The sequence below is a fragment of the Bufo gargarizans genome, chromosome 7 (assembly GCF_014858855.1).
Source record: "Bufo gargarizans isolate SCDJY-AF-19 chromosome 7, ASM1485885v1, whole genome shotgun sequence".
Classification (NCBI taxonomy): domain Eukaryota; kingdom Metazoa; phylum Chordata; class Amphibia; order Anura; family Bufonidae; genus Bufo; species Bufo gargarizans.
The window spans coordinates 82,925,545-83,169,219 of NC_058086.1; the positions used below are offsets into that span (position 1 = coordinate 82,925,545).

The 243,675-nt window shown below is 44.6% G+C and overlaps 1 protein-coding gene across 3 annotated transcripts; it reads left to right on the forward strand.

The window, feature by feature from the left end:
• The first annotated feature begins 31,218 nt into the window (after window positions 1-31,218).
• On the forward strand, window positions 31,219-207,428 carry HEBP1 (heme binding protein 1). 3 transcript variants are annotated; one of them, XR_006390840.1, is made up of 4 exons: window positions 31,219-31,432; window positions 123,352-123,490; window positions 198,255-198,524; window positions 207,117-207,251. XR_006390840.1 is itself a non-coding variant. In XM_044300748.1 (4 exons), the coding sequence occupies exons 1-4, from the start codon at window positions 31,355-31,357 to the stop codon at window positions 207,289-207,291; spliced, it is 573 nt and encodes a 190-aa protein (XP_044156683.1). In that variant the 5' UTR covers window positions 31,220-31,354; the 3' UTR covers window positions 207,292-207,428. The 3 variants fall into 3 exon arrangements, 2 of the variants coding, with proteins under 2 accessions (XP_044156682.1, XP_044156683.1); XM_044300748.1 differs by having other exon boundaries at window positions 31,220-31,432; window positions 198,255-198,435; window positions 207,117-207,428; XM_044300747.1 differs by lacking the exons at window positions 123,352-123,490; window positions 198,255-198,524; window positions 207,117-207,251 and adding exons at window positions 64,803-64,954; window positions 70,045-70,779.
• The last annotated feature ends 36,247 nt before the right edge of the window (window positions 207,429-243,675 follow it).

Genomic DNA, 243,675 nt, shown 5'->3' on the forward strand with positions numbered 1-243,675 from the left:
CCTTTATGCTCTGATGGGGAAAATTCTGCTCACCCTGCTGTTTTAACCCTGTTCTGTCTACGTCCTGATTTTCTTTAATCTGATTCTCTCCACGGCCATTCCCTTCATAGTACGTCCCTCTTCCATATTGACTCGTACCATAGTCATCCTGCGGTCTCCAATTTTTCTTTCCCTTATATCCTCCCCCTTGATAGGGTGGTCTATATGGTTGTCTGTATTGATATCCTTTATATCCATTATTATGACCATAATTTCTACTCTGCTGGCCTGTATGATAATGCTGGTAGGTCTGATTTTGATGGTATATATGTTCATTCCCTCTGCCAAAATTTGACTCGTATCCATTTTCTTTTTCTCTATTAGGTTGATATGCATATTCATAATTCCTATTGTTATACCCTTGTTTATATTGCGGTATATACCCATTAGTTTGGTAATTCGGAGTGTAATTATTCCTATTATTAAAAACCTTTTGTTTTCCACCCCCGCTTTCTGTTCTCCTAAAACCTTCAGTGTGGTATCCCGGTTTAGGATTACCACCACTGGGCTCATCCACCTGCTCCACATCCAACATAGTCTCCTCTATATTTTTTTGTTTGTTTTTCCATTTATACACTATATCATTTCTATAATCGTTATTAATTTTAGCATACTTTTTCTGCTTTTTATTCCTTATTTCTTTTTCGGATTTGAGCACTGCTTCTTGACATTGTTTGCTACATTTTTCATAAGTTTCCCTATTGTTATTTTTTTCCGGATTGATCGCTTCTTGCAATTCATCAATCACTTGGTTAATCTTTTTTAACTTATTTTTCCGAACAGAAATGATATATTGCATCACTTTCCATGAACATTCATTCAATACCTTTTCCCATCCAACTAGATCCTCCCCCTCCTCTGTTACCTAAAGGGAGTTGCCATCTTAAACCCTCTGGGATCTTACCCTCCATTAGGAGTCGCTCCAGGGAGGCAATATCCCAGCTGGTTCTTATTTCTCTAATAAATTCCTTTTCTAATTTCGCAAACAATGTCCGCATATCATCACTCCCTTTCCCATTTTCAACAGGAGTATCACAGAAGACATCAAAATCACATTTAAAATTCGCTCTAAATTCAAAAATGTCCATGTTAGTAACAGGATTCGACGCACCTACAGACACAAGCAAATATAAAACAATATATACAAGATATATATAAAGAAAAAAGTCAATCCTGAGTCCCAACAAGGACAAGTACTTGCGCTGCTGGTCCCGATGTGGTGTGGTAGGTAGTTCACACTAAATGATCAAAGAATAAAGGTGTTTGGGACCGCGCTGCTCGGGACTATGTGGTCCGTTTCGCCAGTAGATATAGCAGGGCACCCGCGTCTCTCCTCTTCACCTACAGGGGATCCAATCCTTCACAGACCGCCTCCTCTACAAGGTCAAGAAGATTTCGCAAAATAGTGAAGTACCCTCCGTTATGTTGGTTTTAAAAGGTTTTATTATACTCACAAGAGTTCACAGAAAACAGGCATAAATCACAAAAGAACCGTCACGTTCCTGCCCGACCCGGGTTTCGCTCACTAGCTTCCTCAGGGGCGACAACTGCGCATGTCTGCAGTCAGGCCCTTTAAATAGTCTGGCCTCTTATCTCACAGGTGCCGGAATCGGCCCCAATTCCAATTTCATGATCACTTTTGCAAGTCAAGCAAACTCAATAAATGATAAAACATCCTATATATACAAATTATACCATTTCATTTTAAAATACACTCTTTTCTTTACAGTTGTTATACAAAGGATCATTTGTCTTATTGCATACCCGCATTTTGCATATACCTAAAAAAGCTCATTTTCGTTCCAGTTTACTTAGTCAAAAATACTTGTCTTCTAGGGTCACTCAATATACATTTACTATTACATGCACATATATCATTACGTTTCCCGTTGCATCATTATACTTGCCGTTACATGTGATCCCACCTTCCCACGCCCACGTCATTCAGGTGTTCTCAACCCTCCTCCCTCACAATATCCACGTCACCTAACCTCGACACCCATCAGGTGATCACGCCTCTTGACGTGCCTCAAAGGTCCTCAAGAAGGATGGAAGGGAACTCACCAAGTGACGTCATGGGAAAGGGATCGTTCATATTATGCAAGGTTTTAGATCAAATTCAATATTCAGTCCCCCAGGCTGCAGGGTCCCCAGCTGGTAGATCCATTCTACTTCTTTTCTATTAATCCGTGCCAGCGAGTCCCCCCCTCGCCAGTACGGCTTGACAACTTCCACTCCGGCAAACTTCAAGCCCCGCGGATCTTTCCCATGCATAAGCTTGAAGTGAGCCGACACACTGTGAGTCATCAACCCCTTCTTAATATTCCGTATATGTTCCTGAATCCTTATTTTTAATTTTCTCACTGTCCTGCCAACGTACTGGAGCTTACAGGGACACTCCAGCACGTATATGATCCCCTCATTTTCGCAAGAACAGGTCCCTTTTATGCGGAACTCTTCGCCATTTTTCTTGGATATCATACAGTTAATGTTTTTTAGACGTCCCTTGCTATCCCGGTTTCTGCATCCAGTGCAGAAGCCGCACCATGTGAATTTTCCTCCATCCTTCTTCGGTTTTGCAATTATTGGGGGGATAGCGCTATGAACAAGCTTCGTTTTAATACTCGCAGCTTTCTTAAAGATAAAAGAGGGATTGTCGGGAATGACCTTACCTAACACTGGGTCGTTCTTTAGGACGCGCCAGTTCTTTTTCACCGCTTTTTTGATCTTATCGGCCATCGAACAGTATTTTGTCACAAAAGAGAATCTGTAGTCTTGTTCATTCTCTTTCTTTTTTATATTCTTTTTCTTTTTCATGTCCTCCCTGTCTTGCTTACATTCATTCTCTTTCTTTTCTTCCTCCTCTACCCTTTTAATACATGTATCCAGGACGACTTCGTCATAACCCCTTTCGATAAACCTATCTTTTAGCACCTTACACTGTGTCCTATAATCTTCTACTACGGTGCAATTACGGGCCATCCTTTTAAACTGCCCTTTAGGTATATTTTTGAGCCATGGCCCGTAATGGCAACTTTTAGTGTCGATATATGAGTTCACATCAGTTTCTTTGAAGTACGAGCTGGTTTTAAATCGCCCCTCCTCTATCTGTATGCACAAGTCCAGAAAGTTAACAGATGTATTACTGACCTCCCCCACAAAACGCAGGTTCCAGTCATTCATATTTAGTCCCTGGATGAAGGTCTCAAGTCCCTCCCTCTCTCCCTCCCACACTAGGAGACAGTCATCTATATATCTCCTCCAGAGGGTAAGTTTGCCCCCTGGGATATCTGCTCCTAGTGTGGGAAGGATGGTCTTCTCCTCCCATGCCCCCATAAAAATGTTGGCGAAGCTGGGGGCGAATTTCGCCCCCATCGCCGTCCCGATGCACTGAACATAGTGGGAGTCCCTAAACCAGAAGTAGTTATGATCCAAACAATATTCGAGACATTTCAGGATAAAGTTCCCCTGCACATCTCCTATTTTGGGGTCATTCCTGATCCTACTTTCCACCGCTTCTATACCTAACCCCTTTGGGATAACGGTATACAGGGATGCCACGTCAATTGTGGCCATCCATGTATTCATAGTGGGGGGAGTTAAATTCTTAATAAGGTGTATCACTGCCCCTGTATCCTTTAGATGCGAGGGATTTTCCATCACATATCCCTGTAGAAAAAAATCGATGTATTCTGTAATTCTACAGGTTAGTGAATTGAGGCCAGAAATTATTGGCCTCCCTGGGGGGTCGGTCATGCTTTTATGTATTTTTGGTAAATGATATATCACCGGCACTATTGGGAAAGGAACAGTAAGGTACTCATATTCTTGTTTATTAAGTACTCCTTTCCTAAAACCCTCTTTTAGTATTCCATCCAAGATCTGTTTATATTCAGAGGTGGGGTTCTTTTTTAACTTCTTATATGTGGTTTCATCAGAAACCAATCTCGCCATTTCTGATTCGTAATTCTCCTTATTCATTATCACCACCCCCCCCCCTTTGTCAGCCGGCTTAACGATAATATCCGGATTCCGCTCCAGATCTTTCAGGGCCTTTCTTTCATTGTAGTTGAGATTATATGTCACCTTACTATTATCCATGCTTTCCAGCTCTTTCAATAGACCTGTCTTAAATGCCTCCACACACTCGTTGTTCTGGTTTTTGGGAAAGAATTTGGATTTCTCTTTCAATTTTGTGTGGACAAAATCCTTTTCCTCCTCCACATGTTTATTCTGCGGTGCTGGATTGTTGATCCAGTATTTGGCCATATTAATTTTCCTAATGTACTTGTGAATATCCAGGAATGTCTCGAATTTATTAACTTTCTGGCTTGGTGCATACTTCAAGCCTTTCCCGAGGACACTTTTTTCTCCTTCTGTTAAAATGTGACTGCTCAAGTTGAAGATCCCTCTCATATTTCCTTGCTCTTTTTGGTTTTTGGGCTTATTCTTCCCTTTTCCCCTTCTTCCTCTGCAAGACTTCTTTTTAATGGTGTTCTCACTACCTGTTCTCTTATTTCCCCTTCCCTCTGCACTCCCTTTATGCTCTGATGGGGAAAATTCTGCTCACCCTGCTGTTTTAACCCTGTTCTGTCTACGTCCTGATTTTCTTTAATCTGATTCTCTCCACGGCCATTCCCTTCATAGTACGTCCCTCTTCCATATTGACTCGTACCATAGTCATCCTGCGGTCTCCAATTTTTCTTTCCCTTATATCCTCCCCCTTGATAGGGTGGTCTATATGGTTGTCTGTATTGATATCCTTTATATCCATTATTATGACCATAATTTCTACTCTGCTGGCCTGTATGATAATGCTGGTAGGTCTGATTTTGATGGTATATATGTTCATTCCCTCTGCCAAAATTTGACTCGTATCCATTTTCTTTTTCTCTATTAGGTTGATATGCATATTCATAATTCCTATTGTTATACCCTTGTTTATATTGCGGTATATACCCATTAGTTTGGTAATTCGGAGTGTAATTATTCCTATTATTAAAAACCTTTTGTTTTCCACCCCCGCTTTCTGTTCTCCTAAAACCTTCAGTGTGGTATCCCGGTTTAGGATTACCACCACTGGGCTCATCCACCTGCTCCACATCCAACATAGTCTCCTCTATATTTTTTTGTTTGTTTTTCCATTTATACACTATATCATTTCTATAATCGTTATTAATTTTAGCATACTTTTTCTGCTTTTTATTCCTTATTTCTTTTTCGGATTTGAGCACTGCTTCTTGACATTGTTTGCTACATTTTTCATAAGTTTCCCTATTGTTATTTTTTTCCGGATTGATCGCTTCTTGCAATTCATCAATCACTTGGTTAATCTTTTTTAACTTATTTTTCCGAACAGAAATGATATATTGCATCACTTTCCATGAACATTCATTCAATACCTTTTCCCATCCAACTAGATCCTCCCCCTCCTCTGTTACCAAAGGGAGTTGCCATCTTAAACCCTCTGGGATCTTACCCTCCATTAGGAGTCGCTCCAGGGAGGCAATATCCCAGCTGGTTCTTATTTCTCTAATAAATTCCTTTTCTAATTTCGCAAACAATGTCCGCATATCATCACTCCCTTTCCCATTTTCAACAGGAGTATCACAGAAGACATCAAAATCACATTTAAAATTCGCTCTAAATTCAAAAATGTCCATGTTAGTAACAGGATTCGACGCACCTACAGACACAAGCAAATATAAAACAATATATACAAGATATATATAAAGAAAAAAGTCAATCCTGAGTCCCAACAAGGACAAGTACTTGCGCTGCTGGTCCCGATGTGGTGTGGTAGGTAGTTCACACTAAATGATCAAAGAATAAAGGTGTTTGGGACCGCGCTGCTCGGGACTATGTGGTCCGTTTCGCCAGTAGATATAGCAGGGCACCCGCGTCTCTCCTCTTCACCTACAGGGGATCCAATCCTTCACAGACCGCCTCCTCTACAAGGTCAAGAAGATTTCGCAAAATAGTGAAGTACCCTCCGTTATGTTGGTTTTAAAAGGTTTTATTATACTCACAAGAGTTCACAGAAAACAGGCATAAATCACAAAAGAACCGTCACGTTCCTGCCCGACCCGGGTTTCGCTCACTAGCTTCCTCAGGGGCGACAACTGCGCATGTCTGCAGTCAGGCCCTTTAAATAGTCTGGCCTCTTATCTCACAGGTGCCGGAATCGGCCCCAATTCCAATTTCATGATCACTTTTGCAAGTCAAGCAAACTCAATAAATGATAAAACATCCTATATATACAATTATACCATGGTCATAATAATGGATATAAAGGATATCAATACAGACAACCATATAGACCACCCTATCAAGGGGGAGGATATAAGGGAAAGAAAAATTGGAGACCGCAGGATGACTATGGTACGAGTCAATATGGAAGAGGGACGTACTATGAAGGGAATGGCCGTGGAGAGAATCAGATTAAAGAAAATCAGGACGTAGACAGAACAGGGTTAAAACAGCAGGGTGAGCAGAATTTTCCCCATCAGAGCATAAAGGGAGTGCAGAGGGAAGGGGAAATAAGAGAACAGGTAGTGAGAACACCATTAAAAAGAAGTCTTGCAGAGGAAGAAGGGGAAAAGGGAAGAATAAGCCCAAAAACCAAAAAGAGCAAGGAAATATGAGAGGGATCTTCAACTTGAGCAGTCACATTTTAACAGAAGGAGAAAAAAGTGTCCTCGGGAAAGGCTTGAAGTATGCACCAAGCCAGAAAGTTAATAAATTCGAGACATTCCTGGATATTCACAAGTACATTAGGAAAATTAATATGGCCAAATACTGGATCAACAATCCAGCACCGCAGAATAAACATGTGGAGGAGGAAAAGGATTTTGTCCACACAAAATTGAAAGAGAAATCCAAATTCTTTCCCAAAAACCAGAACAACGAGTGTGTGGAGGCATTTAAGACAGGTCTATTGAAAGAGCTGGAAAGCATGGATAATAGTAAGGTGACATATAATCTCAACTACAATGAAAGAAAGGCCCTGAAAGATCTGGAGCGGAATCCGGATATTATCGTTAAGCCGGCTGACAAAGGGGGGGGGGGGTGGTGATAATGAATAAGGAGAATTACGAATCAGAAATGGCGAGATTGGTTTCTGATGAAACCACATATAAGAAGTTAAAAAAGAACCCCACCTCTGAATATAAACAGATCTTGGATGGAATACTAAAAGAGGGTTTTAGGAAAGGAGTACTTAATAAACAAGAATATGAGTACCTTACTGTTCCTTTCCCAATAGTGCCGGTGATATATCATTTACCAAAAATACATAAAAGCATGACCGACCCCCCAGGGAGGCCAATAATTTCTGGCCTCAATTCACTAACCTGTAGAATTACAGAATACATCGATTTTTTTCTACAGGGATATGTGATGGAAAATCCCTCGCATCTAAAGGATACAGGGGCAGTGATACACCTTATTAAGAATTTAACTCCCCCCACTATGAATACATGGATGGCCACAATTGACGTGGCATCCCTGTATACCGTTATCCCAAAGGGGTTAGGTATAGAAGCGGTGGAAAGTAGGATCAGGAATGACCCCAAAATAGGAGATGTGCAGGGGAACTTTATCCTGAAATGTCTCGAATATTGTTTGGATCATAACTACTTCTGGTTTAGGGACTCCCACTATGTTCAGTGCATCGGGACGGCGATGGGGGCGAAATTCGCCCCCAGCTTCGCCAACATTTTTATGGGGGCATGGGAGGAGAAGACCATCCTTCCCACACTAGGAGCAGATATCCCAGGGGGCAAACTTACCCTCTGGAGGAGATATATAGATGACTGTCTCCTAGTGTGGGAGGGAGAGAGGGAGGGACTTGAGACCTTCATCCAGGGACTAAATATGAATGACTGGAACCTGCGTTTTGTGGGGGAGGTCAGTAATACATCTGTTAACTTTCTGGACTTGTGCATACAGATAGAGGAGGGGCGATTTAAAACCAGCTCGTACTTCAAAGAAACTGATATGAACTCATATATCGACACTAAAAGTTGCCATTACGGGCCATGGCTCAAAAATATACCTAAAGGGCAGTTTAAAAGGATGGCCCGTAATTGCACCGTAGTAGAAGATTATAGGACACAGTGTAAGGTGCTAAAAGATAGGTTTATCGAAAGGGGTTATGACGAAGTCGTCCTGGATACATGTATTAAAAGGGTAGAGGAGGAAGAAAAGAAAGAGAATGAATGTAAGCAAGACAGGGAGGACATGAAAAAGAAAAAGAATATAAAAAAGAAAGAGAATGAACAAGACTACAGATTCTCTTTTGTGACAAAATACTGTTCGATGGCCGATAAGATCAAAAAAGCGGTGAAAAAGAACTGGCGCGTCCTAAAGAACGACCCAGTGTTAGGTAAGGTCATTCCCGACAATCCCTCTTTTATCTTTAAGAAAGCTGCGAGTATTAAAACGAAGCTTGTTCATAGCGCTATCCCCCCAATAATTGCAAAACCGAAGAAGGATGGAGGAAAATTCACATGGTGCGGCTTCTGCACTGGATGCAGAAACCGGGATAGCAAGGGACGTCTAAAAAACATTAACTGTATGATATCCAAGAAAAATGGCGAAGAGTTCCGCATAAAAGGGACCTGTTCTTGCGAAAATGAGGGGATCATATACGTGCTGGAGTGTCCCTGTAAGCTCCAGTACGTTGGCAGGACAGTGAGAAAATTAAAAATAAGGATTCAGGAACATATACGGAATATTAAGAAGGGGTTGATGACTCACAGTGTGTCGGCTCACTTCAAGCTTATGCATGGGAAAGATCCGCGGGGCTTGAAGTTTGCCGGAGTGGAAGTTGTCAAGCCGTACTGGCGAGGGGGGGACTCGCTGGCACGGATTAATAGAAAAGAAGTAGAATGGATCTACCAGCTGGGGACCCTGCAGCCTGGGGGACTGAATATTGAATTTGATCTAAAACCTTGCATAATATGAACGATCCCTTTCCCATGACGTCACTTGGTGAGTTCCCTTCCATCCTTCTTGAGGACCTTTGAGGCACGTCAAGAGGCGTGATCACCTGATGGGTGTCGAGGTTAGGTGACGTGGATATTGTGAGGGAGGAGGGTTGAGAACACCTGAATGACGTGGGCGTGGGAAGGTGGGATCACATGTAACGGCAAGTATAATGATGCAACGGGAAACGTAATGATATATGTGCATGTAATAGTAAATGTATATTGAGTGACCCTAGAAGACAAGTATTTTTGACTAAGTAAACTGGAACGAAAATGAGCTTTTTTAGGTATATGCAAAATGCGGGTATGCAATAAGACAAATGATCCTTTGTATAACAACTGTAAAGAAAAGAGTGTATTTTAAAATGAAATGGTATAATTTGTATATATAGGATGTTTTATCATTTATTGAGTTTGCTTGACTTGCAAAAGTGATCATGAAATTGGAATTGGGGCCGATTCCGGCACCTGTGAGATAAGAGGCCAGACTATTTAAAGGGCCTGACTGCAGACATGCGCAGTTGTCGCCCCTGAGGAAGCTAGTGAGCGAAACCCGGGTCGGGCAGGAACGTGACGGTTCTTTTGTGATTTATGCCTGTTTTCTGTGAACTCTTGTGAGTATAATAAAACCTTTTAAAACCAACATAACGGAGGGTACTTCACTATTTTGCGAAATCTTCTTGACCTTGTAGAGGAGGCGGTCTGTGAAGGATTGGATCCCCTGTAGGTGAAGAGGAGAGACGCGGGTGCCCTGCTATATCTACTGGCGAAACGGACCACATAGTCCCGAGCAGCGCGGTCCCAAACACCTTTATTCTTTGATCATTTAGTGTGAACTACCTACCACACCACATCGGGACCAGCAGCGCAAGTACTTGTCCTTGTTGGGACTCAGGATTGACTTTTTTCTTTATATATATCTTGTATATATTGTTTTATATTTGCTTGTGTCTGTAGGTGCGTCGAATCCTGTTACTAACATGGACATTTTTGAATTTAGAGCGAATTTTAAATGTGATTTTGATGTCTTCTGTGATACTCCTGTTGAAAATGGGAAAGGGAGTGATGATATGCGGACATTGTTTGCGAAATTAGAAAAGGAATTTATTAGAGAAATAAGAACCAGCTGGGATATTGCCTCCCTGGAGCGACTCCTAATGGAGGGTAAGATCCCAGAGGGTTTAAGATGGCAACTCCCTTTGGTAACAGAGGAGGGGGAGGATCTAGTTGGATGGGAAAAGGTATTGAATGAATGTTCATGGAAAGTGATGCAATATATCATTTCTGTTCGGAAAAATAAGTTAAAAAAGATTAACCAAGTGATTGATGAATTGCAAGAAGCGATCAATCCGGAAAAAAATAACAATAGGGAAACTTATGAAAAATGTAGCAAACAATTTCAAGAAGCAGTGCTCAAATCCGAAAAAGAAATAAGGAATAAAAAGCAGAAAAAGTATGCTAAAATTAATAACGATTATAGAAATGATATAGTGTATAAATGGAAAAACAAACAAAAAAATATAGAGGAGACTATGTTGGATGTGGAGCAGGTGGATGAGCCCAGTGGTGGTAATCCTAAACCGGGATACCACACTGAAGGTTTTAGGAGAACAGAAAGCGGGGGTGGAAAACAAAAGGTTTTTAATAATAGGAATAATTACACTCCGAATTACCAAACTAATGGGTATATACCGCAATATAAACAAGGGTATAACAATAGGAATTATGAATATGCATATCAACCTAATAGAGAAAAGAAAATGGATACGAGTCAAATTTTGGCAGAGGGAATGAACATATATACCATCAAAATCAGACCTACCAGCATTATCATACAGGCCAGCAGAGTAGAAATTATGGTCATAATAATGGATATAAAGGATATCAATACAGACAACCATATAGACCACCCTATCAAGGGGGAGGATATAAGGGAAAGAAAAATTGGAGACCGCAGGATGACTATGGTACGAGTCAATATGGAAGAGGGACGTACTATGAAGGGAATGGCCGTGGAGAGAATCAGATTAAAGAAAATCAGGACGTAGACAGAACAGGGTTAAAACAGCAGGGTGAGCAGAATTTTCCCCATCAGAGCATAAAGGGAGTGCAGAGGGAAGGGGAAATAAGAGAACAGGTAGTGAGAACACCATTAAAAAGAAGTCTTGCAGAGGAAGAAGGGGAAAAGGGAAGAATAAGCCCAAAAACCAAAAAGAGCAAGGAAATATGAGAGGGATCTTCAACTTGAGCAGTCACATTTTAACAGAAGGAGAAAAAAGTGTCCTCGGGAAAGGCTTGAAGTATGCACCAAGCCAGAAAGTTAATAAATTCGAGACATTCCTGGATATTCACAAGTACATTAGGAAAATTAATATGGCCAAATACTGGATCAACAATCCAGCACCGCAGAATAAACATGTGGAGGAGGAAAAGGATTTTGTCCACACAAAATTGAAAGAGAAATCCAAATTCTTTCCCAAAAACCAGAACAACGAGTGTGTGGAGGCATTTAAGACAGGTCTATTGAAAGAGCTGGAAAGCATGGATAATAGTAAGGTGACATATAATCTCAACTACAATGAAAGAAAGGCCCTGAAAGATCTGGAGCGGAATCCGGATATTATCGTTAAGCCGGCTGACAAAGGGGGGGGGGGGTGGTGATAATGAATAAGGAGAATTACGAATCAGAAATGGCGAGATTGGTTTCTGATGAAACCACATATAAGAAGTTAAAAAAGAACCCCACCTCTGAATATAAACAGATCTTGGATGGAATACTAAAAGAGGGTTTTAGGAAAGGAGTACTTAATAAACAAGAATATGAGTACCTTACTGTTCCTTTCCCAATAGTGCCGGTGATATATCATTTACCAAAAATACATAAAAGCATGACCGACCCCCCAGGGAGGCCAATAATTTCTGGCCTCAATTCACTAACCTGTAGAATTACAGAATACATCGATTTTTTTCTACAGGGATATGTGATGGAAAATCCCTCGCATCTAAAGGATACAGGGGCAGTGATACACCTTATTAAGAATTTAACTCCCCCCACTATGAATACATGGATGGCCACAATTGACGTGGCATCCCTGTATACCGTTATCCCAAAGGGGTTAGGTATAGAAGCGGTGGAAAGTAGGATCAGGAATGACCCCAAAATAGGAGATGTGCAGGGGAACTTTATCCTGAAATGTCTCGAATATTGTTTGGATCATAACTACTTCTGGTTTAGGGACTCCCACTATGTTCAGTGCATCGGGACGGCGATGGGGGCGAAATTCGCCCCCAGCTTCGCCAACATTTTTATGGGGGCATGGGAGGAGAAGACCATCCTTCCCACACTAGGAGCAGATATCCCAGGGGGCAAACTTACCCTCTGGAGGAGATATATAGATGACTGTCTCCTAGTGTGGGAGGGAGAGAGGGAGGGACTTGAGACCTTCATCCAGGGACTAAATATGAATGACTGGAACCTGCGTTTTGTGGGGGAGGTCAGTAATACATCTGTTAACTTTCTGGACTTGTGCATACAGATAGAGGAGGGGCGATTTAAAACCAGCTCGTACTTCAAAGAAACTGATGTGAACTCATATATCGACACTAAAAGTTGCCATTACGGGCCATGGCTCAAAAATATACCTAAAGGGCAGTTTAAAAGGATGGCCCGTAATTGCACCGTAGTAGAAGATTATAGGACACAGTGTAAGGTGCTAAAAGATAGGTTTATCGAAAGGGGTTATGACGAAGTCGTCCTGGATACATGTATTAAAAGGGTAGAGGAGGAAGAAAAGAAAGAGAATGAATGTAAGCAAGACAGGGAGGACATGAAAAAGAAAAGAATATAAAAAAGAAAGAGAATGAACAAGACTACAGATTCTCTTTTGTGACAAAATACTGTTCGATGGCCGATAAGATCAAAAAAGCGGTGAAAAAGAACTGGCGCGTCCTAAAGAACGACCCAGTGTTAGGTAAGGTCATTCCCGACAATCCCTCTTTTATCTTTAAGAAAGCTGCGAGTATTAAAACGAAGCTTGTTCATAGCGCTATCCCCCCAATAATTGCAAAACCGAAGAAGGATGGAGGAAAATTCACATGGTGCGGCTTCTGCACTGGATGCAGAAACCGGGATAGCAAGGGACGTCTAAAAAACATTAACTGTATGATATCCAAGAAAAATGGCGAAGAGTTCCGCATAAAAGGGACCTGTTCTTGCGAAAATGAGGGGATCATATACGTGCTGGAGTGTCCCTGTAAGCTCCAGTACGTTGGCAGGACAGTGAGAAAATTAAAAATAAGGATTCAGGAACATATACGGAATATTAAGAAGGGGTTGATGACTCACAGTGTGTCGGCTCACTTCAAGCTTATGCATGGGAAAGATCCGCGGGGCTTGAAGTTTGCCGGAGTGGAAGTTGTCAAGCCGTACTGGCGAGGGGGGGACTCGCTGGCACGGATTAATAGAAAAGAAGTAGAATGGATCTACCAGCTGGGGACCCTGCAGCCTGGGGGACTGAATATTGAATTTGATCTAAAACCTTGCATAATATGAACGATCCCTTTCCCATGACGTCACTTGGTGAGTTCCCTTCCATCCTTCTTGAGGACCTTTGAGGCACGTCAAGAGGCGTGATCACCTGATGGGTGTCGAGGTTAGGTGACGTGGATATTGTGAGGGAGGAGGGTTGAGAACACCTGAATGACGTGGGCGTGGGAAGGTGGGATCACATGTAACGGCAAGTATAATGATGCAACGGGAAACGTAATGATATATGTGCATGTAATAGTAAATGTATATTGAGTGACCCTAGAAGACAAGTATTTTTGACTAAGTAAACTGGAACGAAAATGAGCTTTTTTAGGTATATGCAAAATGCGGGTATGCAATAAGACAAATGATCCTTTGTATAACAACTGTAAAGAAAAGAGTGTATTTTAAAATGAAATGGTATAATTTGTATATATAGGATGTTTTATCATTTATTGAGTTTGCTTGACTTGCAAAAGTGATCATGAAATTGGAATTGGGGCCGATTCCGGCACCTGTGAGATAAGAGGCCAGACTATTTAAAGGGCCTGACTGCAGACATGCGCAGTTGTCGCCCCTGAGGAAGCTAGTGAGCGAAACCCGGGTCGGGCAGGAACGTGACGGTTCTTTTGTGATTTATGCCTGTTTTCTGTGAACTCTTGTGAGTATAATAAAACCTTTTAAAACCAACATAACGGAGGGTACTTCACTATTTTGCGAAATCTTCTTGACCTTGTAGAGGAGGCGGTCTGTGAAGGATTGGATCCCCTGTAGGTGAAGAGGAGAGACGCGGGTGCCCTGCTATATCTACTGGCGAAACGGACCACATAGTCCCGAGCAGCGCGGTCCCAAACACCTTTATTCTTTGATCATTTAGTGTGAACTACCTACCACACCACATCGGGACCAGCAGCGCAAGTACTTGTCCTTGTTGGGACTCAGGATTGACTTTTTTCTTTATATATATCTTGTATATATTGTTTTATATTTGATGGTGATCCCCTTGCTCCGCCTGGTGGCATCTCCACGGCCTTGGGGGCTCATCATCATTGCTAGATGAGGAGGAGGACGCGGATGACAAAAGGAAAGTAAAGTCATCCTCATCCTCACTGGGGCTCTCGGACTCAGAGGCAAGCTGGGCGTATGCCTCCTCAGCCGAGAACATCCGGTGGGCCATAGGGGATTCTGCATGTGCGTGTAAATCTTTATTTGGTGTGCGTGTGTGTGGGGGCACGGGTGTTCGCGAACTTACCCTAAACCTAACAGACAAAAATAAATAAAACTAAATAAAAAAAAATGGCAAAAAAATAAAAAAAAATGTTTTTTAATTAAAACTCGCTGATAAACCGTCTGAAGTTGATCAGCGGTGGGGTGTGCGATGCGCTAACAGTGGCCGGACGCTAAGAGTGACGCCCACAGTCAGCGTAGGCAGAATTTTTTTTTTTTATATGCTTTCGCCCCCCAAAAAGTTAGTGGGTAAGGGGGGCAAGCTGCAGCACACCTGGGGGGTCTAGGGTCAGGGTTAAAAACATGGGGTGGAAAGTGGGCGGGGTTCCAGAAAATCAAGCGCGCAATATATCGGAAACCAAAGCGGCGCAAACGTTCATTTTTGCGGCACAATCCAGTACAAACGCAGCACAAATGAATGGTGTATTTCTTTTTGAAATTTAAGAACATGGGGTGGAAAGTGGGCAGGGTTTCATCAAATCAAGCGCGCAATATCTCGGAAACCAAAGCGACGCAAACGTTAATTTTTGCGGCACAAACCAGCACAAACAAATGGTGTATTTCTTTTTGACATTTAAAAACATGGGGTGGAAAGTGGGCGGGGTTTCAGCAAATCAAGCGCGCAATATTTTTGAAACCAAAGCGGCGCAAACATTCATTTTTGCAGCACAAAACAGCACAAACACAGCACAAACGAATGGTATATTTATTTTTGATATTTAAAAACATGGGGTAGAAAGTGGGCGGGGCTTCATAAAAATCAAACGCGCAATATTTCAGGAACCGAACCGGCACAAACGGTCATTTTTGCGGCACAAACCAGCACAAACGAATGGCGTATTTCTTTTTGAAATTTAAGAACATGGGGTGCCAACTTCACACAGGTCAGGAATTGCACAAATTCAGGATTGTGATGATTTTTGAGGAGAGAGTCTAAAGCAGGAGTTGATGTCGGCTAGTCAGGAACTTTTCGCTGCGCGTTGGGAGCACGAGGATTGAGGATGGGCCCGGAAGCAAATGGAACAAATATGGAGTGCTTTACACTTATTATAGTTGCAGAAAGTGGAATTATAATTGTTACATATCTGATTTTTCCCCAGGAATACTATGGGCCGACCTAATTTGTCCAGGAGCGGACCTGGATTTTGTGAAGCTGAAGTGGTGGGCTGTTGTTTTGCTTGGGAAGTAACGTGTGAGTTGGGGCACCAGTCGGATGCATGCAGCACTGACTGACAATTAGAGCAATACGGGGCTCTAGGACCAGCAAAATGCATACAGAAAAGTTCCATATCTAAGGACGCCCAGTTGGTGATATACTGAAACTGGGTGAGGGCGATGCTGCCTTCGCCGAGAATGATCTATGATAATCGTAGTAGGCAAATCCTCCGTATTTGTACCCAAGCTCCGTGACCCTGTACAGATATGTGTCGAGCTCCTCCCTTCTAGCCGGCTGCGCGGAACAGATGATGTCCCGGTACAGGCTGAACGCTAGAACAAACTTCGGGATGGAGAGGTTTTTGTTGAGGCGCGTGTCCTTAGACTTGAGTACCACTGACACGTCGCCGCAGGCGATGGTCCTGCTTTCAACGGTGTCATGGGTAGAAATAAGGACAGCCGCTAAGTTGACATCCTTACTGGCATCATTTATTAAAAGACAAACTAATAGGCAATATGCTCCCAGTGAAACCCCTCATTCCCTAAAAGAACAAATACAGCTATATGTCCACGCGAAACGACTTCACCTACCAAATCCGAGAACACCTGTCCTGTAACTCTATGGACGTAATTTACCTATTACAGTGTCCCTGCCAGAAACAATATGTAGGTAGGACCAAAAGACTTCTTAAAACAAGAATATCAGAACATATGGCAAACATCACAAAGGGATGCGAATTGCACACAGTCTCAAAACACTTCAAAGAACACCATAATAGTGACCCCTCATTATTGACCTTCACAGCGTTCGAAAGAATTAAGCGCCATTGGAGGGGGGGGGGGCAATCACATAGAAAATATGTCAAGAGTAGAATCAAGGAGAATTTTTGAATTCAATACAATGATATGTATGGGCCTCAATGCTGAAATTGAGATATTTGGCTTTCTGTGACTCTAAGAAATTTTTACCCTAGGTGGGAGGTCCCCTGGTGACGTGGAGTCAAGTGTCTGGCTGTCTATCAGCACCTTGACCTCGTCTCCCCGGGTGATCTCTCACCCCTGTCACTCTATTCATTACAGACACATCGAATAAGAATAGATACAATCAACAAGAAGACTATATACAAAATAATAACTGTACAGAAGCCCATTAGCCCTAATATCTCATCTTTTGGTATACCCTCCAATATACATATTAAATATCTCTATATCAAATATCTATATACACCAGCTTCTATTTTTAACCTATTTCATATTATGTCTCACATGATGTACTTTTATATACATATTGTTACATATATTTTTTATCCTTATTTATTTATTTATCTATACATTTGGATATTTACATATTTTATTTTTTAATATTTTTATACATATATATATATATATATATATAAATATATATATATATTTTTTTTTCTATCTCATATTTAATATTTCTATATTTTGGATATACATCTCCTTAATGAATATCCCTGTGTGGACTTAGGATCACGACATCCTTTTTTTTTCAAAGGAGGAGTCTTCAATCTCCTCCTCCTAATTAATAAATCAATCAATCAATTAAAACAAAGGAGTATATATGGGCAAAAAGGACTATGGCTACTCACACCCACTGAAGAAGGAGCTGAAGGCTCTGAAACGCGTATGGGGAGAGAGCAGCCATAAGTCCCATAACTGATACTGGCCAGTACATCTAAAAGTTTGCGGTAGATACAAAAGAAGACCCGCCATTAACAATCCCGCCTAATAGAACACGTGGCACGCCGACCGCCGAATAACTCCAACTACCCGGAAGTGACGTCACCGGAGAAGAAAAGCACGCGACGGCAACATCACTGCAACCCACGTGCACAGCGAGGACGCCGCCGACTACCTGGAGAACCAGAGACACACAGAAGAGTGGTAACGTACCCCTGTGCCATTTCCCTTCGAGGTGGAGATCCAACTACCACTAATATCATATTTTTATTTAATTTATTTATACACCTATCTATTCACAAACTCAGTCACCTATTAGTGAGTATACACATCACTAGTTTTATCAAATACCACACAAACAAGTGAGATTTATCTATGCCAAATATCATCTGACACAGTCAATTGACATTTTATTATTCCCTTATTTTTATTAATTCCCCTTATTTTTATAATCTAAATAAACTATATTGTTATATTCCACTTGCTGCGAGTGCCGTCCATTAATTCCTAAGTTGACGTCCTTGCCTGCCAGTATGTCCTTGCGCAAGTTCTCCGGAACGAAATTGGAGGGAGCAATCTCGGGAACCCCAGAAACCCTACCTGGGGAAGAAGGCCGGGAAGTGGAAGGACCTGGTGTGGGATCGATGGGTGCAGTAGGTGACACGTCCCTACTTTTGACTGTCTGGTGTTAATGTCAGAGATGGAACTGGACAGGTTATTAATGGTGGTGTGTAGTTGCATCAGGGACAACTGAATGGTAGACATCGAGATTTGCTCCGTGGGCGCGGTGAATGGCTCCGGAAACAACAGGTGATACAGTTCGGCCTTGCGGGCTGAAGCCAAATGGCGTATCCCTCGTTTGTTCAGCTCTGAAATCAACTTAGGGATTGTCCAACTTTGGTAGGATGAGAGGCTTGCTCGTTCCGAAACTGCTGACTCTGCAGTTGACAAAGCATCCTCGATGTCGGAACCGCGAGACATGGTGAGCTGAAAATGAAAGGAAAATAATAGGAGCTGGTGGAACCTACCCACGGGGCAGGTGTCCCGTAGGGGATAACCGCATGATGGGTGCGGTGGGGGCGGGGCTGCCAATGATAACACTCGCAGCGACATGCAAGCCATTAACCTAGCCGGTGACCAGGCTGTCCCCCCCGAGAGGCGTGCGACTGTCAACTTACCTGAATTTACCGGAGCTGCTTGTGCTAAGCCTAAGAGAACTGCACCTGAAAGGAACGGTAACAGCTATGAGCTGTGCGCTACGATTGGCCAGCACTGCAGCAAGGGACAACCTAAAACCCAAAAACTCCGCCCAGTACAACAGAGGGAGCTGCAGACACCGGAGCATATACTGGGCGAACGGAGTGGCGCCCAGACATACTAGTAAGTGCAGCGGGACCCCTGGGCGCCTCTGCCCACTGATATAGTTAACCAACCCAGGGGCACAGGTCAGACCACCGCTGGCAGCCATAACCCGATGAGGACATTCTCCTGATGCTTCTTAAACCCGTGCAGCAGCTGATCAGGATTGCAGGATTGCGGTTGGTGAGATAGACTATTCGTATGGTGAACTAGAGTGTCCGGCTTCAGGGGTGAAGAGGTGTATAACAGCAGCAATCTCTAAAAAGGGGCCTCCGACGCGGTTGCCGGGCGACGTGCGCAGGACAACCGCGTCTGGTGAGATGGGATTGACCCTCTAGAGAAATCACTGTAGCCGCATAGACCTCCCTCAATGTGGTGCCCGCCATTCAGTCAATGATAGTGACAGGTGCCTGGGTGAGAAATATCTCCCAGACCACGGGAGCAGTCATACAAGGATTTTGAATGGCTACCTGATTGGGGCACCCTGCTGGTGTTTTTTATTTAAATTCACAGAAATATGGAACAGAAAGTCACAGTGCTGTCGGCAATTTGACAGATTGCATTTAATTGGGGCGTTAAAATATTTAGATACTTGGCTGGAACGTGCTGACATTTCAGAAGCCAGCTTGACTTATTAATTGTACTCGCATCTTTGCAGTTAGCAACGCAGCAAGATCTGGTAAACTGTGTGGCTCACCTGCTGTAGTGGATATGGATCTGGGTGTACAGATTACATGCATGCCAGCATACTGGCTACGAAGAGAGCGCGCAATGACTATGGTAAAAAGCAGGGAATCTCGGGCCAATATACAGTCTTATGTAGCTCCTATATACGTTTGTGGGAGCGAAAGCACGCCAGGAAACGAGCGGCAGCCGTGCTCCTGCCAGCTCCTGACACAGCTGCAGTGGAACGCATGGCAGGCTGGGAGCGCGATTCTCCCGGTAAGCGGCAGCAGGGGAGGATTGGTTGCTGTGCGGGGCGGCCGTGCAGAGGTAACTGGGGACCAGGCGAGGAGGGGGAAAACTTACCCTTGATGGGCCGCGTGTTTTGGCGTGCATGATCGCAGGAAACGGCGGAATGGTGCCTGGAGCAAACAAAGGTGCAACTCCTCCTACCCTGGAAAGCAAGGCGATAGAGGACACGCAACCCATGTGCTGGGCGGGGGGGCTTATGAAGTCCCCTACACCCCTCCCACAAATGCAGGCTGAAATTCAGCCTGCTAGATATATTTGAGTCCCACCTTCTCTAATAAGACTCTTAGCCAAACGCAGTGTTTGCTGTGTTCATGGAGTCCCCCAAAATAGCCACCCTGGGATGTCAATTCTGCCAATATTCAAAGCAGCCGTGTGCCCCAATTTGTTCAGGAGGCGAATAGGGGAACATTTGCTGGATATCACCAAACAAGCGGATACCCCAATTGTGCAACATGTTCAGAGGCATCATCCTGACATAAATAACTGCATCAAATTTCAAGGCATAGAGCATGTCAGGGCACAGCTAGGACTTAATGAATTATTCTCCTTTACCTGTTTTATATAAACAGAACCAAAATCAGGGGTTTTGATATGTCTTCAACCTTATATGATATAGCCACAACACTGCGATGAGGGGCTACCATATAGAGGGATTTTTCTTTCTGTTCCTATGTGGTTATAATAAGGGGCAACAAATGGATACTCATAGGTCTATGTGTCTCCATGCAGGGGAATCCTTTCAATTGTCCCGAAGTATCTGCTCTACACAAGGGGATATGGAGGTAAGTAGCAATGTACTGATACATAGAATATATGGTTACAGGTCGCCCCTCCTACTATGGTCCTATGAAGCAAGATAGGAAGCTACATAAATCCATCCAGATAAATCCAGTATAAGGCACCCTGCGTGTCTATTCCACACAGGAAACATGGAGGTCAATAGCAGCATTCTGACATATACAGTCATGTGAAAAAATTAGGACACCCTTTGAAAGCATGTGGTTTTTTGTAACATTTTTAATAAAAGGTTATTTCATCTCCGTTTCAACAATACAGAGAGATTAAAGTAATCCAACTAAACAAAGAAAACTGAAGAAAAGTCTTTTCAAGATCTTCTGTAAATGTCATTCTACAAAAATGCCTATTCTAACTGAGGAAAAAGATAGGACACCCTCACATGTATTCCCTCTTAAATTGGCTCAGATCTCACACAGGTATATCACACCAGGTGCACATAATTAGTAGATCGTTACTCTGCATGTTGAATGAGGCTTGCCCTATTTAAACCTCAGACATTTAGTTTGGTGTGCTCCTGACTGTTGAAGTGAGAGTGAGCACCATGGTGAGAGCAAAAGAGCTGTCAGAGGACTTCAGAAAAAAGATTGTAGCAGCCTATGAGTCTGGGAAGGGATTTAAAAAGATCTCAAAAGATTTTGAAATCAGCCATTCCACTGTCCGGAAGATAGTCTACAAGTGGAGGGCTTTCAAAACAACTGCCAACATGCCCAGGACTGGTCGCCCCAGCAAGTTCACCCCAAGAGCAGACCGCAAGATGCTAAAAGAGGTCTCCAAAAACCCTAAAGTGTCATCTCGAGAACTACAGCAGGCTCTGGCTACTGTTGATGTAGAAGTACATGCCTCTACAATCAGAAAGAGACTGTACAAGTTTAACTTGCATGGGAGGTGTGCAAGGAGGAAACCTTTGCTTTCCAAGAGAAACATCGAGGCCAGACTGACATTTGCCAGAGATAAAGTTGACAAAGACCAGGACTTCTGGAATAATGTTCTTTGGACAGATGAGTCCAAAATTGAATTATTTGGACACAACAGCAGAGGACATGTTTGGCGTAAACCAAACACAGCATTCCAAGAAAAGAACCTCATACCAACTGTGAAGCATGGAGGTGGAAGTGTCATGGTTTGGGGCTGCTTTGCTGCAGCAGGACCTGGTCAGCTCACCATCATAGAATCCACGATTAATTCTACTGTGTATCAGAAGGTGCTTGAAGAACATGTGAGACCATCAGTTAGAAAATTAAAGCTGAAGCGGAACTGGACCATGCAACATGACAATGACCCAAAACATACTAGTAAATCAACCAAAGATTAGCTGAAAAAGAAGAAATGGAGAGTCCTGGAATGGCCAAGTCAAAGTCCAGATTTGAATCCCATTGAGATGCTGTGGGGTGACTTGAAAAGGGCTGTACGTGCAAGAAACCCCTCAAACATCTCACAGCTGAAAAAGTTCTGCATTGAGGAGTGGGGTAAAATTTCCTCAGACCGATGTCGAAGACTGGTAGATGGCTACAAGAACCGTCTCACTGCAGTTATTTCAGCCAAAGGAGGTAACACTCGCTATTAGGGGCAAGGGTGTCCTATCTTTTTCCTCAGTTAGAATAGGCATTTTTGTAGAATGACATTTACAGAAGATCTTGAAAAGACTTTTCTTCAGTTTTCTTTGTTTAGTCGGATTACTTTAATCTCTCTGTATTGTTGAAACGGAGATGAAATAACCTTTTATTAAAAATGTTACAAAAAACCACATGCTTTCAAAGGGTGTCCTAATTTTTTCACATGACTGTACATGTGTTAAGGCTGGCCGCAGGCTAGCCTGGATTTGTGGGAGGGGCCAGTACCTGTCTTAAGCAGTCCAGCTCTCCCAGGCAGCACGTCTGCATTCGGACGTCTGCTACTTCCGGGTGTGACGTCATAAACAAGTCCTTCGGCTGTAGCGAGTTGTCAGTGGTACTCAAGGCCAAAGACCCCAGGCTCAGTCGCAAGCTGACCCTGGCTGAGTTCGTCCTGGCTTTCAGCCTATTCAGAGACGTTTTGTGTTCTGCCAGCCCCAACAGGAGAGAAGAGTTGGACATTTACCTCTACAGGGTGGTAGATTTGGCGCACAAGTACGGGGGCACAGCGTTCTACGATTATCATAGGTCCTTCTCGGCCAAAGCTGCAGCCATTTGGGCCCAGTTCCAGGTAGTCACGGACTGGAGCAATATTGACATGGAGTTATTTTGTAGGCACTTCGCCAGTTTGAAGTCCCCGGTGTGCGCCACATGTCAGTCTCCTGCTCATACTACCGCCTGGTGCCCATTGGCTGACCTTACAGCTGCCCCCAGTACCTCCAGAGGTGGGATCAACCCGGTGCAGGCTCCTGCATATCTGTGCCACATGTTTTAGGGCACATCCGGTCACGGTCTGCACCGTGAAGCCGGCATGACTGAGCCGGGTGAATGTCGAGGTACTAGACCAGCTGCTGCGGCTTCATCCGGTTCAGTCGTTCCGCGCTTGTCTGGTGGAAGGATTTTCACGGGGGTTCCACACTGGGCTCATCGCCTTACCACAGCAGACTCATGAATGCCCCAACCTGCAGTCGGCTTCTAGACATCCTGATCTGGTGGATCTGCTGTTGGCAAGTGAGCTGGAGAAGGGCTTTATAATTGGTCCTTTCCAGTCCTCTCCTTTTTGCACATGGAGGGTGAGCCCGGTGGGGGTGGTACAGGGCAAATACTCCAATAAATTTCGTTTGATTTATGACTTGTCTGCTCCACATTCTTCCCACGTTCCTAGTCTCAACTCATTGATTCCGTCTGAGGAATTTTCATTGAAGTACACTTCCGTGGACCAGGCTATCCAGGTCATTCTACAGACAGGCAGGGGTGCTTGGCTGTCCAAAGCAGATGTCTCTGATGCGTTCAAACTGCTGCCCATTAGCCCATCTCTCTGGCAGTGGCAGGGCATCAAATGGAGAGATGCTTACTATTTCGCCACCAAGTTGACGTTTGGTTCCAAGAGCAGCCCCAGTCTGTTTGATAAGTTAGCGCAGGCTCTGGAATGGATTTTGTTGGAAGTACGGGGTTGCCAGAATGTCATTCACTACCTGGATGATTTTCTGTTGATAGAAGAACCCTCACGGGCGCCTGTTGACTTGCAGATTCTCTTGCAAGTTTTCAAGGAGTTAAACATTCCGGTTGCTGCCCACAAAACAGAAGGGCCTGCGCAGGTTGTCACATTCTTGGGGATCTCCCTGGATTCACGCGACATGTCGGCCAGTCTGCCACAAGACAAACTCGACAGGATCAAGTCAGGTGTCCGTTCCTTGCTCACGTCTCAGGTTTGCACCAAGAGAGAATTGCAGTCTCTGTTGGGTATGTTAAACTTTGCCATGAGGATCATTCCTCAGGGTAGATCATTTATTTCTAGATTGCTAGTCCTACTCCAACAGACCAGTGATTTGGACGCATCAGTGCATCTTAATGCCAACGCCCGAGCAGATCTGTTCATGTGGGACAGATTTCTCAGCGGGTGGAATGGCATTTCCATGTTTATTCCAAGGGCCACGTCTGATTCTCCACACGTATTTTCAGACGCAGCTGCCTCGATAGGTTTTGCGGCCATATTTGGCTCACATTGGTTCGCCGGCTCATGGCCCACGCATGTACTACAGATGCCGGGGTTTTCTCAGACGTCGGCATTGTTCGAGATCTATCCTATAGTAGCAGCTGCTATAGTTTGGGGGCATAGGTGGTCGGGTCACACGGTGGTTTTCCACACTGACAACATGGCGACTGCAGAGATCATTAACAAGGGTAGATCTAAATCGTTACTCATCATGTCTTTCATGCGTAGGTTGACCTGGATAGCCCTGGAACAGGGGTTTCATTTTCATGCCCTGTTTTTGGACGGGGTGAGCAATATTGCAGCTGATGCTTTATCTCGTTTTGATTTTTCACGCTTTTTCTTACAGAACCCAGAAGCAGACTCAGTGGGCACCCCGGTACCGGACTGGCGGCTGCTGGTCTTGGACTAAACTCGCTGTTGGTGGTCGCCAGTTCACTCATTACAAAGTCTTTGTCGATCAGTACATTGAGGTCATACCGCCGAGCGTGGGTCGTTTTCTTAGACTTCCAGTTGGTATATCCTAGGGGTGACACTGGTCAGGTCAAGTACATGGTGGCTTTCGTGTCTTATTGTCACTCGGTATTGGCTTTATCCTACAACACCATTAGGCTATATTTGGCTGGGGTGCAGCATTTTTTGGCACTTCAAGAGCCAGACAGACCCTCTATATTTTCTGCTCACCCGATCAAGGCCATCCTCAGAGGCATTCAGAAAAGCCAGGTCACGGTCAAGTCGGTCCGTCAACCGATTACGGGGGACACGTTTCGTAGCCTGTCGGAAGTCCTCACACTGTCACCATTCGGAGTCCTTCCCAGCCTGGTGATCAAGGCAGCAATGTACTTGGCGTTTTACGGGTTTTTAAGACCAGGTGAAGTGACACAGGCCAGACAAGGGGTGGTGGCTCTCCGCAAGGGAGACTTAGTCAGGATGGGCAGTAACTTTAATTTGCAGTTGCCTCACAACAAAACAAGGCAGGTAGGTCCCGGCCATGTAGTTAAGTTCTTCCAGACCACAAACGCCTGGTGTCCAGTGACAGTCTTGGACAACCTCTTGCTGGCCCTTAGTCTTCACAGCCCCACCGACCCATTACTTCCATTTCCTGTTGGTCCACTGACGTCCAGCCAGTTCATCAAACATATTCGCATCCTGTTGACCAGTGTAGGATTGAATCCGGCTCAATTCTCGGGGCATTCTTTCCGCATCGGTGCGGCATCCGCAGCGTCCAAGCATGGAGTTCCTGCGCATATCATCAAACACTTGGGGCGCTGGCGCTCGGGGTGCTTTGTGCGGTATATCCCGGAGCCACAAGCGGAGCTGGTCCAAGCATTCAGTACGTTAGCAGAGTAGCAAGTCAGGCCAATCCTTCCCTCACTGGTGGGTTTTGCCCCCTTTTTCAGGCATACCGACCTAGTGAGGCCAAGGCACACCTCAGGCCAATTAGGTAGGGGGTGGTGGTTGGGCATCTTCCACTCGTCAGGTCCTGACCACAAGTGTTAAGGCTGGCCGCAGTCTAGCCTGGATTTGTGGAGGGGCCAGTACCTGTCTTAAGCAGTCCGGCTCTCCCAGGCAGCACGTCTGCATTCGGACGTCCCCTGCCCACCCATTCCCATTCTTCATTCAGTCATTCAACCATCACATTCAGGGTATGCCCCCTTTTTCAGGCATACCGACCTAGTGAGGCCAAGGCACACCTCAGGCCAATTAGGTAGGGGGGTGGTGGTTGGGCATCTTCCACTCGTCAGGTCCTGACCACAAATATATATACTAGCAGAAGGACCTGGCTTTGCACGGGTATATTTTATCTATTTCATTTAATGTTTATGTGTGTTGTTAAAAGATATAGACAGTATCCACTATAACAGTGACATCTACAGTACCCCGCCCCTTTAACAGTGACCTCCACAGTGGCCTGCCCCTTAACACTAGCATCCATAGCGCCCTCCCCTTTAACAGTGACCTCACAAAGGCCGCCCCTTTATTAGTGACCTCCATAGTACCCCGTCTCGTTAGCAGTGATTTCCACAATAACCCACCCCCTTAACAGTGAGCTCTACAGACAAGTGTGATGGTGTGAATTCCTTTAACGGACATACATACACTCACACACACATAAACATACACTCACCTTTATATATTAGATAGAACATTGTCACACATCATCCCCTCTGATGTAGTTTCATGACAGACATGGACATCAACTCTGCAGTACGACCTAACTTGATATCCATTGTGACAGTGTAGATGACGAACACCTACCCTTTTGAAATGCTATGCTTTTTTGTTCCATAGTCACTTTTCCATGCATACCGCCGATTGGTCACTTTTAACTGCATCATACTTACCCCCTGTACTCTTCGCGATGTACTTGGTCAGAAGGGGGGGCGTCTCTGATACTCCCCTGCGATGATTGGATCCCGCGTGGCTAGCTCAGCCGAGGGGGCATGATTAGTTCCTTATAGCGAGTGGCAGAAGGCGGACACACTTTGGCCATTTTAGTGCTGGAGGCTACAGGCTGCACGCACACTACCAGTGGCGTGCAGCTATTCCAATTTATGTGTGTCTGTCTGTTTCTAATTGCAGCTCCTGATGAAAGGCTGATCTGATTTCAGCCAAGAAACACGTTAAGCATGAAATATTATTGGAAAGATATCAGTTTAGAGATTTAATGTAGCCGCATGGGTATTAGTGGTTCATGGGGATCTGGATATGTGCCAGGAATAGCCTGAGGTCAGTTGTATCTAACAGGCGTGAGCACTAAAACTCTAAGGGCTGTTTCACACGAGCGAATGCCGTGCGTGACATCCGCTCCGTGAAAGAGTGCCAAGACCCGATGCAGACTGCAGAGGCACGGAGCATTAACATGACTTATAATGCTCCGTGCCTCTCTGTGATCTCTTTACTACAAAATCACAGTGACAACTTTATCTCACTGTGATTTTGTAGTAAAAAGAGAGGCACAGACATTATCAATCATGTTAATGCTCCGTGTCTCTGCTGTCCGGTGCAGGGCTTGGCTATAATTCACACTGCGGTTGACACGCACAGCATCCGCTTGTGTGAAACTGCCCTAAGGCAGGTGCATTGCTAGGGTCTCAAAAGATCCGGGGCCCAAGCCCCAATGCATATTGCTCAATCAATGCCCCCTGCCCACATTAGCACTAAAGACATTTTACTTGCTTTACTTGCTGCATAGACACTATCAAACATACAGGAGTATACAGCAGCACATACCTCTCCTCCTAAGTGGCGTCTCTACTTCTCTTCTCTGTCATCATCTTCTACATTAGGTTAGGACAACTTCTCTCAGCCAGCCCTCGTCTCTGAAGAGTGTGACACACAGACATCTTAGCTTCCTCACATTTCTATTATCACCCCCCAACAACCTGGAGTCCCAACAGTGTTATCCTGCTGCTCGCTGTGCCCCCCAATACCCCAAAATATTACCCTGAAGAAAAATTACTGCCATACAAATAGTCCCCCGATATTAATAGTGCTCCTCCAAGTCCCACCAATAGTAATTCCTTTCTAGAATGCCCTCATTAGTAATACTGCCTCCTACAGTGCCCCCAATCGTGATAATGCTCCCCAAGAGTGCCTCTATTAGTAGAAGAGCCCTCCAGTATTAATAATGCCCTCAAACAGTCCACAGTAGAAATAAGGCCCCCCCTATTGTTCCCCCAGTGGTAATAAAGCTCTCTACAGCCCCGATGTATAAACACTCCTATAGAGCCCCCTGTAGCAATCAGGACCCCAATAATGTCATCTGTATTTATAATGCCCCCCTGCCGTGCCCCCTATAGTTAAGTGTTCTTGCATGGCGAGACCACTTACTGTTATCTCACATATATATTCTTATTATTATAGCCAAATTTACCACCCTAACTCCTCCCACAGTTTTTACACTACATAGACAGTAATATACAGAAACGTGCAGATTGTTCCCGATTGGGGGAGCTGACAAAAGCTAGAGTGGGAGCTGAAAAATCAGGACATGATTTCTAAACTGCCACCACTCCCTCATTTTCAAGCCCACCTACACAAATCGGCTGCTAATGTTTTTATAAATGTATGTTTTAATGTAACTGTGAAGCACTTTGGGCAACAACATTGCAATTAAATGTGCTATATAAATAAATAAAAGTTGAAATGCATTTCTCACTATCAAGCTTGCCATGTGCACTTTTTAAATTTGATCAATCAATTAGTGTAATGTTTACTATCTTTACTCACTCCAAACACCCCACACAGTTACTCCAGCAAATCCAATCACACAACAGTTACTCAAGCCACTCCACCCAGTTACTCCACCCACTCCAGTTGTAGACTACTGGTGGAGGCAAGAACACTTCACACAATTTCCCCAGAAATTGTAGCTTTTCTAGTTATAATCCTCCCTGTAGTGCCCTCAGAAATTATAATTCTCCAGACATTCCAACATACAGACCCAATAACATAATTTCCCTCCCTCCACTATACAGTCCCATTCAAATAACATCACGCCATCTCTCCTGCCTCCTCCAACATACAGTCCCATGTAAATAACTAATCCCCTGTCTTCAGCCCCTCCAACATACAGTCCCATGTACAAAACATAATTCCCTCCCTTCAGCCTCATCCAACACATAGTCCCATGTAATAAACATCACTCCCTCCCAAACCGCCTCCATCATACAGTTCCATGTAAGGCTACATGCAGACGAATGTAAAAAAATAAAAATAAATTTTCTAACCCTTTTGTTTCTAATCTTTCATGAACTCGCCATGCCCCTCATTGAATACCTTGGGGTGTCTTCTTTACAAAATGGGGTCACATGTGGGGTATTTATACTGCCCTGGCATTTTAGGGGCCCTAAAGCGTGAGAAGAAGTCTGGGATCCAAATGTCTAAAAATGCCCTCCTAAAAGGAATTTGGGCCCCTATGCACATCTAGGCTGCAAAAAAGTGTCAACATGTGGTATCGCCGTACTCATGAGAAGTTGGGCAATGTATTTTGGGGTGTCTTTTTACATATACCCATGCTGGGTGAGAGAAATATCTCTCTATAATGACAACTTTATATAAAAAAATGGTAAAAGTTGACTTTTAGAGAGATATTTATCTCACCCAGCATGGGCATGTGTAAAAAGACACCCCAAAATACATTGCCCGACTTCTCCTGAGTACGGCGATACCACATATGTGACACTTTTTTGCAACCTACTTGGGCAAAGGGGCCCACATTCCAAAGAGCACCTTTAGGATTTCACAGGGCATTTTTAACACATTTGGATTTCAAACTATTTCTCACGCATTAGGGCCCCTAAAATGCCAGGGCAGTAAAACTACCCCACAAGTGACCCCATTTTGGAAAGAAAACACCCCATGGTATTTCATGATGGGCATACTGAGTTCATGGAAGTTTTTATTTTTTGTCACAAGTTAGTGGAATATGAGACTTTGTAAGGAAAAAAAAATAAAATCATCATGTTCCGCTAACTTGTGACAAAAAATAAAAAGTTCTATGAACTCACTATGCCCATCAGCGAATACCTTCGGGTGTCTACTTTCCGAAATGGGGTCATTTGTGTTTTTTTTTTACTGTCTGGGCATTGTAAAATTTAGATAGAAATGTATATATATATATTTTTTTTATGAAAAATGTAATTTTTTTGCCAAAATTTCATTAAATTTCGATTAATAACAAAAAAAGTAAAAATGTCAGCAGCAATGAAATACCACCAAATGAAAGCTCTATTAGTGAGAAGAAAAGGTGGTAAAATTCATTTGGGTGGTAAGTTGCATGACCGAGCAATAAACCGTGAAAGTAGTGTAGTGCAGAATTGTAAAAAGTGGTCTGGTCATTAAGGGGGTTTAAAGGGACACTGACAGGCCCAATTAGCATATTTAGATATATATACGTCAGTACAGGTCTTATAAAGTCTATTAAAATGATCTAAGTCTCCCCCCTGTCCACCTTATAAATACCAAAATATAAAGTTATATAACCTGCTTGTCCGGTCACCAATATGCCCAAGGGGCGGCGTTTCATCTGAAAATGCGCCCAGCCAGCCGCTCCCAACTGCCGTTCTGAAGCCCCGCCCAGCTCATCAATATTCACTTCGCTGGGCGGCGGCTACAACTCTCCGGACTCAAGTGCTGCAGCCTCTGCTTTATGCGCATGAGTCGGGAGAGTTGTAAATAATGCCCAAATATTGTCCCCCAGCATTAATAATGTCCCTCATAGTGGCTGCCAGCATAGCCCACAGCAAAAAAACACACCTCAGCCACTTTCACGCTCTGACGGATCCATTTGGCTCAGTTTCATCAGTTTTCACTGACACAATCTGGCACAATATAAAACTGATCCGTCCTCCATTGACTTTCAATGGTGTTCAAGATGGATCCTTCTTGGCTATGTTAAAGATAATACAAACAGATCCGTTCTGAGCGGATGCAGGCGGCTGTATTATCTGAACGGATCCGTACAAAACGCGAGTGTGAAAGTAGCCTTAGGTGAGCAGCCACTTTTCAAAGCATCTCCCATTCATAATTACTGACAGTTCTACCTATGATGTGCCAAAAACACTTCTTACAAAGGGTTTTGTGTAACAAGTCCAGGCTACATCTACACCAAAATAGAATAGTTATTTCTCTTAAAATGTGGTGATGAAAAAATAGCAATATATATATATATATATATATATATATATATATATATATATATGTTTTAAGCACTGCTTCATTTGTCAAACAATTGTCTTGTGTAACTAGTGAGGGAAAGACAGAATCCTGCTGAGCTCACCACTAGAGTGACACTATTAGGCAATGCCCTGCCCCTATCTCCACCCAAAAGTGCACACAGGAAGGCAAACAAGAAAACTGCTTTCACTACTTCCCATTCAGCTCCAGCCGTGTGAAGCCCAGATAGACGCAAGCTCTTCAGAGATAGCAGAAAACAGGCTGCAGGCTGTACTGAGATCATACACAGAGCACAGCAATGTTTGGTATGATAAGGAACTCACTTTTTGGAGGAGTAGAGGTTAATAATGGGACCCTGGTTCAGAAAGAAGAGAAGGTAAGAAACTACTTTCAATACTGTGCATTATCCTTTTACACATTTGTATATTTTAAAGAAAGTTTATCATAGATGTGATAGATTAGACTTTATGAGGGTGTAAATGTGTGTATGTTATGGGATGATTGAGCATGAACCTCCTCTGCAGCACTGTGCCGCACTCTCCTACGAACAGAGGCGTACATTGACATTGTGGGGCCCCATAGCAAAACTCAGCATTGGGCTCCTCCCACCCTGCACAAATATAAAGTACAATTTATGTAAAATATATATAATGTATAATGGTGTCTCTGCACATTTCAGCACACAGACATCTTAGGTTCCTCACTTTTCTATCATCCTTAACCTTCTTGTGCCCGCACATCGTCATCCTGCTGCAACCCCCAATATTGTGGACTATGTGCTCCCCAGTGCCCCCAGATACTATACAAATTATACTGCCATAAAGATAGTCCCCCCCCCCCCTAATAATAGTGCTCTTAGATTGCCCTGAATATTAACCCCTTCCTGACATATGAAGTACTATTACGTCATGGAAGTCAGTGACTTCCTGCATCTTGACGTAATAGTACATAAGTTTAAAGAGACAGGGGGCACACCAAATGCTTAAAGGAGTGCAAGGGGTGGTGAAACTACATATGACAAATAATCTGACCCAAGAGAGAGCAGGAGCTGTGGTCAGTGCGTGAGCATATCAGATTCCAGTCAAGACAAGGAACCGGAAGTGTAAGTCACATGATCGGCTGGTGGAACGCATATGCGCTCCACCAGCCAAAACACAGCCACATAACAAAAAACACATTGAAGACAAACATATTTGGACTCAACATTGGAAGATAATGAAATAAATGAAAAAATGGAGCCATTTAGAGCAACATAGGCAGTGCCAGGTGAGCTGGTGAATGATCAGGACGATATTTATAAACCGGATGTGGATCGCAAAACCGGAAGTGACGTGCCGCTGTGGAAGGCATGGTGGAACGCATAGTGCGCTCCACTGTGAATGGTGGAGCGCACGATGCGTCTAGCACACGCCCAGAGGCACGGCAGCATACTGAAAGGCACAGGGGAGGCACACACAAGGAGGATGGGGGTGGTGAGATGAAAATATACAAGACAGCAATCGTTAGTTGCAGTAGTAGAAGGAATGCATGTATAGCCACTAATATATGCATACATACTGGTCATGCTCAACAATAATAATAATTATATAATATGACAGATGCATAACAGTGAGCACACTTAATAGAGGGTTGAACATATACATACAAAATATGCAGAATTCAAATGTGCAATATAGGAGAAGGACATAAATACAGGTTATATATAAAATATATAATTGATGCATATAAAAATACATATATACAGATATATCAAGCATATCTGACACACACACCTGTATACGTGGTGCTGTCAGAAATCCCAATAAGTATCCCTACAGAAGCATAAGCATTCAAATAATGTGAACAATAATGTACATGTATGTTAAACAACATACGTGCATGATAATAAATGAACCTAATATAAGATCCACGATCTAATGAGGACCTAAAAAGAAAAGGGGCAAAAAATAAATAAAAAATAAATAAATAAATAAATAAATAAATAAATATGTGATGAAATGGGACCAACGTGATAAGACCACTGATGTGTTCCACCAGCCGATCATGTGACTTACACTTCCGGTTCCTTGACTGGAATCTGATATGCTCACGCACTGACCACAGCTCCTGCTGCACAGGTGAACGCAATTATAGCTTATTTAATACCCTATATTAACTGACACTCCAACACACAGTCCTTTACCCCTGAGGAAGCCGGATTGCTCCGGCGACACGCGTTGGGCGCTTGCTATGTTTCCAGGTCCACTGCACCAGCTGGCTATGTAGGTTTGGCTCTTGATAATTGACCCCATGTCGGTCTGTTTGCACCTTTAATTCTAGTGGTCTTACCTTACCTTACATTTGCTATATGTGATGTATTGTATTGTTTTATATGCTGGTTGATAACGCATACATTTTCATGTGATAATTCAGTGGACCTGTGTGTGTCGGTTACATATATTTTATTGCATACCGTACTTTGTTCTATATTGTATACAATTTTTTAATGTGTGTGTGTGTTGTTGTGTCCTATAAACTTTATATATATATTTTTTTACCTTTTAATGGTTGGATGTGCATTCATGGGGTGGCTCTTTTGACTCTCTCTTGGGTCAGATTATTTGTCTTTGACGTAATAGTACATCATGGTGATCGGGCAGGCACCGTAGCGGTGCGTGCCCGATCACTGCAGGGGCCCGGCAGTCCATGATAATTGGGCCCCTACTGTATCCGCCGGCATCTCTGTAAAAGTTCATGCCGGCGGATTAACTCCTTCTATGCAGTGGTTAGCTCTGACTGCGACATAGAAGGGTTTTACTGCGGGTGAGGAAGCCCATCGGGTCCCCGCGCTGCTGTCAGGGACCCAGTGGGTGACAATGAAGCCCAATGTCTTGCACGACATTGGGACCTGCCTTATATGGGTGCTTCAGGATGGGTCTCCTAGGCAACCTGTTAGTGTATTACTCTGTGTAATATGTTAACAGGCAATGCATTACAATACAGCTGTATTGTAATGCATTGCAGAGGGGATTAGACCCCCAAAAGTTGTAGTCCCAGAGTGGGACATAGATCTAATTTAAAAAGAAAAGGTCCTAGAAACACACTTAGCGTCTGACCGAAGCAACCAAGCCAACTAGAATCGGACGGAGCTTCTCCTGGAGGGGTAAAGTACTTTTGGTTCAAGTATCAATTACTTATATCGATGCCCGTTCCACCCATCAGCTGCTATATTGTCCTATAACATATAGGAAGTAGGCTACACCTTCTGCCATAGAGGTGGACATCTTATACAGAGATCTCTGCTCCACCTGATACCTTTATTGTCGGAAGGTTTTGTAGCTCACACCATTGCTGATTCTAACAGACCTACAATCTGAACTAGAGCCTTGTGCTCCAATGTTAGGGCTACTACTGCATAACCTCAAACATTTGGAGCATCCAGTGACTTTCACATATATTTTTATCTATTATTGTTTATTTTTTATTGTTCATTTTTATTCTTTATTTTACCTTTTTTTATGGCGCCATATGTGTGATGCAATGTCTTATTTACCATTTTGTTCTTAATGACTTTTTTTAACTGGTCCAATGGACCCTATTATCACTATCACCTTGCTGAATAAATAACTGCTTTTATATTGTTATAACCTTTCTGTCCATTAGGCACCAGGTAGTTGAGTGCCCCCTATAATTTTTACATATCTGTTCAAAAATATTACATGACCTAACCCCTCAGGTGAACACTGTAAAAAAAAAAAAAAAAAAAAAAAAAAAAAAAAGTCAAATTTTTTTTTTTTTGTCACCTTACATCACAAAAATTGCAACACCGAGCAATCAAAAAGGTGCATGCCCCCCAAAATACTACCAAACCGTCACCTCATCCCGCTAAAAATGAGACCTGACCTGAGACAATCAGTCAAAAAATATAAAAAAACGATGACTCTCAGACAATGGAGACACTAAAATATGATTTTTTTTGGCTCAAAAATGCTATTATTGTGTAAAACAAATAAATAAGAACAAGCATACATATTAGGTATTGCCACGTCTGTAACAATCTGCTCTAAAAAATTGTCACATGACCTAACCCCTCAGGTGAACCCTGTGCAAAAAAAATAAATAAAAATTGTGCCAAAATTACCAATATTTTGGTCACCTTGCCCTATAAAGTGTAATCATGAATGATCCAAAAAATCATATGTACCCAAAAATGGTACCAATAAAACTCTTTCTGCATAAGACAATCGGCAGTTTTTTTTTTAAATGCTTTATTATGTAAAACTGAAACAAACAAACAAAGTAAAGTAGACCTATTTGATATCATTACGTCCGTAACAACCTGTTCTATAAAAATTGCACATGATCTACCCTGTCAGATGAATGTTGTAAAAAATAAAAACAGTGCCAAAACAGCCCTTTTTTGATTACCGTGCCTCACAAAAAACATAATATACAGCAATTAAAAATCATATGTACCCCAAAATAGTACCAATAAAACTGTCACCTTATCCCCTAGTTTCCAAAATGGGATCACTTTTTGGCAGTTTCTACTGTAAGGGTGCATCAGGGGGGCTATAAATGGGACATGACATCTAAAAACCAGTCGAGCAAAATCTGCCTTCCAAAAACCATTTGGCGCTCCTTTCCCTCTACACCCTGCCGTGTGCCCTTACATCAGTTTACGACCACATGTGGGGTGTTTCTGTAAACCACAGAATCAGGGTAATAAATATTGAGTTTTGTTTGACTGTTAACCCTCGATATGTTAAAGAAAAAAATTGATTAAAATAGAAAATCTGCCAAATAAGTGAAATTTTGAAATTTCATCTCCATTTTCCTTTAATTCTTGTAAACCTAAAGAGTTTACAAAGTTTGTAAAATCTGTTTTGAGTAACTTAAGAGGTGTAGTTTCTACAATGGGGTCATTTATGGGGGGGGGGGGGTCCACTATGTAAGCCCCCACAAATTGACTTCAGAACTGAACTGGTCCTTAAAAAGTGGGTTTTGGAAATTTTGTAAAACATTTTAAGAATTGCTTCTAAAATTCTAAGCCTTCTAACGTCCTAAATTTACAAAATTATGCCAACATAAAATAGACATATGGGGAATGTTAAGTAATAAATACTTTATGAGGTATCACTTTCTGTTTTAAAAGCAGAGAAATGTAAATTTTGAAAATTGCTAATTTTTCCAAATATTTGTTAAATTTGGTATTTTTTCATAAATAATGGTGAAATATATTGACTCAAATTTATGACTAACATGAAGTACAATGTGTCACCAGATAACAACCTCAAAATGGCTTGGAAAAATAAGTGTTCCAAAGCTATTACCACATAAAGTGACACATGTCAGATTTGCAAAAAATAACCTGGGCTGAAGGGCGAAAAACTGGCCTGGGGTAGAAGGGGTTAATAGTGGCCCCGACAGCACCCCCCAAAACAACCCCTTTATTAGTAATGGCCTCTATATTGTGCTTAATAATAATACCCCCAATAGGAACTCTATTATAAATAAAGCCCTCTATAGTGCCATCAGCACTATAGTGGCCCCAGTATTTTATAAAACCCTGCTGCAGTGCCCCTTGTATAGTGTATATAATGCCCCCTGTAGTGTATATATACAATGGCCCCCATTGCAGTACATATAATGCCCCTCTGTATTGGCACTAATATATATATAATTTTTTTTTTTTTTATATGAGTTACATAGTTAATACGGTTGAAAAAAGACATATGTCCATCAAGTTTAACCAAGGGATAGGTGGGGATGCGAATCCCAAAAGGAATTGAGACTCAGATTTCTACTCGTTTTCATAATCATTAATGTTTTTTACTTTTAAGAATTTGTCTAACCCCTTTTTGAAATGGTCTACTGTTTCTGCTCTGATAACGTCCTGAGGAAGTCTATTCCACAGCTTCACAATTCTTACAGTAAAGAAGCATTGACGCTTCCGGAGACTGAACTTTTTCCTCTCTAATCGGAGGCAGTGCCTCCTTGTCTTTTGAGCATCTTTTACATGGAACAGCTTTTCACCTTATTTTTTTATGCCCCATTTATATATTTGTACAGGTTAATCATGTCCCCCCTTAGACGTCTCTTCTCAAGACAAAATAAATTAAATTCTTTTAATCTTTCTTTATAACTAAGAACCTCCATTCCCCTTATCAGTTTAGTCGCTCTCCTCTGTACTTTTCCAGCTGCAGTGCATCCTTTCTGTGTCGCGGTGCCCAGAACTGAACTGCATATTCCAGATGAGGCCGCACCAGCACTTTATAAAGTGGTACGTTTTACATCCCTGCCCCGCGAGTCCATGCCTCGTTTAATGCATGACAATATCCTGGTGGCCTTAGAAGCAGCTGATTGACATTGTATGCTGTATAGGGTTGAGCGAACCCGAACTGTAAAGTTCGGGTTTGTACCGAACTTTAGGATTTTTGTACCCCGAACCCGAACATTTCAGTAAAAGTTCGGGTTCGGGTACGTTGTTCGGCGATTTCTTGGCGCTTTTTGAAAGGCTGCAGAGCAGCCAATCAACAAGCGTTTAACTGTGTGACCTTAGGAGCCATCACAGCCATGCCTACTAATGGCATGGCTGTGATTGGCCAGTGCAGCATGTGACCCAGCCCTTTATATAAGCTGCGCTGCACTTCACTCTGCTGTGCTTAGTGTAGGGAGAGGATGCTGCTGGTGCTTTCAGGGAGAGAATAGGACAGAATCTGTTATCAGAACTCCAATTGAACTCAGCGATCTACATAGATTTAGTTTTGTGGGTGCAGTGCACAATCTTTTTACCCTGCACTGAGCCCAGTGACAGAAAAAAAGGATTTTTATCCGTCTGTTAGGTGTGCGGCAGCAGCCATTTTATGCAAGCTCAGTGCACCAGCACTGAATCTGAGCTTTTGTGACATTCAAATCCATGCTTGAAATACTGCACTAATAATCTGGTTTTAAAAAAACACCCTTTTTGGCAATATACAACATCTGGTGCCTTTGCAGGATGTCGGTGTGCAATTTAAGCTAGAAATACAGCCAAAATATTCTGGGTTTTTAAAAACAACCTTTTTTGGCAAAATTATTTTACAGCCCTTGCTGCATCTGCACATGTGAAATTCAATAGTTATATACAGCTTTCATATTCTGTTAGTAAAAAAACACCCTTTTTTTTGCAAACTACTTAATATTGCAGCCCTTGTTGCATCTGTGATTGTTAAAAACAAGTTTTACAAAATGTAATAATTTTCTAGCTTTGAAAAAACACCCATTTTTGGCAATATCCAACATCTGGTGCCTTTGCAGGATTAGTCAGTGTGTAATTTAAGCTAGAAATGCAGCCATAATTTTCTGGGTTTTTAAAAACACCCTTTTTGTGCAAAATATATTATTTTACAGCCCTTGCTGCATCAGCATGTGTGAAATTCAAGGGTCATATTCTGTTATTAAACAAACAAAACTGATTTTTGCAGCCTTTGCTGCATATGTCATTGTAAGATACACACTTTATATACTGTGGTTCTATTCAGTTTGAAAAACTTTAATTGCGGCATAGTCTGGATCAGTACGTGTGAGATACACACTTTAGATACTGTGGTTATATTCTTCTATTAATAAAACACCCTTTTTGGGCAAAATACACAATTTTACAGCCCTTGAAATTCAAGGGTTGTATACTGCTGTCATATTCAGTTATTAAACAAATACCCATTTTGGGCCCTAAACTTATTTTTGCAGCCTTTGCTGCATGTCATTGTGAGATACACAATGTAGATACTGTGGTTCAATTAAGTTTTTTGAAAAACAGCCATTTTGGGGGGGAGGGGGGGAATTAATTGCGGCCTAGTCTGGATCAGTAAGTGTGAGACACACTTTAGATACTATGGTTATCTTCTTCTATTAATAAAACACCCTTTCTGGGCAAAAAACTTTAATTGCAGCCTAGTCTGAATCTGTACATGTGAGATACAACCTTTACATACTGTCGTTCTAATCTGCTATTAAACACCCATTTAGGGCAAGATCCTAAATTTGAGAAATATGAGGAGAGCGTCAAATAAGGGACGTGGCCCCGGTCGTGGTGCTGCTGGTGGAGCTCCTGTTGCAGGGAGAGGATGTGGTCGATCTGTACCAGCTACACGCACAAGTGAAACCCCTTCCTCAGGTGCGAGTAGACAACAGAACCTGCAGCGGTATTTGGTCGGGCCTAATGCGGCTCTATGAGTGGTGACGCCAGAACAAGTACAGACAATAGTAGATTGGGTTGCTGACAGTGCCTCCAGTTCCTTTTACATTGTCTCCCACCCAGTCTCCTGCTGAAAGATCAGAGTTGGAACCTGCAGCCGATGTCCATCAGTCTTTCACCTCACCCCCTTGAAAATCAGCCAAGCAGTCTGAGCCCCAAGTCATGCAGCAGTCTCTTCTGCTTTTTGATGACTCTGTTAGCAGGGTTTCCCAGGGCCATCTACCTAGCCCTGCCATCCACCTAACCCAAGAGATTGAGTGCACCGATGCCCAACCACTTATGTTTCAAGATGAGTACATTGGAGGACCATCGCAGCACATCTTGGATGATGGCGAAACACAGGTGCCAACTGCTGGGGCTTTCGAAAGTGTGCAGACCGACAAGTAGAGCAGGGGTGAAGACTGGGTTGAAGATGATGTGGAGGACAATGAGGTCCTCAACCCCACATGGAATCAAGGTCATGCGAGTGACCTATGTAGTTCGGAGGAAGAGGCGGTGGTTGCATAGAGCCAACAGCACAGCAGAAGAGGGAGCAGGGTGCAAAAGAGGAGTGGCTGTCCTCTAGACAGTACACCTGCTACTACCCACCGCAGCAAGGGACCGAGCACACCAAAGCCAGCTCCAAGGAGTTCCCTGGCGTGGCAGTTCTTTAGACAATGTACTGACGACAAGACACTAGTGGTTTGCACGCTGTGCAATCAGAGCCTGAAGCAAGGCATAAACGTTCTCAACCTGAGCACAACCTGCATGACCAGGCATTTAAGTGCAAAGCACGAGCTGCAGTGGAGTAGACATCTCAAAAACTAAGAAAGGTCTCTGGCTCCTCCTGCTTCCTCTTCTGCTGCAGTCTTGGCGTCTTCATCCACCTCTGGAGTGAAAGTGCCACCTGCCACCCCGCAAACAGAGGATCTGCCAGCAACACCACTACCTGGGTCACCAAGCATCTCCACAATGTCCAACGGAAGCGTTCAGCTCTCCATCTCCCAAACATTGGAGCCCTGAATGCCAGCATTTATATTGGACTTTGAAATGCTGTCATTCCATCTAGTGGAGACAGAGAGTTTTAAAGGCCTTATGGCGGTGGCTGTCCCACAGTACGTCATACCCAGCTGCCACTACTTTTCCAGGTAAGCCATCCCTTCCCTTCACAACCAAGTGGGGGACAAAATCAGGTGTGCACTGCGCAACGCCATCTGTGGCAAGGTGCACCTCACTACGGATACGTAGACCAGTAAGCATGGTCAGAGACGTTATATCTCCATAACAGCACACTGTGTAAATGCAGTTGTGGCGGGGCCTGAGGCGGATAGCAGTTTGGCGCATGTCCTTCCACCTCCGAGGATTGCAGGGCGCTTCAGTTTGCCTCCTGTTGCTTCCTCCTCCTACTCCGCTTCATCATCCTCTACTGTTTCCTCATCTGGTCAATGTAACACCTTCACCACCAACTTCAGCACGACAGAAGGCAGTTTTAAATCGCATCTGTTTGGGTGACAAACCCCACACCGCGCAGGAGCTATAGACGGGCCTTGAACAACAGAACGATGAGTGGTTGGTGCCAGTGGCCTCAAGCACGGCCTGGTAGTGTGCGATAATGGGTGAAATCTCGTAGCAGCTCTGGGACTAGCTGGTTTGACGCACATCCCTTGCCTGGCGCATGTGCTGAATTTGGTGGTGCAGAGATCTCTTAAAAATTACCCCGATATGTCAGAGCTAATGCTTAAAGTGCGGGCCGTCTGTGTGCGCTTTCGGTGTTCTCACCCTGCTGCTGCTCACCTGTCAGCGCTGCAGCGTAACTTCGGCCTTCCCGCTCACCGCCTCATATGCGATGTGCCCACAAGGTGGAACTCCACCTTGCACATGCTGGCCAGACTGTGCGAGCAGCAGCAGGCGATAGTGGAGTTTCAGCTGCAGCACGCACGGGTGAGTCGCTCTGCGGAACAGCACCACTGCACAACCAATGAGTGGGCCTCCATGCGAGACCTGTGTTCCTTGTTGCGCTGTTTCGAGTACTCCACCAACATGGCCAGTGCCCATAATGCCGTTCTCAGCGTTACTATCCCACTTCTATGCCTCCTTGAAAAAACGCTGCTGGCGATGATGGAAGAGGATGTGGCACAGGAGGAGGAGGAGGAGGAGGAAGAGGGATCATTTCGTAGGGTTTACGGAGAGTCATTCACAAGTGGCTCCAAGGGTGCGTTCCTGCACCCACAAACGCCCGTTACACAATTGTCCATCCAGGGCACAGTTCTGGAGGATGACAAGGTGGAGGAGGAGGAACCTTGCTAGCAGCAGGGTGTCACCCAGACCAGCTTATGGCCATCACTGGTGCGTGGCTGGGGGGATACAGAAGACATGGACAATACACCCCCCACAAAGGACAGCTTTTCGTTGCCTCTGGGCAGCCTGGCGCACATGAGCGTTTACATGCTGCAGTGTCTCTGCAATAACTGCCAATTTGCCCACATTCTAACTTGTGCTGATTACTGGGTGGCCATGCTGCTGGATCCCCGTTACAAGGACAACGTACCATCCTTAATTCCCTCACTAGAGCGTGATTGTAAGATGCTTGAGTACAAGCGCATGCTGGTAGACGCGTTGCTGGTGGCATTCGAGGGCACAGTGGAAGCACAAGCCGAAGTCAGAGGAAGAGGTCGCCAACGCAGCTGGGGCATGACCAGCACCTCAGAAGGCAGGGTTAGCATGGCCGAAATGTGGAAAAGCTTTGTCAGCACGCCACAACAACCAGCACCACCATCTGATATGGAACGTCTTAGCAGGAGGCAGCATTTCTTTAACATGGTGAAGCAGTATGTGTGCACATGCCTACACATACTGTATGACGGGTCTGCCCCCTTCAACTTCTGGGTCTCCAAATTGGGCACATGGCCTGAGCTTGCCGCCCTTTACGCCTTGGAGGTGTTGGCCTGCCCTGCAGCCAGTGTATTATCTAAACGTGTGTTTAGCACGGCAGAGCTGTACTCACAGTAGGGCTGCAACGATTAATCGATGTAATCGATTATATTCGATAACTGGATTCGTTGTCGACGAATCCAGTTATCGAATAATCGCCGATTCGTTGCTATTCGGGCGGGCGGGCGGTCGCTGCATCTTTATTTTACCTTTTTACAATGACGCTCCCGCTCCTGTAACAGCCAGGCAGAGCGGACGGCGGCGTAACGTCACTCACTCACGTGACACGCCTGCTCCGCCTCCTTCATTCATGAAGTGGGCGGAGCAGGTGCGTCACGTGATTGAGTGACGTTACGCCGCCGTCCGCTCTGCCTGGCTGTTACAGGAGCGGGAGCGTCATTGTAAAAAGGTAAAATAAAGATGCAAGCATCGGGGCCGGGGCTGTTATGGGGGGGGGGGAGGATCTGTCTATGTCACTGCTATGGGGAGGGGGGTCTGTGTATAGCACTGCTATGGGGAGGGGGGAGGATCTGTCTATGGCACTGCTATGGGGAGGGGGGTCTGTGTATGGCACTGCTATGGGAAGGGGGATCTGTGCACTGTTATGCCCATAACAGTGCACATATCCCCCTCTCCATAACAGCGCCACCCACAGATCCCCCTCTCCATAACAGCGCCAGCCACAGATCCCCCTCTCCATAACAGCGCCAGCCACAGATCCCCCTCTCCATAACTGCGCCACCCACAGATCCCCCTCTCCATAACTGCGCCACCAACAGATCCCCCTCTCCATAACAGCGCCACCAACAGATCCCCCTCTCCAAAACTGCGCCACCCACAGATCCCCCTCTCCAAAACTGCGCCACCCACAGATCCCCCTCTCCATAACTACGCCACCCACAGATCCCCCCTCTCCATAACAGTGCCGTCCACAGATCCCCCTCTCCATAACTACGCCGTCCACAGATCCCCCTCTCCATAACTACGCCGTCCACAGATCCCCCTCTCCATAACTACGCCGTCCACAGATCCCCCTCTCCATAACTACGCCGTCCACAGATCCCCCTCTCCATAACTACGCCGTCCACAGATCCCCCTCTCCATAACTACGCCGTCCACAGATCCCCCTCTCCATAACTACGCCGTCCACAGATCTCCCTCTCCATAACTGCGCCACCCACAGATCCCCCTCTCCATAACTACGCCGTCCACAGATCCCCCTCTCCATAACTGCGCCGTCCACAGATCCCCCATAATAGTGTCGTCCACAGATCCCCCATAATAGTGTCGTCCACAATTTGTTTTAATATGGCCTTTGAACATAATTTTTCAAGTAAGATCATATAAACCTCTCTGTTTTGTAATTTTGTCGTTTTTCCCGATTAATCGATTAATCGTAGAAATTAATCGGCAACTAATCGATTATTCAAATAATCGTTAGCTGCAGCCCTAACTCACAGACAAGCGCAGCCGCCTGTCCACAACCAATGTGGACAAGCTCACGTTCATTAAAATGAACCAGGCATGGATCCCACAGGACTTGTCTGTACCTTGTGCAGAATAGACATGTATACCGGCCTTAACCAGCGATTGTTATACGACAGCGCAATTGCTTATTCTTGTATTTAGAATATTTCACATTCTTTTGGAGTGTACCCTAATAAAAATAAAAAAATAAAACCAGTGTTGGTTACCTCGTCCTCCTCCAACGCTGCTTCCACCTACAACGCTACGTCCACCGCCTCCTCAAACTCCTACTCCATATGGACCTCCACCTTATAAATCAAATTTTTTTATTTGTACGTATTTTATTTTATGTCATTTCACTACTTTGTCTGTTTCATTTTCGGGTGAAATTCACCAATATTTGGGTGTAATATACCCCTCCTCTACCTAGTTCACAGCTTAATAAATTTCACTAATTTGGAAGCTCATGCTTCAATACTTTTTCCCACATTTCCGCTCCCACGTTTAATTTAATCCATTGACCTCCCTTGGATGTGGTATCCCTTTCTCAGGCTCCCTCTTTGGCCTGGAACCCTGAATCCCCACCACCCGTGATCACCATGGTAGGCGCATAAAAGAACATCGAAAGTTGATAGAGAAGATATCCAATTGGATCGTGGACATCACGGGGAGGTGCGACATGGTGGAGCAGTATGCATGCACACGCCTACACGTACTGAATGATGGGTCTGCCCCTTCAATTTCTGGGTCTCCAAATTGGGCACATGGCCTGAGCTTGCCCTTTACTTCTTGGAGGTGCTGGCCTGCCCTGCAGCCAGTGTATTGTCTGAACGTGTGTTTAGCACGACTGGAAGGGATTATCACAGGTTATATTTCCCAATGTTTTGGGGTGTACCCTAATTTTAAAAAATAAATTTAAAACCAAAAAACTGTGTACGCTACCTCCTCCTCCTCCACCGCCACTTCCACCTACACCGCCACATCCCCTGCCTCCTCAACCTCCTACTCCATATGGACCTCGTCATCCTAGATCAAGATTTTTATTTTATACGTATTTTATGTTGTTTAAAGTAATTTCCCTATCCATTTTTGTTTGCAGAGCACTTGCTATGCTCTTAACCACATTTTGCTGGCATTTGCAGCCCTCTAGCCCTTTCCATTACATTTTTACAGCCATTTTAGTGCTCAAAAGTTCGGGTCCCCATTGGTTCGGGGTCAAGTTCGGGTCCCGAACTCTAACTTTTTTGTGAAGTTCGGCCAAACCTGTCGAACCCGAACATCCAGGTGTCCGCTCAACTCTAATGCTGTAATTTCATCTACCATCCACAAGGACACTCAAATCCTTCTCTATAAGTGACTCTCCCAGTGCTACATCACCTAGGACATATGTAACACATATATTATTACTACCAAGATGCATAACTTTACAATTGTCCACATTGAACCTCATTTGCCAAGTTGATGCCCATTGCCCAATCACTCAGAGTGTTCAAGTCAGCTTGTAGTTTATGGACATCTTCCATAGACTGTAACATTCTACACTGCTTAGTGTCATCTGCAAAAATAGATGTGGTGCTATTAATCCCATCCTCAATATAATTAATAAATTAATTAAATAATAAAGGGTCCAGCACTGAACCTTGGGGTACACCACTTATAACCTGGGACCATTCTGAATAGGAATCATTGACCACAACTCTCTGGACACGGTCCTTTAGACAGTTTTCAATCCAATTACAAACTATACTTTCCAAGCCTATAGACCTTACTTTACTTATTAAGCGTCTATGAGGGACACGCTTTTGCAAAATCCAGAAACACTACATCCACAGACGCCCCTCTGTCTAAGCTACTACTGACCTCCTCATAAAAACAAATCAGGTTAGTCTGACAACTTCTGTCCTTGGTAAACCCATGCTGGTTATCACTTATAATATTATTTATAGTCACATACTCCTCTATATAGTACCCTAAGAGTCCTTCAAACATTTTTCCCACAACAGAAGTTTATCTGGTCTATAATTACCTGTGGAGGACCTTGATCCTTTTTTGAATATGGACACCATATTTGCCTTGCGCCAATCACTTGACACTGTACCAGTACCTAGAGAATCTTAAAAAATTAAAAACAGAGGCATAGCAATGACTGAACTGAGCTCTTTAAGTACTTTTGGGTGTAATCCATCTGGACCCGGACCCTTGTTCACATTTACCCTATTTAACTTCTCTTGGACCATATCTACAGTTAGCCAATTGAGTATATCACTGGATATACTAACAGCCCCGGCGCCACAGATATCGGCTTCTTTATCTTCTTTTGTATATACAGAGATAAAAATCTATTTAGTAACTGCCTTTTCCTTATCTTCAGTGACTACCCCCCCTTTACCATTATTTAGTGGACCTTCCTGCTCAGGCCTTGGTTTTTTAGCATTTATACATTTAAATAATTTTTGGGGATTTGATTTGCTCTCTTTTGCTACCTGCTGTTCATTTTATATTTTTGCAAATTTTATCTGCTTTTTACAGATTTTATTAAGCCCTTTGTAATCTTCAAATGCTACAGCTGACCCTTCAGATTTGTATTTTTTTTAAATGCTCTCTTTTATATTAAGTAATAAAAAAAAATACACATTCAAATTGTACAGGTGTGTCGACATTGCTGTTCTTTCAAGTACATTTTCCATTGTATAATGTCACATGCACATGCATCTATCAAAACAATGAGGTAACTATAATAATAAAGGGATTCATAGTCCTAAAATAAACAAGCATAATAGGACATGGACTTACAGACATACAATGGGGCCTGACAGGGACAGAAGGTGAGGTGGGTAAGGCTGAAAGCTTTGTGCATGACACATATTGGCTATATGGCTTATGAGGGGACAATGCCATTGGCCAACCAGACCTATGTGAAGACTTGCACCTGATCATGAACCTTAGCTCCTATCTCCTCCATACAGACAAGAATATCAAGTGCAGATACCCAAGTTATTTGTTGTACGGTATAATCTAGGTTGATCTCCATCTGCAAGTAATAATTTGTCTCATGGCTTGCATAAAGGTCCTGAGTGCTCCTCTCTTGACATGTTGGATCCGCCCAGAAAAATAGATAACAATGCTATTGTGGGTGAGAAAGGTATATTAGACTGGCAAATTGAGTTATATGAGGTGAAGACCTCTTGCCACAGCGGAGCTATACCTGGGCAGTCCCACCAAATGTGGAGCATTGTAGCAACTGCTGTCGAGCAGCGCCAACAGGTGTTGGATACAGACGGCTAGAACTGGTGGAGCTTTACCGGTGTCCTATACCATTGAGTTAGTATCTTTTAATTAGGTTCCTGGAGTCTACATGACACTGATGATTTATGCGTGAATAGTAGTGACCTTCTCTATTGTTCCACTGTTAAAGTGGTGGTTAGTTCCTCTTCCCATGCTGTGATGAATCTGGGAGCTGTCGGAGGGGCATTAATTGCCCTGTCCTCGATCTACCTAGCACAGGTTGTAGATAAGTGAGATAGCATATCCGGGTGCAGAATCCGTGACACACAGTTTTTCAAAATCTGAAAGAGGGGCGGCCAACTGTGATCCAGGTGCCAGGGAGTTGATTAAGTTACGTAGTTGAAAATAATGGAACCAATGGCCAGGGGGCATAGGCAGGATATGTGATAATTCATTATGAGGGTATAAGCCTTCCTTATTGTAGAAATTCATAATCTTAATTGGAGTCTTATTAGAGTTTTGAGGCCTGAGGGTGCCTGTTAAGACCATAAGAGCCAGCGTCCTCATCTTCATGGTAGCAAGGGAGCGGGGAGTACCAAGCCGTGCATGCCTCCTCAGCACGGCCGGCGTCCTTCATCCCCTGGGCAGCAAGCGGCAGGAGAGCTGAGCGCCGAGGGTGATGAATCGGCGCTCAGCTGTATTGAGGTACGTGATACGGGTCACGTGACGCTGGCCACGTCACTTGACTCATCTGCTGGGGCTATTTAAACAGGCATCCTGTTGGCCATAGGTTGCCTGTGATTGGTCTTCCTACCCTCACCAGCTTGTTTAGTATCGTGACTACAGTGTGTTTTAATTTTGTCTTGTATTGACCTCGATCCCTGTGACATCCCTTGTATTGGCGCTACCTCTTGGCTTTTGACTTCAGCTTGTGTTGACCTTGATCTTGTCTCTTCCCCGTGTACCTGTATTCATCCTGGTTTCACCTTTGCATCCTGGATTCTGTTAATGGATTTCCTATTTGTACTTTAAGCCCCTGCACGTATATCAGTTAGGAACTGGCACCCAGTTGTACACCATCGGTTAGGAAGGACCTTGCAAGTAGGTAGAGACAGAGGTGCGGGTGGAGATCAGGGCTACACTCATCCCTACCGTTCATGACAGAATCGCAGGCCATACCAAATACCATGGACCCTATGTGAGTCATCACGGATCAGGTACATAGTCTTGCCCAAATAGTGCAGGAATTGGGAGAGACGCTACAGCAGCAGGAGTTGCTTCTGACACCACCTATTGTGGCCTCCTCCCAGAATCTTGAACCCCATGTTAAATTGCCTGATCGTTTTTCAGGAGATCGTAAATATTTTTTGACATTTAAGGAGAGCTGTAAACTTTACTTTCGTTTACGCCCTCATTCTTCAGGCTCCAAGCAGCAAAGGGTAGGCATCATTATACCATTAAAAAACACAAAAACACAAATGCAATCACACTCTGCAAACCAGCACTCTGCCCTGCCTCTATGATGGATGTTGAATGAGGCATTGGTGTACATTTTGGCCAAAGCGTAATAAGCCACTCACCACGTAAAGGTCGCCTCCATGAGTGGTCCCTAACACTAGTTCCTACCTGTTATGGGCCACAACAGCCACACAAAGTTCAGGGAGCGCAGGTACAGCATGCACGCCAAGCACACTCTGCTTGTAACCCCGTCCGGTGCCATTACAGCTTTCATCGGATCCAGGGATGCAAGTACCTACATGCATGCGGAGCCCACTATATACTTCTCCTGGAGCCAAATGGCTACTAGTAGGTGCTATATAAGCAGACTCAGACTCAGCATTTGTGTTTTTGCATTTGTATCTGTATTTCGTCATAGCAATGAGCACCTGCATACAGGGTTGTGCTGGCTGAACCCCCACATTTTTATTTGTAGTATATATTGGAGGCATGGCAATCTCCATGCAGTCATGCACACCTGACCAGTAAGTCTGCCCTGGAGGCTGGTTTTAAAGTCAGTATAAAACTGAGTCTGCTTATATAGCACCTACCAGTAGCCATTTGGCTCCATGAGAAGTATATAGTGGGCTCCGCATGCATGTTGGTACTTGCATCCCTGGATCCGATGAAAGCTGTAATGGCACCGGACGGGGTTACAAGCAGAGTGTGCTTGGTGTACATGCTGTACCTGCACTCCCTGGACTTTGTGTGGCTGTCGTGGCCCATAACAGGTAGGAACTAGTGTTAGGGACCACTCATGGAGGCGACCTTGACGTGGTGAGTGGCTTATTACGCTTTGGCCAAAATGTACACCAATGCCTAATTCAACATCCAGCATAGAGGCAGGGAAGAGTGCTGGTTTGCAAAGTGCGGTTGCATTTGTGTTTTTGCGTTTGTATCTGTATTTCACCATAGCAATGAGCACCTGCATACAGGGTTGTGCTGGCGGAACCCCCCACATCATTATACCCTTGCTGCAGGGGGACCCACAAGAATGGGCTTACTCACTCCCCACAGACTCTCCTTGCCTCATCTCTGTTGAAGCGTTGAGGCAAATAAATTGACTGTGGCAGAGTCTCATTTGAAATCTCTTAGATCTGTGGAGGAATACTGCACCAAATTCTGGAAGTGGTGTGTTTCCTCTGGCTGGAACGATCCAGCGTTGAAGTGTCAGTTCAGGTCAGGTGTCTCTGAGAATTTAAAGGACATGTTGGTCAGTTATCCCTCCCCTGACACTTTCAAACAGAAGACTTTGGCGGTTAGACTGGACCGACGTTTCCACAGGTGATGGTCAATCTAGACTCCTCACCCTTGAGAGCCAGATTGGAGAACCCTCCTGAAGAGCCCATACAGCTCGGAATGACCAGGAGGGATCAAAGATGTCAGAGGTGTGCCTGCTTTTATTGCAGAGAATCCGATCACTGGGTACAACAATGCCCTAAGATTTCTCCCTCCAGGAGATCCTCAAGGCCGGACGCCAGAAATATAAATTACTTCCTGAAGTAGTTAAAGAGAAAACATTGTTACCAGTGGCTATTTCCTTTGGCTCTTGAAAAGGTTCTGGGAAGGTTTTCATTGATTCTGGGTCCGCCTCTTATTTTATTGATCATAATTTTGCTCTTTCCATTGGGGTACCCATATTGTCTCTTTCTAACCCCATCTACATTATTGCTATTGATTCCACTTCTTTGGTGGGCAGTACTATGGAATATTGTACTCATGGGGTAATCTTGACTGTGGGGGCTTGTCATAAGGAGAATTGTTATTTTTTTATTTTAAAAAATGTACCCATGGAGGTAGTCTTGGGCATGCCTTGGCTCCAAATTCATAACCCAGTCATCAACTGGTCCACGGGTGAATTAGAGAAATGGGTGCCTAAATGTGATTCATGCTGTCTACCCGTTATACAGGCTGGTATCATTACTGGGTCAGAAACTCTTCATTCATATATCAGTGACTTTGTGGATGTTTTTTCCATGTCTGATGCTGAGTTCCTTCCCCCTCATAGACCATATGATTGTGCCATCGAGTTGATCCCAGGATCCAAGTTCCCCAGGGGTCGTATTAATAATTTATCTGGTCCTGAATGGAAGTCTATGAGAGATTATTTGAAGAAATGTCAACAAAAAGGTCATTTTAGACCCTCTGTATTTCCTATGGGGGCAGGATTTTTCTTCATGGAGATTATAGAGAGTAAAACAAAATTAATATTAAAAATCAGTACTCTTTGCCGTTGATTGCGGACCTGTTCAATTAAGTTCTGGGAGCTCACTGGTTAACTAAACTCGATCTCAGGGGGGCCTAAAGTCTTATTCAAATTAAGGAGGGGATGAGTGGAAAATGGCCTTTAATACCCCTGAGGGTCATTATGAATATTTAATGATGCCATTTGGTTTAAGTAACACTCCGGCGGTTTTCCAAAATTTAGTCAATGACATTTTTAGACAATTTATTGGGAAATTCATGATCGTTTATTTGGATGATATTTTGATTTATTCACCCGACTTTGATTCTCACATTAGCCACACTAGACAGGTACTGGAGGTTCTTCGTCAGAACCAACTATTCACTAAGGGTGAAAAAGGGAAATCTTTGGAGTACAGGAAATTTTATTTTTGGGATATATTCTCACACCCCAATCCTTTAAGATGGATTCGGGGAAGGTGCAGGCTATTCTGAAATAGGTGAGACCCTCCTCGCTTAAAGCGTTACAACTTTTTCTGGGTTTTTCTAATTATTATTGGAAATTTATTAATTTTTCTGTCATTGCTAAGCCTCCCACCGACCTAACCAGAAAGGGGGCGGATTTAGTTAATTGGTTACCAGTAGCCATAAATGCTTTTGAAACAAAGAGGTGTTTTGTTAATGCCCCAATTTTAGTTCAACCTGACCAAGAGAGGCCTTTTGTGGTCGAGGTCGATGCCTCCGAGGATTGGGTAGGAGCGGTACTCTCTTAGGGGTCATCGACTCTCACTAGCCTAAGGCCTTGCGTCTTTTTCTCTCGTAAGTTCTCTTCTACTGAGAGAAATTATGATATTGGGAACCGAGAGCTACTTGCTATTAAATGGGCCTTTGAGGAATGGTGTAATTTTTTTGGAGGGGGCTCAACATCGTGTTATAGTTCTTATTGATCATAAGAATCTAATGTTTTTAGAATCTGCTACACTTTTGAATCCCAGACAGGCTAGGTGGGCATTATTCTTTACACGTTTTAACGTTTATTACTTTTAGCCCAGGAAGTAAAAATATCAAAGCAGATGCCCTCTCCCGGAGATTTTGTGCCTTTCAGCCTCCTGATACTCCGCCAGAACCAATTTTGCCGGCAGGGGTCATTGTGGCTTCAGTCTCCTCTGATTTGATGACTGAAATTATTGCGGGACAACACTGCAAGATTTCCTTGCAACACAGCATAAATTGTCCAGATCTGCAACAACAACAGATTCACCAAAGAAACAGGCTTCTGGCCGTTCAACTCCAACACCGTAGAAACGCAGCATTCAGCAGCACCGGCTCTGTCGGTCATGTTGTTGCCCCTGGCAACACTTTGCCTTTTCAGCATGGACACTTTTCGTTGCCCCTAGCATCAACTTTGTGGCCTTTTCGCATGGATACTGCTGGTTGCCCGCATCCTCCATTAATAAGGGATCGCTCTCTCAGGGGGTCGCAATCACAGACATCTCGTCAGACAGTGGATCCAAAATGGTCATTTATTTTGGCACCAGCACACACAAAACGGCAAAACAAACACCTGGGCTCTAACTAATACACAGGAGTTTTCCCTGACTCACCTCTAAGCACAACTTATAGACAGGGTCTCTGGCTCCAAGCCTTAGCAGGTCTTCTCATGAGACACAAGTCCATACGGGGATGAGATCCGGCTCCACGTAAACTCGTGGCCCCTCAGCCCTCCTGGCTGAGACCACCCAGAGCCTCACTAGGTGTCTGTTTACAAATCCTCTCTCTTCCCTGTCTGACACACAGAGGGTTGGTTTTATGCTTCTTTGATTACAGCAGGCCTCACCTGTGATTACCTCAGGTTAGGGAAAAGATATGCCCTGGAATGGAAATGGTCTGGGAAGGTCCCATTACCAAACCTATCTTCCCAGTCCAAATAAAATACAACCCTTGTACTTAATGAACAAAATAGCTTCAGCATCTATGTTTGCTGAAGCAAGCACCATCTTCCTGGGTTTTACTTATCTCACCCAGTTGAGGAACCTGGGTGAGATATACACCACTTCCAGGACTTTTACTGTACACATCACCAGAATATATATACAGTACAGACCAAAAGTTTGGACACACCTTCTCATTCAAAGAGTTTTCTTTATTTTCATGACTATGAAAATTGTAGATTCACACTGAAGGCACCAAAACTATGAATTAACACATGTGGAATTATATACATAACAAAAAAGTGTGAAACAACTGAAAATATGTCATATTCTAGGTTCTTCAAAGTATCCACCTTTTGCTTTGATTACTGCTTTACACACTCTTGGCATTCTCTTGATGAGCTTCAAGAGGTAGTCACCTGAAATGGTTTTCACTTCACAGGTGTGCCCTGTCAGGTTTAATAAGTGGGATTTCTTGCCTTATAAATGGGGTTGGGACCATCAGTTGCGTTGTGGAGAGGACAGGTGGATACACAGCTGATAGTCCTACTGAATAGACTGTTAGAATTTGCATTATGGCAAGAAAAAAGAAGCTAAGTAAAGAAAAATTAGTGGCCATCATTACTTTAAAAAATTGAGAAAACTTTGAAAGTGTCCCCAAGTGCAGTCACAAAAACCATCAAGCGCTACAAAGAAACTGGCTCACATGCGGACCGCCCCAGGAAAGGAAGACCAAGAGTGACCTCTGCTAGGGAGGATAAGTTTATCCGAGTCACCAGCCTCAGAAATCGCAGGTTAACAGCAGCTCAGATTAGAGACCAGGTCAATGCCACACAGAGTTCTAGCAGCAGACACATCTCTAGAACAACTGTTAAGAGGAGACTGTATGAATCAGGCCTTCATGGTAGAATATCCGCTAGGAAACCACTGCTGAGGACAGGCAACAAGCAGAAGAAATCACAAGGAATGGACATTAGACCAGTGGAAATCTGTGCTGTGGTCTGATGAGTCCAAATTTGAGATCTTTGGTTCCAACCACCGTGTCTTTGTGCGACGCAGAAAAGGTGAACAGATGGACTCTACATGCCTGGTTCCCACCGTGAAGCATGGAGGAGGAGGTGTGATGGTGCTTTGCTGGTGACACTGTTGGGGATTTATTCAAAATTGAAGGCATACTGAACCAACATGGCTACCACAGCATCTTGCAGCGGCATGCTATTCCATCCGGTTTGCGTTTAGTTGGACCATCATTTATTTCGCAACAGGACTCTGACGCCAAACACACCTCCAGGCTGTGTAAGGGCTATTTGACTATAAACGAGAGTGATGGGGTGCTGCGCCAGATGACCTGGCCTCCACAGTCACCGGACATGAACCCAATCGAGATGGTTTGGGGTGAGCTGGACCGCAGTGTGAAGGTAAAAGGGCCAACAAGTGCTAAGCATCTCTGAGAACTCCTTCAAGACTGTTGGAAGACCATTTCAGGCGACTACCTCTTGAAGCTCATCAAGAGAATGCCAAGAGTGTGCAAAGCAGTAATCAAAGCAAAAGGTGGCAGAACAAAGGTGGAAGAACCTAGAATATGACATATTTTCAGTTGTTTCACACTTTTTTGTTTTGTATATAATTCCACATGTGTTAATTCATAGTTTTGATGCCTTCAGTGTGAATCTACAATTTTCATAGTCATGAGACTTTGAATGAGAAGGTGTGTCCAATACTGTGTATATGTGTATATACACTCACCTAAAGAATTATTAGGAATACCTGTTCTATTTCTTATTAATGCGATTATCTAGTTAACCAATCACATGGCAGTTGCTTCAATGCATGTAGGGTTGTGGTCCTGGTCAAGACAATCTCCTGAACTCCAAACTGAATCTCAGAATGGGAAAGAAAGGTGGGCTACAACAGCAGAAGTCCCCACCGGGTCCCACTCATCTCCACTACAAATAGGAAAAAAAGGCTACAATTTGCACGAGCTCACCAAAATTGGACTGTTGAAGACTGGAAAAATGTTGCCTGGTCTGATGAGTCTCGATTTCTGTTGAGACATTCAAATTTGGCGTAAACAGAATGAGAACATGTATCCATCATGCCTTGTTACCACTGTGCAGGCTGGTGGTGGTGTAATGGTGTGGGGGATGTTTTCTGGGCATACTTTAGGCCCCTTAGTGCCAATTGGCCTTCGTTTAAATGCCACGGGCTACCTGAGCATTGTTTCTGACCATGTCCATCCCTTCATGACCACCATGTACCCATCCTCTGATGGCTACTTCCAGCAGGTTAATGCACCATGTCACAAAGCTCGAATCATTTCAAATTGGTTTCTTGAACATGACAATAAGTTCACTGTACTAAAATGGCCCCCACAGTCACCAGATCTCAACCCAATAGAGCATCTTTGGGATGTGGTGGAACGGGAGCTTCGTGTCCTGGATGTGCATCCCTCAAATCTCCATTAACTGCAAGATGCTATCCTATCAATATGGGCCAACATTTCTAAAGAATGCTATCAGCACCTTGTTGAATCAATGCCACGTAGAATTAAGGCAGTTCTGAAGGCAAAAGGGGGTCCAACACCGTATTAGTATGGTGTTCCTAATAATTCTTTAGGTGAGTGTGTGTGTGTGTGTGTATATATGTGTGTAATATATATATATATATATATATGGGATTCGCTCTGGTAGGCAGGTTAGCAGACGCAATATAGAGGCAAAGGACCAGGTTGTAAATCACTCTTCAGTGTTTATTCACACTTATAACAACATAGCAGTCACTTTTCAGGCTTGGTGCTTGTTCACATACAGAAAAAATAAATAAAGTTCACCTGGAATCCTGGGTGTCATTTTACAACCGGCTGAATGCTCAGCCTCAGAAAGTCCACTTGCAGGCTTTAAGGTGGCCTCATGGATTGACACACAGTCTTCAGACCTCAGCACAGAGATCTCCAGAGCTCCACTGTCAGAGGGAGGTAATACACACCACCTGACAGTGCTGGCTGTTTTTTATAAGCCTGCCAAGACGCAGTCTGGAACGTGGGGAGTAGTCACCCACCCAGCACTTTGACTACTCCCAGTAAGAGCCGTCTCGGATCAGCTATTACAGCCATACTAAATAGCAAAGTGTCAATCAGCATTAGCTGCTGGTGACACATCAAAATACCGGCTCTTACTTCACCGAGGCCAGGAACCTCGGTGACACATACTTACCATCAATGACGACCCCGGTTCAGGTTATCTAAGAATTCCGTCATGGATTCCGCTACCACGGACCATAACTAATGGTCTGTGGTATTGGAATCCATAACAGAATTCTTAGATAAACCAAACCTTCTACGCCAAACTTAAAAACAAAAGTTTGCTCATCCCTATTCTTAAATTATAAATATTTAAAAATGACACACAAATCCTTATATTTTAAGGAATGAAGTAGTATATAAATGCCTTTGAACAATTTTTTTATTTTTTTTATTCAATTAAGAAATTATTATTTATATATTTTTTTTGAACCAAGCAGACCTCCCTCCCTGCCATGAACTCTTCTTGCTTGTGATGCTTAGTGTTCACCAGGCAGAGTGTATGAGAAGGGGGGGGGGGGGGGATTCTGCCAACTCTGCTACTGCTGCTTATATAGAGAAGTATTTCCCCTCCCAAAAAATAAAATAAAAACTCTGGTCACTGCTGCTTAGGAAGGCAGAATCCCGCCCTCCCCCTCCCCCTCCAACAACCAGGTCATGAACTTTTTGTTACTCACTCAGTCTCTGGCTGTGCCGTGGGTCCAGTCCAGCAGTCAACCTGAGACAGGCAGGGCCAGCGTGGTGTCTCACGTGGGAGCAGCAGTCCTCACTCTCTCTAGCTGGCTTCTGTATCTGTCGGCTGCGCTGATTTGCCAGTTCAGAGCTCAGCTCACAGAGGAGGGAGAGCTCTCTCCTCGGCTTACAGTGGGGAAAGTCTGTAACTGCGGCAGCCACAGAAACATACACAAACTTTATTAGGGGAATAGGGGCCAAGGAAACAGGGGAAGCAGGGCCTACCAGAGCCCCAGGTAGGACTTAAGCAGTATCTATCTTTACTGTAGTATAATCTGGGTGGGGGTTCACATCCACAATGGGCCCCCACCCCCCTCCTCCCGCCCCGTAGCAGCTGCCTATATTAGAGGTACGCCACTGCCTACGAAGATATGCATTGGAACTGAACTTCATTAGGGTGCTGCTACACTAAGTGCAGGTGAATGCACATATGAGCCATACAAATTTCTGTGTGGATTTATGCGTGTTTCTGTATCATATCTGCACCAAAATCCACAATTTATAACAGTGGTTTTATAATAATAAAAAATATGCAAACTGTACATGACATTTGTGTAATCCCATACACTTTGCTGGTGCTGTACTATGTTGCAATTTTCCCCCTCCCCCACGACAGCACCACTGAGAGATGGCTCCCCCTCCATGGACAGGAAACCTGTAGCATAAAACAGGTGGAGCCACTCTCCCACCTCAGTGAGGTTTCCTGTCCTTGGAGCAGGAGACTTTGTAGCTTTTCTTCTAGGGACCCATGACTAGGAAATCCTAGGAAAGCCTAGAGAGTCATGTGGTCTTACCAGCCAGAGACCAAGTGCCGGGTCTTTCTCCTTTTAAGAAGATGGGGGGATGGTCCGGGCCGTTCCTTAATCTTCATGGCTGATAGCACGGGTCCCTCAAAGGAGTGAGACCGCGTGGGGGCCGCAGAACACAGGAGGGCGGCTGGTGGAGGAACATTGGGCAGTGTTCCTGGCGCCCACGTGGAGGCTGCATACTGATCTTCAGGAGCAGTGGAGCGTGCCGGGAGCCAGAAACCGGAAGTCGCAGGAATGACGTCACAGGCGAGACATGCGATCCACAGGCCGGGTTCCGGTCACGTGACTGGAAATAAAAGCAGTAAGCGGAGAATCGGCGTTCTCGGAGCCGGGCGCACCATTGTCTGCATTAGTTTGGATTGATTTCTATCTTTAACCACTCTGGGGAGACCAGATTGCTTTTTTCCATCGTTCAGGCAAGCGAAACTCAGACTCCGGATCTGCTACTGGTGAGGACCTGCAGTGTGGTGGTTTCTGGCACAAGTCGGCTCCCAGGGAACATGTGGAACTCTCTAAGGAGAGGTGCTGTTCCCTGCTACAGCTTAATTTTGCTTTTAAACCTCTATGCCCCCAGGAGTAACATGGAGGAGGACAAGAGGTCGGAAGAAATGGAGGCAGAAAGGCAGATGCCAGTATAGAAGCTTCTGAGGGGGTAAGGTACATTTGTTGGTATAGAGAATACTGATATGTGGTTGTGTATATGCCGTTTTTTCCGTATGTAGATGCCCCTTGTCGTCTTCCTATCCTAAAAATTTGTGCCAGCAGTGTAGCGAGAGGACGCTGGCAGAGGAATCCCCAAGTTTTATGAAGGAAATTAGGGCCTTGATTAGATCTGAGGTAAAGATTCCCTTAAATCATCTAAGAGATCAGAGGAACAGGTGGATTCAGAGGTGGAATCTTCTGGTGATAGTGAAGATTATACGGACGAAGGGTCCGAGGATTAGTTTTCTTCAGAGGAGGACAGTGAGAAAAAATTCCTATTCCCAGTGGGTGATAAATTACTTAAAACTATTCTGGCCACTTTAGAATTAGAGGACGTTAAAGGAGAGAAATCGGTAGCGGACGCAGTCTTTGAGGGTTTACGCGATAAGAAGAGAAGATGTTTTCCCTTACACAAAAGTTTAACAGCCCTAATAGAAAAGGAGTTGAAAAAAACTGATAGGAAGGCCTTCATAACAAAAAAATTAAGAGAAAATATCCCTTTGATGAAGAAGCCTCTACATCGTGGTATAAAGCACCTAAATTGGATGTAGCAATATCAAAAATATCTAGAAGGTCCTCCCTGCCATTCGAGGACATGGGTTTTTTAAAAGACCCATTAGATAAAGACAGATTTCTGTCTTAAAAATAAATGGGAGGCATCCACCGTATCCTTCAGACCTAATATAGCAGCAACAGTTACTGCCAGATCTTTGGCCATTTGGCTTGACAGGCTAAAGGGGCAGATAAGGTATAAATGCCCTACAGGTCAAATTCTGGCCTCTTTGCCGACCTTACAGAAGGCGGCAGATTTTTTATCTGATGCTTCAGTTGAGGCGGTCAGATTGTCGGCCAGGTCAGCCTCTATTTCTAACTCTGCCCGTAAAGCCTTATGGCTTAAGAACTGGAAAGGAGTAGACATGGCTTCCAAACAGCATCTATGCAGTATTCCCTGCCAGGGACAGTTCCTGTTTGGCCCAGAGCTCGATGCCCTTCTGGAAAAGGCAGCAGACAGGAAAAAGAAATTGCCACAGAGGTCCTTCTTCTCACAGTTTAGGAGTTATAGGCGTCCCTTTCGTAAGTCGTCTAGGTTTCAGGGAAAGAGGCCAGTTTCCCAGGGCCAGAGGTTCAGGGAGTAAGGGCTTCATGTTCGGGGGTACTTCCTCCCAAAAAGATAAACTGTCCAAGAAATGACGCCAGGCTGCAGGTAAGAGGAAGGCTAAAATACTTTCTCTCTGCCTGGAAAAAGATTGCAGGAAATTAGGTCAGAGATATTGTGGCAGAGGGCCTAAAATTACAGTTCAAAGCACATTATCCACAAAGGTTTGTGATCACGAGAGAGTCTCCAAACTTGTCAGCAGAAGTGGACCTGCTAATAGACAAAAAAGTGTTAATAACAGTACCAGAAGCGGAGTAGGGGAAGGGCTTCTACTCAACGCTTTTCATAGTAAAAAAAAAATAGCGGATGGCTCTTTCCGGACAATTATAAATTTAAGACAACTGAACAGGTTTTTAGTTGTAAAAATATTCAAAATGGAGACCATAAAGTCTGCAATTCACCTAGTCTTTCGGGGATGTTTCTTGGCGGTATTGGATTTGAAGGATGCGTACCTGCATATCCCGATGCATCCTTCTTTCCAGAGATTCCTCCAAGTAGCAGTAGTAGGGGACGAGAAGACCAGACACCTCCAGTTTCAGGCTATGCCCTTCGGGCTATCAAGTGCACCAAGGACTTTCACCAAGGTACTGGTGGAAGTAGCCTCATTTATTCGCAAGGAGAACATTATTTTCCTACCCTTCCTGGACGATTTCCTGATAATCTCAGATTCCCGGGAGAAGTGTCAGGATTCTATTCGGCCGGTGATGCATATTCTGGAAGGACTAGGATGGATAATAAATTTTAAGAAATCCAGATTAGAGCCCAGCATAAGCCAGATATTTTTAGGTCTACAGCTGGACTCCTTACAACAGAGGATCTTTCTTCCATTAAAAATAGATCTCAGGAAAATCCATGGATGTCTCTGTTGGGATTAATGACAGCCTGTATCCCAGCAGTTCAGTGGGCTCAATTTCACTCAAGACAGCTTCAAGCAGAAATCTTGGAGAAAACTAGGCTAGAAGGGATAACCTTGGACTCCCAGATGATGCTTTCCAGGAGGACTCTAATCTCCCTCAACTGGTGGTTGGAGGTAAAAAACTTAAACCAGGGTATCCCGTGGAATTACCCAGACTGAGTTGTAATCACGACCGATGCCAGCCCATGGGGGTGGGGGGCGCATTTTCAGGGTCAGTTGAGGCAGGGAAATTGGTCCTTACTTCAGAGAGATTTCTCCTTCAACAGGAAGGAACTAAGAGCGGTGCTGTTAGCCTTAAGAGCAGCTCTTCCAGAAATACAACACAATCACATCAGGATTATGTCAGACAACAGGACAGTGGTATCATATTTGGATCTCCAGGAAGGTACCAAATCCCGATCTTTGATGAGGGAGACAGAATTAATATTCTCAGAAATGCAGGTTCAGGTAGCGCATATATCTGCTCTACATATAATAGGGAAGGAGACTATTCAGGCCGACTTTTTAAGTCGTCATCGGTTAAGACAGGGGGAGTGGTCCTTGAACCCCTTAGTATTTGCAAAGATTGTGAAGTTATAGGGATCCCTGGAAATAGATTTATTTGCCACCAGGGAGAACAGGCAGGTGGAGAAGTTTTGCTCCCTCAGCCCTCACGAGTCCCTGTTTGGGGTGGATGCCTTTCTCCTAAAATGGAAGTTTCGTCTGGGGCATGCCTTTTCCGCCGCTTCAGCTTCTACCCAGAGTTCTCAGGAGAATAAGAGAAGAAAAATCAGACATGATAGTTGGCCAAAGAGAGCATGGTTCTCTCTTCTCAGGTCCATGTCTGTATTGGAACCTTGGTTTCTTCCTGAGATTCCGAATCTCCTGGTGCAGGGCCCAGTAGTGCAGCCAGAGGTGGTCCCTGCATCTTACGGCCTGGAGATTGAAAGGACACATTTAGTTGACAAAGGGTTTTCTAATTTCTACCCTACTTAAAAGCAGAAAAAAAGTGACCAACACAATTTATGCCAGATTCCTATCCTTTGTAGGCCTAAAGACCAATGTTTGGGCAGAAAAAATTTCTACTAGGCAGGTGTTAGAATTTTTATAGCGAGGACTATCTTTAGGTTTAGCTAAAAGTACACTAAAGGTTCAGGTTTCTGCCCTCTCTGGATTAAGCGGTACAAGCTTGGCTATGGATCCTTGGATAGTCAGGTTTTTCAAAGCAGTGCATAGGATTGCTCCAGTTAAGGGACCTAGATTTCCCCCCTGGGACTTGAATTTAGTATTAAAAGCATTGACCAGTCATCCATTTGAGCCTTTCGTGGATAGTTCTACTAAGATGCTTACCCTGAAGTTGGTTATCTTAGTAGCCCTCACTTCAGCGTGAAGAATTAGTGAGATTCAAGCCCTGTCCATTAATCCCCCGTTTATGACAATACATGAGGATAGAGTAGTGATGAGGCCGGACCCTAACTTTATTACCAATGTCCCTTCCAAGACAAACAGATTACAGGAGAAACAAAGAATGAAGATGAAGAAAAATGGCACCTTCTAGATGTAAGAAGGTGTCTGATCCAGTACCTAGAAAAGACCAAGGACTAGAGAAAATCTTCATAATTATTTGTCTTGTATGCAGGGGCTAGGAAAGGTAATGCTGCCTCAAAGAGTACCATCGCTAGGTGGATCCGAGAGCTAATTTCTTTAGCATACTCTTATTCTGGTTATTCTCCTCCTCTATCCTTGAAAGCTCACTCTACTAGGGCGGTGTCTACCTCCTGGGCAGAAAGGGCCAGTGTGTAGATCGATCAGATCTGCAGAGCTGCCACTTGGGCCTCTCCCTCTACCTTCTATAGGCACTATAGGCTTTAGCTTGACTCTATCTCTGACCTCCTTTTTGGAATAAAGATGTTAGAGGCTGTTACCCACCCTTGATTTCTATGTAATCTCTCTCAGTTGTGGGGGAGGGGAAAAATGATGATTACACTTACCGGTAATCAGATTTTCCTGACCCCACGACAGCACCCGTCTAATTCCCTCCCTAAGGTGGTGGTACTGTATGGCGTGCACGTGGTGAAGCGCAGTAAAGTAATTAACTGTAAGTAGAAATCTCTATTAACCAAAGGGGACTCCCTCTCATGCTCTGTAAACTCACTGAGGTGGGAGAGTGGCTCCACCTTTTTTATGCTACAGGTTTCCTGTCCATAGAGGCGGAGCCATCTCTCAGTGGTGCTGTCGTGGGGTCCGGAAAATCCGATTACCGGTAGGTGTAATCATCATTTTCAGCATGGGAATCGGCGCCGAACAATGTGCTTATTCCACAGTTAACGATGAAGATTACATGCAGTTTTTCTGTGTGGATTTTCACATTTTACAGTACCAGCAAAGTGTATGAGATTAAACAAATTAGTGTTGAGCGAACTTGCGATTTGTAAATTCAGCATTCGGGGTCAGGTTATCTAAGAATTCCATAATGGATTCCGTTACCACGGACCATAACGGAATTCTATGTTGGCATGCACCATGGGAGCCTATAAGAGGCTTTCCGTATTGCATACTGTCATAATAGAAGTCTATGGCCAGCATCTCCATATGAAGCTTTCTGCACCAGTCTTGCTATACCCTGCATTGTGGGAGGAATGTACCTAATTTATAACAATGTAATGTAACAGGCTAGTTTAAATCTGTAAAAAGAACACAGATGGGCGCACCATAGGGTAATTCTGTGGGTGTATAATAGTATACGGAGAGAAATGGTAAGGCTCACCTTGTATGGTTGTGCAAAGGTAGGCACAACACTATTGTAGGTATTTGTCAAACAAGCCTGGACGTCTGGATATGGCGGTCTGCAGCCACGGGACCACAAAGAATCTTCAAACGGAGAAGCCTGGAGCCCCCAAGAAGATAGTAGTATAAGAGAACAAAAGCACGTCCCACGGCGCAAAATACCGTCAGCCAGTCACCAGGATCAAGAAGGAATCTTTTATTGCAGCGATACATCGCGTTTCGGGGAATCACTCCCCTTCATCAGGTACAAACAGCTGCACCTTGCCATTACTGAGTCTGTTTTGAGAATGTATTCTTGTTCTTTTTTACTCAGTATGTGTTTTGCTGAGTCAATCAAGGTCCTCAATGCAACCCTATGTTCCCCAGACAGGTCTTTGTCTAGAGGAAGGTAATAATCAGTATCCGACAGAATGTGGAGAGCTTCTTTGACGTAGTCATCTCTATTTTGGATGACCACGTCTCCACCCTTGTCGGCATTACGGATGACTATTGAGGTGTTTTCATGTAGGCTTTTTACTGCCTTAGATTCTTTGGGATTGAGGTTGTGATTCAAAATAGGTTTCTGATGGATAGATCGGAAATCATCCATCACTAGATGATAAAAAGTGTCTATAAAATTCCCCTTAGGTGCAGCTGTTTGTACCTGATGAAGGGGAGTGATTCCCCGAAACGCGTTGTATCGCTGCAATAAAAGATTCCTTCTTGATCCTGGTGACTGGCTGACGGTATTTTGCGCCGTGGGACGTGCTTTTGTTCTCTTAATTTATAACAAGGCACAGGCCTCGTCATACATTAGGCACATCCTCCGGCAGTCCATGCCCCTAAACAGAAATGTATAACAGCTCAGAGATGTCCTAGATTTCTGGTTTCATTTGTACCAGAAAACTGGTGTAAATAAAGATAAATTTGTTGAGTCGGCTGGCCATGCCTCCTTGCCATGCTCTTTTAGGGAAAGTGGCAAGAGCAGTGTAAGACCTCATGCACACGACCGTTGTTTTGTTTTATTCTGTGTCCGTTGAGCCGTTTTTCATGATTTTCTGTGGACCCATTGACTTTCAATGGGTCCATTGAAAACTCGGCTTATGCACCGTTTGTCAACCGTGTCCGTGATCCGTGGTTCCAGTCTGTCAAAAAAATATAACCTGTCCTATTTTTTTCACGGAAAACGGTTTGCGGACCCATTCAAGTCAATGGGACTGTGAAAAAATGCGGAGGCACACCCGATTGACATCCGCGTCCTTATCCGTTTTATTTCTATCTTTTGCCATGGCAAAACTGTCTGCCAAAACTTGAGCCAATAAAATTAAAAAATATATATATATACAGGAAGTTTAAGGTCACAGGTTATGCTAATTGCTAGGCACCTGTGCTGAAAATCTGTAGTGTGGTAGTCATTGCTGATCTATTTTATTCCAAAATGCCACGCTGGAATGTCGAAAAATGTATACATTTGGTAAAGGAGAGGCCCGAACTATGGGACACCCGATGCAATTCCTATCAGGACCGAGTCCGTAAGGAGGCTGCGTGGGAACAAGTTGCACGTAGCATAAAACGGGCCGAATGGGCCAAAGCAGATGGCCGAGGTCGGGCATATTTAGGTAAGTGCTAGCAATGTAGTTGTACTGTCCTTGCCCTGTGTGTGCCAAAATGATGCAGCTATTAATTCCATGAGATCAGAATACTGTTTATTTTGTGGCCCAGCTTCATTTTGCATAAAGGCCTGTACATGTTTTTTTAATGAGTCGTGCACTAAATATCATACCCCACCATTTCTAACTTGAAATGGCTGTCCCTCCCTTTGCTACAGAATACAGTATTCATGTATAATAACATGTATTGGCACTTTTTATTTAGTGACACTTGTGTCCCTGTTGTAATTGAGCATCTTATAGTTGTCACCCTCATATATTCTAAAGTATTTTAGTACAAATGGCTTGCACGACCAGTCTCCTCCTTCCTGAACTTGTACATTAGTATCCACACACCTGCAGTACTGTACCATGTGCTGTATAATCTTGACAATTCAGACATTTATGAGATTTGTCTACTTGATCTAGGTTTACATTTGCACTTTGTTATTTGTCTCTTTTTTTTATTTTGTATTTGATTCTATTTGATTTTTAGTAATTTGTATATTATGTCATTTCTTTACAGTCAAACAGACTAAAACCCGGTGGTCAAGTTGCCGGGATCAATTTCGTTGGGAGGTTACAAACAAAGTCCGGAGTGGGGAAGGAACCTAAAAAAAGGCCCTATCTGTATACTGCCCAGTTGCAGTTTTTGCGGCCAGTTATGGATTTGAGGCTGTAAGTATTTTTGATGTTTTATTTGTTAAAAAAGTTGGTTAAAATTAGTTTATAATCTTGGTGAGCGATAGTGGAAAAGAATGTAATGGGTTGTGTTGCGTTGCACTATTGTTGACCTATCCTTTGTGTAGGTCAGGCATGTAAAAAAATGTGGCCCTCCAGCTGTTGCTAAACTACAACTCCCAGCATGCCATAATATCTGTAAGCTATCCAGTCCTGCTGTGAGTTGTAGTTGTGCAACAGCTGGCGGACCACAGTTTGGACATGCCTGGTGTAGGTGATAGTAATATAGTACATAAGGCCGAAAAAATACATTGTCCATCCAGTTCTGTTTTAGAATTTGATACCCATTCTGTACTGTCATTGTCATTTACATAGGTTAAATGGTATATAACAAACCACAACATGGATTCCTAAAAGTTCCCATATAAAATGCCAATTACATAATCCAATGATAATGGAGTATAATGATGCTCCAACTACGTCCGACCAGCAGATTTTAAACTACTACTCCCACCATGGGCAAGTGTTGCCTGGTACATGTTGTTTCTCTGGAAATGATGTTCTATTAGGTTTACATTACTTCAAGGATGTTTGGATGGTGGAAGCAGGCCACATACAGACGAGATGGACTGAATATCAGCACTGGTTTTGGTCCTTGAATGAGTAATCCTCTTTTGTTGCTGGACAGCTCCAAACGCCAAACAATGTACTCCAAATAGTTTCACATTAGGCCTTTACATGAAATATCCCAATGTTTTTATAAATTTTTAAGATTCGTATTTTGCCAAATTCACATTGAAGGTGTTATTCCTTGTTTTAAAACAAATATGTGATGTATGCAGCCTCACCGTATATATTGTACACACAAGGCTGTTTTAACTTGGTAAAAATGATGTACTTTTGCAATGAGAGTTAAGAGGAGCTATGTATTTAATTGATGATTTGAATCACCGGATTTTTTAGTTTAGGTATATGGAGTGGAAATGGTGATTTATAATTAAAATTTAACTTTTATTGGTTATATATAGAATAGGGTCCCTATGTGTTTAATTTGGATATAGAGAAGGTGATGATAACACTCAGGATACACAAAATAAAATAAAAAGGGGTGCACAGCCTTACCTACGGAGTAGTTGGTGTTCGGCAGCACCCAAAGTAACCAGTGGTCCCACCGTTAGTGGGTTTAGGGTCCTCTGGTTACTATAGATGTTCGAATAGCACTTGACAAGCTACAAATTAACGCAATTAGGGCTGGGCGGTGGTGTGGGTGCATAGGAGGTAGCTAGACAGCCCTAGATAATGGGTACTATCACGGCCCTTACGTCCTAACCACGGAGCACCCGTTCTAATAAGAACGACCCCGTCCGGAACCTTGCCCTTATTGCTACTTGGCCCTATTGTGCCCTAGTGTAGCTAATCCCTACATGCATGTTTCGTAAAAAAAACTCATCAGGGGCATATAGGCACACATAAAGGGGCAATACAGTATACAAACATATAGTGTCGGTCTTGATATAATGATCAACACAGTTGTGCTTGGCAATGATTGACACAATTGATACCTTAGAGTGGTAGTCTCTTATCCAGGCTCCACTTATGTATCTGGGCGCCGTGTTCGCCTCATGATATTGAGGCAATGATGAAAGGATGGCCTGTTGATGGTCACGTCCTTCTCCTGAAACGCCACGGTGTGTCCTGAGGCCGTGATGTAGCCTGCTTGCCGGACGCCGGGCGCTTCTATTTGAACATCGTTTCGCCTCAGAAGGAGGCTTGGAGCGTAGCGTGATGATGTTGTGGTACATTCGACGTGCTCACGCCTGCGCTGACAATGTACATAGTACATCTAGTGTCCTCTCAGATAGAGGCTTGAAGCGCAGCGTGGTGACATCAGCGGACCTGCCGACTGGCCTGGAATTGCGTCATCGGCCCGAGACAGATACATTCCTATGGCCAGTGTTTTGTAGGTTGCCTGGTAACCGGGATATTATGAGGCAGCCATTGTAGTAACACCGTCTATAGCAAATGCGGTGTATTTAAAGGTGGCATTTGATGCAGTATAATAAAGATAAAGATATTCTGGTCGGTTTGGTTCAGACACGCATGCAGGAGCCGCAGTACCTATTTTAACAATTCCTGTATATAGGAAGAAGATCCTTTCAGGATCCGCAACAATCATTAATATCTTTTTTGTTTTTTTTTGTCCTACGGATGATCTATTACTTTTTAGTAGCATGTTTTTTGGGGTTTAAATTAACATATTTATTAGTATGGTTTGTCTTACATATAATAAGTTTATTTTTGGTAGCGTATATTTGGGGTTTAGGTGAGCTTCTCAGGTTACTATGCGGGGGTGCCATCCCCTTCCTTGTACAATGGTTGTCATATAAAACATCCAAAGCATAGTTGCTCATTTAGCCCTTTCGGGGCTGCGGTACGTAGGGTTTGGATCCATCGTGCTTCGTGTTGTAGGAGTACGCGATCCCAGTCTCCTCCCCTCAGTGGGGGGGGTGACTACCTCGATGCCCATAGCTTTAATACTCCGGGGGTCTCCATGATGGTATTCATGTACATGGCGTGATACAGCTGTATCTCTTTTGTTGTTAATGTCCCCCAGATGTTCGCCAATGCGTCGGCGTAGTTCGCGCTTTGTTTTGCCGATGTATTCCAAGGGGCATTCGCAGGTAATTCTATAGATGACTCCCTTAGTGCGGCAATTTATGAAGTCATTGATCTTAAAAGACCTCTGTAGATTGATGCTGACAAACTCTTTGCCTGTTTGTACGTATTGCAAGCTATGCAGCCACTACACCTGAAACACCCTAATGGTCTGCGATCCAGCCAAGTGCCTTTGACAGTTGGATTGTGATGGCTGTGTACCAGAAGGTCTTTGAGGCTGTTACCCCTCCTAAAAGTGATCTGGGGATAGTCGAAAATCCTCTCCTTGATATCTGGGTCCATCATTAGGATGGGCCAGTGTTTCTGAAAGATATTTCTGACATCACTGGCTGCCTCATCAAAAGTACCAATTACTCTGATCTTCTGTCTAGTATCCGGAGGTTTGGTTTTGGGGACCAGTAATTCAGTACGGGATGCCGCAAGTGCCTGTTGGTATGCCGACCTCAATACTGAGTCTGGATAACCCCTGGAGAGGAATCTATCCCTCAAGATCTTCGCCTGTTTGACAAATTCGGTTTTTTCAGAGCAGTTACGTCTTAGGCGTAGATATTGCCCTCGTGGTATACCCCTCTTGAGGGGTAGAGGGTGACTGCTGCTCCAATGTAAGACTGAATTTGTTGCCGTGGGTTTCCTGAATATAGTTGTTACCACTTCATCAGAGGCACTTCTCTGGATTAGTATATCCAGAAATGGTAATGAATTTTTGTTTGTTTCAGAGGTGAAGTGTAGACCCAGCGTATTTTGATTAAGTTTGCCCACAAACGTTGTGAAGGTTGGTACGGATGCATTCCAAATAATGAATATGTCGTCAATGTACCTGGCCCATAATGCAATGGGCCCGGTCCATGACGACATCCCTTCACTGAAGACGTTATTGGTCTCCCACCAGCCCAGGAGCAGATTTGCATACGATGTTGCACAAGAGCATCCCATCGCGGTGCCCCTGAGCTGGTGGTACCACCGACCGTCAAACAGAAAAACTTTGTGTCAAGATGAATTCAAGGATTCTCAGGACGAAACGATTGTGCTCACCAAACTGTTGACCCCTCATGCTGAGATAGTATTCCACTGCTCTAAGTCCTGCCTCATGGGGTATCGATGAGTACAGAGCCTCCACATCTATACTGGCTAAGATCGATTGTTGTTCAAGTGTAACCCCCTCTATTCTTTTGAGGAGGTCCATACTATCCCATGTGTAGGAGGGCAGTGCTGTAACGAAGGGAAGGAGTATCTGGTCGATATATTTGCCTAGATTTTGGCATATACTCCCTATCCCTGAGACTATAGGTCGTCCTTTCAGGGGGTTTGTCCCTTTGTGTATTTTAGGGAGACTATAAAACGTTGCTGTCACTGGGAAATTGGGGAACAGGAAATCAAATTCGGCCTCTGAGATGATTTTATTCAGTTTGGCTTCTATTAGAATGGTACGTAGCTCTGTCAAAAAGGTGTTTGTTGGGTTGCAGGTAAGGGTGCCATAGTTTTTTTTTGTCTTTCAACAACTGTAAACACATCTTACAGTAGTCCCCTGTATCCATAATGACGATGTTACCCCCTTTATCTGAAGGTTTAATCGTAACTGTCTCGTCTTTTTTTAGATTTGACATAATTTTCTGTTCTCTACTTGAGAGATTGCTGGATGGTCCTGATGCTGCTAGTTCACCCAAATCTGTGGTGACTAGTTGCAGGAATACATCCAGACACGAGATGTCTCCTACCGGGGGCATTTTTTTGCTTTTTGCCCTTAAGGAGGTAAACGGTCCTTTGCCTTCATCCTGGGTGTTAGTATTGGATAGGCTATCTAGTAATCGGACATCTTCAAGCATATCCACAGGGATTCCCAGTTCCCGGCTTTGGCGTTTGTCGGCTGTTTTAAAACATTTATGCCATCTGAGTTTCTGGATAAATAAATTTAAGTCTTTTACCCATGAAAACTCGTTAAAGCACTGTGTCGGCACAAATGAGAGTCCCTTACTTAATACCGCCATTTCGAGAGATGATAGCGGCCTTTTAGACAGGTTGATTACTTCGGGCCCTGTGGCTCCCGTTGTTTGGAGCGGGTTCTCAGCGGGTAGGGGATGCTTTGATCTAAAAAATTCGGTGGGGCCCCACCAGATTGGCCTCTTCCCCTATTGCCTCTTCCTCTTCTATAGGAGTTTCTGATTTTATTTCTATTTGGTTGTTTAGGCCTTTACATGAAATATCCCAATGTTTTTATAAATTTTTAAGATTCGTATTTTGCCAAATTCACATTGAAGGTGTTATTCCTTGTTTTAAAACAAATATGTGATGTATGCAGCCTCACCGTATATATTGTACACACAAGGCTGTTTTAACTTGGTAAAAATGATGTACTTTTGCAATGAGGTTGACAAATGATGTAATATATTTTTTCTTGTTTCTTTCAAATACAGTACTGTGGACAGTCTGGATGCCATAGATGACTCCGAGACAGCGGGAAGTGAAAAACCGGCTGTTTTTTCGCCGGCAACAAGTCCAGCCCCAACGCCAGCAGAGGAGCCTGAAGAGTTGGCACTGGCCCAGCCCGCCCTACCAATGGCGAGCCCAGAAAGAGGCCAGCAGCCACAGCCCAGGCGTCGCCGCCATGTCCCTCTCTCTTCCTCTGGGCAAGAGAATTGTGAAATGATTGATGCACAAGTCATAGAATTCCTTGCCCAGAGGAGGAGTGATGGCTTGGAGGAGGCAATGTTAAGGGGACTAGGGCCATTAATGAAGCAGATCACTCCGGAAAAGTACCATGAGTGCCTGGCTTCTCTGGCCCTAGTCATAAAAATGTGTTCCTCCCCTTACCAGGGAGACATATAAATGTATTAAAGAATGAAATATTAAATGCTGCTCAGCAGCTGCAAACACGCAGCTATCACCAGCCTCCCCAACCAACCCAAGGGCCACCCCCCCCAACCACCATACCACTATTCCAAAGACCCGACACAACATGTGGGTCAGCCACATTACCCGGGCACTTTGGCAACTGGGGCCACACAACAGGCGCATGTACGGCCACGGTCTTCATATGGTCCTGGGTCATTTACCCAAGACCTCTTAGAACTTTAAAATATGTTTCAAAATGTTTTCTTAGAACTTTTTCAGTATGTGTTTATTATTTCTGTACATTGGTATGGTTTTTGGATTTGTGATCCACATATTTTATTTAAAGTTTGTTTGTGAAAAAACTATTTGACTTGTGTTTATTTTCTAAATACACAAAACATTTAGAGTTCAACACATCGCAAAAACACATCGACACGCACTATAGCTCACAAATCAACACTTTATTTTGAAGAACAACATCTGTATTTTTGGATAATGTGATCATGAGGTATTAGAAAAAAATTTGGACCATATAAGCAAAATACTAAAGATGTTCATGTCAATTAACATTTTGTAGAAAACATCTTTAATATTTGTTTATATGCAGTTTAAAATATGTGATGTCCAAAAAATCTAAGCCCGCAAGCCCACGTCAAGGGTCCTCATTCTCTTGCGAGTCCCTACACTCAACTACCACAATAAATTTTGATTGGCTATCTAGAAAAAAATAATAATAAAGAGGCCAGAAGATATCAAACACTGCCACAAATAGCGTCTATGCAGGGTCCTTTCCAAACCCAAATCTGATGACGTAGGAACATCTTCCATGTCAACAGAAGAGGAAGCCTCATTAATCTTGGTGAAGTTGTGTAGAACAACACAAGCTTGAATCACCAGGGTAGCATTCTCCAGATCCATTTGTATTGATGACAAAAACACCCTCCACTTGCTAGAGAGTATCCCGAAAACGCACTCAACATACCGACAGGCACGAGTCAACCGGTAGTTGAAAATATGCCTCCTGACATCCAAACCACGCTTTGAGAAGGGCCGCATAACATGGGGAGTCAATGCAAACCCTTCATCCGCCACGATGACAAATGAAGCCGGCGAACCTGCATATCCGGGCATCTTCTGGACTCGGGCAGGGCAAGCTGGTTGGCACGAAGCCACTCACCCATTCTAGAAGCACTAAAGATGCAAGCATCCTCAGTGCTTCCATAGGCCCCGATATCAACCATTATAAACCGGTAGTTACTGTCAGCAACAGCCATCAGCACTACCGAAAAAGTGTTTATAATTGAAGAATCGTGACCCTGAGTGAGGAGGCTTCTTCACACGGATGTGCTTGCCATCCATTGCCCCGATACAGTTTGGAAACTGCGCAGAAATATATTGAAGCCCTCAGCGATGCAAATCCAATCGTCCGTCTCGGGCTGCGGCATCACCGTCTCTCGGAGTTGCTGCCAGATGACATGGCAAGTGTGACTTACAATCCGAGAGATCGTCGAGGTTCCTAAAAGAAACTCAAAATGCAGGGATGCAAAAGAGTTCCCGGTTGTAGGAAAAAGAACAAAAAAAAAACTCAGTAAGCATTAAATTAAAGCGAACATCAGATACATTATTCGCCTATAATGTTGTATACAAGACATGATTTAAAACTATCTATGTCCATTGTCGACTAAACATAATTTAAAAAATTGATTTTGTGTGTATGAACCAAACACTACCAGCTATTGGGGTGTTGGCAGTACTACAACAACTAAGTTACAACAACTGTGTTTAAACCCTTGACATGCTGAAGGTTATGGGCGACTAGTATTCTAGTAAAAAATAAATTAAAAAAAAGGACATAACAATGTTCGCAAAACATTATGGGCAAAGAAAGGTTACTTAAGCAAACAGTAGCACATGTCTAACAGCAGCCATTTTCTAACACATGTTCCTCCTGACGGTAGCAGTGCACATTACTGTTGAAACTAGAAACGTAAAATATTGCTTCCTCTGGAGAAATGCTGCGCCTCATATTGGTGTCCATGAAGGTAAGGACAGTACGTAGAGATGACAGCAAGTGATCAAATGTAGTGACTGACATCCGACAGAAGGAAAAAAACTTGTCAGGATGCAGGCGCAGATCTTTGTAAAGGGTATGAAAGTGTCCTTTCCTGTAGCACTGAGAAACAATCGGATGGACCCAAAATCGCCGCCTTCTACTAGGTTCCTCATCCAACAAACGAGTGCGCTGTCCCCATTGCCAAGAAATAAGTCAATGCAGTAAGACCTCTTCCTCAAAGTTCATCCGCCATGGTGAAACAGCAAAGACAAGCAACCAAAAGAACCTCTGTACCCTGTAAAGACCTGCATATATACCAGTATCCTGGGTGGAGTTATTAAAATTATATTTTTTTCACCATTCCTTGTTTTCTGACGGTCCGCAAAAAAAAACGGACACACGGAAACACAATGGAAGAAAAAACAGACACAGATCACGGAACAACGGAACCCCATTTTGCGGACCGAGAAAAACAACTGTCGTGTGCATGAGGCCTAAAACTGATAGATGTGACAATTAAAAAAAAAAGTTGCAGTAAAAAAGTTGCACGTAGGACTGTTAACGCCACTTTTCAAGCTCAAGTGAGATGATGAATCTCCCCCATAGTGTTTTAGCACGTGTTTTTATGTTGAGATGTCGCGAACATAAAATTTTACGTTCGCAAAAGGCGAACGCGAATTTTCTCAAATGTTTGCGAACGGGCGAACCGCCATAGACTTCAATAGGCAGGCGAATTTTAAAACCCACAGGGACTCTTTCTGGCAACAATAGTGATGGAAAAGTTGTTTCAAGGGGACTAACACCTGGACTGTGGCATGCCGGAGGGGGATCCATGGCAAAACTCCCATGGAATATTACATAGTTGACGCAGAGTCGGGTTTTAATTAGGGGTGCACCGAAATTTCGGCAGCCGAAAATGCACCTAATCTGTTTCTGCCGATAGTTGGACATATCGGCCAGAAATAGCGGGGAGGGACTGGGAGGAGGAGCTGGGGGCCGGTGCGTTCACTGTGCTCCGGCCCCCAGCTCCAGTAGTTATAAAATGTGTGCAATTAATAAGCATTCTATTCATGAGGCCCCCTCTGCAGTAGAGCAGCCACATCCTACTCACAGGGCTGTCATCTTAATGCTGGCCGGCCGGGCAGACGAGCGGCAGCGTCACGACTGACGTCACATGCCTGCGCCGCCTCCTTCATTCAGAAAGTAGGCCGGGCACATGACGTCAGTTGTGACGCTGCCGCTCGTCTGCCCGGCCGGCCAGCATTAAGATAACAGCCCTGTGAGTAGGATGTGGCTGTTCTACTGCAGAGGGGGCCTCATGAATAGAATGCTTATTAATTGTACAACATTTTATAACTACTAGAGCTGGCGGGCCGGAGAACAGTGAACGCACCGGCCCCCAGCTCCTCCTCCCAGTCTCTCCCCTCTATTAATTGTACACATTTTATAATAACTAGTCTGTACTGGAGCGGCAATGGGGGGGGGGTTCTGTGGATGGCACTGTTATGAGGTGGGTGGGGGTCTGTGGATGGCACTGTTATGGGGTGGGTGGGGGTCTGTGGATGGCACTGTTATGAGGTGGGGGGTCTGTGGATGGCACTGTTATGAGGTGGGGGGGTCTGTGGATGGCACTGTTATGGGGTGGGTGGGGGTCTGTGGATGGCACTGTTATGAGGTGGGGGGGTCTGTGGATGGCACTGTTATGGGGTGGGTGGGGGTCTGTGGATGGCACTGTTATGAGGTGGGGGGGTCTGTGGATGGCACTGTTATGGGGTGGGTGGGGGTCTGGATGGCACTGTTATAAGGTGGGGGGTCTGTGGATGGCACTGTTATGGGGTAAGTGGGGGTCTGTGGATGGCACTGTTATGGGGTGGGGGGTCTGCTCTGTACCGTGGACCGAACAGAGCTCGGCCACGCTACACAGGCTACACTAGAGGTGACAAGGGAGGGGGGGGTGTAAAATGAGAGTGACAGGGGGGGGGTGTAAAATTAGAGTGACAAGGGGGGGGTGTAAAATGAGAGTGACAAGGGAGGGGGGTAGAATGAGAGTGACAAGGGAGGGGGGTAGAATGAGAGTGAAAGGGAGGGGGGTAGAATGAGAGTGACAAGGGAGGGGGGGTAGAATAAGAGTGACAAGGGAGGGGGGAAATGAGAGTGACAAGGGAGGGAGGGAGGGGGGGAAGAGAGTGACAAGGGAGGGAGGGGGAGAGTGACGAGGGAGGAGAGTGACATTTTTTTTTAAATAACCACTTTGGGTGGCATTGTGTGTATAATATCTATGTATCTGTAACTTTAGATTTTAATTCACTTTCCTTTTTTTTAAATCTATAGCTGAGGCATAGTCCTCTTTCAGTGACTTTACAATGTCAGGGGTTTGGAAATATTTCAAAGTTTCTGATAAAGACACCAAATTTGCCGTCTGCAGTCTTTGTTCAGCTAAAATTTCAAGAGGGGGTACAGTGCAGAGGCAATTTTCCACAACCGGGTTGATATACCACCTGAAAACACGACATTCAATTCAGCATGAAGAGTACAGAAAAGCAACAATGCTTAAAAGTACCCCAACTACTAGCACACAAACACCTTCTGTCGCCACAGTCTTTGAAAGAATTAAGAAATTTGCAAATGATAGTGCCAAAGCAGAAGGCATTACAGAGAAAATAATGGAATTTATTGCCTTAGATGACCAGCCATTCTCTGTTGTGGAAGACATTGGATTTCGTAAGCTCATACAACACATTGAGCCTCGTTACACACTGCCAAGCAGACGTTATTTTGCAGAAACCTGTCTACCTGAAATGTTTGACCGTGTTTCAAAACACGTCATTCATAAGCTCATGACCACAGACATCCCAGCTCTAAGTTTTACCACTGACATTTGGAGCTCAGGCGTAAGTACAACTAGCATGCTCAGCTTAACAGCGCAGTGGATAGACGCCGATTTTAAATTGCAAACAATTTTGCTTCAGGCACAAGAGTTTGTTGGGTCACATACTGCAGCAGCAATATCTGAGGCTTTAGTTAGCATGCTTGAAACTTGGCACATTGACAGGTCTAAAGTGCATCTGATTGTCCGAGATAATGCACGGAACATGGTAAAGGCTCTGGAGGACAGTGGCCTCAATAGTATACCGTGCATGGCACACACGCTGTAGCTGGCTGTAAATGAGGGAGTGCTGAGTCAGCGCAGCATATCAGATATAACTGCATCAGGGAGAAAAATTGTGGGTCACTTTAAGCATTCTCCGCTTGCTTATTCCCGATTACAAGCTTTGCAAGTACAGTTTGGAATGCCACCCAAACGACTGCAGCAAGATGTGGCCACTCGCTGGAACAGCACGTACTATATGTTGGAAAGATTACTTGAACAAAAGCGAGTCTTAGCTGCGTACATGGCAGATTACGAACTGCCAGCAACCTTCAGTGCACATCAGTGGCTCTTAATTGAAAATATTGTGTCTCTTCTTGCTCCATTTAAACAGTTAACCAAGGAAATAAGCTCAACTAATGCATCTGTTGCTGAAGTTATTCCCTTGATTGCAGCACTGAAGCGTCTGCTAGGAAAAGAGGTGCAAACAGACCATGGCATCAAAACAGCTAAAAGCACTCTATTGGAGGCTGTTAACAGACGCTTTCAAGACACTGAGTCCAACCCCCTGTACTGCATTGCAACAGTACTAGATCCTTGATTTAAAGAACATTACTTCGACATGAAGAAAAAGCAGCGTGCACGGGAAATGATACAGGCACAGTTGGAAGTGATGGAAGCATCTGGTGAGGGAGACTTGATGCACAGCACAGAACAAAGTGTGCCAGAGAAACGGTCACGACGTACAAGTGATGGGGAGCACACAGTCACTCCCTCGCTTTCTGACATGTTTGACGAGATTCTACACGAAAGCAGCACACTCCACAGCAGTGCCACAAGTGCAGCTACAAAAGAGCTGGAGATTTACCTTGCTGAACTACCCATCGCCAGAAGCGACAATCCCCTTGACTACTGGCGCAATGAACAAAGTTCGCCTTCCATTGCTTGCACGGATTGCACGCAGATATTTATCTGCCCCAAGCACCAGCACAGAGAGCGAGAGACTATTCAGTGCAGCATCTCATGTTCTTGATGAGAAGCGGAACAGTCTCTCGTGCAAGAAAGATGAGCAACTTTTGTTCTTGAAAAGAAACCTGCCACTTTTACTTAAATAGAAAGCAGTCCAAGTTGTGTGTAGTTATTTTATTTACATTTAAAAAAAATTGTGTATCCCAGCAAAAATTTGTTCTTGACCTGAGGCTACGTCTGTTTACAGTTTGAGGTTGGTTTTACAACTGTTTCTTGCACTGTTGTTTTGTACAATCACTTGTACATGTTGTTTTGTACAATCACTTGTGTATGAGGAAGCACCATGTTATATAATATGATTTATTAAATTCCTGAAAAAGAATTATTAATAAAATCATTAAAAAAAAAAGTATTTTAGTATTTCGGCAAAAAGGCAGTTTCGGTTTCGGTTTCGGTCAAGGGGCATCCTGAATTTTCGGTTTCGGACCAGAATTTTCATTTCGGTGCACCCCTAGTTTTAATCCATAAAGGGCATAAATCACCTAACATTAATTTTTGGGAAAAACGTACTTTAAAACATCCAGTGTGTGTATACGATCAGGTATGATGTTGTATCGATCAGGTAGTGCAAGGATTACGCCCGCTTTACAGTGACAGACCAAACTCTGACAGATCAAACTCCCGTTTAACGCACCGCAAACAACCGCAAACAGTCCATTTTCACAACTGCAAACTCCCCATTTGCAAAAGGTTGGATATCAAGCTAGCCATGTCCCGTTCCTTGTCTTCCTTCACCCAGCCACGTACAACACCAAGGGTCCCTGAAAGGTGACAAAAAGCCCCCTGGGACGCCTGTTGTGGTTGGTCTTCCACCTCCTCAAAGCCACCTTCCTCCTCTGACTCCTCTTCTTCAGACTCCTCTCTCTGTGTTGCCGCAGGTTCAGCAATCGACGACGGCAAGGCTGCTTCTGGTGGTGATGGTGACCACAACTCTTCCTCTTCATGCTCATCTACGGCCTGATCCAGCACTCTTCGCAGGGCACGCTCCAGAAAAAACGAATATGGGATGAGGTCGATGATGTTGCCTTGGGTTTGACTGACCAGGTTTGTCACCTCCGCAAAAGGATGCATGAGCCTACAGCCATTGTGCATGAGCGTTCAGTAACGGGGCCAAAAAATACCCAGCTCTGAAGAGGCTGTTGTCTTTTTTTTTTTTTTTTTTTATTAAAAAAAATATGTTCTTAACAGTTTAATCTCTGTTTTGTCCCCTATCAGGGGACGTGTATGGAATAGATTTTAGGAATCGGGAGATGGAAAAAGATGCTTGGTCGGTCCTCTTACTTCCAATTTGGGGCACTGCGCGTGCGCAGTGCAATGTACTATGCAATCCCAATATGAGTGGTATGTTAAGTAGTACTATTCCTATTAGTTTAATCCCTGTTACGTCCCCTATCAGGGGCCGGTCTATGGAATAGATTTTAGGAAACGGGAGATGGAAAAAGATGCTTGGTTGGTCCTGCTACTTCCAATTTGGGGCACTGCGCCTTGCAATGTACTGTGCCACCAGATATGAGTGGTGTGTTAAGTAGTACTATTCCTATCAGTTTAATCCCTGTTACGTCCCCTATCAGGGGACGTGTATGGAATAGATTTTAGACAACCGCAAAGAGTTGTCAATAGTTGACACACTCATGACATAAATTTTATTCCTCTATGCGTCAATCTTGGTGTAGTGATGACTGTGCTCGTGTGTACGTTTGGGAGATTGCAGGCGATGGGGTTTTTTCAAAGCCTATGGTCGTGCTGAGGTAGTTCAGTGACAGTTAAGTGACCCATAAAACAATGATTCTGCAGTGTGGGCCCATTGTTGGCCTAGTAGGCTTTAATGATCACCTTAGATGATCACAAAGAAAATTAATGATTTTTCTATGCGAAATTATCCAGCCGATCGCTTTTGGTCTGTTCACAATGAAGCAACGACCTTATCATCTGGGGTGTGCCAACATTGCCATTGCCAACACACTCATAGAGGTGGTCGCTTCATTGTGATACGCAAGCCCCTTCACCACAACAAGGTAACGATCACGAAGGGGAATTGACACATGTATGTGCCTTTTTTGCAGCCACAGTGCAGCACCAGAGGCCAGAAAAATGTATGTTTTCCAGGCAGAAAGTGCACTAAAACATTGCGGCTTGAACCCTAGTTGGTGGCGGATAAGTCACGCAAGTCATCCGGCATGCAGAGATAAAATACAGCAGCGTGTGGACCATTTTTAGCCCAAGGCAGCTCATCTCATCAGGCCTTTTTTAGTCGAATGTATTGCCCACTGTCAGTCCCTTCGGGATCCATGCCTCATTCATCTTAATAAAGGTGAGGTAATCTAGACTTTTTTGACCTAGGCGACTTCTCTTCTCAGTGACAATACCTCCTACTGCACTGAAAGTCCTTTCTGACAGGACACTTGAAGCGGGGCAGGCCAGAAGTTCTATCGCAAATTGGAATAGCTCAGGCCACAGGTCAAGCCTGCACACCCAGTAGTCAAGGGGTTTATCGCTCCTCAGAGTGTCGATATCTGCAGTTAATGTGAGGTAGTCTGCTACCTGTCGGTCGAGTCGTTCTCTGAGGGTGGACCCCGAAGGGCTGTGGCGATGCGCAGGACTTAAAAAGCTCTGCATGTCCTCCATCAACTTTTTCCTTGCCGGCGTGGTCGTGGTAGGAGGAGGATTACTTTCACCTCTTCCCCTGTTAGATTCCCATTGTGCTGTGACATCACCCTTATACGCTGCGTAAAGCATACTTTTTTATTTATTTTGGAACTGCTGCATCCTTTCTGACTTCCGGTAATTCGATAACATTTCAGGCACTTTCTGCTTATACCAGGGGTCTAGTAGCCTGGCCACCCAGTACAGGTCGTTCTCCTTTAGCCATTTTATACGAGGGTCCCTCATCAGGCACAACAGCATGAAAGACCCCATTTACACAAGGTTGGATGCCGAGCTACTCATGTCCCGTTCCTCGTCCTCACTGATCTCACTGAAGGTATGTTTTCCCCCCCCAGCCACGAACAACACCACGGGTACCAGATAGGTGACAACGAGCACCCTGGGATGTCTGCTGTGGTTGGTCTTCCTCTTCCTCAAAGCCACATTCCTCCTCAGACTCCTCTTCCAGCATTGCCGCAGGTCCAGCAAGCGATGCTGATAAGGCTGTTTCTGGTGGTCATGGTGACCACAACTCTTCCTCTTCACGCTCATCTACGGCCTGATCCAGCACTCTTCGCAGGGCACACTCCAGGAAGCAAACAAATGGAATGATGTCGCTGATGGTGCCTTCGGTGCGACTGACTAGGTTTGTCACCTCCTCAAAAGGACGCATGAGCCTACAGGCATTGCACATGAGCGTCCAGTAAAGTAGCAAAAATATTCCCAGCTCCGCAGAGGCTGTGCTAGCACGCCGGTCATACAAATACTCATTGACGGCTTTTTCTTGTTGGAGCAGGCGGTCGAACATTAGGAGTGTTGAATTCTAACGTGTCGGGCTGTCGCAAATCAGGCACCTCACTGGCATGTTGTTTCGGCGCTGAATATCTGAAAAGTGCGCCATGGCCGTGTAGGAACGCCTGAAATGGCCACACACCTTCCTGGCCTGCTTGAGGACTTCCTGTAAGCCTGGGTACTTATGCACAAAGCGTTGTTCGATCAGATTACACACATGTGCCATGCACGGCACATGTGACAACTTGCCCATATTCAATGCCGCCAACAAATTGCTTCCGTTGTCACACACTACTTTGCCGATCTCCAGTTAGTGCGGAGTCAGCCACTGATCCACCTGTGCGTTCAGGACGGACAGGAGTGCTGGTCTGGTGTGACTCTCTGCTTTCAGGCAAGTCAACCCCAAGACAGCATGACACTGTCGTATCCGGGATGTAGATAAGCCCCTGGGGAGCTGGGGGTGTGCAGTTGATGTGGAGCAAGAAGCAGCAGCAGAGGAGGACTCAGCCGAGGAGGTTAGCGAAGAGGATGGAGTAGGAGGAGTAGAGGAGGTGGCAGCAGGCCTGCCTGAAAGTCGTTGTGGTGTCACCAACTCCTCTGTAGAGCCACGCATTCCATGCTTGGCAGCCGTCAGTAGGTTTACCCAATGCGCAGTGTAGGTGATATACCTGCCCTGACCGTGCTTTGCAGACCAGGTATCAGTGGTCAGATGGACCCAGCACTGTATGCCAGAGATGCCATGACTTCATTTTCAATCACTGAGTAGAGGTTTGGGATTGCCTTATTAGAAAAAACATTTCGTCCGGGTACCTTCCACTGTGGTGTCCCAATAACGACAAATTTTTTGGAAGGCCTCAGACTCCACCAGCTGGTATGGTAAAAGCTGGCGGGCTAAGAGTTCCGTCAAGCCAGCTGTCAGACGCCAGGCAAGGGGGTGACTCTGTGACATTGGCTTCTTACGCTCAAACATTTCCTTTACAGACACCTGACTGTGGGCAGATGAGATGGAACTGCTCAAGGTGAGAGGCGGAGTGGCGGGTGGTTAAGAGGGGGCAAGGAGGACAGCAGTGGTTGACGTGGCTGAAGATGCTGGACCAGGAGGAGGATGGTGGCTTTGAGCTTGTGTGCTGCGTCTACTCGTCATCATGTGTTGATCCCATAGGCGTTTGTGATGTGCGATCATGTGCCTTCGCAAAGCAGTGGTTGACGTGGCTGAAGATGCTGGACCAGGAGGAGGATGGTGGCTTTGAGCTTGTGTGCTGCGTCTACTCGTCATCTTGTGTTGATCCCATAGGCGTTCGTGATGTGCGATCATGTGCCTTCGCAAAGCAGTTGTACCTAGGTGGGTGTTGGATTTCCCACGACTCAGTTTCTTTTGGCACAGGTTGCAAATGGCATCGCTGTTGTCAGAGGCAGACACACAAACAAAATGCCACACTGCTGAGCTTTGCAATGACGGCATTCTAGTGGTGGCAACAGCATGCGTTGATTGGCGTGCTGTCTGGCTGACCCCGGGTGCCGATACATGCTGTCTGACTGTGCCACTAGCTCTTTGCGATGACCTCCCCCTGCTTCCAACTCGTCTCCTCCTTCTCTCTGTCTCCCCTTCTGAACTTTCCCCCTCTTCTTCTTCTCTTCGAGCAGGCACCCACGTGGCATCCATGGACACATCGTCATCATCAACCACTTCACTTGTATCTGACACCTCAGAAAAGGAAGCAGCAGCGGGTACAACATCATCATCATCACATTGTACGTCTATGACTGAGACATATCCCTGTTATCTACATCCCCTGGCAATAATGGTTGCGCATCACTAATTTCATCCAACTGATGTGTAAATAACTCCTCTGAGGGGTCAAGTGAAGCGGCTGTGGTGGCTGTGGTGGTGGCGGCGGGGGGGAGAGTGGGAGCAGGTGACCAAAGCTGAGCTGGAGGAGGATGGTGCGTCAAGGTTCTTAGCGGAATCTGTTGAAGATTGGGTGTCCTGTGTAAGCCAGTCAACTATTTTTTGGGTTCAGGGTACATGGCCTCTGAACACTGGGCATTATTCCAGGGCCAGTGGAAATCACAACTCTGCCTGTCATTTTTTATTAGATAAGTGTTACTATGCGTGCAAGGTACTGTGTCACCCTATATAAGTGGTGGGCAGTGGGCACAGTACAGTCTGTGTGGGCCTGACACACACAGGCTTGCAAATGTGATTATATCGCAAAAAAATGTTCAATATGTTAAGGAAATTATCCAGCTTTTACTGTGGATATAAAAGTGATTTTCATTTTATCTGTATACGTGATATAATTTGCTGACATTTGAAAAGAAAACGATAGAAGTGAATTGTGTGTGTTAAGATAAGATAACATTTGTACTACTCCTTGTAATTTTGCCTCTTTTGCTTAAAATTCTAAACCCATTAGTTAACACATTTTTGTAAAGTGAAACTTGAAAAATAACTAACCAATCAATAGATGGATTCAAAAGCCATTATTGAAATGTCTGTAAACCAATCATGTTTTACTTTGAGGGGTTACACCCTGTGAACTGTGTATAAATAAAGGGTGCAGGACACTTTCACTTTAGGGTCCTGACAAGGTTTTGAACTATACTCAGACTTCTGTCATTTTCCTCCGTCGACGTCATTCACCTGAACACGAGGCAACGATCATCACGTGGCTGACCTTTGGCCTGCCGCAACAAATATAATTTTTTTTATCTGCAAGGTATTTGAGTGAATGACACCCTGTAACGGTATGAGTGCAGGCCTAGCCAGTGGGCACAATACAGAATGTGTGGGCCTGACGCACACAGGCTTGCAACTGTGATTAGATCACAGAAACATTTTAAATCTTTTTTTTTTTCTGCAAGGTATTTGAGTGAATGACACCCTGTAACGGTATGAGTGCAGGCCTAGCCACTAGCCAGTGGGCACAATACAGTATGTGTTGGCCTGACACACACGGGCTTGCAAATGTGATTAGATCACAGAAAAATGTTATATAGAATTTTTTTTTTCTGCAAGGTATTTGAGTGAATGACACCCTGTAACGGTATAAGTGCAGGCCTAGCCACTAGCAGTATACAGTATGTGTGGGCCTGACGAACATGGGCTTGCAAATGTGATTATGTCACAGAAAAATATTAAATATAATTTTTTTTTATCTGCAAGGTATTTTCTGTCACACCCTGTATGAATGGTGTGTGCAGTGCTGCAGCTTCTCACACACGGGCAGCCAGGCAACTGCAATATGTATATTTATGAAAAAGAAAAAAAAGCACACTGATGTACCAGCCCTGAAAAGGGCTTTTTGGGGTGCTGTCAGGACGCTGTCCTTACAGCAGATGAGTCTGTGGACACAGAGCAATGCCCTAGCTAACGCTTTCCTCATTGAATCAGCAGCAGCAGCACTGTCCCTCCTCTCACTGTGAATGCAGCTTCCGAATGAATCTAAAATGGATGCTGTCCAGGAGGTGGGAGGGTCTGGGAGGGAGGGTCTGCTGCTGATTGGCTGGAATGTGTCTGCTGACTGTGAGGTAGAGGGTAAAAATTTACCCAATGATGATGTATAGGGGCGGACCGAACATCGCATATGTTCGCCCGCAGCGGCGAACGCGAACAAGCTATGTTCGCCGGGAACTATTTGCTGGCGAATAGTTCGGGACATCACTACACAACAACTGTTGGGAGACCAAGATCACCATGTAGCCCTAACCTTAACTGCTATATTAACAAAGCTAAATTGCATATTAATGCTGCAGTATTACGTGTTGAATTTAATTTAATGCTATATTAATGCAGCAGCATAATGCAACTGGTATATTATCGCAGCAGTATAATATGTTGAATTTAACTGCTCAGTATTTAATTTAACTCAGCAGTACAATGCATCTAAGTCTGAGTTCACATCACCGTTTAGCTGTCCGTTCTTTTGATCTGTCAGAAGAAGAGAGAGCGAAAAAAAAAGAGGATCCAGTAAAAAAAAAAAAACGGAGCCTGTTGCACCAGTTGTCATCAATTTGAGATGTTTACGTCTGAGATCCGTTTTTTAGATGGGGGAAAAAAGTCCATGTGCAGTACTTTTGTTTCCGTATAAAACAACTGATCTCAGATGGAACAAACAGATGACAACTGATGCAACAGGGTCCATTTTTTTACTGGATCCTGTAAAAAAAGGATCAGTTGCAATCCTATGCATAACTGATGCAACAGGATCCATTCTTTTTACAGGATCCAGTTTTTTTTTTCTTCTCTCTCTCTCTCTCTCTCTCTCTCTCTCTCTCCTTGGCAGCTGAAGGCATCTGTGTTGGTTGCAAGTTCATATGTGCCCTCATTGCTGAGAAAACTTTTTCAATATATTCAAATAAGCCTCTAGGAGCAACTGGGGTGTTACCTTTACTCCTAGAAGCTCTGCTCTCTATGCAACTGCTGCACCCTCTCTACTTTCATTGACAGGGCCATAATCCATCACTTGTCAATCAAAGTGCAGAGGATGTGGCAGTTGCAGAGAGAGCAGAGGCTCATTTGCATATACTACAAAAAGCTAGGGATATTTGACTTGTAGATGAACTTAATGTGACAGTCTCTTTTGAATGCACATGTCCAACTGTTCAGTGTTTAGTACTTTTTGCACAACTTGCTGTTCTCTAACAGGGAGCTTAAAGGCAAAATTCAGAACAGGTGTTTGATCCATGAATTGCACAATAAATTTCCTGGTTCAATAAAAATTGGTGTTTAAACAGTCCTTCTCATCATGCTGTACACATCTTGACATCATGAGACCAAGACCACACCTAACAACAGTGCCTTGACATTACGAGGCTTCAAATAGGATGTTCTCAGACGGAAATGGCCAGTGAGCTCACATTGTCATCAGCACGTTGCAACAGAAATACAGAGAGACTGAAAGAGTCACAGAAAAGAATAGAAGTTGGCATCTTTAGGCCACATCCCACATTGAGAACCGCTTTATTGGGAAAAATGTCCTGCGGAACCGTATGATCAATGCCACACAACTCCAGGTACATTTAAGGGAGGTGAAAGCCACCCAAGTGTAACATCAGATCATTCAAAACCATTTACATCAGCATGGTCTGCATGCTAGACGACCTGCAAGGGTACCTAACCAGGTACAGGCGTTATCGTCTTGTATGGGGCCTGAAAGCATCTACTCTGGATGAGGGACCAGTGGGCCTCAGTGCTGTTCACTGATGAAAGTCGATTCACGCTGAGCAAAAATGATGATGGTCAGTGATATTGGAGACGTCAAGTAGAGCACTAACTGTTGTCATGAGACTAGCCTTTGGTGGTGGTGGTGGTGGTAGTGGTACAGTGTGGGCAAGTGTGTCTAGTCAATACAGAACTTTTCTACACTTTGTGAATGGTACAGTGAGAAGTCCATACTACTGGAATAACATGAATAACTTGAATAACATCATCGATCCAGTCATTGTGCCTCTGCATGAACAACACAGACCTAATTTCATCTTCATGGACAACAATGCATCAGTTCATTGAGGTTGCATCATTAGGGAACGGCTGCTGGAGACTGGGTTACCTCAAATGGAGTCGCTTGCACTTTCTCTAGACCTGAATCCTATTGAAAACCTATAGGATCAGCTGAGTCGCCGTGTAGAGGCTCTTAACTCTGTATCCCAGAACCTCAATAACCTGAGGGCAGCCCTTCAAGAAGAGAGGGATTCCATGCCTCAGCAGATAATTAGTCGACTTGTGAACAGCATGAGACAATAAATTGTTTGAGATGAGGAAATCACCATTGTATGCTTCTACTTAAATGCCCTACTTTCATGATATAATATCATTGTAGCATGAACTTTTCCATAAATTTCACCCGAAAGCAAAATATCCCTAACTTTTTGTGAGTAGTGTATAGTAAACCATCATTTTCCTTAGCAAGGTGGGCACATATGAACATGGGACCAACACAGATGCCTTTAGCTGCCAAAAACCGGCAACAGGTCAACCAGTTTCATAGGTACAAATCTGCTGACAGATGCCCTTTAACTGATATAGTAATGCAGCAGAATAATGCAACTAACTGGTAGGTTAACAGAGCAGTATAATGCATTTACCCAAAATTTTGAAAAATTGGCAAATATATAAAAGATAGTAATACCTCCAAAAATTGTTATTACTTTACATTCCCCATATGTCTACTTCATGTTTGGATCATTTTGTGAATGTAATTTTATTTTTTGGGGACGTTAGAAGGCTTATAATTTTAGAAGCAAATCTTGAAATTTTTCTGAAAATTTCCAAAACCCACTTTTTAACCTCTACAGGACCGCCGCGCGCAAGGATGCGTCTTTTCGGCGGCCCTGTAATTCCTCCTGGACGCGCCGGTACGTCATCTCGCGAGACGCGAGATTTTCTGTGAACGCGCGTTCACAGGAACTGCAGGTAAGCAAATGGATCTACAGCCTGCCAGCGGCGATCGTTTGCTGGCAGGCTGTAGATGTGATTTTTTTAACTCTTAAAAGGTATATTAGACGCTGTTTTGATAACCGTGTCTAATATACCTGCTACCTGGTCCTCTGGTGGTCCCTTTTACTTGGGTCGACCACCAGAGGACACAGGCAGCTCTGTAAAGTAGCACCAAACACCACTACACTACACCCCCCCTGTCACTTATTAACCCCCTGATCACCCCATATAGACTCCCTGATCACCCCCTGTCATTGATCACCCCCCTGTCATTGATTACCCCCCTGGAAGGCTCCATTCAGATGTCCCTATGTGTTTTGTGGATCCGCGGTGTCTGTGTTTTGCGGATCCATGGATCCGCGGATCCGCAAAATACATACAGACGTCTGAATGGAGCCTTACAGGGGGTGATCAATGACAGGGGGGTGATCACCCCATATAGACACCCTCATCACCCCCCTGTCATTGATCACCCCCCTGTAAGGCTCCATTCAGACGTCCGTATGTGTTTTACGGATCCACGGATCCATGGATCGGATCCGCAAAACACATACGGACATCTGAATGGAGCCTTACAGGGGGGTGATCAATAACAGGAGGGTGATCACCCCATATAGACTCCCTGATCACCCCCCCTGTCTTTGATCACCCCCCCTGGCATTTATCACCCCCCTGTAAGGCTCCATTCAGACGTCCGTATGTGTTTTACGGATCCACGGATCGGATCCGCAAAACACATACGGACCTCTGAATGGTGCCTTACATGGGGGTGATCAATGACAGGGGAGTGATCAGGGAGTCTATATGGAGTGATCACCCCCCTGTCATTGATCACCCCCCTGTAAGGCTCCATTTAGATGTCTGTATGTGTTTTGCGGATCTGTGGATCTGCAAAACACGGACACCGCGGATCCGCAAAACACATACGGATGTCTGAATGGAGCCTTACAGGGGAGTGATCAATGACAGGACGGTGATCACCCCATATAGACTCCCTGATCACCCCCCTGTAAGGCTCCATTCAGACATTTTTTTGGCACAAGTTAGCGGAAATTGATTCTTATTTTTATTTTTTATTTTTATTACAAAGTCTCATATTCCACTAACTTGTGACAAAAAATAAAATCTCACATGAACTCACCATACCCCTCACGGAATCCAAATGCATAAACTTTTTTAGACATTTATATTCCAGACTTCTTCTCACGCTTTAGGGCCCCTAAAATGCCAGGGCAGTATAAATACCCCACATGTGACCCCATTTCGGAAAGAAGACACCCCAAGGTATTCTCTGAGGGGCATATTGAGTCCATGAAAGATTGAACTTTTTGTCCCAAGTTAGCGGAAAGGGAGAATTTGTGAGAAAAAACAAAAAAATCTATTTCCGCTAACGTGTGCCAAAAAAACAAATCTTCTATGAACTCGCCATGCCCCTCATTGAATACCTTGGGGTGATTTCTTTCCAAAATGGGGTCACATGTGGGGTATTTATACTGCCCTGGAATTTTAGGGGCCCTAAAGCGTGAGAAGAAGTCTTGGATCCAAATGTCTAAAAATGCCCTCCTAAAAGATATTTGGGCCTCTTTGCGCAAAGGTATATGTAAAAATACACCCCAAAACACATTGCCCAACTTCTTCTGAGTACGGCGATACCACATGTGTGACACTTTTTTGCAGCCTAGGTGGGCAAAGGGGCCCACATTCTAAAAAGCACCTTTAGGATTTCACAGGGCATTTTTAACACATTCGAAATTCAAACTACTTTTCACGCATTAGGGCCCCTAAAATGCCAGGGCAGTATAACTACCCCACAAGTGACCCCATTTTGGAAAGAAGACACCCCAAGGTATTTTGTGATGGGCATAGTGAGTTCATGGAAGTTTTTATTTTTTGTCGCAAGTTAGTGGAATATGAGACTTTTGTAAGGAAAAAAATAAAATAAAAAAATCATCATTTTCCACTAACTAGTGACAAAAAATAAAAAGTTCTATGAACTCACTATGCCCATCAGCGAATACCTTAGGGTGTCTACTTTCCTAAATGGGGTCACTTGTGGGGTTTTTCTACTGTCTGGGCATTGTAGAACCTCAGGAAACATGACAGGTGCCATTTTTGTACCATAGTTTGTAAACGCTATAACTTTTACCCAAACCACTATTAAAAGGGCAGCTGCTATGGATGTTACTGTTAAGGGAGCAGGCCGCTGTCAAGGTCACTGTTAAGGGGGTAGGGTACTGTGAGGTCACTGTTAATGGAGCGGGGTACTGTGGAGGTCACTGTTAAAGGGATGGGTGCTGTGGATGTTTCTGTTAAGGGGGCAGGGAACAGTGGAGGTCACAGATAAGGGAACAGTCCCCTATGGAGGTCAGTGTTAAGGGGCTGGGAGCTGTATAGGTCACTGTTAAGGGGGAGGGTCCCTGAGGAGGTCAGTGTCAATGGAGTGGGGTGCTGTGAAACTCACTGTTAAAGGGGTGTGCTGCTGTGAAGGCCAAAGTTAATGTGATTGGCTGCTGTGGAGGTCCCATTTTAAGGAGGTGGGGCACTGTGGGGGGTCATTGTTAAGGGGTGAGGGGCTGTGTAGTTCACTGTTATGGAGGATACTGACGATATCTTTTAACGACACACAGAAACATTAAATTAAAAAGATGAAATATACCCCTGCGAAGCCGGGCCCTTCTGCTAGTATATTATATAAATAAATACTATTATCGCAATGCTACTGAACAAACCTGGTAAACTATCTAATATTCCCAATAAAAACATTGGCCATGTATAACTGCCGGACATGAACACAAATAACCAATACTGAGTGACTGGATACCAATATATTGGCACTGAATAGAAACCTCTGTACTGTGACGAAAATTACCACTATACAATGATGGTATAGTGGTAGATACCAATTTTACATTCCCGTTTTATCCACCAGACAAATAGTGCCATATAATGGGCACCCAACTCCTTGCTGTGAACAGCCTGGCTCAGACGGCATGGTGCAGTAATGTCAACATACCACAATTTCTGGATGCTCCCGACTTCCTGGGAACCGAAGCTCTGGAAATCTACTGTAGTAGGCCACAGGTCTAAAGCAGGCTGTGGCTTACCAGAGTAAGCTGCAGAAAGACAAAAGCTACTCTGCCATAGCTTTCCATACCTTAAGGAGATGGATACCCTTGAATGGGGTGACTGCCCAGGGATCTGGACAGGCCCGTTCCTCTCAGGTGCTTGAACTGCTACATCCTGCCCCTTGGTGTTCTAACAGCCTGATTTTCATAAAGATAAAAATCTCCACAACAATGCAGCCTTCAAAGATTTATTTATTTTTGGTATTGTTTTAATCAGCATAATCAACACTACAGGGCAATTTACCAGGTTTAATAGGGTTGATAATGCTGACAGAAGCTCTTTAAAGAAGAACTCCCACCAAAAATGTTATTCTCTGACCTGCTAGAAAGGTACATGATGTAATCTGTAGTGAATGTAATTTTCTTACCAGTGGCTGTATTTGTGAGTTATACCTCCCCTCTCGGCTGTGTCATGTGACCAGCAATCATACTCTCCAAATGACACAGCACCTTATGTGTGGACAGGAAGTCTGTTTCTCTATGTATTCCTAGGGGAGCCTCAATGTCAGTCTATTTGGAATATATACAGAAGTAACTGACTTCCTGTCCTGTGTCAGTTGGAGATCAGTGGGTTGGTCACATAACATCACTTTCTAGGTCAGAGAATAAAAATTTTGCCGGGAGCTCTAGTTTAAGTAGTTAAAGGGGTCTACAAACTGGGGCAGGTATGGGGACAGGGGGACATGATATCCTATGAAGATCTTAAAAAGGAGTATGGCTTGGGTAATTTAGAGTTGAGGTTTTTCTATCTGCAATTAAAACAAGCACTCCGAACTTTGCTAGGAAAAGGCAGACAAATTGATATCCTCCCGCAGCCGTTAATGAATATCTTTAAGATAACACCAGGGGGGAAATTAATTTCTAAAACCTATCAATGTTTATTACATCAAAAGACCAATAAGAAAGTGGTCAATAGTTTAATGAATAAATGGAAAGATGTTATAAACCCCCAGCAAGAAGAGTTTTGGGAATTGGCTATAAAAGAAAAAAATAGAGTTTCAAAGAACTTTTCCCACAGGATTGCCCAATTCAATATATTATACCACCTTTATTACTCCCCTAAGATATTAAAGAAGTGCTATAAAACTAAAGTGTTTAGCTGCCTAAAATGTGGGGAGGAAGGGGTGGATGATGCATAAAGTTTCAAGAGTTCTGGGGAAAGGTTAATGGCAGAATAGAGCAATACCATCGGTTTAAAGTCCCCAGTCAATTTGAGACATGTATACTGGGAGTGATGGATAAAATGGATACCCCACAACATCGGGAAATCGCTTCCAAACTCCTTTTTCAAGCTAGGAAATGTATTGTTGGACATTGGGGAGGCAGTGTGGCTCCGACAGTTAGGGAATGGGAGAAGATTACTAGGATTTCACTTGCTAGAGAGGAATTTCACCTGCCAAATATTAAGAAAAAACATAGATTTGTTAGAACATGGCAGAAATGGCTAATATAGCTTTCCCCTGGAGACGATGGGTGGCATGGGTTGGGCCGAGGGAGGGAGGCGTGGGAGAGGGGTTAGAGACAGGAGGTTTTTTTTTTTTCTCTTTTTCTTTCCTTGGGAGCAGATAATGAATAAGGTGGGGGGGGGGGGTGTAATATAATGTTATGTATTCTAAAGATTGTATAACTTTCTTTTGTATGAAGGAAAAAAAAATGTATAAAGATATATATATATATATATATATATATATATATATTGTCCTGTTCTCACAACATGTACCCCCGGGGTCTGTATGCAGTTCAACAGGCAGATATCACCATTCTACTAGTTAATAAGATGAGACTTGTTTCTGTAGTCTGTGGTTTTTATTAACCGGCAGTAGATAAGGTAAACTATAGGAAAATGAACATACAAGAACTGAGTATACAGCACAATGTACACAAAACCAATACAAAAACATAAATAAATCCCTTACCGACGATGCTTTAGTAAGAGACACACAATGTGCAGCTGCTCCTTCCATGAGGTGAGGAGAAAAGGAAGCAGGAGCTTGTCTCTTTCCCAGAAAGCACTGTGAGCAGGAAGTCAGGTGACCTAATGAATATGCATAACTTAAAAAGGCAGAAGATGCACTTACAGCTAACGGTCACTAGATGGTGCTGAAGGCACACACATGAGCACTCACATTAACAACTATGCAGAGAAGACAGTACACTCCCCGCTTGACATCAGCCGATGTCACTACTAGAGTCCTCAACAGATAACAGTAGGATTAGTTCGGAAGTAGGTCTGATAAACAGTTTGGTCTCATTTTGTTTGAAAATCTTGACCTCAACTTTACGGACATGTCCGTCTTCACTTGGGAACACTTTAGTAATGAGGCCCAAAGGCCAATGATTTCTTTGAGCCTGAGAGTCTTTAACAAGAACAATGTCATCAGGTTTTAGGTTGGGTTTAACTGTGTGCCATTTGGTTCTTGTCTGTAAGGTGGGAAGATATTGCCTCTTCCACCTATTCCAGAAGGTATCGGCAAGGCCTTGCACTTGTCTCCATTGGCGTTTGTAGAGATCTTTGGTGCCAAACTCTCCAGAAGGAGCACTCACTATACCAGTCTTTTGGGTAAGTAGAGAGGCAGGCGTAAGCAGTATTGGATCTCCTGGGTCATTTGATATCGGAGCCAAGGGTCTGGCATTGATAATGGCTGAGACTTCGGCCATAAAGGTTGCAAGGCATCCATGAGAGAGTCTAGCATTGCCCACTTGTAGGAAGATAGAGTTCAAGATTCTGCAGGCTATGTGTGCTAAGCAGGTGATAGCATGACAAGTGACTTCCAGGTGGAAAACCTGATGAAACGGTGGCTACCAAGCTGATTGTACGAATTTACAGTGAGTAGTACAGATACCTGGGGGCGGATTTCTTTGTCAGAATCTGCATCTAACAGCTCATATGAGTCACAGGCAGAAGAATGTTCTGAGTTGTATAGAAAAGCAGGACCCGTGAATCAGACTGTGTTCTTAAGGTGACTGGCAGCAACTGACCTGGTTGCTAAGTCTGCTGGGTTATGGTCAGTAGGTACAAAGTGCCATTGCTTTGGGATAGTGGACCTCCTGATTCTTAACACTCGGTTGTTAACGTAAACGTAAAAACGCCTAGTTTGGTTGTAAATGTAGCCCAGGACCACTTTACTGTCTGTATAAAACTCGGTGTCTCGAATCTCTAGATTTATCTCTGTTGTAATTAATTCCGCTAGTTCAACGGCTAGTACAGCGGCACAGAGCTCTAGCCTGGGTATTGTATGTTCGAGAAGTGGTGCGAGTTTTGCTTTGCCCATGACAAACCCTGTGTGGCACTGACCTTTGTTGTCTATAGTTTTAAGATACGCTACAGCGGCAATTGCTTTGACGGACGCATCAGAGAATACATAGAGTTTTTGTGTTTCTGTGGATGGCACAGGAGCGTAAGAACGTGGAACATGCAGGCTAGATAAAGTCTTTAGGGAGTTTCTCCACTCTATCCATAGGTTTCTTTTTTCAGGGGATAGTGGGTGATCCCAATCCAATGTTTCCTGAGTTAAGTCTCTAAGTAGTGATTTGCCCTGGATTGTAACAGAGGCAGTGAATCCTAAGGGATCATAAAGACTGTTTATGGCAGACAGGACACCTCTACGGGTAAAGGGCTTCTCTTCCTGGCTGACTTGGAAGGTAAACGTATCTGATTTTAGATCCCAGAGGAGACCAAGGCTATGTTGTATAGGAAGGGAGTCAGTCCCTAAGTCTAAGCTCTGTAGGTCATTTGAATGGTCTTGAGAGGGAAATGCTTCTATCAGCTGCTTACTATTGGAGGCTATTTTGTGGAGTCTCAGGTTTGAGCATGCAAGCATTTCTTGAGCTCTCTTAAGGAGACTTATTGCACCCTCAACAGTGGGTAGTGATTTTAGACAGTCATCTACATAAAAGTCTCTTTCTACGAATTGTCTGACATCTGACCCATATTCTAGTTCGCCTTCCTGAGCAGAGTGTCTAAGATCATAAGTTGCAACTGCAGGGGAGGGGCTGTTACCAAAGATATGTACCTGCATGCGGTACTTCGCAATATCTTTTGTGGGGTCATTGTCAACAAACCAAAGAAATCTTAAGAAGTTTCTGTGTTCCTATTTAACGAGAAAGCAATGAAACATCTGCTGAATGTCTGCCATGAAGGCAAAAGAGTCTTAGTGAAAACGAAGCAGTACTCCTAGGAGCTTGTTGTTAAGATCAGGACCTGAGAGCAGGACGTCGTTTAAGGAGACACCTTCATATTTTGCACTAGAGTCAAACACTACTCTAATTTGACCCGGTTTCTTTGGGTGGTAAACCCCGAATATGAGTAAATACCAACATTCTTCTGAGTTTTTAAGGGTAGGAGCTACCTCAGCATGACCATTCTCAAATATTTTCCTCATGAAAGTAAAGAAGTGATCTTTCATTTCTGGCTTCTTATGGAAGCTACGCCTTAGAGAGACAAAACGTCTGTAGACTTGCTCTCTGTTGTTAGGCAAACGTTGCCTTTGAGGCCTGAAGGGAAGGGGTGCGACCCAACTATTTGTTTCATCCTTAGTGATTTCCTTTTGCATGGTTTCTAAAAACAATCTGTCTTCGTTGGACATTGCTACCCGATTGTCCTCCTTGGTCCTTTGGAACACTGAGCAACCTAGATGGTCTTTGTCACTGTCACAAGCTATGTCGTGGTCTACAGAGTCTATGAAAGAACAAGGTAGTTGAGTGCTATGTGGCAATTCCTTTATGAGGAAGTTGTTTTTACATTGTTGGAAGATAGAGGGACGTCCATTATCTAATGTGCTTGTAAGCATGCTTTTAATGGAAGTTGGTTTGTGTATGCTTCCTAAGCAGACATCTCCTACTATGACCCATCCTAGGTCTTGCCTTTGGGCATAAGGAGCATGATGAGGGCCATTAATCTGCTCTCTAGTTTTATGAACTTGTAAGATATCTCTCCCTAGGAGTAGGATTATCTGAGCGTTAGGATCAAGTTTTGGTAAGAGATGGGCTATACGCTGTAAATGGGGGTGATGTATGGCTACCTCTGGTGTAGGGATCTCGTGTCTATTATCAGGAATTTGGTTACATTCAGTAATAGTTGGTAAGGAAAGACACGTTTTACCATCTATGGATTCGATTAGATAGCCACTAGCTCTCCTCCCCGCTGTTTCTACAGTACCTGCACAGGTCTTTAGGGAATAAGGAGTGTTGGGCCCTTTGATGCTGAAAATGTCAAAGAAAGTAGATTTGGCTAGGGACGCATTACTTTGGTCATCTAGGATGGCATAAACATTGATGGCTTTGTCTCTGCAGCCCTTTGGGTATACTTTTGTTAGGCAGATTTTTGAGCAGGACCTGCCGCCTATGAGTTCTTTACAGACTTCAGTGCATTGTGAAGTAACTGCTGGTGGGTTAGCTTCAGAGGTACTTTCCTCCCCGCCATGCTCTCTGGCACTGTTACTTTGTGATGAGGTCCATGGGGAAGGCCCAGGATATAGGGCCGTGTTGTGATGGGAATTGTTGCATTCTGTGCATTTTACACTAACCTGACAGTCTTTGGCAATATGTGATGTAGATGAGCAGCACTTGTAGCAAATGTGGTTCTCCTTGAGGAAGGCTTTGCGATCTCCTATGGACATTTCTCTAAAGGCTCTGCACTTCAGAAGAGGGTGTGGCTTCTTGTGTAGAGGGCACTGCTTACCAGGATCTTTGACTGTTTCGCGGCTGGCGGAGCCGTAATGCCTGTAAGAATCTGCAGGTGAAATGTTAGTTTTGTGCACTGCCACTGATCCTTTGTGTGGTCTGTGGTCATAGGGAGTGGCACAAGACTGTGATAGATCATAGCTAGGGTCATTATGAATATTAGCTTCTAGCCTTACAAAGTCAACAAACACATTGAAGGGAGGGAATGACCCGTGGGAGACCCATTTCTCCTGCAGGTTGTGGGGAAGCTTTAATACAATAGGTTTGACACCTCTGGCAGTGTCGAGGAAAGCAAGCCCCGGTAAATCCCCTTCGGCTTTGGCAACCTGTAATTCCATCAGTAGATCACTTAAATCCCTAAGTTTCTGGAACCCGTTGCTAGATATTTTAGGGAATTTGTCAATTCTTTTAAACAACGCATCCTCTATGACCTCTGCAGAACCATAACATTCATCAAGTCTATCCCAGATCATTTTTAGGCCAATCTCTGGGTAGTTTATATTTATATCCCTGATTCTCTTGGCATGTTCTACCGAGTCTTTTCCAAGTCGATCTACGAGGAAGTCTATCTCCTCACTGTATGACAGACCCAAGTCTTTTGTAATGTTATAAAAGGAGGCCCGCCATGCTCTATAGTTTTCAGGGCGATCGCTGAACTTCGCCAGTCCCTTTGTAACAAGCTCTCGTTTAGTAAAGAACCTGGCAAAGTCTATTGTGCTCTGGTTACTACTAAGGTTGGTTGGAGGTGGAAAGTCACAGTGAGAGTGTGGTGTGCGATCATACCTGTATGGAGTCTCTGACTTAGGCCAGCCCATGTCATACCGTCTTATGGGATGCGGTGGCTCTGCAGGCTGGACTGGAAGCTGGCTTCCTTGGTGTGCAGGGAAGTTAGCTGGAGTTTTGTCACGTGGCTCTGGGTTCTCTTGTTTGTAGGACTGGGTTCCGAGTGTGACTCTTTCTTTTGGACGGTATGATTCTTCTGTGGCATAGGTGACATCTTCGGTTCCTGGGAATAGATCAGCATTGCTGCTTGGTCTGGAGTGTTGACGGACGTACTCTGAAGTGCGTTGTACAGGATCTTGCTGGCCGAGTTCTGGGCTAAGCACGCTGCGGTGACTTCCGGTTTTTGGGTATTCCATTGCCTCCAAGAACTCTGCTTCAGCTATGGCGGCTGCCGTTTCTTTCTCTACGGCGAGTTTCTCTAGCTTTGCATCTAAGAGGACCTTTTGCATGTCTATTGAAGCCTGTTGCTTTGCTTTCTCAGCCTTTAGCTTTGCCTTTTCTTCTTTCATCTTCATTTCCAGCTGTGCCTTTTCTTCTTTCATCTTCATTTCCAGCTGTGCCTTTTCTTCTTTCATCTTCATTTCTTGTTCGGCAAAGGCTGCTTTGACCTTCGCGGCTTCTGCCTTTGCGCGGGCAATGGCAGCCGCATTGCTAACGGAAGACGACTTAGTGGAACCATCCTTCCCTGATCTTGTCTTGTAGCTTGATACTCTGCTACGCGACATGGTGTTGATGAAGACACTTAACCGCGTGGAGATTACTGTGCGGTGGAATGCCGGTCGCTGTGCTTAGAGTGCGGTCACAGTATGCAATAAAATGTGTCTACATTGCTTAAAGCGGCTATCCCCTTGCAGCACTGGACTGTATAGAAGTCGCTGTGATGTCCGTTTGCAGATATTGCGTGGACCGTAACTGACTTCTGTGTAGTCAGGTGTGCTTCTCTCGCTAGAAGTCGTCGTTTACTGTCCTGTTCTCACAACATGTACCCCCGGGGTCTGTATGCAGTTCAACAGGCAGATATCACCATTCTACTAGTTAATAATATGAGACTTGTTTCTGTAGTCTGTGGTTTTTATTAACCGGCAGTAGATAAGGTAAACTATAGGAAAATGAACATACAATAACTGAGTATACAGCACAATGTACACAAAATCAATACAAAAACATAAATAAATCCCTTACCGACGATGCTTTAGTAAGAGACACACAATGTGCAGCTGCTCCTTCCATGAGGTGAGGAGAAAAGGAAGCAGGAGCTTGTCTCTTTCCCAGAAAGCACTGTGAGCAGGAAGTCAGGTGACCTAATGAATATGCATAACTTAAAAAGGCAGAAGATGCACTTACAGCTAAAGGTCACTAGATGGTGCTGAAGGCACACACATGAGCACTCACATTAACAACTATGCAGAGAAGACAGTACATATATATAAAAAATATATATAAAGTAGTTAAAGGGGTTGTGCAGGGGTTTTATATTGATGACCTACAGTATCCTCTGAATAGGTCATCAATATCTGATCAGTGGGGGTCCAACACCCCATGCCGATCAGCTGTTTGAAGAAGAGACAACGCTCCATGCTAGTGCTACTTCATCTTCATTACACTATGCTTTGTCTCCCTTGAAGTGGCGGTGTATTGAAGTTACAAGGGCTCACTCTATTCAAGTGAATGGAGTGAATACTTGTAATTACACTGCACTTTCAATATGGCAGGCAGTGGAAGAAGAGGATATAGCATTCAGATGGAGCACCACCTCCTCTTCAAACAGCTGATCATTGGGGGTTCTGGGAATCGGACCCTTGCCAATCAGATATTTATTTCAATGGGTCTGTGCACTTTTTTTTATGCATCAGTTCTGTATTTCGGGAGAATCACAGCATGTTCTATATTTCACGTTTTTCACAGAGCCCTGGCCCCATAGAAGTGAAAAATGTATTGCATCCAGATGTAATCCGGATGCAGTCCGGGTGCAATGCGTTTTTCACTAATGATTGCTAGGAGATGTTGTTTGTAAACGTTCATTTTCTTTTCACGCACATGAAAAACGCATCAAAACTCATCGCACCAGTGTGAATAAAACTGAAACACTGAACGCCATTGCAAATAAAATTTACTGAACTTGCTGCAAAATGGTGCAAGTTTCACTGAATGCATCCTGAAAGCATCCTTCCTGACACAATCTGTATCGTTCGTGTGAAAGAGGCCTAATAGGGGTGAAAAAAGACACAGGTCCATCAAGTCCAACCTATAATTCTGCCATGGTCATCCAGAGGAGGGCAAAACCCTATGCCAGTTTCCACATATCAAAGTTTAACTATGGCAATGGCAATCAGAATGATTTTTTATATGATGTGTGTAGCTATTCAATTGTGAGTGCATGGCTTCATTAGCATATGATACTTATAGCTGTAGCACCCTAATGGGCATTGACAAGCAGGTCAATGCCTGTATATTGCGGTCCTGCTATTTGCAGGCCACAATATGGGCATGAGGCCTAACAGTAGCATTTATGACCGAAAGAGGCTTTATCACCTCATTATAGTCAATGGGGATCCGCTGTCTTACATTTTGACCATTTCTGGTTAGTAAATGACCCCAATAATATAGTTCTACACAATTAAGGGCAGGTCTCATTATTTTTTTATTTTTATTTTTTTGTTGCTAAAACTATGGGGCTCATTCTTTCTGTGGGTCTACTTTTGTTCTATTTATGCCGATATTTTGGCGCATCTTTTATTTCTGGTTTCTTTTGCGACATTATCCGCACAACCTTAACTTTAGTACTGAGTTCAAGAATTCTACATTTATATCTGCAATTCAGGATTAGATGTTAGGTCTGTTAGATAGTGTTAGGTCTACGTTAAGAACTGTGACTGTGAAATAATGGCACAATCTTGGCGCATGTCATGCCAGTTAGCTGGAGCGGCCCCGCTAATAGCAGTCCATAACATACAAGTGTTATGGACTACAGATCAGAACCTGTACTGCCTCCGGTGACCCGTTCCCCCGATGCTTAGATATGTTAATGCAAAAAAATTAAAGATTTTTAATAAAAAATTATTTTATGATAAAAATAATAGAACATGAAAAAAACAATACCAATTTGGTATTGCCATAAGCGTATCAACCCACAGAATAAAATTATCCTATCAAATGTACAACAATGGGAACCCTATAAAAATAACAACAAAAAAAACACTGACGGAATTGAAAATGTTGCCCACTTAGCTCCATATGCATAAATACAAAAAAAGTTATAGGGGTCAGAATATAGCGACAAAATGAAAAAGAATGTTTCCAAGTTTTTTTTTTTCAGTATACAGACGTAAGAGAAAAAATATACATATGTGGTATAGCCGGATTCGTGCTGACCTGGAGAATGAAAATAACTGGTCAGTTTTATCGCATATGAATGCTGTAACTAAAAAAAAACATAAATCTGTGTCAGAATTGCTTTTTTTCAAATTCCACACCATTTGGAAATTTTTTCGTGCTTCCCACTACATCATGCAAAAAATAAGCCCTCATACGGCTATGTGAAATGAAAGATATATGGTTCTGGGAAGGCAGATGATATGACCAACTCTTTCTGAAGGCGATGTCTTGGGCACACCCCGCATTCTTCACACAATACCTCTGATGGTGAGGAGAGACTTTCTCGAGGGGTGTACCAAGTGCTACCTCAGAGGAGAATTAGAAAACAAGGGAATTGTGACCTTAGTGTAAACCCACTGGACTGACCTCCAGGTGACCCAGTACACCCGGTGGATGCTGGGAGGCCAGAGGCTGATCAGACGGAAGCATAGTCAGGGTATTACAACAGAAGTCAGGGCAGGCAGCAATCAGGCAGAGTCCTTAAACGTAGAACGGGGCAGGCAGCAATCAGGCAAAGTCTGTAAAATGGAATCCAAAGTGTGGTACACAGAAAGACGAGAAACAGCAGAACACCTTAGCTCGAACGGCAAAGTAGATTAGCTAGGAACCCAATTGCTCAGGCGACTCCCAGCTGAAGGAGGCGCCTTTAATACACATTGCAGAACAGCCATAGGCTGGAGAAGATAGAAGGTGTGCGCATGCTGCCATGCTCACCAAAGGAGGAGACCCCCCCCCCCTGCATGCCCTATCAAATAGTACAGGACTCTAAGCTGGAGCACAAGCTCCACTTAGAGCTGCAAGGAGGATGCCAGAAACGACATAGCTGCACCTGCACCAGCAAGTAAGGAAGCGCCGAAATGGGGCGTATACAACAATTAAGCTGCCTGCGCAGGGCAGGAGGAAGTGAAGGAGACTGTGCCCGTGACTGCGTGTGGGGGCAGCAGAACAGGCACAGAGAGTTGGGCTAACAGCAGGAAGCACAAAAAGAAAACGCAAAAATGAAAAAAACCTCTGGGGGTAGATGCATAGAAATTCAAAATCAGAAAATTACAATTTTTTCCAAATTTTCTGTTAAATTTGGATTTTTTGATAATATAAAGGTAAACATATCAACCCAAATTTAACCCTAACATCAAGTATGAGATGTCAGGATGACAGTCAGAATGGCTTGAGTGATGGGCTAACTCCAGCTGTGGTGAAACTACACTACGACTCATTTCACTTCTATGGAGTACTGAGAACAGCCAAGCAACTGTACTTCTTGGGAGTCGTAGTTTTACCACAGATGGAGTTCTGGAGGTTAGCCATCACAGCTTGGTAAGTAAAAACATCAGATTTGCAAAATGAAGCTTGGTCACAAAGGTGAAAAACAGCCTGGTCCTGAAGGGGTTAATGACCTATGTGACTTAGAACTAGGGATGAGCGAACTCGAACTGTATAGTTCGGGTTCGTACCGAATTTTGGGGTGTCCGTGACACGGACCCGAACCCGGACATTTTCGTAAAAGTCCGGGTTCGGGTTCGGTGTTCGTCGCTTTCTTCGCGCTTTTGTGACGCTTTCTTGGCGCTTTTTGAAAGGCTGCAAAGCAGCCAATCAACAAGCGTCATACTACTTGCCCCAAGAGGCCATCACAGCCATGCCTACTTATTGGCATGGCTGTGATTGGCCAGAGCACCATGTGACCCAGCCTCTATTTAAGCTGGAGTCACATAGCGCCGCCCGTCACTCTGCTCTGATTAGTGTAGGGAGAGGTTGCGGCTGCGACAGTAGGGCGAGATTAGGCAGATTAACTCCTCCAAAGGACTTGATTAACTGATCGATCTGCAGCTGTGGATCATTGAGCTGCTGATCCTCAATTGCTCACTGTTTTTAGGCTGCCCAGACCGTTTGTCAGTCACATTTTTCTGGGGTGATCGGCGGCCATTTTGTGTCTTGTGGTGCGCCAGCACAAGCTGCGACCAAGTGCATTTAACCCTCAATGGTGTGGTTGTTTTTTGGCTAAAGCCTACATCAGGGTGAAGCTGTCACACCAAGTGCATTTAACCAGCAATAGTCTGTTCATTTTTTGGCCATATACAAAATCAGGGGCAAGCTGCGCCTGTCACCAAGTGCATTTAACCCTCAATGGTGTGGTTGTTTTTTGGCTAAAGCCTACATCAGGGTGAAGCTGTCACACCAAGTGCATTTAACCAGCAATAGTCTGTTCATTTTTTGGCCATATACTAAATCAGGGGCAAGCTGCGCCTGTCACCAAGTGCATTTAACCCTCAATGGTGTGGTTGTTTTTTGGCTAAAGCCTACATCAGGGTGAAGCTGTCACACCAAGTGCATTTAACCAGCAATAGTCTGTTTATTTTTTGGCCATATCCCAGTCTAATTCTGTCACTAAATCCATACCGGTCACCCAGCGCCTAAATACTAGGCCTCAAATTTATATCCCGCTAAATCTGTCCTTAGTGCTGTAGCTGGGCGAGTTATTAAGTGTCCGTTCAAGCACATTTCTTGTTCTGGGTTGAAATACAATTCCCAATTTAGCAATTTCATAATTTAGTGGTTTCTGCTATATCAGAGCTATTTGAAATCTATCCCTAAAAGGGTATATAATATTCAAGGTGCACATTGGGTCATTCAGAATAACTTCACACACACCCGCTACTGTGTATTTCCAAGTCTAATTCTGGCACTAAACCCATACCTGTCACCCAGCGCCTAAATACTAGGCCTCAAATTTATATCCAGCTAAATCTGTCCTTAGTGCTGTAGCTGGGCGAGTTATTTAGTGTCCGTTCAAGCACATTTCTTGTTCTGGGTTGAAATACAATTCCCAATTTAGCAATTTCATAATTTAGTGGTTTCTGCTATATCAGAGCTATTTGAAATCTATCCCTAAAAGGGTATATAATATTCAAGGTGCACATTGGGTCATTCAGAATAACTTCACACACACCCGCTACTGTGTATTTCCAAGTCTAATTCTGGCACTAAACCCATACCTGTCACCCAGCGCCTAAATACTAGGCCTCAAATTTATATCCCGCTAAATCTGTCCTTAGTGCTGTAGCTGGGCGAGTTATTTAGTGTCCGTTCAAGCACATTTCTTGTTCTGGGTTGAAATACAATTCCCAATTTAGCAATTTCATAATTTAGTGGTTTCTGCTATATCAGAGCTATTTGAAATCTATCCCTAAAAGGGTATATAATATTCAAGGTGCACATTGGGTCATTCAGAATAACTTCACACACACCCGCTACTGTGTATTTCCAAGTCTAATTCTGGCACTAAACCCATACCTGTCACCCAGCGCCTAAATACTAGGCCTCAAATTTATATCCCGCTAAATCTGTCCTTAGTGCTGTAGCTGGGCGAGTTATTTAGTGTCCGTTCAAGCACATTTCTTGTTCTGGGTTGAAATACAATTCCCAATTTAGCAATTTCATAATTTAGTGGTTTCTGCTATATCAGAGCTATTTGAAATCTATCCCTAAAAGGGTATATAATATTCAAGGTGCACATTGGGTCATTCAGAATAACTTCACACACACCCGCTACTGTGTATTTCCAAGTCTAATTCTGGCACTAAACCCATACCTGTCACCCAGCGCCTAAATACTAGGCCTCAAATTTATATCCCGCTAAATCTGTCCTTAGTGCTGTAGCTGGGCGAGTTATTTAGTGTCCGTTCAAGCACATTTCTTGTTCTGGGTTGAAATACAATTCCCAATTTAGCAATTTCATAATTTAGTGGTTTCTGCTATATCAGAGCTATTTGAAATCTATCCCTAAAAGGGTATATAATATTCAAGGTGCACATTGGGTCATTCAGAATAACTTCACACACACCCGCTACTGTGTATTTCCAAGTCTAATTCTGGCACTAAACCCATACCTGTCACCCAGCGCCTAAATACTAGGCCTCAAATTTATATCCAGCTAAATCTGTCCCTAGTGCTGTAGCTGGGCGAGTTATTTAGTGTCCGTTCAAGCACATTTCTTGTTCTGGGTTGAAATACAATTCCCAATTTAGCAATTTCATAATTTAGTGGTTTCTGCTATATCAGAGCTATTTGAAATCTATCCCTAAAAGGGTATATAATATTCAAGGTGCACATTGGGTCATTCAGAATAACTTCACACACACCCGCTACTGTGTATTTCCAAGTCTAATTCTGGCACTAAACCCATACCTGTCACCCAGCGCCTAAATACTAGGCCTCAAATTTATATCCCGCTAAATCTGTCCTTAGTGCTGTAGCTGGGCGAGTTATTTAGTGTCCGTTCAAGCACATTTCTTGTTCTGGGTTGAAATACAATTCCCAATTTAGCAATTTCATAATTTAGTGGTTTCTGCTATATCAAAGCTATTTGAAATCTATCCCTAAAAGGGTATATAATATTCAAGGTGCACATTGGGTCATTCAGAATAACTTCACACACACCCGCTACTGTGTATTTCCAAGTCTAATTCTGGCACTAAACCCATACCTGTCACCCAGCGCCTAAATACTAGGCCTCAAATTTATATCCCGCTAAATCTGTCCTTAGTGCTGTAGCTGGGCGAGTTATTTAGTGTCCGTTCAAGCACATTTCTTGTTCTGGGTTGAAATACAATTCCCAATTTAGCAATTTCATAATTTAGTGGTTTCTGCTATATCAGAGCTATTTGAAATCTATCCCTAAAAGGGTATATAATATTCAAGGTGCACATTGGGTCATTCAGAATAACTTCACACACACCCGCTACTGTGTATTTTCAAGTCTAATTCTGGCACTAAACCCATACCTGTCACCCAGCGCCTAAATACTAGGCCTCAAATTTATATCCCGCTAAATCTGTCCCTAGTGCTGTAGCTGGGCGAGTTATTTAGTGTCCGTTCAAGCACATTTCTTGTTCTGGGTTGAAATACAATTCCCAATTTAGCAATTTCATAATTTAGTGGTTTCTGCTATATCAGAGCTATTTGAAATCTATCCCTAAAAGGGTATATAATATTCAAGGTGCACATAGGGTCATTCAGAATAACTTCACACACCCGCTACTGTGCATTTCCAAATCTAATTCTGTCACTAAACCCATACCTGTCACCCAGCGCCTAAATACTAGGCCTCAAATTTATATCCCGCTAAATCTCTCGTTACCGCTGTCCTGTTGTGGCTGGGAAAGTTATTTAGTGTCCGTCAAAGCACATTTTTTGTTCTGGGTTGAAATACAATTCCCAATTTAGCAATTTCATAATTTAGTCGTTTCTGCTATATCAGAGCTATTTGAAATCTATCCCTAAAAGGGTAGATCATATTGAAGGTGCACATAGGGTCATTCAGAATAACTTCACACACACGCTTCTGTGCATTTCCAAGTCTAATTCTGTCACTAAATCCATACCGGTCACCCAGCGCCTAAATACTAGGCCTCAAATTTATATCCCGCTGAATTTGAATACAATACATTGGGCCAAATAATATATTTGTTGTTGTGGTGAACCATAACAATGAGAAAAACATCTAGTAAGGGACGCGGACGTGGACATGGTCGTGGTGGTGTTAGTGGACCCTCTGGTGCTGGGAGAGGACGTGGCCGTTCTGCCACATCCACACGTCCTAGTGTACCAACTACCTCAGGTCCCAGTAGCCGCCAGAATTTACAGCGATATATGGTGGGGCCCAATGCCGTTCTAAGGATGGTAAGGCCTGAGCAGGTACAGGCATTAGTCAATTGGGTGGCCGACAGTGGATCCAGCACGTTCACATTATCTCCCACCCAGTCTTCTGCAGAAAGCGCACAGATGGCGCCTGAAAACCAACCCCATCAGTCTGTCACATCACCCCCATGCATACCAGGGAAACTGTCTCAGCCTCAAGTTATGCAGCAGTCTCTTATGCTGTTTGAAGACTCCGCTGGCAGGGTTTCCCAAGGGCATCCACCTAGCCCTTCCCCAGCGGTGAAAGACATAGAATGCACTGACGCACAACCACTTATGTTTCCTGATGATGAGGACATGGGAATACCACCTCAGCATGTCTCTGATGATGACGAAACACAGGTGCCAACTGCTGCGTCTTTCTGCAGTGTGCAGACTGAACAGGAGGTCAGGGATCAAGACTGGGTGGAAGACGATGCAGGGGACGATGAGGTCCTAGACCCCACATGGAATGAAGGTCGTGCCACTGACTTTCACAGTTCGGAGGAAGAGGCAGTGGTGAGACCGAGCCAACAGCGTAGCAAAAGAGGGAGCAGTGGGCAAAAGCAGAACACCCGCCGCCAAGAGACTCCGCCTGCTACTGACCGCCGCCATCTGGGACCGAGCACCCCAAAGGCAGCTTCAAGGAGTTCCCTGGCATGGCACTTCTTCAAACAATGTGCTGACGACAAGACCCGAGTGGTTTGCACGCTGTGCCATCAGAGCCTGAAGCGAGGCATTAACGTTCTGAACCTGAGCACAACCTGCATGACCAGGCACCTGCATGCAAAGCATGAACTGCAGTGGAGTAAACACCTTAAAACCAAGGAAGTCACTCAGGCTCCCCCTGCTACCTCTTCTGCTGCTGCCGCCTCGGCCTATTCTGCTGCTGCCGCCTCGGCCTCTTCCTCCGCCTCTGGAGGAACGTTGGCACCTGCCGCCCAGCAAACAGGGGATGTACCACCAACACCACCACCACCACCTCCGTCACCAAGCGTCTCAACCATGTCACACGGCAGCGTTCAGCTCTCCATCTCACAAACATTTGATAGAAAGCGTAAATTCCCACCTAGCCACCCTCGATCCCTGGCCCTGAATGCCAGCATTTCTAAACTACTGGCCTATGAAATGCTGTCATTTAGGCTGGTGGACACAGACAGCTTCAAACAGCTCATGTCGCTTGCTGTCCCACAGTATGTTGTTCCCAGCCGGCACTACTTCTCCAAGAGAGCCGTGCCTTCCCTGCACAACCAAGTATCCGATAAAATCAAGTGTGCACTGCGCAACGCCATCTGTGGCAAGGTCCACCTAACCACAGATACGTGGACCAGTAAGCACGGCCAGGGACGCTATATCTCCCTAACTGCACACTGGGTAAATGTAGTGGCAGCTGGGCCCCAGGCGGAGAGCTGTTTGGCGCACGTCCTTCCGCCGCCAAGGATCGCAGGGCAACATTCTTTGCCTCCTGTTGCCACCTCCTCCTTCTCGGCTTCCTCCTCCTCTTCTTCCACCTGCTCATCCAGTCAGCCACACACCTTCACCACCAACTTCAGCACAGCCCGGGGTAAACGTCAGCAGGCCATTCTGAAACTCATATGTTTGGGGGACAGGCCCCACACCGCACAGGAGTTGTGGCGGGGTATAGAACAACAGACCGACGAGTGGTTGCTGCCGGTGAGCCTCAAGCCCGGCCTGGTGGTGTGTGATAATGGGCGAAATCTCGTTGCAGCTCTGGGACTAGCCAATTTGACGCACATCCCTTGCTTGGCGCATGTGCTGAATTTGGTGGTGCAGAAGTTCATTCACAACTACCCCGACATGTCAGAGCTGCTGCATAAAGTGCGGGCCGTCTGTTCGCGCTTCCGGCGTTCACATCCTGCTGCTGCTCGCCTGTCTGCGCTACAGCGTAACTTCGGCCTTCCCGCTCACCGCCTCATATGCGACGTGCCCACCAGGTGGAACTCCACCTTGCACATGCTGGACAGACTGTGCGAGCAGCAGCAGGCCATAGTGGAGTTTCAGCTGCAGCACGCACGGGTCAGTCGCACTACAGAACAGCACCACTTCACCACCAATGACTGGGCCTCCATGCGAGACCTGTGTGCCCTGTTGCGCTGTTTCGAGTACTCCACCAACATGGCCAGTGGCGATGACACCGTTATCAGCGTTACAAAACCACTTCTATGTCTCCTTGAGAAAACACTTAGGGCGATGATGGAAGAGGAGGTGGCCCAGGAGGAGGAGGAGGAGGAGGAGGAAGAGGGGTCATTTTTAGCACTTTCAGGCCAGTCTCTTCGAAGTGACTCAGAGGGAGGTTTTTGGCAACAGCAGAGGCCAGGTACAAATGTGGCAAGCCAGGGCCCACTACTGGAGGACGAGGAGGACGAGGATGAGGAGGAGGTGGAGGAGGATGAGGATGAAGCATGGTCACAGCGGGGTGGCACCCAACGCAGCTCGGGTCCATCACTGGTGCGTGGCTGGGGGGAAAGGCAGGACGATGACGATACGCCTCCCACAGAGGACAGCTTGTCCTTACCCCTGGGCAGCCTGGCACACATGAGCGACTATATGCTGCAGTGCCTGCGCAACGACAGCAGAGTTGCCCACATTTTAACCTGTGCGGACTACTGGGTTGCCACCCTGCTGGATCCACGCTACAAAGACAATGTGCCCACCTTACTTCCTGCACTGGAGCGTGATAGGAAGATGCGCGAGTACAAGCGCACGTTGGTAGACGCGCTACTGAGAGCATTCCCAAATGTCACAGGGGAACAAGTGGAAGCCCAAGGCCAAGGCAGAGGAGGAGCAAGAGGTCGCCAAGGCAGCTGTGTCACGGCCAGCTCCTCTGAGGGCAGGGTTAGCATGGCAGAGATGTGGAAAACTTTTGTCAACACGCCACAGCTAACTGCACCAACACCTGATACGCAACGTGTTAGCAGGAGGCAACATTTCACTAACATGGTGGAACAGTACGTGTGCACACCCCTCCACGTACTGACTGATGGTTCGGCCCCATTCAACTTCTGGGTCTCTAAATTGTCCACGTGGCCAGAGCTAGCCTTTTATGCCTTGGAGGTGCTGGCCTGCCCGGCAGCCAGCGTTTTGTCTGAACGTGTATTCAGCACGGCAGGGGGCGTCATTACAGACAAACGCAGCCGCCTGTCTACAGCCAATGTGGACAAGCTGACGTTCATAAAAATGAACCAGGCATGGATCCCACAGGACCTGTCCGTCCCTTGTCCAGATTAGACATTAACTACCTCCCCATAACCATATATTATTGGACTCCAGGGCACTTCCTCATTCAATCCTATTTTTATTTTCATTTTACCATTATATTGCGAGGCTACCCAAAGTTGAATGAACCTCTCCTCTGTCTGTGTGCTAGGCCTAAATATATGCCAATGGACTGTTGCAGTGGTGGCTGACGTGAAGCCTCATTCTCTGCTATGACATGCAGACTGATTCTCTGCTGACATGAAGACAGATTCTCTGTTACGGGACCTCCCTCCTCTGCCTGGGTGCTGGGCCTAAATATATGCCAATGGACTGTTGCAGTGGTGGCTGACATGAAGCCTGATTCTCTGCTATGACATGCAGACTAATTCTCTGCTGACATGAAGCCAGATTGTCTGTTACGGGACCTCTCTCCTCTGCCTGGGTGCTGGGCCTAAATTTATGACAATGGACTGTTGCAGTGGTGGCTGACGTGAAGCCTGATTCTCTGCTATGACATGCAGACTGATTCTCTGCTGACATGAAGCCAGATTGTCTGTTACGGGACCTCTCTGCTCTGCCTGTGTGCTAGGCCTAAATATATGCCAATGGACTGTTGCAGTGGTGGCTGACGTGAAGCCTCATTCTCTGCTATGACATGCAGACTGATTCTCTGCTGACATGAAGCCAGATTGTCTGTTACGGGACCTCTCTGCTCTGCCTGTGTGCTAGGCCTAAATATATGCCAATGGACTGTTGCAGTGGTGGCTGACGTGAAGCCTGATTCTCTGCTATGACATGCAGACTGATTCTCTGCTGACATGAAGCCAGATTGTCTGTTACGGGACCTCTCTGCTCTGCCTGTGTGCTAGGCCTAAATATATGCCAATGGACTGTTGCAGTGGTGGGTGACGTGAAGCCTCATTCTCTGCTATGACATGCAGACTGATTCTCTGCTGACATGAAGACAGATTCTCTGTTACGGGACCTCCCTCCTCTGCCTGGGTGCTGGGCCTAAATATATGCCAATGGACTGTTGCAGTGGTGGCTGACATGAAGCCTGATTCTCTGCTATGACATGCAGACTAATTCTCTGCTGACATGAAGCCAGATTGTCTGTTACGGGACCTCTCTCCTCTGCCTGGGTGCTGGGCCTAAATTTATGACAATGGACTGTTGCAGTGGTGGCTGACGTGAAGCCTGATTCTCTGCTGACATGAAGCCAGATTGTCTGTTACGGGACCTCTCTGCTCTGCCTGTGTGCTAGGCCTAAATATATGCCAATGGACTGTTGCAGTGGTGGCTGACGTGAAGCCTCATTCTCTGCTATGACATGCAGACTGATTCTCTGCTGACATGAAGCCAGATTGTCTGTTACGGGACCTCTCTGCTCTGCCTGTGTGCTAGGCCTAAATATATGCCAATGGACTGTTGCAGTGGTGGGTGACGTGAAGCCTCATTCTCTGCTATGACATGCAGACTGATTCTCTGCTGACATGAAGCCAGATTCTCTGTTACGGGACCTCTCTCCTCTGCCTGTGTGTGTGCTGGGCCTAAATATATGCCAATGGACTGTTGCAGTGGTGGCTGACGTGAAGCCTGATTCTCTGCTATGACATGCAGACTGATTCTCTGCTGACATGAAGCCAGATTGTCTGTTACGGGACCTCTCTCCTCTGCCTGTGTGTGTGCTGGGCCTAAATATATGCCAATGGACTGTTGCAGTGGTGGCTGACGTGAAGCCTCATTCTCTGCTATGACATGCAGACTAATTCTCTGCTGACATGAAGACAGATTCTCTGTTACGGGACCTCTCTCCTCTGCCTGGGTGCCGGGGCCTAAATATCTGAGAATGGACTGTTCCAGTGGTGGGTGACGGGAAGCCAGATTCTCTGCTATGGAACCTCTCTCCAATTGATTTTGGTTAATTTTTATTTATTTAATTTTTATTTTAATTCATTTCCCTATCCACATTTGTTTGCAGGGGATTTACCTACATGTTGCTGCCTTTTGCAGCCCTCTAGCTCTTTCCTGGGCTGTTTTACAGCCTTTTTAGTGCCGAAAAGTTCGGGTCCCCATTGACTTCAATGGGGTTCGGGTTCGGGACGAAGTTCGGATCGGGTTCGGATCCCGAACCCGAACATTTCCGGGATGTTCGGCCGAACTTCTCGAACCCGAACATCCAGGTGTTCGCTCAACTCTACTTAGAACGTGTGGACTACAATTAGGGCTACTTTCACACTAGCGTTTTTGCTAGGGGACGGATCCATTTTCTTTTGTGTCAGATTGTGTCAGAGTTAAATGGATCCATCCCCGTTGACTTGCATTCAGGTCATGACGGATCTGTCTTGTTCCGCATCCCAGGACTGAAAGAAAACCGCAGCATGTTGCGGTTTGCTCTCTAGTCTGGGAACGCAACTAAACGGAACCTAATGCATTTTGGAGCATTCCGTTCTGTTCAGTTTCATTTTGTCCCCATTGACAGTGAATGGGGACAAAACTGAAGTGTTTTTTTGCCGGTATTGAGACCCTATGATGGATCTCAATACCGGAAAATAGAAACGCAAGTGTGAAAGTAGCCTAAATCGGATTAGGATATAGACCATTACGCAACACATATGCACCTGGTTGTAAATGAGGCGTATAGGTAGACTTAAAAAACAAGTTGTTATGAAATCTGAGATAGGCAGAGAGATTTTCTGGAACTTGTATTATGTCTTGTGATCTATCAAGGTTTTATGCTAATTGTGCCCGTATGATGCCAGATAGGGGCGTAGCGAAAGGCTCATGGGCCCCGGGGCAAGAGTTCGGCTTGGGCCCCCCTTGCCTCAGTGCTTTGTGGCCAGGGGCATGGAAGCACATACCATTTCTGCTGCCTGAGGCAAAAATTGAAACGGCACACTTCACCCCCCCCCCCCATAACACATTTTTGTCCTTACCCCTTCCCTCCAGCCAGATGTGTAACTTGACAAGCATGCACTGTCTATAATACCGGTGTCTTCTTATGCACCGCAGGGGTCTTTAGCCCCCTCAGTCTCCTGGGCCTGGTAGCGACTGCTACCTCTGCACCCCCTATAGCTACGCCCCTGATGCCAGACAGTCTACGCAGCGGTGAAACACTAGACATTATCGGAGGAAGAACTCCATTTAGCAATGGCCTGCTAATTACAAGCCATGGCTCCCATGCTGTATAAGCGTGGGGGCCATTGACTGAAGGGGCACAGGGAGGTAGGGAAGGGTTAAATGGCAGAGGAGGGCTCTCTCTGGACCGAGCACGCTGCAAGGGGGGTAAATATAAAGGATTAACTCCTCCCTTAATTCCTTTTAGTGTGCGCTCGGCCAGTGAAGAGTTTGTCTGCACCAGGTGACAAAGCGAATATGGCAGATATGAATGATGCTGACCTCCTGGCTCTCCTACAGGAGAAATTTGCCAGGGAGGGCTCAGCATGGCTAACCCCCCTTCTTTCAGCAAGCGTGCCGGGGAGCTCAGTGTCCCCTCAGGCAGTTGCTGCCCCTCCTGCCGCGCTGTCACGGAAGGTGTGCAGGAAACTAGAAAACACAAAATTAATATACGACTGACTGGATCCAAAACTAAGGGACAAAAAGGGAGAGCCCTGCATCAGACCTGGCTCTCTCCCTTACTGCTCAGCCTATGCGAAAATCCCAATGGTAGATGATTGCATATCCTTGTACCTCGACTGTATAACACCTGAACACCCTATAATAGTGAGGGGACACGGCCACCGGCTCCCTACACTGGATACGGAGGGAGTCAGGGTCACCTGGGATCCAGCAAACAGAAAAACACAAATAAATGAACAAAACTTATCTTGTAGAAGACTCAGAAGTAGGAACAGCATGCACACACTCCAGGAAGTTGTATAAACCGCAAAGTGATGCACTATGGGAAAAGGATTTAAAGGGATGCAATCAGTGCAACTGAGAGAGGCTAACAGCTGAGAGAGGCTAACGAGATGAGAAAATGAAAGCAAAACAAAGGAACCTCAAGGAGAAGGTTCTAGACGTCTGTCAGAGCTTCTCAGATGTCTGGTGGTGACAGTACCCCTCCTTCTACGAGTGGACTCCGGACACTCAGAGCCCACCTTCTCAGGATGGGACCTATGGAATGCCCTGATGAGACAAGTGGCCTTAATGTCCATCACTGGGACCCACATCCTCTCCTCAGGACCATAACCCTCCCAATGAATGAGGTACTGGAGAGAACCGCGGACAACACGAGAATCCACCATCCTAGAAACCTGAAATTCAAGATTACCATCAACCACAATTGGAGGAGGAGGCAAAGACGAGGGTACGATGGGTTGGACATAAGGTTTTAATAAGGACTTATGAAAAACATTATAGATCTTCCAAGTCTGAGGAAGATCAAGACGGTAGGCAACAGGATTGATGACGGACAAGATTTTGTAAGGCCCAATAAACTTAGGACCCAACTTCCAGGAGGGAACCTTCAATTTGATATTCTTAGTAGACAACCACACCAGATCACCAAGATTCAGGTCCGGACCAGGCACACGTCTCTTATCCGCCACACGCTTATATCTCTCACTCATGCTCTTTAGATTATCCTGAATCTTTTGCCAAATAGATGACAAAGACGAGGAGAATCTGTCCTCATCAGGTAAACCAGAAAACCCCTCTCCAGGGATTGTCCTAAACTGCGGATGAAACCCATATGCACCAAAGAATGGTGACTTATCAGAGGACTCCTGACGACGGTTATTTAAAGCAAACTCAGCAAGAGACAAAAGAGAACACCAATCCTCCTGATTCTCCGCCACAAAACAGCGCAGATATGTCTCCAGATTCTGATTGACGCGCTCTGTTTGACCATTCGACTGCGTGTGGAAAGCAGAAGAGAATGACAACCCAAGCGAGAACAGAAAGCCTTCCAGCATCTGGAAACAAACTGTGTCCCCCTATCAGAGACTATGTCTGAAGGAATACCATGCAATTTGACAATGTGATCAATAAATGCCTGCGCCAGCGTCTTAGCATTGGGCAAGCCAGGAAAAAGGATGAAATGCACCATTTTGCTAAAACGGTCCACCACCACCAGAATCACAGTCTTCCCCGAGGAACGAGGCAGGTCCGTAATGAAGTCCATGGACAGATGCGTCCAAGGACGGGAAGGAATGGGTAAGGGAAGGAGAGGACCTGATGGCCGTGAATGAGGGACTTTGGCACGAGCGCAGGTCTCGCAGGCTGCCACAAAACCCTTAACCGACTTACGAAGCGCTGGCCACCAGAATATCTGAGCGATGAGATCCACTGTGGCTCTTGCCCCCGGGTGCCCAGCAAGGACAGTATCGTGGTGTTCCTTAAAAATCTTGTGTCTTAAAGCGAGAGGCACAAACAACCTCCCAGGAGGACAAAGATCATGAGCCTCTGACTGGGCTACCTGAACCTCTGCCTCTAATTCAGGATAAAGAGCAGAGACCACCACACCTTCAGCCAAAATGGGACCCTGGTCTTCAAAATTACCACCTCCCGGAAAACAACGTGACAGGGCATCCGCCTTCACATTCTTAACCCCAGGGCGGAACGTGACAACAAAATTAAACCTTGAAAAGAACAAAGACCATCTGGCCTGTCTCGGGTTCAGACGCTTGGCTGACTCCAAGTAGGCCAGATTCTTATGGTCAGTAAACACGGTAATAGGGTGTCTGGCTCCCTCTAGCCAATGGCGCCATTCCTCAAAAGCCAATTTGATGGCCAACAACTCCCTATCTCCCACATCGTAATTTCTCTCTGCGGAGGAGAGTTTCTTCGAGAAAAAGGCACACGGTCGCCATTTGGCAGGAGAGGGACCCTGAGACAAGACCGCACCCACACCCACCTCAGAAGCATCAACCTCAACTATGAAGGGTAGAGAAATGTCAGGTAATACCAAGATGGGAGCGGAAGCAAAACTCTCCTTGATATTAGAAAAGGCCTTACGCGCCTCTAGCGACCAGGAGGAATCTACCCCCTTTCTAGTCATATCAGTGAGTGGTTAAACAACAGAGGAATAATTCAAAATAAACTTCCTGTAATAATTGGCAAAGCCCAAAAAACGCATCAGCGCCTTCTGATTCTTAGGAAGCTCCCACTCAAGCACAGCGCGGACCTTCTCGGGGTCTATGCGAAAACCAGAAGCGGAGAGAAGAAACCACAGAAATTGAATTTCTGGAACCGCAAACACACATTTCTCCAGTTTAGCATACAATTTATTCTCCCGCAGGATGAGCAAGACCTGACGCAAGTGTTCCCTATGAGTTTTGAAATCAGGAGAAAAAATGAAAATGTCATCCAGATACACTAAAACAAATTTCCCCATTAAATGATAAAAAAATGCTGTTCACAAAATGCTGAAAGACGGCTGGAGCATTCATCAAACCAAAAGGCATAACCAAATTCTCAAAATGGCCCTCAGGGGTATTGAAGGCTGTCCTCCATTCGTCTCCTTCTCTTACCCTGACCAGGTTGTATGCCCCTCTTAGATCCAACAATCTGGTTAAACAGGTCCGGGATCAAAGGAAGCGGATAAGGGTCACGAATTGTGATACTGTTCAGCTCCCTGAAATCCAGACATGGTCTTAAAGAACCATCTTTTTTCTTAACAAAGAAAAAACCAGCGGCAATAGGTGACTTCGAGGGTCGTATGTGTCCCTTTCTCAGACTCTCAGAGATATAAGCACGCATAGCAACCCTTTCAGGTTGGGAGAGATTGTATAAACAAGATTTAGGCAGCTTGGCGCCTGGGGTGAGATTAATAGGGCAATCGTACTCCTGTGCGGGGGCAAGTCCTGAACACCACTCTCAGAGAAGACATCCGAAAATTCAGAGAGAAAAGTTGGTACAGTCTTAGTAGAAACCTCAGAAACAGATGTTGTGAGGCAATTCTCTCAGCAAAAGTCACTCCAACCATTTATTTGCCTCGCTTGCCAATCAATAGTGGGGTTATGTTTAGTGAGCCAGGGTAGCCCCAACACTAGAGGAGTAGGCAACCCGCTAAGGACGAAACATGACACATCCTCAACATGAGCATCACTCACAATCAAACGGATATTGTGAACTATGCTCTTTAACGATTTCTGAGAAAGTGGAGCGGAATCAATAGCAAAAACAGGTATATCCTTTCCCAAAGTGCATACCTGGAAACCATGAGTTGTAGCAAATTGATTATCAATGAGATTGACAGCTGCTCCACTATCTACAAAAATCTCACAAAAAATGTTCTTTCTCTCTAGCGCCACCCTGGCAGGTAGGACAAAATGGGAACTACAAGCAAACGTAAAACCTTCAATTTTCGCATCAACCCTGCCAATGGTAACAGATGGAACATTTTTAAAGGACTTTTTTCTTTTTGTTTCTTTATTACTTTCAAAAAACTGCCTGAATCTCCTAGAGGGACAAACATTTGCCAAATGATTTATACCTCCACAACAGAAACAAACCTTCCCATGAGGGCTGAATCTTCTATTGTTAGAGGCAATCAAACCCAGCTGCATGGGCTCCTGCTCAGAAGGGATTGACAGCGACTGAGACCCCTGTGCACTGAATGAGACCACCGCACTGTCCTGGGATTGAGTATGACAGGAAGGAGTGATCACTCCTCTCTCTCTAAGACGCCTGTGAATACGAACGGCCCGAGACATGGCAGAGTCCAAGGAGGTAAGCCTCTCATGAAAGGCAAATGCATCTTTCAATCCCTCTGAAAGACCATGGCAAAATTGACTTCGGAGTGCAGCATCATTCCAACCAGTATCAGCTGCCCATCTCCGAAATTCTGTCAGACCTTCTCAGATGTCTGGTGGTGACATGCGCGCCCTGCGCAGTCCTCGCGTCCCCCTGCCCACTTATTCCCTGTCAGGCGCCGCAAGCGCACCTGTGTGCAGCGTGCCTGACACTCGATCCTGCCCTGTGTAAGTCAGCATGGCTTTTTCAACCTCATCCACGTCGGAGGTTGTGCAGCCTATGGTTCCCCCTGTGGCTTTGCAACCTGCTAAAACACCATCAGGCTGGCCAGATGGTTTGGCCGCCAGATCTGCTGGTGCTGCCCCCCTCTCTGTTCCCCCCTGCTTCGGCTCCTACTCCGTCTGAAGCCAGGGCTGCAATTCCTTATGTTGGCCACCAGAGGGAACTTTCAACTGTTGATAACAGCAGTGATGAACTCTTTGAAGCTGTTCCTGGCACCCCACAATATAGTATATCGTCTATTCCTATAGACGGCCGTGGAGCGTGGAGCTAGTGAAATCAGTGGCCGAAGTCGTCAGGGCGTGCGTCACTCCGCATCATCATCATCAGACTCGGTCCGCAGTGTATCTCGCAGTCGGAGCCCAGTCCGTAGGTCTCAGAGCCGGAGGTTGGTCTACAGTGGGCGGTCGCGTCATGGTTAGGGACAACGTAGTTCCAGTGGTTACAGGAGGCACAGAGATTGGTCGGTTTCATCGCCTTCGAGCGTGGAAAATCGTGGCCATTCATCCAGAGGGGATCGTCGCAGACAGAGATGAGGTCGCGGGGGCCGTTCTCACAGCCCTTCGCGGGTGGCTAGGCCTGCGCCTTTGGTTATGGCTTCTGACGCTCTTGTGCTGCCTTCCCCTTCGGTTCCTGTTTTGGCCATTGCTGCAACACCGCCAAGTGGGGAGTCTGCCTGTTCATAGGCGTGGGTAGGTAGGAATGTTCCTAATTCTGGCGATATGCTAGACGCATTAAAAACATTAGAAAGGAATAAATCAGAAATAATATAGGTTGGCTCACAGTATTTTTGCATAAATGTTTTATTAATACACTAAATCAATTGTTAAAAATTTACTAGCTTTGTGCCATCATATCAGCATACATATATACATGTGTACAAAATAGGTTATTATGTGCGGAGCTCACGCACAAACCTAAATGATTGGAGTACTCCTAAAAATGAGACCAAATAGCTACAGTGAGGCTGTGAAAGATGATTGCTTGAATTGAACCGCTTGAATGTCCAGGGTATGGATATCACTTTGCCAGAGAATTGAAACAAAGGTTGCAAAATGTCTTTGCTATAGTTGCCACAGGAAGGTTCTCTATTCAAATGTCCTGTAATAAATCTTAACTGCGCTTGTTTAGCGATGTTCCACTTACTGTTTGTTTGTGGGGTAAGACTTCAGACCCGCTCGCTCAGCGTCTCACTCCCTCAGCGTCCCACGTGTCCAGCCAGATAGTCGATCGCTGGTTGATAACGCAGACGCCTGAAGCCGTCAAGCCTGAACCTGTCAGGTCAGCAGCAGTGGATGCAATAGGATTATACCTTATGCTTGCGGTCTTGATAAATGTAATGTCCCAGGTTTTTGATCCACTTTGGGGATAGATGGTAAATGCAGAACCTTTCCAGCGGTCTGGGACGTCTTCAGATCTTTGTGAAAGTAGAAAAATTTGGAAATTGAAGAAAGTCCTCTTCTCGCTTTTTATGTAAAAAGCGCACCAGTAGCCTTGGTCTCTATACACACTACACACTAGACGCGTTTCGGAAACAAGTTCCTTCCTCAGTAGGTAATCACAGAATGCTGTTTCCCAGCACCTTTTTACTGATGCAGCCGGTTCTTTAGGTTACGCTACGATATTCAGAGAACGCTGGTCAGCATCGCCTTGGTCTTCAGACTGTTCGGATCGCGGTTTGACAAAAAATCTTACCTTTTTGGAACTTTTCCCGATTAATTGTGGCTATGGAATTGTGGGGTCCTTAGATAAGGAACAAGCGTATTCAGTTTTGGTCAGACAATGAAGGGGCAGTTATAGCGATTAATAGTCTAAACTTTCATTCACTGCCTGTGTTGCGCAGTTGCGTCATCGCGTTCTAACGTGTTTATTGCATAAGGTGGTTTTCAAGGCATGGCATGTGCCGGGTAAGTGTAATGTAGTGGCTGACGCTCTTTCTCGTTTACAGTTTCATCGTTTCAGGATGCTGCAGCCAACTGCAGACCTGGTGGGCTTCCCATGCCCTCCTTTTCTATAGGACCTTCCACTGACAGATTAATGCCACTGATTCAGAATGCAGTGTCTCCTTCCACGTTTCTTACATCTGACTATTGCCATAGGGTCACACAGATATATTTGTGTCATTTTCGTGATAAGGACCGTTCGTCAGGTGTTGTACAAAAATGGCTATCGAGCATTTTCTTTGCATTTCGTCTATTGGGTATCCACAACGTCACTAAAGAATTTTCCATTTCTTTGATTATAAAAGGGTGGAGGAAGGAATCTCGTCCTGTTGACAAACGGCGACCTGTGTCATTTGCCTTGTTGCGCAGACTTTGCAAATTACTTCGTTTCATTTGTTCTTCCGAATTCGAATCACGACTGTTTTCATGCGCTTTCGTGCTATGTTTCTTCTGTGCAATTCGTCTCGGAGAATGAGTTGCTCTTGTACCACTGTGGCTACATGTACCACTGTGGCTCCTTTACTGGAGGATGATGTCTGCTTTTTTCCAGATGCAGTAAAGGTCCGCATTCGACATTCTAAGACGGACAATTTTGGCCGCCTATCTCCTGTATTGATAGCGTATTTTGCCTAGTGCAGGTTTTTCATTCTTTTTCCGACATCCGTCCCAGGGCTCCTAGTTTCTTAGTTCATGCTGATGGTTCTCCTCTTACCAAATATCAATTCACAATAATATTTAAACACTGTATTGCTAAGTCAAGTTTGTCCCCGCCCGAATTCAGTACACATTTGTTTCGCATCGGGGCAGCTACAGTCACAGATGCGGCGGGTATGACAAAGGTGCAAGTTAACAGACTTGGGAGATGGAAATCTGATTGTTTTCACAGATACATAAGGTCTGATTTAGTAACTGGATAATACAGACGTGGACAAAATTGTTGGTACCCTTTGGTCAATGAAAGAAAAAGTCACAATGGTCACAGAAATAACTTTAATCTGACAAAAGTAATAATAAATTAAAATTCTATAAATGTTAACCAATGAAAGTCAGACATTGTTTTTCAACCATGCTTCAACAGAATTATGTAAAAAAATAAACTCATGAAACAGGCATGGACAAAAATGATGGTACCCCTAGAAAACACAGAACATAATGTGACCAAAGGGACATGTTAATTCAAGGTGTGTCCACTAATTAGCATCACAGGTGTCTACAACCTTGTAATCAGCCATTGGGCCTATATATATGGCTCCAGGTAATCACTGTGTTGTTTGGTGATATGGTGTGTACCACACTCGACATGGACCAGAGGAAGCAAAGGAAAGAGCTGTCTCAAGAGATCAGAAAGAAAATTATAGACAAGCATGTTAAAGGTAAAGGCTATAAGACCATCTCCAAGCAACTAGATGTTCCTGTGAGTACAGTTGCACATATTATTCATAAGTTTAAGATCCATGGGACTGTAGCCAACCTCCCTGGACGTGGCCGCAGGAGGAAAATTGATGACAAATCTAAGAGACGGATAATCCGAATGGTAACAAAAGAGCCTAGAAAGACTTCTAAAGAGATTCAAGGTGAACTTCATGCTCAAGGAACATCAGTGTCAGATCGCACCATCCGTCGTTGTTTGAGCCAAAGTGGACTACATGGGAGACGACCAAGGAGGACACCATTGTTGAAAACGAATCATAAAAAAGCAAGACTGGAATATGCCAAACTACATGTTGACAAGCCACAAAGCTTCTGGGAGAATGTCCTGTGGACAGATGAGACAAAAATCGAAGTTTTTGCCAAGGCACATCAGCTGTATGTTCACAGACGAAAAAATGAAGCATATCAAGAAAAGAACACTGTCCCTACTGTGAAACATGGAGGAGGCTCTGTTATGTTCTGGGGCTGCTTTGCTGCGTCTGGCACAGGGTGTCTTGAATCTGTGCAGGGTACAATGAAATCTCAAGACTATCAAGGAATTCTAGAGAGAAATGTACTAGCCAGTGTCAGAAAGCTTGGTCTCAGTCGCAGGTCATGGGTCTTGCAACAGGACAATGACCCAAAACACACCGCTAAAAACACCCAAGAATGGCTAAGAGGAAAAAATTGGACTATTCTAAAGTGGCCTTCTATGAGCCCTGACCTCAATCCTATTGAGCATCTTTGGAAGGAGCTGAAACATGCAGTCTGGAAAAGGCACCCTTCAAACCGGACACAACTGGAGCAGTTTGCTCATGAGGAGTGGGCCAAAATACCTGCTGAGAGGTGCAGATGTCTCATTGACAGTTACAGGAAGCGTTTGATTGCAGTGATTGCCTCAAAAGGTTGCGCAACAAAATATTAAGTTAGGGGTACCATCATTTTTGTCCATGCCTGTTTCATGAGTTTATTTTTTTACATAATTCTGTTGAAGCATGGTTGAAAAACAATGTCTGACTTTCATTGGTTAACATTTATAGAATTTTAATTTATTATTACTTTTGTCAGATTAAAGTTATTTCTGTGACCATTGTGACTTTTTCTTTCATTGACCAAAGGGTACCAACAATTTTGTCCACGTCTGTAGTTGTTTGTTTTTCCCTCTAGGTTTTAAGAGGCTGGCGGTGTGGTTGATTGGTCATTCTTATATTTACTGGGCCGCACAAAGGGTATCATACCGCCCAGGAGGCTTGCAGTTGGTGTTCATGCAAGCAAATGTGTCCTGGAGAGGTGTTCGGGGTCTTAAATGGCTGCAGGTGCTACCGGAAGTGGTGACTATTAGCCTGGAATCCCGTGGTCCCACAGTGCTGGTTATCCATGTCGACGGCAACGATTTATGTGCGGTCAGGATTTTAGAGCTGATTTCCGTTATGCAGTAGGACTTTGATCGTTTTCGAGCTTTCTTTAATGATTTAGTTGTTGTTTGGTCTGAGATAGTTCCCTGTGTATTGCGGAGCGAGGAACAACAGCGGCATTGAGAGGACATGCCGCTTGCTGAACATGCGGGTATCTAGACACGTTAGGTCGAAATGTGGAGTAGTGGTTCGCCATCATCAGTTAGAGGGTGACAACCGTAATTTAATGCTATGTGGCGGATTACACCTTAATGACATAGGTCTGGACTTCTTTCTATCGGGGTTGCAGGATGCCATTGACAGAGCCCTCTTCATTCTGTTTGGGGGGGGGGGAGGGGGTCCGAGCACTGTGCAGGCTTACACCCGGCTCCAGTGGCAGAGGGAGGACAAAGAAGGTACAGTGGCTTAAGAGTTAAGTGTAGACAAGGTCCCCCTGTCTTTGTAATAAAGCTGTGGCCTTCCCCCCTTTTTACCACAAAGATAAGATTCTGTGTATTTATTTGATAGCTAGAGAACCCCCTGAATGTGTCAGCTGCTAACTCAGCAGGTAGTTCAAGCCATTCAGTAGGTGGATGAAACAATATCAGAAAAGAATATCCGTCCCTGTCATACGGAGAGAAATCGCCTGGATTCATATTGCCACATCAGTCGGCCGTTTGAGAAGGTGGGACAAAACATGAATAATGTCAGACTTCCCAGAAGACCGGACCGAAAGGGAGGGAGGTTCATTCACAGCCCACCTCTTGGCTGAGGGGGGATAAAAATGGGTGGTTGGGAATAGTTTATTGTCAGCTATTTGAAGTGATTGCCCATATTCTCAGCTGCCTTCACAGACGGAATATAACTGCTGCATCTCAGTATGCTAATATTTTATTTTTTAATACTTATTATGTTTTACCACTGGACTTTTAAAACTTAACAAAACCTTTTTTTTTTTTAAAAACTAATTTGCTTTTTATTCCCATATTCTGACACCCATATTTTTTTTTATTTTTCCCCAGTATTCACAGTATGGTATAAATAACAGGATGTTGTAATATTTCTGAGATTTCCAGAAATATCAATTATGTTTATATTTTGTTCATGTTTTATTGTTTTATATTATAAAACTTTGTTATGCAATTTTTTTAATTATCGGGGTCCATTTATCATACTGGTGTAAAGTAGAACAGGCTTGTTACCCGTAGCAACCAATTAGATTGCCTTACTGCTCACACCACTCCACAAACTGTCATGGGTCCACTGCTTGAATTTTGGTCCACTGCATGGTGAAGTCCACGCCAATAAATTAGAGATGGCGCTAACATTTACATGTAAGGTGGAGTTCACACTTCTGTTATGTGGTGAGTTATTTCCATCACTTGTTGTGAGGCAAATTCGGGAGCCAAGTCTACTCTTGTATTAGGTATCATGAATTAGATCTAAACTGTTCTGTGGGTATGACCTGTGCCTGCTTTGGGCTGACAACAACTGACCAAATAAGTGAAGGGTGAACTAATCCTAATAGTGTCATTCTACAGCAGAAGGGATTCAAACACGTGTTTGCACTGCCATAACATGGATTAAAGGAACCCTTTTTTTCTTCACTACTTTATTAGCGCTGCCTCCATGTCCTTTTTTTGTTCCACTAAAGAGTTATTGGGATACCTGCAGGGGCGTGCAGTGTATTTTTTTTTTTTTTATTTGCTTTACTGAAGGATGCTGTATGCTTTTTTTGGTTTAGTTAGGGGTTAGCTAGGAATGTTGGTGGCCTGCATGATGACGCTCACAGCCATATAAGTGACCTGTCTGACGCACAGTAACTGTTTTGCTAATAGAAAGGACTAGCTATGCATGTTGCTGCACTGCACAGTGATGTACACCAGGATGCATTGTCCCTAAAGTTTAACTGCAGACTGGGATAGACCTGATTTAATGAGCTTTATGACAAATGAATTCAGATCAAAGCAAATAAGAATAAATACATTCTGGTAAGTGACCAAATCAAATTTTTTATAACTTTGCTCATCTCTAGTATCAACATAAAAAAGAAGAAAATAGTCATCCTTTTAAAATATGCAAAATGAATCTGTAAGTTTGTTGCAGTATTTTATTATCTGTAGTATTCAGTTTGTTTTGCATGTGAAATGCAAGTATAAAACATACATGCGTCAATAATGGAGTTTGTTCAGTTACAATAAAGCATGTTTTCAATAATTTTTTACAGCAGAATATTTGATCAAGAATTCATATATTTTCAGGATGGAATGACCTTTGAAGAGAGAACATATGATAATGGAAAGTTTGCCTCAGTGGAAGTGTCTGAAAAGCCATTTGATGAAGCAACAAAAGAATGTGTTCTGAAGCTCCTAAAATATGTTGGAGGCTCCAATGAAAAAGGTAATTTGTTTTGCCCTCCCAGCACAGTTCCTAATTAGATAAAAGAATATATGAGCTTGGGAGAATTACACACCGGATACAGCAACCCATTCTTTCATAATCACTTCTTGGAGTTTGTCAGAATTAGTGGGTTTTTGTTTGTCCACCTGCCTCTTGAGGATTGACCACAAGTTCTCAATGGGATTAAGATCTGAGGAGTTTCCAGGCCATGGACCCAAAATGTAAATGTTTTGGTCCCCGAGCCACTTAGTTATCACTTTTGTCTTATGGCACGGTGCTCCATTGTGCTGGAAATGCATTGTTCTTCACCAAACTGTTGTTGGATTGTTGGAAGAAGTTGCTGTTGGAGGGTTTTTTGGTACCATTCTTTATTCATGGCTGTGTTTTTGGGCAAAATTGTGAGTGAGCCCACTCCCTTGGATGAGAAGCAACCCCCACACATGAATGGTCTCAGGATGCTTTACTGTTGGCATGACACAGGACTGATGGTAGCATTCACCTTTTCTTCTCCAGACAAGCCTTTTTCCTGATGCCCCAAACAATCAGAAAGAGGCTTCATTAGAGAATATGACTTTGCCCCAGTCCTCAGCAGTCCATTCACCATATTTTTTGCAGAAGATCAATCTGTCCCTGATGTTTTTTTTGGAGAGAAGTGGCTTCTTTGCTGCCCTTCTTGACACCAGGCCATCTTCCAAAAGTCTTCACCTCACTGTGCGTGCAGATGCGCTCACACCTGCCTGCTGCCATTCCTGAGCAAGCGCTGCACTGGTGGCACTCCGATCCCGCAGCTGAATCCTCTTTAGGAGACGATCCTGGCGCTTGCTGGACTTTCTTGGACGCCCTGAAGCCTTCTTACCAAGAATTGAACCTCTTTACTTGAAGTTCTTGATGATCCTATAAATTGTTGATTTGAGGTGCAATCTTAGTAGCCACAATATCCTTGCCTGTGAAGCCATTTTTATCCAACGCAATGATGGCTGCATGCGTTTCTTTGCAGGTCACCATGGTTAACAATGGAAGAACAATGATTTCAAGCATCACCCTCCTTTTAACAGGTCAAGTGTGCCATTTTAACCCAATCAGCCTGACATAATGATCTCCAGCCTTGTGCTCGTCAACATTCTCACCTGAGTTAACAAGACCATTACTGAAATGATCTCAGCAGGTCCTTTAATGACAGCAATGAAATGCAGTGGAAAGTTTTTTGGGGGATTACGTTAATTTTCATGACAAAGAAAATTAGAAGGCACACCACTAAGGGTGTGGAAATTGAAACTAATAATTTGATTAGTTATTCATATAAGGCAATAATTCATGACCATAATAAGAGCATCTTAGTAGTTAAAAAGCGTGTGCAGCATCTCATCTCAAGTTTAGCATTCTTTAGCAACATCATATGAAAGCCATAAAGAACAGTACCTGTCCGGCATTAAAGCTACAGTTTACCACAGTTCAGGCCATTTCCATCACAATTCCCTCCTTTTGCGATTTTAGCAGATCGGCAGGACACCTAAAGCCGGGTACTTCACTTGACCTTATATCAAATGCAGGACATAACCTAACATCTTCACCCGATTCCCCAGGACCCTGGAGTCCTGAACAACTGCACCAATCACAACAACCTTTTATAAATCAAGATGAAGTGGCCTCCAAGTGCTGACCTAATCTTATGATCTTATGAAGCCACCACACCAATAAAAACTTGTATATACACAGTACACAATTAATCTAAATATATATTTCCAGCTCGTTGACCTCATGACAGCACAACAGGAGGATATTCCCCTTTGACCTTTCTTGGGACAGGAAACAGAGAGGTTAAAAGGTCCCTGCCACCTCCACCCACCAGTGTTCTTCCTGTCCCTACAGGGGTTCCCTGCTCTAGGGTTGAAGAGATTCTACAAGAACTTTCAGGGCCTAAAGCTGGGACTAGGATCAGGGGGAGTGCTGGCCTCTCCTTCCAGTTCTTGAATAGCCTTGCTAACACCTCTCAGGGAAGAGGTCTTTTAGCAGCCTGGAACCCACCTAGCGGTGTCCGAGCCTATAGGTGGGTTCTCTGATGGCCTGGGTTTGATTGGTGGGTTAATCATCATCCTTCCTACCCTATAAGTGGCCATGCCAGTACCTCTTATGTTGAGGTCCCCTAGCATGCTCCTAACCCTGATGAAGTGGGTGGTTACCTCGCTATGGACGACTATGGGTTCATGGAGCATAGATCCGCTGTTCCTTAATGGAGTTCAGCAGGATCACGCCTCAGTGCGCCTGAAACAGTCAGCAGCTGGAATGGGGCCTTTTCTCCTCTCCTTACTAACGCTCCATATGCAAGTGTTGACAATATTGGTGCTTGCTTTGGCAGCACATACTCCAAGATTGGTACGTAAACCATGCAAACTATTTTTCAGGTAAGTAAACCATGCATGTGTTTAGCCAGCTGGATTGCCTCAACATTTCTTATTACTTTAATTTAGAAGCCGTGTGTGCATCTAAATGGGAACTCAGGCGATAGTAGCATCACCTGTTTCTGGCTGATGATTTAAAATTTTTAGGCTGCTTTCAATTGAGAAGGTCGCAGACTTAAATCCTACAGGGCTAGCAACCTGGCTTTGTAATGTCTGACTTGATTTCTTTATTTAGGAAAATTTATACTGAGTTGGCTCCTCACATGCTGTGCCTGGAGTGCCACCTCATGGCCTCTGTGCCTGGCACACCACCTCATGGCCTCTGTGCCCGGCATGTTGCCTCATGGCCTCTGTTCCTGGCGTGCCGCCTCATGGCTTCTGTGGCTGGCTTGTTGCTGTTGTGTCTGTGCATGACCTGCCTCTGTGCATGGCCTGATGCTACTTGCCTCAGTACATGGCTTGCTGCCACTTGCCTCGGTGCATGGCCGGCTGCCACTTGCCTCGGTGCATGGCCTGCTGCAACTTGCCTCCCTGCAGTGGCCGGCTGCCACTTGCCTGTCACGGACGGTGTACAGGAAACAAGACAATACAACATGCATATATGACTCACTGGATCCAAAGCTAAGTAACCAAAAGGGAGACCCCTGCACAAGAGCTGGCACTTTCCCTGGCTGCTCAGCCTATGCAAAAATCCCAAAGGTGGATGGTTGCATATCCACGTACCTCGACTATATAACACCTGAACACCCTACAATAGTGAGGGGACACGACCACCGGCTCCCTACACCAGACAAGGAGGGAGTCAGGGTCACCTGGGATCCAGCAAACAGAAAATAACAGATAATTGTACAGCACTTAACTTAGTAGCAGACTGGGAAATAGGATCAGCATGCACACACACTCCAGGAAGAAGTATAAGCCGCCCAGTAAAGCATTATGGGGAGGAATTTAAAGGAAACCAATCAGTCCAACTACATGACAGCTGAGAGAGGCTAACGAGATGAGGAACTGAATACCAAAACAAAGAAAACTCAAGGAGGAGGTTCTGAAAGGCCTCTGTCAGAGCTTCTCAGCTGTCTGGTTGTGACAGTACCTCTCCCTCTATGAGTGGACTCCGGACACTCAGAACGCACCTTCTCAGGATGGGACCTATGGAAAGCCCTGATGAGACGAGAGGCCTTAATGTCAGTCACTGGGACCCACATCCTCTCCTCAGGACCATAACCCTGCCAATGAACAAGGTACTGAAGAGAACCGCGGACAAGACGAGAATCCACAATCCTAAAGACCTGAAATTCAAGATTCCCATCAACCATAATCGGAGGAGGAGACAAAGGCGAGGGTACAATGGGTTGAACATAAGGTTTCAATAAGGACTTATGAAAAACATTATGGATCTTCCAAGTCTGAGGAAGATCAAGACGGTAGGCAACAGGATTGATGACAGACAGGATTTTGTAAGGCCCAATAAACCTAGGACCCAACTTCCAGGAGGGAACCTTCAATTTGATATTCTTGGTAGACAACCACACCAGATCACCAACATTCAGGTCCGGACCAGGCACACGTCTCTTATCTGCCACACGCTTATATCTCTCACTCATGCTCTTTAGATTATCCTGAATCTTTTGCCAAATAGATGACAAAGACGAGGAGAATCTGTCCTCATCAGGTAAACCAGAAGACCCCTCTCCCGAGAAAGTCCCAAACTGCGGATGAAACCAATATGCACCAAAAAATGGTGACTTATCAGAGGACTCCTGACGACGATTATTTAAAGCAAACTCAGCAAGGGACAAAAAAGAACACCAATCCTCTTGATTCTCCACCACAAAACAGCGCAGATATGTCTCCAGATTCTGATTGACACGCTCTGTCTGGCCATTCGACTGAGGGTGGAAAGCAGAAGAGAATGACAACCGAACCCCCAAGCGAGAACAGAAAACCTTCCAGAATCTGGAAACAAACTGCGTGCCCCTATCAGAGACTATGTCTGAAGGAATACCATGCAATTTGACAATGTGATCAATAAATGCCTGCGCCAGCGTCTTAGCATTGGGCAAACCAGGAAAAGGGATGAAATGCACCATTTTGCTAAAACGGTCCACCACCACCAGAATCACAGTCTTCCCCGAGGAACGAGGCAGGTCCGTAATGAAGTCCATGGACAGATGTGTCCCAGGACGGGAAGGAATAGGTAAGGGAAGGAGAGGACCTGATGGCCGTGAATGAGGGACTTTGGCACGAGCGCAAGTCTCGCAGGCTGCCACAAAACCCTTAACCGACTTACGAAGTGCAGGCCACCAGAATCTCCGAGCGATGAGATCCAGTGTGGCTCTTGACCCCGGGTGCCCAGCAAAGACCGTATCATGGTGTTCCTTAAAAATCTTGTGTCTTAAAGCGAGAGGCACAAACAATCTCCCAGGAGGACAAAGATCAGGAGCCTCTGACTGGGCTGTCTGCACCTCTGCCTCCAATTCAGAAAAAAGAGCAGAGACCACCACACCTTCAGCCAAAATGGGACCCGGGTCTTCAAAATTCCCGCCTCCCGGAAAACAACGTGACAGGGCATCTGCCTTCACATTCTTAACTCCAGGGCGGAACGTGACAACAAAATTAAACCTAGAAAAGAACAAAGACCATCTGGCCTGTCTCGGGTTCAGACGCTTGGCTGACTCCAAGTAGGCCAGATTTTTATGGTCAGTAAATACGGTAATAGGGTGTCTGGCTCCCTCTAGCCAATGGCGCCATTCCTCAAAAGCCAACTTGATGGCCAACAATTCCCTATCTCCCACATCGTAATTTCTCTCTGCAGAGGAGAGTTTTTTCGAGAAAAAGGCACACGGTCGCCATTTGGCAGGAGAGGAAACCTGAGACAAGACTGCCCCCACACCCACCTCAGAAGCATCAACCTCACCTATGAAGGGTAAAGAAATATCAGGTTGCACCAAGATGGGAGCGGAAGCAAAACTCTCCTTGATATTAGAAAAAGCCTTACGCGCCTCTACTGACCAAGAAGAAAAATCTATCCCCTTTCTGGTCATATCAGTGAGTGGTTTAACAATAGAGGAATAATTCAAAATAAACTTCCTGTAATAATTGGCAAAGCCCAAAAAACGCATCAGCGCCTTCTGATTCTCAGGAAGCTCCCACTCAAGCACAGTGCGGACCTTCTCGGGGTCCATGCGAAAACCAGAAGCGGAGAGAAGAAACCCCAGAAATTGAATTTCTGGAACCGCAAACACACATTTCTCCAGTTTAGCATACAATTTATTCTCCCGCAGGATGAGCAAGACCTGACTTAAGTGTTCCCTATGAGTTTTGAAATCAGGAGAAAAAATGAAAATGTCATCCAGATACACTAATACAAATTTTCCCATCAAATGATAAAAAAATGCTGTTCACGAAATGCTGAAAAACGGCTGGGGCATTCATCAAACCAAAAGGCATAACCAAATTCTCAAAATGGCCCTCAGGGGTACTGAAGGCTGTCTTCCATTCGTCTCCTTCTCTGACCCTGACCAGGTTGTATGCCCCTCTTAGATCTAATTTGGAAAAGACTTTAGCCCCAACAACCTGGTTAAACAGGTCCGGGATCAGAGGAAGCGGATAAGGGTCACGAATAGTGATACTGTTCAGCTCCCTGAAATCCAGACAAGGTCTTAAAGAACCATCTTTTTTCTTAACAAAGAAAAAAACAGCGGCAACAGGTGACTTCGAGGGTCGTATGTGTCCTTTTCTCAGACTCTCAGAGATATAAGCACACGTAGTGATCCTCTCAGGTTGGGAAATATTGTATAAATGAGATTTAGGCAGCTTGGCGCCTGGGATGAGATTAATAGGGCAATCGTACTCCCTGTGCAGGGGGCAAGTCCTGAACACCACTCTCAGAGAAGACATCCGAAAATTCAGAGAGAAAAGTTGGTACAGTCTTAGTAGAAACCTCAGAAACAGATGTTGTGAGGCAATTCTCTCAGCAAAAGTCACTCCAACCATTTATTTGCCTCGCTTGCCAATCAATGGTGGGGTTATGTTTAGTGAGCCAGGGTAGCCCCAACACTAGAAGAGTAGGCAACCCGCTAAGGACGAAACATGACACATCTTCAACATGAGCATCACTCACAATTAAACAGATATTGTGAACTATGCCCTTTAATGATTTCTGAGAAAGTGGAGAGGAATCAATAGCAAAAACAGGAATATCCTTTCCCAAAATGTGCACCTGGAAACAATGAGTTATTGCAAATTGATTATCAATGAGATTGACAGCTGCTTCACTATCCACAAAAATCTCACAAAAAATGCTCTTGCTCTCTAGCGCCACCCTAGCAGGCAGGACAAAACGAGAACTACAAGCAAACGGAAAACCTTCAATTTCCGCCTCAACCCTGCCAATAGTAACAGATGGAACATTTTTAAAAGATTTTTTCCTGTTTGTTTCTTTATTACTCCCAGAAAACTGCCTGAATCTCCTAGAGGGACAAACATTTGCCAAATGATTTATACCTCCACAACAAAAACAAACCCTCCCATGCGAGCTGAATCTTCTATTGTCAGAAGCAATCAACCCCAGCTGCATGGGCTCCTGCTCAGAAGGGGCTGACAGCGACTAAACCCCTGCGCACGGAATGAGACCGCTGCACTGTCCTGGGACTGAGTATGACAGGAAGGAGATATCTCTCCTCTCTCTCTAAGACGCCTGTCAATACAAACGGCCTGAGACATAGCAGAGTCCAAGGAAATAGGCCTCTCATGAAAGGCAAATGCATCTTTCAATCCCTCTGAAAGACCATGGCAAAATTGACTTCGGAGTGCAGCATCATTCCAACCAGTATCAGCTGCCCATCTCCGAAATTCTGAGCAGTATATCTCTGCAGATTGTTTACCCTGGCATAATAGACGTAGTCTAGACTCAGCCAGAGCAATATGATCCGGATCATCATATATCTGACCCAGGGCTAAAAAGAATTCATCCACTGAACGGAGAGGCCGTGCCCCCTCCGGCAGCGAAAAGGCCCAAGACTGAGCGTTACCCCTGAGCAGCGATATAATGCTCCCCACCCTCCGTTCCTCATCACCAGAGGAATGGGGAAGAAGGCGAAAATGGAGTTTGCAAGCCTCTCTAAAACGCACAAAATTCTCACTACCCCCGGAGAACGTATCCGGGAGCGAGATCTTAGGCTCAGAACAAACTCCATGAACGCAAGCTGAACCGGTCACTTGAAGCTGAGAAAAAGTCTTACGGAGATCAGCTACCTCCAATGAAAGACCCTGGAAGCGTTCAGCCAAAAGTGAAACCGGATCCATGCTTGAGACGGTTTTGGCGGCTTATAATGTACAGGAAACAAGACAATGCAACATGCATATATGACTCACTGGATCCAAAGCTAAGGAACCAAAAGGGAGACCCCTGCACAAGAGCTGTCACTTTCCCTGGCTGCTCAGCCTATGCAAAAATCCCAAAGGTGGATGGTTGCATATCCACGTACCTCGACTATATAACACCTGAACACCCTACAATAGTGAGGGGACGCGACCACCGGCTCCCTACACCAGATAAGGAGGGAGTCAGGGTCACCTGGGATCCAGCAAACAGAAAATAACAGATAGTTGTACAGCACTTAACTTAGTAGCAGACTGGGAAATAGGATCAGCATGCACACACACTCCAGGAAGAAGTATAAGCCGCCCAGTAAAGCATTATGGGGAGGAATTTAAAGGGAAGCAATCAGTCCAACTACATGACAGCTGAGAGAGGCTAACGAGATGAGGAACTGAATACCACAACCAAGAAAACTCAAGGAGGAGGTTCTGAAAGGCCTCTGTCAGAGCTTCTCAGCTGTCTGGTTGTGACATTGCCTCCCTGCAGTGGCCAGCTGCCACTTGCCTCCAGTCAGTGGCAATCTCCTTAACCAGTACACAAGACTATGCAGGTAAGGACCCAGTGTGACAGAATGATTAGGGAAAGACTAGTGGAGATGAGTGGTAGTTCAATCTATTGACTCTACTAACAGTCAGTGGAGTAGCCTACAGTGCCTATCCACAACCTACAGTTTAGCGCAAAGCTGTATTTGGAGCCACATTCCTCCATAGACAGTGTGGATAATATTAATGGAAATTGTATGTAATTCAAGGAGTGCAAGACATGCAGTGGATTTACAATGTCTACACATTCCTGTTAAAATGTCAGGTTTCTGTGTTCACAGTTTATAGTTCACATTAAAGGTGGAAAAAGTTCTGAAATGATTTATCTTTGTCTCATTTTTTACATCACAGAAATCTGACATTTTAACAGGGATGTGTAGACATTGTAAATCCACTGCATGTCTTGTAAGATTAAAGTTTTGGAATGGCCCAGCCAGAGCCCAGACCTGAATCTGATAAAAAATCTGTGGGGTGATTTGAAGAGGGCTGTGCACAAGAGATTCCCTCGCAATTTAACAGATAGAAACATAGAATGTGTCGGCAGATAAGAACCATTTGGCCCATCTAGTCTGCCCAATATATCTGAATCCTATGAATAGTCCCTGGCCCTATCTTATATGAAGGATAGCCTTATGCCTATCCCATGCATGTTTAAACTCCTTCACTGTATTTGCAGCTACCACTTCTGCAGGAAGGCTATTCCATGCATCCACTACTCTCTCAGTAAAGTAATACTTCCTTATATTACTTTTAAACCTTTGCCCCTCTAATTTAAAACTGTGTCCTCTTGTGGTAGTTTTTCTTCTTTTAAATATGCTCTCCTCCTTTACCAAGTTGATTCCCTTTATGTATTTAAAAGTTTCTATCATATCCCCTCTGTCTCTTCTTTCTTCCAAGCTATACATATTAAGGTCCTTTAACCTTTCCTGGTAAGTTTTATCCTGCAATCCATGTACTAGTTTAGTAGCTCTTCTCTGAACTCTCTCTAGAGTATCTATATCCTTCTGGAGATATGGCCTCCACTACTGCGCACAATACTCGAAGTGAGGTCTCACCAGTGTTCTGTACAGCGGCATAAGCACTTCACTCTTTCTACTGCTTATACCTCTCCCTATACATCCAAGCATTCTGCTGGCATTTTGTGCTGCTCTATTACATTGTCTTCCCACCTTTAAGTCTTCTGAAATAATTACTCCTAAATCCCTTTCTTTAGATACTGAGGTCAGGACTGTGTCAAATATTCAATATTCTGCCCTTGGGTTTTTACGCCCCAGGTGCATTATCTTGCACTTATCCACATTAAATTTCAGTTGCCAGAGTTCTGACCATTCTTCTAGTTTTCCTAAATCCTTTTCCATTTGGCGTTTCCCTCCAGGAACATCAACCCTTTTACATATCTTTGTGTCATCAGCAAAAAGACAAACCTTACCATCGAGGCCTTTTGCAATATCATTTATGAAGATATTAAACAAAATTGGTCCCAGTACAGATCCCTGGTAACATGGTAACATGACCTTGCTTTGAATGTTCTCCATTGACTACAACCCTCTGTTGTCTGTCACTCAGCCACTGCCTAATCCACTCAACAATATGGGAGTCCATGCTCAATGACTGCAGTTTATTGATAAGTCTTCTGTGTGGGACAGTGTCAAAAGCCTTACTAAAATCTAGATATGCGATGTCTACTGCACCTCCACTGTCTATTATTTTAGTCACCCAGTCAAAAAAATCTATAAGATTTGTTTGACATGATCTCCCTGAAGTAAACCCATGCTGTTTTTCATCTTGCAATCCATGGGATTTTAGATGTTCCACAATACTATCCTTTAATAGGGTTTCCATTAATTTGCCTACTATTGATGTCAGACTCACTGGTCTATAGTTGCTCGATTCCTCCCTACTACCTTTCTTGTGAATGGGCACGACATTTGCCAATTTCCAATCTTCCGGGACGACTCCTGTTACTAATGATTGGTTAAATAAATCTGTTAACGGTTTTGCCAGCTCACCACTAAGCTCTTTTAATAATTTTGGGTGTATCTCATCAGGCCCCTGTGACTTATTTGTCTTCACTTTAGACAGCAAACTTAGAACATCTTCCTCTGTAAAGACACATGCATCAAACGATTTAATAGTCATCCTTTCTAGTGGAGGTCCTTCTCCTTCTTTTTCTTTTGTAAAAACTGAACAGAAGTATTCATTAAGGCAGTCGGCTAGCCCTTTATTCTCTTCTACATACCTCCCGTCCTTTGTTTTTAATTTATTTATTCCTTGTTTTAATTTCCTTTTTTCATTTATATATCTGAAGAATGTCTTATCCCCTTTTTTCATAGACTGAGCTAGTTTTTCTTCTGCCTGAGCTTTAGAAGTTCTTATAACTTGCTTGGCCTCTTTCTGCCTAATCTTGTAGATTTCCTTATCTTCATTGCTCTGTTTTTTTTTATAATTACAAAATGCTAGCTTTTTATTTTTAATGATTTGGGCCACTTCTGCTGAGTACCACAGTGGTCTCCTCCTTTTTTTGCTTTTATTGACAAGTCTAATGCAATTTTCTGTTGCCTTCAATAATGCACCTTTTAAGTAGTCCCATTTCTCCTGGACTCCATGTAATCCGTTCCAGTCTGATAAGGACTCATTTATGACTAATTTCATTTTTGAAAAGTCTGTTTTTCTAAAATCTAAAACTTTTGTTTTTGTGTGGTGGGACTCTTTCACAGTTCTTATATTAAACCACACTGACTGGTGATCACTAGATCCCAAGGTTTCGCCTACAGATTTGGAGTGTTTTTGCAAAGAAGGGTCAAATCTTGCCAAGTCAAAATGTGCCATGCTGATAGACTCATACCGTAATAAAATCTAAAGGTGCTTCAACAAAGTATTAGTTTAAGGGTGTGCACACTTATGCAACCATATTATTTTAGTTTTATATTTTTTCTTCCCTCCACCTAAACTATTTCATTTTGTTTTTCAATTGCGTTGTATAGTTTATATGTCACATTAAAGGTGGAAAAAGTTCTGAAATGATTTATCTTTGTCAAATTTTTTTACATCACAGAAACCTGACATTTTAACAGGGGTGTGTAGACTTTTTATATCCACTGTATATGTATACAGGCCATGTGCATTATAGGGTATAGTATACTCTACACCTGGAGATAGTATGGGTCAGCCTGAAGTTAAAGGATGAATAGTATGACCAGAGCACAGACATATAGTAAAGATCCCACCAAGACCTGTTATAATGGGAGGCAGCACCGTCCTGGTTATGAATTCTTATATGGGTTACAACTATCCCTTCTATGGCAATAAATGGGTATAACTACCTCAAGATAATTTTTAATAAAATTCTACTTATACCCAACTAAACTCTTCTCTGTTATTCTATCTATTTGCACCTAAGGGTGCTGATGTCACGAACCTTAGGGACCCTGCCTTTGTTGCACCTAATACCTATAACCTCAAGTGCACCTTTGTCGCCACCGGGAAGGAGACTCCCCTCACTGCACACCAACCCAGGGAGCTAAAAAACGGCAATAAAGACTGCGCATTCCTCTGTCCACATTCACACTTATAACCATGCTCACACATATAAGCCGTGCTCACACATACGATATAAGCTGCGGCTCTGTACACTGCACAGGTCCTGTAACCTCTTGCTACTCCTCAGTCCCTGTTTCTCCTGGCTAGTGCCATGTAAAGATCTTGTGAAACCCTTAAAGGGAACCTGTCACCTCCTAAATGCATGTAAATCCGCCAGCAGTACCTCAGGGTAGACTACAGTGTGATACCAATCATACTTTTCATCCTGCAGTCCGATGCTGCATAAGGTCAGAAAACGATCTTTTATCCTCCTTCCACGCTAATTTGCATGTCAGCTTGAAGTAAAGGGGCAGCGGCCTCCTTGCTTCAATTCAAGGTAACCACCCCCCTCTTGCCTTTGAGTGACAGCCCGCAATTTATCTTCGCGTTCCGAAGTCTCGCACAAGCGCGGTGCCCTCTACTTTACTGCGTGATCCCATGCGCTGACATGGGATTGCGCAGTAAAATAGAGGGCACCGCACATGCGCGAGACTTGGGAAAGCAAAGCCAAATTGTGGGCTGTCACTCAAAGGCAAGACGGGGGTGGTTACCTTGACTTGAAGCAAGGAGGTGTAGTAATCTGGAAAAACACTGGTGGGTGGAGGTAGGAGGGTCCTTTTAACCTCTCTGTTTCCTGTCCCGAGATGGTCAAAGGGGAACATCCTCTTCTTGTGCTGTCATGAGGGAATAGCTGGAAACCGAATTACTAATTCCTATTTTTATTAGTTCATCATAGGTAACATTAACCCCTTAAGGACACAGCCCTATTTCACCTTAAGGACCAGGCAATTTTTTGCAAATCTGACCAGAGTCACTTTAAGTGCTGATAACTTTAAAACGCTTTGACTTATCCAGGCCATTCTGAGATTGTTTTTTCGTCACATATTGTACTTCATGACACTGGTAAAATGAAGTAAAAAAAACTATTTTTTTTGCACCAAAAAATACCTAATTTACCAAAAATTTGGAAAAATTGGCAAATTTCAAAGTTCCAGTTTCTCTACTTCTGTAATACATAGTAATACCCCCAAAAATTGTGATGACTTTACATTCCCCATATGTCTACTTCATGTTTGAATTATTTTGGGAATGATATTTTATTTTTTGGGGATGTTATAAGGCTTAGAAGTTTAGAAGCAAATCTTGAAATTTTTCAGAAATTTACAAAAACTCAATTTTTAGGGACCAGTTCAGGTCTCAAGTCACTTTGCGAGGCTTACATAATAGAAACCACCCAAAAATGACCCCATCTAAGAAACTACACCCCTCAAGGTATTCAAAACTGATTTTGAATACGTTGTTAACCCTTTAGGTGTTGCACAAGAGTTATTGGCAAATGGGGAGGAAATTTGAGAATTTTATTTTTTTGTCTAATTTTTCATTTTAACCCATTTTTTCCACTAACAAAGCAAGGGTTAACAGCCAAACAAGACTGTATCTTTATTGCCCTGACTCTGCCGTTTACAGAAACACCCAATATGTGGCCGTAAACTACTGTACCGCCACACAGCGGGGCGTAGAGTGAAAGGTGCGCCGTTTGGTTTTTGGAAGGCTGATTTTTATGGACTGGTTTATTTACACCATGTCCCATTTGAAGCCCCCTGATGCACCCCTAGAGGAGAAACTCCCTAAAAGTGACCCCATCTAAGAAACTACACCCCTCAAGGTATTCAAAACTGATTTTACATACGTCGTTAACCCTTTAGGTGTTGCACAAGAGTTATTGGCAAATGGCGATGAAATTTGAGAATTTCATTTTTTTGCCTAATTTTCCATTTTAACCCATTTTTTCCACTAACAAAGCAAGGGTTAACAGCCAAACAAGACTGTATCTTTATTGCCCTGACTCTGCTGTTTACAGAAACACCCCATATGTGGTCGTAAACTACTGTACGGCCACACAGCGGGGCGTAGAGGGAAAGGTGCGCCGTTTGTTTTTTGGAGGGCTGATTTTTATGGATCGGTTTTTTGACACCAAGTCCCATTTGAAGCCCCCCTGATGCACCCCCAGATTATAAACTCCATAAAAGTGACCCCATCTAAGAAACTACATCCCTCAAGGTATTCAAAACTGATTTTACAAACTTTGTTAACCCTTTAGGTGTTGCACAAGATTTAATGGAAAATAGAGATACAATTTCAAAATTTCACTTTTTTGGCAGATTTTCCATTTTAATTTTTTTTTTCCAGTTACAAAGCAAGGGTTAACAGCCAAACAAAACTCATTATTTATGGCCCTGATTCTGTAGTTTACAGAAACACCCCATATGTGGTCGTAAACCGCTGTACGGGCACACGGCAGGGCGCAGAAGGAAAGGAATGCCATACGGTTTTTGGAAGGCAGGTTTTGCTGGACTGTTTTTTTTTACACCATGTCCCATTTGAAGCCCCCCTGATGCACCCCTAGAGTAGAAACTCCAAAAAAGTGACCCCATTTTAGAAACTACGGGATAGGGTGGCAGTTTTGTTGGTACTAGTTTAGGGTACATATGATTTTTGGTTGCTCTATATTACACTTTTTGTGCGGCAAGGTAACAAGAAATAGCTTTTTTGGCAGCGTTTTTTTTTGTTATTTACAACATTCATCTGACAGGTTAGATCATGTGGTAATTTTATAGAGCAGGTTGTCACGGACGCGGCGATACCTAATATGTATACAATTTTTTTTATTTATGTACGTTTTACACAATGATTTCATTTTTAAAACAAAAAAAAATGTTTGTGTCTCCATAGTCTAAGAGCCATTGTTTTTTCAGTTTTTGGGCGATTATCTTAAGTAGGGTCTCATTTTTTGCGGGATGAGATGACGGTTTGATTTGCACTATTTTGGGGTGCATATGACTTTTTGATCGCTTGCTATTACACTTTTTGTGACGTAAGATGACAAAAAATGGCTTTTTTTACACCGTTTTTATTTTTATTTTTTTACGGTGGTCACCTGAGGGGTTAGGTCATGTGATATTTTTATAGAGCCGGTCGATACGGACGCGGCGATACCTAATATGTATACTTCTTTTTATTTATGTAAGTTTTACACAATGATTTCATTTTTGAAACAAAAAAAATGATGTTTTAGTGTTTCCATAGTCTAAGAGCCATAGTTTTTTCAGTTTTTGGGCGATTATCTTGAGTAGGGTCTCATTTTTTGCGGGATGAGATGACGGTTTGATTTGCACTATTTTGGGGTGCATATGACTTTTTGATCGCTTGCTATTACACTTTTTGTGACGTAAGATGACAAAAAATGGCTTTTTTTACACCGTTTTTATTTTTATTTTTTTACGGTGGTCACCTGAGGGGTTAGGTCATGTGATATTTTTATAGAGCCGGTCGATACGGACGCGGCGATACCTAATATGTATACTTTTTTTTTATTTATGTAAGTTTTACACAATGATTTCATTTTTGAAACCAAAAAAATGATGTTTTAGTGTTTCCATAGTCTAAGAGCCATAGTTTTTTCAGTTTTTGGGCGATTATCTTAAGTAGGGTCTCATTTTTTGCGGGATGAGATGACGGTTTGATTGTTACAATTTTGGCGTACATGCGACTTTTTTGATCACTTTTATTACCTTTTTTTGGGAAGTAAGGTGGACAAAATTTCAATTTCATCATAGTTTTTTATTTTTTATTTTTATGGCGTTCACCGTGCGGGTAAAGTAACATGACCATTTTATAGATCAGGTCGTTACGGACGCGGCAATACCAAACATGTGTAGGGAATTTTATTTTTTTAATTTTTAATCAGTGATAAATGTGTTTTTTGATTTTTACCTTTTTTTCACTTTTTTTTTGACCCAGACCCACTTGGTTCTTGAAGTTCCAGTGGGTCTGGTGTCTGCATAATGCAGTACTGTACTCTATATAGGGCTCTGTACTGTATTTTACTTACACTGAACAGATCTATGCTTTCAGCACAGATCTGTTCAGCACCATGGACAGCAGGACGCCTGAGCAGGCGTCCTGTTGCCATGGGAACCTTCCCCGTCTGCTCAGAACTTCGCAGACGGGGAAGGGTGAGCACGGGGCTGCGGGGGGCTGTCTGGGGGCTCTCTCCATCGGGGGGCTGCAAAGGCACTGCAGCCCCCCGATCGGAGAGGGAGGGAGCTCCCTCTTACTGTTAACTTTTTCCATACAGCGGTCCGTACGGACCGCTGTATGGAAAGGGTTAAACGGCTGACATCGCATCACCGATGTCAGCCGTTTATACCAGGGTGCCAGCAATGTGCTGGCACCCTGGTATACCCACTGTACACCAACGATTACGCAATAGGAGGCGGGCGGGGGATCGCGATCCCGCCTGCCACACCGCCCGCCTCCCGCACCGCCCCCACCACCCGCAACACCCCCCCTGCACCTCCCACCGGGCTAAAAATCATTCAGAGGTGCAGGGGGGGTGATAAATATATATTTTCGCCACACTAAAGTTTCTGATCGCCGCGGTCAGGGACCGCAGCGATCAGAAACTGCAGAAAGCGCAACAAACCGCAGGTCTGAATTGACCTGCGGTTTGTTGCGATCGCGGACATGGGGGGGTCACGGGACTAATGCATAGCTGGGGAATACATAATAAGTTTATACCTGTAGTTCAGGCCCTCAGGATCCCCTGAGGAATCGATATGCGAAACACGTGTCGGGGTCTGAGCTACACTGGTCGGTATTAATTTATTATGTATGTAGTAGTATTCGTCTGCGCCTATTTCATTGAAGGGATCTTTTAGTGTTACATGTCCTTTGTTGTTCTATTCTTTTATACAGTCATGTGAAAAAATTAGGACACCCTTTGAAAGCATGTGGTTTTTTGTAACATTTTTAATAAAAGGTTATTTCATCTCCGTTTCAACAATACAGAGAGATTAAAGTAATCCGTCTAAACAAAGAAAACTGAAGAAAAGTCTTTTCAAGATCTTCTGTAAATGTCATTCTACAAAAATGCCTATTCTAACTGAGGAAAAAGATAGGACACCCTTGCCCCTAATAGCGAGTGTTACCTCCTTTGGCTGAAATAACTGCAGTGAGACGGTTCTTGTAGCCATCTACCAGTCTTCGACATCGGTCTGAGGAAATTTTACCCCACTCCTCAATGCAGAACTTTTTCAGCTGTGAGATGTTTGAGGGGTTTCTTGCACGTACAGCCCTTTTCAAGTCACCCCACAGCATCTCAATGGGATTCAAATCTGGACTTTGACTTGGCCATTCCAGGACTCTCCATTTCTTCTTTTTCAGCCAATCTTTGGTTGATTTACTAGTATGTTTTGGGTCATTGTCATGTTGCATGGTCCAGTTCCGCTTCAGCTTTAATTTTCTAACTGATGGTCTCACATTTTCTTCAAGCACCTTCTGATACACAGTAGAATTCATCGTGGATTCTATGATGGTGAGCTGACCAGGTCCTGCTGCAGCAAAGCAGCCCCAAACCATGACACTTCCACCTCCATGCTTCACAGTTGGTATGAGGTTCTTTTCTTGGAATGCTGTGTTTGGTTTACGCCAAACATGTCCTCTGCTGTTGTGTCCAAATAATTCAATTTTGGACTCATCTGTCCAAAGAACATTATTCCAGAAGTCCTGGTCTTTGTCAACTTTATCTCTGGCAAATGTCAGTCTGGCCTCGATGTTTCTCTTGGAAAGCAAAGGTTTCCTCCTTGCACACCTCCCATGCAAGTTAAACTTGTACAGTCTCTTTCTGATTGTAGAGGCATGTACTTCTACATCAACAGTAGCCAGAGCCTGCTGTAGTTCTCGAGATGACACTTTAGGGTTTTTGGAGACCTCTTTTAGCATCTTGCGGTCTGCTCTTGGGGTGAACTTGCTGGGGCGACCAGTCCTGGGCATGTTGGCAGTTGTTTTGAAAGCCCTCCACTTGTAGACTATCTTCCGGACAGTGGAATGGCTGATTTCAAAATCTTTTGAGATCTTTTTAAATCCCTTCCCAGACTCATAGGCTGCTACAATCTTTTTTCTGAAGTCCTCTGACAGCTCTTTTGCTCTCACCATGGTGCTCACTCTCACTTCAACAGTCAGGAGCACACCAAACTAAATGTCTGAGGTTTAAATAGGGCAAGCCTCATTCAACATGCAGAGTAACGATCTACTAATTATGTGCACCTGGTGTGATATACCTGTGTGAGATCTGAGCCAATTTAAGAGGGAATACATGTGAGGGTGTCCTATCTTTTTCCTCAGTTAGAATAGGCATTTTTGTAGAATGACATTTACAGAAGATCTTGAAAAGACTTTTCTTCAGTTTTCTTTGTTTAGTTGGATTACTTTAATCTCTCTGTATTGTTGAAACGGAGATGAAATAACCTTTTATTAAAAATGTTACAAAAAACCACATGCTTTCAAAGGGTGTCCTAATTTTTTCACATGACTGTATGAGTGGTATGTTAAGTAGTACTATTCCTATCAGTTTAATCCCTGTTACATCCCCTATCAGGGGCCGGTCTATGGAATAGATTTTAGGAACCGGGAGATGGAAAAAGATGCTTGGTCGGTCCTCTTCCAATTTGGGGCACTGCGCATGTGCCTTGCAATGTACTGTGCTACCAGATATGAGTGGTATGTTAAGTAGTACTATTCCTATTAGTTTATTCCCTGTTACGTCCCCCATCAGGGGACGTGTATCGAATAGATTTTAGACAACAGCAAAGAGTTGTCAATAGTTGATACACTCATGACATAAATTTTATTCCTCTATGCGTCAATCTTGGTGTAGTGATGACTGTGCTTGTGCGCACGTTTGGGAGATTGCATGCAATGGCAGTTTTTCAAAGCCTATGGTCATGCTGAGGTAGTTCAGTGACAGTTAAGTGACCCAGAAAACAATGATTCTGCAGTGTGGGCCCATTGTTGGCATAGTAGGCTTTAATGATCACCTTAGATGATCACAAAGAAAATAAAAAAAATTTCTATGCAAAATTATCAAGCTGATCGCTTTTGGTCTGTTCACAATGAAGCAACGACCTTATCATCTGGGGTGTTCCAACATTGCCATTGCCAACTGACTCAACGATCACGAAGGGGAATTGACACATGTATGTGCATTTTTTTTTGTTTTGTTTTTGCAGCCACAGTGCAGCACCAGAGGCCAGAAAAATTTGGCATGAAAAATTTGGTATTGTTGCAGAGAAGTCACGCAAGTCATCCGGCATGGAGAGATAAAATACAGCAGCGTGTGGACCATTTTTAGCCCAAGGCATCTAATCTCATCAGGCCTTTTTTAGTCAAATGTATCACCCACAGTCAGTCTCTTTGGAATCCATGCCTCATTCATCTTAATAAAGGTGAGGTAATCTAGACTTTTTTGACCTAGGCGACTTCTCTTCTCAGTGACAATACCTCCTGCTGCACTTAAGGTCCTTTCTGACAGGACACTTGAAGTGGGGCAGGCCAGAAGTTCTATTGCAAATTGGTATAGCTCAGGCAACAAGTCAAGCCTGCACACCCAGTAGTCAAGGGGTTCATCGCTCCTCAGAGTGTCGATATCTGCAGTTAAGGCAAGGTAGTCTGCTACCTGTCGGTCGAGTCGTTCTCTGAGGGTGGACCCCGAAGGGCTGTGGCGATGCGTAGGACTTAAAAAGCTCTGCATGTCCTCCATCAACAACACGTCTGTAAAGCGTCCTCTCCTTGCCGTCGTGGTAGGAGGAGGATTACTTTCACCTCTTCCCCTGTTAGATTCCCGTTGTGCTGTGACATCACCCTTATATGCTGTGTAAAGCATACTTTTTAACTTGTTTTGGAACTGCTGCATCCTTTTCGACTTCCGGTAATTCAGTAACATTTTAGGCACTTTCTGCTTATACCGGGGTTCTAGTAGCGTGGCCATCCAGTACAGGTCATTCTCCTTCAGCCTTTTTATACGAGGGTCCCTCAACAGGCACGACAGCATGAAAGACACCATTTGCACAAGGTTGGATGCCGAGCTACTCATGTCCTGTTACTCGTCCTCACTGATCTCACTGAAGGTCTGTTCTTCCCCCCCCAGCCACGTACAACACCACGTGTACCAGATAGATGACAACGAGCACTCTGGGATGCCTGCTGTGGTTGGTTTTCCTCCTACTCAAAACCACATTCCTCATCTGACTCCTCTTTCTCAGATTCCTCTTCCAGCGTTGCCGCAGGTCCAGCAAGCGATGCTGATAAGGCTGTTTCTGGTGGTCATGGTGACCACAACTCTTCCTCTTCACGCTCATCTACGGCCTGATCCAGCACTCTTTGCAGGGCATGCTCCAGGAATAAAACAAATGGCATGATTTAACTGATGGTGCCTTTGGTGCGACTGACTAGGTTTGTCACCTCCTCAAAAGGACGCATAAGCCTACAGGCATTGCGCATGAGCGTCCAGTAACGTCTCCAGTTAGTGCAGAGTCAGCCACTGATCCACCTGTGCGTTCAGGACGGACAGGAGTGCTGGTCCGGTGTGACTCTCTGCTTTCAGGCAAGTCAACCCCAAGACGGCATGACACTGTCGTATCCGGGATGTGGAATAGCCCCTGGGGAGCTGGGGGGGGTGCAGTTGATGTGGAGCAAGACGCAGCAGCAGAAGAGGACTCAGCAGAGGAAGTTAGCGAAGAGGATGGAGTAGGAGGAGTAGGGGAGGTGGCAGCAGGCCTGCCTGCAAGTCATGGCGGTGTCACCAACTCCTCTGCAGAGCCATGCATTCCATGCTTGGCAGCCGTCAGCAGGTTTACCCAATGCGCAGTGTACGTGATATACCTGCCCTGACCGTGCTTTGCAGACCATGTATCAGTGGTCAGATGGACCCTTGCCCACACTGTGTGCCAGACATGCCATGACTTCCTTTTCCACAATAGAGTACAGGTTGGGAATTGCCTTTTGTGAAAAGACATTTCGGCCGGGTACCTTCCACTGCGGTGTCCCAATAGCTACAAATTTTTTGAAGGCCTCAGACTCCACCAGCTTGTATGGTAAAAGCTGCCGGGCTAAGAGTTCCGACAAGCCAGCTGTCAGACGCCGGGCAAGGGGATGACTCTGTGACATTGGCTTCTTACGCTCAAACATTTCCTTGACAGACTGTGGGCAGATGAGCAGGAACTGCTCAATGTGAGAGGCGGAGTGGCGGATGGTTGAGAGGAGGCAAGGAGGACAGCAGTGGTTGACGTGGCTGAAGATGCTGGACCAGGAGGAGGATGGTGGCTTTGAGTTTGTGTGCTGCTTGTACTCGTCATCATGTGTTGATCCCATAGGCGTTTGTGATGTGAGATCATGTGCCTTCGCAAAGCAGTTGTACCTAGGTGGGTGTTTTACTTCCCACGACTCAGTTTCTTTTGGCACAGGTTGCAAGTGGCATCGCTGTTATAAGAGGCAGACACACAAAAAAAATGCCACAATGCTGAGCTTTGCAATGACGGCATTCTGGTGGTGGCAACAGCATGCGTTGATTGGCGTGCTGTCTGGCTGAACCCGGGTGCTGATACATGCTGTCTGACTGTGCCACTAGCTCCTTGCGATGACCGCCCCCTGCTTCCAACTCGTCTCCTCCTCCTCTCTGTCTTCCCATCTGAACGTTCCCCCTGTTCTTCTTCTCTTCGAGCGGGCACCCACGTGACATTCACGGACACATAGTCATCATTAACCGCTGCACTTGTATCTGACAACTCAGCAAAGGAAGCAGCAGCGGGTACAACATCATCATCATCACACCGTACGTCCATGTGTGTAATGCTGCCTGACTGAGACATATCCCTGTTATCTACATCCTCTGGCAATAATGGTTGGGCATCACTCATTTCTTCCAACTGATGTGTAAATAACTCCTCTGACAGATCGAGTGAAGTAGCTGTGGTTCTAGTGTTGGTGGTGGCCACAGGCGGGCTAGTGGTAACTTGAGAGGTGCCCGAAGCTGAGCTGGAGGAGGATGGTGCGTCAAGGTTCCGAGCGGAAGCTTTAGAAGATTGGGTGTCCTGTGTTAGCCAGTCAACTATGTCCTCAGAACTTTTTGAGTTAAGGGTATGTGGCCTCTGAACACTGGGCATTATTTTAGGGCCAAAGGAAATCACAGCACCACGACCACGACAGCCCCTGCGGGGTGGCCTGCCTCTGCCTGTCATTTTTTTCTCCGATTATTGGTACTATGCGTGCAAGCTACTGTGACACCAGATGTGAGTACAGTACACGATGTAGGCCTGGCACACACGCTTGCAGACAACTGCAATTATATTACAGTGAAAAAAGTGTTTTGTTTTCTTAAAATGCAAGCTACTGTGACACCAGATATAAGTGGTGACACTGTTCACTGGCAGTAGTGGGCACAGTACACACTGTAGGCCTGACACACACGCTGGCAGGCAACTGCAATTAGATTACAGAGAAAAAAAAAAAAGCAGACTGATGTACTAGCCTTAAAAGGTCTTTTTGGTGTGCTGTAAGGACGCTGTCCTTACAGCAGATCAGATGAGTCTTTCAGGACTGGAGTGGACAGTGAATACACTGGCCTAGCTATCGATTTCCCTATTAAATCAGCAGCAGCTGAACTGTCCCTGCTCTCACTGACACTGCAGCTTCCGAATGAATCTAAGATGGATGCTGTCCTTGCTTTTTGCTAGGAGGTGGAAGGGTCTAGGAGGGAGGGTATGCTTCTGATTGGCTGGAATGTGTCTGCTGACTGTGACGTACAGGGTCAACGTTTGCTCAATGATGACAAATTGGGGGCGGACCGAACATCGGATATGCTCGCCCGCCGCGGGTAACGCGAACAAGCGTTGTTCGCCGGGAACTGTCTCTATTCGTTACCTGTATAAAAGACACCTCTCCACACAATCAATCACACGCCAACTTCTCCACCATAGCCAAGACCTGCACAAGGCTGGGATGGGCTACAGTACAATAGGCAAGAAGCTCATTGAGAAGGCAACAACTCTTGGCTCAATTATTAGAAAATGGAAGAAACACAAGATGACTGTCAATCTTCCTCGGTCAGGGGCTCCATGCAAGATCTCGCCTCGTGGGGTAACGATGATTCTGAGAAAGGTCAAGAATCAGCCCAGAACTAAACAGGAAGACCTGGGCAATGACCTGAAGAGAGCTGGGACCACATTCTCAAAGATTACCATTAGTAACACACTAAAATTATAATCCTGCAGAGCGTGCAAAGTCCCCCTGTCACAACAGCACATGTCCAGGCCTGTTTGAAGTTCACCAATGACCATCTAGATAATCCAGAGGAGGCATAGGAGAAGGTCATGTGGTCAGATGAGACCAACATAGAACTTTTTGGCATCAACTCCACTCGCTGTGTTTGGAGAAAGAAGCAGGATGAGTACAACCCCAAGAACACCTTCCCAACTGTGAAGTATTGCGGTGAAAACATCATACTTTGGGGGTGATTTTCTGCAAAGGGGACAGGACGATTGCACAGTATTGAAGGAAGGGTGGATGGGGCCATGTATCGTGAGATTTTGGAAAACAACCTCCTTTCCTCAGTAAGAGCATTAAAGATAGGTTGTGGCTGGGTCTTCCAGCATGAAACCTGAAACACACAGGGAGTGGCTCCGTAAGAAGCATTTCAAGCTCCTGGTCCTGGAGTGGCCTAGCCAGTCTCCAAACCTGAACCAAATCAAAAATCTTTAGAGGGAGCTGAAACTCAATGTGGCCCAGCGACAGCCCTGAAACCTTAAAGATCTGGAGAAGATATGTATGGAGGAGTGGGCCAAAATCCCTGCTGCTGTGTGTGCACACTTGGTCAAGAACTACAGGAAACGTCTGACCTCTACAATTGCAAACAAAGGTTTTTGTACCAAATATTAAAGGGGTTGTCGGGGTTCAGAGCTGAACCCGGACATACCTCCATTTACACCCAGGCAGCCCCCCTGCTCTCCTTTGCCCTGTGCTAAATCGCGCAGGGAAAAGGCATTTTTTGGAGATCCGGTGACGTACCGGGGCTTTCCATGGGGCTGCCAGGAACCCCGGTGACGTCACGGGGACTGATGGGCGGGATTTAGCGCTGCCCTAGCCAGTAAAACCGCTAGGGTAGCGCTAAAGCCCACCCATCAGAGCCAATGACATCACTGAACACATTGCCGGGCGAAAGTTTCCGCCCGGCAGTGTGTTATTGAAAACAAAAGAGCTTGTGCGATTTAGCGCAGGGCAATTGAGCGCATCGGAGCATGAGATGCTCCGATGCTAGCCTCAGGGGGGTCTGCCTGGGTGAAAATAAAGGTATGTCCGGGTTCAGCTCTGAACTCGGACAACCCCTTTAAGTTCTGTTTTTCTATTGTATCAAATACTTATTTTATGCAATAAAATGCTAATAAATTATTTAAAAATCATACAATATGATTTTGTGGATTTTTTTTTTATTCTGTCTCTCACAGTTGAAGTGTACCTACAATAAAAATTACAGATCTCTCTATTCTTTGTAGGTGGGAAAATTTGCAAAATCGCCAGTGTATCAAATACCTATATTCCCCACTGTATGTATTATACATGATATTTACACGTGTCCATTACATTGATCTAACATTGGAGTACATTAAAATGGAGTCGGTCACGTACTTTGGACATATTAAACTGTTATCACTGTCCTGTAGGTGACATAAACAGTTAACATATACCTTTCTTTCTTATTTCTGTATATTTAAAGTTGAATATATATGCAAATGAGCTGCAATTGCCCAGGGGCGTTCCTCTCCGAATGCAAGTGCCTATGTTTTCCTGATAGTGCTGTTATCGCTCCTCCCATGTTTTAATGTAAGCCTGCCCAGTGCCCTTACATTATGGACTCTGCTCTCTGAAATCCCGTGTCAGTGCTGGGCCTGGGGTCTGAATATTCTGAGCACTGCTCAGAAAGATAATACAGTATACACAATGTTTAATTCTACAGACACTGGTAATATGTGTCAGCTTGAAAGTATAGAAAAAACATGCAACTCTATGTGGTGATGTTATAGCTTGAAGGTTAAGCTATTGGTTGTGCAGGTAGAAATCCCTGGTTTTAATTTCAGGAGAGACTTTAAAGTTTTTTTCTTCAGATATTTTTCTTTCCACATTTATTCCATAAGAAAATTCTATGTCCTTATCATATTTAGAATAATGTTTTTTTTTTTTATCTAATAATTAGGGATGAGTGAACTCGAACTGTATAGTTCGGGTTCGTACCGAATTTTGGGGTGTCTGTGACCCGAACCCGCACATTTTCGTAAAAGTCCGGGTTTGGGTTCGGTGTTCGTCGCTTTCTTGGCGCGTTTGTGACGCTTTCTTGGCGCTTTTTGAAAGGCTGCAAAGCAGCCAATCAACAAGCGTCATACTACTTGCCCCAAGAGGCCGTCACAGCCATGCCTACTATTGGCATGGCTGTGATTGGCCAGAGCACCATGTGACCCAGCCTCTATTTAAGCTGGAGTCACATAGCGCCGCCCGTCACTCTGCTCTGATTAGCGTAGGGAGAGGTTGCGGCTGCGACAGTAGGGCGAGATTAGGCAGATTAACTTCTCCAAAGGACTTGATTAACCACTTAAGGACCACAGGTTTATACCCCCCTAGTGACCAGGCCCTTTTTTACAAATCGGCACTCCACAACTTTAGCGGTTTATTGCTCGGTCATGCAACTTACCACCCAAATGAATTTTACCTCCTTTTCTTCTCTAATAGAGCTTTCATTTGGTGGTATTTCATTGCCGCTGACATTTTTACTTTTTTTGTTATTAATCGAAATTTAACGATTTGTTTGCAAAAAAATGACATTTTTCACTTTCAGCTGTAAAATTTTGCAAAAAAAACGACATCCATGTATACATTTTTCGCCAAATTTATTGTTCTACATGTCTTTGATAAAAAAAAAATGTTTGGGCAAAAAAAAAATGGTTTGGGTAAAAGTTATAGCATTTGCAAACTATGGTACAAAAATGTGAATTTCCGCTTTTTGAAACAGCTCTGACTTTCTGAGCACCTGTCATGATTCCTGAGGTTCTACAATGCCCAAACAGTAGAAAACCCCCACAAATGACCCCATTTCGGAAAGTAGACACCCTAAGGTATTCGCTGATGGGCATAGTGAGTTCATAGAACTTTTTATTTTTTGTCACAAGTTAGCGGAAAATGATGATGATTTTATTTTTTTTATTTTTTCTTACAAAGTCTCATATTCCACTAACTTGCGACAAAAAATAAAAAATTCTAAAAACTTGCCATGCCCCTCACGGAATACCTTGGGGTGTCTTCTTTCCAAAATGGGGTCACTTGTGGGGTAGTTATACTGCCCTGGCAATTTAGGGGCCCAAATGTGTGAGAAGTACTTTGCAATCAAAATGTGTAAAAAATGACCGGTGAAATCCAAAAGGTGCACTTTGGAATATGTGCCCCTTTGCCCACCTTGGCAGCAAAAAAGTGTGACACATCTGGTATCGCCGTACTCAGGAGAAGTTGGGGAATGTGTTTTGGGGTGTCATTTTACATATACCCATGCTGGGTGAGAAAAATATCTTGGTCAAATGCCAACTTTGTATAAAAAAATGGGAAAAGTTGTCTTTTGCCAAGATATTTCTCTCACCCAGCATGGGTATATGTAAAATGACACCCCAAAACACATTCCCCAACTTCTCCTGAGTACGGCGATACCACATGTGTGACACTTTTTTGCTGCCAAGGTGGGCAAAGGGGCACATATTCCAAAGTGCACCTTTCAGATTTTGCAGGCCATTTTTTACACATTTTGATTGCAAGGTACTTCTCACACATTTGGGCCCCTAAATTGCCAGGGCAGTATAACTACGCCACAAGTGACCCCATTTTGGAAAGAAGACACCCCAAGGTATTCCGTGAGGGGCATGGCGAGTTCCTAGAATTTTTTATTTTTTGTCACAAGTTAGCGGAAAATGATGATTTTTTTTTTTTTTATCTTTTTTCCTTACAAAGTCTCATATTCCACTAACTTGCGACAAAAAATAAAAAATTCTAGGAACTCGCCATGCCCCTCACGGAATACCTTGGGGTGTCTTCTTTCCAAAATGGGGTCACTTGTGGCGTAGTTATACTGCCCTGGCAATTTAGGGGCCCAAATGTGTGAGAAGTACTTTGCAATCAAAATGTGTAAAAAATGGCCGGTGAAATCCGAAAGGTGCACTTTGGAATATGTGCCCCTTTGCCCACCTTGGCATCAAAAAAGTGTCACACATCTGGTATCGCCGTACTCAGGAGAAGTTGGGGAATGTGTTTTGGGGTATCATTTTACATATACCCATGCTGGGTGAGAGAAATATCTTGGCAAAAGACAACTTTTCCCATTTTTTTATACAAAGTTGGCATTTGACCAAGATATTTTTCTCACCCAGCATGGGTATATGTAAAATGACACCCCAAAACACATTCCCCAACTTCTCCTGAGTACGGCGATACCAGATGTGTGACACTTTTTTGCTGCCAAGGTGGGCAAAGGGGCACATATTCCAAAGTGCACCTTTCGGATTTTGCAGGGCATTTTTTACACATTTTGATTGCAAAGTTCTTCTCACACATTTGGGCCCCTAAATTGCCAGGGCAGTATAACTACGCCACAAGTGACCCCATTTTGGAAAGAAGACACCCCAAGGTATTCCGTGAGGGGCATGGCGAGTTCCTAGAATTTTTTATTTTTTGTCGCAAGTTAGTGGAATATGAGACTTTGTAAGGAAAAAGAAAAATCATCATTTTCCGCTAACTTGTGACAAAAAATAAAAAATTCTAGGAACTCGCCGTGCCCCTCACGGAATACCTTGGGGTGTCTTCTTTCCAAAATGGGGTCACTTGTGGCGTAGTTATACTGCCCTGGCAATTTAGGGGCCCAAATGTGTAAGAAGTACCTTGCAATCAAAATGTGTAAAAAATGGCCGGTGAAATCCGAAAGGTGCCCCTTTGCCCACCTTGGCATCAAAAAAGTGTGACACATCTGGTATCGCCGTACTCAGGAGAAGTTGGGCAATGTGTTTTGGGGTGTCATTTTACATATACCCATGCTGGGTGAGAGAAATATCTTGGCAAAAGACAACTTTTCCCATTTTTTTATACAAAGTTGGCATTTGACCAAGATATTTTTCTCACCCAGCATGGGTATATGTAAAATGACACCCCAAAACACATTCCCCAACTTCTCCTGAGTACGGCGATACCACATGTGTGACACTTTTTTGCAGCCTAGATGCGCAAAGGGGCCCAAATTCCTTTTAGGAGGGCATTTTTAGACATTTGGATCCCAGACTTCTTCTCACACTTTCGGGCCCCTAAAAAGCCAGGGCAGTATAAATACCCCACATGTGACCCCACTTTGGAAAGAAGACACCCCAAGGTATTCAATGAGGGGCATGGCGAGTTCCTAGAATTTTTTATTTTTTTGCATAAGTTAGCGGATATTGATTTTTTTTTGTTTTTTTCTCACAAAGTCTCACTTTCCGCTAACTTAGGACAAAAATTTCAATCTTTCATGGACTCAATATGCCCCTCACGGAATACCTTGGGGTGTCTTCTTTCCGAAATGGGGTCACATGTGGGGTATTTATACTGCCCTGGCTTTTTAGGGGCCCTAAAGCGTGAGAAGAAGTCTGGAATATAAATGTCTAAAAATGTTTACGCATTTGGATTCCGTGAGGGGTATGGTGCGTCCATGTGAGATTTTATTTTTTGACACAAGTTAGTGGAATATGAGACTTAGTAAGAAAAAACAAAAACAAACAAACAATTTCCGCTAACTTGTGCCAAAAAAAATGTCTGAATGGAGCCTTACCAGGAAGGGGGGGGGGGGGGTGATCAATGACAGGGGGGTGATCACCCATATAGACTCCCTGATCACCCCCCCTGTAAAGCTCCATTCAGACATCCGCATGATTTTTTACGGATCCATGGATACATGTATCGGATCCACAAAACGCATGCGGACGTCTGAATGGAGCCTTACAGGGGGGTTATCAATGACAGGGGGTGATCAGGGTAATCACCACCCTGTCACTGATCACCCCCCCTGTAAGGCTCCATTGAGACATCCGCATGATTTTTTACGGATCCATGGATACATGGATCGGATCCACAAAACGCATGCGGACGTCTGAATGGAGCCTTACAGGGGGGTTATCAATGACAGGGGGTGATCAGGGTAATCAGGGTGATCACCCCCCTGTCACTGATCACCCCCCCTGTAAGGCTCCATTCAGACATCCGCATGATTTTTTACGGATCCATGGATACATGGATCGGATCCACAAAACGCATGCGGACGTCTGAATGGAGCCTTACAGGGGGGTTATTAATGACAGGGGGTGATCAGGGTAATCACCCCCCTGTCACTGATCACCCCCCCCTGTAAGGCTCCATTCAGACATCCGCATGATTTTTTACGGATCCATGGATACATGGATCGGATCCACAAAACGCATGCTGACGTCTGAATGGAGCCTTACAGGGGGGTGATCAATGACAGGGGGGGATCAGGGTAATCAGGGTGATCACCCCCCTGTCACTGATCACCCCCCCTGTAAGGCTCCATTCAGACATCCGCATGATTTTTTACGGATCCATGGATACATGGATCGGATCCACAAAACGCATGCGGACGTCTGAATGGAGCCTTACAGGGGGGTTATCAATGACAGGGGGGTGATCAGGGAGTGTATATGGGTGATCACCCGCCTGTCATTGATCACCCCCTGTAAGGCTCCATTCAGACGTCCGCATGTGTTTTGCGGATCCGATCCATGTATCCATGGATCCGTAAAAATCATGCGGACGTCTGAATGGAGCCTTACAGGGGAGTGATCAATGACAGGGGGTGATCAGGGAGTGTATATGGGTGATCACCCGCCTGTCATTGATCACCCCCCTGTAAGGCTCCATTCAGACGTCCGTATGCTTTTTGCGGATCCGATCCATGTATCCGTGGATCCGTAAAAATCATACGGACGTCTGAACGGAGCCTGACAGGGGGGTGATCAATGACAGGGCGGTGATCAATGACAGGGGGGTGATCAGGGAGTTTATATGGGGTGATCATGGGTTTATAAGGGGTTAATTAAGTGACGGGGGGGGGTGTAGTGTAGTGTAGTGTGGTGTTTGGTGCGACTGTACTGACCTACCTGAGTCCTCTGGTGGTCGATCCTAACAAAAGGGACCACCAGAGGACCAGGTAGGAGGTATATTAGACGCTGTTATGAAAACAGTGTCTAATATACCTGTTAGGGGTTAAAAAATTCGGATCTCCAGCCTGCCAGCGAGCGATCGCCGCTGGCATGCTGGAGATCCACTCGCTTACCTTCCGTTCCTGTGAGCGCGTGCGCCTGTGTGCGCGCGTTCACAGGAAATCTCGCGTCTCGCGAGATGACGCCTATTGCCGTTAGTGTGACCTGGGAGAGCCGCCGCGATGACGCCTTTCGGCGTTAGCGCGGCGGCAAGCGGTTAATCGATCGATCTGCAGCTGTGCATCATTGAGCTGCTGAAATTCAATTGCTCACTGTTTTTAGGCTGCCCAGACCGTTTGTCAGTCACTTTTTTCTGGGGTGATCGGCGGCCATTTTGTGTCTTGTGGTGCGCCAGCCCTTGCTGTGACCAAGTGCATTTAACCCTCAATGGTGTGGTTGTTTTTTGGCTAAAGCCTACATCAGGGTGAAGCTGTCACACCAAGTGCATTTAACCAGCAATAGTCTGTTTATTTTTTGGCCATATACTACATCAGGGGCAAGCTGCGCCTGTCACCAAGTGCATTTAACCCTCAATGGTGTGGTTGTTTTTTGGCTAAAGCCTACATCAGGGTGAAGCTGTCACACCAAGTGCATTTAACCAGCAATAGTCTGTTCATTTTTTGGCCATATACTACATCAGGGGCAAGCTGCGCCCGTCACCAAGTGCATTTAACCCTCAGTAGTGTGGTTGGTCAAGCTGTCACACCAAGTGCATTTAACCAGCAATAGTCTGTTCATTTTTTGGCCATATACTACATCAGGGGCAAGCTGCGCCCGTCACCAAGTGCATTTAACCCTCAGTAGTGTGGTTGGTCAAGCTGTCACACCAAGTGCATTTAACCAGCAATAGTCTGTTCATTTTTTGGCCATATACTACATCAGGGGCAAGCTGCGCCCGTCACCAAGTGCATTTAACCCTCAGTAGTGTGGTTGGTCAAGCTGTCACACCAAGTGCATTTAACCTACAATAGTGTGGTTATTTTTTGGCCATATCCCAGTCTAATTCTGTCACTAAATCCATACCGGTCACCCAGCGCCTAAATACTAGGCCTCAAATTTATATCCCGCTAAATCTCTCATTACCACTGTACTGTTGTGGCTGGGAAAGTTATTTAGTGTCCGTCAAAGCACATTGTTTGTTCTGGGTTGAAATACAATTCCCAATTTAGCAATTTCATAATTTAGTGGTTTCTGCTATATCAGAGCTATTTGAAATCTATCCCTAAAAGGGTATATAATATTCAAGGTGCACATAGGGTCATTCAGAATAACTTCACACACACGCTACTGTGCATTTCCAAGTCTAATTCTGTTAGTAAATCCATACCGGTCACCCAGCGCCTAAATACTAGGCCTCAAATTTATATCCCGCTAAATCTGTCGTTACCGCTGTCCTGTTGTGGATGGACAATTTATTTAGTGTCCGTCAAAGCACATTTTTTGTTCTGGGTTGAAATACAATTCCCAATTTAGCAATTTCATAATTTAGTGGTTTCTGCTATATCAGAGCTATTTGAAATCTATCCCTAAAAGGGTATATAATATTCAAGGTGCAAATAGGGTCATTCAGAATAACTTCACACACACGCTACTGTGCATTTCCAAGTCTAATTCTGTTAGTAAATCCATACCGGTCACCCAGCGCCTAAATACTAGGCCTCAAATTTATATCCCGCTAAATCTCTCGTTACCGCTGTACTGTTGTGGCTGGGAAAGTTATTTAGTGTCCGTCAAAGCACATTTTTTGTTCTGGGTTGAAATACAATTCCCAATTTAGCAATTTCATAATTTAGTGGTTTCTGCTATATCAGAGCTATTTGAAATCTATCCCTAAAAGGGTATATAATATTCAAGGTGCACATAGGGTCATTCAGAATAACTTCACACACACGCTACTGTGCATTTCCAAGTCTAATTCTGTCAGTAAATCCATACCGGTCACCCAGCGCCTAAATACTAGGCCTCAAATTTATATTCAGCTGAATTTGAATACAATACATTGGACCAAATAATATTTTTGTTGTTGTGGTGAACCATAACAATGAGGAAAACATCTAGTAAGGGACGCGGACGTGGACATGGTCGTGGTGGTGTTAGTGGACCCTCTGGTGCTGGGAGAGGACGTGGCCGTTCTGCCACATCCACACGTCCTAGTGTACCAACTACCTCAGGTCCCAGTAGCCGCCAGAATTTACAGCGATATATGGTGGGGCCCAATGCCGTTCTAAGGATGGTAAGGCCTGAGCAGGTACAGGCATTAGTCAATTGGGTGGCCGACAGTGGATCCAGCGCGTTCACATTATCTCCCACCCAGTCTTCTGCAGAAAGCGCACAGATGGCGCCTGAAAACCAACCCCAGCAGTCTGTCACATCACCCCCATGCATATCAGGGAAACTGTCTGAGCCTCAAGTTATGCAGCAGTCTCTTATGCTGTTTGAAGACTCTGCTGGCAGGGTTTCCCAAGGGCATCCACCTAGCCCTTCCCCAGCGGTGGAAGACATAGACTGCACTGACGCACAACCACTTATGTTTCCTGATGATGAGGACATGGGAATACCACCTCAGCATGTCTCTGATGATGACGAAATACAGGTGCCAACTGCTGCGTCTTTCTGCAGTGTGCAGACTGAACAGGAGGTCAGGGATCAAGACTGGGTGGAAGACGATGCAGGGGACGATGAGGTCCTAGACCCCACATGGAATGAAGGTCGTGCCACTGACTTTCACAGTTCGGAGGAAGAGGCAGTGGTGAGACCGAGCCAACAGCGTAGCAAAAGAGGGAGCAGTGGGCAAAAGCAGAACACCCGCCGCCAAGAGACTCCGCCTGCTACTGACCGCCGCCATCTGGGACCGAGCACCCCAAAGGCAGCTTCAAGGAGTTCCCTGGCATGGCACTTCTTCAAACAATGTGCTGACGACAAGACCCGAGTGGTTTGCACGCTGTGCCATCAGAGCCTGAAGCGAGGCATTAACGTTCTGAACCTGAGCACAACCTGCATGACCAGGCACCTGCATGCAAAGCATGAACTGCAGTGGAGTAAACACCTTAAAACCAAGGAAGTCACTCAGGCTCCCCCTGCTACCTCTTCTGCTGCTGCCGCCTCGGCCTCTTCTGCTGCTGCCGCCTCGGCCTCTTCCTCCGCCTCTGGAGGAACGTTGGCACCTGCCGCCCAGCAAACAGGGGATGTACCACCAACACCACCACCACCACCTCCGTCACCAAGCGTCTCAACCATGTCACACGGCAGCGTTCAGCTCTCCATCTCACAAACATTTGAGAGAAAGCGTAAATTCCCACCTAGCCACCCTCGATCCATTGCCCTGAATGCCAGCATTTCTAAACTACTGGCCTATGAAATGCTGTCATTTAGGCTGGTGGACACAGACAGCTTCAAACAACTCATGTAGCTTGCTGTCCCACAGTATGTTGTTCCCAGCCGCCACTACTTCTCCAAGAGAGCCGTGCCTTCCCTGCACAACCAAGTATCTGATAAAATCAAGTGTGCACTGCGCAACGCCATCTGTAGCAAGGTCCACCTAACCACAGATACGTGGACCAGTAAGCACGGCCAGGGACGCTATATCTCCCTAACTGCACACTGGGTAAATGTAGTGGCAGCTGGGCCCCAGGCGGAGAGCTGTTTGGCGCACGTCCTTCCGCCGCCAAGGATCGCAGGGCAACATTCTTTGCCTCCTGTTGCCACCTCCTGCTTCTCGGCTTCCTCCTCCTCTTCTTCCACCTGCTCATCCAGTCAGCCACACACCTTCACCACCAACTTCAGCACAGCCCGGGGTAAACGTCAGCAGGCCATTCTGAAACTCATATGTTTGGGGGACAGGCCCCACACCGCACAGGAGTTGTGGCGGGGTATAGAACAACAGACCGACGAGTGGTTGCTGCCGGTGAGCCTCAAGCCCGGCCTGGTGGTGTGTGATAATGGGCGAAATCTCGTTGCAGCTCTGGGACTAGCCAATTTGACGCACATCCCTTGCTTGGCGCATGTGCTGAATTTGGTGGTGCAGAAGTTCATTCACAACTACCCCGACATGTCAGAGCTGCTGCATAAAGTGCGGGCCGTCTGTTCGCGCTTCCGGCGTTCACATCGTGCTGCTGCTCGCCTGTCTGCGCTACAGCGTAACTTCGGCCTTCCCGCTCACCGCCTCATATGCGACGTGCCCACCAGGTGGAACTCCACCTTGCACATGCTGGACAGACTGTGCGAGCAGCAGCAGGCCATAGTGGAGTTTCAGCTGCAGCACGCACGGGTCAGTCGCACTACAGAACAGCACCACTTCACCACCAATGATTGGGCCTCCATGCGAGACCTGTGTGCCCTGTTGCGCTGTTTCGAGTACTCCACCAACATGGCCAGTGGCGATGATGCCGTTATCAGCGTTACAATACCACTTCTATGTCTCCTTGAGAAAACACTTAGGGCGATGATGAAAGAGGAGGTGGCCCAGGAGGAGGAGGAGGAGGAAGAGGGGTCATTTTTAGCACTTTCAGGCCAGTCTCTTCGAAGTTACTCAGAGGGAGGTTTTTGGCAACAGCAGAGGCCAGGTACAAATGTGGCCAGCCAGGGCCCACTACTGGAGGACGAGGAGGACGAGGATGAGGAGGAGGTGGAGGAGGATGAGGATGAAGCACGGTCACAGCGGGGTGGCACCCAACGCAGCTCGGGTCCATCACTGGTGCGTGGCTGGGGGGAAAGGCAGGACGATGACGATACGCCTCCCACAGAGGACAGCTTGTCCTTACCCCTGGGCAGCCTGGCACACATGAGCGACTACATGCTGCAGTGCCTGCGCAACGACATCAGAGTTGCCCACATTTTAACCTGTGCGGACTACTGGGTTGCCACCCTGCTGGATCCACGCTACAAAGACAATGTGCCCACCTTACTTCCTGCACTGGAGCGTGATAGGAAGATGCGCGAGTACAAGCGCACGTTGGTAGACGCGCTACTGAGAGCATTCCCAAATGTCACAGGGGAACAAGTGGAAGCCCAAGGCCAAGGCAGAGGAGGAGCAAGAGGTCGCCAAGGCAGCTGTGTCACGGCCAGCTCGTCTGAGGGCAGGGTTAGCATGGCAGAGATGTGGAAAACTTTTGTCAACATGCCACAGCTAACTGCACCACCACCTGATACACAACGTGTTAGCAGGAGGCAACATTTCACTAACATGGTGGAACAGTACGTGTGCACACCCCTCCACGTACTGACTGATGGTTCGGCCCCATTCAACTTCTGGGTCTCTAAATTGTCCACGTGGCCAGAGCTAGCCTTTTATGCCTTGGAGGTGCTGGCCTGCCCGGCGGCCAGCGTTTTGTCTGAACGTGTATTCAGCACGGCAGGGGGCGTCATTACAGACAAACGCAGCCGCCTGTCTACAGCCAATGTGGACAAGCTGACGTTCATAAAAATGAACCAGGCATGGATCCCACAGGACCTGTCCGTCCCTTGTCCAGATTAGACATTAACTACCTCCCCTTAACCATATATTATTGGACTCCAGGGCACTTCCTCATTCAATCCTATTTTTATTTTCATTTTACCATTATATTGCGAGGCTACCCAAAGTTGAATGAACCTCTCCTCTGTCTGGGTGCCGGGGCCTAAATATATGCCAATGGACTGTTCCAATGTTGGGTGACGTGAAGCCTGATTCTCTGCTATGACATGCAGACTAATTCTCTGCTGACATGAAGCCAGATCCTCTGTTACGGGACCTCTCTCCTCTGCCTGGGTGCTGGGCCTAAATTTATGAAAATGGACTGTTGCAGTGGTGGGTGACGTGAAGCCTGATTCTCTGCTATGATATGAAGACTGATTCTCTGCTGACATGAAGCCAGATCCTCTGTTACGGGACCTCTCTCCTCTGCCTGGGTGCTGGGCCTAAATTTATGAAAATGGACTCTTACAGTGGTGGGTGACGTGAAGCCTGATTCTCTGCTATGACATGCAGACTGATTCTCTGCTGACATGAAGCCAGATCCTCTGTTACGGGACCTCTCTCCTCTGCCTGAGGGCTGGGCCTAAATTTATGAAAATGGACTGTTGCAGTGGTGGGTGACGTGAAGCCTCATTCTCTGCTATGATATGAAGACTGATTCTCTGCTGACATGAAGCCAGATCCTCTGTTACGGGACCTCTCTCCTCTGCCTGGGTGCTGGGCCTAAATATCTGACAATGGACTGTTGCATTGGTGGCTGACGTGAAGCCTGATTCTCTGCTATGACATGCAGACTAATTCTCTGCTGACATGAAGCCACATTGTCTGTTACGGGACCTCTCTCCTCTGCCTGGGTGCTGGGCCTAAATTTATGAAAATGGACTGTTGCAGTGGTGGGTGACGTGAAGCCTGATTCTCTGCTATAATATGAAGACTGATTCTCTGCTGACATGAAGCCAGATCCTCTGTTACGGGACTTCTCTCCTCTGCCTGGGTGCTGGGCCTAAATATCTGACAATGGACTGTTGCATTGGTGGCTGACGTGAAGCCTCATTCTCTGCTATGACATGCAGACTAATTCTCTGCTGACATGAAGCCAGATTGTCTGTTACGGGACCTCTCTCCTCTGCCTGTGTGCTGGGCCTAAATATATGCCAATGGACTGTTGCAGTGGTGGCTGACGTGAAGCCTCATTCTCTGCTTAGACATGCAGACTAATTCTCTGCTGACATGAAGCCAGATTGTCTGTTACGGGACCTCTCTCCTCTGCCTGGGTGCTGGGCCTAAATTTATGAAAATGGACTCTTACAGTGGTGGGTGACGTGAAGCCTGATTCTCTGCTATGACATGAAGACTGATTCTCTGCTGACATGAAGCCAGATCCTCTGTTACGGGACCTCTCTCCTCTGCCTGTGTGCTGGGCCTAAATATATGCCAATGGACTGTTGCAGTGGTGGCTGATGTGAAGCCTCATTCTCTGCTATGACATGCAGACTAATTCTCTGCTGACATGAAGCCAGATTGTCTGTTACGGGACCTCTCTCCTCTGCCTGTGTGCTGGGCCTAAATATATGCCAATGGACTGTTGCAGTGGTGGCTGACGTGAAGCCTGATTCTCTGCTATGATATGAAGACTGATTCTCTGCTGACATGAAGCCACATTGTCTGTTACGGGACCTCTCTCCTCTGCCTGGGTGCTGGGCCTAAATTTATGAAAATGGACTGTTGCAGTGGTGGGTGACGTGAAGCCTGATTCTTTGCTATGACATGAAGACTGATTCTCTGCTGACATGAAGCCAGATTGTCTGTTACGGGACCTCTCTCCTCTGCCTGGGTGCCGGGGCCTAAATATCTGAGAATGGACTGTTCCAGTGGTGGGTGACGGGAAGACAGATTCTCTGCTATGGGACCTCTCTCCAATTGATTTTGGTTAATTTTTATTTATTTAATTTTAATTTTAATTCATTTCCCTATCCACATTTGTTTGCCGGGGATTCACCTACATGTTGCTGCCTTTTGCAGCCCTCTAGCCCTTTCCTGGGCTGTTTTACAGCCGTTTTAGTGCCAAAAAGTTCGGGTCCCCATTGACTTCAATGGGGTTCGGGTTCGGGTTCGGGACGAAGTTCGGATCGGGTTCGGATCCCGAACCCGAACATTTTCGGGAAGTTCGGCCGAACTTCTCGAACCCGAACATCCAGGTGTTAGCTCAACTCTACTAATAATATTACTGATCAGGACTGTATAATCATACAGTCCTGATCAAAAGTTTAAGACCACTTGAAAAATGGGAAAAAATAATATTTAGCATGGCTGGATCTTAACAAGGTTCCAAGTAGAGCTTCAACATGCAACAAGAAGAAATGGGAGCGAGATAAAAAAAAAATTTGAGCATTCAATTTAATGAAAACAATGAATAAACTGAAACAGGCTGTTTTTTAACTGATTAAAAGTTTAGGACCACATGCCTTTAAAAGGCCAAATCTGTGCAAAGATGTGGATTCGTTGTCATTTTCTGTCAGGTAGTCACACGTTGCGATGGCAAAGGCAAAAAAAACCTCTCCCTTTTTGAACGTGGTCGGGTTGTTGAACTGTATAAGCAGGGTCTCTCATAGCGCGCCATCGCTCCTGAGGGTTATGGAACAAAAAAGTCAAGTGGAAGACCCAAATAAATTTCACCAGCACTGAGCCGGAGGATCCAATTGGCTGTCTGTCAAGACACTTGACGATCCTCCACCCAAATTAAGGCCCTTACTGGTGCTGACTGCAGCCCCATAACCATCAGACGGCATCTGAGACTGAAGGGCTTAAAAAACAAAAATCGTCTTCAAAGACCTCGTCTCCTTGAATGCCACAGAACTGCTCATTTGGACTTTGCAAGAGAGCACCAAACATAGGACATTCAAAGGTGGAAGAAAGTTTTGTTCTCTGATGAGAAAAAAATGTAACCTTAATGGTCCTGATGGTTTCCAATGTTACTGGCATGACAAGCAGATCCCACCTGAGATGTTTTCTACGTGCCACAGTGGAGGGGGCACCATAATGGTCTGGGGTGCTTTTTCCTTCAGTGGAACAATGGAGCTTCAGGAAGTGCAGGGGCGTCAAATGACCGCTGGCTATGTCCAGATCTTGCAGAGAGCATTCCTCATGACTGAGGGCCCTCGTCTGTGTGGTAACGACTGGGTTTTTCAACAGGACAACGCTACAGTACACAATGCCTGCAGGATATGGGACTTCTTCCAGGAGAATAACCTCACTCTTTTGGCCCATCCTGCGTGTTCCCCTGATCTAAATCCAATTGAGAACCTTTGGGGATGGATGGCAAGGGAAGTTTACAAAAATGGACAACAGTTCTAGACAGTAGATGCCCTTCGTGCGGCCATCTTCACCACTTGGAGAAATATTCCCACTAAACTGTAGCATTAACACATAGAGATTTATGTTGTTTCTATGCCTATATTATCAGTGTCTTTATAATCACATATTGTGTGGGAATAAAGCAGTAATATGTATATTAACTTTCTTAGTAGATCTCAGTGTGTTGAAGCTATAGTACAGAGTGTGTATAATACACATATATACAGTAGATATGTATAAGCCAGGACCTAGCTCTGCCTTCAGCCTAATGTCTAGCGCTTTTAATCAATGAGAGGGGGGCGTGTACAGGTCACAGTGCGTTTTACAAAGCAGTGCTTAGAATATTCAGCCCCGCATCTTAATGCTCAAATAGCTCATTTGCATATTAATAAAAACATATAACATACAGATGTTGTAGACAAATTAGTGGTTGCAATCAGCTCACATCAAAGTTTGTGTAAGGAAAAAGGTAACTCCATTTTCCCTCAGCTGGAGCCAGAGAACAATCCAAATGCTACCATCTTGATTCAAATCCTGAGCAACTCCCCCCTCCTCCTTGTCCAGTCCGTCCTTTATTGACTAACGAAAGGTGAAAAAGGGGCTGGCCCAAGTGATGACATATCAAAGGACAGGGAAGGGCAGTCAATGTGGCTGTGCAGACAATGGACACACCCCATCCTTGTATAACATAGCCAGCTGACAAACACATGTATACAATAATCTACCATTACCACTGTGAGACATGATGACAATCTAAAAAAAACACACACACATCCTAAGATAAAATGTCCGAATAATAAAATTTCCACAACAGTCCCTCCTCTTTGTCATATGCTCCCCAGTGTCCCTTGACGAATCTTGATCTTCTTCTTTGAAAAAAAACAGTCTTGTCTACGAAAAGTAAACAAAACAGATGATGGAAAACAGAATGTCAATCTTGACACGTAGCTTCTTTTCTTCGGGAGGTGACTTAGGAGGTGGCGTTTCGCATTGGTCGCTGGCTAGTTTGGGATCCTCTGCATCTGGTCCATGGTTTGGTCTTCAGGGCGTCTTGTCTGTTCGGGCTTCGGTATATCAGTCGATTAGACATCAGGAACATCTCACTCCGGCGTATAGAAGGAATGGAGACAAAAAACAAGTATATGTCCTATTTCCTTTCGCCCGGATCCAATGGAAAACCAGTGAGCCCCAAGACCTCCCAAAGTTTTAAAAAGGATTCTGACTCTCACTTGTCATAGCTCCGCCCCTGCCCTGCTCCTGTCAGTATGGGCCTGACCCTTGTCAATGGTGTCTGCTAGCCTGGCATAACCATATACCTTCCTCACAACTGGAGGATCCCAAATCTACGGGTCGCCTAGCTGCCCGGACACCCATACAGGTTTAACAAGCGAGGAGCAGGAGCCAGAGCTAATATTAATATCAAAGAAAGAGAGTAAGCAGGCACACTCTAATTTGGGTCAATAAATTAATTTATTTATATAAAAATGGTTGTAAGGTGTATTTAAAATATTCAATAAAATATGGAGATGAGTGGGTTATCCTTCAATGGTTGCCAGCTGGTAGGGAAAAAGGTATGGGAATTTATAGGTATGGATATAAACTATGCGCTATGAAGATAGCACATAGTTCATATCCATACCTATAAGTTCCCATACCTTCTTCCCTACCAGCTGGCAACCATTGAAAGGATAACCCACCCATCTCCATATTTTATTGAATATTTTAAATACACCTTACAACCATTTTTATATAAATCAATTAATTTATTGACCCAAATTAGAGTGTGCCTGCTTACTCTCTTTCTTTCATATTATCTACTCCTGACTGGGTGAGTCAGTTCTAGCAGCTCTGCACCTCGATCATTATCCTGAGCGGTAGAGCCGTCTATTCTATATATTCTCTTTCTAATATTAACCACCTCCCGACCGCTGTACGCGTATATGCGTCCGGGAGGTGGTTGCTTTACTCCTCCTGGACGCATATACGCGTCTTCTCGCGAGACGCGAGATTTCCTGTGAACGCGCGCACACAGGCGCGCGCGCTCACAGGAACGGAAGGTAAGCGAGTGGATCTCCAGCCTGCCAGCGGCGATCGCTCGCTGGCAGGCTGGAGATCCGAATTTTTTAACCCCTAACAGGTATATTAGACGCTGTTTTCATAACAGCGTCTAATATACCTCCTACCTGGTCCTCTGGTGGTCCCTTTTGTTAGGATCGACCACCAGAGGACTCAGGTAGGTCAGTACAGTCCCACCAAACACCACACTACACCCCCCCCCCCCGTCACTTATTAACCCCTTATAAACCCCTGATCACCCATGATCACCCCATATAAACTCCCTGATCACCCCCCTGTCATTGATCACCGCCCTGTCATTGATCACCCCCCTGTCAGGCTCCGTTCAGACGTCCGTATGATTTTTACGGATCCACGGATACATGGATCGGATCCGCAAAAAGCATACGGACGTCTGAATGGAGCCTTACAGGGGGGTGATCAATGACAGGCGGGTGATCACCCATATACACTCCCTGATCACCCCCTGTCATTGATCACCCCCCTGTCATTGATCACCCCCCTGTAAGGCTCCATTTAGACGTCCGCATGATTTTTACGGATCCGATCCATGTATCCATGGATCCGTAAAAATCATGCGGACGTCTGAATGGAGCCTTACAGGGGGGGTGATCAGTGACAGGGGGGTGATCACCCTGATTACCCTGATCACCCCCTGTCATTGATAACCCCCCTGTAAGGCTCCATTCAGACGTCCGCATGCGTTCTGTGGATCCGATCCATGTATCCATGGATCCGTAAAAAATCATGCGGATGTCTGAATGGAGCCTTACAGGGGGGGTGATCAGTGACAGGGGGGTGATTACCCTGATCACCCCCTGTCATTGATAACCCCCCTGTAAGGCTCCATTCAGACGTCCGCATGCGTTTTGTGGATCCGATCCATGTATCCATGGATCCGTAAAAATCATGCGGACGTCTGAATGGAGCCTTACAGGGGGGGTGATCAGTGACAGGGGGGTGATCACCCTGATTACCCTGATCACCCCCTGTCATTGATAACCCCCCTGTAAGGCTCCATTCAGACGTCCGCATGCGTTCTGTGGATCCGATCCATGTATCCATGGATCCGTAAAAAATCATGCGGATGTCTGAATGGAGCCTTACAGGGGGGGTGATCAGTGACAGGGGGGTGATCACCCTGATTACCCTGATCACCCCCTGTCATTGATAACCCCCCTGTAAGGCTCCATTCAGACGTCCGCATGCGTTCTGTGGATCCGATCCATGTATCCATGGATCCGTAAAAAATCATGCGGATGTCTGAATGGAGCCTTACAGGGGGGGTGATCAGTGACAGGGGGGTGATCACCCTGATCACCCCCTGTCATTGATAACCCCCCCTGTAAGGCTCCATTCAGACGTCCGCATGCGTTTTGTGGATCCGATCCATGTATCCATGGATCCGTAAAAAATCATGCGAATGTCTGAATGGAGCCTTACAGGGGGGGTGATCAGTGACAGGGGGGTGATCACCCTGATTACCCTGATCACCCCCTGTCATTGATAACCCCCCTGTAAGGCTCCATTCAGACGTCCGCATGCGTTCTGTGGATCCGATCCATGTATCCATGGATCCGTAAAAAATCATGCGGATGTCTGAATGGAGCCTTACAGGGGGGGTGATCAGTGACAGGGGGGTGATCACCCTGATTACCCTGATCACCCCCTGTCATTGATAACCCCCCTGTAAGGCTCCATTCAGACGTCCGCATGCGTTCGGTGGATCCGATCCATGTATCCATGGATCCGTAAAAAATCATGCGGATGTCTGAATGGAGCCTTACAGGGGGGGTGATCAATGACAGGGGGGTGATCAGGGAGTCTATATGGGTGATCACCCCCCTGTCGTTGATCACCCCCCTGTCATTGATCACCCCCCCCTGGTAAGGCTCCATTCAGACATTTTTTTTGGCACAAGTTAGCGGAAATTTTTTGTTTTTGTTTTTTCTTACAAAGTCTCATATTCCACTAACTTGTGTCAAAAAATAAAATCTCACATGGACGCACCATACCCCTCACGGAATCCAAATGCGTAAACATTTTTAGACATTTATATTCCAGACTTCTTCTCACGCTTTAGGGCCCCTAAAAAGCCAGGGCAGTATAAATACCCCACATGTGACCCCATTTCGGAAAGAAGACACCCCAAGGTATTCCGTGAGGGGCATATTGAGTCCATGAAAGATTGAAATTTTTGTCCTAAGTTAGCGGAAAGTGAGACTTTGTGAGAAAAAAACAAAAAAAAATCAATATCCGCTAACTTATGCAAAAAAAAAAAAATTCTAGGAACTCGCCAGGCCCCTCATTGAATAACTTGGGGTGTCTTCTTTCCAAAGTGGGGTCACATGTGGGGTATTTATACTGCCCTGGCTTTTTAGGGGCCCGAAAGTGTGAGAAGAAGTCTGGGATCCAAATGTCTAAAAATGCCCTCCTAAAAGGAATTTGGGCCCCTTTGCGCATCTAGGCTGCAAAAAAGTGTCACACATCTGGTATCGCCGTACTCAGGAGAAGTTGGGCAATGTGTTTTGGGGTGTCATTTTACATATACCCATGCTGGGTGAGAAAAATATCTTGGTCAAATGCCAACTTTGTATAAAAAAATGGGAAAAGTTGTCTTTTGCCAAGATATTTCTCTCACCCAGCATGGGTATATGTAAAATGACCCCCCAAAACACATTGCCCAACTTCTCCTGAGTACGGCGATACCACATGTGTGACACTTTTTTGCAGCCAAGGTGGGCAAAGGGGCACCTTTCGGATTTCGCAGGCCATTTTTTACACATTTTGATTGCAAGGTACTTCTTACACATTTGGGCCCCTAAATTGCCAGGGCAGTATAACTACGCCACAAGTGACCCCATTTTGGAAAGAAGACACCCCAAGGTATTCCGTGGGGGGCACGGCGAGTTCCTAGAATTTTTTATTTTTTGTCACAATTTAGCGGAAAATGATGATTTTTCTTTTTTTTTCTTTTTTCCTTACAAAGTCTCATATTCCACTAACTTGCGACAAAAAATAAAAAATTCTAGGAACTCGCCATGCCCCTCACGGAATACCTTGGGGTGTCTTCTTTCCAAAATGGGGTCACTTGTGGGGTAGTTATACTGCCCTGGCAATTTAGGGGCCCAAATGTGTGAGAAGAACTTTGCAATCAAAATGTGTAAAAAATGCCCTGCAAAATCCGAAAGGTGCACTTTGGAATATGTGCCCCTTTGCCCACCTTGGCAGCAAAAAAGTGTGACACATCTGGTATCGCCGTACTCAGGAGAAGTTGGGCAATGTGTTTTGGGGTGTCATTTTACATATACCCATGCTGGGTGAGAAAAATATCTTGGTCAAATGCCAACTTTGTATAAAAAAATGGGAAACGTTGTCTTTTGCCAAGATATTTCTCTCACCCAGCATGGGTATATGTAAAATGACACCCCAAATCACATTCCCCAACTTCTCCTGAGTACGGCGATACCAGATGTGTGACACTTTTTTGATGCCAAGGTGGGCAAAGGGGCACACATTCCAAAGTGCACCTTTCGGATTTCACCGGTCATTTTTTACAGATTTTGATTGCAAAGTACTTCTCACACATTTGGGCCCCTAAATTGCCAGGGCAGTATAACTACGCCACAAGTGACCCCATTTTGGAAAGAAGACACCCCAAGGTATTCCGTGAGGGGCATGGCAAGTTCCTAGAATTTTTTATTTTTTGTCGCAAGTTAGTGGAATATGAGACTTTGTAAGGAAAAAAGAGAAAAAAAAAAAAATCATCATTTTCCGCTAACTTGTGACAAAAAATAAAAAATTCTAGGAACTCGCCATGCCCCTCACGGAATACCTTGGGGTGTCTTCTTTCCAAAATGGGGTCACTTGTGGCGTAGTTATACTGCCCTGGCAATTTAGGGGCCCAAATGTGTGAGAAGTACCTTGCAATCAAAATGTGTAAAAAATGGCCTGCAAAATCCGAAAGGTGCACTTTGGAATGTGTGCCCCTTTGCCCACCTTGGCAGCAAAAAAGTGTGACACATCTGGTATCGCCGTACTCAGGAGAAGTTGGGGAATGTGTTTTGGGGTGTCATTTTACATATACCCATGCTGGATGAGAGAAATATCTTGGCAAAAGACAACTTTTCCCATTTTTTTATACAAAGTTGGCATTTGACCAAGATATTTTTCTCACCCAGCATGGGTATATGTAAAATAACACCCCAAAACACATTCCCCAACTTCTCCTGAGTACGCCGATACCAGATGTGTCACACTTTTTTGCTGCCAAGGTGGGCAAAGGGGCGCATATTCCAAAGTGCACCTTTTGGATTTCACCGGTCATTTTTTACACATTTTGATTGCAAAGTTCTTCTCACACATTTGGGCCCCTAAATTGCCAGGGCAGTATAACTACCCCACAAGTGACCCCATTTTGGAAAGAAGACACCCCAAGGTATTCTGTGAGAGGCATGGCGAGTTCCTAGAATTATTTTTTTTTTGTCGCAAGTTAGTGGAATATGAGACTTTGTAAGAAAAAATAAAAAAAATAAAATCATCATCATTTTCCGCTAACTTGTGACAAAAAGTAAAAAGTTCTATGAACTCACTATGCCCATCAGCGAATACCTTAGGGTGTCTACTTTCCGAAATGGGGTCATTTGTGGGGTTTTTCTACTGTTTGGGCATTGTAGAACCTCAGGAAACATGGCAGGTGCTCAGAAAGTCAGAGCTGTTTCAAAAAGCGGAAATTCACATTTTTGTACCATAGTTTGTAAATGCTATAACTTTTACCCAAACCATTTTTTTTTTGCCCAAACATTTTTTTTTTATCAAAGACATGTAGAACAATAAATTTGGCGAAAAATTTATATATGGATGTCTTTTTTTTTGCTAAATTTTACAGCTGAAAGTGAAAAATGTCATTTTTTTGCAAAAAAATCGTTACATTTTGATTAATAACAAAAAAAGTAAAAACGCCAGCAGCAATGAAATACCACCAAATGAAAGCTCCATTAGTGAGAGAAGAAAAGGAGGTAAAATTCATTTGGGTGGTAAGTTGCATGACCGAGCGATAAACGGTGAAAGTAGTGTAGTGCCGAAGTGTAAAAAGTGCTCTGGTCATGAAGGGGGTTTCACCTAGCGGGGCTGAAGTGGTTAATATCGTCTATCAACAAATGCCTCCTTGTAACAAATAAACAAAAGTGATACTGACATTCTTTGACTTAGTTGAGCAGCTTCTCGCAGTGACCGGTGTGGATCCAGTTGTCTCGTCCCTCGAACTTCAGAGAGGTTTGCGTCATCAGCAGCACCTGGAATGGCCCAAGATATCTCGGCTCTAGTCCCGTCCTCGGATGTTTCTTTAACACGACCCCAATCACCTGGTTGGCTAGAATGAACACTGATTATTGAGTCTGGGTCCGGGAGCAATTCTCGAACCCGGTGGAGGACAACACAGACAAAAGAAAGGTATAGTTTTAATCAGAATGATTAACCCTACCTGATTTAATAGAGTTGATCCTGGTGACAGAGCCTCTTTAATACAAGACATCCGGCTCTAGTCCCGTCCTCGGATGTTTCTTTAGCACGACCCCAATCACCTGGTTAGCTAGAATGAACACTGGTTATTGAGTCTGGGTCCGGGAGCAATTCCCGAACCCGGTGGTGGACAACACAGACAAAAGAAAGGTATAGTTTTAATCAGAATGATTAACCCTACCTGATTTAATAGAGTTGATCCTGGTGACAGAGCCTCTTTAATACAAGACACAAGTTTGTAGGCCTTAGAGGCAAGCTGTTATTTCATATATGATCTACTAATATACCCATATCTTTCTCAGCAAGTGATTCTCACAGTTTTACTCCCCCTAGGACATATGTTGCATGCAGATTATTAGCCCCCAGATGCATACCTTTACATTTATCTACAGTATATTGAATCTCATTTGCCAAGTGGAGGGCCAAACAGTAAATTTGTCAGCTTGTAACTTTTTAACTTCTTCCATAGACTGTACTGTATTGCAAAGTTTGGTGTCATCTGCAAAAATAGAAACAGTACTATTAATCCCATCCTCTATGTCAGCGGTCTCAAACCACCGGGCCCTGGAGGATGGTTTGCCGGGCCACGGCGATCAGGGCAGTCTTTACCGCTGTACTAATGAAGCGCTTCGATTATGGAAGCGCTTCATTAGTACAGAAGGACCAGGAAGCAGTGAAGGATCTGTACTCACCACTTCCTGGTCCACGGCTCGGCTATCGGCTGTGCAGGGCTGCGCACAGCGTGAGGTCTCCCTGTGACCTCACACTGTGCGCCGCGATACACAGCCGACAGCAGAATGAAGAGGATCGCGATTGTGACCAGGAGCAGGAGAGGTAAGTGTTTTTTTATTTTATTTTATTTGCACTGGGGGCTGATGGCTGACCTGGGGGACATTCGGCAGACATGAGGGGCTTATGGCTGACATGAGGGGCTAATGGGGGGCTTATGGCTGACATTAGGGGCTTATGGCTGACATTGGGGGGGTTTATGACTGACATTGGGGGGGTTTATGGCTGACATTGGGGGCTGATAGATGGCTAAAGGTTTGGAGGTTTATCTGAGCCATTGGTGGTCTGATCTGAGGTCTGATTAACATTTGGGGTGTGATTGCTGGTCTGACTTGAGGTGTAATGAAATATATGTTTTTCTTATTGTTCTCCTCTAAAACTAGGTGCATCCTATAGGGTGAAAAATATGGTACAGTGCAGCAGAGACCAGTGCAGCAGAGACTATAGTCAGTTTATATAGTCGTTATATAGTGTTATATATTTTAATATGCACCTTGTGCTTTGTTATGCGCGTGAATCAGTCAGCCCCGCCAACCCCCTAATCCCCGCACCATAACCCCCGGCCCCTTCCCCCCACCCGGTCCCTGGGAAAATTGTCTTGCATGAAACTGGTCCTTGGTGCAAAAAAGGTTGGGGACCACTGCTCTATGTCATTAATGAATAAGTTAAATATTAGCGGACAAATTACATTTTCTAACCATATAGACCTCAATTTACCCATTAGTCGTCCATGTGGGACAGTATTGAACACTTTTGCAAAGTCCAAAAACACAATATTGACAGCCTTCTCTCTGTCTAGGCTTCTACTTACCTCCTCATAAAAACAAATCATGTTAGTTTGACAGCTTCTGTCCTTAGTAAAACCCTGTTGGCTATCACTTATACTATTTACCATTACATAATCCTGTATTTAGTCCCGTAGAAGGCCCTCAAACATTTTTCCCACAATGGATGTTAAGCTTACTGGTCTATATAATTACCCGGTGAAGACCTAGAACCATTTTTGAAAATGGGCACCACATTTGCCTTGCACCAGTCCTTTTGTACAATGCCTGTCATTAAAGAATCTGTAAATGTTATGAACAGATGAAAAGCAATAACTGAACTGAGTGCATTTAGAACTCTAGGGTGTAATCCTTCTGGACCCGGGTCCTTGTTCACTTTTCTTAACATATAAAGGACGATATCTACGGTCAGCCAGTTAAGTATGTTAATTTGAGATATTTACACTTGGGGGACCACCCTCATGAGATGCTTCTTTTGTATATACAGAGATAAAAAAAAAAACATTTAGGAGCTTCTTGCCTTGGAGCTTCCCCAGTGTGACGAACACCCTGTTACCATTATTTAGAGGCCCTACATGTTCTGATCCTGTTTTGCATTTACGTATTTGAAGAATGTTTTGGGGATGGTCATACTTTCTTTGGCTACCTGTATTTCATTGTGTATTTTAGCTCTTTATACTTTTTAAAGGCTACAGCTGGCCCCTCAGATTTGTATTTGTTAAAGGCCATCTTTTTGTCATTTATTGCCCTTTTTACGCTATTTGTTGGCCATGTGGGATTTAATTTTATTCGCTTGTACTTATTACTAATAGTTGCTCCTGAAGAGCAGCGCTCCACCCTGGGAAATTCGCCTTTTTAAAATTAAATATTTTTGCCCTGCCGACTTGAGTTTGTTTTTTACCGATTAGTTGGAATATATTATATTGTGGTCACTGTTACCAAGGTTTTCATGGACAGTGACATTTCTCACAAGCTCTGCATTGTTAGAAATGACTAGATCCAGAAGTGCATCGCCTCTAGTGGGATCCTCTACAAACTGGCCCATGAAATTATCCTGAAAAAGATTGGGGAATTTTCTCCCCTTTGCAGTAGAGGCAGAACCATATTCCCAATCTATGTTTGGATAGTTATTACCACTGTGCCAGCCCGCGCCACCCGCTCCATTTGCATATACAGTTGATCTTCTCTCTCCTAAGAAATATTGGGGGGTCTATAGATCACACCAATAATTATTTTTTTCATTATTTTCTTCCCTCTGTAATTCCACCCACAAGGTTTCAACATCTTCACAACCGTCATACACAATCGTTTCTTTCACACTTACTTTCCTATCACTCCTAGCATAAAAAACATACATACACACCGCCTTTGCGGTTAACCCTATCATTTCTAAAGAGTGTAAAACCTTGAAAATTTACAACCCAATTATGAGAAGAGTCCAGCCACATCTCAACAACACCAACTACATCAATATGGTCCATGGTAGCAGAATCCATAACTGAATTCTTAGATAACCCGAACCTTGTACGCCAAACTTGAAACACAAGTTCCTGTAACACTATTTATGATTTTTTTTCCTCCTTCAGAGTTGGTTTCTAACTGACTGATCTCCAGTAAACACACAGAGCACCATTTTACTGCACATGTTGGTGGGCCAAACCATGAGGATGCTCACATGACCCTGGGAGAAGTGGTGGGGAGGGTGTATCCTGGTTGGCCCACAGGCTGACAGACAGCCTGCATAAGCCAATCAAAGTGCAGGAGGTAGGGTGATACTAGTACAGAATAAACAGAATGTTACTCTGTGTTAAACTGTTAATGAGGATAAATGGTTGTATACAGTTTCTGGCGGAAAATGATCTTACACATGTAAACAATAGAACTAAGGATTAGGGATTATTCTGGATTAAAGTGGCACTATACCTACTATACATGAAAAAATGGAAGCTCTTTGCGTACAATTTTGATCACACGTGTGTCGGGCCCATCTACCGGTGTCAAAGTGGCTTCTGCAGATGGGTACCTAACAACAACATAACTACCTCTCCTTGGCCTAACCTAAGCCTACAATGTTCAGGGCAGTGTAGGCACCAGGTATATTTATACTTTGTTAGTGTTTGGACGCTTGGTCCCTTAACAAGACACAATTTTTTTCTCATAAAACGGTGTGTTTCACCCCTTCTGGACCTCCGTCATATGTGTATGGTGGAAGTCCATTCTTTAAAGATGACACCCTATCGTGAGTGCAGCGGACTCCATAACTGCCAGGTTTCTGCAGTTTTAAACAGCAGAGGCCCCGGGATAATGACTACAATTGGCAATATTGCTGATTGCAGACATTTAACCCCTCAGATGCCATGTTTAAACATGACCATGGTATCTGAGAGTGTTGAAACTGGAAGCTTTACAATTCCTGGCCCAGGAAGCTTTTTCCTGGCTGAGATTAAGGAAGGCGTTCTGTGCTAGTAATAAGGCTGTACAAGGCTTCAGGTGGATTTCTAGTTCGTTCCAATGCTAGTCTGCAGATGGCAGCAATGCATTGGAATATTCTGAATCCTGTATTCTGTGATGGAATGAAATTCATTACAGAATAAAGGTGGCAATCTAATGATTGCATGTTAGGCTACTTTCACACTTGCGTACGGGGCTCCGCTTGTGAGTTCCGTTTGAAGGCTCCACTCAGAATGCATCAGTTTGGCACCGTTTGTCCTCCGCTCAGCAGGCGGACACCCGAATGCTGCTTGCAGCGTTCGGATGTCTGCCTGGCCGTGCGGAGGCAACGGATCCGTCCAGACTTACAATGTAAGTCAGTGGGGACGGATACGTTTGAAGTTGACACAATATGGCTCAATTTTCAAACTGATCCGTCCCCCATTGACTTTCAATGTAAAGTCTGGACGGATCCGTCTGAGCAACTTTTCACACATAGAATTTTTTCTAAACTATAATGCAGACGGATCCATTCTGAACGGATCCCATCGTCTGCATTATAGGAGCGGATCCGTCTGTGCAGACACCAGACGGGTCCGCTCTGAACACAAGTGTGAAAGTAGCCTTAGGGCTGTTTCACACAAGCGGATGCCAAGCATGACATCCGCTGCGTGAAAGAGTGCCAAGACCCGATGCGGACAGCAGAAGCACGGAGCATAAACATGACTGATAATGCTCCGTGCCTCTCTGTGATCTCTTTACTACGAAATCACAGTGACAACTTTATCTCGCTGTGATTTCGTGGTAAAGAGATCCCAGAGAGGCACGGAGCATTATCAGTCATGTTAATGCTCCGTGCTTCTGCTGTCTGCATCGGGTCTTGGCACTCTTTCACGCAGCGGATGTCACGCTCGGCATCCGCTCGTGTGAAACAGCCCTTATAGTCACCAATGACTTAAAGACAATAAAAAAAAAGTTTTCAAAGAAAAAAATATAAAGGAATAAAAAATTTAAAAATTAAAATCTCCCCCATTTCTTTAGAATACAAAAAACAATAAAAAAAAGACATACATAATGGTCATCGCCATATCCAAAAACGCTTGCACTATTAAAATATAAAAATATTTATTCCATACAAGGCTGATTCACCAATTTTTGTCACTTCACCAACCAAAAAAATGAATAAAGTACCGTATTTATCGGCGTATAACACGCACTTTTTCCCCCTGAAAATAGGGGGCAAATGATGTATGCGTGTTATACGCCGATATAATGTTAAGAAGCCATGTTTTTACATACCGAATGTATAACATTAAGACGGCGCAGCGCCTGCCGCAGCTCCCTCCTCATGCGCCGCCTGTCCCAGCTCCCTCTGTCATGCGGCGCCTGCACCAGCTCAATCTGTCATGCGCCGCTTGCCTGTTCATTCATAAAGTGAGATAAGCAGGCAGGCAGCGCATGAGGAGGGAGCTGGGGCAGGCGGCGCATGAGGAGGGAGCTGGGGCAGGCGGCGCATGAGGAGGGAGCTGGGGCAGGCGGCGCATGAGGAGGGAGCTGGGGCAGGCGGCGCATGAGGAGGGAGCTGGGGCAGGCAGCGCATCAGGAGGGATCTGAGACAGGCGGCGCATGACCGAGGGAGATGCCGGTCTGCGCCGTCTTAATGTTATACCTCCGGTACTACAGTAAGTACCGTACAATTAGATATAGAGTCAGATTGAATGTTTAACAGTTGCGGGGCCTGGTGTATTAGAGTAGAGTCACTGCACCGGGCCCCGCCATGAGTGTTCCTGCCTCCTCTCACCACACTTATCCATCTGATGGGGGATCTGTAGATGACACTTATGGGGATCTGTGGATGACATAAGTGTCATCCACAGAGCCCCATAAGTGTCATCCTTTTACATTATTTACCTTATAAGTGGTATTAATATTAATAAAAAAAGTTCTGAGCTACCCTTTTTTTCCTGAAATTTCCCTCTTAAAATGAAGGTGCGTGTTATACGCCTGTGCGTGTTATACGCCGATAAATACGGTAATTGAAAAGTGATCTACGCTCTCCAACTTTTGTTCCCCTATCTCTGTTATGATTGTCCAACCATGCAGGCAGAATTTTTCCTTCTGCAGGCACGTTGAAATGTGCCTGCAGAAGGATTTTGCTGGGGAGGGGACACCCATGATGGGGGAATATTTTGGCCACATTATATATATATATATATATATATATGCAGTACAGACCAAAAGTTTGGACACACCTTCTCATTCAAAGAGTTTTCTTTATTTTCATTACTATGAAAATTGTAGATTCACGCTGAATGCATCAAAACTATGAATTAACACATGTGGAATTATATACATAACAAAAAAGTGTGAAACAACTGAAAATATGTCATATTCTAGGTTCTTCAAAGTAGCCACCTTTTGCTTTGATTACTGCTGTGCACACTCTTGGCATTCTCTTGATGAGCTTCAAGAGGTAGTCACTTGAAATGGTCTTCCATCAGTCTTGAAGGAGTTCCCAGAGATGCTTAGCACTTGTTGGCCCTTTTGCCTTCACTCTGCGGTCCAGCTCACCCCAAACCATCTCAATTGGGTTCATGTCCAGTGACTGTGGAGGCCAGGTCATCTGGCGCAGCACCCAATCACTCTCCTTCATGGTCAAATAGCCCTTACACAGCCTGGAGGTGTGTTTGGGGTCATTGTCCTGTTGAAAAATAAAAGATGGTCCAACTAAACGCAAACCGGATGGAATAGCATGCCGCTATAAGATGCTGTGGTAGCCATGCTGGTTCAATATGCCTTCAATTTTGAATAAACCCCCAACAGTTTTACCAGAAAAGCACCCCCACACCATCACACCTCCTCCTCCATGCTTCACGGTGGGAACCAGGCATTTAGAGTCCATCCATTCACCTTTTCTGCGTCGCACAAAGACACGGTGGTTGGAACCAAAGATCTCAAATTTGGATTTACCAGACCAAAGCACAGATTTCCACTGGTCTAATTTCCATTCCTTGTGTTCTTTAGCCCAAATAAGTCTCTTCTACTTGTTGCCTGTCCTTAGCAGTGGTTTCCTAGCAGATATTCTACCATGAAGGCCTGATTCAAACAGTCTCCTCTTAACAGTTGTTCTAGAGATGTGTCTGCTGCTAGAACTCTGTGTGGCATTGACCTGGTCTCTAATCTGAGCTGCTGTTAACCTGGCGATTTCTGAGGCTGGTGTCTCGGATGAACTTATCCTCCGCAGCAGAGGTGACTCTTGGTCTTCCTTTCCTGGGGCGGTCCGCCTGTGAGCCAGTTTCTTTGTAGCGCTTGATGGTTTTTGTGACTGCACTTGGGGACACTTTCTAAGTTTTCCCACTTTTTCGGACTGACTGACCTTCATTTCTTAAAGTAATGATGGCCACTCGTTTTTATTTACTTAGCTGCTTTTTTCTTGCCAAATTACAAATTCTAACAGTCTATTCAGTAAGACTATCAGCTGTGTATCCACCTGACTTCTCCACAACGCAACTGATGGTCCCAACCCCATTTATAAGGCAAGAAATCCCACTTATTAAACCTGACAGGGCACACCTGTGAAGTGAAAACCATTTCAAGTGACTACCTCTTGAAGCTCATCAAGAGAATGCCAAGAGTGTGCAAAGCAGTAATCAAAGCAAAAGGTGGCTACTTTGAAGAACCTAGAATATGACATATTTTCAGTTGTTTCACACTTTTTTGTTATGTATATAATTCCACATGTGTTAATTCATAGTTTTGATGCCTTCAGTGTGAATCTACAATTTTCATAGTCATGAAAATAAAGAAAACTCTTTGAATGAGAAGGTGTGTCCAAACGTTTGGTCTGTACTGTATCTAAACATGCCTGGGCCCATACTGGCCAATATATACAGTTGCAAGTAAAAGTATGTGAATCCTTTGGAATGGATGGATTTTTGCACAAATTGGTCATAAAATGTGATCTGATCTTCATCTAAGTCACAACAATAGACAATCACAGTCTGCCTAAACTAATAACACACAAATAATTAAATGTTACCAAGTTTTTATTGAACACTCCATGTAAACATTCACAGTGCAGGTGGAAAAAGTATGTGAACCCTGGGTTTGCTTTTCACAAGAAGCATTGCCTGATGTGAATGATTCATCACACAAAAGAGCTCTCAGAAGACATATGATTAAGAATTGTTGACGTGCATAAAACTGGAAAGGGTTATAAAAGTATCTCCAAAAGCCGTGCTGTTCATCAGTCCACGGTAAGACAAATTGTGTATAAATGGAGAAAGTTCAGCACTGCTGCTACTCTCCCTAGGAGTGGCCGTCCTATAAAGATGACTGCAAGAGCACAGCACAGACTACTCAATGAGGTGAAGAAGAATCCTAGAGTGTCAGCTAAAGTCTCTGGCATATGCTAACATCCCTGTTAGCGACTCTACGATACGTAAAACACTAAACAAGAATGGATTTCATGGGAGGATACCACAGAGGAAGCCACTGCTGTAAAAAAAAAAAAAAAAACATTGCTACAAGTTTACAGTTTGCACCAGAGCACCTGGGTGTTCCACAGCAGTATTGGCAAAATATTCTGTGGACAGATGAAACCAAAGTTGAGTTGTTTGGAAGAAACACACCGCACTATGTGTGGAGAAAAAGAGGCACAGCACACCAACATCAAAACCTCATTTCAACTGTGAAGTATGGTGGTGGGGGCATCATGGTTTGGGGCTGCTTTGCTGCGTCAGGGCCTGGACAGATTGATATCATCGAAGGAAAAATTAATTCCCAAGTTTATCAAGACATTTTGCAGGAGAACTTAAGGCCATCTGTCCACCAGCTGAAGCTTAACAGAAGATGGATGTTGCAACAGGACAACGACCCAAAGCATAGAAGTAAATCAACAACAGAATGGCTTAAACAGAAGAAAATATGCCTTCTGGAGTGGCCCAGTCAGAGTCCTGACCTCAGCCCGATTGAGATGCTGTGGCATAACCTCAAGAAAGCGATTCACACCAGACATCCCAAGAATATTGCTGAACTGAAACTTTTCTGTAAAGAGGAATGGTCAAGAATTACTCCTGACCGTTGTGCACGTCTGGTCTGCAACTACAGGAAAGTTCACATACATTTTCCACCTGCACTGTGAATGTTTACATGGTGTGTTCAATAAAAACATGGTAACATTTAATTCTTTGTGTGTTATTAGTTTAGGCCAGGCATCCTCAAACTGCGGCCCTCCAGCTGTTGCTAAACTACAACTCCCAGCATGCCGGAACACCCTTTAGGTAGCCTACAGCAGGGAATTGTGGGATTTGTAGTTTTACAACAGCTGGAGGGCCGCAGTTTGAGGATGCCTGGTTTAGGCAGACTGTGATTGTCTATTGTTGTGACTTAGATGAAGATTAGATCACATTTTATGACCAATTTGTGCAGAAATCCATATCATTCCAAAGGGTTCACATACTTTTTCTTGCAACTGTACATGGCCATACAGGGAATATATATCCCTATTGGCCATGTAAAGGGGCCCATATATATATATACATATATACACATATCAATGAAAGGGCAGATACATGTGTAAGGCCGATTCATTGGCCTGTAATTGTGGGAGGGGCTTGGCTGCCTACTTCAACGGCCAGCGCCCCTCCCACATCGTACGACGTCGCAGAGTTTCGCAGGAAGCGTGCGCTCGTACCTGGACACCAGTCAGCGGGCGAGGGTAAGAGGCTGCTTTAGTCCAGTCGGCGGGGTCTCCCCTAGGTGAGTGGGGGCCCCACGCTCCGGACGGTCATGCCAGGGGGTCGTGCGGCTCTCCTCAAGGCTACCAATGTACTCAAGCCGGCGGGGGGTGGGGCCCACGACGGAAGAGGGGCTCCCCCGTTCTAAATGCCTGAGAGCCGCGCGGCGCTCCACGTGGCATCAGTCACCTAACCGGCGGGGGGCGGGGCCCGTGATGGAAAGGGCTCCCCCCACCCCTTGTTCTTATGCCAGGGGGCTGCGCTGTTTCCCCACGTGGTGCCCAGCCGGCGGTGGGTCGGCCCCTTAGGCAAAGGGGGGCACCCCCGCACTGGGCGCTCTGCCAGGGAGCAGTGCGGCCCCCCACGCGGCACGTTTTTAAACCGGCTGGGGGCGGGGGCCATCATGTATAAGGGCTCCCCCTGCCCCGGCTCTTAATGCCAGGGGGCTGCGCTGTTTCCCCACGTTGTGGGAGTGCCCAGCCGGCGGTGGGTCAGCCCCTTAGGCCAGGGAGCGGTGCGGCCCCCCATGCGGCAACGTTCACTGACCGGTGGGGGCGGGGCCCATGATGAAATAGGTTTATGCCAGGGAGCTGCGCTGCTCCCCACTCGGTAGGCGTGCCCAGCCGGCGGGCACCCCCGCACTAGGCGCTCTTCCAGGGAGCCGCGAAAGCTCCCCACGTGGCTCACGAGCTGTGTTGGTGTGGGGCGGGGGCCGTTGTGCAGAAAGGGTCCCCCTGCTCTGATCCACGGTGCTAGGGAGCTACGCGCTCCCCACGCGGTTATCGTGTAGGGGTGCGGGGGACACAGTGGCCCCGCTCCTCACCTTCATTAATGTCTGGCACGGGCCGCCGTGCCGCGTAGATAGGCAGGGATTCGTGACGATAACACTAGGATCGGTCAGGGGGAGCAAATGTTAGCCAGTGGCTAGCTTCCTTCTGCCAGTCGTACTTTAGGTTGCCAGATCATGTTCCATCATTCATGTCTTACTTTGTATGGTTCCTTACAACACGTGCACAATCCAGGGTTGATGCTTTAATTGTTTTGCTTCCAGGTCCAATTTTATCTTGATTTCATTCCGAGATTGTGGCTTGTCGGCAAGGTAGTAGGGGTACACGTTGGGGAGGGGGGAGGAGAGTACTCACAAGCGGGGTTGTGTCTCATGCACTGTCTTACGTGCAGGTTGTGCTGTTTCACAAGCTTTCCGCGGTGGTCAATCTGTAGATTTCTAAGCGGGTAAGTACATCATATTTCCTCTGTGTGTTACTTCTGGGTGTCGGTTCCTGGCCACTTCTTCACGGTCCTCCTGTTGTTTGTGTGCAGAGCTGCACGGGGGGCGGGGCACTTTTCCATACATTGCTGAGCAGGTTCACTGATGCTGGTGGTCGTCCAGTTTAGCCGGTCATTTTACGTTACTGTTTCCACAGCTGTGATGTCACACGCGTCTGTGTATGCGAATGTGGCAGGAATGTCCGAAGGGGGCAGTATACCATCCCTGCGAGCATGGACTATCCCTAGGCTTATGTCGGAACTAACGAAGAGGGGCGTCCCTATCCCGGCTTCCGCCAGGAAGGCGGAATTATATCGGCTGTGGAAAGACTCTGTGGCGCCTAGTCAAGATGATCTCCCCATGACCACGGTGCAAACATCGCTCGCTCAGTTACATGTCATGCTGAACAGCTTAACATCAGCTGTCACTTCAATACAAGCGAGGTTGGAGTTAATCGAGTCTCGCGGCTCGATCATTCCTGTTTCTCCCCCTGAGGTTCCGGTCGCTACTACCTCTGCTGTAGGGGAAATCCGTACTACCCTGGCTGTCCCCAACGTGGCTCCTTCTCATTTTATTCCGACCGTCAGGAAAGACATCTTAGAGGGTAGGGATGTTAACCTCGCTTCTCTGCTGATAGCCTCCAGAAGTCTCGGTGGTGCTGAGAGGCCGTGACCACAGGCTTAACCGCAAGTTAACCATCCCAGAGTTTGTCATGGCGTTTAGCCTTTTTAGAGATGTCATATGTTCTGCTAGGCCTGACAGGAGCGAGGAACTCGATCTGTACCTTTTTCGAGTTACAGAGTTACAATATGTTACAGATTGGTCCAACTTAGACATAGAGTTGTTTTGCAGGCATTTTGTGGGTCTGAAAGCTCCCTCCTGTTCCGCATGTCAATCCATCTTCCACTCTGCAGAGTGGTGCCACAAATCAGCCGCCAGTACACCGTCATACCCTTCCGGCTCGTCGGCCGGGCCACTCGATGTCTTCAGACCTCCTAGTTCAGTTGACAAGTTAGGCCGGCCCATTGTTCAGCTGGGTAGGGCCCAGATTTGTAATAACTATAATTGCGCGTCTTCTAATTTTAGTCAATGCCGTCTACTACACATCTGTACCAATTGCTTCAGGGCCCATCCCAGAGTGTGGTCAATACCAGTTGTTTACAGGAGTACTTGCGAGGTCATTATAATCCAGGGTTCGTGCAGTTTCTGATTTCAGGGTTCTGCGAGGGCTTTCATACAGGGTTAATCACGACTCCAGAACACACGTATGAGAGCAAGAACCTTCAATCTGCCGAGAGGAATCCTAATTCTGTAGACAACCTAATAGAGTCCGAGTTAGGCAAGGGTTTCTTGATCGGTCCTTTCAAAGTGCCCCCCTTCCAGCGGTGGAGAGTTAGTTCCGTGGGGGTGGTCACGGGTAAATTTAGCAAGAAGGAGAGACTTATCATCGACTTGTCAGCCCCACACGGTTCCCATGTCCCTAGCCTTAACTCCCTTAAAGGAAGTGGGCATAAGGTATTCTTCTATTGACCAGGCCATTGCCATTGTCATGCAGTTAGGACTCGGGTCGATGTTATCTAAGGCTGATATATCGGATGCCTTTAAGTTGCTTCCCATCATGCCAGCGCTTTGGCAGTGGCACGGCACACACTGGGTCGCAGACGAATGGCCTGCTGAGGTGAGACAGATCCCAGATTTCCTGCAAACCTCAGCACTGTTCGAACTGTACCCCATTGTGGTAGCCGCCATTTCTGTGTTAATAGTACGCATGTGCCAGGTTTGCAAAACGTGGCTGCTGACGCTTTATCGAGGGCTAATTTCTCCCTTTTTTTGCAGGTCATGCCAGAGGCAGATGTAGCGGGCGCTACCGTCCCTCCCCACGAGTCGTTAATACTAGCGTGACCAGTCACCTAGAGACGGCCCACGCTTTAATAGCCAAGTCCCTTTCACCAAACACGACCAGGGCATATAACACCGGGTGGAGGGCCTTTTGCAGGTTTCAGGGGGAATGTCCTCAGGGAGAGTCCAGTTCTGCGGAGTATATCCTTGCTTTCATTGGCTACTGCCACTCGGAGCTCAAGCTGTCCCACAACACGGTGAAGTCATACTTGTCTGAAGTGCAGCATTTCCTCTCTGTCAGTCATCCTGAACTGGCATCGGTGTTCTCTATGCATGCTGTCAAAGCCACGTTGAGGGGTTTGAGCAGATGTGGGCCCGGAGGCCAAGTGTGTAGACAAGCTGTTACTGGGCTCCTTTTACGTAACCTATCCGACATCCTGGATAGGAACCCTTTCAGGGTTTTACCTAGCCTGGTGCTTAAATCCGCTGTTTATTTAGCCTTCTGTGGCTTCTTGAGACCTGGGGAGTTTACTTGTTCTCCTGGTAGTGGCAGGTTTCTCACAGTCGGCCAGTTGGTCCAAAACGCTGAGGGTTGCGTGCTACTACTGAGGACATCCAAGACCTCGCAGATGGGCCCCCCAGTCCCGGTGTCCTATTTCCCCACGTCTCATCAATGGTGCCCCATCACATTTTTCCGTCAGTTACAGTCAGCATTAGTTGTGTTCGGACCAGATAGTCCACTATTGCCCTTTGGGGTGGTACCACTCACTACCCATCATTTTGTGTCCCACGTACGCTCCTTAGTGGCCAGTTTTGGCGGCGACCCAGCTACGATCTCAGGACATTCATTCAGCATAGGTGCTGCACCTGCGGCCTCCAAAAATCAGGTACCAGCGCATGTCATCCAGAAGTTAGGGCGTTGGCGCTCCACGTGTTTTAGCCGTTATTTACCTCACCCCAAAACTGAGATGTCAATGGCTTTCCAAAGTCTGGTTTTGTGATTATGTTGTAATAAATTTACTCCTGCTAATCAGTATGTCTTTTGCCCTCTTTCAGGCGTCCCTACTACGGCGCGGTTGCGGCACAACTCTAACCGCTTAGGGGTAGGGTATTCTAGGTAGGACTGGGTGCGTTCTTGGTTGCCACGACCACAGATATATCTATATATACGCCCACCTGACTTCCCTCTACAGGAATCAATAGCCAACACCGATATCCCTGCGCTTGTTTTAAAACTATGACTCTGAACAAAGTGATAATCAATAAGGTTAACCCCTGTGCCACTGTCAACAAATTCTTCTAACTCCATATTTTCAGAGTCTAGCGCCACCATGGCAGGCAGGAGAAATCGGGTACTGCAGATAGGAGACAAATATACCTTTACTGACTATTCATTGACACTCCCAAGAGTAAGGGAACTATATTTTTTGGAAAGAACCCCCCTTTTTTATTTCCACCTTGAGGCCTAATAAAAGGACAAACATTAATGAAATGTCCTTCTTTACCAATAGAAGAAACAGAGTCTTCTCTGAACTCTAAAGTTCCTTTTACCAGGGCAAGAAGAGACCTGACCCAACTGCATAGGCTCATCACCAGACACTGGCTAAAGTGTTTCTGTGCCCCCTGTTTCCCCACATGATAGTCCATCCTGGTTGAGAGGAACCTTGCACCTCTCTCTCAGGCTTCTATCAATCCGTACGGCTAGGGACATGGCCACCTCCAAAGAATCAGGGTTTTCATGAAATGCAAGGGCTTTTTTTAGTCTTTCAGACAGCCCATGACAGAACTGACTATGGAATTCTGGGTCATTCCACTCTGAGTCAGTCGCCCATCTTCTAAATTCAGAACAATATGACTCAGTAGAACGTTCTCCCTGACTCAAGCTACGCAGCTTAGATTTGGCCAGAGAGACCCAGTCTGGATTATCATAAATCAGGCCCAGGGCTCTGAAAAATTCATCCATCGATCGGAGGAACTGGGAAACAATTGGTAGAGAAAAGGCCCAAGACTGATCATCACCTTTTTGCAGATAAATGATAATCCCCACTCTTTGATTTTTGTCTCCAAATGAGATCTGAAGTAGACGAAAATGCAACTTACAAGATTCTCCAAACCAAACAAAGTTATCACCTCCCCCAGAGAACCTATCTGGAAGAGTCACCATAGGTTCAAGGCTGACCTGGTTCCCTCTAGCAGAACTATAAGCCAGAGATCTCTGACTGAATTACAGAGGTCAGCTACTGTACCTCCAAAGACAACCCCTGCATGTGATCCACCAGTGCATCAACAGCTTCCATTTCGCACAGAGCAAGCATAAAAAAAATGACTGTATGGGCTGTTTATAATGTCACAGTAGGCGAGGGAAGAAAACCAAATACAACAACAGTAACAAAAATAAAACAGGCTAGGCCCCAAAGCTAGGAAAGAGGGAAAGTTCACCACCTGACAATCCCTGAGCCTTTTCCTGACTGCTGACAGCATGAGCAAATCCTAAAGGTGGAAGTGCTCATGCACTGGAACCTAAGCCCTGCTGACACTGAATCAAACCCTCAGCTAGAGAGCTGGAGATAAGACAACTGGTTCCTTGCTCTTGTGAGGGAACCAGCGTCTCCCTGAGGCCTAGACAGAATACACAACAAAAGGGAAGGAAGGAGGACTTGGCTTTAGATGGACGGGGAGCAGGAGATCCACCAAACACTAGTTGAGAACTCCAGGAGCAAAAATAAACTGCAAAGGCTGTAGTGAGAGGCGGGCATAAATAGAACCACTAAATAGCTAATGAGCAGGACCTGTGGGGAGGTGGGATCCTGCCCAAAACAACAGCAAGGAAAAAGAGAAAGATCTGTCAGATAGACTCACAAGCAGCAAGTCGATCAGTTCTTCTCAGGCCTTTCACAGGGCAGCCAATTCAACCCCATTTGGATTTTTTCAGCTCTCCACTACATTATATGCAATGGCAAATGGTACCAATAAAAAGTACAACTTGTCCCGCAAACAACAAGCCCGAATATGGCTATGTGAATGAAATAATGTATAAAAAGTTATGACTTTGGGAATGTAGGTAGTAAAAATTAAAATATAAAAATGGAAAATTGCAAGGTCCTGAACACCATTGGCCCCCAATAGGGAACAATTTTTAGATGCTTTGTAAATATGAAAAAGCCTAATAAATGGAGCTATGGTATGTATGTCAGTGTCCCTCTGACATGATTTACTATTGCTGTCATTGCATTCAAACAGTTTGGGAGGGAGGATGGAGAAAAGAAAAAAAAAATCTTTTCCTTAAAAATTCTGAGTCCTAGGAGACTGGAGGGTGTTTGTTTATACCAGTTTTCAGAGTAATTGGAAATGTTTTTGTTATTTTAATTTTGGCGAACCTGAAACTAACTAAATCTCAAAAGGTTCGCTTATCTGTGCTCCAGAAGAATCTCCAGATGCAGAAACAACCCCTGGACAGAATTCTGGATGGCATTCACGCAAAAATACTAGGAAATATACACAACGCCTGTAACCAGTTATAAAATAATCTCTGAACAGGACGCCTGCATTCTTCCACAGATTTGTCTTTCTTTTTATCCAATTTTAAAACAAACTCTTTTGAAGCCAGCAAAAAGGACAAGAAGTCAACAAATTCCTTATTAGAAAAACTTTCTTCCATAGCAGATGACAAGTGAAAACCTAAATGAGACAAGGTACAAGTAGCCACTTCCTTTTAACAAGATTCAGAAACACCTGTAGGTCTAGTGGGCATATATAAGATAGAACCCTACGTCCCCACTACAACAACCCTCTAATTTCCCCCTTCCTCTGGGTTGCAGATCATGGCATCTTAACAGCAATTTACAGCATAATTTTTTTTATTCTCTATGGGAATAAACAATTGTAGTAGAAACCGCTAGTTCCCATATAGATGATATGATTTAATGATTTATGCATATGCAAATGAAGCTCTCACCTCCTCTGGTGACCAGGCAATTATCAGAAACAAACGATTCATTCCTGATAAATGCCTGCTGTGCTGGCTCATGTAAAGAGGCCTTTACAGAGTCAAGGATCTTCTGAATCAGATACTCAAAATGCATTACTAGGTATTTATAATGCCCTGTATGGGTATTAGTTAAAGACTGCCTTCCATTTTTTCCCCATCACCTTACAGATTCTGACAAGTTTGTAGGCTCCTCTAAGGTACATTTTTGGAATGTGTAATGCAGTTGCATAGAATCTGTCCCAGGCAATGTTAGCAAACAGAGGAGATGAGGCAGTATAGAAATCCCTGCTGCTCAGTAACACTAATATAGCCATAACATTATAGGAGTGTGGGTGGTGTGTGGTATTGTAGTACCAATTGATTGAAGATAATCGGGCTGAGCTGGAATACCACACATAAAATTGTGGATAAGAGCGATACTGGTTTTAGAAGAAAGCAGTCATGTTTTGTTTTTGTTTTGTTTGTTTTTTAACCCTGGAAATCCCTTTAAACACATTAACTGGTGAAGTGAATAACATTGATTATGGCAGTTGTCAAAATATTAGAGGCAAATTGTGATGGCTAGACCACTGGGTTAGAAAATCTGAAAAATGGCAGGTCTTGTAATTAAACCTAGAATACAGTGACAAGTGTCTACCAAATTTGGGACAGCAAAGAAGGGAGAAAAATGCAGAAAAGGTTACTGCTGGCTCTGATAGAAATGTGTCAGAACATACAGTGCATCATGCAGTGCTTCCTGGCATTCATGTGAATAAAAATTGACATGTACCACCTACCTAAAAATTGTTCCAAGTGTCGTCTATGGAGGCCCCACCTTTCAACTTAATGATTTAAAGGTTCACTGAGTTTTCATAAAACCTTGCATATGTCATGGAGACAAAGCAAAGGTTTTGGCAGGTGGGAGTCTAAATGCTGAGACCCTCACCAGTCACTAGGACTAGGAGAGAGAAGCACTTGCATGAGAGGAAGGGAGACAGATGCAATAGAAACTCTATGAGCCCGTCTCGATTGCGCTACCTGCAGTGAGGAAGCAGAGCGTGATTTGCTACTGCTTCTCTCTCCTCATTCTGACGAAGGTTCTCAGCACTCAGACACCCACTGATCAAAACTTTTGATATGTCTCTATGACCTATCAAAAATTTTAAGAAAACTCAGCGACCCTTTAAGGAATATGCTGCTAACCCCTATGGTGGCCTTGTGTAGTCTATGCCTTATCAGGTCCGTGTCAGAGAGTTTTAGAAGTAGGAAGGGGACCTATACAATATTAGGTGGTTTAAGTGTTATTGTTGGTTAGTATACTTCTAAAGCTACCTAACATGATTTTTTTCCAGTCATTATATGTACATATTAAAGTTTTAAGATCTGCAGTGCTTAATATTACAGTTCAGCCCTATTCAACCACTAGCACTGATCAACAACATAGTTGTAAAGTAGAGTAAGACATTTAGACTTTTTATAGTTTTCTGTTTCTGGGAATATAGGATATTGGCTACACTACTGTTTTCAACACATACACAATTTTTAAGTGACAAGGCAATATTGTAGGAATATAAAATTATATATATATATATATATATATATATATAACCAGGTGCACTATCCAATGGCGACACCCCCGCCAATAAAATGACAAGTATAATTTATATAGAAAGGAAGGCACTCAGATATATGGTGTTTTATCAAAGTAGGAAAATATTAATTTATTCAGATAAAATGACCGTACTATTTAAACATTAAAAATAAAGAAAAAATGGTGTACCTGTCTTTATCTCTATTCATGACTTGTAGCCGTGATCTGTAAGGATTCTATAAGGGTATAACTTTTAATAAAGCTCAGTACTCACGGAAAGAGATGCAGACAGAATGCATTAGCATTGCATATGCAAAACAGAATCTTCGGCTGGGTACATGAAGTAATTGCTGAATACATAAAAATAGAAAAGATAAAAAATATATGATTAAAAAATGAAATATCATAAATATATTGTTATAAATCAGAAAGTCCTGCTGAAAATAAACTGCTTTTGCAGAGAAAAAAAGAAAAAGAGTTTTGGTGTCACCACCAGATCTTTGAGAAGTTCTGATAGACATTCTTCAGTACCTCCTGCATGATCTTTTGTTTTGCTTTCGTTTTGACATCTCTCCTCCCTCTCCCAGCTGTCATTTATTAGCAGTGATTGCCTCCCTATATATCTCCTCGCCATACTGCCTCACCTTGCGGTTTATACAACTTCCTGGAGTGTTCTCATGCTGCAAGCTGCAACTGATGCTTCTACAGATAAGTCTGTTCATTTAATTTTGTTTTCCTGTTGCCTTGATCCTAGGTGACCCTGACTCCCTCCGTACTAAGTGTAGGGAGCCGGTGGTCATGTCCCCTCACTATTATAGGGTGTTCAGGTGTCATACAGTCGAGGCACGAGGGCATGCAATTATCTATCATAGAGATCTTTGCATGGGCTGAGAAGACAGGGAGAGCTTCAGGGCTTTAATAGGGGTCACCCTTTTGTTTCTTAGTTTCGGATCAAGCCAGTCGGATCCTAATTTGTAACTTCTTGTTTTCTGTAACACCATCCGTGACATTTGGGTACATCAGGTATTTACTGAATATGTTAGAATATAAAAGTTCACACTGAATACATCCGATCTTTACTGAATATAAAAGTTCAAGCTAAATACATATAACTCCCCTTTGAATACATAAACTTGTTGAGTATAGAAGGGGATTTTTATCCACCTGTGTTCTGATGTCTTTTAGGCACTATCAGCCTGCTGTATTGAATATGTGGATAGCGGTAAGGAATATTTAGATTCAGCCCATATAGAGTTGGCCCACTATATTATTATATATTATAATCAAATGCATGGGTAATGGTAAGGTAATAATTAGATTCAGCACATATGAAGTAAATGGTAAATACGCAATGTTAGAACAGTACTTAGTCAACAGTATATGCCAAAGATTGAGGTGAGGTATAGGGGATCACTGGTTACATTACCGCAACTTGTATTTCAAAGTGGAAGTAGACCGCTGTATCTTAGGTATGTTTTCTTCTCGCTGCTGGTTTTGGCGTTCCACGTTGCGTCTAGTGATGAGCGAGTATGCTCGGCCGAATATCTGTTCGGCTCGAGCATCGATATGCTCGGCACATGGTGGTACTCAACCAAGTACCTCGACCACTTGGTCGAGTAATCGACCAAGTACCGCACGTGCTCGAGCGCAATGCTCGAGTCTCCTCCCTGCACTTTTTGCGGGGTTTTAGGCAGCCAATAAAGGTGCAGGTAAGTACTGTGCTCACTGTAATGCCAGTAGCCATGTTGGCTGCTGGCATTACAGTGATTGGCTGGCCAAAACGCGTCATCGGGTGCTATATAGCAACAGATGACGCACGTTCGGCCCAGATGTAGACAGGGAGAACAAAGCGTAGGAAGGGAAAGACAGAGTAGGGAGCGAATTACAGTTTTTATTTGGAGAAAGCTTTTCCAAGATCCAAACGTCCTTTTAAGGACTACTGTGTATGTGTGTGTATGTTTTAAAGCAGCAATCTATTTACCTGCAGTCTCAGGGACAGTGCTGAGGAAGGGACAGATAGTGCAAGGAGAGAAATTAGCTGTTTTAACTACCAAAAGCTTTTCAAAGACCCCAAAGTCCTTTTAAGGACTACTGTGTGTGTTTGACAGCAGCAAGATATTTTTATTTTATACCTATTAGTGACATATACTGTGCATAATCCGCAGACTGTGTCTTTAATAATCTGGACCACATCTAGTGTCCAGTGTGTGGCTTTGTGTAAAAATACTGAACTACATCTGCAAACAGTGCCTGTATTGCAAGATCCAATAATCTGGGCCTAATATAGTGTTCATAATCTGTGGTGTTCTGCAACCAATACTGTACTACATCAGAAAACTGTGTAATCTGGGCCTAATATAGTGTCCATAATCTGTGGGTTTCTGTGACATGTATATGTCCTCCATCTGAAAACTGTATCTTTAGCAGACAGTAAAACAATCTGCGCTGCATCTAGTGACAAAACCATTAATATGAAGAAGGCAAGCACTAAGGGACGTGGAAGTGGGCGTGATGCTGATGGTGCTCGCAGAGGCTGTGGCACTGGGTGCAATAAAAATGCCTGCTGCCAGTGCACCAGAAAAAAGCTTCATGTCCAACTTAGCTGGGCGCGCAGGACAACACTGTCCAAGTCAGACCAGTGCAAACAGTTGGTCGGTTGTAATGCTGAAGATAATGCTTACAGTCGGTTAAGCACCACCCTCTCTTCCACCAAGTCCAGTCTCTGTAGCCAAGAGTCTGGTCAACCGAATCCTCACTCTGATCATCCTTCCTCCCACCATGGAGAGGCTTGCCAAACGAGTGATCCCACACTCGGATATTCAGAGGAGATCTTTCCAGTGCCACTATTACATTTGACCCTCGCACCCAGCATGCTTCAAGAGGGACCTGACATATCGTGCCCTGATTCCCAACCTCTTGAGCCTTCACAGTCTCAAGAGGATGACGGTGGTGAACGCCATTCGTTCACGAGGTGGATGATGATGAGACACATTTGTCAATCACTGAGGTTGTGGTTAGGTCAAGTCAGGAGGATGAGCAGAGTGAGGAAGTGGAAGAGGAGGTGGTGGACGATGAGGTCACTGACCCAACATGGGAAGGTTAAAAGCCGAGCGAGGACAGCAGTACAGATGGGGAGGGATCCGCAGCACCGCAACAGGCTAGAAGAGGCAGTGGGGTTGCAAAAGGGAGAAGTCGCGCCACACCAAACACCGTTACACCAAGCACCCCCATGCATAAATCTACCTTGCCAAGGGGTAGGTGTTCCGCATTTTTTTTTTAGTAAAGTGCAGACAACAAAAGAGTGGTAGTTTGCAACCTGTGCCATACCAATGAGCCGGGGTGTGAACACTAGCAACCTCACCACCACCAGCATGATCCGCCACATGGCATCCAAGCACCCTAAGTGGGCTTAGCAGAATATATACACTCCGAAGGCCCAATAGACGTCTGGCGGGCTCAGCATGGTCAAGAGAGGGATTACACCTTCTCTCCCACACATTCAACATACTCTCGAATAGATATGTTCCTAGTAAACCACACGGTTTTATTCCACACATTAAGCTCTTCTATAGGACTGATTCAGTGGTCAGATCATGCTCCCATACACCTGCAGTTAGCAGAGCAATTTCAATCCACCTCCCCTCCTATCTGGAGAAACAGCACATATCTCCTTTCGCATCCTACTCATAAGCAAGAAATCTCTCTAGCATTACAGGAATATTTCCAGCTAAATGCAGAATCTCTCCCTGACCCTCTCACAGTGTGACAGGCCCACAAGGCTTTTATTAGAGGAATACTAATCAAGATAAGCCATATCGAGAGGAAGAAAAGGGAGAAAGACTTAGCTTTAACTTTAGAAAAAATATCAACTCTAGAAATGAGAAATAAACAACAACCCTCAACGGAAGTTATAAACGAACTACGCATAGAAAGAAATAAACTAAAGAATATCCATAACAGAAACTTTACTAAATCTCTCCTATTTTCGAAAGCTAGATTCTATGCCCAAGGAAACAAAGCGGGCAAACTGTTGGCTAATAAGGTCAAAAAACAACAAGTGAAGTCCAAAATCCCCTTCCTGTTACACCCAATGTCAAAAACCAAACTACTTGACCCCAGAGACATAGCAGAACAATTTCGCCATTATTACCATGATCTATACAATATTGGGGATAAGTTAACTAAGCCTGCTAATTATGACTCTTTAGTCCAGGACTTTTTGGATAAGGCCCAACTGCCCCAACTCTCCTCCACTCAGCTAGCCCTTTTATAAACCGCTATATCAGAACTAGAATTGAAAAAACAGATTTTAACACTTCTTTTGGGAAAATCCCCAGGCCCGGATGGGTTATCGAATAAATACTACAGACATTATTACCCCATGCTGGCCCCCTTCCTCCTATCCATATTTCAAAAAACCATGTCAGGTTCCGCATTCCCAACAGACATGCTAATGGCCTTGATTGTCACACTGCCCAAACCCGGTAAGTCACCTGATTATCCCCAAAATTTTAGGCCTATCTCTCTTTCAAACGCGGACATTAAAATATTTGCCAGGCTGGTCGTCTCTAGATTAACCTCTATCCTCCCACAATTGATACGAGATGATCAATCCGGTTTTGTGAAGGGCAGACAGGCCTCTGACAACACCAGACATTTGTTCGACCTTTTCAGTGTGGCTGAGATTAGAAACATCCCCATGGTAGCAGTTACGCTGGACGCAGAGAAGGTGTTTGACCGTCTCCACTGGTCATATGCCTTCTCAGTCCTGAAAGCGATGGGTTTTACCGGCGCCATCATTCATGCAATAAAAAGCTTATATTCTGACCCAACCACTAAAATATTTGTTAATGGAGTATTGTCTGACAGCTTTCAAATAACAAATGGTTCGAGTCAGGGATGCCCTTTATCCCTATTGATATTTATCCTAGCCCTTTAGCGCGACACATTCGCCTCTCTACCGATATAGAAGGTATAAAAATAGGAACCATCCCACACGTCATTTCCCTTTATGCGGATGACATCATTCTAACTGTCACTAATCCCGCTCACTCTCTGCATCATGCATTCTCCATTATCTCCCATTTCGGCTCTCTTTCCTACTACAAAATTAATAACTCAAAATCACAGGCTCTCCCCATTAACATACCAATAGAAGAACTGAGACTCTTAAAAGAAATGTTTCGATTGGCAAATTTTCTATCTTCCATACCTGGGAATTAAACTTACACATCCTTGCTCTCACGCATACCAGCATAACTACGTACCCCTCCTTACCACTATGTCAAAAGACTTGCAAGTTTCAGCATGCAGTAAGTTTCTTGGGTTGGTAGAATCGCATCATTCAAAATGATGACGTTACCAAAACTAATATATGTCTTTCGAGCTTTGCCAATGCCTATACCCAACTCATTCTTTAAAGAAGCGCAGAAACTTCTCAATAATTACATCTGGAATTCAAAGCGCCCTAGAGTTGCTCAACCTTTAATGCTCAGAAGGAAACAGGCCGGTGAGGTTGGCCTCCCTTCAATTTAGGATTATTTCCCTTCTATTGGTGTCTCCTTCCTTAGAGATTGGTGGAACACTTCTACGAATAAATCTTGGGTCAGCATAGAATCCCAATTTGCACCAGAAGGCTCATTGAAAGATCTCCTTTGTCTAGCTATATTAAAGCCCAACATTATTACTCACCCCCTTATCACAGCTTTGCATGCTATCTCTCTATGGTCTCAGCTTCACCTATCCCAAGGCACTCCGAACCCTGTTAACCTGTCACATGTATCTATGAAGGCTTTGGAAAAATTAAAAAGGGATATCGACCTTGCTACATGGGTAGCTTCTGGTATCACTTCAGCTATTCAATTGATGGAAAATTCCACAATGGTAACATTTGATTGCCTCCGTCAGGCTCGGAACCTACCCATCTCCGAATATCTACCCATTCTCCGAATTTAACTTGGGCTCATTGGTTGTTACACTCACAATATGTTCTATAACCCTACAACTCACCCTTGGTTTTGGCCGCACTGCTGGACTGCTCAATTGACCTTCCAATATCCCCCTTTTATCCTCCTCCTTTCTAAGGTTTCTTACCTAGATATAATCTGTGTGTTTTTCTGATACTAGTGTTCTAACAACATGCTTAGTTGTTATTCTCATGAGGCTTATATGAGGGTACTCACCCTCACTGTTATACACCATTGGATATGTTATGGATTTGTAATTGTTCCATATTGTATTCTACATTTCTGTCCTCCACTTATTGAAATCGCAGAATAGTCAACACTGCAATTTTAAAACGAATAAAAAATGATTAAATACTAAAATACATATTGTAGGTCACTAATTTGCACACGCTACACGGAAGGTGTAATTTAAGTGATGAATTGTGTCTGTATATACAGTACAGACCAAAAGTTTGGACACACCTTCTCATTCGAAGAGTTTTCTTTATTTTCATGACTATGAAAATTGTAGATTCACACTGAAGGCATCAAAACTATGAATTAACACATGTGGAATTATATAAATAACAAAAAAGTGTAAAACAACTGAAAATATGTCATATTCTAGGTTCTTCAAAGTAGCCACCTTTTGCTTTGATTACTGCTTTGCACACTCTTGACATTCTCTTGATGAGCTTCAAGAGGTAGTCACCTGAAATGGTTTTCACTTCACAGGTGTGCCCTGTCAGATTTAATAAGTGGGATTTCTTGCCTTATATATGGGGTTGGGACCATCAGTTGCGTTGTGGAGAAGTCAGGTGGATAACAGCTGATAGTCCTACTGAATAGACTGTTAGAATTTGTATTATGGCAAAAAAAAAAAAAAGAAGCTAGGTAAAGAAAAATGAGTGGCCATCATTACTTTGAGAAATGAAGGTCAGTCATTGGGAAAAAGTGGGAAAACTTTGAAATTGTCCCCAAGTGCAGTCACAAAAACCCTCAAGCGCTACAAAGAAACTGGCTCACATGTGGACCGCCCCAGGAAAGGAAGACCAAGAAGAGTCACCTCTGCTGCGGAGGATAAGTTCATCCGAGTCACCAGCCTCAGAAATCTCAGGTTAACAGCAGCTCAGATTAGAGACCAGGTCAATGCCACACAGAGTTCTAGCAGCAGACACATCTCTAGAACAACTGTTAAGAGGAGACTGTGTGAATCAGGCCTTCATGGTAGAATATCTGCTAGGAAACCACTGCTAAGGATAGGCAACAAGAGAAAAGACTTGTTTGGGCTAAAGAACACAAGGAATGGACATTAGACCAGTGGAAATCTGTGCTTTGGTCTAATGAGTCCAAATTTGAGATCTTTGGTTCCAACCACTGTGTCTTTGTGCGACGCATAAAAGGTGAACGGATGGACTCTACATGCCTGGTTCCCACCGTGAAGCATGGAGGAGGAGGTGTGATGGTGTGGGGGTGCTTTGCTGGTGACACTGTTGGGGATTTATTCAAAATTGAAGGCATACTGAACCAGCATGGCTACCACAGCATCTTGCAGCGGCATGCTATTCCATCCGGTTTGCGTTTAGTTGGACCATCATTTATTTTTCAACAGGACAATGACCTCAAACACACCTCCAGGCTGTGTAAAGGCTATTTGATAATGAAGGAGAGTGATGGGGTGCTGCACCAGATGACCTGGCCTCCACAGTCACCGGATCTGAACCCAATCGAGATGGTTTGGGGTGAGCTGGACCGCAGAGTGAAGTCAAAAGGGCCAACAAGTGCTAAGCATCTCTGGGAACTCCTTCAAGACTGTTGGAAGACCATTTCAGGTGACTACCTCTTGAAGCTCATCAAGAGAATGCCAAGAGTGTGCAAAGCAGTAATCAAAGCAAAAGGTGGCTACTTTGAAGAACCCAGAATATGACATATTTTCAGTTGTTCACACTTTTTTGTTATGTATATAATTCCACATGTGTTAATTCATAGTTTTGATGCCTTCAGTGTGAATCTACAATTTTCATAGTCATGAAAATAAAGAAAACTCTTTGAATGAGAAGGTGTGTCCAAACTTTTTGTCTGTACTGTATGTTATAAATACTTAGTCGCCATACTCAACTGAAGAAGTACAAGAAGCTGAATATGGGGCAGGGGCCAGCCAGGGAGGGGAGATCGAGGTGCTGGTAGACCGCCGGACCTCGATGTCCCGTCCCCAATCGGCAACCACCCCAGGTTACAAGAAACCAAACAGCTCCATCTCAGCATTTAGGCCTGCGGGGATCATTGTATTGAACTCAAAGATTTTTCGCGACTCAGCTCTAGACATAAGGTTAGTTTAGATGGGTCCTTATTATGGTGCACCTTAAAATGCTGTGAGACATGCTGTGAAAATGCTACATATTGTTTTTGACATGGACATTCTAAGATGTATATTACATCCGTCGTGTCACAGCATAAACTATCTTTAATGGTGTAACAAAATGTGTTCTGGGTAGATTGTACTTGTGTATTATTATTTTTTTAGGGAATTGGGTATTTTGCAATTATTGCATCTTCCACATCGGTGGAATTCTATTGAGAATAACCAGTTGTTCTTTTGTGTCGTGTTTCTTTTTACTTTAGGTGCAACTCTTAGGCCTAGACTGGGTGCTTTTGTATATGTGATTAAGGGGGTATTGATAATATAGACCCCACTATCTTGTCTCGTTGTATATGGTGCCATTGTTTCTTTATGATTTTTTTCAACTGTGTGGTGTTGTTTCATCTTTTTTGTCCCTGGCATAAAAAAAAGTTTCTCGATTCATATTTCTTACTTTATGCAATGATTGTTCTTTTGCTTTCTATGGGTATTCTTTATCTAAAAATTGTTGTTTTAATTGACTGGCTTCATTTTCAAATTGTTCATTTGATGTACAGTTACGTTTAAGGCGTCTGAATTGACTCGTGGGGATATTCAGTAACCACCTAGGGAGATGGCAACTTGAAAATAGAATATAACAGTTCATCATTACAGGTTTGTGATAAGTGTCACATACAGTACAAATGTATGATCTATATTTTTTATGGTTAGGTCCAAAAAAAACACAGGTGGATCCCCCCCCCCTATACTCAACAAGTTTATGTATTCAAAGGGTAGTTATATGTATTCAGCTTGAACTTTTATATTCAGTTTGTGGTCGGATTGGCTATCAGAAAGGTGAACCTAACCTATCTAACCCCATCTACAACAAGCAGTAGAGTTATGCCATAACTGTTGTGGTAGGGCAGCCTAAAGGGGACCACCCTAATGAGAAGTGACTGTAAGAAGGTGTGGGTGGGTGGGTGCGTGAAATCAGCTGAATCAGCGTCAGCCTGGGCCCACAGGTGCCTATAAATAGCCTAGTACCCAGCCAGCCTGGCCTACAGGTGCGTATAATTAGCCTTGTAATCAGCCTCCCCTCCCACAAATGCAGCAATATATTGCTTAATACAAAGATCGGATGTATTCAGCGTGAACTTTTATATTCTACAAAAATTGGATTTATTCAGCATGAACTTCTGTATTCAGCAGAGGTTGGATGTTTTTAGCGTGAACTGCTATATCTAAACTTATGTATTCAGCAGAAACCTGATATATTCAGTAAACACCTGATTTTTTAATACGAAAAAAACTTTTTTTTTTCTCTCTGCAAAAGCAGTTTATTATCAGCAGGACTTTCTGATTTATAAAATATATTTATGACATTTCGTACCCAGACGAAGATTCTGTTTTGCATATGCAATGCTAATGCTTTCTGTCTGCATATATAAAATACAGCATTTATAAAATAAACCCCATTGTTACACTTTAAGCATGTTTATAATAGTCTTCTTTGCTTGTTCGTATTTATTTAATCTTTCAATCTATCACTACAATGAAACTGACTAGTTCTCTCCTAATTTAAAAACATTTTTTGTTCTCTTTAAAGGTGTAGGAATGGGAATGACATCCCCTGTTTCAATTATTAGTTATCCCACAGAGGAAGAGTCTCTCCAACCAAAAGTCAAGGTTGTACTTCGAATTCCAAGTCAGTTCCAGGCAGATCCTCCAATGCCGACAGATGAAAGCATTCAGATTGAGAACAGAGAAGGATTGACTGTGTATGCTATGTAAGAAGAAAACAAGAAACACAAAAATTGATCTATTCACCTTCAAGATGTCCTAACATATAATGAAACACTGATTGGATTGGTAAAAGGTGCAGATTTTTAATATAAACTACGGGGATCATTTATTAAGACCGGCGTTTTATACGCCGGTCTTAATAGCCCCTTTAGCTGGCGGTGGATCCGCCGAAGTTAAGTAGATCCTCCGGCCTCTACAGAATTTTGGCGTAAGCACCACTGGTCTAAATGTAAGCCAGCATCCATGCTGGCTTAAATTTAGACTATTTTAAAACAGGCGTAGTAAATGACAAATGATATGTACTTTTCGGCCCAGCCCCTTCCCTGACCACGCCCCCCCCCCCCCCTTTTTTAAACATGGCAAGAGCAGGGAAAAGTTGCAGATTGAGGCGCAAATAACTTTTGTGCCACAATCTTTGCCAGATATGCCCCCATTGTCTGATAGGTGCAGGTCCCAACTGGAACGGAACGGGGAGAGCTGTGGCTGGAGGACCCCAGATTTCCTGGGGTCCGTCCATCACAAAGCGCTGCTCCTATAGAAGTAAATGGGAGCGCACTGCGCATGCGTGGCCCCTGCTCCCATTCATTTCTATGGGGCAGGTGAAAATAGCCGAGCCAGCGCTCGGCTATTTTTGGCAGCCCCATAGAAATGAATGGAGGGCGGCTGCGCATGCGCAGTGCGCTCTCCGTTCATTTTCCCACTCCGTTCTCATTGTAGGTACGGGTCCCAGAGGTGGGACCTGCACCTATCAGCCAATAGAAGCATATCCTAGCAATATGCCCCCATTGTCTGAGATAGTAAAACTCCTTTAACAGAAGTCTCTCTTTACTGTGCACAAAATAGCAGTTGTAGAACACCCAAACAAATATCTGTACACATTGTAAATTCTCCACAAATGTCCAAGCATGAGCTAAAAAGATGTTTACTGCAATGGGCCTCAGATTACTCTTTCTCTTGCTACAGTCTTTAATACTGGGATCTCTGGCTAGCAACCGTTATTTGTCACAATGTCTGCAATTCACACAAAGATGTGCGGTACCAATAATACTAATGGCCAAAATTGTACCTGAAGTGTGCAGAGTGTCTGAAGTTGTAAAAAGAAGAAGAGGACAGGAGGTGGCGCCTCATGTGTGATGCTGTTTCATTTGAATAATAACATAGAAAATAGTTCCGCTTACCAACACTTGTTATGAGGAGACAACAGCTATGTTTGGCTTGGCTGATATTGGGGTGCCTGCGCTGCTTTCTTGGTTGCTACCCGTGCCGTGGAAGCGGTGGCCGGGATAAAGTAATCCATATAGAAGGATGAGGAAAAAAGGGAACCTCTGTATTGGCGCTGTCAGCAGGAGTCAAATACCAGGTATATTGGTAACAGTAGATATTAATATTTATTTTCAGTCGACGCGTTTTAAGGGCGGAACGCCCCCTTCATCAGGACAGTAATCGGATGTTATCTACATACAGCGTTATTTGGGGTGGGAAAGGAAGGAGAGAGAGGGGGCAGATGCGGGCTTCTGCATAACCTTGTATGTAGACAGTGCAAGAAGAGGGTGCACTATATGTTAATAAACATTTGTGGACAGAAATTATGTAGAGGTTGTCTTTATTTAGATTATAAGTGGGCCGTATGGTCAGCGGTATGTGGATTAGACTTATGACAAGCACTATCCTGCTGTCTGCCAGTAATAAAGGATGCTGTGTGGGCTGAATGGGGAGAATTTTTGGTAGGGACATAGAATATATGTCCTGCTGTCTGATGATTTTACCAATAACAAGCTCGATCGTCACTGCATAGCAGGTACAATCGTGCTCTGCGCTTGTTATATGGAGGATGCTGCGGTGGGCTGGATGGAGGAGTGCGCTGGTGAGATCAAAGTGTCTCTGTTACATAAAGTTACAATACATCTGCTTAGTGTTGAACTATGTACCGGGTCTGTATCAGCAGAGCTGTATGCCCATAACCGAAGGCATATGGGTGGATGTGCTGCTCTTGTGAGTAGCTGCGCTGAATAAGGGGCCAGCTCAGAGGGGGGGGGGGATCTGAGTACAGATATGGCCACTGGTCGGGTGACATAATGCATACATTGTACATCATTATATAATACATGCAATATATATCACTATATAAGGTTCATACAGGTGAAATCACTTGATAAACAAACACTTGATAAAAAAAGAGGACGCGGTAACAGAATTCCTTAAAAATTACCCTGATATGTCAGAGCTGCTGCAGAAAGTGTGAGCCGTCTGTGCGCGCTTTCGGCGTTCTCACCCTGGTGCTGCTAGCCTTTCAGCGCTGCAGTGTAACTTTGGCCTTACCGCTTCATATTCGATGTGCCTACAAGGTGGAACTCGAGACTGTGCGAGCAGCAGAAGGCGATAGTGGAGTTTCAGCTGCAGCACGCACGAGTGAGTCGCTCTGCGGAACAGCACCACTTTACCACCAATGACTGGGCCTTCATGCGAGACCTGTGTTCTCGTTGCACTGTTTCAAGTACTCCACCAACATGGCCAGTGCCGATAACGCCATTCTCAGCGTTACTATCCCACTTCTATGCCTCCTTGAAAAAACGCTGCTGGCGATGATGGAAGAGGAGGTGGAGGAAGCGGGATCATTTCATAGGGTTTCCGGCCAGTCATTCACAAGTGAGGGTGGGTTCCTGCACCCACAAATGCCAGGTACACAATTGTCCAGCCAGGGCACAGTTCTGGAGGATGAAGAGGTGGAGGATGAGGAGGAGGAGGAACCGTGTTCACAGCAGGGTGTCGCCCAAACCAGCTCATGGCCATCACTGGTGCAGGGCTGGGGGGGATACAGAGGACAAAGACGATACACCTCCCACAGAGGGCAGCTTTTTGTTGCCTCTGGGCAGCCTGGCACACATGAGCGATTACATGCTGCAGTGTCTTTGCAACGGCCGCTGAGTTGCCCACATTCTAAGTTGTGCTGATTACTCGGTGGCCACGCTGCTGGATCGTTACAAGGATAACGTATCGTCCTTAATTCCGTCATTGGAGCGTGATCGTAAGATGCGCGAGTACAAGCGTGCGCTGGTAGACAAGCTGCTGGTGGCATTCCCACCTGACAGCGGGGGCACAGTGGAAGCACAAGACGAAGGCAGAGGAGGAGGAAGAGGTCGCTAACGCAGCTTGGGCACCACCAGCAACTTATAAGTTAGGGTTAGCATGTCCGAAATGTGGAAAAGCTTTGTCAGCACACCACAACAACCAGCACCACCAGCTGATATGAAATGTCTTAGCAGGAGGCATCATTTCAGCAACATGGTGGAGCAGTATGTGTGCACACGCCTACACGTACTGAATGACGGGTCTGCCCCCTTCAACTTCTGGGTCTCCAAATTGGGCACATGGCCTGAGCTTTCCCTTTACGCCTTGGAGAGGCTTGCCTGCCCTGCAGCCAGTGTATTGTCTGAACGTGTGTTTAGCATGGCAGGGGGCGTTATCACAGACAAGCGCAGCCGTCTGTCCATAGCCAATGTGGACAAGCTCATGTTCATTAAAATGAACCAGGCATGGATCCCACAGGACTTGTCCGTACATTGTGCAGAATAGATATGTATACCGGCCTTAGCCAGCCATTGCTATACTACAGAGACACTATTACAATTGCTCATTGCTGTATTTTGGATATTTCACACTCTTTTGGAGTGTACCCTAATACAAAAATTAAAATAAAAACCAAGAACCAGTGTTGGCGACCTCGTCCTCCTCCACTGCCGCTTCCACCTACACCGCTACGTCCACCGCCTCCTCAAACTGCTACTCCATATGGACCTCCACCTCACAAATCAAGTTTATTTTTTTTATTTGTACGTATTTTATTTTATGTCATTTCGCTAATTTGTCTGTTACATTTTCGGGTGAAATTCACCAATTATAGTGTGTGATATACCACTGCTATACCTAGTAGACAGGTAACATTTCACTAATTTGTCTGTTAAATATTCGGGTGAAATTCACAAATTTTTGGGTGTGATATACCCCTGCTGTACCTAGTAGACAGGTAAACAAATTTCACTAATTTGTCTGTTATATTCTTGGGTAAAATTCACAAATTTTTGGGTGTGATATACCCCTGCTCTACCTAGTAGACCTAGCGATTTTTGAAAAGCTGACAGGGCTGGCCGGAGGAGGACATGTGGTCGTAAAACTGATGTAAGGGCGCGCTGCAGGGCGCAGAAGGAAAGGAACGCCATATGGTTTTTGGAAGGCAGATTTTGCTAAACTGGTTTTAAATGTCATCTCCCATTTAAAGCCCCCCTGATGCACCCATACAGTAGAAACTCCCCAAAAGTGACCCTATTTTGGAAACTAGGGGATGAGGTGCCAGTTTTATTGATAGTATTTTGGGAGTACATATGATTTTTAATTGCTCTATATTAAGTTTTTTGTGAGGCAAGGTAACTGAAAAATGGCTGTTTTGGCATAGTTTTTTTTTTTTTACAAGACTCATTTGACAGGGTAGATCATGTGCTATTTTTATAGAGCAGGTTGTTACGAACGCAATGATATCAAATATGTCTACTTTCTTTGTTTGTTTGTTTCAGTTTTACATAATAAAGCAATTTTGAAAAATAAATTATGTTTTTGTGTGTCCATTTTCTGAACGTCATATGTTTTTTATTTTTCTGCCGATCATCTTGTGCAGGGGCTCGTTTTTTGCAGAAAGAGTTGAGGTTTTTATTGGTACCATTTTGGGGTACATAGGATTTTTTGATCATTCATTATTACACTTTATGGGGCAAGGTGACCAAAAAATTGGCTGTTTTGAAACAGTTTTTACTTATTTATTTTTACAGCGTTTATCTGAGGGGTTAGGGCATGTGACATTTTTATAGAGCAGATCGTTACGGACGTGGCAATACCTAATATGTATACTTTTTCTTATTTATTTAAGTTTTACACAATAATAGCATTTCTGAAACCCAAAAATATTTTTTTTATTTTTTTATTTTTTGGCCGATTGTCTTAAATAGGGTATGATTTTTTGAAGGATGAGGTGATGGTTTGATTGGTACTATTTTGGGGGTAATACGCCTTTTTGATCTCTTGCTGTTGCACTTTTTGTGATGTAAGGTTTTTTACACAGTTGTTATTTTATATTTTTATGGTGTTTATCGGACGGGGTCTATCATGTGATATCTTTATAGAGACGGTCGTTACGGACGCGGTGATACTGAATATGTGTAGTCTTTTATTTTTCATTTTTTATAGGAAAAGGCAATTTTTTTTTTAATTTTACATTTTTATTTATTTATTTTTACTTTCTTTTTTTTTCAATTTTTTTTATTTTTTATTTAGTCCCTCTTGGAGATCCAGTGGGGCTGATGGCTGTACTATACTTTGCAATGCTCTTGCATTATATATTATATAATTGGCGAATTATAAGGAACTGGTGTGGAGTTGGGGCATCACTTATTTGTACTCCATTGTGGCACAATCCAAAGCTTTTGAATTTAAATGACCTGAGTTGCAGCCAGTATTGGAGGACCAAGAATATTCAGTACCTGCATCAAGTGGTCAGTGGTGGACACATCTTGTCCCTTGCGGATTTAAAGCAAGGGGCAAATTTAGGTGAGGTGGCTTGGTATGCATATTTTCAATTAAGGTCAGCACTTTCTAGCACTGTGAATCGCTATCTTCTTATTATAGAAACTCCAGAATTTTTACACGATTTAATTTCCAAGAAAATAGTCACGAGAATTAAAGTATCTCACTGTTATAGACACTTAATGAAAAAGTTTTTTTCTGACGTTCTTTCACCAGGACAGAGAGCCTGGTCATCCTCGCTCTCAGCGACGGGCTCTCCGAACTGGGAGAATATAGGGGAAAGCTTAACATTGGTCTCGCACAATTTTAATCACGTTGTGGTACAATTCAATATTTTGCACAAAATATATGTGACACCTATATGGTTATATAGGAGAGGACTTAGTACCTCCTCTGGCTGCCCACGCTGTGGTGAACCCGAGGCAGATCATCTACATCTGTTCTGGGATTGCCCAATGGTGAGCAGGTACTGGAGATCGGTTCAAACCAACCTGGCTCGTAAACTCAACATTGTGGTTCCCTTCACTCCCAGGATATGGGTTCTGGGAGATTTATCGGAGGTTAATTATCAACCCGCAAATGGTCGATTGTTGATTAAGGTGATGTTTCTGGCCAGGCTTCTCATTTCTAGAGCATGGTTTTGCTCCTCCGCTCCAGATTGTAATAACTGGTTGGGTCTGGTTGAGAAGGTGAAAAGTTACGAGAAGATCTTGCATAAACAACGAGGCTCCTACTTAAAGTGGGAAAAATTGTGGAAAGACTGGGATATGATCAACTAATTTAAATATATATATATATCTTTTTTTTTTTTTTTCTCTGCAAGGTGGGGGGAGGGGGGGGGGTATGGTAGGGGATTTGTTGGGGGAAGATCCAATTTGTCCGGCTTTTTGTTTGTATGCAATGTATTAATGCAGAATGTGAAGCTATAATGGAGCATCTTTTGAAATGCCGGGGGCCGGCAGGACTTACCGGCATTGGATATTGGTTAATTCTTGATTAATCTAAATTATGGACTAATATTCTGGTGAGGGTTCGGGGCTCAGGACCTTGGGGGGTCCGGGCATCGGGTGGGACCCGGGATGCGGCTTTTTCTCTTGGACGTGAGTTTCTACCACGGGCAGTGAGCTGACTCGGGTGTGGTTTGGGTCCCGTCATTTGTCCCTTCTTAATGAACTGGAGCTTATGCTGGGCACGGTTCTCTTAATGAGACAGTGCTGGCTGGTTACGTTTTTTTCTTGTCTTCTCAAGTGCTGGAGATTGTTGAGTGACACTTTGATTTGTGTCCTCTCTTCACGAGATACCGCGGTGAACCCATGCGAGTTATGCTTAAACAGGCTATTATCATTTAATCCAACTTTATGGGGATGAGGCAGGAAATCCTGGGAGTGGGTTTTATACCACTGGGATAGAAGACTGCTGGACCCCCTTTTGTTCTTCTCCGGTTCTATGGAAGGGTGCGATTAAAGATCGCTATGAGCCTGCCCCAGATGGGATAGGTGTGTATCAGAGGACTCGCCCCACGGGTCTTGGTCCTGTCCGTGGCGCTTGCTTACGTCTGAGAGAGGCCGTGGCAGGTGCGTGTTCGCTGCTTGGCGGGCCCCCCGGGCCTCGGGCCTATGCTCCCTCCCAGTATAGAGATAATTATAATAAATAAGATGTCTCCTTCTATCTGTAATTCTAAACCCTTCAATGCCGGGTGGGTCCTGCTTCCCCCTCAGGCAGAGAGACCTCTATCTGAGTTTGGTCAATATCTATTTAATTATGGGTATTTGCATGAAATCATATTTAACTATGCTTTATGGACTAGAACTGACGGACACTTGGATCTTATTGCATTGTAAATGGTATATTGTCATGTATCTTTCTGTATGATAACTAAAAAAAATAAAATAAAAGTTTATATAAAAAAAAAAAAAAAGATGCCCTGTAGGTGACAACAGTGGACGCTTTTGCAAAGCGTCCTGTTGCCTTGGCACCTTGGCAACCATCGGGGCTGCCATCGCAGCGTGGTAGCCCCGATGGTGGAGAGAGGGAGCCCCCTCCCTCTATTAACCCCATGGATGCCGCTGCCGCGGCATCTATGGGGTTACAGCAGAGTGTCAGCATACAGCTGACACTCTCTGCTGATGGCGGCGGCTCAGGAATGGAGCCGCCACCATCAAACACAGCAGGGGGACCGAGCGGAGGGCAGCGCTGGAAGGGGGGGGTGTCACGGCCAGCATTGAGGAAGGTGGGGCGCAGGAGGAATGTATGGGGTGGGGAGGTGGTGGACTCAAGGAGAGGCGGACATCAGGGCACTGTGGAGACAGGTGGACACAAGGTGGGGCGCAGATCGAGGGGGCACAGATGGGGGGGCTGCACAGATCGGGGGTGGGTGGGCATGAGGACACTGTGATTTCAGGCTCTGATCTGCAGAGCGCAGATCAGAGCCTGAAATCGGCATTTTTTCACTGCCTCGATCCGATTGGTTAGTCTGCACAGACTAACTAATCGGATCGATTGCCGGCAAGGGGCCACTCTGATTGGTCCCTTGCCTGCATTATTGCACTGTATGCTGTCCGTGACAGCAGCATGGCAGGGGCAGAAGCTTTAATCCAAGCGCTTTGCAGCGCTTGGATTAAAGAGATGCCAGAACGTTTATATACGTGGTAGCTGCACGAAGTATGTGCAGCTATCACGTATATATACAGATTGCGGTCGGGAAGGGGTTAACCTCCTACTCTATATGGACCTCGTCCTCCTAGATTAAGATTATTATTTTATATTTTTACATATTTTATGTTATTTAAAGTCATTTCCCTATCCACATTTGTTTGCAGAGCATTTGCCATGCTCTTAACCACATTTTAATGCCATTTGCAGCCCTCTAGCCCTCCATGAAATTTTTAGAGCCATTTTAGTGCTCAAAAGTTCGGGTCCCCATTGACTTCAATTGGGTTCGGGTTCAGGGTCAAGTTCGGGTCCCGAACTCGAACTTCTTTGTGAAGTTCGGCCAAACCCGAACATGCAGGTGTCTGCTCATCTCTATTTGTGATGGGATGTCAATAAAATATGCAGATAGTTTACTATTCTCTCTCTCTGTTCTAATCTGCAGGCAGTTTGGAGGCTATGCTAAAGAAACAGACTATGTGTTGCATGCTTCAAAACTTCGTTCTTGTCTTGGACCAGAGGCTTCTTACCATAAAGACTACTATATCTGCTGTGGCTACGACCCACCCATGAAACCTTATGGAAGACGAAATGAAGTTTGGTTTGTTAAAAATACCTAAAAGAGCAGTATGCTTGCAAGAGAGTGCAGTAGTAACAGAATCAAGACTATAAATCAAACAATAAAATCAGAATCAAACAATAAATTGAAAGCTGGTTTCATTTTTTTGGGGCCAAAATAATTTTGGGCTCTAGATTATTTTTAGAATAAAACATTGATTATATTAAACTGCTACATTTGGTAGATATAAATAAGATGTAATAATGTAATAAGAGTATAAGACAATAAAGAACAATAGCAAAAGTCAATATTAATTTACTAATTAGAAATAATATCTGTAGTTCTGATGTCCATTATCATTTTTATGTTACTAGTAGCTTAAAAGAGTTTTCTGGGATTTTAAGATTGATGACCTATCCTCAGGATAGGCGGGGGTCGGACACCCAGAACCCCTGCCTATCAGCTGTTTAAACACAAGGCTTTCCCTTCATTGTTTTCCTCCTCGACAGCGCAGCAGCGAGCAGGTGTAATTACAAGCCATCCCATTCATTTCAATGGGACAGCTCGTAACCATTCAAGTGTATAGGATATTATTATATATATTATTATTGAAATAATGGGATGGCTTGTAATTACACCTGGTCTCTGCTGCAATGTCGATGGCGAGCAGGTAAACAATGAAGGGAAGGCTGCGCTCGCATGGAGCACAGCCTTGTCTTCAAACAGCTGATCAGCGGGAGTGGACCCCTGTGGCGAAACCAACCTCGTCACTGGGTTTTGGAGAGGGCTGTTTAAAAGCCTCTTGCCTCAGGATTATGACCCATAGTAACTTTAAAGGAGAAAACAGACCGGCCGCACAGCTTAAATCTGTCTGTAGAATTGTATTTTATGTTATTATGCGTTCGGTTAAATTGTATGTTATGTGAGGGCGCCCAGATAGCTAATATTATTGTATTCATGTATTCTGAGTGCCAGTCACCTAATGATATGCACTCAGACTTGAGCTATCTGGGGATATGTTAAATGTCTGTGTTTGCTGTGGGGGTGTGCCATTGTGTGTTTGGGTGGTGATTCCTGTCCTGTTGTCTCCACATGTGTATTGGTGATCTCCCCTTTGTCCTGAGAGATAATTGGATTGTCTTCAGTCGTCTCCCAGGCAGAGAGGAGGAAACCATGATGCATTGTGGGGATATGTTGTATCTGTCCTGTGTTGCAGTCTCCCTCCTGGTCCTCTAGGGGGCGGGAACGATTGGTTGCTGTATTTACATTGTGTGTGTTGTGAATTACTGATTGGTTGGATTTCAAAACCCTGTGGGCAGTACTATGTTTGGTTTTTTATCAATAAAAGAGGCTGTACTTGAAGTACAGTCAGATCACTGCTTGACCCTCAACACGGAGCCTTGTCTCGTTATTGGGGGGGATTCCCTGTATGCTGTTAGAGACTGATTGCCAGGAGTGTAAGCCGACTGAATGCTTTTCCTGTTCGTCTGCTGACGGCTATTTGCGAGGTTCCAGTTTGGAGTGCTATTTTGTATCCAGTTCGGGAGGTTGGTGTTCTGCAGTAGCTGTGCCTGTCTCTCAGAAAAGGGGCATATCGCCTAAATGGATTTTAACCCCTTGTCTGCTGAAACGGTCCGTTACAACCCCCTACAAAGAACGTGTTGGAAAAAGTGTAGAAACCCTAGATGCACCAAAGTGCACCAATTTCTGCAATTTTGCTCCACTTCTTTAGATAGATTTTTGGTGCAGATACATTAGTAAATGTGGGCCAATGCCTGTAACATAAACACAGGTGCAACCAGTCCTTGACCCAGATTTACTAATCCTAGAAATTGCATAAAGATTGATCACAGGGGCTCGGGTTGGATGAGAAATCTGGTGCAGGGATAGACACTTTTTGCTGATTGTATACCAACTATTGGATGGCTTACATTGAGACAAATGTTTATACTACAACTGAACAAAAGATTTGGTGCAAAATAGCACATGTCAGGCCATGCCTCTTTCCCTGCAAAGCTCTGCCCACCTTCCACTAAGCCCCTCCCCTCCCCTCGCATGTCAGAAAAAAAGTGTAGAAACCCTAGATCAGTGATGGCTAACCTTGGAACTCCAGCTGTGGTAAAACTACAACTCCCAAAATGCCCCCCTTGCTTGGCTGCTCTCAGAACTCTATAGAAATAAATGGAGCATGCTGGGAGTCGTAGTTTCACCACAGCTAGAGTGCCAAGTTTAGCCATCACTGCCCTAGATACACCTAACTGTGCTATTTTGGCACAGGCACATTTGTAAATATGGGCCCTTGTGACTAAACCGGGCCTGTAACTAGAGATGAGCGAGTTTCATATTTTGAAATTCGTTCACACTTCGTTTACTGGAAAAATGTGAATTGCGTTATGGATTCCGTTACTACGGACCATAACGCAATTCTATGACTGAATGCATTTAGAGGCATTCCATAATAATATAAGTCTATGGGCTGCAGCTCATAGACTTCTATTCTGACAAAGTGAATAACGGAATGCCTCTAAAGGCATTTCGTTATGCATTCCGTCATAGAATTGCATTATGGTCAGTGGTAACTGAATCCATAATGCAATTCACCTTTCACCAGTAAACGAAGCGTGAACAAATTTCATAACCTGAAATTTGCTCATCTCTACCTGTAACCTCTCTTAACATGTGTGTTCTAGCAACTATTTGCATACCCTATGTAATAAAAATTCTGGAGAATTTATTTATTTGATCCTGTAATGTGCTATATATACAGTGGATATAAAAAGTCTACACACCCCTGTTAAAATGTCAGGTTTCTGTGCTGTAAAGATAAATCATTTCAGAACTTTTCCCACCTTTAATGTGACCTATAAACTGTACCATTCAATTGAAAAACAAACTGAAATCTTTTAGGTGGAGGGTAGAGTTGAGCGAACCCGAACTGTAAAGTTCAGATTCGTACCGAACTTTACAATTTTTTCCACTCGAACCAGAACATTTACATAAAAGTTTGGGTTCGGTGTTCGGCGATTTCTATGGCGCTTTTTGAAAGGCTACAAAGCAGCCAATCAACAAGCGTCTTACTACTTGCTCCAAGAGGCCATCACAGCCATGCCTACTATTGGCATGGCTGTGATTGGCCAAGTGCACCATGTGACCCAGCCTCCTAAAAAGCTGGAGCACGTCACTCTGCTCTTCACTAGTGTAGGGATAGGTTGCTTCTGCTGTGAGGGAGAGATTAGGCATGGAGAAATACAACGAAGTCCTGAAATTCTGCACATCTACAGCTGAGAATCATCGATCTTTTGTAGGTGCAGAGCACTCAGGTTTTGTGCCTGCCCTGAGCGTTTTTTTCAGACACTTTTTTCAGTGGTCATCGGCGGCCATTTTACCGCAAATGCAGTGCACCAGCACAGCATTGCATGATCTGACGCTTGTCTTCAGGCCATACCGCTCTGACGCAATCTGCGTGTAACAGAACCAATTTTGAAGTAGCTGAACTAAAGCTATTTTGCTGGGAATCTGTCATATTAACCAGCCCATATACACTGCTGTGACACTATCTGTGTGTGACCAAACCCATTTAGAAGTAGCTGAACTAAAGCTATTTTGCTGAGAATCTGTCATATTAACCAGCCCATATACACCGCTGTGACACTATCTGTGTCTGACCAAACCCATTTAGAATAGCTGAACTAAAGCTATTTTGCTGAGAATCTGTCATATTAACCAGCCCATATACACCGCTGTGACACTATCTGTGTGTGACCGAACATATTTAGAAGTAGCTGAAATAAATTTATTTTCTAGGAATCTGTCATATTAACCAGCCCATATACACCGCTGTGACACTATCTGTGTGTGACCAAACCCATTTAGAATAGCTGAACTAAAGCTATTTTGCTGAGAATCTGTCATATTAACCAGCCCATATACACCGCTGTGACACTATTTGTGTGTGACCGAACCCATTTACAAATAGCTAAACTAAAGCTATTTTATGACAATCTGTCATATTAACCAGCCCATATACACCACTGCGACACTGTGTGTGATCGAACCCATTTAGAAGTAGCTGAAATAAATCTATTTTGCTGGGAATCTGTCATATTTACCAGCCCATATACACACCGCTGTGACACTATCTGTGTGTGACTGTACCCATTTAGAAGTAGCTGAACTAAAGCAATTTTGCTGAGAATCTATCATATTAACCAGCCCATATACACCGCTGTGACACTATCTGTGTGTGACCAAACCCATTTAGAATAGCCGAACTAAAGCAATTTTGCTGAGAATCTGTCATATTAACCAGCCCATATACACCGCTGTGACATTATCTGTGTCTGACCAAACCCATTTAGAATAGCTGAACTAAAGCTATTTTGCTGAGAATCTGTCATATTAACCAGCCCATATACACCGCTGTGACACTATCTGTGTGTGACCGAACATATTTAGAAGTAGCTGAAATAAATTTATTTTCTAGGAATCTGTCATATTAACCAGCCCATATACACCGCTGTGACACTATCTGTGTGTGACCAAACCCATTTAGAAGTAGCTGAACTAAAGCTATTTTGCTGAGAATCTGTCATATTAACCAGCCCATATACACCGCTGTGACACTATCTGTGTCTGACCAAACCCATTTAGAATAGCTGAACTAAAGCTATTTTGCTGAGAATCTGTCATATTAACCAGCCCATATACACCGCTGTGACACTATCTGTGTGTGACCGAACATATTTAGAAGTAGCTGAAATAAATTTATTTTCTAGGAATCTGTCATATTAACCAGCCCATATACACTGCTGTGACACTATCTGTGTGTGACCAAACCCATTTAGAATAGCTGAACTAAAGCTATTTTGCTGAGAATCTGTCATATTAACCAGCCCATATACACCGCTGTGACACTATTTGTGTGTGACCGAACCCATTTACAAATAGCTAAACTAAAGCTATTTTGATGACAATCTGTCATATTAACCAGCCCATATACACCACTGCGACACTGTGTGTGATCGAACCCATTTAGAAGTAGCTGAAATAAATCTATTTTGCTGGGAATCTGTCATATTTACCAGCCCATATACACACCGCTGTGACACTATCTGTGTGTGACTGTACCCATTTAGAAGTAGCTGAACTAAAGCAATTTTGCTGAGAATCTATCATATTAACCAGCCCATATACACCGCTGTGACACTATCTGTGTGTGACCAAACCCATTTAGAATAGCCGAACTAAAGCAATTTTGCTGAGAATCTGTCATATTAACCAGCCCATATACACCGCTGTGACATTATCTGTGTCTGACCAAACCCATTTAGAATAGCTGAACTAAAGCTATTTTGCTGAGAATCTGTCATATTAACCAGCCCATATACACCGCTGTGACACTATCTGTGTGTGACCGAACATATTTAGAAGTAGCTGAAATAAATTTATTTTCTAGGAATCTGTCATATTAACCAGCCCATATACACCGCTGTGACACTATCTGTGTGTGACCAAACCCATTTAGAAGTAGCTGAACTAAAGCTATTTTGCTGAGAATCTGTCATATTAACCAGCCCATATACACCGCTGTGACACTATCTGTGTCTGACCAAACCCATTTAGAATAGCTGAACTAAAGCTATTTTGCTGAGAATCTGTCATATTAACCAGCCCATATACACCGCTGTGACACTATCTGTGTGTGACCGAACATATTTAGAAGTAGCTGAAATAAATTTATTTTCTAGGAATCTGTCATATTAACCAGCCCATATACACCGCTGTGACACTATCTGTGTGTGACCAAACCCATTTAGAATAGCTGAACTAAAGCTATTTTGCTGAGAATCTGTCATATTAACCAGCCCATATACACCGCTGTGACACTATTTGTGTGTGACCGAACCCATTTACAAATAGCTAAACTAAAGCTATTTTGCTGACAATCTGTCATATTAACCAGCCCATATACACCACTGCGACACTGTGTGTGATCGAACCCATTTAGAAGTAGCTGAAATAAATCTATTTTGCTGGGAATCTGTCATATTTACCAGCCCATATACACACCGCTGTGACACTATCTGTGTGTGACTGTACCCATTTAGAAGTAGCTGAACTAAAGCAATTTTGCTGAGAATCTATCATATTAACCAGCTCATATACACCGCTGTGACACTATCTGTGTGTGACCAAACCCATTTAGAATAGCCGAACTAAAGCAATTTTGCTGAGAATCTGTCATATTAACCAGCCCATATACACCGCTGTGACATTATCTGTGTCTGACCAAACCCATTTAGAATAGCTGAACTAAAGCTATTTTGCTGAGAATCTGTCATATTAACCAGCCCATATACACCGCTGTGACACTATCTGTGTGTGACCGAACATATTTAGAAGTAGCTGAAATAAATTTATTTTCTAGGAATCTGTCATATTAACCAGCCCATATACACCGCTGTGACACTATCTGTGTGTGACCGAACCCATTTAGAATAGCTGAACTAAAGCTATTTTGATGAGAATCTGTCATATTAACCAGCCCATATACACCGCTGTGACACTATTTGTTTGTGGCCAAACCCATTTAGAAATAGCTAAACTAAAGCTATTTTGCTGACAATCTGTCATATTAACCAGCCCATATACACCGCTGTGACACTGTGTGTGACCGAACATATTTAGAAGTAGCTGAAATAAATCTATTTTGCTGGGAATCTGTCATATTTACCAGCCCATATACACATCGCTGTGACACTATCTGTGTGTGACCGTACCCATTTAGAAGTAGCTGAACTAAAGCAATTTTGCTGAGAATCTGTCATATTAACCAGTCCATATACACCGCTGAGACACTATCTGTGTGTGACCAAACCTATTTAGAAGTAGCTGAAATAAATCCATTTTCTGGGAATCTGTCATATTAACCAGCCCATATACACCGCTGTGACACTATCTGTGTGTGACCATACCCATTTAGAAGTAGCTAAACTAAAGCTATTTTGCTGACAATCTGTCATATTAACCAGCCCATATACACCTCTGTGACACTATCTGTGTGTGACCGAACCCATTTAGAATAGCTGAATTAAAGCTGCTTTGCTGAGAATGTGTCATATTAACCAGCCCATATACACCTCTGTGACACTATCTGTGTGTAACCGTACCCATTTAGAAGTAGCTGGACTAAAGCTATTTTGCTGAGAATCTGTCATATTAACCAGCCCGTATACACCGCTGTGACCCTATCTGTGTGTGACCAAACCCATTTAGAAGTAGCTGAAGTAAATCTATTTTGCTGGGAATCTCTCATATTAACCAGCCCATATACACTGCTTTGACACTATCTGTGTGTGACCGTACCCATTTAGAAGTAGCTGAACTAAAGCTATTTTTCTGAGAATCTGTCATATTAAGCAGGCCATATACACCGCTGTGACACTATCTGTGTGTGACCGAACCCTTTTAGAATAGCTGAATTAAAGCTATTTTGCTGAGAATCTGTCATATTAACCAGCCCATATACACCGCTGTGACACTATCTGTGTGTGACCGAACCTATTTAGAAGAAGCTGAAATAAATCTATTTTGCTCGGAAACTGTCATATTTACCAGCCCATATACACCGCTGTGACACTATCTGTGTGTGACCGCAACCATTTAGAAGTAGCTGAACTAAAGGTATTTTGCTGTGAATATGCTGTGAAGATACGAGATGTGCAGCACCTGAAACTACGGATACTGGAAGCCTGTGCTAGCATTTCTCCTGCGGTGTTGCTATCAGTGTGTGAAGAGTGGGAGAAGAGGGTTGCATTGACAATCCAACACAATGGGCAGCACATTGAACACATTTTATAAGTGGTCAGAAACTTGTAAATAACTCATGAAAGAATAAATTTACGTTAAAACCAAGCACACCATTGTTTTTCTTGTGAAATTCCCAATAAGTTTGATGTGTCACATGACCCTCTTCCTGTTAAAAAAACGAAAGTTGGATTCAAAATGGCCGACTTCAAAATGGCCGCCATGGTCACCACCCATCTTGAAAAGTTTCCCCCCTCACATATACTAATGTGCCACAAACAGGAAGTTAATATCCCCAACCATTCCCATTTTATTAAGGTGTATCCATATAAATGGCCCACCCTGTATATTATCCTTAATCATTTTCAATCTGTTTTTCCTCTTTAAAATAATAAACCGCATGGCTCTAAAGCCGCAATCATTCATTAGTTGTTCCCATTCTCCTAAATCACCTGGGTCATCTGAATTTAATGGTAATTGCCATCTCAAACCTTCAGGAATTTTCCCTTCACAGAAGTATTTTTCCAGAGATACAATGTCCCAGGTGATTCGGAGTTCCTTAATCAGGTCTCGCTCCAGATCAGGAAACAGAACCTCCAACATATTAATCGTTTTTAAATCCTCCTTCACAGAAAATGCTGTTTCTACATCAAACCTCAGATTTGCTCTAAAATCGAATATATCCATCTTGCAGCATACTTGAAGCATAACCCACACCAGACAATTTATAAATAATAAATAAGCCTCAAAAAAGTACGTTGCTTAGTGATGTCGCAGGTCCCAATGGTGAAGTGGGTACAGTGGTGAAAGCGTTTCTTTTGGTTGGACCGCGCTGCCTCAGAAGTCACAGGAAATCCACAATCGAAGCCAGCAAAATAATCACGGACATGGGGAAGCAAACAGGCCAGTCAAAGCCTTTCCTCCTCTCCTTTCCAAGCTTCTATGGAACACCAAAAACTGCATCCAATAGTGAAGTACCGTCATGCAAATTGGAGTAAAAATTGTTTTATTATACTCACAATGTACAAGTATAAACAAGCAAAATACAATGGATCAATCACCCGACCCGGGTTTCACTGTCGAGCTTCGTCAGGGGTATTCATCCCACCCACTCCAGGGTGGTCTTATAACGGGTCAGGTTGGTTTGCACCCGCCTACCCACTCACACATGATCCAATCAATTATAAATTTAAATAATCAAGACATCAAATCACACAAATACATGTCCAATAAAACAATATGGAATACATAAAATAGCAAATACATAAAAGACATAAAACAGGGACATTTCAAATACATCTATCATACATCGGTATATAACCTCCTGTAGCGATCTATGACTACTCATGTTCCTTTACTATCAGTTTCATTCATACTACTCCCTCTTTACTTTAATAAGTTTCCTAACCAATCACAGACCACATTATCCTCAGCCCACCCACCTCCATTCATAAAGACAGCAACTCCCCCACATCACATGATATCTCCTGGCCAATCACAGATCAAATTAGCCTTAGCCCGCCCTCCTCCATTCATGAAAACGGCAACTCCCCCATATCACATGATGTTGTCCAGCCAATTCAATTCCACAACCTTGAAAGGTCCTAGCTCGATACAACACCACACTCACAGGTCCTAGATCAACCAAGAATACTTCATCGCTTCAGGTAAGACAAGGTTTTAAATCAAATTCGGCATTAAAGCCTTTTGGTTGTAACGTTCCCATTTTATATATCCATTCCACCTCCCGTTTATTTATCTGTTTTACTCCATCCCCTCCACGCCAGTGTGGTTTGACTTGTTCCAACCCCACAAAGAACAAACCACTTGGATCTTTTCGGTGCACTATTTTAAAGTGCAAAACACTATGGGTTTCCAACCCCTTCTTGATATTCCTCAAATGCTCCGGAATTCTTGTTTTAAGCTTCCTGAGGGTACGTCTCACATATTGGAGTCCACATGGGCACTCCAACATGTAAACCACTCCTACACTCTCACAAGTGATTTGCCCTTTAACCTTTATATCCACACTTTTTACATTGGAGTGCACAGATTGAGTATGCATTTTTTTTATCTTCCCATTTATCTTTATCTTCCCTTTTCCGATTCCTAAATGGCAAGCAGAACCCACACCAGCTAAACTTGTTCCCTTTAATTATCTTCTCTTGATGATTAGAACTGTGTACTAGTTTGGTAGGTAGACAGGGAGCCTTTTTGAAAATAACTACCTTTTTTTGTGGAATATCCTTCCCCAGCACAGGATCATTTTTTAAAGTGGACCAATTTTTCCTAATGGCATCTTTTATCAAACCCGCCTGCGTATTGTATTGAGTTAAAAAGGAAAAACGGAAATCTTTCTCAGTCTCCGCCTTTTTCTTTTTTCCTTTATCTTCTTCCTCTATCATCCTACTACATTGGGCTAATACATCTGCCTGATACCCTTTCTCCCTGAACCGTTCCTTAATGACCTCACTTTGTGTTATAAAATCCTCCACTTTGGTGCAGTTTCTTTATTTGTCCCTTAGGAATATTTTTCAGCCATGGTGCATAATGGCAGCTGGAGGTATCTATATAGCGTTATCATCCGTCTCTTTGAAAAACGTTTTGGTTTTAAGCTGATTGCCCTCAACAAAAAGGGTTAAATCCAAAAAAATAACGCAGGTATCGCTGACTGTACTGGTGAAGGATAAATTCCATTGATTGTCATTTAACCCCTTGATGAAATCTTGCAGGCCATGTTTCTCCCCCTTCCACAGGACCAGACAATCATCGATAAATCTCCTCCATATTATCAATTCTCCAGCTTCCAGGGTCCTATTCAACATGGGTGTAATAGTGGTACTTTCCCAGAACCCCATAAAAATATTAGCGAAACTGGGGGCGAATTTCACCCCCATCGCTGTACCGGTCCGTTGTAGGTAATACTGCTCCTTGTAAAACAGAAATCAACACACTCTAAAACAAATAACCCCTGTTGTTTGGTCATTAGGGGATCATTGTTCAGAGCGTGCTCGATTGCCTTGAGTCCCAGTTCTTTAGGGATTACTGTATACAATGAGGCCACATCAATAGTGGCCAACCACAAATTGGTAGGGCAATTGCCAAATTCTTTAACAAACTGCAGGACACTGCCAGTGTCCTTTAAAAAGGATGGTATTAAAGGGACATATTTCTGGAGGAAAAAATCCACATTACCCTAGTCGGCTGGTCAGTGAATTTATGCCAGAAACAATCCGCCTCCCCGGCGGGTTGGTCTTGCTTTTGTGGATTTTAGGCAAAAAAAATATAACAGGGGTGACTGGATGTTTATTATTTAAATAATCCAATTCCTTTTTATTAATAATCCCTTCTTTGAAGCCCCTGGTCAGCAACAATTCTAGGTTAGCCTGAAACTCCAAAGAGGGATTTTTCTTGAGTGTCTGGTATGTTCCCACATCTGCCAATAATCTGGACATTTCCCTCCCATACATATCCATGTTCATAATAACAACCCCCCCTTATCAGCCGGTTTTATCACTATTTTCTTATTATTCTCAAGTTGTTTCAAAGCAAGTCTTTGTTCTGGTGTTTAATTCTGTCTCCTTGGTTTAGTGCCAATTCCCTCAATCTCCTTTAGGACTCCCCTTTTAAAGAGGACCTTTCACTCATCCGGACATTGTGAACTAAGTATACAGACATGGAGAGCGGCGCCTGGGGATCTCACTGCACTTACTATTATCTCTGGGCGCCGCACCGTTCTCCTGCTATGCCCTCCATTATCTTCAGTCACTAAGTTATAGTAGGCGGAGTCTGCCCTTGTTCTGCTGTAGCGCTGGCCAATCGCATCGCAGAGCTCACAGCCTGGGAGAAAATAACCTCCCAGGCTGTGAGCTCTGCTCTGCGATTGGCCAGCGCTACAGCAGAAAAAGTGCAGACTCCGCCTACTATAACTTAGTGACTGAAATTTCCGCCTACTATAACTTAGTGAACGAAGATACCGGAGGGCATAGCAGGAGAACGGAGCGGCGCCCAGGGATAATAGTAAGTGCAGTGAGATCCCCGGATGCCGCTCTCCATGTCTGTATACTTAGTTCACAATGTCAGGATCGGTGAAAGGTCCTCTTTAAAGGCCTCTATGCATTCATTTTCTATATTTTTCTGAAAAAAATTTGGATTTCTCCTTAAGTTGACTATGTACAATGTTGCCTTCCTCCTCAAAATTCCTACATGGGGCCTGGTTTGTTAAGCAATATTTGGCTATGTTAAGCTTGCGCACAAATTTATGCACATCTAAAAAGGGCTCAAATTTGTTGATCCCAGCAGTGGGAGCAAATTTCAGGCTTTTTCCCAAAACTTCTTTCTCAGATTATGTTAAAGAATGTGAACTAAGTTTAAAGATACCCACTATATCCCCCTGCTTTTTTGGGGGGTTGGGCTTGTGTTTCTTTCCCCCTCATTTTCCTCTGCATGGCCTCTTTTTTGTGGGGTGCCCTGTTTCCCTGTCCTAGTCCTTTATTGCCTGATGGGAAAAATTCTGTTTGTCTGTAGTACAACTATGCTCCACAGTTGTTGGTTCCCTATCTTCTATTTTAGGAAGCTTAAAATAAGAATTCAGGAGCATGTGAGGAATATCAAGAAGGGGCTGGAAACCCAGTGTTTTGATGCACTTTAAAATGGTGCACCGAAAAGATCCAAGTGGTTTGTTCTTTGTGGGGTTGGAACAAGTCAAACCACACTGGCGTGGAGGGGATGGAGTAAAACAGATAAATCAACAGGAGGTGGAATGGATATATAAAATGGGAACGTTACAACCAAAAGCCTTAATGCCGAATTTGATTTAAAACCTTGTCTTACCTGAAGCGATGAAGTATTCTTGGTTGATCTAGGACCTGTGAGTGTGGTGTTGTATCGAGCTAGGACCTTTCAAGGTTGTGGAATTGAATTGGCTGGACAACATCATGTGATATGGGGGAGTTGCCGTTTTCATGAATGGAGGAGGGCGGGCTAAGGCTAATTTGATCTGTGATTGGCCAGGAGATATCATGTGATGTGGGGGAGTTGCCGTCTTTATGAATGGAGGTGGGTGGGCTGAGGATAATGTGGTCTGTGATTGGTTAGGAAACTTATTAGAGTAAAGAGGGAGTAGTATGAATGAAACTGATAGTAAAGGAACATGAGTAGTCATAGATCGCTACAGGAGGTTATATACCGATGTATGATAGATGTATTTGAAATGTCCCTGTTTTATGTCTTTTATGTATTTGCTATTTTATGTATTCCATATTGTTTTATTGGACATGTATTTGTGTGATTTGATGTCTTGCAAACCAACCTGACCCGTTATAAGACCGCCCTGGAGTGGGTGGGATGAATACCCCTGACGAAGCTCGACTGAGCGAAACCCGGGTCGGGTGATTGATCCATTGTATATTGATCGTATATACTTGTACATTGTGAGTATAATAAAACAATTTTTACTCCAATTTGCATGACGGTACTTCACTATTGGATGCAATTTTTGGTGTTCCATAGAAGCTTGGAAAGGAGAGGAGGAAAGGCTTTGACTGGCCTGTTTGCTTCCCCATGTCCGTGATTATTTTGCTGGCTTCGATTGTGGATTTCCTGTGACTTCTGAGGCAGCGCGGTCCAACCAAAAGAAACGCTTTCACCTGTGTGAACTGTACCCACTTCACCATTGGGACCTGCGACGCCACTAAGCAACGTATTTTTTTTAGGCTTATTTATTATTTATAAAGAGGAACAATGCGGCTAACATCTTCTGAAATTAAAACGGTTATTTATTTATTTTATTTTCTTTCTTTATTTTTTTTATAACAAAAGATCTGGCCTAATATCTCGCAAAGCAAGCTGACTTCCATCTGTCAATTCTCATAACTTCCGATTCGGGTAAACCTGCCCTGGTCGCTTCTGTAGCCGCCCCAATCCAGAATGAAAGAGTGCCGAATTCCTTGGGATCCACCCCCACCAACTCTAAGCAAGACCGCAAAACCCTGGTGAACTGGAATTTGGTCAAAGGGGAACCGTCTGCATGCACAAAGAATTTGTGACCCGCCGGGCGCAGCGCACTATGGCTAGCTATCAGCTGGACCAGGGAAGCTATCCCAGGAACCGGATGTAGAGGAATCCAGGTACCCCTACCAAATTGGTCTGTCTTAGAAGACTGACCCAAATCCTCAAAGAATCATTGCCTAGCACAACATGCTGAAAAGAAATACCCCGCGATTTGCGACAAGATGGGGTAACCAACTCATCCACCCAGAGGGTCACAAAAAAGGCTATACTAAAAATACTCGAGAACAACGCTCTCTCAAATGGTGATGCGCAAACCTCAGGAAGCTTGGCAATAAGCCTACCTAGTAGGTTAAACGAGATCGGACGCCGACTCTCCTGTGACACAAACTCCTTCCTCCAACCCCTTAATGCCTGACGAATAATAAAATGCTTGGTTACATCTAACCAGCCGCACAATCTGAAATAAAAGACGATACCCGACAGGCGTCGCTGCGCGAATGCCGCAGAAATGTGCGTAGCTCGCAAATGCAACAACCATTCAATTGTAACTTCAAAGCGCAGGTCATCTCGGGAGCCCACATCTCTGTTGCCCACCATCTCCCACCACTCAGCCCATGTCTTACCATGCGCCTGCCATGTAGCAGTGCAGACTGAAGATCTGACCAGCGTCATCAGCTGCTGTCCACAAAATCCCACAGGTACGACGGGCATCTCCTGCCCTCCAGATCTGCTTCCGGTAGAAAGGACCGAAAATCCTGCCAATGAAAATGGGAAAGGACATCAGCAACTTTATTATCAACCCCTGGAACATGACATGCCCTAAAATAGATATTATGCTCGAGGCACCGCAGCAATAAATGCCGCAGCAAAGCCAAAACCGGGAGGGAAGAGGAAGACAAGCTGTTGATAGCGTAGACCACACTTAAATTGTCCGTCCAAAAATAAACATGCCTGTTGGACAACCTGTCCCTCCATAATTCCACTGACACGATAATCGGGAACAACTCCAATAAAGTGAGGTTCTTACATAATCCAGAGGACCGCCATGAATCAGGCCACTCATTGGCACACCATTCAGCCTCCAAAATTGTACCAAAACCGCATGACCCGAAAGCATCTGAAAACAGGGACAATTCGGAATTAGGGGTTACCCCGGATATGTAACAGATGTGGCTATGGAAGGATTGTAAAAAGGCCTTGCAAACCCGCAAGTCTTCCTTCAGGGAATTAGTCGGATGTGATATCGAGGAGATTTGACACCCCTGATTTTACACCCAGACGCTGGGCGAAAAACGGACCAAAAGAGACTGAAGCTGTAGGAGGGTAACTTTTTTGACTATTAAAAACCCGTCAATCAAACTTATAAGCTTCTGAAGCTTTTCATGTGGAAACCGAAAAACCATGTCTACTGTGTCTATTTCAATACCCAAAAACGATAAATGCGTAATCGGGCCTTCCGTTTTTTCCACGGAAATGGGAACCCCAAACTGGGCCATTTTCTCATAAAAAATATTCAGCAGGAACAAGCAACAATTACCTGATCCCGGGGCGACAAAAAGAAAGTAATCTAAATAATGCAGAACTGACGTAGAGCCCGACTCATAACGAACCACCCATTCTAGGAAAGAACCAAGCAGCTCAAAATAATGACACGAAATGGAGCAACCCATAGGGAGACACGTATCATAGTAAAACTGGCCGTCCACACAGAAACCTAGCAAGTAAAAACAATCAGGGTGAACAGGGAGAAGACGGAAGGCTGATTCAATATCCTACTTGGCCAGGAGGGCCCCCTTGCCAGCCTCCCTGACCAAAGCAACCGTCCGGTCAAAGGATACATAAGACACAGAAGCATCCTCCGGACCAATGGCATCATTCACTGACGAGCCCTTTGGGTGGGATAGGTGATGTATCAGTCTGAACTTACCCGATTCTTTCTTAGGGACCACACCAAGCGGGGAAACCTGTAAATTAGGGAACGGTACCTCTGCAAATGGACCCTTAATCCTACGCAAAGACCTTTTCCCTAAGGACCTCTGGAAGCTCACGAGCCGATTTCAGGTTATCAGAAAAAAACGGGAAACGGTTAAGAACAAAGGGGATAAAAAACCCAAAGGAAAAAACAAACCTGAGTTGGGCAGCCGTCTGTTTATTGGGGTATCTGTCTAACCAGGGACCCATCTCTACCACGCTCACCGGGGTCCTTATAGCCCCCTTGTTCAAAATGTTTGGCAAGCTTAACGGGGGGGGGCGGAGCAACCATGTTTAAATCTACGCAGAGTGGCGAACCTGCAGCTCCCCTCGTTAAACAACCAGCAAGATCCGGGTTAGCGGACGGCCCCCGGTCCACGGGATGACGACCCCCCTGAACCAGCGGCCGCCGCTGGAAAGGGAGAGGGTCTCTGCGCCACCATTAATCTCAACCACACATCCGTAGCTTTTACCCCCCATCCAATCTCGGGTTGTAACGCTAAACGACGGCGGAACTACTCATCATACCACCACCAAGCGCTACCCCCATGAGATTTGTAAGCGCTATAGATTATATCCTGATAAATGAAAAGTTTGGAACACCACTCAGGATGATGCTGCCCCATAATGCAACCCAAAACAGAGAAGGCCTGCAACCAATTGTTCATTGTCTTAGCTACTCTGGTACTGCGCTCAGAAGGTTTATCTGAGAAACGCCTCTCCTTGTCCACTGTATGTTGGTCCACCGATATAAGGGACCAAACATCCAAATACTGATTAGCCCACACCTTATCCCGCACAGTTTCGTCCAGGTGGGTGCCAAGGAGGCTAACCCCACAATAACACAAATCCTTGTGTACCCCCGCCAATACAGGCGCCTGCTTAAGGAGGATGGGGCCCTTGAGCTTGGGTAGGCTGTTGCAACCGCTCCAACAGCGTCTTTAACAACTCAGCTGTGTTCGCATCCCCAGTACCCGCCCCCCACGCACCCGTAAATTGGTACTCAGTGGACGAAGATGGGACTGGCACCACTGGAGGAACAGGCACCGAGACCTCGGACTGAAGAGATGTCGCTGGAACCAGGCTACGAACCCTGGATGAATGGTGATGCGTCCGCCTCTTGCGATGCAAACGCGTTGTTCAACCAGACTCCACCAAGGCTGCTAACGACCCTTTAGAGAAAGACGGCGAGCCCCACCTGGAGGATCTGGAGCGCCTGCTCTACGCCGAGTCACCAGACCTGTGGCGGGAGTGACGCATGCGGGAACCGCGCCGACCGCATCTTCTGCTCTACTGATAAGAGGATGAAGAACTAGACCGAACCCTGCGCTGGTGTGACCTCTGGGGAGGTGGGGGGGTACTGTCAGTGTGTGGGTACTCAACGCAGGGGTGGGAGTGGGCTCCATCTGCACTCCACTTTCAATGGAAGGGGGGGAGGCATTGCCTAGCACTGACGCCATGGGCAAAGCCCCCTCATCATGTAACTGCCCTTGGAGTACAGGGGGTACCAAGGGCTAGGTTGCTGGAGGAGTTAGGGGGAGATGAGGAGCTGCTTGCTTGCGCTCCCATGTTGTGCACTACGTTAGTGTCCCATGCCACACTCACACAAGTGGCAGCAGGACGGGACACGTGAAGAGAGTAGGCAGGAAGGGGCGGAGCTTCTGCTGGCCCTGCAGCACAGGGAACCTGCTGGCCAGCATGAACTACACCAGCGCTGGTATCAGCGCTTAAGGTATAAGGTAAAGAAAGGGGGACTCTGTGCCCGAGCCTAGCGGGGGGCGGATACACCGAGCGGACCGCCTGCCCCCCGCTGAAGCCCTGGATCTGGACATTAATGGGACTGCATCCCCAGGGGTGCATGCCAAACCAGGGGGGAAGGAAGGCTGGGGAGGACCCAGGCTGCTTAAAAAGGAGCACAGCCATCCCTCACCCCCTCCACCATTCTCGCCATCAAAGCCTCCCTTAGGGGGGCGTCTCCTGCGGCCATCTCTATGCGGACAGAGCGCTCAGCTTACCCTACACAGCGCTTCCGGTCAAAGAGGGAGAGAATAGGCGGGACAGGGGCGTATATGTTCTGCTAGATGCCCGCCTCCTCCCCCCTTAAACCGGATCACAGCATTAACCCCTTATTAACCCTAGCCTGCTTCCGTTAAACAGGGGCCAGGGGTAACCCATAACAAAGGTGGGGAAGGGGGGGGGGACAACCAGTCCCTGCCCACCCTGCCTAAACTGTCGGGTGGCCACCAGACAGGTGAATATTTTACAAATGTAACCTGACCGGCGTGGCAGGTGACCCTAAAGAGTTTTTTTTATAAATGTGACCTGACTGACGTGGCAGGTGACTCTGACAGGAAGCTAAGTGGCCTGAAGACGAGGCAAGATACTAACTAATGAAAGGAAAATTTACTGAAGAAGGCGGTAGGCCCTGATGTATCTGCGTCCAGCAGAACGACTGTCAAAACTGACTTGAAGAACAACCGTGAATTGACAAGGTAGGTGAGCAAACAGGCTGAAGAAAGCATATGCATAATTAAAACAATATATAGGATATGGTGGCTCTCTAACGCTTGTAATTATGAATGTGTGCTACTAAGCCTATTTGACTCACCCAGTCAAAAAAAGAAAATACAAAATAGATAGAAAGGCTGAGCACTCTCCCAATGGACCACACAAGGACTATTCAAAAATATATTAACTTTATTACACCAATATGTAGATCCAAACAATCAAAATATATATCCAAACAATAAAAATGTCAAAAATACACAATAAAATTAGCAATAAAATTTTCAATGTTAAAATCATTCAAATTGAAAGCATAAATGTCTAGATATGCAATGGCGTGCAGAGCGACATACTTTGTGCAACTTGGATAGGAAAATATGTCCTGATTAAATATAAGCTAGTTTTGGGATGACAAAACTCTACAATCCTATGCTAGCCCGGGTAAGAGGTAGCACGAGGGAGAAACCTGGAAGTAATAAAATGGTAAGTGTACGGGACAGTCATGCAGTTAATAAGCACTGTCTGGTGGTTCTCACTGAGCGTGAGACTGCGGTGAGAACTGGGACTTATGGACTTGCTGGTAGAACTACGCTCATACATGAGGGAATGTTGGGCCGTGATTTCCCGTTGTTCCGTGACTTGTGGGGAAGTGGAAACACTTCTGCAGCCAGTGACGAAACTCCTGCAGAACTGGTACCTAATTCTTTAAAGGATAACGGTCACACTTAGACCCTAATTTCAGTTTTCATATATGTAGTTACTAATAACATGATATTCCAGAATCAGTTACTATTAGACTGACTTACTCCATATTTAATAAGATTCAGCCCTTAGCAACCAGTCTGCATAAAACTGCAATTTCACTATTCAGTTAAGATGGCCGCCACTGCCCTCACCCTGAGGCTAATCCCGCCTGCCCTCACTAGCCAGTAACAATAGCCCCCCAAAAGAGTCAGTAACCAGAGCCCTCTCCCTAAAGGGTTAGTCTCCTGCAGCACAAAGGGGTCCTCTTACCACATGTTGCTTTCATTTATACACTGAGCAGATGGCAGATCTCCCTTTCCTGGTCTGCGCTGCTTCCACTCTGCCTTCTCCAGCTCTGCTGAGTGAGGGAGCGTCTGCCAAGTGCAGGGACAGGGAGAAGTGTACACAGCCCAGGCACTGTTATCAGCTTCGGGGGAGGACCTGGCTTTAATCATTTACTTACAGTCCCTGGCTGTCAGTAATGTGACCCTGCACGCTGCGTGCTTCTGCGTCCTCCGTCCTTCAACACATAGATGGACCATGCCTAGCAACCTTATTTTAAGCACAGGTAAAAGTAGGCAGTACAGGGAACAAAAATGTGGAATTAAGGGGTAATTGAATACACAGTGAAAAGTTGAAATAGGGCCACCAAGGAGATATTAATCACCACAATCCAATACTCCAAAAGAAAAATATAGAAAAATAAGTTATACTTTTACCACTTCAACCTCCCTAGCTGAAACACCCTTAACGACCAGGCCACTTTTTACACTTCTGCACTACACTACTTTTACTGTTTATTGCTCGATCATGCAACTTACCACCCAAATAAATTTTACCTCCTTTTCTTCTCACGAATAGAGCTTTCATTTGGTGGTATTTCATTGCTGCTGACATTTTTACTTTTTGTTTGTTATTAATCAAGATTTAACGATTTTTTTGCAAAAAAATGACATTTTTCACTTTCAGTTGTAAAATTTTGCAAAAAAAAACGACATCCATATATAAACTTTTCACTAAATTTATTGTTCTACATGTCTTTTATAAAAAAAAAATGTTTGGGTAAAAAAAAATGGTTTGGGTAAAAGTTATAGTGTTTACAAACTATGGTACAAAAATGTGAATTTCCGCTTTTTGAAGCAGCTCTGACTTTCTGAGCACCTGTCATGTTTCCTGAGGTTCTACAATGCCCATACAGTACAAACACCCCACAAATGACCCCATTTCGGAAAGTAGACAGCCTAAGGTATTCACTGATGAGCATAGTGAGTTCATAGAACTTTTTATTTTTTGTCACAAGTTAGCGGAAAATGATGATTTATTTCATCTCATATTCCACTAACTTGTGACAAAAAATAAAAACTTCCATGAACTCACTATGCCCATCATGAAATACCTTGGGGTGTCTTCTTTCCAAAATGGGGTCACTTGTGGGGTAGTTATACTGCCCTGGCATTTTAGGGGCCCAAATGCGTGAGAAATATCTTGGCAAAATACAACTTTTCCAATCTTTTTTTATACAAAGTTGGCATTTGACCAAGATATTTCTCTCACCCAGCATGGGTATATGTAAAATGACACCCCAAAACACATTGCCCAACTTCTCCTGAGTACGGCGATACCAGATGTGTGACACTTTTTTGCAGCCTAGGTGGGCAAAGGGGCACACATTTCAAAGAGCACCTTTAGGATTTCACCAGCCATTTTTTACAGATTTTGATTTCAAACTACTTCGCACACATTAGGGCCCCTAAATTGCCAGGGAAGTATAACTACCGCACAAGTGACCCCATTTTGGAAAGAAGACACCCCAAGGTATTCCATGAGGGGCATGGCGAGTTCCTAGAATGTTTTATTTTTTGTCACAAGTTAGTGGAATATGAGACTTTGTTAGAAAAAAAAAGTCAAAAATAAAAATCATCATTTTCCGCTAACTTGTGACAAAAAATAAAAAATTCTAGGAACTCACCATGCCCCTCACGGAATACCTTGGGGTGTCTTCTTTCCAAAATGGGGTCACTTGTGGGGTAGTTATACTGCCCTGGCATTCTAGGGGCCCTAATGTGTGGTAAGTAGTTTGAAATCAAAATGTGTAAAAAATGACCTGTGAAATCCTAAAGGTGCTCTTTGGAATGTGTGCCCCTTTGCCCACCTAGGCGGCAAAAAAGTGTCACACATGTGGTATCGCCGTACTCAGGAGAAGTTGGGGAATGTGTTTTGGGGTGTCATTTTACATATACCCATGCTGGGTTAGAGAAATATCTTGGCAAAAGACAACTTTTCCAAATTTTTTTATACAAAGTTGGCATTTGACCAAGATATTTATCTCACCCAGCATGGGTATATGTAAAATGACACCCTAAAACACATTACCCAACTTCTCCTGAGTACGACGATACCACATGTGTGACACTTTTTTGCAGCCTAGATGCGCAAAGTGGCCCAAATTCCTTCTAGGAGGGCATTTTTAGACATTTGGATCCCAGACTTCTTCTCACGCTTTCGGGCCCCTAAAATGCCAGGGCAGTATAAATACCCCACATGTGACCCCATTTCGGAAAGAAGACACCCCAAGGTATTCCATGAGGGGCATATTGAGTCCATGAAAGATTGAAATTTTTGTCCCAAAATAGCGGAAAGGGAGACTTTGTGAGAAAAAACAAAAAAAATCAATTTCCGCTAACTTGTGCCAAAATAAAAAATTCTATGAACTCGCCATGCCCGTCATTGAATACCTTGGGATGTCTTCTTTCCAAAATGGGGTCACATGTGGGGTATTTATACTGCCCTGGCATTTTAGGGGCCCTAAAGCGTGAGAAGAAGTCTGGAATATAAATGTCTAAAAAAATTTACGCATTTGGATTCCGTGAGGGGTATGGTGAGTTCATGTAAGATTTTATTTTTTGACACAAGTTAGTGGAATATGAGACTTTGTATGAAAAAAATAAATAAAAATAAAAATTCCGCTAACTTGGGCCAAAAAAATGTCTGAATGGAGCCTGACAGGGGGGTGATCAATGACAGGGGGGGTGATCACCCATATAGACTCCCTGATCACCCCCCTGTCATTAATCACCCCCCTGTAAGGCTCCATTCAGACGTCCGTATGATTTTTACGGATCCACGGATACATGGATCGGATCCGCAAAACACATACGGACGTCTGATAGGAGCCTTACATGGGGGTGATCAATGACAGGGGGGTGATCAATGACAGGGGGTGATCAGGGAGTGTATATGAGGTGATCACCCCCCTGTCATTGATCACCCCTATGTAAGGCTCCATTCAGACGTCCGTATGATTTTTACGGATCCACGGATACATGGATCGGATCCGCAAAACACATACGGACGTCTGAATGGAGCCTTACATAGGGGTGATCAATGACAGGGGGTGATCAGGGAGTGTATATGAGGTGATCACCCCCCTGTCATTGATCACCCCCCTGTAAGGCTCCATTCAGACGTCCGTATGTGTTTTGCGGATCCGATCCATGTATCCGTGGATCCGTAAAAATCATACGGACGTCTGAATGGAGCCTTACAGGGGGGTGATCAATGACAGGGGGGTGATCAATGACAGGGGGTGATCAGGGAGTGTATATGAGGTGATCACCCCCCTGACATTGATCACCCCCCTGAAAGGTTCTATTCAGACGTCCGTATGTGTTTTGCGGATCCGATCCATGTATCCGTGGATCCGTAAAAATCATATGGACGTCTAAATGGAGCCTTACAGGGGGGTGATCAATGACAGGGGGGTGATCAATGACAGGGCGGAGTCTATATGGGGTGATCAGGGGTTCATAAGTGACAGGGGGGGTGTAGTGTAGTGTTGTTTGGTGCTACTTTACACAGCTACCTGTGTCCTCTGGTGGTCGATCCAAACAAAAGGGACCACCAGAGGACCAGGTAGCAGGTATATTAGACGCTGTTATCAAAACAGCGTCTCATATACCTGTTAAGGGTTAAAAAAATCTCATCTCCAGCCTGCCAGCGAACGATCACCGCTGGCAGGCTGGAGATCCACTCGCTTACCTTCCGATCCTGTGAACGTGCGCGCCTGTGTGCGCGCGTTCACAGGAAATCTCGCGTCTCGCAAGATGACGCGTATATGCGTGATTGTGCGCAGCGCTGCCACCTCCGGAACGCGATCCTGCGTTAGGCGGTCCGGAGGCGGTTAAGTAAAGTGACCATTATAAACAATGGTACGGATAAGGTACAAGGTGATTGTGCCAATTTGGTGGAAATGCATAATGAAAGTGGGATGTCATGTGAAATATCTGATGCTGTTAACATGCCTTTTCTGTTTCAGGTTGTGGTCAGGAGAGAAGCGCCACCTGGTGGTAAAAATGAAAATGATGATGAAGCTTTATTTTCTTCATCTGCTATTTTTCATGAAGAACTTTATGACTTGATCAGGAGGTTTGAAGAATTGCATATAAGTAATGTGAACCAGGCACCTGAAAGAGAGCCTGAGCAAGTGCAGATGGTTCTCACTGAGGGGAGAACTGCGTCTTGTGGAGTGCGTCTTGTGGACCTGATGTTATAAATATGTTCATATATGATGTGATGTTGGGTTCTAATAATGTTTCGCTGTTGTGGGGTAAGGTAGACACTTCTGCAGATAGTGACAAAACTCCTGCAGAACCTCTACTTGCCCATTTAAATAAAGGTCTAAGGGAGCTGCACATTGACTGCTATGGGGAAAGAATATTGCCTGTTGAAAACAATGGTGCTGATAAGAAACATGTGAATGATGCAGAAGTGCAAATAAATGTTGTGAGCACCGAGCGGAGCAATCCTACTGTGGTGAACTTGCAAGAAGGGGTAGCCGTCCTAGAGGGGGGAATCACACATACCAGAGGTGGACATGCAGTCTCCACAGTGTTTTATGGTCAATAAAGTAATGTCCCAGGTAGGGATTAACTCGTCAGTGCCCCTAGAGGTCAGCGTTAATAATGACACGAGTGACATAGGCGATATATGTGCTGTGACCATTAGCAACTCTGAGAGGGAAGCTACCAGGTCAAGGTATTGCAAAATTCAGGCAGTCACTAGTAGCGACCAGACGACAGCAATACCTGACGTGACAAGAGCTGAGTGGGGAGATGGCAGCCTAGTGTCTGAGACCCATTCCCAGGCAGGGGTAGGTGACCTGACACGTCAGTACAGCTGCAATCCTGAAGATTTTCCTCTCTCCACACGGTCCCTAGATATGATAGAGAAGGGATTAGATGTCTTCACAGAGTCACCGAAGAAGACTGCAGTAGATACAAAGTGCTTAAAGGGACCCTGGGTAGAACCCCCACAGGGTGGCCAAAAGAGAATGGTGATACTCCTACATTGGCTGCAGCAGAGCTGAGTGAAGAGCATCTGGAACAGCAGACCCTCTCCTTGGCTCGATCCCTTGAAGAAGACCTTGAGGAGCGACATGAATGTGACAGGCCCGAACAAGCAACTCAGAGCAGCGATGGAAGATCTCATAAGCTCAAAGGATGATGTCAGGAAGAATGTCTATGAGTTGAAGAAGTCTAAGCCAGAGTCTGTTAAGAATGGGTCTGGAGATGTTGATGCCGCGGTGCCGACCGAGGCGGAGAAGACAGAAGATCTTTCTGCTGACCCAGCTGATGGGGCTGATGTGAATGCAGAGGCCAAGAGACTCGTGGCAATGAGTAGCAAGGACCTGGTCATGAAAGATGTTCCCTCTGCCATCAGTGCCTTACAGAAAGCCAGCGGAAGGAAAAGAAATACCAGGAGACAGACAACCAGCATACAGATGGTGTCTGCTACTGTGAGATGACTGAAGCAAAACAATAGCTGATCTTAGGGAGACCAGCTACAGAAAACAGTGTGGAGCCTCATTTAAGAGTCTCGACACAGCAATCCAAAGTACAAAGCTCCCAGGGAAACAGTAATATGCATATTTTCATATATGTAGTTACTAATAACATGATATTCCAGAATCAGTTACTATTAGACTGACTTGCCCCATATTTAATAAGATTCAGCCCTTAGCAACCAGTCTGCATAAAACTGCAATTTCACTATTCAGTTAAGATGGCCGCCACTGCCCTCACCCTGAGGCTAATCCCGCCTGCCCTCACTAGCCAGTAACAATAGCCCCCAAAAGTGTCAGTAACCAGAGCCCTCCCCCTAAAAGGTTAATCTCCTGCAGCACAAAGGGGTCCTCTTACCACATGTTGCTTTCATTTATACACTGAGCAGATGGCAGATCTCTTGTCACGGATGGTGTTGCAGAAAACAAGAAGTAACAAATAAAGATCCGACTGACTTGATCCCAAACTAAGGAACAAAAGGGTGACCCTGGCGGTGACAGTACCCCTCCCTCTACGAGTGGACTCCGAACACTCAGAGTCCACCTTCTCAGTATGGGACCTATGGAACGCCCTGATAAGACGAGTAGCCTTAATGTCCTCCACTGGGACCGACATCCTCTCTACTGGAAAGAACCGCGGATAACACGAGAATCCACAATCCTAGAGACCTGAAACTCAAGATTACCATCGACCACAATCGGAGGAGGGGGCAAAGAGGAGGGTACAGTGGGTTGGACATAAGGTTTTAATAGGGACTTGTAAAAAACATTATGGATCTTTAAAGTCTGAGGAAGATCAAGATGAAAGGCAATAGGATTGATGACGGAAAAGATTTTGTAAGGCCCAATAAACTTAGGACCCAACTTCCAGGAGGGAACCTTCAACTTGATATTCTTAGTAGACAACCAAACCAGATCACCAACATTCAGGTCCGGACCAGGCACGCGTCTCTTATCCGCCACACGCTTATATCTCCCACTCATGCTCTTTAGATTATCCGGAATCTTTTGCCAAATAGATGACAAAGACAAGGAGAATCTCTCCTTATCAGGTAAACCAAAAGACCCCTCTCCAGAGAATGTCCCAAACTGCGGATGAAACCCATATGCACCAAAAAATGGCGACTTATCAGAGGACTCCTGACGACGGTTATTTAAAGCAAACTCAACAAGGGAGAGAAAAGAACACCAATCCTCCTGATTCTCCGCCACAAAACAGCGCAGATATGTCTCCAGATTCTTATTGACGCGCTCTGTCTGGCCATTTGACTGCAGGTGGAAAGCAGAAGAGAATGAAAACCGAACCCCCAAGCGAGAACAGAAAGCCTTCCAGAATCTGGAAACAAACTGCGTGCCATTATCAGAGACTATGTCTGAAGGAATGTCATGCAATTTGACAATGTGATCAACAAATGCCTGTGCCAGCGTTTTAGCATTGGGCAACCCAGGAAAAGGAATAAAATGTGCCATTTTGCTAAACCGGTCCACCACCACCAGAATCACAGTCTTCCCCGAGGAACGAGGCAGGTCCGAGTAGGCCAGATTCTTATGGTCGGTAAACACGGTAATAGGGTGTCTGGCTCCCTCTAGCCAATGGCGCCATTCCTCAAAAGCTAACATGATGGCCAACAACTCCCTATCTCCCACATCGTAATTTCTCTCTGGGGAGGAGAGTTTCTTCGAGAAAAAGGCACACGGTCGCCATTTGGCAGGAGAGGCACCCTGAGACAAGACGGCACCCACACCCTCCTCAGAGGCATCCACCTCAAAAATGAAAGGCAGAGAGACATCAGGTTGTATCAAGATGGGAGCAGAAGGAAAACTCTCTTTGATACTAGTAAAGGCCTTATGCGCATCTACCGACCAGGAGAAAAAAATTACCCCCTTTTTAGTCACATCAGTGAGTGGCTTAACAACAGAGGAATAATTCAAAATGAACTTCCTTGTCATGGAACCATGAACCAGACGTACAACAAGAGATGAGTGGAAATAAGAAGGCTTTATTGAAAATAAAGCTGTAAGGCAAAAGTCCAAACGGATGGCTAAACCGAAGCAGGGTCTTGCGAAACCAGGGATCAGGAATCAGAAGGGTAGTCAGACGAAGCCAGGATCAGGAATCTGCAGGGTAGTCAGACGAAGCCAGGATCAGGAATCAGCAGGGTAGTCAGACGAAGCCAGGATCAGGAACCAGAAGCAGCAGCAGTCTTAGAAGCATGTGAGCACAGGAGGACCAAGCAAGGAACTGAAGCCACAGACCTCCTATATATATGAGCTAGGCATCCAGCTCCTCCCAGTGGGAAGGAGGAGCCGCAGGGTGGGAGGCTACAAGAAACCCAGAAACCAAGATGGCCGCCAGCACATGTCAAACGAAGGAGAACAGCAAGGAGGTAAGACCATGACATTCCTGTAATAATTGGCAAAACCCCAAAAAAGCATCAGCGCCTTCTGATTCTCAGGAAGCTCCCAATCAAGCACAGCACGGACCTTCTCGGGGTCCATGCAAAAACCAGAAGCGGATAGAAGAAAACCCAGAACTAGAATTTTTCCAGTTTAGCGTACAATTTATTCTCCCGCAGAATGAGCAAGACCGGACGTAGGTGGTCCCTATGAGTCTTGAAATCAGGAGAAAAAATCTAAATGTCATCTAGGTACTCTAGTACAAATTTCCCCATTAAATGATAAAAAATACTGTTCACAAAATGTTGGAAGACGGCTGGAGCATTCATCAAACCGAAAGACATAACCAAATTGTCAAAATGGCCCTCAGGGGTATCGAAGGCCGTCTTCCATTCGCCCCCTTTTCTGACCCTGACCCAAATCCAACTTGGAAAAAACTTTAGCCCCAACAATCTGGTTAAAGAGATCCGGGATCAGAGGAAGCGGATAAGGGTCACAAATTGTGATACTGTTCAGCTCCCTGAAATCCAGACATGGTCTTAAAGAACCATCTTTTTTCTGACAAAAAAACCCCCAGCGGCAACAGGTGACTTTGAGGGTCGTATGTGTCCCTTTCTCAGGCTCTCAGAGATATAAGTATGCATAGCGACCCTTTCAGGTTGGGAGAGATTGTATAAACGAGATTTAGGCTGCTTGGCGCCTGGGATGAGATTAATAGGGCAATCATACTCCCGGTGAGGGGGCAGCTCCTGAACACCACTCTCAGAAAACACATCTGAAAATTATGAGAGAAAAGATGGTACAGTCTTAGTAGAAACCTCTGAAAGAGATGTCGAGAGGCAATTCTCTCTGCAAAAGTTACTCCAACCATTTATTTGCCTCGCTTTCCAATCAATGGTGGGGTTATGTTTAGTGAGCCAGGGTAGCCCCAACACCAGAGGAGTAGGTAATCCGCTTAGGACGAAACATGACACATACTCAACATGAGCATCACCCACAGTCAAAAGGATATTGTGAACTATGCCCTTTAACGATTTCTGAGAAAGTGGAGCGGAATCAATAGCAAACACAGGTATGTCCTTTCCCAAAGTGCATACCTGGAAACCATGTGTTATAGCAAATTGATTATCAATGAGATTGACAGCTGCTCCACTATCTACAAAAATCTTACAAACAATATTATTGCTCTCTAGCGCCACCCTGGCAGGTAGGGCAAAACGGGAACTACAAGCAAACGGAAAACCTTCAATTTCCGCATCAACCTTGCCAATAGTAACGGAACGTTTTTAGAGAACTTTTTTTTTTTTTGTTTCTTTATTACCCTAAAAAATCTCCCTGAATCTCCTAGAGGGACAAACATTTGCCAAATGATTTATACCTCTACAACAGAAACAAACCCTCCTCTGAGAGCTGAATCTTCTATTATTAGAGGCAAGCAAACCCAGCTGAATGGGCTTCTGCTCAGAAAGGCTTGAGAGAGACTGAGGCTCCTGCGCACTGAATGAGACCGTCACACTGTCCTTGGACTGAGTATGACAGGAAGAAGTGATCTCTCCTCTCTCTCTAAGACGCCTGTCAATACGAACAGCCCAAGACATGGCAGACTCCAAGGAGGTAGGTCTCTCATTAAAGGCAAATGCATCTCTCAATCCCTCTGAAAGACCATGGCAAAATTGACTTCAGAGTGCAGCATCATTCCAACCAGTATCAGCTGCCTATCTCCGAAATTCTGAACAGCATATCTCTGCGAACTGTTTACCCTGGCATAAAAGACACAGTTTAGATTCAGCCAGAGCAATACGATCCGGATAATCATATATCTGACCCAGGGCTAAAAAAATTCATCCACTAAACGGAGGGGCCATGCCCCCACCGGCAGCGAAAAGGCCCAGGACTAAGCGTTATCCCTGAGTAGCGACATGATGACCCCCACCCTCCGCTCCTCATCACCAGAGGAATGGGGAAGTAGGCGATAATGGAGTTTGCAAGCCTCTCTAAAACGAACAAAATTCTCACAACCCCCGGAGAACGTATCCGGAAGCGAGATTTTAGGCTCAGAACAAATTCCATGAACGCAAGCAGAAACGGTCACCTCAAACTGAGAGACAGTTTTCCGGAGATCTGCTACCTCCAGTGAAAGACCCTGCATGCGGTCAATCAAGGCTGAAACCGGATTCATGCTTAAGATGGTTTTGGCGGTTTATAATGTCACGGATGGTGTTGCAGAAAACAAAAAGTAGCAAATAAAGATCCGACTGACTTGATCCCAAACTAAAGAACAAAAAGGTTAGCCCCTATTAAAGCCCTATAGCTCTCCCTGACTGCTCAGCCCATGCAAAGATCTCTCTGATAGAAAGTTGCATGTCCACGTACCTAGACTGAGTGACACCTGAAAACCCTATAATAGTGAGGGGACACGACCACCGGCTCCCTGCACTTAATACGGAGGGAGCCGGTGGTCACCTAGAATCAAGCCATCAGGAAAATACAAATAAAGGGATAGACTTATCTAAAAAACCAGCAGTAGCAAACTTCTAGCAGTGAGCATAATCCAGGAAGTAGTATAAACCGCAAAGTGAGGCAGATTGGAGGGGATATAAAGGGAGGCAATCACTGCTAATAGATGACAGCTGGAGAAGGGAGGAGAGATGTCAAAGAGAAACCAAAACAAAAGAACATCATGCAGTAGGTACTGAAGAACGTCTGTCAGAACTTCTCAGAGACCTGGCTGAGCGAGGGAGCATCTGCCACGCGCAGGGACAGGGAGAAGTGCACATAGCCCAGGCAATGTTATCAGCTGCTGGGGAGGACCTGGCTTTAATCATTTACTTACAGTCCCTGGCTGTTAGTAATCTGACCCTGCACGCTGTGTGCTCGGACCATGCCAAGCAACCCTATTTTAAGCACAGGTAAAAATAGTCAGCACAGGGAACAAAAATGTGGAATTAAGGGGTAATTGAATACACAGTGAAAAGTTGAAATAGGGCAACCAAGGTGATATTAATCACCACAATCCAATACTCAAAAAAATATATATACGACAGTTATCCTTTTAATTGCGGCCTAGTTTGCATCTGTACGTGTGAGATACACCCTTTACATACTGTGGTTCTTTTCTGCTATTAATAAAACACCTATATAGGGCAAGATCCTAAATTTGAGAAATATGTGGAGAGCGTCAAATAAGGGACGTGGCCCAGGTCGTGGTGCTGCTGGTGGAGCTTATGTTGCAGGGAGAGGACGTTGTCTATCTGTGCCAGCTACACGCATAAGTGAAACCCCTTCCTCAGGTGCGAGTAGTCGACAGAACCTGCAGCGCTATTTGGTCAGGCCAAAGGCGGCTCTACGAATGGTGAGGCCTGAACAAGTACAGGCGATAGTAGATTGGGTTGCTGAAAGTGCCTCCAGTTCCTTCACATTGTCTCCCACCCAGTCTCCTGCTGAAAGATCAGAGTTGGCACCTGCAGCCGATGTCCATCAGTCTTTCACCTCACCCCCTTGCAATTCAGCCAAGCAGTCTGAGCCCCAAGTCATGCAGCAGTCTCTTCTGCTTTTTGATGACTCTGTTAGCAGGGTTTCCCAGGACCATCCACCTATCCCTGCCCCAGAAGTGGTAGAGATTGAGTCCACCGATGCTCAACCACTTATGTTTCAAGATGAGTACATGGGAGGACCATCGCAGCACGTCTCGGATGATGACAAAACACAGGTCCCAACTGCTGGGGCTTTTGAAAGTGTGCAGACCGACAAGGAGGGCAGGTATAAGGACTGGGTGGAATATGATGTGGAGGACGATGAGGTCCTTGGCCCCACATGGAATCAAGGTCATGCGAGTGAACTATGTAGTTCGGAAGAAGAGGCGGTGGTCGCACAGAGCCACCAGCACAGCAGAAAAGGGAGCAGGGTGCAAAAGCGGAGCGGCCATCCCCTAGACAGTATGCCTACTACTGCCCACTGCAGCAAGGGACCAAGCACACCAAAGCCAGCTCCAAGGAGTTCCCTGGCATGGCAGTTCTTCAGACAAAGTGCTGACTACAAGACACGAGTGGTTTGCACGCTGTGCAATCAGAGCCTGAAGCGAGGCATAAACGTTCTCAACCTGAGTACAACCTGCATGACCAGGCATCTAAGTGAAAAGCACGTGCTGCAGTGGAGTAGACACCTCAAAAACCAAGAAAGGTTCCTGGCTCCTCCTGCTTCCTCTTCTGATGCAGTCTCGGGCTCTTCATCCACCTCTGGAGTGACAGTGCCACCTGCCACCCCGCAATCAGAGGATCTGCCAGCAACACCACCATCTGGGTCACCAAGCATCTCCACAATGTCCAACGAAAGCGTTCAGCTCTCCATCTCCCAAACACTGGAGCGGAAGAGGAAGTATCCCCCCACCCACCCGCGATCCCTGGCCCTGAATGCCAGCATTTCAAAATTACTGGCCTTTGAAATGCTGTAATTCCGTCTGGTGGAGACGGAGAGTTTTAAAGGCCTTATGGCGGTGGCTTTCCCACAGTAGGTCGTGCCCAGCCGCCACTACTTTTCCAGGCGAGCCATCCCTTCCCTGCACAACCAAGTGGGGGACAAAATCAGGTGTGCACTGCGCAGCGCCATCTGTGGCAAGGTGCACCTCACTACAGATACGTGGACCAGCAAGCACGGTCAGGGACGTTATATCTCCATAACAGCACACTGGGTAAATGCTTTGGTGGCTGGGCCTGAGGCGGATAGCAGTTTGCCGCATGTCCTTCCACCACCGAGGATTGCAGGGTGCTTTAGTTTGCCTCCTGTTGATTCCTCCTCCTACTCTGCTTCCTCATTCTCTACCGCCGCCTCATCCAGTCAGCGTAACACCTTCTGCACAGCCAGGGGTAAACAACAGCAGGTAGTTTTAAAACTTATCTGTTTGGGCGATAAACCCCACACTGGGCAGGAGCTGTGGACGGGCCTTGAACAACAGACCGATGAGTGGTTTGTGCCAGTCAGCCTCAAGCCCGGCCTGGTGGTGTGCGATAACGAGCGAAATCTCGTAGCAGCTCTGGGACTAGCCGGTTTGACGCACATCCCTTGCCTGGCGCATGTGCTGAATTTGGTGGTGCAGAGATTCCTTTAAAACAACCTAATATGTCAGAGCTGCTGCATAAAGTGCGGGCTGTCTGTGCACACTTTCAGCGTTCTCATCCTGCTGATGTTTGCCTGTGAGTGCTGCAGTGTAACTTTGGCCTTCCCGTTCACCGCCTTATATGCGACGTGCCCACAAGGTGGAACTTAGCCTTGCACATGCTGGCCAGACTGTGCGAGCAGCAGCAGGCGATAGTGGAGTTTCAGCTGCAGCACGCACGGGTGAGTTGCTCGGCGGAACAGCACCACTTCGCCACCAATGACTGGGACTCCGTGCGAGACCTGTATTACTTGTTGCGCTGTTTCAAGTACTCCATCAACATGGCCAGTGCCGATAACGCCATTCTCAGCGTAACTATCCCACTTCTATGCCTCCTTGAAAAAACGCTGCTGGCGATGATGGAAGAGGATGTGGCACAGGAGGAGGAAGAGGGATCATTTTGTAGGGTTTCCGGCCAGTCATTCCCAAGTGGCTCCGAGGGTGGGTTCCTGCACCCACAAACCCAAGGTACACAATTGTCCAGCCAGCGCACAGTTCTAAAGGATGAGGAGGTGGAGGAGGAGGAGGAACCATGTTCACAGCAGGGTGGCACCCAGACCAGCTCATGACCATCACTGGTTCAAGGCTGGGGGGATACAGAGGATCCACTGATGATACACCTCCCACAGAGGACAGCTTTTCATTGCCTCTGGGCAGCCTGGCACACATGAACCAGGCATGGATCCCACAGGACTTGTCCGTACCTTGTGCAGAATAGACATGTATACCGGCACTAACCAGCCATTGTTATGCTGCAGCGCAGTTGCTCATTCTTGTATTTTGGATATTTCACACTCTTTTGGAGTGTACCCTAATTTTACAAAATAAAATGAAAACCAAAAACCTGTGTTGGCTACCTCGTCCTCTTCCACCACCGCTTCCACCTACACTGCAACGTCCACCGCCTCCTTAAACTCCTACTCCATATGGAACTTCACCTCATGAATCGATTTTTTTAATTTTTTAATTTGTACGTATTTTATTTTGTCATTTCACAACTTTGTCAGTTAAATTTTCTGGTGAAATTCACAAATTTTTGGGTGTGATGTACCACTTCTATACCTAGTAGACCAAAAAAAAAAAAAATTGTCAGTTACATTTTCAGTTGAAATTAAATTTTTTTGGGTGTAAAGTACCACTGCTATACCTAGTAGATTGGTAAAAAAAAAAAAAAATTGTCAGTTACAATATTTTCGGGTGACAATAAACAAATTTTTTCTGTCATAGACCCCTGCACTACCAAGTAGACAGGTTAATAAATGTCACTAATTTTTCTGTTACATTTTTGGGTTGACATTATACAATTTTAGATGTGAATAAACCCCTGCTCGGCATAGGTGACAGGGAATACAATTTCAGAAATTCTTCCATAATTGATGCGCGCCACCTCCTTTGATTCAATGCTTAAACTTTAACAAGTTGTACTACATTTGCGCTTCAATAATTTGTCCCACAATTCCGCTTTTTCTCTTTTGGCCAACATTTGTGCTTTAATACTTTGTCCCACATTTCCGCTTTACTCTTTTTGCCAACATTTGGGCTTCTTTAATTTTTTCACATTTGCACTTTAAAAGCTCTTCACACATTTCCGCTTTACTCTTTTGGCCCACATTTGGGCTTCTATAATTTGTCCCACATTTCCACTCGATCCCCCCAAAAAATTATAAATTTATCTTGCTTAAATTTGATCTCTTTTTCTCACGCTCCCTCTCCGGCGTGGAACCCTGATTCGCCGATAACCGTGATCAACATGGTAGGCTCAGAAAAGAACATCGAAAATTGATAGAGTAGATATCGAAATGGATGGTGGATGTCACTGAGGCACCTCTACATAGGTGACAGGAACATAAATTTTAAAAAATCATCAATACTTTTTTTCAATTTTTCTAATTTTGCCGGATAGAAACCCCTGCTCTGCATAGTTGACAGGGAATAAAATTTAATAAACTCTTCATTAATTAATGCGCGGCACATCCTTTCATTCAATGCTTAAACTTTAAAAAGTTGTCCCACTTTTACAGTTTAATAATTTGTCCCATAATTCCACTCTATAATTTTACATTTGAAAAAATGAATCCTCCCTTGGATGTGGTCTCTCTTTCTCACGCTCCCTCTCCGGTGTGGAACCCTGATTCTCCGCCACCTGTGATCACCATGGTAGGCGCAGAAAAGAACATTGAAAGGTGATAGAGCAGATATTAAATTGGATCGTGAACATCATGGGGACGTGCAACATGGTGGGGCAGTAAGTGTGCACACGCCTACATGAACTGACTGACAGTGGTCAGCCCCTGCAACTTCTGGGTCTCCAAATTGGGCACATGGCCTTGGCTTGCCCTTTACCCCTTGGAGGTGCAGGCCTGCGCTGCAGCCAGTGTATTGTCTGAACTTGTGTTTAGCACGACTGCAGGGTGTTATCACAGGTTATATTTCCCAATGTTTTGGGGTGTACCCTAATTTAAAAAAATATAAATAAATTTAAAACAAAAAAAATTGTGTAGACTACCTCCTCCACCGCCGCTTCCACCTACACCGCCACATCCACCGCCTCCTCAACCTCCTACTCCATATGGACCTCGTCCTCCTAGATCAAGATTTTTATTTTTATGTATTTTATGTTATTTAAAGTCATTTCCCTATCCACATTTGTTTGCAGAGCACTTGCCATGCTCTTAACCACATTGTGCTGCCATTTGCAGCCCTCTAGCCCTTTCCGTGACATTTTTACAGCCATTTTAGTGCGCCAAAGTTCGGGTCCCCATTGACTTCAATGGGGTTCATGTTCGGGGTCAAGTTTCGGTCCCGAACTCGAACTTTTTTCCGAAGTTCGGCCAAACCCGTCAAACCCGAACATCCAGGTGTCCGCTCAACTCTACTCATAATTTATCAAAGCATTAAATGATTGCTTATATATATTGATTAGTAATATTCTTCGCCAAGCTAAGTGATGGATTCCCACAGGAAAGACTTGTTCCAAGTTCTTCCCATTTAAAATATAATAATAGCTTTAATCATAAGATCTAGGATTAGACATGCCCATTTCTTGATATCATGAGGTTTCTTCTGAACAGAAGTGATGTATAACTTATATTCCTATTTTGATATCCTAACCTAATAGCTTTGCTATAATGTGACAGGTTATTTCCACATGTATTGTTAAGCTTGTAATTCTTTACCAGGTCATGATTTTAAGAATTTATTACAAATTTTATTTTTTCATGGTTAATATTTTTATGACCATAATTAAAAACTCTTCATTGAATTATTACCGCCCGACACTGCGTCCATTGAACTTGTCAGTTTTTGGACAGTTTCTGCTTGAATTTGTTTGCAAGATGTCAGAATAGCCTCCCAGAGCTGCTGTTTGGATGTAAGCTGCCTTCTATCCTCATAGATGTTTTGCTTGAGGATGTTCCAAAGGTTCTCAATAGTATTGAGGTCAGGGGAGGATGGAGGCCACACCATGACTTTCTCTCCTTTTATCCCCATAGCAGCCATTGATGCAGAGGTATTCTTTGCAGCATGAGATGGTGCATTGTCATGCATAAAGATGATTTTATTACGGAAAGCATAGTTCTTCCTTCTGTACCAGGGAAGAAAGTGCTCAGCCAGAAAATCCACGTACTTTGCAGAGGTCATCTTTACACCTTTGGGCGACCCTAAAGGGGTCGACCAGCTCTCTTTCCATGATTCCGGGCCAAAACATGACTCCACCACCGCCTTGCTGAAGTTGCAGCCTTGTTGGAACAGGATGGCCGTTCACCAACCATCCAGTACTCCATCCATCTGGACCATCCAAGGTTGCACGGCCCTCATCAGTGAACAGGACTGTTTGAAAATCAGTCCTTATGTATTTTTCTGCCCAATGCAGCCATTTCTGCTTGTGAGCATTGGTTAGTGGTGGCCGAATAGAAGGTTTATGCACAGTTGCAAGACTCTGGAGGACTCTACACCTTGATGTCCGTGGGACTCCAGAGGCACCAGCAGCTTTAAATATCTGTTTGCTGCTATGTAATGGT

Excerpts from the sequence above, each read along its gene's own strand:
- HEBP1 (XM_044300747.1), top strand. The coding sequence starts at position 31,355 with ATGTTTGGTATGATAAGGAACTCACTTTTTGGAGGAGTAGAGGTTAAT. Across the intron at positions 31,433-64,802 it reads TGGTTCAGAAAGAAGAGAAG|TCAAACAGACTAAAACCCGG; the intron begins GTAAGAAACTAC and ends ATTTCTTTACAG. Across the intron at positions 64,955-70,044 it reads CCAGTTATGGATTTGAGGCT|TACTGTGGACAGTCTGGATG; the intron begins GTAAGTATTTTT and ends TTTCAAATACAG.